Below are 283,079 nucleotides of genomic sequence, written 5' to 3'. Positions count from 1 at the left end.
CACGCACGCACGCACACATGCACACTGGGCTCTCAGCACCCCTAAGCTGGCTGTCCTCAAGCCAGGTCTTCTCCTGCCCGACTCCTGCCGGGCCAGCTGCCCAGCTCTGGCTAGCTCCTGGCACTCAGGCTCTCCCACCATCTCTTTGTCTGCCCACTGGCTCCAGCCCAGGCCCCAGGCTCCAGGATGGCAATTGCCGCATTCTCCCAAGTGCCGACTCAGCCAAATTTCACACCCAAAAGTGGAGCCAGGCCAGCAGGGCCTGTTACGGCCCGCTTAGGGCATCAGCGTGGGGGTGGCAGGAGGGAGCCAGAATCCTGTAGTGGCAGAAAGAGGAGCAGCCCCAGACGCCCCATGCAGGCCTGTCTGGCAAGACTGCTGGCTTCTTCTCCTCCAAGTCATCCACCCTCTGCAGGCCTCAAGCTCCTCACCTCGGAAATGGGACAATGTGCCCATCCCTCTGACATAGCCATTAAATGGACACATCACCTCCCAGATGACAAAGGGATTCTGCCTAACCTTCCTTTGTTTCATCGTTACAATAACCTTAAGACATAGGGGTTCTTTTCCCTGTTCAATGCTAGGAAGCTGAGCTCCAAAAGGGTAAGTCGTTTACGTAAGAGAGTAGACAGCACTAGAACCCAGGTTCCTGCACCAAATTCTGCCTCTTTCATGGTCAGTAAATACGTGGCACCTGAGCTGCCGACGTCCAGTGACGTGCCCACAGCAGACGGTCATTAGTTGAGCAGAGTCTTTCTTTTGGTGACTCCAGACCTGCACTCAGAATCCTTCCTAACACACCACTCCAGGCAGCCATTCATAATTGGCCAAAGTTGACACCCACGATGAAACTTACCGCCATCCCATCACCATAGCTAATTCCTCTAATTCAGAGGGTGGCTGTAAAGGTTAAATGAAATCAGAAAGTGTTTTGGATGCGTACAAGTGTGTACCCATCAGAGAAGTTCGGTGCGATTTCCAAAGGCAGTTTTCATCCACATTCTCCCGGGTCTCGCTACCCTACGGTGGAGGATTCGAGACAAGACAGTCAGTCCCTCCCATTGCTCCATTTCACAGAGGGGGAGACTGAGGCTCTGGCAAGTTGAGTCCGGGGGCACACAGCCACGAGTCAGAGGTGGGACCAGCATTCACGAATCTTCTTCAGTTTCAGTGCTCTTTGAACCACCACGCCCTAGCCAGACAGGCCAGGCCAGAGTGTGCGGGCCAGGGGGGAGCCAGGGCCGGGAGGGCAATGGGAGGGCCCAGTCTCTTCCCAGCAGAAAGGAATCGACCCTACAACTAATTGGTTCAGAGTGCTTCTTGTGACCCTAATTAGCTATTTGTCATGTCGCCATTTGCATACCAGAAAAGAGGCAAATTTGCATATTTGTAAATGAGGCCGGGCCTGGATGTGGGTCTGGAAGAGCTTGGCAGTTGCTGGCAGGCAGGGAGGCAGCTGGCTCTTGCCACCGAAGCACGGGCCGCGGAATGAGAAGATTTGGAAGACGGCTCCTTGGCTGGGGCTCCAAGGTGCTCTCAAAGGGGGTCAGACAGGATGGCCCACCTCACTCCCCCCATCAGGGCTGGGAGAATGGGGGAGCCCAATGCTGCTATTTTGATTCAATGAAACAAGAAGGGGGGAATATAAAGTAATTTCAGGACGCTCTGTGCTAGGAAGCCTTCTGTTTCCGTCCTTGCATAGATAGAATCTGCAACACTTGCGGGGGGGCGGGGGGGACGTCCCCCTCCACCTCCATGGAGAAGAAAAGGTTTGGGGGGGGGGGGTTCAGGGGGAATTGCCTCCTAACACACACACACACACACACACACACACACACACACACACACACTGTCTCCCTCTCTCCCCCAGTCATAGGGACACACATACACAGTCATGCACACCTACAACTCACTTACACATAACACATGCACACACACAAGCCTCGGCACCCCCAGGAGCACCCTCACCCACAACCCTCCCCGACCCACAGAGATCCACACGCCACGCTAACTGGAGCGGCACATTCACACATGTAGACATTCCCAGACTTCCCGCCACACACACATTCACGCCCTTACACATACAGACACACACTCAAACACTTGAACATAGATGTAGGCATACAGACTCACTTAAGCTGTGCGTAAATATTTACATACACACACACACACACACAAGCCATACACGAGCACATCCTTGCTGAGACCAAATTCCCTGGCAAATTCTGGAAATGCTGACCCCTCTGCCGGGGTTCCTGGTGCCTCTTTGGGAAGAGACAAAGGAAGCCAGTGAGCCATCTTTCTCAGAAAGGGAGCAGGTGTGTCCCCCCGGTTTTGGACCCGAAGGAGGCATCCGTTGCTTCTCTAGGAAAGCAGTGATGAGCAGAGGCCCCACTCACTGCCTTCCAGGCTTTGGTCTGGGGCTTGAAGCGGGGTCTGGGTGCACCTTGACAAAGGGGAGAGCATGGGAGGCAGGGGTCCAGGGAGCAGCGACATACATGCACAGAGCAGAAAAAAAAACTGTCCCTCAGAAAGTCCATGTTGACCTCGGGGGCCACCATGGAATAAGGTGACACAGGCTGCTGTCCCTTTAGGCGTGTGGGCACCCAGACCGCCAAGCCCAAAGGGAGCCCCAGACCCAGGAGCTCCCCAGGAGCTGGGGCCCCAGAGGCTGAACCCTGAAGGCCCAAGGTCAGAGACCCCATGCTTCAACCACTGTTCCCAACCCCAGCACCTCCTTCCTAAAGCCTGCACCTCAAAAGGCAAGCTAAAGAGCTCCGTATTTGTAAATTAAATATAGCTGCACTCCAGCTTTCCGAAGAGCTGGGAAGGAGAGAAGGAGAAAGAAAAAGAGAGAGGGGAAGAGAAGAAAAGCTGCCGCCCTCAGGGAAGTCTGGCTGGTACAGATTGCCTGAGTCATGAATATTCATCTGGCGAATGAGGAGAGCGGGAGTTTGCATAACAGCTCCACCCACCCAACTGAAAGAAATGTCACCGCCTTTGCCAATAAAGTGCCAAAGGAAGCCGGTGGAGGCTGCCAGCCAGACGGTGCCAAACTGCTGACTTCCACTCCCAGGCGTGGAGAAAGCACATTGTTTCCGGCCCAAGGAGCCGCCACTTGGGGCTGGGGGAATGGAGCTGGCTGCCGGGAGAGAACCAGGAAGAAAAGTTTCACTTGCCACCCACGGGAAGCCTGGTGGGCAGAGCGCCTGGGCCACAGCCCTCCCCCGAGCCCCTCCAAGAAGGGCTTAAGCCCTACGTATTGATCCAGGGCGTCCGCTATGGCCAACCACCCGGTCCAGCATCCAGGACAGCTCCCAGCTGAGAGCACCATGCTTGGAATGCAAAGAAACCTCAAGAGAGTCTTCAAGAGTCCTGGATGGTTATAGAGGCTGGGAGCCAAGGGGACAAGTTAGACGTCACTCTGGGGCCTGATGTCCACCATGACCTTGGCCCCATGTTGCAGAAGGGGACACAGAATTGAAATAGTTCTTTCTTCCTGGGGTCATGCTCACCTCTAAGGCCCAACACTACTGCCTCTTATTCCAAGAAGTCTTCTCTGACCCTCTTTCCCAAGACGGAGTCCAGCATCGCCCCATCCTTGGTACCCCTGTCCTGAAAACCTACCTGGATGCCAGCCCTTTCCTGTGCACAGTTGCCTCCTTTCCGGGGGCTGGGAGCTCTGAGGGCAGGGACCGAGGCTGATCCATCTGTCTCAGTGTCCCCAGCCCAGCACGAGATTCAGAGAAGATCCAATTTGTTGAATGGAGTTTCTGCCAAGCATTTCTATCACCATGCCTATACCCGGCCCTGGGTCCTTCCCACTGCCCTGAATCGTGCTATCAGGTCTCTGGGAGGCGATGCCTCCTGTCCCCAGCAGCTCAGTCTGGGCTCCTGAGGAGCAGGACAGATGCTGAGCGGATGACCTCCCAGCCTCAGGTCTCGCTCCCCAGGAAGAGAGGAGAGCGGTTCCCGCGCCCCGCAGCATCCCATCCTCGTGGCGGCACCCACGAGGGGTGTTGCAAACCCGCCCGCCTGCCCGCCACTCTGCCGCAGCTGGCTCCCTCCAGTAATTACCTAAATGAATGGAAGAAGCGGAGCTGGAGAGAGGACGTTCTCTTAGTACAGAAAAGCAATTAGGGCTGTGGGCGTCTCCAGCTGCTGCTCCTGTTATGTAAAGTTTGGGATGTGTATTTGGGATTTAATGAGGATATTTATGTGTTCGCATCTCACCTTCACCGACTGTTCATTTCAAGCGTCCAGAGTATTCTTGGGCTGAGGACGCGCAGTATAAGCCAGGCGACAGGCTGCAAGGAAGCCATGCCACCTCTAGGCAGTGGGGTAGCCGAAGAGCCCCTTCTCGGGGCTCATGGAACTCCAGAAAACCACGATGACACCTCTGGAGACCAGCACCCTTCCGAAGCCTCCCCAACAGGTCCACACTCTGCTTGAGGCCTCTGGAGACTAGAATTCTTTTACTGCCCCTTTCATGATTGAAACATCTGCGATTGTTGCAAACTTCTTCCTTGAACAGAGCCAACATCGGCCTCTTCGCAATATTCTCGAACTGGCTCAATCACTGTCCCAGGGACCACACAGGACAGGTGACTCAATCTATCCCCAGGCAGCTCTTAGTCCTGCAGGAGAAAAATTGGTGTTAAACTGAAGACATTTCTGTTGCCGAATAAACGTGGGAAAACCCTACATCAAAGTTTCTTTGGCGTTCCCATTGTCGCGCAGTGGAAACGAATCCAACTAGTAACCGTGAGGTTGCGGGTTCAATCCCTGGCTCACTCAGTGGGTTAAGGATCTGGCGTTGCCCTGAGCTGTGGTATAGATCGCAGATGCAGATCAGATCCTTCGTTGCTGTAGCTGTGGCGTAGGCTGACGGCTGGAGCTGTAATTTGACCCCTAGCCTGGGAACCTCCATATGCTGCAGGTGTGCCCCTAAAAAGCAATCAAGCAAGCAAAAAAAAAAAAAAAAGTGTCTTTGCTGATTGGGATCAAAATGGCAGAGGAGGAAGATGTGGTGCTCGCCTTCTCCTACAAACACATCAAAAAAAAACCTATCTACATGTAGAATGCCTCACACAGAACAGCTACTGAACGCTGGCAGAAGACCTTAAACCTCTAAAAAGGGCAAGAAACCCTCCACATAACTGGGTAGAACAAAAGGAAGAAAAAAAATTCTTTGCTGCAGGATTTCTCAGAGCCTTTCTGTGCGCACGCGCACTGGACAGCAGGTGCGGCCTTTCATGAATGTTATTTGCTCACTGAACTCTTTTCTGTGGGAACAACCTCAACAATCCTCACACTGGGGTTCCAGAGTTCCCGCTGTGGCACAACGGGATCAGCGGTGTCTTGGGAGCACAGGGACGCAGGCTCAATCCCTGGCCCAGCTCAGTGGGTTAGGATCAGACATTACCACGGCTGCAGCTTGGGTTGTGACTGCAGCTCGGATCTGATCCTTGGCCCAGGAACTCCATATGCCACCAGGCAGCCAGAAAAGAAAAAAGAAAGAAAGAAACTAGGGCTCCAAGGAGCATGTTTTAGGAAACACTGCTTCTGCAGGTTAAGAGCAAAGTCCAGGGCCCAAGCTCCCTCAAGCACCGCATTTCTCCTTCCCCATCCTGGTCACTTCCTGTAGACCAGCTCTGCCCATGTGTCTGTCTCCCTCCACTGCCCCAGACAAGCTCTGGCCACTGAGAGTCCAGAAGAGTCTTTACCTCCTGTGGCCAGGACTGAATGCTCCCACCGATGTAAGCAAAACGACACGAGAGAGGCATAGCAGCTGAATTGCATGTAGCATCTTCCCTAAAAGTGCTCCTGACAAGCCATGACAGAACCTCCACACCTCGTTCTGCTCTGGGGCCCCTCAGTCGGGTATTCCAGACAATAGGGTCCCTGCTATGCCCTCCCTGGACAGCCAGGTGGTGGGCTTGCCCAAATATCTGCACATCAACCAGTAAATCACACACATGGTTAGGCTTTTCCACAGCATCACTCAAAACATGAATTTGCTCTAGCATCTACTCCACCTCACAGACAGAACGCTACCACCATCCTAGGCTCCAGATCCAGAAGTATTCCCGGGCCGAAGCCAAAGCCCACATCTGCACTTCTCTCTCCAGCACCTTTAATCACCACCATCATGCTTTCCTTCTCATCATCTTTTTTTTTTTTTTTTTTGTCTTTTTTGCTGTTTCTTGGGCCGCTCCCGCAGCATATGGAGGTTCCCAGGCGAGGGGTCTAATCGGAGCTGTAGCTGCCAGCCTACGCCAGAGCCACAGCAATGCAGGATCCGAGCCGCATCTGCAACCTACACCACAGCTCACGGCAACACCTAACCCACTGAGCAAGGGCAGGGATCGAACCCACAACCTCATGGTTCCTAGTCGGATTCGTTAACCACTGCGCCACGACGGGAACTCCCATCTTTTAAGTATGTATTCAAGCCCAGGCATGGAAAGTAGGTTCATCTCACTGGCCAAGTCCAATTGATTGCTGGTGGCTCCCTGGCCTGGCTATTGGGAGAAAGATGCTAAGGCTTTCAACCGGGTTTGGGAGAAGGATTAGTGATGTCTGCCAATGCTGGGGAGCAGGCAGGGTGACATGCATGTGCTGGTTATTGCCATCTCTGATCCACACTTTCCCTCAAATCCGGTCTCCCAAGCCATCACTTCCCTTTCTCCCATCATAAACTCTCCCCCACTCCCACCCACCATGTACAGCCTCATTCTCCCATCAAACAGCTCTCTCTGAAGTCACCAACAAACTCCTATCTGTCAAGCCACATGCCCTCTCGATGTCAGCGCCTTTGTAGCATTAGATAAGGTTGACCTTTCTCTGGAAATTCACACCCCTGACCCCACAGAATTCTGAGGCACTCTATGCCCCCTGCAGCCTCTGGCCTTCCTGACCACTCATCCTGTTTCTTCTGCTATCTCATCAACATAGCCAGGTCCTAGAGCCCAGTTTCCAGCCGTTTTCTGCTCCTGCCAATGCAATCCCTCCCTCTGAGATCTCACCCACAGCTCTGTCCTTGGGGAAGAGAGCCCCCTCGCCTGTGCCTCTGTGATCAGCCTCCTAACCCACTGGCCACGCTACCAGCCAAAGCTCTGAGAACTCAGCACCATCTCCTTCCTCCACCCAAGGCTTTCCACCCTCATAATCCTCCCCAAATTTTGGGCTCGAGTCTTGACTCTCTCTAGACATCCATGAAATCGCCATGTGCTAATTCCTCCTGTTTAATACTTAGCTAATTTCCAAAATGAAAATAGCTTCATTATTTGTTCTGATTGAAAAGTATGTTATATCCACATTATTTAAAAAAAAAAAGCGAAGCAATACTTAAAAGTATGAAAAAGAAAGTAAAAAAAAAAAAAAAAAAACACTCAAAATCCTACCTCCCAGATATAGCTACCTCTAGCATTTTGGTGAACAGGCTTTCAGACATATCTCTATGCATATATACACACAGAGATCTATGTATATAATTTTATAGACGAGGGATTGTATTATACATACTGTTCTCGCTGACACCTGCTTTTCTCTCTCAACAATATGTCATAGACATCTTTCTATGTCAATAAATAGAGCTCTAAAAAATTATTTTAATTACTTCGTAGTATTCCATTGCATGTATGTATCATACTTTCTTTAGCTGGGTCTCTGTTGATGGTTTAGAGAGTTGTCAAGGTTTTACTCTCACAAACGACATTGTGATAAATAGCTGTGTGCATAACTCTTTGCTCCTTTTTGCAATTATCTCCTTAGAATAAAATCCTACAAATGAGGTTGCTGTAATAAGGGTAGGCTATTTCTAATTTTGCCACTCTGCCCTTCAGAAAAAATTGCCACAATGACTTCCCAACAAAAGTACTTAAGCATTTGTCTGCCCACAGCCTTGCCAGCCCAGAGTTTTCATGTTTGGTCAAATCAGAAGGCAAATAACACTCATTTTTATTGGCAATGCTTACATTACATTGGAGCAAAAGAGTATCTTTTTACATTTTTCAGTCCTTTATAATTATTTTCTCTGTGAATTGCCAGTTCCTGTCCTTTGCCCATTTTTCTAATGAGGTATTCATCTCTTTTTCAGTGAGTTGTAAGAGTTCTTTGTACATTCGAGATCAATGTCTAACAATATTTTCCTTTTTTTTTTTTTTTTTGTCTTTTTAGAGCCACACTCAAGGCATATGAAAGTTCCCAGGCTAGTGGTCGAATCAGAGCTATAGCTGCCAGCCCACACCACAGCCACAGCAACACAGAATCCGAGCTGAATCTGCGACCTACACCACAGTCACAGTCACGGCAACACCAGTTTCTTTTTTTTTTTTTTTTTTTTTGTCTTTTTTGTTGTTGTTGTTGTTGTTATTGTTGCTATTTCTTGGGCCGCTCCCGCGGCATTTGGAGGTTCCCAGGCTAGGGGTTGAGTTGGAGCTGTAGCCACCGGCCTACGCCAGAGCCACAGCAACGCGGGATCCAAGCCACGTCTGCAACCTACACCACAGCTCACGGCAACGCCGGATCGTTAACCCACTGAGCAAGGGCAGGGATCAAACCTGCAACCTCATGGTTCCTAGTCGGATTCGTTAACCGCTGCGCCACGACGGGAACTCCAACACCAGTTTCTTAACCCACTGAGGGAGGCCAGGGATCGAACCCGCATCCTCATGGATCCTAGTCGGGTTTGTTACCACTGAGCCATGATGGGAACTCCCCCATTTTTTTTTTTAACTTTTCTTCTAATGGTCTTCCAGGTACTTATGTTTTTAATTTTCATATATCATAATGTACCAAACTTTTTCTTTTATGATTTTTGGATATCATGTCATGCTTAGAAGAACCTTCTCCACTTGAAGGTGACCAGAATATCCATCCATATTTGTATCTCTATGGTCTTCATGACTTGATCCTAATGGAATGAAGTAGTAGTCAGCTTGTGTTGTAATTGCTGGCCCATTATCTCAACACCATTTATAAAGTAGCCCGTATTCTCCCAACTCAATTGAAATGCCATTCTATCAGATATAAAATTCCCTTAAATACTTGGATCCATTTCTGGACTCTGTCCTAATGACCTTTCTTCCATAAGAATTTTCATTAATGCCCCCTTTATAAAACATTTTAATATCTATTAGAGTATTCATCATCTTTATTTTTCAACATTTTCCTGACAACTCTTATTTTTTATTCTTTCAGGTTAGCTTTATAATTATTTTTGTAAATTCAAAAAAAAAATCCTGTTAAGGTCTTGATTGGATTATCTTCATTTTGTATATTCCCTTATGAGAACTGACATTCGCATTCTTATAAATATTAAATCTTTTCACTGTTTCTTAGGTGAAAAGATGTAGGTGTGTGTCGTATTTATTCAAGCTCCTTTACATCCTTCAGAAGAGTTTTCTGATTTTCTTCAGGTAAACTCTATATCTTGTAAAGTTTATTTCCAGCAATTCTGTGTTATTGTTTTCTTTTTGACACTGTGGATGAAGCCTTTAATTTTGCCTTCAAGATGATCATTTTATAAACAGAAATGCTATCAGTTTCTATGTATATAATTTTGTTACAGGTCATTTTACTAAATTCTTTATTTTTCCAGTTGCTTTCAGGAAACTGAATTGGATTTTCCAGATAAATATAACCATGTTTTTTGAAACTATGACTATGTCCTCCCTCAATAGTTATCCTTTTCATTTTCTTGTCTAGTTGCAATGTCTAGCACTTTAGGAAAAGTGTTTTATTTAATATCATTAACAATAATTATCCTGGTTTATTTTCTGACTATAATAAAAAGATATCTAGGGTTTTACAAGCCTAACATCTCTTATACCATCCTTTCCAGCTCTGTGACTACTATCCAAGTCTAGCCCATATTAATTTGCCACATACGCTATCATAAACATGAAGGAATAAGGGCAGAGAGTTTGAAGTCAGATGGCCTTTGTCCAAGCCCTGACTACCATTTACTAGTTCTATGATCTAGCCAAGAAACTCAAGATCTTTGAAATGAAGGAGTTTTTTTTCAGAGGCGTTGTTGAAAGGATTAAGTGAAATAAAACACGCTGTGCGCAATATCAGTAAATGACAATATTTTTCAAGTCTTAGCCTGCAACTTCTCCTTCCATTCGAAACTCTACTCCACTCTTATGTAGATCATCCCAAAATATCATTATGTTCACATCACTCTGCCACTCCCCCTCTGCTGCTCACAAATCATCAATTATTTCCCATTGTCAACAAAAATCAAGCCCAAATTCTTAAATGCATCAAAATCCTTCCAACATTCAATCCCAAACTTTCTTCCAGCCTTACTTCCTATATCCACCTACGCCCTTACCCATCATACACCACTACCTACACTTTATTCCAGCCAAAATGTTGTCCTCGTTAACAGCTGCCTAACACCAAGCAGGTTCTCCCTCCCAGCTCGGATCCCGCCATTAGCCCCTGCATCACCTTTTATTTGCAAGAGATACAAAAATGAAATCTAAACTGATTTTAAAAGTTGATTTATTAACAACCTAACTGAATAGTCTAGATGCCACGGGCTTCAAGCACAGTTTGATCAAGGTTAGGATGCCATTTTCTGTGATTTTCCAGGCTTTCTCATCCCTATATGTTGACAGGAGTCTCAGGGTGTGTTCCTAGTCACCTGAAGCCCACCAGGAATTAGGACAACATTCTCCTTCATTCAAATCCAAATAGACAGGGATTAGATTTTTTTTTTTTTCCAACCATCTAACAAAATTTCTGAGCTTCTTTCTATCTGATTGGGCCAACTTAAACCAATCCCTATGACCAGAGGGATGTGTGTGCTAGTTGGTTTACAACCATCCAATGTGCCAAGGTGGGGGAGTGAGTGGATTATCTTGACTGGCTAAACCAACCAGGACCCATCTCCAGAGCCACACACACTGTTCGAGGTGAATGGGGTGTTGACAATCTTAACTGCACTACAACCCCTCCATTTCACTTTCCTGGGACTTAGACTTCCTTTGAGACCCAAGTCATTCCCATAACTCTAATAATGTGTCCCCCTCCCTTTTTAGCCTCCAGAGCTCTTACTTTCAGCTCGGTACCTGGTAACCATAGCCATTTGTGATTATTTATAGAGTCCTTTGTCCATTTTTCACAATTAGTAATGAGAGAACTCATTAAAACCTACAAAACACATAATTCAAGCTAGCCCTTTAGTATACATGTATGCGTAACTGGGTCACCTTGCTGTACAGTAGAAAATTGACAGAACACTGTAAACCAGCCATAATGGAGAAAATAAAAATCATTAGAAAATTTTTTAAAAAGCTAGCCCTTTGGAGTTCCCATCGTGGTGCAGTGGTTAACGAATCTAACTAGGAACCATGAGGTTGCAGGTTCATCCCTGGCCTTGCTCAGGGGGTCGGGGATCCTTCGTTGCCATGAGCTGTGGTGTAGGTTGCAGACGCGGTTTGGATCTGGCATTGCTGTGACTCTGGCGTAGGCCAGTGGCTGCAGCTCCGATTCAACCCCTAGCCTGGGAACGGCCCTAGAAAAGGCAAAAAAAAGACAAAAAGAAAAAAAGCTAGCCCTTTAACCTTCACAACAATGCTTTGAGATGCAGAGAGGTTAAGTGACTTGCCCTATGTCACACAGCAGTTGTCCCAGAGGCCTCTACAGGAAGTTCTCTCTTATTCTCACTCTCATTTCCACTCACACACACATATACCCCCTCCCTCCCTCCCTTTCTCTCTCCCTTCCTCCCTGTCTCTCTCCCTACCTCCACAATCCCGCCTCCATTCCCCAACTCACATCTGACCTGACCATGCAGAAATCTCCTGGCATCACCTCCTTTTTCTAGAGCTTTTTCACCTCCATTTCTAGAGCTCTTAGACTTCCTCCAAAAAGTACAGAGAAAGTTTCTTGCCAGACAGCAGTTTCTAAGATTTGTGTGACAAGGCCGGGTAAAATTCAAATGACTCTGGGTGATTTAATCTGCTTGGGGCTGGGGTGGTAAATCAGAGCAGCCCAGGCTGCCACAGCCGCCCCAGAAACCCACAAGCCGAGCTGATGATAGGAGTTTATCTGCAGATCTGCAGGTGAGGGCCCTGGAAGCGTGAACCGCAGCCCCAGGGAGTTCCCCTCCACTGCACTCGGAATACATTTGGAAGGTCCTACGGCCCACAGCCTCTCCCGGCCTACATGTTCCACCAGAAAACACCTCTTCCAAGGAGACAGCCCCAATTCCTCCCTCTCCCCACCTCCCCTGGTCAGACGCAGCGCCCACACTGGACCCTGCAGGGGAAGAAGACCAGCACTGGTCAAGCTTTCACTGAAACTGCTGCCTCGGTGCCAGGTCCTTGCACACCCACACACCCATTACCTCATTCCATCTTCACAACAACTTAATGAGGGAGGCATGTCCATCCTCAGTTTAGAGGTGACTTAATTAAGGCTCAGGGTGATTAAATAACTTGCCCAGGGTTATTATATAGCTAGCAGGAGGCAGGGCCAAGATCCAAACCTAGATTCATAAGACTCCAAAATCCTCATCCTTTTGACGCCACCCCTCCATGAAATCTAAGGGGAGTAAGTACACGGTAGCTTCCATTGAAACCACCTTGTCTGAGAAAAGGGAGAAGGCCCTGGCTGAAGGGGAGTTGTATTCTGAGCAGTGGAAAGAATAGTTTTTCCCAAACGAGGGAAACATCAGAGGAGACGGTAGTCATACTTATGACACCTACTATGTGCCAAGCATGTGTGCACATGGTGGGGGTGGGGGGGGGTCTGTCAGGGGGTTCAACATCCATCATCCTAACCATGAGTCTGTAGGCAGTGGTATGCTATTGAGATACCTACCAACTAGCAATCTGGAAGAATAAAAGAGGAGTTCCTGTCATGGCGAGTGGTTAATGAATCTGACTATGAACTATGAGGTTTCGGGTTCAATCTTTGGCCTTGCTCAGTGGGTCCAGTGTTGCCGTGAGCTGTGGTGTAGGTTGCAGATGTGGCTCGGATCCCGCGTTGCTGTGGCTCTGGCGTAGGCCAGTGGCTACAGCTCCGATTAGACCCCTAGCCTGGGAACCTCCATTTGCTGCGGGAGCGGCCCTAGAAAAGGCAAAAAGACAAAAAAAAAAAAAAAAAAGAGAGAGAGAGCCCTGATTTGTAGTCATTGCCAATTTCTGCAGTGTAAATATTCCCTCCCTGGTCATCTTCCAGCTACCAGTGGGATGTCGCTGAAACAGAACTGGGAAGAGGTGTTCTCAACTGGTTCTGTAAGCCAACAGGAACCTACCCCAGCATACCACTGCCTCAAAAAGAGGCTTTATGAAACCCACATAATGGAAGAGACCAGACACAAAAGGCATTCAGGCTCAGGCTGAAATCTTTTCCTTCCAATTTTCTAAAGTCCATGTCCTCTCCACAGCTCCATATTCCCTGAACCAGGGGTGATGATCACCGACCGCTAATCTCCAAAGGAGGGTGGACTCCTATGAGGTCCTAAAGGACAGAAGAAGACCAGGAGGTCAAAGTTCAGCCTAAGGAATTCCTGTCTTGGTTCAGCACGAATGAACCTGACTAGTATCCATGAGGACGCAGGTTCAATCCCCGGCCTTCCTCAGTGGGTTAAGAATCTGGCATTGCTATGATCTGTGGTGTAGGTTGCAGATGCGGCTCTGATCTGGCATTACTGTGGCTGTGGTGTAGGCCGACAGCTGTAGCTCCAATTTGACCCCTAGCCTGGAAACCTCCATAGACCGCAAGTGCAGCCCTAAAAAGAAAAAAAAAAATAGCCTAAGGGATAACCCCTAGACTGACAGCTCCAGGAAGGCAGCATCCAGCTGTGCCTGGCACATAGGAAACGCTTGATGAATGAAGGAATGAAAAAGCCATGATATGCATGTTCTACTGACGCCTCAAACTCACCAAAACTGAATTCATCACCTTTCCCAAAAAGCCATCCCTCCTCTGGTGTTTCCTGTCTCTGTGAATGTCATATCCCAGAAACCTGGAGTTCCAAACGTTCCCTCTTCCTCAATCCCCACAATCCAAACAATCGGCAAGTCCTCTCTCCTCCACTCCCGAGTTCCTCTGGAGCAGACCCTGTGCCCATCATACCCACTCTGCTCTCCTGGCTCAGACCATCACCATCTCTCCATGAACTGAATTGGCAGCCTCCTCACTGTTCTTTTGGGACTCATCCCTGGCCTGTCCCCACCCCCAGCTCCTGCCAAATCCGTCATCGACACAGGTGCCAAAGTGATCTCTCAAAACTGCCCCTCTGAGCATGTCCCTCCCACCCCTTCCATAGCTCCCTACTACCCAGAGGGTAGAATCAAAGCCCCTTGGTTCTCCAAGGTCTGGCCGTGCCTCCTTCCCCTGTGTGATCACTGACCTCTGCCTCCACCTCGTACTGGCCTTTCTTCAACAACTCCAAACATCTTGGCGTCCCCTGCACGTCTGTCTCTTGCTTCCGTCCCTGCCTTCGCTCTTGTTCTACTCTCCGCCTGGATGCCCTCCCTTCACCTTGAAACTCCTACTCATCCTTTAAGACATAAAGCAATGTGGTTTCTTCCATGATTCCTGGGAGCCCTTTCAGCACTAACGTTTCATAATTCTATTGCCAAGTCTTGATAGTCAAGGCCTTCTGGATTCCAGAGTCACCTTCTCTCTTTATGGGACCATGCAAGGATCCTTTAGGGATCCTCTAATCCAATTCTACCATTTTACAGACAGAACATCTAAGGCCCAGAGAGGGAAAGGCGTTTGTCCAACATCACACAGCAAGCCAGCAGCAGAACCAGGACAAGAACTATGCACCACCATTCCCACACATGTATTCTCACCACAGTCATCGCAAGCCCACCCAGACTTACCACCCCTCCCAACATGCAAGCCAGACTCGGACATTTCCTGCCTTTGGTCATGCAACAAGGCCATTCCCTTCCACAGCCCTCCACCTCTAGGAAGCCCATCCTGGTTAACAAGCCCAGCCCCTCCACACACCACACCCTCCCCCAAATCACCCATATTTGTCAGAACCCAGCAACTAGGGCTTGGCTCACTCACAGGGATCAGTGTCTTGTTCCATCTTGCCAGGTGGGATGCCCACTCCTCGGAGCTGGCCAATGTCTCCTCATCGTCTTTCTTCTCTTACTCCTCCTTTTACAACCCCCAGCTCAATATACAACAGCTCAGAGTAATAAGGAATCAAAAAAAAAAAGAAAGGTCAGAGGAGGTTCAAGTCCCAGTTCGGTACATCCCTGACTGGTTCCCCTTAATCCCTCTGAGCCTCAACATTCCTTATCGGTGAAATGGGTCCATCCCCCAATGGTTGCTATGACAACCGAAGGACCTCACCCTTATTACAGACCTAGCACTTAGTAGGCGCTTGGTAAATGTGAGTTCCCTTCCTCACTTGGAGAAAAAGCCTCCTCGGGACTGGGAGGTGGGAAGATAACAAACACTCTCTCACTCCCCTCCTCAACAGGCTATGAGCAGCCTGTGTGCAGAAACGTGGGGCGTCTCCAACCCCCTTCCCCACCCCCAACAATCTGCTTTAACCTTCCCATCACAAATGCCTTGTTTATTTCAATATCATCCGTTTTACTTTTCCGTTCAGGCACCAAAAAAAAAAAAAATTACAAAAACAGATTTAAGAGGAGAAGAAGTATTTAATGAGTAAAACTGTCTGCAGCCCTGTTTCTCTCTCAGGAAAAAGTGGCTGTGATTCTGGCATGAGAGAGGGAAGAGCAACAGCTTCACTTCACCGCAGCTGCCAGAAGGAGTGCATTTCAGAGTGGAACAGAACCTCCGAATTCAACAGCACGTCTCTCAGCCAGGCGCTTCCTGTGCCGAATTCAGCTTGGCAGGTGACACCCCAGCTCAAGCAGGGATCCAGCCCTGACATGAGCAACTGCAAGGCTCTCTGTTCCTGCCTGCTTCCAGCATGGGAGAAGCAGCCTGCCAAGCAATGGCAGACCACTGACCACCAGGCTGCGGGCTCCAACAGTGGAGGGAGGCCAATGGAAAACGGGTGGATACACCTGGCCAGCAGCCCAAGGGGATCAGGACCCCTCCCTCTTCCATCACATTCAGGGACTAGCATTTTCCCCTCCCCAAATGAGGGCGACTGGGCATAAAGATCAGATCCAGGACTTGCTGCTCAAACAAAAGTTCAGAAGTTCCCATTGTGGCTCAGCAGGTTAAGGACCCAATGCTGTCTCTGTGAGGATGTGGGTTCCATCCCTGGCCTCACTCAGTGGGTTAAGGATCCAGCGTGGCCACAAGCTACAGTGTAGCTCACAGAAGTGGCTCAGATCTGGTACTGCCATGGCTGTGTTGTAGGCTGCAACTGCAGCTCTGGTTGGACCCCCCAGCCTGGAAACTTCCATATGCTGCAGGTGTGGACATACACACACACAAAAAAAGTGAGAAAATCTGCAGCTTCTTCTCCACCTTCAAAGGTATTCTGGGGGGTTGCTCTGGATGGAATCCAAGGTCAAACTCCAGAAGGGTTCTGCTCCCCTAAGAACGCCCCCACCACCACCAAAAGAAAAGAAGAGGAGCTGAAAAAACAGAAAATAGCACATGTCCTCCACCTATGTACAACAGAAACTGCTCCAGGCAGAGAGCAGGCTGGACCAGGATGGTGGTCCCCCTCCCTTGACTCAAACCTCAGACCTCTATTAATGTAGCCCATCAACTCAGACTGAACTTACCGGCCCTTGAACTCCTAGATCTCTTTCTCATGTGCTGCTGTCCCTCTCTACAATTCTTTCCTGTAGTCGAGATAGGCCCCAGCATTCATCCCTGTGACATTTCATCATGCTAAATTCACTTTGTCACTCCAGCATATGGAGAATTTTCTGGATCCCGATCCTGCTATCCGAGCTTTTCTCTGCACTTTCATTTTGTTCTACCGCCTCCTATTGTTACAGGTCTGCACCCTCTGCATCTTCTTCTGGGTCCTTGGCATATGTTGGCCAGAGGAGTAGAAGGCAGGATCCCAGAGCAGCCTCTAAAGACCTTCACAGACTGACCTGGTTCCACTTATATGAAAATCCTATAGTTGTCATTCGCCCAGATGGGAGCCTCCTCTGTGCCCTCACAGCCATCCATCACATCCTCAAGAGCCATGAGAGATCCTATTCCGTGTCTTGGCAGAAAGGTTCAGGCAGATCCAGGCTTGAATCCCAGCTCCATGGATCTTGGGCAAGTCACTTAACTTCCTGGAGACTCAGTTTCTCATCTGCAAAAGAAAGACTCACATCTAGTGCACAAGCTTCTGAAGATTAAAACCATGACTGCAAAGCATCCAGCCCACAGTAGGTGCTCAGCCAATAGATTCCACTGCATCACACGCATTTCCTTCATCCGCTGGTCATTAAGCTGTCGAGAATCTAAAAGATGTGCCTGCTCTTGGTGAACACACATTGGCTCCAGGGTTCACTGCCCTCTTTTCCGAGTGTCACATTTTTCACCACCCATGTAAGGCCCTCACACTAATTTAAGATCAGCCAAAACCCTGGTTCTTCTTTTATGTAAATTCCTGTCAAGACAATCTTCCCTTCCTGGAGCTGTGTAGTTTTTAAATATAATACAGTAATAATAGCAACGTAATCCTTTCATTCCTGGCATGAAACTAAAAACATCTCTATTTTGCCTATGAGGAAACTGAGGTTCAGAGAGGTTAAGTAACCTTTCCTAGATCACACAGTAGGAAAGTGTGTAAGCTAAGCAGAATTCTGTCTGACCCTGAACATTCGGCAATAGTTCGTAAGTGTTAGCCTCAAGTTGGGGAGGGCGGAGGCGTCTCTGGCCCTATTGCACTTGTCTTTTTTTTTTTTTTTTTTTTTTGTCTTTTTTGTCTTTTCTGGGGCTGCACCCATGGCATATGGAGGCTCCCAGGCTAGAGGTCCAATCGGAGCTGTAGCTGCCGGCCTACACCATAGCCACAGCAATGCGGGATCTGAGCCATATGTGTGACCTACACCACAGCTCACGGCAACACCGGATACTTAACCCACTGAGGGAGGCCAGGGATCAAACCCGCAACCTCATGGTTCCTAATGGGATTCGTTAACCACTGCACCATGACAGGAATCCTGTGCCTTTTTTTTTTTTTTTTCTTGCCTTTTTTTTTAGGGCCCCACCTGTGGTATAATGGAAGTTCCCAGGCTAAGGGTCCAATCGGAACTACAACTGCCAGCCTACGCCACAGCCACAGCAACATCAGATCCGAGCCATGTCTGTGACCTATACCACAGCTCACGGCAACATCAGATCCTTAACTCGCTGAGCAAGGCCAGGGATCAAACTCGCATCCCTCATGGATACTAGTTGGGTTCATTACCGCTGAGCCACACACTCGTCTTTTGGGGCCTCAGCCCAAAGTTCACTTGGTGGAGTGTCTTTCTCAGACACCGTCATCCACAGGGGTGGTCCAGTAGCTCTGCTCCAGTAGCTCTGCTCCACCACCTTCGCATCAAAAAGAACTGGGCTGAGGCACAGACTCTACTGCACCCCAAGTGGAGTCTCAGGTCAGTAGATTTCTCCCCTTAGCCTCAGAGACTAATCTCCACGCAAGCATACTAAGCTCCTTGACCCCTGGGCTTTGACTCAGCACAAGGCCAGCCTGGACATTCTCCCCAGCCTTCCCCCAGGGTCTAGCCACCTGCTGCCAAACCCTGACGCCTGTGAACTGACTGACCTTTGCCTCCTGAACCCCCAGTGACCAGGATCCCCATCTGCTTAAGGCCCCTCCCCCTAACCCCACATCCAGAACATCCAGATGCTGAGTCCAGCCATGAAGCAGCAAAGTCATCCGGCACTTGACCTCCAGCCTTCCCGGGTCTCCTGACTCCTCCCGCCTAAGGGTCAGCCTGGGCTCTAAGTTGAAGGAATCCACTAAGCCTGGGGCCCAGGTCTACCCACGAGGGAAAGAGGGAGTGGGTCGAAGAAGCTGCAGGGCTGGGCTCAGGTCCATGGCCACCAAGGGGACAGCCAGCCCAGGAAAGGATTCCTGAGATTCCGAGGGAAGCCACCCGTGGGTCTGCTGCAAACTTTCACAACATCGGGGCAGATGCTCAGAACCTGAAGCCTCCACCAGAGAACTGGCCCCTGGGCCTCAAAGAACAGAGCTTTGCAGCAAGGCCCCCTCCACCCAAACATGGCCATCCTCACGTTCAAAACCACAGCCCCTACAGCCCTCTCTTAACAAGCCCATCCACGCAAACACTTTCTAAGTCCACCACACCTTCCTACACAGACAGAGACCCAACCATCCACTCACTAAATACTGATTATGCTAACAAATGCTGGAGAGGGTGTGGAGAAAAGGGAACCCTCCTACACTGTTGGTGGGAATGTAATTGGTTCAACCACTATGGAAAACAGCATGGAGTTTCCTCAAAATACCATATGATCCAGCAATCCCACTCCTGGGCATATATCTGGACACAACTACAATTCAAAAACATACATGCACCCCTATGTTCATAGAAGCACTATCCACAATAGCCAAGACATGGAAACAACCTAAATGTCCATTGACAGAGGAGTGGATTAAGAAGATGTGGTACATATACACAATGGAATACTACTCAGCCATAAAAAAGAACAAAATCATGCCATTTGCAGCAACATGGATGCAACTAAAGACACTCATACTAAGTCAAGTAAGTCCGAAAGAGAAAGACACATACCATATGATATCACTTATACGTGGAATCTAAAATATGGCACAAATGAAACAAAACAGAAACAGACTCAAAGACATGGAGAACAGACTTATGGTTGCCAAGGGAGGGGGGGAGTGGGATGGACTAGGAATTTGGGAGTAATAGATGCAAACTATTACATTTAGAAGGAATGAGCAATGAGGTCCTACTACATAGCACAGGGAACTCTATCTGATCACTTGTGATGGAATGTGATGGAAGATAATATAAGGGAATTTGCTGTACAGCAGAAATGGGCACAACACTGTCAATCAATTACACTTTAAATAAATAAATAAATGTTGATTGCACACCTGCTACCTGCCAGGCCTCTTCCAGGCACGTGGAATACATCAGTGGCCAAACGGGACTGAGGCCCCACCCCTTGTGAGGGCTTGCCTTTTAATGGGGACACCAAGAGTTAAAAAAAAAAAAAAACTTAGATTAGTAAACTATTCAGTGTGCTGGAAGATGATATGGAAGAAAGAAAACCTGGAAGAGGAGTTCCCGTCGTGGCGCAGTGGTTAACGAATCGACTAGGAACCATGAGGTTGCGGGTTCGGTCCCTGCCCTTGCTCAGTGGGTTAACGATCCGGCGTTGCCGTGAGCTGTGGTGTAGGTTGCAGACGCGGCTCGGATCCCGCGATGCTGTGGCTCTGGTGTAGGCCGGTGGCTACAGCTCCGATTGGACCCCTAGCCTGGGAACCTCCATATGCCACAGGAGCGGCCCAAGAAATAGCAAAAAAAGACCAAAAATTAAAAAAAAAAAGAAAGAAAACCTGGAAGAAACTAAGGGGAAACAGGGGGCTTGGGCAGGTAGCAATTTTAAGTAGGTAGTCAGGGCTTCATTAAGAAAGTGACACTTAGGAGTTCCCATCATGGCGTGGCAGAAACGAATCTGACTAGGATCCATGAGGACGCAGATTCGATCCTTGGCCTTGCTCAGGGAGTTAAGGATCTGGCATTGCCGTCAGCTGTGTTGTAGGACACAGACTCGGCTTGGATCCCATGTTGCTGTGGCTGTGTAGGCCGGCAACTGTAGCTCTGATTTACCCCCTAGCCTGGGAACCTCCATATGTTGCAGGTGAGGGTATAAAAAGGAAAAAAAAAATTTCATCAAAATTACCCCTGGAAAGACAAGAAACTTCTTTTCTTTTTTTTCTTTTTTTTTGGCCTCACCCATGACATATGAAAGTTCCCAGCTCAGGGACTGAATTTGAGCCACAGCCACAGCAATGCCAAATCCTTAACCCACTACACCTGGCCAATGATTGAACACATGCCTCTGTCGCCGCCTGAGCCACTGCAGTCAGATTCTTAACCCGCTTCACTACAATGGGAACTCCAGCAACTTTTTCTTAAAAAGTAACTTTCCCTTTCTCCTTGCTTTCCATACTTTATCTGCACCTTGGTGATGTCAACTCCTACTGGTCCCCAAGAGGTACTTTATGACAGCATTTCCAGAAGAAAAAAAAAAATGGTGACACTTAAGGGAACTCTTGAAAGAAACAGTTATTCGTTCATTTGTTCATTCAATAAATCTTTATTGGGGGTTTTTTGGTCGCACCTGCAGCATGAGGGCATTCCTAGACCAAGGATCAAATCCGAGCCACAGCAGCGCCCTGAGCCACAGCAGTGACAACACAGAGTCCTTAACCTCTAGGGAACTCCAACTCAATAAGTGTTTACTGAACACCCACGGCTACCATGTGCCAGAGGATATTAATTTCTAATTAACAGTGGGGGATACAGACATGAACAAAAGAGCAAAAACTCCTGCCCTTATGGAGTTTACATTTGGGCAGGGGAGAGAGAAACCAAAAGCTGAGTAAATATACAGGGTGTTCCATGGCGATCGAGGCTATGGAGAATTTTAAAGCAGAGGAGGAGTGAGAAGGGACAAGGGTGAAGTTTTAAGCCAAGATGGCCTCATGTCCTCACCCTCCTGAATTCTTCCACTAAGCAAAACACACCCACAGATCTTTTCCCAAACACACAGTCACATACACACACCCAGGCCCAGTCTACTCAAGCCTCGGAGTAACACACCCTCAAGGTCACACAGAGAGACAGAAGTCAGACCTGCCAAGACCTGGAAATGAACCCAACAAGTATCCGTGACGACACAGGTTCAATCCCTGACCTTGAGCAGCGGGTTAAGGATCCGGCGTTGTCATGAGCTATGGTGTATGTCACAAACGAGGCTCGGATCCAGTGTTGCTGTGGCTGTGGTGGAGGCCGGCAGCTGCAGCTCCAATTTGACCCCAGCATAGGAATCTCCAGAGGCTGCAGGTCCGTCCCTAAAAAGCCAAAAAAAAAAAGAACTGGCAGGACCCTCAGAGGCCAGAGGAAACTAAAGCCCAGAAAGAGGCACCAGCTTACCTGAGGCCGGTGGCTTCAACAAAGCCACCCAAGCATGGGAACACCCACAGGTAAGCTCACAGACTTGTACACACAGTCACTCCAAAACACAAACCTAGTTCCCCTCTTCCAGGCAACTAGGTGGGTGAGGTTTGGAGAACTTCTGGCAATTTCTGCACTGCTTGTCCCCTTTGCCCTCTCCAACCCACCCCACCCCTCCCAGCTGTCCCGGCCATCGCCACATCTCCCACCAGCCCTAACCTCTGCCCATGTGTTCCCTGGACGGTGTGTGTGTGCACATTGACTCACCATGTGTGAAGGTGGAAATGTGTGGGTTGAAACTGGGGAGGACACGGCGTGTAAGTGTTCACGCATGGGGAGTCTGTGGTATGTGTGTGTGTACACAAGAGCATGTGCGCATGCGGACACGTATGTGCATGCTCCCCAGAAGAGAGAGAAATTTATAATCTAAATCTTGCTTCTCCGGGGATAAAAGCAAAGTTCAGGTTTAAATCACACGACCAAGGGCAGGAGGGGTTCCCTTGCCTTACAGGATTATCTGCGGTGTGCAGCGGAAAGGGCTGGCAGGCAGGAGGCAGCCAGCAACTCGTCAGCAGGGAGTCATTTGTTGTCCTCAGGCCCTTGGGAGACCTGCTGTGGCTGCTCCAGGAGGGAGCAGAGACGGGAGAGCTGCAGCAACATGCACGCGCTGTCCCAGGTGCTGGGGGGTCGGGGGAGGAAGGGGCCCAGCATCCGGCATCCTGGCATCCGGCTGGGGCTTCCTGGTGCTAAAAAAAGCAGAGCGAGAGGAGGAGGGAGGCTGCAGGCCGGAGAGAAGCCCAGTCGCTTGGCCTGGAGGGAGAAAGGGGGTCCAGACAAGAGGCAGCACTGGCCCCGTGCAGGCCTACCCTGTCAACCTCTCCACCGGCTGGAAAAACACCCTCAGGGCTCCAGGATACCCGAGCCTTAGGCAGCCTGAGTTTGCTGCCTCTTTTCTCCCCGTGACCGAGCCTCTTCCCTTTGCTCCATCTCGACCCCTTTCTCTTTGTTTCTGTGTGTCTGTGCCTTGACCCTCCCTATCTCTCTGTCTCTGGGATTTTTATCTCTTGGTGTCCAACTGTCTGGCCTTCTCTCTCCACCCGTCTGTCTTGGACTCTTCAAGTCCCTCTATCAGCCCTAACCTCAACGTGCCCCTCTGCTGACCCCTGTCTCCTGTGGCCTTGCTGGTAACACATCACACAACTCCCAGCGCCCCATTATTCCCCGGGAGCCCCTTCTCATTTGGCGGGTAGGCTGAGAGAGTCGGGATTCAAAATCCCATTTTACAGATAAGGAAACTGAGCCCCCAAAAGCTAAAAGCCTTGCCCAAGGCCATGCACGGAATTGAAAATCTAGGTGTGTTTCCATTGTGCAAATAGCCCCCCCACAACTCCACATCACCTGGAAGCACGAGCAGGTCCCCCCAGGGCCCTAAACTCTAAAGTGAAAAGAGTCGAAGGACCCAGTGCCACACAACAGCTCAAACCCCACCCAATCACAAAAAAAAACTGCCTTTGATTCACTGAACATCCTAGAAAACATGAGGGTTGAGATGGGAGGCTTGGGGATTCTCTGTATGTCCCCCAAGGACGCCCCAACCCAACCCCTCTCCCCCCAACACACCCCAATGTCTGAATTGTCTGCACATCCCACCACATTCCCCAGGCCCACCTGGGATGAATGGGCTTCCCGCTTCTGCAAGAGGCGTCTCTTGGGGTCTCACTCTTCCCATCTGTACAGTGGGGATGACAGGTCTGGCTCACATTGCTGAGCTAGGTCCCTGCTCCAACCAGCAGAGCAGCTCCTCTCCCCCTCCAGGACCTCGATCCCTAACAGACCTCTGACTCCAGCGGCCAAGAGCCCTCAGACACCTCTGGATGATCGCCATGGTTCCACGGGCCCACACTGGCTTTGACCGCCTGGGCAGCCGGGCAGCAACCGCAAAGCCACGGGCCCCAGAGACCGAGTCCCATCTGTAGCAGCCACATCCCACAGCCTCCCGAGCCCCCACTGCCGTCTCCAGCCCCCCCACCCGAGAGGCGTCAACACCAACGACCCGCCAGGGCCGGCCCATTTTCCTTTCTTTTCATTGCCGGCTCCGCGCGCAGTTATAGAACCAGGTCTCCACAGAGTAATTTACTGGCAGAATCTCTCCCAGAATCCAGCTTGAAACCAAGCTGTAAAAACAGCTTCGAGTGTAAATAATTCATGCAGACAATATGACTTTTTTATGTAAATTCGGTGCATTAACCCTCTATTATAATGATGGACGACAGATAGGGGCGACGTTGCCTTGGTAAGAGCTAATGGATGGCCGCCATAAATTCACTGCACATTTTATTGTGTTGCTGGAAATTGTGCCTTCAGGCAATGCTGTTTACTTTTATGTAAAACTCTAGGTTCCCTAAATATTACAAATATTTTACATCCAGCTCCTCAGCATTTGGGCTCTGCCCACAAATCAAGCTTTCTCCATGTGAGTTGTAATTAAAGGTTTGTTGTTTTTTTTTTCCTGGACAATTATCTCCAACTATAAAGAGAAATATTTTTCCCCTTTAGATGTTCCGTCATTGACTTATTAACAAATCCTTTGAAGAAGGAGGTTGTAAGCGACTCGCTGTGGTACTTGGCACACGAGTGGGTCGGCAGGAGAAGGGGCGCTGTGGGTCCAAGGGCTCGGTGGCTGGCTTTTATGTCTGGCCGCCACTCCGGTTTATTTACACATATGATATTCTGGGCCTTCCTCCCCCCTCCCCTCTTCTTTCTATAATTCATGACCACTTTAGCAGGGTAATTCCTCCAGCCACCTTTGCAAGAGATTGGCCCCTTGTAAGCCCCCTGCCCACGCTCCTCTGGGGATGGGGCTGGGGCTGGCAGGGCTGCATGCTTGAGAGGGTCAGAAGTAGCATCTTGGCAGCTGGCTGCCAGACACAGGCCAATTCATCCCTTCCGTGGCCCCCATCCGCTCACATGGCCCAGAGGGCCTTGGACGGAAACTTGGGGTTTCCTGCATTGATTCTCCTTCAATCCAAAACATTGGAAAGGCCCTTTTGGCTCAGCCCCTGCCCGGGCAGAGGTCACGAGGATGCCATTGAGCCTTGCATGAGGGCTGGAGAGAGGAAGGCCGAGAAGCTTCTTAATGAAGGGAGGCAACAGCTGGAGCAGCAGTCCTCTTTAAAAATAATCCTCACACTTGTTTATTATTGTCATTAATATTAATAGCCACTCTGTTAATATTCATCTAGCTGCATTAATATCGTCCAGGAGCACCTGGGATCTCGAAGCTCTCCTAATGGCATGTGGATTCTGCCTCCAGCACCCCTGCCTCTCTGCCTGTCCCTTCCCAAGGGCGTAACACCCCTCCTGCCCAGGTTCCAAACCGCCCCCCTCTCTGATTGGCACCTGCCTTTGGAAACCCAGAGCCACGCGGGATGGGGGTCATTTCTAAGTCCCAGGGGCTCTGCTGGGAGGAGGGGACCGCAGGCCAGGGACCCTGTATGTTTCCGCCTCTCCAAGGGGCACAGGAAGGTTCTGACAAAGATGGCTTAAGAAAGAAAGACAGTTCATTTCCCCCCCAAGGGCTCAATTTCCTGCAGTCAGGGCGGGGGGGGAAGGAGGGAGAACTGGTTGGTTAAAAACAAAGATGAGATATCATTTTTCACGGATTAGATTGGCAAAGATAATTATAATAATAATGGCAACAGCAGCGACCAGCCCGCTTCCTGTAGGCAACGGCTACCCTTAACCCTCTGCGTCTGCTTTTACTGAATCTTCATGAAAACCTCGCCACGGACCTCCTATGAGACTATAAATGGGCAACACCTTCATGGAACGCAATTTACAATACACAGACTCTGCTTACCCTCTGACCCAGCAATCCCATTTTTAGGAATTTTCCACACATGAATCATTGAAAACACTGCTCTCTTTAAGGGAAATCCTCTTACTGCTGTTCCGCCCCACACCTACCTATCCTTTCCCCTTCCGTCCCCTGACCCTGTCTCTGGCCCACTCATCTTTCAACTTGAATGTCACCTCCTCAAAGAAGCCCTCCCTGACTCTCGGGTCTATGGCACCCTCTTGCTTAGTCTCTCTGTACTTTTCCTTAGTATCATGTGCTAATCGGATAGTTATTTCTATAAGTGCTTAAGACATAAGCTCATCGCCAAAAAATCACTGTCTTCCCTGCCGGCAGGGGCTGGGTGCCCTGTCTCCCCACTACGTCATAAACTCTGCAAAAGCAAGGACCTACCATATTTGTCTTACTCCCCATTTCTATCCCCAGCTCAGCCCTGGGCTGGGACCTAGACTCTACTTGCTAACTCATGGACTTGGGGAAGATACTTGTGGTTGCCAAGGGGGAGGGGGCGGGAGTGGGATGGACTGGGAATCTGGGGTTAATAGATGCAAACGATTGCCTTTGGAATGGATAAGCAATGAGATCCTGATGTGTAGCACTGGGAACTATATCTAGTCACTTATGGTGGAGCATGATGGAGGATACTGCGAGAAAAAGAATGTATATATGTAAATGTGCCTGAGTCACTTTGCTGTACAATAGAAAATTGACAGGACATTGTAAAGTAGCTATAATGGAAAAAATAAAAATCATTTTAAAAAAAAAAGAAGCACACGCTTGCTAATATCCACGGTGTGAATGAATGAACGAATGAGTGAGCGCGCCATTATATACACATAGATGTTCATTGCAGGGATGTTTATAAGAACAAAACAACTGGAAAAACATATATCGCCATCAGCTGGGCACAGAGTAGGTGAAGTCTATCCATACGTATAATGCAGGCATTAAAACTTTGAGGTGGATCTATATGTACTGACATGAAGGATGTGTCCGTGACATATTGCTGAGTAGGGGGGAAAAAAAAAAAAAAAACAGGTGACAGAACAGCATGTGTCGTCTGATTTCACTCTGGGTAGAATTGCATACGTGGAATCTATTTGTGTATATTTATGCACGGAGAGAAGTCTGGAAGGACGTTCACCAAAATGTTATGTGGTTATCTCTGGATGGTGAAATCTGAGGTGATTTTTACATTTTTCTTTGAACTTTTCCATATTGTCTGAATTTTTTGCAATGAGCATATGTATCCTTTTTTTCCAAAATGATAAAGCTGCTTTCAAAAGAAGAAAAAAAAAGTATAGGTACCTTCGGAAAGAATGGGAGGGGGGGTGCCTCAAGCCCAGGCTGGGTGAACCCAGCAGAAGCTGGGTCCCAGGGGCTGCGGGGCTGTCTTCTCCCCCGTGTGAGCTGGGCCCCCTCCAAGGCTGCAGGGGAGGGGCATTTAGGGCCCAAGCCCCTGCACCCCACCTTCCTCCGGGCCCTTCATGCCTGTCCAGAGCGGAGTTTCTAAATAGGGATTTCCGCATTTGATTCTTCTGACATGCTTTACCGCCTCTGAGCTGTTTTTGCAAAATTCATAGCGGTTTTCGCAGGCTCCAAGCTTCCTGGGACCAATTCCATTTTGAACAATAGCGGAGTGTCTGCTGGCGGGCAGGCGGGGTCGGCCCACCCCAGAGCAGCCTCCCAGCCCCTGTGAGCTGGGACTGTGGGGCTGAGGGTTGAGGCCACGACATGAAAATACATGAGCTCGGCTTGTCCTCGTCCTCACCCTCTTCCAGTCCAGCAGAGGGAAAGGCGGAGGGCAGCGGTCCCACTCCCTGCTCTCCTGTGCCATGGGAGGCTCTCCCCCCAGGAGGCAGGGAAACCAAGCCCTTCCAACATTCCTCCCTCCCCATCTACATCACTTCTGAGAACCACCTGAGGCCCTGAGAAGTGAATTGACTTGACCAAGCCAAGGACACGGGACTGGACAGTGGCAGGTCAAGGGGGTAGAAGCCAGACCTGCTACTGCTCGTCCTATGCATGCCTTCATTTTTTTATATCATTTTTTGTCTTTTTTTTTTTTTAGGGCCACACCCGAGGTATATGGAGGTTCCCAGGCTAGGGGTTAAATTGGAGCTACAGCTGCCAGCCTATACCTCAGCCACAGCATCACCAGATCTGAGCCACATCTTCGACCTACACCACAGTTCATGGCAACGCTGGATCCTTAACCCACTGAGTGAGGCCAGAGATCAAAACTGCATCCTCATGGATACTAGTCAGATTCATTTCTGCTGAGCCACAATGGGAACTCCGCATGCCTTCATTTAAAAGGGCATGTGGAGTTCCCTGGTGGGACAGAGGGTTAAGGTTCTGGCATTGTCACTGCTGTGGCTTGGGTTTGATCCCTGGCCCTGGAACTTCAGGGGTGCAGTCAAAAAACAAATAAAAAAATAAAAAGGCTTATGCCCCATTCCTTAAAGTAAATCCAAGAGGCCTAGCAGCATGGTCGTTATCCCAAACTAAGCCACAAAACACCCCTTCCCCAGCCTCTCTGTCCTTAGCTTGGCCTTCCCTGAGTCTGGATCAAACATCTATACCCAGTTTTCTTTTCTTTTTTTTTTTTTTTTTTTTTTTTTTTTGTCAATTAGGGCTACACCCACGGCATACGGAGGTTCCCAGGCTAGGGGTCTAATCGGAGCTGTAGCCGCCAGCCTACACCACAGCCATAGCAATGCCAGATCCAAGTCACATCTGCGACCTACCCCACAGCTCATGGCAATGCCAGGTCCTTAACCCACTGATTAAGGCCAGGGATTGAACCCACGTCCTCATGGATGTTATGTTCGTTAACTACTGAGCCACGATGGGAACTTCAGTACCCAGTTTTCTATAAAATTTCCAAAACTCACCAACTATGCCTTTGTTAAAAGCCTTCTGTGGCTCCATGTTGCAGGGGTACGGGGCTGGGGGAGCAGGTAGGAATCTATGCTCCTTAGCCTGACACGCAAGATCTTTTGTAATATGGCCCCATCCTATTCCAACCACACCTGTCTCCAATCTTTGCTAAATGACTTCTAACCCTCCCACCCCTTCAGGCTGTCATACCTCCACCCCTGTCCATGCACCTTCATCCCCTCTCACCTGGCTAATTTCCACCCCTGTTTTAGGACCAGCTCAGGGGGTCATCTCATCTGAGAAGTCTTCCTGAATGCCCCCTACTCCCAGGTGGCTCAGATACCTCCTTCAGCTCCCACACACAATTCGTTGAACAAATGTTTATTGAGCACCTATTATGTGCTGCACCCCGCCCACCCCTCCCCACCCCTCCCCACCCGCACCAACCTGTCATCCACTACACAATAGTGTCTATTTCTGAAAATCCCTTGAAGGCAGGGACATATTTCCTGGGGCCCAGCTTTAATCTATTTCACACCTATATAGCCATGTCCCAGATCATCAGCTGCAGCTTACAGATCAGGAAATCAAGGATCCCTGGGCAGACGTTGGACATGGGCAAGAAGAGGAAAGAAAAGGTTTTCTAAAATACAAACTTGACCTGGCAATGTCCCCCACCCCATCAGTGCCTCCCCAGTGTCTTCCCCAGACCTTCCACCTACGGGCCCTGCATGGTCAGGCCTGGCCCTCTGTCTCTCCTACACTCTCTTCCTCCCTAAGCCTTTTATAATTCTTCCCAGATTCCACTCTCTCTTGCTGCAGGGCTCTTGCACCTGATTTTACCTCTGCCTGCAACAGTCTCCTGTCTTGTTCCTCTTGGTCTCTCAAACGCCCCATACATGGTGAATGTCTGAATAACCTTTTTTTTTTTTTTTTTTTTTTTTTTGTCTTTTCTGGGGCTGCACCCGCGGCATGTGGAAGTTCCCAGGCTAAGGGTCTAATTGGAGCTGTAGCCGCCAGACGACACTAGAGCCACAGCAACCTGGGATCCAAGCCGCGTCTGCAACCTACACCACAGCTCACAGCAACACCGGACCCTTAACCCACTGAGCGAGGCCAGGGATCAAACCCGCAACCTCATGGTTCCTAGTCGGATTCTTTAACCACTGTGCCACGATGGGAACTCCAGTGTCTGAAAAACTGTATTAATGAGCGATATCTCACAGAGCTTGCAACCTCAAGATGTCTAAAACTCATCCCCTTCACTCCAGAGAGAACCCCTTCCCTGCTCCTGCTGTGTCCACTGTCTCAACCATCCAATCACTAGAGCCACAGATTGGGTACCACCCCAGCTCCTTCTCCTCCCTCCCTGCACTTTACTATCTAACCAGTTTCTGTGCAGTATTGATTTTGACTCAGCATCACCCTTTGACCTCCTCCCCTTCTTCTCACTGCTTCCCTCAGGCTCACTGTCTCCAGGTTACCCCTCACCTCCAGTCACCGACTCCCTCTCTCATCCTTCCTCCTTGCGGAAGCTAGAGTGAAGTATCAACTCTGACCTCAACTCTCTCCTTCTTAAAGGCCTTCACTGGCTCCCCATGGCCCTGGGTGATCTCCTCCAGCTACCCCCGACCCCAACTCCTACAACTCTGAATAGGCCAGGCAACTCCACGCCTGTGCTGCCACAGCCTGGCTCGCTCTTCTCCACTTCTTCATCTGTCTCACTCCTACCCATCCTCCAAGACCCCACTCAACAATCACCTCCTCCAAGAAGACTTCTCTGATCCCACCCCTTCCTACCTCCTGCTCAGGGCTAAATGACATTCCCGCCAGCACCCTGTGTCATCGCCCTCATGACCTCCATATCACTGCCTGTCTATGTGTTCATCTCCCGATGGCAGTGCAGGCCCCCAGACAGCAGGGCACCCTGTGCCCAGTGAGTTTTTATTATTATCATTATAATAATAAAATGATAAGATGAGGAAACTGAGGCACAGAGAGGGGAAGCAACTCCCCCAAGGTCAAGGAAATAGCAAGTGGTGCAGCCAAGGCTTGAACCCAGATGTCACTGTTCCCGTTGGGCCATTCTTTCCACTGCATCACAGCCTCGTTTCAGAACCACTCTATCAAGTGTCTCTTACACACAGACGCACATACTTCAGCATGTATAGGAATACAATCCAAACACATACAGAGACACACACAGCTCTACCAACACACAGACGCACAGTCACAAAGAGCAGACCCCATAGGCGTGCCTAATACACGTGAACACTTGTACGTGAGCACTCACTGACATACACATGTGAATATATATTTGTGCACATAGGTATATGCATGCATAACCCACACAAATGCACACAGACCACTGAGATATACCAGGCGCTCACGCAAATGTGCAGACCCACAATTTCATGCACACCCACCTAGTCACAAACACTCAGACCCACAGACAGGCACCTGGGTGCATAAAGACACACACGCACACATTCAGAGATGCGCTCAGAGAAAACCACCTTCACGCTCAAACCAACACACAGACACGCACAGACACAGAGATGCCCGCATACACCACTCCCGTGCACTCATGTGAGCATTGGCAGCACATGTGCACATACACAAGGACACACGCATACCCACAGACCCTCACCAGAAGCGGCACACACACGGCTTGTCGTCCGCAGAAAAAAGCACGTGCAGACACATTAGCGAACCGGCAGGTCAAATGGAGCTGTCTGCTAGGGGCGGGGGCCTGTCTGAGGTACCTTGGGGCGCTCACATTTTTGCAGCTCAGGAAGGCAGCTGACATACCAGCCTGGCTGTGATGGTATTTTGCATAAATGCTAATGTATTAATTACCATGTACAGTACACAGAGCTGCCATTTAAAAGAAAAAGTTAAGACTTTTGAATTCAAAAGCCCCACGCGGGGTGGGGGCAGGGGGCCTGCCCTGCGGGTGGGTGGAAGCAGGCAGGGCAGCCGTGCCCACGTCCCCTGCGCCCAGCACATGGGTCCCCGCCTGCCTGCGGGCCTCCAGCCTAGACTCCCAGGGGGTCAGCCAGCCAGGCCTCTGCCTCGGGGGTCCTCTCTGGGGACCGTGGCACAAGTGAAGCCGTGGTGGTCTGGCAGAAGGATAAGGAGTGTGTAAATGGCCAGTAAGGCCTGAGCAGACGGAGGGCAGGTCCTCTTGGGGAGGCGGCAGCGCCGGGGGAGGAGTCAGAGCCCAGGATGGCCGTGGCCGAGATGGACAGCTGGCAGGATTCTTTCCTCCACCATCCATTCTCCGCACGGGAACCCGAGTAACCTTTGAAACCAGCGCATCAGATTATGTCATGCCTTGGCTTTAATCCTTTCAAAGGCTTCCCATCGTTTTTAGAGGAAAGTTCACGCTCCTTAAAAGCGCCTGTAAAGCCGACTTGAGCTGGCTTCTCTCCTACCTCTGGACGCCTCTGCTAATCACACGGCCAGCTCTTCTCCTCAGCTTCTCATCAGCCAGGCCTCCGCTCCCTCAGCACCTCCAGGGGCCTCTCCGATGCCTCCCCCGACCAACTCCTCGAAAGGAGCCCCTCTCCCCAATCCCTCTCCCTGACTTCACTGGGGGTTTCCTGCCTTTGTAGTCTGTCTCGTGGTTGCAATCTTCTTTGTTGATTTTTTGACTTGACACTATTTGCCTCCCCCACTGTACAGCGAGTTAGGAAACAGAGCTTGTTTCGTCATAATATTGCCCCCCCATCCCCTTAGATAGGGTCCAGCCCTTCGTAGATGTTCAGCTAAACGTTCGTTAAACAAGAGCATGAGCTGGGATGAACGAGAGAGGTCCTTTCTGGCCAGTCCATTCCAAGGGCCCTCTGGCCTGCCCCAGGACCCACCCAGCTCCTCCACCTCCCATGGTGGATGCTCATCAGAGCAGGGCACTGAGGCCCCGGCAGAGGTCACGTCCAGCATCACACAGCATCTTAGAGATGCCTCTTGAATCCCCCAGCTGGAAGGAGTCTCAAAGGATGCTATTTAAACAGCAGCGAGGAATAGTAACTCAGCCCTTTACTTTTGGTGGGGGTTTTTGGCCGCGCCCACAGCATGTGGAAGTTCCCTGGGCCGGGGATCAAACCCACACCATAGCAGAGACCCGAGCCACTGCAGGGACAATGCCAGATCCCTAAGCTACTGCACCACAAGAGACCTCCATCTCACCTGTACTCTTGTGGCAGCTTCCGACCTGGAGGCTCAGATCTGCCCTCCACCCAGGAACCATCATGTTCTTCTTTAAGTTCAGATCCAACTTCCCTTCCCAACAACTGCCCCACTCCCCACCCCAGCTCCCCCTGTACTGCCCTCATCGTGTTTATAAAGGAGCATCACTTTTAAGAACCCACACTATCTGAGTTCAGATCCTGGTTCTGCCACTTACTAGCTATGTGGCTTTGGGCAAGTCATCTGTGGGTCCATCACCTAGTCTGTAAAGGGGGAATAATAAGAGCATCCCCCTCCTAGGACTGTTGTAAGGATGAAATGAATCAAAATATGCAAAACAGGGAAAACAGTGCCTGCATCTGAAAAACACTAGGTAAGCATGCGGTTTTTTTGTTTGTTTTTGTTTTTTTGTTTTTTTGCTTTGTAGGGCCGCACCCAAGGCATATGGAAATTCCCAGGCTGGGGATCTAATTAGAGCCACATCGACGCCAGATCTGAGCCGCGTCTGCGACCTACACCACAGCTCACGGCAACGCTGGATCCTTAATCCACTGAGCGAGGCCAAGGATCGAGCCTGCAACCTCATGGTTCCTAGTCAGATTGTTTCTGCTGCGCCACAACGGGAACTCCCAGCTTGCGTTGTTTTTTACAACAGTTTTTTGCAACTATTTGATTTGTGTCTTTTCTACTTGGTGAAATTATGAATTCTATGAAGAGAGGCTGAGACTGGGGTGGCTGTTCGGGTGTCTCTTTGCCCACCACTTGCATCCCACTCTGCCTGCTGCCTTTGTTCTGCTTTCCCCTGTCCTGGCTGGGTGTCAGCCCCAGACGGAGGAGGAGGGCATGCCCTCGGCAGGAAGTGCTGTCAGCAGCAGCGTTCTTTCCAGGCCTGATGAAAATGACAGGCGGCAGCCAGAGAGGGCCGCTCCCTGCAGAGGGCTGGGTAGGGACTGTACCCTCCGGAGCCCCAAGTTCCCTGTGGAGCCCCCCCCCATGGGGCCAAGCTCCCTTTGTCCAGAAGGTCAGGAGCAGCTGGCCAGCTGTGGGGGAGTTCCGCTGCCCCACTGCAGCCAGAGACCCAGATGTGCATGTTTGCACAGCCGAGCCCGGGCTCTGAGGGAGCCTTGTTGAGCATCATGAAAGGGGGCTTGTGAGGAGGCAGACAGCCTCCACACCCCAGCCTGCCTGCCTCCAAGACAGCAACCAAGAATGCAGCCCACAGGAAGCCCGTCCTACCAGGCCTGCCAAGTGCTCTTCTCCCGCCTGAGCAGTCAGGGCCACTGGCACAAGCAGGTTCTACTTGCCAACTGCAGGCTAGATGTCCGGGTTCTGATTCTTCCCCCTCCGTAAGACGGGGAGAGGCTCCGACCTCTCCCTCCACTTGAGGAGAAATGGGGGGGGGGGCATGGGAGGCTTGCAGCCTTATGGGCAGAAGAGTAGAGAAACCAGAAAGAGTTTTCACCTCTGTGAACCTCAGTTTTCCCATCTGTAAATGGGGATGACACCTACTGCCTCCCGGGGTTGTCCGAGGCACGCAATGCCATAATGGGAAGGAAGGACCAAGCAGGTGCTGACACACAGTAGGTACTCAATAGCTCTGCATTCTCAGAGTTCCCCATCGTGGCTCAGCAGTAACGAACTCAACGAGTATCCATGAGGATGTGGGTTTGATCCCTGGCCTTGTTCTGTGGGTTAAGGATCTAGCGTTGCCATGAGCTGTGGTCTAGTTCTTAGAGGCAGCTCGGACCCAGCATTGCTGTGGCTGTGGTGCAGGCCAGCAGTTACAGCTCCAATTCAACCCCTAGCCTGGGAACTTCCATATGCCGCAGGTGCAGTCCTAAAAAGACCAAAAAAAAAGCTCTGCGTTCTCTTTCTCCTTCTTTGTTCACCAGGCTCCAAAGCAGGGGCTCTGAGGTTGCCTGCCTTGAGGCTGGGGGCTTTCTTCTCGCCCTGGCCCAGAAAAAAAGCTGCTGCCTGAGGCCCTCACACCAGGCATGGTGCCACACAGCTGGGCAGCCTCTACGCCAGGCAAGTGACTCCATGCCCAGGTAGAAGAGTCTCTGCTCCCCTCCCCCCAGTCCCTGGGCACAGCTGGTCTCCTGCCATAGCTGGTGGCTGTGTACAGTGGGTCTTAGAAGTCCAGCTCTGGGCAGGGCTCATCCCTGGGCTCAGCCAGTTTGCTTGGCAGAGCTGTTCTGAATATAGTTGGCCGCCAGGCAGTGCTAGTCTCTGGACACAGCCGGCCCCTAGAAACAGACTCTGGGCAGTCAAGCCACAGACAGCCAGCATCTAACATAATCAGCCCCCAGGCAGGGTAGCCCCTGGGTTCTCTCAGCCCTCGGGCGGTCACAGTAGGCAAAGTCCGTCCTTGGGCACAGATGACTCCTGGACACAAGGGGTCCTCAAAGGTCTCTGAGAACAATCATTCTGGGGCTTAGTCAGGCCTCAGGCACCCAGGGTCCCTGGGCATGGTCACTGCATGGGCACGACAGGTCCCTGGACAGAGCTGGTTCCTGGGTATCGTCAGGCGACTGCTGTCCCCAGGTAGGGTCAGCAGCCAGGCGCTGCACTCGGTCCCTGGGCCCATCTGTCCATCTTTGACCTTAGCACAAAGCAGACCCCAACACAGTCCTCTGAGATCCCCACACCCTGATTAACACGTGTAGATCCATCACCCTCCTCCCTGGCAGCCCTAGTCCCTCCTCAGAGGACCCGGAGAACCGGGACCCACAGAGAAACTTGGATATATCCTTTGGGGTCCCCAGAGCCCAGCACGGTCTGCTTCAGGGCAGGTGGGTGGGGGGAGATAGCTAGGCCTGGAGAATGAGGGAAGTGGTTCTCCAGAGCAGAGTTTGCCTTCCATGCTGGGGAGAGGGTATAAAACATGGTAGAAATGACCCAGCCAGGTGACAGGAGCCCCTGCCCCACCCCGTACCCTGTGCCGCACGCCCCCACCCCCATATACAGAACAGATCACAGGTCTGCGGAAGGAGCACGCTGGCCTGCTACCGAATCTCCACATGAGAGTGGGTAAGACTGCTCGCCAAGTTTCTTCTATTTCTAAGGATATAAATTCCCAACCAGGTGGCCGTCCCTATTCTCTTACCAAAATACTCACAGTCCCAGGCATGGCTCTAACAGGGAAGGGGGAAGCGGCCAGTCCTGGGAGGACCGTCAGCTCCAGGACATGGCTGGTGCTAGATTCCTGACTCTTCCCAGGTCTGAGCAATCCCGCAGCTCATCACCACCCAGTCCAGCAGGGCACAGAGCAGCGAGCCCCCGGGTGGGGGTCCAGCCTGCATGGAAGCCCCATTCCTCAGGCCCTTTTGGTGCTCATTCCTTTTGGCCTGCCTTATTCTCTAAAGGGGGCACGGTTTCTGCCGGATGGTAATGTAATGTGGCATTCCATTAGCCGGCACTTGCCCAGCCCACCCCCCGCCCACCTTCCTCCCCCAGACCCCATGCACATCAATGTTTAATTGAATTGCCAGTGTAGTAGTGCAAGTCCCATCTGTTTCAGGGTCTGGGGATGAAGGGAGCAAAGCCTGCCAGTCACCCATGACGGGGAGCACCACCCACACAGGAGCCCTGCCAATCCAGACAAGCCCCAATGCCCAGGCACGACTCTAGATCGGCACACTTGGATCCCCGAGGTTTGCACATTTAAAAAGATATTGAAGGAGGAGTTCCTGCTGTGGCGCAGTGGAAACGAATCCAATTAGTATCCACGAGGATGTGGGTTCCATCCCTCACCTTGCTCAGTGGGTTAAGGATCCGGCGTGGCCGTGAGCTGTCGTGTAGGTCAAAGATGAGTCTCGGATCCCTCATTGCTGTGGCTGTGGCGTAGGCCAGGCAGCTGCAGCTCCCATTCACCCACTAGCCTGAGAACTTCCATATGCTGCAGGTTCGGCCCTAAAAAGTTAACTAAATTAATTAATTAAATGAAATAAAAAGAAATCAAAGGAAAAGTCTACTTGTAGAACAGAAGAGAGCAGGGGGAGAGCACACAGCAAGGAGAGTCCACAGGGACCAAGTGAGAAGGGACATGGGAGAGGGGTACTCTGGCAGACCTGACCGGGGCAGGGCTTGCCAGCTGATGTCTTCCAGCTGTGGGTCCCCAAGGGTCCGAGAGCTGGCCCTTCAAGGTTAATAATTTACTTACACTTACACTTACTTACACTTTCTCTCTCACTATCCCCACCAAAGCCATCCAACTAGGGAGGCCCAGAGAAGAGTGTCCACAGGGAGTCAGAACTCTAAGGCTGAAAGGGAAAGACAGACTTAAACTAGGTCAGTCCAGTTCAGGCTGGCCCCAACCGGCCACAGCTAGATCTAACTGATTCAAGCTGGCTCGATTCACACCAGACCTGCTGGGGCCAGCTCAGGATGTGTGGAGCTGGCCAAGACTGGAGGAAGCTGAAACAAACTGGTTGTGACCAGCTCAAAGCACCTGGAGCCATCAGAAGGCCTGCAATTCCACACCTTTTCCTCTGTGTTGGCCTTTGCTGGGTAGCTCTTTATTTATTCCTTCCTCTTAAGACTTTCTGGATCCTTTTGTTTTCAGTATGTTTTTGCAAAAAAAAAAAAAAATTTTTTTTTTTTTTTAAGGGACGCACCTGTGGCATATGGAAGTTCCCAGGCTAGGGGTCCAATCGGAGCTGCAGCTGCTGGCCACAGCCACAGCCACAGCAACACCAGATCTGAACAGAGCCTGCAACCTTCACCACAGCTCAGGGCAACACCAGATTCTTAACACACCAAGCCAGGCCAGGGATCAAATCTGCATCCTCATGGATGCTAGTCAGATGCCTAAGCTGCTGAGGCACAATAGGAATTCCCTTAGCAATCATTATGGTAATGACTAACACTTCAGTCAATGCTAACTCTGGGGTAGGGGTTTTATATATATCAATATAATGAATCTCATGACAACCCTAAGAGGTGGGCGCTGTTACTGTACCCACTTTCAAGAGAGGAAACTGGGAGTTCCCAATGTGGCTCAGTGGCTAACAAATCTGACTAGGAACCATGAGGTTGCGGGTTCGATCCCTGGCCTTGCTCAGTGGGTTAAGGATCCGGCATTGCCGTGAGCTATGGTGTAGGCTGCAGACACGGCTAGGACGGCAGCTACAGCTCCGATTGGACCCCTAGCCTGGGAACCTCCATATGCCATGGGAGTGGCCCTAGAAAAGACAAAAAGACCAAAAAAAAAAAAAAAAGAGAGAGAGAGAGAGAGAGGAAACAGAACATATTAAAGTGCCTGGCGATGTTGCAATATTTTAGGAAGGAAAGGGAATTGTACCTTTGTCAAGGGGGAGGGCAGTGAGCAGAGGACAAGTCTTGGGAGGCAGGTGGTGATTAAAAAGAAGGTGAACCTGGACTCAAGTCCCCAGCTCCAACACTTTCTAGGCTTCCGTTTCCTCATCTGTCAAATGGGAAGAACAACACTTATCCCATGAACTGTGAGGACTCAGGCCAAACATATCTGTTGAGTGAAAACCAGTGAGGGGGAGTTCGTCATGGCGCAGCAGAAACGAATCCAACTAGGAACCATGAAGTTGCAGGTTCGATCTCTGGCCTCGCTCAGTGGGTTAAGGATCCGGCGTTGCCATGAGCTGTGGTGTAGTTTATAGACATGGCTCAGATTCCGTGTCGCTATGACTATCGTGTAGGCTGGCAGCAACAGCTCCAATTGGACCCCTAGCCCAGAAACTTTCATATGCCACATGTGCAGCCTAAAAAGCAACAAAAGAAAAAAAAAAAAGAAAACCAGAGAGGGAAGAGGAGAGATGCCTGGGAGTGTGAGCATCCGTGGAGGGATGCTACTATACGGCTGGGTCTAGGATGTCTGAACCCTGACCCTAGGAGGGTCTCCTTGATCCTGCATCTGTGAAATCTTCTACCTGTGACCACCTTGGGCTGAGCCCCTTCCTAGATGAACCTCCTCGCTGCTCCCTACCTGGTTGGATGGCAAAAAAAAAAAACCTGATCCCACTTATGATGATAATGATGATGATGATGGCATGTGGCATTTATTTATAACACAATGTGTCAGGTACTGTTTATAAAATATATTATTACGTTCTCAAATTCTGAGACACTGAGATTTCTAATTCTGACAAAAATCCACAGAGGATAAGTAACCAACCAGCTGGTCAGCGAGGGAGCTAGAGATTTGAGTCCACGTTACTCATTCCAAAAGGGATATTTTCTGGGAGTTCCTGTGGTGGCTCAGTGGAAACATATCTGACTAGCATCCATGAGGATGCAAGTTCGAATCCTGGCCTTGCTCAGTGGGATAAGGATCCAGTGTTGCGGAGAGCTGTGGTGGTGTAGGTCACAGACACAGCTCAGATCTGGTGTTGCTGTGGCTGTGGGTAGGCCAGCAGCTGCAGCTCCGATTGGACCCCTAGCCTGGGAACTTCCATATGCTGTGGGTGCAGCCCTAAAAGACAAAGGCGGGGGGGATATTTTCTGCCTCCATCTTTTTTAGCCATCGCATGCAGAAATTCCCAGGCCAGGGGTTGAACCCGTGCCCCGGCAGTGACCTGAGCCACAGCAGTGACAACACCAGATCCTGAGCCTACTGCACTACCAGGGAACTCCTCTGCCTTCATCTAGATGGACCCAGAAATTCCTTTTCTTACTCCTTTCTGCAAAGATGAATGTGCTCTGTGCGGCAGACTAGGTCCTTGGGGAAATACAAAGAATAAAACATGCTCAGTAACCTCAAGGAGCTCCAAGTTAATAAATAAGAATCACTGCAAGGTCTGGTTGAGGAGGCGAGGGCTTCACATGACATAGGTGATGGGATAGGCTTGGAGCCCGGTGTGAGTAAACAGCCTGACGAGCCTGTTAGTCGGGTTTGCTAGGCTGCGCTACAGTAACAGGAACCACTACAGCAGAAATGTCAGTGACTTACTTAACACATGCAAGTTTATTTCTGCCCATGCAAAGTCCACTGTGGGTCCAGCAAGTCTTCTTGTTGGCTCCCCCTCCAGGGGTGACTCAGGGATCCAGGCTTCTTGTGTCCTATAGCAATGCCATCTGGAACACTCGGCTTCCAAGCCACCATGGCCAGGAAAAAGAACTGAAATGTCACTCACTGGCTCTTAAATGTTCCATTCCAGAGTGTCACACATAACTTCGGCTCCAGGTGGACACAGGGAAGTTGGAAAATATGGGCAGCACATGAATTCGATAAGAAGTCAATGTTTTTGCCATAGAATTAAGTTATTCATCCAGTTTGGACCATATCATTAAAGGTCTACTACCAGCCTGATGAAGCTGGTGGTTCTATTCAGCAATATCACTCTCAAACATAATCACTCTCAAACACTCTCAAAATACATCTGGGCATTGTATTATCAGAGCTTCCCAGACACATGAGGTTCCCAACAAAAGAGGAGACCAAGTTGAAAGGGGGACTTGGGAGTTCCCGTCATGGTGCAGTGGTTAACGAATCCGACTAGGAACCATGAGGTTGCAGGTTCAATCCCTGGCCTTGCTCAGTGGGTTAAGGATCCAGTGTTGCCGTGAGCTGTGGTGTAGGTTGCAGATGCGGCTCGGATCCCGCGTTGCTGTGGCTCTGTGGTAGGCCGGAGGCTACAGCTCTGATTTGACCCCTAGCCTGGGAACCTCCATGTGCCACAGGAGAGGGCCAAGAAATAGCAAAAAGACAAAAAAAAAAAAAAAAAAGAAAAAGAAAAGGGGACTTGAGAGGTAGTCTGGGAGGAAGAGTTGAAAAGATGCTTGTCCTAGAAGAGGATAGGCCTCAGATCCTCTAATTTCAGATTCTTAGAGGGCTGTCATAGGACAAAAAGAATGAAACTACTCTGTGGGAGAGTTCCCACTGTGGCTCAGTGGTAATGAACCTGACTAGTATCCTTGAGGACGTGGGTTCAATCCCTGGCCTTACTCAGTGGGTTGAGGATCTGGCATTGCTGTGGCTGAGGTGTAGGCTGGCAGCCACAGCTCTGATTCAACCCCTAGCCTGGGAACCTCCATATGCTGCAGGTATGGCCCTAAAAAGCAAAAAACAAAACAAAACCCACTACTCTGTGGGGCTCTATCGCACAGAGCCCAAACCAGTGGCAGTGACATAGACAATTTCAAAGGGGACCGTCAGAGCAGAGCACTTTTGAAAATATTGTCCCGGGAGAAAGTGAATTCCCTGTGTAGGAATATGCAAGCAAAGTCCAGAAAGCCATCTGGTTTGGATGCTGAGGAAGAATTCAGGTCTCTGAAGGAGTTGAAATAGACACACAGCTGGTTATGTCCTTACAGGGAGAGTTCAGACAGCAGGAGTGGGGAACATAGATCATTCAGACTCTAAACTTGGTAGCATGAGGCATCCAATGATACCAGCCCTCGAAGCCTCTATTCTAAGTCAGGTTAGGGTAGGCTTTGCTACAGTAACAGAAACAACAACAAATATGCAAAGGCTCCACGGTTTCAGAAATACAGGTGTATTTCTCTGGGGCAGGGTGGACCGTCCAGACCTGTCCTCCCTGGGCTCCTTCTCCCCGCTGCTCATCCAGTAAGAAGCTCTGCTGTTTGGGCGCCTCCCACTCTCAGGGACACTTATGAAGGACACCCAATGTGAAAACAAATAAAAGGAAATCACCCCATCAGAGCTATAAGTAATAATCAATAATTCAAAGCCTTGATAAAGTCTTGCTGGAGAGCGCTTCAGAGAGAAGGCACGGGCTGAGTTTCATGGTTAATTCAATGTCAATTAGCTGATTGCTAACTTCCCTCCAGCGAAATCGCATGCAGTGCAGGGGAGAGAAATCAAACGTGCTCTCGCTTTAACAAGCCTGGTGTTTCAATCATTCATCTCTGGCCGCAGGCTCAGAACCAATGCCAACAGACGTTCCTTCACAGCTTTATCAACCATTTCTGCATGTCACTGTTTTCTCAGCTGCCCTTAATGGTCCCCAGGACCATCTCTGGGAATCAGAGCTACTTGAAATCCAAAGTAAGGAGAGCAGCTTTCTGCTTCCTGGAAGGTGTGGGACCCATAGCTCTGGAAACTGTTTCCCCGCGATGGTCTCTTCCTTTACAGGGTACTGTCATCAGTCAATGTGACAAATCATGAAAAGTGAACAGCAGAGAGACTGGTGCATAGTAGGTGCTCAATGTGAGTAGTTTACCCTGCCCTCACAAATCCTTGGATGGCTACCTTGCTCCCTTCCAAGGTCCTATAGAGGCTATGCCTCCTTCAGCACCATGGCCAGAGTCTCTGCCCAGAGGCTGAAGATGGGAGGAGAGGAGCGTGGTAAAGAATGCTACAGGGCTCAGAGTTGAGAGACAAGTGGGGAAATCAGCGTGAAGGAATCCCGGGGACCAATGGAGCCCACTGCTTCTCTTTTGCATAGGAGGAAACAGGTCAGAGAGGGCAAAGGACTTGCCCAGAATCACGAAGATGCTGGATCTCCAAGCTCATCATCTCCACATCTCATGCTCCACAGAAGGAAAGGTCGGGATTCTGAGTCCCCTTTTCCTTCCCGGGAACCCCCAGGGTGTGAGATACAAGAGGTGAGTTACTGATGCACAGGGAGACCCAGGGAGGGTCTGTCTGGAGGAATAGACAGCAGGAGCCCTGGACTCTCCCTGGGGGTTCAGCCCCAGTCCAGAACTCCTGGAAAGTGTCCTCTGCCTATCTCTTCTCTCCACAGTCCTGAGCTGGGGCTTTAATTGACCATTCACCTGCCTAGCACTGTGCACATCACTAGGAGAGTAGGGAGAACCTCCCGAAACACACCCAACACCTCCTCTTGGCAGGCAGACATGGATCTCTCACAAGTGAGCAGCATGCTGTCATGGTTAATTTTCTGGGTCAACTTGACCAGGCTAAGGGGTGCCCAGATAGTTGGGACAATATTGTTTCCAGCTATGTCTCTGAGGGCACGGGCATGTCCAGAAGAGATTAGCATTTGAATCAGTGCACAGAGTAAAGAGGGTCCCCCTCATCCTTGCGGGTGGGCTTCACCCAATCCACTGAGGACCTGAATAGAACAAAAGATGGAGCAAGGATGAATGTTCTCCCTACTTGAGCTGAGATACCCATCTTCTCCTGCCCCCAAACATCAGTGCTTTTGCTTCTCAGCCCTTCAGACTATGCCAGTAGCTCCCCTGGTCCTCAGGCCTCCAGGTTTGAACTAGACCTACATTGCTGGCTTTCCTGGGCCTCCAGCTTGCAGGATACGGCAAATCATGGGACTTCCCAGCCTCCATAGTCATCTGAGCCAATCCCTCATAATAATCTTTTTATACACACACACACACACACACACACACACACACACACACACACGCGTTTGTTTTTGTTTTTGTTTTTTGCTTTTTTTTTTCTTTTTTTCTTTTTTTCTTTTTTAGGGCTGCACCCGCAGCATAGGGAAGTTCCCAGGCTAGGGGTCAAATCAGAGCTGCGGCTGCCAGCCTACACCACAGCCACGGCAACTTGGGATCCAAGCCATGTCTACAACCTAGGCCACAGCTTGAGACTACACCAGATCCTTAACCCACTGAGTGAGGCCAGGGATCAAACCCACATCCTCATGGGTATCAGCGGGGTTCATTACTGCTAAGCCACAACAGAACTCCTGTATCTATCCTAGTGTTCTCTTTCTCTGAAGAACCCTGACCGATAGGCATAGCTCTACCTTGTAGACTGTGTTCAGCTATGCAATGACCACAGCTATTTTGTCCTGTGCAAGACGGAGGATGTTCCTTCCATGGCCCACTGGTCTTCCAGATCCCATTTCCTTCCCCTGGGGGTTGAGAAAGGCCACTCTCTGAAGACAGAAGCTATGCCAAGTGAGCTGACTTGAGGCTCTTCCTCACTAGGGATCAAACCCAAGCCACAGCAATGACAACTCTGAATCCTTAACCACTAGGCTACCAGGGAACTCCTAGGGTATTTTGTTTTTGTTTTTGTTTTTGTTTTCTTTTTTGGCCATACCTCGGGGTATTTTAGTTCCTGGGCCAGGGGTCAAACCTGAGCTGCAGCTGTCAACCTATGCACAACTGCAGCAACACCAGATCCTTAACCCACTGCACCACAGCGGGAGCTCGTAGGGTGTTTGTTTGTTTTTTGTCCTTTTGCCATTTCTTGGGCCACTCCCACAGCATATGGAGGTTCCCAGGCAAGGGGTCCAATCGGAACTGTAGCCGCCGGCCTACGCCAGAGCTACAGCAACGCAGGATCCGAGCCGCGTCTGCAACCTCCACCACAGCTCACGGCATCGCCGGATCCTTAACCCACTGAGCAAGGCCAGGGATGGAACCCGCACCTCATGGTTCCTAGTAGGATTCGTTAACTACCGAGCCACAACGGGAACTCCCGCAGGGTGTTTGTTTTTGAAAGAAGAGAGACAAACTACAATTTCTGGTCTCTGTTAGACAGTGAAAACGTACAGTCGTAGACACATAGGTTTGAATCTCAGCTCCACCGAGTCCTAGCCATGAGATACTGAAAAAGCTATTTAACCTCTCAGAGCCCCAGGTTCTTCATTTATAAAATGAGCATAATGACGGTACTGAACTTATACGTAGTCGAGAGGATTAAAGGAGACAACTCATGCAAGGGCTTCACATGGTGCCCAGTACAGAATAAGTGTTTCCTAAATAGCAGTGATCTTCCTTAAGTCAAAGTTTCTTTTGGAAAAATTCCAAGCCTCGAGGGCATCCCAGAGGTCTGTCCGCAAGAATTAATATGAAAGTATTCAAGGGCATCCGGGGCCTCTCAGGCCTCTGGGCCCAGACAGCTTGAGGCTCCGTCTGAGGTCCCATTCAGGGGTTAGCACTGGGCCCTGCTCAGGGCCAGTCTGGGCCTGGGCTTAAGCTCACTCTGAGGTCAAACTTCAGGCTAATCAAAGCTCTACCACTGATTCATATCACAGCCTTGTGAAAGTCCCTTCCCCAGAAGCCTCAGTTTCCTCACCCATAAAATGGAACAATGATCCCAGCATTGGTTGGGGGGGGAGGGCGGAACGACCAGTGTTGGGGGAGACAAGCCTCAAATCGTGTGAAGGCTGGCATAAGCCTCAGAGATCAGCATCAGTCTCTGATGTGACTTAAGTGAGCTGCATTCCTCTGGACCTCAGGCCCCCTGGGTGGGAGGTTTCTCACTACATCCATGGCAGATGCCAGTCCCCAGGATCAGAGTAGCGAGGCAGGGGGCGGGGTGCAGGGCAGAGGACCCCAGGCTCTGCTGCTCTCCCCAGGAGCCAGGAACAGAAGGCATGAGATTCACCGCACACACTGGCATCTCTGCACCCTGCCAGCTTCACTGCCCAGTCTATTCGAGGAGACGCAGATGAGGCAGATTTGGGTTCAGCACCCCTCCCCCGACAAACAGACTGAGCCCTTTCTCACTCCCTCGCTCACACACTCTCCACCTGGCTCGGTTTCCCTTTGTCTGTCTCTCCTTGACGGCCTGCCCCTCGGCCTCTCTTTCTTCTTGTGCTTTTATTCTCCCACTGATCCCCTGCTCTGTGGCCCAGGAGGCTGACCCCAGAGGACTGCATGGCCGAGGTGTCCCTGGTTGGTTTCAGCTGGTGGGAGGCACGGGGAGAGACTGCAGGGAGGGAGGAGAGGAAGGTCAAGGGTTTCTTCCCCACTGCCTCTCTCCAGGGCAACATTGTTCGCAGCGGCTATGTTTCTCCGTGGCCGTAGCGTACACTCAGGTATCAGGTCCTCCGCGGTGCTAGCCCTCCCTGTGTGCAGCAGTGCCACCACCTCTTCCCCTCACCTCCTCCCCTTACTTTGGACTGCTGCCAGCCTCTGGGGCCTCACCAGCCCCTGGTGCTTCCTGTTTAGGTGTTTAGGAAGCACCAGGGGCTGGTGAGGCCCCAGAGGCTGGCAGCAGTCCGTGCAAGCAGCTTGTCCATTACAGTCTGTGTGTAAAGCATTTGATGTGAATTCGTGTCCCGCCAGGATGCTAACCAAACACTCTTCAATGTACCCAACCAAAGAGGATGCTCTTTGGCTTCCCCAATATCTCTCGCCTTCTCTCAAGTGCAACTTCTCCTGAACTCAGGGCAGGAAACATTGAGATTGCTTCTGTCGTTTCCCTTGATGGAGACCACCCCACAGTGCTAGGGATGGGGTAGGGGACTTCTGCTGTTACACACTCACACACACACACACAGAACCAAGAACCCCTCTCGCCCTCCTCGGAAGAACCAGGGATAGCTTGGAACCCAGCATCCAGAACCCAGAAGAGCTGGGTTATTAAAGCACCATTGGCCACAAACCAGCCAAAGCATTTGAGAACCTCCATGTCCTCCTATATAACAAAGACACACGTCTTCCCAAGCTGTTAGGGGATCTGGTGGGCTGAGGGACGTGGATGGTCTGTAAACGATAAGCATGACATAGGTGTAAGAAATTATTACTGAGTTCCTGCAGGAGTCCCCAGGACTCCTGCCCCCCCAAGCAACAAAGCAGGTGGGGGAAAGGATGGCAGGCCCACAGGACAGCCAACATCTGGCCCCATGGCTGCTCCCTGCCCCACAAGCAAGCAGGAGCCACTGCATTCCCAACAACGTCAATATCCCAAGTGATACTGAAATTGAGGCTGGAGCTGGAAGTGGGCTGAAATTGGGAATGAGGCTGTGACTGGAATTCAGGCTGGGGTTAGATTTAGGATGGGGGTTGAGGCTGGGGTTGGTCGCAAAGTTGGGGTTGAGGTCTGGTTTTGAGGCTGAGGTCAGGGTTGGATCTATGTTTAAGTCAAGGCTGAGACTGAAGCTGATTTCGAGGTCAAAGTAGGGATGAGGGCATTCCCATCTTGGCTCAGCGGTTAGCAAACCCAACTAGCATCCATGAGGATATGGGTTGATCCCTGGCCTCGCTCAGTGGGTTAAGGACCCATCGTTGCCATGAGCTGTGGTATAGGTCACAGACGCTTGGATCCTGAGTGGCTGTGGCTGTGGCGTAGGCCGGCGGCTACAGCTCCAATTGGACCCCTAGCCTGGGAACCTCCATATGCTATGGGTGCGGCCCTAAAAAGACAAAAAAAAAAAAAAAAAGTAGGGATGAGGTTAAGACTTAGGTTGAGGCTACAATGGGTTGGGGGTGAGGCTGAGGTTGAACTGGGGAGTGGGTTGAGGTTGGGGCTGAGATGGGCATTGGAGATGCATTAAGGGTCAAGGCTGAGGTTAGAGTCTGAGTTGGGTCTGGGACTGAAGGCTGAAGTCGGCAGGGGTCAAAGCTGGGTCTGCCCTGTGCTGGTGTTTGAAGCTCCAGAATCTTCCCTGCCTGTGCAGACCTCCACTGGGCTTTGTAATCTAACTGACCTGTCCAGTGGAGTTGCTGACATGGTAACATCTCGTTTGGCTCTCTATCATTCATTTATTATTCATTCATCCATTGCGTAAAAAATGCACTGCTCACCTACTATGGGCTGAATACAGATGCTGAAAATATACTGTAAGCCAAGCAGATGGGGCTGCTACCTCCATGGAGCTTATGTTTTAAAAGGGAAGAAAGATACAGAGTTCCCATCATTGCGCAGCAGAAACGAATCTGACTAGTATCCATGAGGACACAGGTTCGATCCCTGGTCCCTCTCAGTGGGTTAAGGATCTGGCATTGCCACAAGCTGTGGCGTAGGTCACAAATGCAACTCGGATCCAGCATTGCTTCAGCTCTGGTGTAGGCCAGCGTTTACAGCTCCAATTTGACCCCTAGCCTGGGAAATTCCATATGCTGCAAGTGCATCCCTAAAAAGACAAAAATTTTTTAATTCTACAAAAAGAGAAAGAAAAGAGAGGAAAAACAATAACCCAACAACCACAGGAATGAAAGCCTAATTCCAGGAGTGCAAAGGACAGTGAATAGAAGGCTCAGGGAGCCACATGAAAGCACAGCAGATGAAGGGTCATGGAAGGCCACTGGATGTGACAAAAGCTCCCAAATCGGTTCAGAGTGCATGTGGGGGAATTAGATGACAGAAGGACTGACTCAAGCTGGAAACAAAGGAATGCTTCCTGCAAGTGGTGGCCTTGTGCTAAGTTCTCTGTGGTCTCCTCCATGCACAAAGCTGGGAAGCAGTGGGTGCAATGGATTTGGAGTCAGATAAACCAAAGCTCAAACCAGACTATCAAGGCACAAACCAGCTGAGCTGTGTAGCTTCAGGCAAGTAACTTTCCCTCTCTGAGCCTCTGCACAATTCTTTACAATGGAGATAGTAATACCTACTCTGCCGGGCTCATGTGGAGATTCAGGATGATGTGTGCAAGCATCCTGGCACACGTGAAGTGCTCCTCTAGCTTTTCCAGGACAAAGGGAAGAGCAGGAACTGGCCACAAGCAGCCAACACCCCGCAGGCGCCCACTCGGGGTCCAGATCTTCAGGCTCGAGCTGTCACCCCTGCGGGCCCAGGTATGATTTCTCCCTGGAGTTCACACTCCCCAGAGTTGCAGGCATGATTTACACAGCCATCAGGACAACTCCAAATTGGACTAAAACCTAATGACTGGAAATGAGACGAGTAATGAAATTCTCCGTGGAAAATTTACAGGGGAGATTTATTAGGTGGGTTTTATTTACGATGCTGAGCACTTAGGGCTCTGGAGTAGGGTGTGGCATTGAACAAATGAATCCAGTCTGCACACCCCCAACCCAGACATCACCTGCCCTGGCACTACCTCCACGCAGCTGTGCTAGACTCCAGGTAGGTAGGAGACCCCTGCGGCATGCCCCGAGCCTGCTGAACTCACAACCCCGCCTCCCGCCAGGCTCTGCCTTCCTTCACCACCTGGCCCCTGTATCTCCAGCCTCTCCAGACCTGTACCTCTGCATCTCTCACTGTCTTTGGGAAGACAGCTGTATCACTCCTGGGCAGGCAGTGCCTGGAGGCTGGACCTCAGGAACCCAGACAGGCAGAGCTGGAAAGCAGGAGCACCAAGAATGGCCAATCCAGTGCTTAGTGTCAATGAACCTGACCCTGGAAAAAGTGTTCTCTGAGGCAGAAAGGGCAGCAGAAACCCAAGGAGGAGGAGTTCCCTCTGTGGCACAACGGGATCAGTAGCATCTCTAGAGCGCTGGGATGCAGGTTCGATCCCCAGCCCAACAAAGTGGATTAAGGATCCAGTGTTATTGCAACTGAGGCTCGAATCTGATCCCTGGCCCAGGAACACCATATGTCATGGGGCAGCCAAAAAAGAAGGAAAGAAATCCAAGAAGGAGGATGGCTCCACTCCAGAGCAGTAGTACCCTCCGGACAGGACCTTCTAGCAGTCAGAGCAGGGGAGCTGCTGCTAAAACTAGAGGGGAAATTGAGGCAATTCTGTGCTGCACCAGAGGCTGCAACGGGCTAAGGACCCAGGCATGGGCTGCAAGACTGTTTTGTGTTTTGTTTTTTTGTGGGTTTTTTTTTTTTGTCTTTTCCAGGGCCACACCCACGGCATATGGAGGTTCACAGGCTAGGGGTCAAATCGGAGCTGTAGCTGCCAGCCTATGCCACAGCAACACGAGATCCAAGCTGCAACTGGGACCCACACCATGGCTCATGGCAACACTGGATCCTTAACCCACTGAGCGAGGCCAGGGATCGAACCTGCAACCTCGTAGTTGCTAGGCGGATTCGTTAACCACTGAGTCATGACAGGAACTCCCTGCAAGACTGTTTTTAGCTATAGAGAGTGGAGCCCTCTCCTGCCCTGTCCCCTCAGAGCTGTCCCTCTCCCGGGGAAGAGGGACCGGCTGCTGCTGCTCTCTCTCTGCCTCCTCCCTATCACTCTCACCAGCCCCTTCCTTCCTCTGCCCACATCTTTTGCCTCCAATAACTCTTTGACCTATTTTTCCCTTCAATCACCTCACTCCAAGCACAGTGGGCTCCTTGTTGCTCAAACGTGCCCAGCAAGTTCCTGCCTCAGGACCTTTGCACTGCCTAGAATGTCTCCTCCCCTCTCTTCTTCCCACCCCCCACCCCCACCCCGTGAATAGCCTGGCTTGCTCCCTCGTTTCCTTAAAGGCCACCTTCTCTGAGAAGCTGGACAGATCCCTGACCCACCAAAATGTCAAGTTCTCCCTGAACACTCCCTATCCCCCTCCTCTGATTTTTTTCTCCTTTGCACACATCACAAAATATTACATTTTACTTCCTTATCTTGTTTATTATATGTCTCCCCCACTAGAACATAAGCCCAAGAGAACAAAGTTTGGTTTTGGGGGTTTTTTTCTGTTTTGTTTGCCATTGTGATCCACAGCTCCCAGTGCAGAGCTTGGCAGATGAAAGACACTAGAACAAACTCTCTGGGTGATTGAGCCTGGTCTCTAATAACCACACCACCCTTTATGGAGCAGCATACACAGAAGTATGTACCATGTGCCAGGCACCAAGCCAAAGGCTCCCGGGACCATCTCTACCAGGGGTGCATTCAGCAAGTGCCCTCAGCATGTATTCCTGCACCAGGTACAGGGGCAGCAGATGAATCAGACCCAAGCACTGCACTCCAGTAGCTCCCAGTCTCAGAGGCAGGAGAGACCCAGACTCGGTAAGAGCCATTTCATGTGTTCAATGCACAGGCCCTGGGAGACGGATGGAAAAGAAGACAGCCAGGGAAGCCTGCAGTTCCAGGGCAGTCAGAGAGACTCCTGCAAGAGACATCCTGCAAGTGGCCCTTGCAGCCACACGAAGGTGATATAGGAGCTAGCACAGACCACGGGGCCAGCTGTGGGTCCCAGCTCTGCCAGATGTTTCTCCACCTCTCTGTAAAATGGAAATAACACAACGCATAGTCTCAATTTTTTAAAAATACCACCAAAATATATATTTACAAATATAAATATAGAATACTCCCCACCCTACTCAGTCATAAAAAAGAATCAAATTTTGCCATTTGCACAACATGGACAGACTTGGAGGGTATTAAGCTAAGTGAAATAAGTCAGACAGGGAAAGACCAATACTGTACAGTATTACTTATACATGGAGTCTAAAAACTACAACAGGAGTTCCCACTGTGGCACAATGGGATCGGCAGTGTCTCTGGGACACAGGTTCAATCCCTGGCCTGGCACAGTGGGTTAAGGATCCCAAGTTACCGCAGCTGTGGTGCAGCTTATAACCGCGGCTCTAATCTGATCCCTGGCCAGGGAACTCCATATGCCACCAGGTGGTCAAAAAAGAAAAAAATAAATAATTTTTTTTTTTAATTTTAAAAATAAAAACTGGAGTTCCCATCATGGCTCAGCGGAAACAAATCTGACTAGTATCCATGAGGATGCAGGTTCTGTCCCTGGCCTCGCTCAGTGGGTCAAGGATCCAGCGCTGCCGTGAGCTGCGGTGTAGGTCATAGACGCAGCTCGTATCTGGTGTTGCTGTGGCTGTGGTGTAGGCCGGTGGCTACAGCTCCGATTAGACCCCTAGCCTGGGACCCTCCATATGCCTCAGGTGCGGCCCTAAAAAGATTAAATAAATAAATAAATAAAATAAAAACCGCAACAAACTAGTGAATACAACAAAAAGGAAGCAGACTCACAGATACAGAGAACAAATTAGTGGTTACCAGTGAGGCGAGAGAAACAGAGAGGGGCAAATAGTGGATTATAAGGTACAAATCACTATGTATAAAATAAGCTACAAGGGAGTTGCTGTTGTGGCTCAGCAGGTTAAGGACCTGACATGAGGTCTGTGAGGATGCAGGTCTGATCCCCGGCCTTGCTCAGTGGGTCAAGGATCAGACGTTGCTGCAAGCTCCATTGTAGGTCAAAGATGCAGCTTGAATTCAGTGTTGTCCTGGCTGTGACGTAGGCCTCATCTGCAGCTCTGATTCAACCCCTAGCCAGAGAACGTCCATATGTCACAGGTGCAGTCATTAAAATAAAATAAAATAAAATAAAATAAAATAAAATAAAATAAAATAAAATAAGCTACAAGGAGGAGTTCCCTTGTAGTGTAAGATATTGAGGATCCAGGGTTGTCCCTGTTGCAGCTTGGGTCACTGCTGTGGCATGGATTTGATCCCTGGCCTGGGAACTTCCATATGCCATAGATACAGCCCAAAAATAAAATAAAATAAGCTGCAAGGATGTATTGTATCTTGGGAGATATAGCCAACATTTTATAATAACTATAAAGGATTATAACGTTTAAAAACTGTGACTTCTGGAGTTCCTGTCATGGTGCAGCATAAACGAATCCGACTAGGAACCGTGAGGTTGCAGGTTCAACCCCTGGCCTCGCTCAGTGGGTTAAGGATCCAGTGTCGCCGTGAGCTATGGTGTAGGTCACAGACATAGCTCAGATCTGGCGTTGCTGTGGCTCTGGCGCAGGCCGGCAGCTACAGCTCCGATTAGACCCCTAGCCTGGGAATCTCCATATGCAACGGGTACAGCCCTCAGAAGACAAAAGACAAAAAAAAAAAAAATTGTGAATCCCTATATTATACACCTGTAACTTACATAACATTGTATATCAACTACACTTCCGTAAATTAAAAAAAGAAAATATATAGAGTACGTGCTCATTGGATGTCTGTGAAAATGAAGTGAATTTGCAAAGCTCTTCAAACAGACCCAGAACATAATTAGTAAGTACAGAGTCAATGATAGCAATTATTATTACCGCTTTTATTTATTGTTATTGAACGTTAACAGGCAAAGGGGAAGAGAAAAGAATTCCAAGGAACAGGCTGGGCAGCAGTTTCAGGCAGAAGTACAGGCATGTTCAAGGTTAGAGCAGAGCCTTCCAGACCCAACTCAGAGCTACGCTTCGTAAATGTCTAACACATGACTCTGGGGGTGGGGGACCCCAATTTGCAGCATTTGCCAATTTCTGTGGGACAAATACCCCCACCCATTTCCAACTACCTGTGTGACATCACTGAACCACAAGGTGGAAGAGAAGCCCGGTTGGCACCTGCAGGCCCATGTGAGTGACCTCCAGCCTGAAGGGTGGCTCAAAGTAGAGGGCTTCTGCCCACCCCTCCCATCCTGATCCCTCACAGGCCTGCCTCTCTCTGTCCCCTGCCCTTGGCCCTCAAGTTGGACTCTACAAGGGAAAAGGTTAGGCATGGTGGGGCTGGGGGGGAGGCAAGGAGAGAGCAGCTCAGAGGTGGCTGGGGTCCGTGTGTGGCCGGACCTCAGGGATCCCTGTCTCTGGGCCTCTTGGGAGTCAATGTCACTTACACACGCATATCCCTGAGCCCTCAGCCCTGAGACCCAGGACCACGTGCATGTTGGCACATCTGCCCCTAGGAGGCCAAGGTGACGTGGATTGTCAGTGTCTTCAGTGGAATGAGGGACAGGGCCCTTCCCAGAGGCACATGTTCTAAACTTGCCTTCGGGGACCCTGGTCATCTCAGGCGGGCTCCAATGGGGGAAGGTCTAGAAACCAACTTCAGAGACTTGGGGCTGGGCCAGCCCCCGCAGAGCCTCTCTGCTGGTGGGGAGAGGCCTCCGAAGCTCCAGGGTTTGCCACCTTGCTCCTTCCCTCCCACCCGCCCTCCCCAGCAGGTTATCAGCGTGAAAACAGGAAGGCTGGCAGTGCTATTAATAATACATGAAGCTTCTCTGCCCTGATCAGGCGGGCGGGCAGAGGCGGAGAGGCAGCTCCAGCCCCAGGGAGGGAGAAAGCCAGGCTGCTGGGGGCCTGCCTGGCTGACGGTGGGGCAGGGGTGGAGGGGGGGGGCTTCTCTTCCTTCTCCCATTTGCTTTGTGCACAGCCCACGCTCAAGGCCAGGTGCTGGCCCTCCCTCTATTTGCTGAATGTCATTGCCCTCCTTAGCGGCTGCCTGGGTCTGGCAGAAGTCGCAACCAATATAGAAAGTCTTCTGGCCTGGGATTCAGGAGACCCGGGTTCTAAGATTCGGGAGGCCATCAAGGGCAGAGGAACAACCCAACCTTGGGCAATTAAACAGATCTGGATCGAACACTGGCCGAGGCCCACCTCCTGTGTGACTTCGGATTAATCACTTTACCTCTCTGAATCTTTGATTTTCCTCTATGAAATCAGAGACTACTAAGGAGAGAGAAGGAATAACAAAAGAATAGATGTGAAACCATCTATGGTAGGTGTTCAACAAATGGTAGCTGAGTACTATTATTTCAATGACTGTGAACTTGGGCAAGTTACCTCCTCCCCTGGGCCTCGGTCTTCCCATCTATAAAATGAGTGTGCTGAACCACCTAATCTCTGAGAGGCTTCCAAGGGCCCGGAGAACTTCCATGACTACAGGGTGAGAAATCCCAGACCAGAGATGGGATGTCACAAGCCACCAAGACAGCCCACCCCTCTAGGAGCCCCCCCCCCCGAAATGCTGTCCTGCCCCCAGGATGCACAAGCAATAAGATGCAGGGCACCTTTGCGGTTCTGGTCCTCTCTGCCTCAGCTTCCCTAGTTTTAATCTAGGGGCAGTGATCCCATCTTGGCTCCCTGAGGAAGGGGTGAGCAGAGGGCAGGGCCAGGAGCAGAAAGGGCCAGAGTGTTCCAGGGAGGGAGATGGAGCCTTGACCACAAACGGAAACTCCCCTCTGAGGCTCCTTGACCAGCGCTTCTTCCCCAACCAGCCCTCTAAGCGAAGGGTCCCCAGAGTTCTGTCCTTGACGCTTTCTTCTTCTCATGCCACACACTCCCCTGGGCCTTCTCCTACTCCCTGTCTCTATGCCAACAACCCAAACCTCCTTCACCAGAACAAAGTGCCCTCGAGCTCCAGAGCCATGGATCTAACTGCCCCCAGGGCATCTCCATGGTGAAGCCTCACAGGCACCTCAAATTCAACCAGGCCCAAGTCCAATCCACCACCTGCTCAGGCCCTCCCTGATCTGGTTCCTCCGACAGTGCCATCTCCACCTCCACCTCTTCTGAAACCTCCAGCTTCAGCCACAGGAGCCACTGGGCTCCCTCCTCCTCTACCACTGCCTGCAGGCTTACTTGAATTATTGCCCAGAGAGAAGAGATAGTCATTTCACTCTTGGGTCACAGAAAGCAAAGGAAACACTGGCCTTAAAGTCAGAAGAAAAAGGTTCAGGCTCTGGCTCTGCACTTACTGGCAATGCCACCCTGTGAAGCTCACTAAGCCTTGGTTTCTTCAAATGGGGAGGATAAAACATCTGCCTTCTTGTGTGGGGTCATGGTGAGGACTAAATGGTCTGCTTCATTTCACACATGTCAAAAACACATCTATAGACGCAAGTCCCATGATAATAAAGATAGCGGTGGCGATGGTGGTGGTGGTGGTGGTGGTAGTGATGATGGTGGTGGTGGTGGTGATGATGACGGCAGTGACGGTGGTGGTGATGGTGGTGATGATGGTGATGGTGGTGGTGGTGGTGACGATATCGGTGGTGGTGGTGGTGATGATGGTGGTGATGGTGGTGATGGTGATGGTGGTGGTGGTGGTGACGATATCGGTGGTGGTGGTGGTGATGATGGCGGTGATGGTGGTGTGGTGATGGTGGTGGTGGTGATGATGGTGTTAGTGATGGTGGTGGTGGTGAAAGTCTACTGACAACTAAGCCTCAGAAATGAATAAAACAGGAGTTCCCGTCGTGGCGCAGTGGTTAATGAATCCGACTAGGAACCATGAGGTTGCGGGTTCGGTCCCTGCCCTTGCTCAGTGGGTTAACGATCTGGCGTTGCCGTGAGCTGTGGTGTAGATTGCAGACGCGGCTCGGATCCCGCGTTGCCGTGGCTCTGGCGTAGGCCGGTGGCTACAGCTCCGATTCGACCCCTAGCCTGGGAACCTCCATATGCTGCGGGAGCGGCCCAAGAAATAGCAACAACAACAACAAAAGACAAAAGACAAAAAAAAAAAAAAAAAAAAGAAATGAATAAAACAGACCCGCCCTCAAGGAGCTCACAGTCTAGAAGGAGAGGCTGTAACACAACAACCATAAATAAAGCAATAAATTATTATGCATTTGTGGGAACAATGAGCCATCTGGGTGTTCAGAGAAGGGTGAGATTATCTCTATCTGAATCAGGGGTTCTGGACAAGGGAGAGGACATTTGAACTGGGACTCGAGAGATTTGTAGAAGTTCACCAAGCACAGAAAAGGCAGACCAGCATCCCACGCTCCAAAGTCTGGCTCGTTCTGAACCAAGTGCCCCCTATAAGAAACACAACTTGAGGGTTCCTGTCGTGGCTCAGCGGTAACAACCCAACTAGGATCTATGAGGATGCAGATTCAATCCCTGGCCTTACTCAGTGGGTTAAGGATCTGGTGTTGCTGTGGCTGAGGTGTAGGCTGGTGGTTATAGCTCCAATTCAACCCTTAGCCTGGGATCTTCCATATGCAGCGGATTCAGCCCTAAAAAGCAAAAAAAAAGAAAAAAGAAAAGAAACAAAAAAAGAAAGGAAGGAAGGAAGGAAAGGGAAAAAAGAAACACAACTGGTAGGAAATCTGATCAGAGCCTAGAGAACCCTCTTGCCCCTCAGAGCAGCTGGGAGGTAGGTGGGCAGGTGGGTCAAAGGCACACTCAGCCAAGTCTAAGCTGCCCCAAGTGCTGAAGCAGCAGCAACCCTCACAGGGTGGCTATCTCGGGCAGAAAGCTCTGCAATTGGCCCTAGCCACTGGGCTGGATTTCCAGGCTTCTTCTCTCTCCTTCTGCTATCTTCTCAAACCTAAGTTCTGCGAGATTGTGTCTCCTCACTCACGGCCGTGACCTCCTCCCTCCCTGGGCCCCAAGCTCAGCATTAGGCAGAGAGTGTGTCTGCCTGAGCCCTGGGAAGACCACAACCCTGCTCCCCTATAGTTACCCTGCTCCCCTATAGTTACCCTGCTCCCCTCTACCTCCATCCAGGGGCCTTCCTTGGACGAGGGAGCCTGGGTACACAGGGGAGGGAAGAAGGAACCAGCAGCTGGATGCCTGCACACAGAAGTCTCCAGGACCTAGAAAATTGGAGATGCTAGGAAGAGAGTCTGCTGCCCCTCCACAAACAGCTCTCCTCTCCCCAAGGTGATGCCTGCACTTCCTTTGTGCTGGAACCAAAAGGAAGGAAAGAAGCTGCAGATGGTACCTGCAGTGGGTAGAGTGTGGGCTCTGGACTCAGCCCTGAGCTGTTCCCTGCTCTGTCTCTGCCTGGCTGTGTGGCCTTGGGCACAATTTCATCTTTCTGGGTCTCAGCTTGTCATTGGTAAATTTCAATCACTGGACCAATATACATCAACCACCTATTCTATTCCAGGCCATTCCAGACACAAGAATATTTTGGTAAATAGGACAGAACAAGTCTGTCCGACCAAGTCAGACCAAAGCTTTATGATGCTTACATTCAAATTGCGGAAACAAACAATCCAAAAGTAAACAATTAAATAGGTAATGTAACATTGCATGAGAAAACATGCTCTGCCCAAGACATTAGAGGGGAACTGGGAGGCATCTGTGTTAGCCAGGGTCGTCAGAAAGGCCACCCTGAGGAGCAGAAGCTAGAGAAAAAGTCTGGCTCAAATGAGGGAGTGAGCTTGTAAAGAAGAGGGGAAATCACTCCTGGCAGAGGGAATGGCAAGTGCAAAGGCCCTGAGGTAGATGAGCTTAAAAAGTTTTTGTTTGTTTGGACCAAGGCATGTGGAAGCTCCTGGGCCAGGGATGGAATCTGTGCCACAGCACTGATCTTTAACCACTAGGCCACAAGGGAACTCCACGAGCTTAACAAGTTTAAGGGGTTACAGGGTTCTCCTGTAACTGATGTGTCTAGTATGGCTGGAACAAGAGAACAAGGGAGAGGATGGAAGGAGGGAAGATCTACAAGGAAGTAAGAGATCATGCAGGGCCTCGAAAGTCCTGCTAAGGCTTTTAACCTATATGAGATGGGGGAAAAAAATTTTTTTTCTGTCTTTTTAGGGCCACATCCCCAGCATATGAAGGTTCCCAGGCTAGGGGTCCAATTGGAGCTGTAGCCACCGGCCTACACCACAGCCACAGCAACACAGGATCCGAGCTGCATCTGTGACCTACACCACAGCTCACTGCAATGCTGGATCCTTAATCCACTGAGCGAAGCCAGGGAGCAAACCTGTGTCCTCATGGATGCTAGCCGGGTTTGTAACTGCTGAGCCATAATGGCAACTCCAAGAGATGGGAACATTTAAAGGGTTATGAGCAGAGGAGGGACATGATCCAGTGAAGATTTTAAAGAATCCCTCTGGCTTCCGTGGAATAATGCACTGTGCAGCCACATTGTCCAATGAACATATGATGGAAGCTACATATATAATTAAGAAATTTCTAATAGCCACATCAAAAAGTAAAGAAACAGGTGAAAGTAATTTTAATAATACATTTTATCTCATCCAATATATTATCACCTCAATACGACATCTACATAGAAAAATTGAGATGTTTTATATACTTTTCTCATACCAAGTCTCCAAAATCCAGTGTGCATTTTATACTTGTCTCTCATCTCAGTTTGGATGAGTCACATTTTAGTATTTTTCTTCTTTTCTTTTTTTAGGACCACACTCTCGGCATATGGAAGTCCCAGGCTGGGGGTTGAATTGGAGCTGCAGCCATGGGCCTACGCCACAACCACAGCAACACAGGATCTGAGCCGCATCTGCAACCTACACCACAGCTCACAGCAATGCCAGATCCCCAACCCACTGAGCGAGGTCAGGGATTGAACCCAAATCCTCATGGATACTAGTTGGATTCGTTTCCACTAAGCCACAAAGGGAACTCCCACTAGCTGGGTTCTTAACCCATTGAGCTACAAGGGGAACTCCAGATGAGCTGAATTTTAATCACCCACTAGCTGTATGTGGTTAAGGTACTGGACAGCCCAGCTCTAGAGGTTCAGGAGTGGAAAGAGGACCAACCAGGTAAGAGGCAATTGCCAGGTAAGGGAACAACAAGGAATTAGAGGTCGGTGGGGGTGAGGATGAGGAAGAAAATAAGGATGTGGGGGAGGGGAGCTGAGCTGAGCCCAGGAGGTGCCCAACAGCTGGACTTAGTGTCGTAGGTCAGATTCCCTGGAAATGCTCTGAGACTGTGAGACTGGCAACCCTTGGGACACCAGCAAAAGAAGGAAGCAGCCTCAGACAGAGGGAGAAACTGAAGTCCAGGGCGGTACCAGCCAGTCTCACTGGAGCTTGAGGCTGGGACCGCCCTTTGGAAGCATCCCAAGTTGCAGCAAAGGAACCTGGCCTTAGCACACCTCCACCAACCGACCAGCCATTGGATTCAGGCTGCTCCTCCCCACCCAGGGAAAAGGCCTAATTTGGGGGAAGGGGCCCCCCTTCCACCAAGGGCAAGTCTCAGAGATGGATTCAGCTGGAAGCCATCAGCAGCCACACACCTGCAGTCAGGCAGCTGGGGGACAGGAGAAACGGGACCACGAGGGAGGCCTCCTGACTCGGACTACTCCTGCTTCCCCAAAGAACAGCAGAAGCATCCAGCACAGGCGAGCCATAGGCGAGCCACATCGGGCCGTAGGTCCAGAGCCGCTGAGCACCGCTGCGGTGACCGCAGTCACCGGAGGGACTCAGGCCCAGCTGGGGGCTGTCGCCAAACTCCTCACCAGCCCCCACCCTCTGGGACCCATCTCGGCCAGTCCTTGGGCTCCAGTTCCAGCTTCGCGGCTCCCCCTCCCCCCACTGCTCCCCACCACGGGGCCCATCCCCACCCCCATCCTTCCTTGGGAGGGCTCCAATCCCATCGGAGCCAGGCTATTGTGAGGCTTGAATGAGCTTAAGCAAGTGGAAAAGTTTTGTTCGCGGTGGGGTGCCATCCACCTCGGAGGGGGCTGTTAAGACGCTCCACACTCCCTGCCTCTGGACGAGTCCGTCCCCTGCGCCCAGGGCTCTCTCCTCCCGCCCTGGACTTCCTCCCCCAACCCTCCTCTTCTCAGCCCTCTGCGTCTTCCTTCTCTCGCTCGCTCGATTCTGAGTCTCAGTCTCTCTCTCTCCAGCTGAACCCCCATCTCTAACCCCCTCTGCCTTCCCGTGGTGCCTCTTTGTCTTGATTTGGGTCTTTGTCTCTGGCCCCTCCCCCTGCAGTTTCACCTCCAACCAGGGCAGCTCAGAGCCGCCCCGCAGGTCTGGCCTGGGCAGCGGGGAGGGCCGGGGGGAGGGCCTGACCTCTCTGGGGCCCCCCACCAGCTCGGCTCAACCCTCGCCCACCCACCCCTCTGCACCCCCAGGAGGTTCCTCCTCTTGCCAGAACAGCAGCCGCCCCTGACCCGGTTTCTGCCTGGAGTCCCAGCCCGCTTGTTTACGACGGCGGCAGCGGCAGCGCGGCGGCAGCGTGGAGAGACTTCGCAGCCACACAACCGTACCCGCTCCAAAAGCTCGCTGGCGAGGGGCCAGTAGCCCCTGCAGCAGTGCAGGCAGGCTGCCAGGCAGGCGGCGAGTCCCTGCCCCTGGAGCGGCACGGCATCCTCCAGCATGGGTCAGAGGGAGGGTCACAGGCCCGAGCCCAGCAGGGGTGGGAGCAGCACGCAAGATTCCCCAGGACCCTGGCCCCTCAGGGTGCCCAAGCCAGGCAGCTGCTGACAACCCCACAGTCCTTCTTTGGTGCTATAGGGATGTTCTCAAGGAACTTCTCTAAGAACCAGGTGGAAATACATAAACAGAAGGGTCACAAAAGTGTAAACATCGCCCTGCTCTCCAACATACGCACTCAGCAAACATAATTGAACTCGTAGCTCTGTATTAGGCAGCAGTTGGATGGATGGATGGATGGATGGATGGATGGATGGATGGATGGATGGATTGGAGGATGGATAGATGGAGGAATGGATGGATAGGTAGATAGATGGACAGGTGGATGAGAAGACAGAATATGATTTCCAGGTTAGCATAGCCCATCAGTACAAGATCTTCCTCTTCCTTTAACCCACCAAGAAAACTTCCTTTTTATTTTTTTGTTTGTTTGTTTGTTTTGTTTGGCCATGTCCATGGAATGTGGGAGTTCCCAGGCCAGGAATCGAACTTGTGCCAGAGCAGCAACCCAAGCCCCATCAGTGACAATGCCAGGTACTTAACACGCTGAGCCACAAAGGAACTCCCAGAAAAACTTCTTTACCTGGTTTCTTTATTCACCAAAGCATGAAGCACCAGACTCCTTCCTCAGCCTCTGAATTGAGCAACTTTTCTATTTTCTCTTCTCTGTACCCTTTCCTGCAGGAGAGGGTGAGAAGCCCAGGTCACAGGCACAGCTGGGTGGTCAGGAATTGAGAAGGAAGGTCACCATCTTAAGGAAAGCACAGAGGGAGCCAGGCCATCTGAACACCACCCCTGCTTCCTCCATCAACGTTAATGAAGCACAGAGAGTGCTGCAGGACAGTCCCATCAGAAACCAAGTATGACTTCTTTCCTCCCTGCCATGAGCCTCAGCTCCGAGCTGCAACTTGGCTCCCTGAGCAGAGTCCAGAAGACCTGGCTTAGCTATACAGGGAGCTGCTGGGGGGCCAGGGGCGAAGCAATGGAGGGGACACAAGGAAGATGTGACTGGGAGCCCCAGAAAGAGGACGTTCTGAGGCAGGCCTGGTTGAACGGGATTAACGTGGGCACCCCACCCTTTACTGGGTGGCTCCCAGGAGGCTCAGGGCTTGATCCTGGGCAGGGCCCAGTCAGCACATGAAAGACTCTGGAGCCGTGATGTTCTCAGGACCATCCTGCCTCACCCATTGTGGGGATCCTGCTCTTTCTGAGTGGCAGACACTGGGTGCCCAAGGGGACTGGGAGATGGGAAGATGCTGAAGGAATCAAAGGAAACCCAACCACCTCTTCCTAGGATTCCTCGTGCTATTGTAAAAATGAAATGAAATAATATATTAAACTTCTCGACAATACGGTAAGCACCCAATAAGTGTGACCCATCAGCACCTAGGACAGTGCCTGGCACAAAGTGGGCACTAAATATTTCTTGAATTCATGTACGAATAAATGAATGAATCCTGCTCCTGGTTAGCTCCTCTGCCTCAATCACTGGAAGATATAAGTCCATATTGTCTCTGTAGCTACTGAGGAAGATGTACACATTAAGCCCACTCCAACCCCAGGGCCTTTGCACTGCCCAGGACTAATTTCCCTCATATCCTCAACATCACAGTTCCCTCTCTCACTTGGCTCATCTCTGCCACTGGAATGAGGAAGGGCCCTGACCACTGCCTGCTGATAGAGCTCCCAAAGTTGTCTCTTCTTCCCTAGTCCAGGACCCTCACCAAGTATGTACACACACACACACACACACACACACACACACACAGACACGTCCAGGCAATTCTAACTAGACATTTTAAAGTCCCCACCCTACTCAAGGTTGGGACTCCAGCTGATGGGGGCTCTGGGCTGGCAGATGGCCCCTCCCATGTGCTGACTGCCATCAGTGTCCATGCATGATAAGGGCTCACCCCACCCACAGAGGAGGTCAAGATCTGTCCCCAACCACCCACCTCCCAACCAGCCTCAGAAAGAACCATGGAACCACAGTACAATGTAAAGGGCAAAGTCCACTGGCCCATAATTTAAGACTTAACTTAAGAAAAAAAAAAGTTTTGTTACACTGGGGGGGCTGCACTTTCAGCATATGGAGGTTCCCAAGCCAGGGGTCACATCAGAGCTATAGCCACTGGCTTGCATCACAGCCACAGGAACACAGGATCCAAGCCATGTCTGCGACTTACACCACAGCTTGTGACAAGGCCAGATCCTTAACCCACTGAGCCAGGCCAGGGATCGAACCCACATCCTCATGGATACTAGTCAGGTTTGTTACCATTGAGCCACAACATGAACTCCAAGAAAGAAAAAAAAAAAAAAACTTTTATTGAGCACTTACTGTGTGCAGCTCTTGTGCTATGTTCCCTACACACTTGAGCTCATCTAACCCTCATAAAAATTAAGCAAGGGAAGTGTGATCCTCATTTTATACCTGGCTGAGGCAGAATAAACTAAGTGCTCAGGTTATAGAATTAGACAGAACTGGGTTCGAATCTGAGCTCCTCCACTCAGTGTGTGACCTTGGGCAAGTCACTGCAGCTCTCCGAGTCTCTGCTTCCTCCTCTGTAATGAGGAGATAAGACAGCCACTGCCTTTGATCCTGCTGCTGATCAAAGGAGATGATGGATAAAAGTGCCGCGTAGAGCCAGGCATGCAGCCTTCAATCAAGGTCGGGGCCCTGCCCTTCCTGCTTTATCTCACCGGCTCCCCTGCCAAGGTTTGCAGGCTGGGACTGGTCTTCCATTTGGTGCCAGGCACAGGGCTGGGCACAGCCAGCACACACGGAATATTCCTGCTAACTGGCAGATTTTCCCCAGGTCCTGACTGTAGAAGGCACTTCCTCTCCCAGAGCATCCAAGCAAGGGATCCCTGCTCTGGGCAGCGCCAGGGGCAACGCCTCTGAAGGGCAGCCCCTTCCTGCCTCTGAGCTTCTGCCTTGTTTCAATTTTCCTTTTTTTGTCTTTTTAGGGCCACACCGGAGGCATATAAAAGTTTCTCAGCTAGGAGTGAATAGGAGCCACAGCTGCCAGCCTATACCACTGCCACAGCAATGCCAGATCCAAGCCACATCTGTGACCCTAACCCACCGAGCAAGGCCAGGGATCATATCCACATCCTTGTGGATACTAGTCGGGTTCTTAATTCATTGAGCTACAATGGGAACTCTGAGCTTCTGCCTTGTTTTAGAATCCCTCACCAGGTTAGACCATGTGTCCTAATCTTTTTTTTTTTTTTTTTTTTTTTTTTTTTGTCTTTTTAGGGCCACGTTTGTAGTATATGGAGATTCCCAGGCTAGGGGTTGAGTCAGCACTGCAGCCACTGGTCTACATCACAGCCACAGCAACGCAGGATCTGAGCCTTGTCTTCAACCTACACCACAGCTTATGGCAACATTGGATCCTTAACCCACTGAGCAAGGCCAGGGATTGAACCCACACATCCTCGTGGATATTAGCTGGTTTCATTAACCGCTAAACCACGACAGCGGTATCCTAATCTGAACTCCAGGCCCTGTCCTTGGACTCCTTGGGTCTGAGTTCCTACCTAGAAAGCCTAACTGCCATCCTGGCTTGTCTAGGATCATGGCCACCTAGAGGCCCACCAGTCACCCACCCCAGTGCCTAGAGCTCTGACCCTGCCCCAGCCACTTATCTGCACCCTGCTTATACTGACAAATAGCCTCTACTCACACCAGCTGCCCAAATCACCCATTCCAGAATCCGGTCTGCCCACTCAGCCCTCCAGCCACCATCCACCTCTCCATAGCTGTCACTTTCACCCCACCCAACAGCCAGCCCCCATGCAAGCACATTCAGAGTCTGCAGCCAGTCCACACCAACCATGCCCTCTGCCGGGCCTGAAGCCTGGCAGAAAAATCACCGAGGCACTTTGACATTAATCAAGACACTCCTAAATAAATATGTGTAAATCATATGCAAACCAAGGTAGAAATTTACATCTTTCACTGCTGAGTCAGCATCTCCAGGCACGGGGTTGGGAGAAGGGAGGCCTCCTGCCAATCAGGAGGTTTGGGACAAGAGTCCTCCCATCTAGGCATCCACTGAAGGATCCTAGATGTATCACCTGGATTCTCCAACTTCCAAGTTGGAAGCATCAACCACCATTTATTAATTGCCTACTACACGCCAGGCATTCTATAGGCATTGAACGAGATAGCATGCCAAGTGCTTAGAACGGTACCTGGCACCTGGCAAGCACCCAATACATGTGGGCTATGGTTATCTTTTTTTTTTTCCTTTTAGGGCCACACCTACAGTGTATCAAAGTTACCAGGCAAGGGGTGGAATTGGAGCTACAGCTGCGCGCCACAGCCACTGCAACTCAGCATTCCAGCCACGTCTGTGAGCTACATCACAGCTTATGGCAACGCCAGATATTTAACCCACTGAGCAAGGCCAGGGATCAAACCTGCATCCTCTTGGATACTAGTCAGGTTCGTAACCCGCTGAGCCACAACGGGACCTCCGGGCTATTGTTAATATTTCTCGGTTCCTTCGTTTGCAAAGTGAGAATAAGAGCTGCACCTAATTCATCATGTTTTGGTGAGGATGCCCTGTGTAAACCCAGGTAGAAGCTCTGAGCACAATTCCAGCACAAAGTAAGCCCTCGGTAAATCTTAGCAATTTTATTAAAAAGTATGTGCCCATGCAAACAAGTTCTGGAAAGATATTGCTGATAGGAGTAGTTAAGAGAGGGGAGGGAGGCAGAGAGATGAACAGAGGATCTCCACTTTCTGTTTCATATATTTGAGGCAAAGTGTTCTGACAAAGGAGCTACCTGGCTTTTATCATCAGCAAAAACAATAAAGCTATTTCAATTGGCTGGGAGAAAAGCCACCAAGGCAGAGGCCCTGGTCTGGGAGCATCCACTTCTCAGCCACCTCCTCACCGTACTGCCAGCCCCCTACTCAGCCTCTCTCCCCAGACACTCTCCTCCGAACCTGGCCAGGGAAAGCAGTTTGCTCTGGACACGGTGTTTTAGGGGGTTTTTTGGATTCTTTTTTTCTTTTCTTTTCTTTCTTGGCTACCCTGCCACATAGGCATAGGGAGTTCCCAGGCCAGGGATCAGATCATAGCCACAGGTGCGACCTAAGCTGCAGCTGCAGCAACACTGAATCCTAACCCATCGTGCCGGGCCGGGGATCAAACCTGTGACCCAGCTCACCCAAGATGCTGCTGATCCCATTGCGCCACAGCAGGAACTCCACGGACACGGCGTTTACATTAACAAACCTTACCTGACTTTCCCTCTCTGGCAGGACCAGGAAGCCCAGGAACCCTGCAAATTCTCGAACAAGCTAAGCCAGGTGTCCACTCTCCCACCTGCCCTTGGGGTGGGGCCTGGACCCAAGTAAAGGTCCTCTTTCTTAGATGTGGTCCCATCCCCAGAGCCCACAGATAGGACACGCAGTCTGGATTCGCAGCTGCTCCCTGACCTTCGGTGCTCTTCCCTACTCCTGTCAGCAGCATATGTCTCCAATCTTTGGAATCTATATGTTTTCACCCTGGTCGCCCATGGAGAACATTGGGCAAGACCAGGCTCCAAAAGGTCCTTGTCCAGGCTGCTCTGGGCCCATCACCCGGCACTCGTTCGCTTCAACCACCCAGGTACCAACACGAAGCTGCGCCACCTTCTCTGAAGCCCACTCCTTCTGCGTCTGAAAGCCAGTGTCTATTTTCTTCTGAGATGGAAAGCCAGTATCCCATCCCACCCCACTCTATTTAAAGAAGAAGGAAGTGAGATGACAGTGGCACAAACATGTGATCATCTGACAGGCCCTTCTTAGTGATACCACCGTAAACCGGGAATTGGGTCGGGTGCTGGGGGAGACAGAGATGAATCAGAGCCAGCTGCCCCCAGGAGCTCACAGTCCCGTGGGAGAGACAGCCTGGCAAAGGGTAAGGACAATGCAGCCCACAAATGCTAACACAGAAGTGGCCTTCACAATACGGTGTGGAAGCAGAGCAGAGGTCGTGGCTTAGTCTAGAGAGGGAGTGAAATGACTTCCGGGAGCATGTGGCCCTTGAACTAGGACTTGAAGGGTGTGATGGGAGGATGCTGATGGTGGGGGAGGGGAGAGGGGGAGAGAAAGGCATTCCAAGGAGAGGGAGCTGACTGCACAAGGTGAGGCATCATTAGCACCCAGTGTGTTTGTGGAAAGAAGCTAAGAAGCTCTGTGCTGCTGGTTCAAAGGGTTGGCAGGGGCGGGACCAGAGGGGACTTTGGGCCTGATAATGTACATACCTGGGAGCAATGGAAGGCTCCTCAGGAGGCAAGTGACATGTCCAAGTTGTGTCTTGGGGGAGCGCTCTGATTTGATTCGACAACAGAACTGGAAGAAGGAAGAACTGACCTAGACCAGTCACTAGATTTTATAACCTACCCACTCCTCATATTTTTTTTTTATAATTTTATGGCCATGCCCATGGCATATGGAAGTTCCCAGGCCAGGGACCGAGTCTGAGCCACAGCTGGGACCCACACTACAGCTGCGGCAATACTGGATCCTTTATCCACCGGGCCGGACTGGGGATTGAACCCACACCTCTGCAGCAACCCGAGCTGCTGCAGTCAGATTCTTAACCCACTGGGCCATGGCAGGAACTCCTTCCCCTTACTGTTTTAACTTCAGTTTCCTGGAGCCGCTGGGGTCTGGCTTTGGCTGTCCCCGGAGGTGCCCAGAGCAAGCAGGCCAATGCCTACAAATGGAGGTAAACCGAGGCACTCTACCCAAGAGCCCTTCCCTGGGTAGAAATGAGAGCAAGGACATGAATCTGGCAAATGCTCTGTTCTCAGCCACGAACCAAAGTTGAAACTCGAGGGTGATTTTATCTGCAATGACAAGTCCACCCCCAGGCTCAGACAGGTATTGTTCCGGGCTCAGCAGACATCCCCAAGTCAGACAGATGTCCAGGGCTCAAACAGACATTGCCCCCAGGCCAGGAAGATGTTGCACCAGACCCAGACAGATGCTGTGCCAGGTTCAGACACATGTCCTGGGCCCAGACAAAAGCTGTCCCGGGGCCAGATAATGTTCTGGGCTCAGCCAGGTGTCCCAGCTTCAAACAGATGTTGTCTCCAGCCCAGGCAGATGCTACCCTAAGCTCAGACAGATGTCTTCCACCAGAGATACATAAAGATGCTAAGAGGTCCCTGGGAAAAATGTAATTCCTAAATCCTCCTTTGCCACTTCTGCCCTTCGCCTGCTACTCTCAAGAAAGCTGAGGAAGGCCAGCACTGAACCCAGCTAACTCTCTCCAGACCCTCCTAACTTAGAACAGCCAAAAAGCTCTATCGTTCTGAATTTCCCCCTCTCTGCAGGCTGGACGATTACATGGAGGGGGGAATGGCATATACTGTGGGGCAAGGGATGAGGCAAATGAACAGGGATACGGAGCATCTGTGCCATCTGTGGCCTGGTAGATAGTGGTACCTCAGGCTACCTGGGCTGACTCTGTGTAAAGAAAGGGGACTGGGGGCGGGGGTCAGAGGAGGGAGTGGACTGATGTTAAGACCAGGCCCTCTTAGTCTTACCTCCAACCCCACACTCTGGGACGAGAGGAGAGAAGTCCTAGGACTGCATCCTCATCCTCAGCTACCCTGGTCAACACCCTAAGAATGTCACTACTGGATCATTTGAAAATAATTACTGCTCCAAAGCTGGGCTGTATTAAGCTAGGGGAAAAGACAGGAATTAGGAGGCTGGCCCAGTGTGGACATGAAGTGGGAGACAGTTCCATTCATCCGCTTGGTCCCCGCTGGAAGAATGACCTTCCTTCCTCAAGAGCCCTCTTAGGGGCACCCCAGACCAGGAGGGAAAAAGAGCTTCCCCATCGTGGCCACACAGCTCCCATCAGTTGCTAGAGTTGTGTGTATTGCAGTTTTGCAGACGTTGGGGTTCAGAACCACGGGTGCTGGATTTTCCCAATCCAGGGGTGGAAGACGCAGCCACTAGACCTGGGGTGGAGGAGTGAGAGGCATTACGGGGACATCTGCCAGGAGGGCCTAGCTCTAGACTCAGTCTCTTCCAGAGGGGAGTTCCCAGAGGCAGCAGCTCATGAATATGTAGATTCACCATGAGCCACGCCCCCTACCTCCCAACAGTGAGGTTGGAACCTCCCTTCAGCTCTACCTACTCCCCATCAAGAGCTTCCCAGAGGCTGAGGAAGGTGCGGTGGGGTCTTTAAAACCACTCTCAAAGGGAAGCACTGTCTAAGACAATGACAAACACTAATGCACATATATCAATACGAACCAAGCACAAACACCAACACAAGCACAGATATACTTATGGATATCTAGAAAATACAAACACGAATCCATGCAAGCATGCTAACGGTCACTCACATAGACAAGCACACCAAGCCCCCAACCCACTACTGTAAACCCTATAATGCATGCAAACACAAGGGAACGCCCCGCTCTTCCTTCCACTCCACCCAAGCTATTCACCTCTACCCCTCAGTAGGGCCACAAAGTCAACACCAAGCCCAGGAAGGCACCTCCATCTAACAATGGTGACAAGAACTTAAATTACCACTCGCTGCTCCCACCCAACCCTGTGGTGGTGAATTTCACAGCCATCCAAATAAAAAGGGTGTTTCAAAAGAGAGAGAGAGCAACTCAAACCCCTCAAACCCAGCCCCAGCCTTTCAGAGTGATTAATCCCCACTAATGATTTACCGATTTGCAGAGAGCGTGTTCTGCATAACCGGATTGTGGGCATTAGCATCAGCTCAGAGTCTGCCATTCTGCTAAAAATGAAAGTAAATTTCAAGAGCAATTGACCAGTCCTAATTTAAATATTCTACTGATGCACTGGGAGGATCCCCCCCACCCCACCCCACCCGCAAAGGCTTAGGGCACTGAGGCAGGGGGGGAAAAAATGCTAGGAAAGGTTCCTTCCTAAGAGATATTTCACCATTCATCCTTCCTTCCCTTCGCTAAGAAGGAGAGCTAGGGAACCTTCAATTAAACAAGTGACACTGCATCTTTCTCCTCTGCCAAAGGCAGCCACTCCTCTCCTACCCCTGGATCCTCAGTGCTAGGCTCGTAGGAGCACAGGAAGGACAAAAGAGCTAGGACACCTGGAGGAGCTGAGTGTGGAGGGAGAGAGGTGGGGGTTGCCAGCTCAGCACAGTGATCACACCCCACGTGGGAGCACTCCCCAGCCCTATGAGTCTGTCTAGCTGGCACCAACCTGCTGGAGGCAGTGGACTCGCCTACCCAGGCTGGAATCTGCGGCAGCCAGGACCCTGCCAGACTCTTTAGTCAAAAACCTGGTTCCAGCATTCCCATCATGGCTCAGTGGTAACGAACCCAACTAGTATCCATGAGGATGCGGGTCTGATCTCTGGCCTTGCTCAGTGGTTCAAGGATCTGGCATTGTCATGAGCTGCGTGCAGTATAGCTCGCACACCGGCTCAGATCTGGCGTTGCTGTGTCTGTGGTGTAGGCTGGCAGCTGCAACTCCGATTTGACCCCTAGGCTGGGAACTTCCATATGCCGTGGGTGGGGCCCTAAAAAGAAAAAAAAAAAAAAAAAAAACCGGTTCCAGTCCAGAACCAGCAGGGTCTGGGTGTGGTCACTCCTGATATCGCTTAGCAAGAACTGACTGGGGGAGCAGGCAGGTTCTGCTCCTGTTCACACAGCCTCTTACTCACCCTTGGCAGCCAGGGAGGAAAACCAAGCCACGCTTTCCCTTTCCAAGTTTCCATGGGGGCAGTGATCTCATCCTGCCTTCACAAGAACCCGGCAGGGACCATCCCGCCCCGTTTCCAGATGCAGACACTAAGGTTCACAGAGATTAGGAGGGTGAGACTGGTCCAGTGTCATCCGGCAGGGCTTAGTCCGAGCCAAGATGGAACCCAGGATTCTTGACCCTCTGAAAACACAGGATCTAGAGCATGAGGAAAAGACTGACAAAAGCTCAGCCTGCCTTGGACCAAGAAAGACTTAGAGCCCATTTATGCACACAGGGAGGCATTCTAGGGCTCCTCCAGCAGCCCTCTCTGCAGGCCTGGCCTCTCCTCTTGCTCTGCTCAGGACACCTCACTTGCAAGGAACTGTCCTGCAGCCGGTCTTCCCCCAACACTGAAAAGGCCTTGGGTCTGTGGCTGCATCTGCTCTCAGAGCATCCATGGACTCCCAGGACCCTGTGACCCACGGACAAGATACAGCAGCAAGGCCCAGAGTCCAAAGCAGGAAAGCAGCCAAACCCAGCTGTTCACTCTGCCTCCTTCCTAAATCCCGTTCAGCGCACCCTTGTGCAGGCTGGCCCATCTGGGATGTGCGTCTGGAATATTACAGTGCATATGTGGCTGCAATGGTGCTGAGGACGAGCGTGGTTGTATTCTAGAGGCCACATCTGAATCTCTCAGGCGGAAGTGTGAATGCATGTTGCAGGGGTTTGTGTCTGTGACTTGAGACTTTGCAGAGAGAGTTTCTGGGGTTTGTGTCACTGCAGTTCATCCCCACAGAGCCTCCCCCTGCAGCCCCTGCGGCTCAGAGACCCCCCACAGTGAGAGCCCCATCTGCTGGAGGCTCAGTGACCTGTGTCAAATGAGCAGGCGCTCGGTCACACTCCAGAGCCTGGAGGAGGGCCTCGCCACTCTGGGAAAGCCCGGACAGCTCCTGGCCTGGGGGCAGGCTGGGCAGGGGCCCCCGCTGGGGACAGAGGCCCAGGAGCCTCTGAGACTGGCGGCGGCCTGGCTGGGAGCTGCCCTCCACAGACAAGGAGAATGACGAGAATATGAAAAGAAAGGGCTTTCCTGCTTCCTTAGGAGTACTGGGGCTGCCAAACCGCATGGTCTAAGCTGGGCTGGGCACGGCCCTATCCTCTGCTTTCTGATCCATTGTGCAGATGGCTTCGTTCCTACAGGGTGTAGATGTCCATGTGATCTGTATCTGCGCACGGGGTAGCAGAGTGTGTGGCTGGCTCTGTGTGCTCATGTTTGTGAACACATGAGAGTGTGCCCATTTGTGTGAATTGGCATACCAGCTGAGAGCCTCCATCCTTGTCACCCTGAGAGCCTTAGGTCTCATGTACGTCTGTGTCGCTGAAGGAATGCCTCCTGAAGCCGATTTCAGCCCCTGTGTGGGCTCTGTGAATGTTCCCGGTGAGATGCGTGCCTGTATTTAGCATTGTGTGTTGGTTTGGGTGACTCTGAATATCTGACCTAATGATGCAAGTCCATGTGTTCCTATTGTGAATCTGTAGGTTTGTCCCCAGGCTAAATTGCGTGTGTGTATCTGTGTGTTACGTGTATTTGTGTATGTATATGTGAAGGTACATCTGTTCACATGCCTAAACCGTTCTGTGTCTGCACGGGTCAGGTGGGTGTCTGACTTCTTTGTTCCAAGTTTTCTCCGTGGTCTACGAGGGCATGGCTCCTGGAGAGTGGGCATATTCTGCGGCAGGTGTTTCTGCCATGGCCATGTTACAGCGTCCAGTGTCCCACCCAGAATCTCTGGGGGCAAAGACAAAGGGCATGTCAAGGCTTCCTAGGGAAAACTTAACTCTCAAGAAAATTGTGACTCAAGACCAAACCCATATCATTGTAGAGGATCTAAAACTTCCAAAGCAGAGAAAGGAATGTTATCTTTTCCTAGTTCATACTGCCGCTCAACCCAGGGCAGCATCTTCTATTAACAGGACACCTAAATTACAGACTTTGTTTCACCCTTGTAGCTTCAGAGCAAACCCGAAAAGCAGGCATTACTGTCCCCATTTTAAGACGAAGAACCTGAGGCTCTGGAGTTCCCGCTGTCACACAGTGGGATCTGTGGGGTTTGGGGAGTGTTGGGATGCTGGTTCAACCCCCAGCATGCCCAGTGGGTTAAGGATCCGGTGTTGCCACAGCTGCAGCTTAGGTTGCAACTGTGGCTCGGATCTGATCCCTGGCCTGGGAACTCCATATGCCAAGGGGCAGCCAAAAAAAAGAAAAAGAAAGAAAGAGATGGAGAGAGAAAGAAACTGAGGCTCCGACAGGCAAAGCACTGAGCACAAAATCACAGGACGGCTAAAGTGGATAACGGGATAAGGACTGAGATTTGCTAGCTGACAAGCTGGTAACCTAGGAGCCTGACTTGGCTGCAGTCACCCCTTGATTCAGCAGACCTGGGAACTTAGCTTCAGGAATGCCAACCGGCCCTGGCCAAACCCCCCACCCCAGAGAGCTCCCCAAGACAAGGCGATGAGCTCTCTCTACTGTGACAGCCAAAGCTGCTGTCTCCACAGGCACCCTTCCCCATCCCACAGCCACAGGGAGAATGATGAGGAGTGGGACTTCCACATGTTCTGTGCCCCCAGACAAACCTCAGTCCCTTCATCTGTGCAGTGGGAGAACAATCACAGAGCTTCTCTCACAAGGCTGAGAGTGGCGGAATGGATGAAAAGCATTTGGTAAAGCACCCATTGCGCATGGTGACTGTTCCAAATGACACCTGTCCACTGTCCAGAGACTTCCCTTCCTCTAACAGAAACTGAGACAGATTCACAGACTCCTAGACCATCAGAGCTGGAAGGGAGGTTACCAGAGAGGTCACCTAGTCCCAACTTTCACGAACCCACTCTACAGGTGAGGAAACTGAGATTTAGTTAGGGAAGGGCAGTAACCTATTTATTCACTAGGCACCAACTACTCACTAGGCACCAACAATAGAAACAACCAGAGTAAAAGCCGATTCCGAGCCCTTTTCATTCCCAATTGTCTTATACCACCCTCTGACTTACCTTAGTGAGACAGGTGGGCTGCCTGTACTACTGTTATTCTCAATTCACAGGTCAAAGAACCAAGCCCTAGAAGACTGGACCAGAGTTATTCTTACCCAAGGAAGATAGTGGCAGGTCCAGTTTGGAAGCCCAAGCTTCAATGTCACGCAGGCCCAGTTAGGGCTGGTGTAACAGGAGACTTCACTGTAACATTTCCAGCCCCAGTCCTACCTCCTGGGCCTGGGAGAGAGGCCAGGAAGGCGAGTGGACCAGGAAGTCCTGAGCTGCCTCAGGGTGACCATCTCCTGGGCCAGAGTCCAGAAAAGCCCAGAAACCCTAGCTAGGTTCAGACATGGAGTTCCATCACCGCTCTTGCAGTGAGAGAGGTACCTAAGAAGCCTGCTCAGGATAGTGCCCAGTGGCTAGACAATGATCCTGCCTTGTCCCACTCTGTCCCTCAAGGGACTAGCTGGAGGCTAGTCACAGGGCATTCAGGGCCTAGATGAGCACAGCCTGTGCCCAAGGATGACCCTTGTGACAGCTGACCCTGTCCCAGTCACCCTTGGGATCACCCTACTGCACCTGCCACCTGAGCCCCCATCACTCTTATTCACACACCGAGACTTTATTCTACAGTCCTGTCCTGCCAGTAAGGCCCTAACTGGGCCCCTAGCTCAGTCCTGCAATCTGGGACCCCAGGGTCTTTGGATCTATGAATCCATTGGAGGCAATATCAAGGACAGAAAAGAGGTGAATTTAGCTAGAAGACTCCTGAGAGCCAGGTCTCAACATAGAGAGGACGTGGAGCTAACTCCACTCAGCCTCCAGCCAACATTGCACAGAAGAGTTGCTGCTGAGATCCCAGTCCACTCAGAATCCTTTCAGGAGCCCTCAAGGACTCAGTGAATGAGTAGGTACCCCCAACGACACGCAGCACCTTTCCAACAAGGCCTCTTCAATTCAATCCCAGTTCTCTTCAGCAGCCCCAGACCAATGGGTTAAATTCCCGGCCAGGGCACCCGGCAAGGCTGGACAGCTCCCCGCCTGCACGCTGGATTTCAGAAGTGCCGCGTCCTTCCCCAAGTCCACACCACTCCTCACCTAGAGCAAGTTTCCCCACGGGCATGACCCGCCATGACCCAGGCCAATGAGCCGTGCAGGCAAGGGAGGAGAAGGAGCGAGAAGGTGGCGGCGCCGTGGGTCAGATACCCATGGGCCCTTATGTCCACCACCCTCGTCGGCGGCATTTTTCCCAGAGTCACAGTCTCCATCTCCAGGTCCTATCACTCAGGAACGTCGGAATCGGCCTGGTCATAGGAGCTCCCGTCTCCTCGCAGCATCGCTGCCGCGGGCCGTTCTGGCCCCGAGCCACCCGCGCGGTCCTTACCTGGGCCGCAATGCCCTGGAGGAGAGCCCGAGAGAGGCGTGAAGTCGGGGCCAGTCCGACTCTGCTCGCGCCGGACACTGTCTCAAGGCCATGGAGGTCGACGGAGTTGCGCTGGGGGTTCTATAGGGTAAAGAAGGAAAACGAGACGGGCCGAGGAGGCGCCCAGAGGAGAGCTCCGTGCCAGATGGAAGCTGCGGGAGGCGAGGCGGACGAGGTGAGCAGCCGCGCCGCAACCGAGCCGGGGACCCACGCTGCTTCCCGCTCGCAGCCGCCGAGACCCGCGGGAATGCCGGCTCCTCACTGCGGAGGGAGGAGCGCAGGACTGAGCTGCTTCTCAGAGCCCGAGCGCCTCCCGGAGCCCGCCATCCTCGCCACCGCCTTTGGCCACCCCGGCGGGAGACCGGCGGGAATTCTGCTCGCGTGGAGCATGGGACCCGCCGGGCTCGGAGTCTCCAGCGCCAAGGGAAAGCTGGGCCCACGCAGCCAGGACGAGAGGGGGTGCGGTCCCAGTGCCGCCCCCGAGCCACTCCCCACGTGGCGGCCGCGCCCCCGGGGCGTGAGTGTGTACGCGGACTGTAGGGGGGCTGTGAATGAAGCCCGAGCGGCCAATCAGCACGGCCGGCGCGCGGGACCCCGGGAGCGAGGTCCAATGGCTAGCTCTGGGCGGCCGGGCCGGGCGGCAGGCGGGCGCGGGGGGCGGGGGCCGCGGCCGGGGGCGGGAGGCGGCTCCGCGGGCAGCCAATGGGCGGCGGGTTGGGTGGGGCTCCGGAGCGCCGAGCGGGTCCCGGCTTTAAGCCGGCGGAGCGCGGCGGCGGGGCCCGCAGACGGAGCGGAGCGGCGGCGGCGGCGGCGCGGCGCAGGGCGCGGGGCGGCATGGCCACCACCGCGCAGTACTTGCCGCGGGGCCCCGGCGGCGGAGCCGGGGGCACGGGACCGCTTATGCACCCGGATGCCGCTGCGGCGGCGGCGGCGGCGGCGGCCGCCGAGCGGCTGCACGCTGGGGCCGCGTACCGCGAAGTGCAGAAGCTGATGCACCACGAGTGGCTGGGCGCGGGCGCGGGCCACCCCGTGGGCCTAGCGCACCCCCAGTGGTTACCCACGGGAGGAGGCGGCGGCGGCGACTGGGCCGGCGGCCCGCACCTGGAACACGGCAAGGCGGGCGGCGGCGGCACCGGCCGAGCCGACGACGGCGGCGGTGGCGGCGGTTTCCACGCGCGCCTGGTGCACCAGGGGGCGGCCCACGCGGGCGCGGCATGGGCACAGGGCGGCACGGCGCACCACTTGGGCCCGGCTATGTCACCGTCGCCGGGGGCCGGCGGGGGTCACCAGCCCCAACCGCTAGGGTTGTACGCACAGGCGGCCTACCCAGGGGGCGGCGGCGGCGGCCTGGCCGGGATGCTGGCGGCGGGCGGCGGCGGTGCGGGGCCGGGCCTGCACCACGCGCTGCACGAGGACGGCCACGAGGCACAGCTGGAGCCGTCGCCTCCGCCGCACCTGGGCGCCCACGGACACGCACACGGACATGCACACGCCGGCGGCCTGCACGCGGCGGCGGCGCACCTGCACCCGGGCGCGGGCGGCGGTGGCTCGTCGGTTGGCGACCACTCGGACGAGGACGCGCCCAGCTCGGATGACCTGGAGCAGTTCGCCAAGCAGTTCAAGCAGCGGCGCATCAAGCTGGGCTTCACGCAGGCCGACGTGGGGCTGGCGCTGGGCACGCTGTACGGTAACGTGTTCTCGCAGACCACCATCTGCCGCTTCGAGGCCCTGCAGCTGAGCTTCAAGAACATGTGCAAGCTCAAGCCGCTGCTCAACAAGTGGCTGGAGGAGACCGATTCGTCCAGCGGCAGCCCCACCAACCTGGACAAGATCGCGGCGCAGGGCCGCAAGCGCAAGAAGCGCACATCCATCGAGGTGGGGGTCAAAGGCGCGCTCGAGAGCCACTTTCTCAAGTGCCCCAAGCCCTCGGCGCACGAGATCACCGGCTTGGCCGACAGCCTGCAGCTGGAGAAGGAGGTGGTGCGCGTCTGGTTCTGCAACCGGCGGCAGAAGGAGAAGCGCATGACCCCGGCGGCCGGCGCGGGCCACCCGCCCATGGACGACGTTTACGCACCCGGAGAGCTGGGACCGGGTGGGGGCGGCGCGTCGCCGCCTTCGGCGCCCCCGCCGCCCCCACCGGCCGCGCTGCACCACCACCACCACCACACACTGCCCGGCTCCGTGCAGTGACCCCGCGGGCCAGGCCCCCCGCCGGTGCGCGGCGAGGCGCCGCGCGGCCTGAACTCTTTTTGTTCGGTTGCTTTGGATTTTACAAAAAGCCCAGAAACTTTCGAACAAAACCAAACACCCGGACGACCCTCTCCGGCGAGCGGCGAAGACGGCCAGTAAGCTGCGTCGCCCGAGCCCCGAGAAAGAGGAGCGAAGATCCGGTACGCGCCAACTCACCACGGGCATCTTGCCCGCCGCCTGCTCCCTGCCCCCAACCCCTCGACGACCCCCGCCCCTGCCCCCCGGGCTGTTCGGGGCCGGATCCCGGCAGCGGCCTCCCCACAGCGACAGGTAACGCGGTTCGGGGTTAGGGATTCCCCGGGAGAGAGGACGAAGAGAGGAGGGTTCCCCATCCCTCTCCCCGGCGCGGATTCCCGAGCCTGCGGGTCGAGAGTGGGGGACTGTCACTTTATTCGCTCCATGCCTCTTCTCTCCCATAAGGATGCGCCCCATTCCCCCTTACCCTTCCTCCGGGCTTGGTTTTTTACAGTTTTTATTTATTCATGGAGCCTCTCCGCTCCGGGGGTCCTTCTAACTCTGCCCGCGCCCTTAATTTAAATCGCTGTATACTGTATTTATCCGGGCCCCGGAGGGGAGGCCGCGAGAGCCGCGTCTGTGTATAAAAGCAGGAAATAGCCAAAGCTTTAATCTAGCCTAATTTATTTTTCCCCCTTACCTTCCCCTACCCTACCCCGAAAAAAAGCAAAACAAAAAAAAACAAAAACAAAAACTAACAAAAAAAAAATTCGAGTGTTCATTTTTCGTTTCGTTTAATCCGAGCTCCGGCTCGGTTCCCGGCCAAGCTCGAGGGGTCTACGCTCCCACGCGCACGCGGATGGGAAGGGCTTTTGCCCGGCCGCAGACCGACCACCGCACATCAGGGCCCCCGCTCCCCGCGGGGCCCTGCCCTCCTGGCTACAAACAAACGAAACTTGGAAAAGTTGGAGATATTTTTTAACCAGCTGTAGAAATAAGCCGTTCCCTGAGAACCTTCTGCCTGAATCCCTGCAGCTTCAGCCCGCTCCCTTTCCAGCCCCCTGGGATGCGGGATGCTGGGGGAGGCCTGGAGAGAAATTCCCCAAGTTTGGGGTGAGGTGGGAACCATGTAAATATGTGAGATATGTACACACTGGCGGGGAGAAAGAAACATTTTGTGCTTGGTTTTTATTTTTGGTTTTCCGGGTTGCCCTCCCTCCCCACCCTAAAGGATTTTGTACACCCACTAATCCGAAAAAGATATTTTAATATGATTTCCAGATTTCTGATCCATCTCTATTTATTTTCTGGATGTGTTTGGAGCTTCCCCCCCTTCTCCATTTCTCGTTCTGTTACCTTTGAATTTAAATTTTGTTATTTTATTTTTATTATTTTTTGGAACAATGTTTTTGGTGCATTCTCTTTGTATCTTTATTGCAAAAAAATAATAATAATGTAGACTGGGAAGTTCCCTTTATATTTATGTTATAGTAAATATTTTATTACTCACATAAACATGTACCCCAGGGCCGTGTCCTGTCCTCTTTACTACCAGGGCTGGGTTGGTTTGTGGGTGATGGGATGGAATACCCTGGCTCGCCTCCCCCAAAGTTCTGGCCTCACTGTCTTGGAGGAAGGTGACCACTCAGACCTTCCAGGCCAGTATCAGGGCTATCTGTGACTTGGGCAAAAGTTGGACCATGGCCTCAGGTGAGTGAGGTTAGGGAAGATGAGGTTACCTTGTATCCCCTCCCATCAACAGACTATCCTGGGACCAGAGCAGGACTTGAGACACTGCAGACACCATAACGAATTTACGAATTTACGTCGCCTGAAGACGTCGCCCGTTCTTCAGGCGCAACTCAGCTGCCCTTCTGGGTCAGGGAAGAAGCCTCTGTCTCTCTGCCTGGACCACCAACCAGGCACCTTTGTATCCTCTTCCTGACACCCTCACCCCTGACTTTGGTTTCACTTTGCACTCCGTGGGTGGGGCCCAGACCAGCTTCATCATTCCCATTCCTGGAGCAGGTGGAAGCTGAGTCAGGCCCCCCCACCAACCTCACCCCAGCTGGCTTTCCACTCGCACACAAATGGTCCCTAAACCTGCCTGGATCTGCTGGCAGCTCTAACAGCTTAGACGAGGGTCCTGTGGGAGTTGAGTGGCCAAGACCCCCACCTGTGTCCTTGGGCAAAACTAGTCCTTGTTCTTTACAAACAAACGACCTGCCCCAACTTCTCTTGGGGAGGAGTCAGGCCTGAACAGCTGTGCCACCAGAAAGCCCTGGCACCTCTTCTCAAAGGATGGGTCCCCAAGCAAACCCCGGGGAGTGAAGCTTATGCCTGTGTAAGGACTCCAGGGCCATGCAGTCATGACCTGGGAGGGAATATAGACATGCTCAGACCTCCGCCTCTCAAGCCATCAGCGCAGTGTGCCCCCCTCCCCAGAATCAGAATGGTTGAGGCAGCTCTGAGTCCGGGGCCAAAGCCTCAGATATGTGTGTTCCAGTTAAGATCGTCTTTCTCCTTTAAAACACCTCCTCCGAAAAATGCTAATAAAACAGCTCTTCCTGTTTCCTCTGTAGATGCAGTTCTTTTCCCTTCTTAGGAGAAACCGCATGAGGTTTCTCTTACTCTTCGTGGAGACAAAGCTCAAGGACGCAATGGCTTGACCAGGGAGAAAGTTGTGTCCCCAATGAGGGGATGTGCAGGGCCCACTTCTGCCAGGAAGCTGTCCAAACCCAGGCCTGTAAGAGGCCTTGACTCCAGCTGACAGCATCTCAGGCACCCAGAGGTGTTCCCAGGCCCCCAAGTTGGCTGTCTCTGGGGAGCTGAGGCCTCAGGATGACTTACGCATGCTGCGGGTTCCTGGTAACATCCTGGGCTCTGCCCCTCCATCTCAGGGGGAGAGGTCTCTGCAAGTATAAAAAGGCTGCCAGCCTCTCAATATTCCTTTTTTTTTTTTTTTTTTCTCTTCCTCCTTCCGTCCAGCTTAGTGAGCGATTAGCCCTGCAATTAGCACAGTGTCCCAGGCAGTCCATTCCCCACACTGGCAGGCCAGGGAGCCTCCCCATGCTTCTTAAAAAGAAGGCTAGAAACTTTACCTGCCGATTGGGTGACAGTGCGACCGGGAGCCGCTGGCCACCCGACCTAGGCCCCTCGTTTGCTGCTCCACTAAGAATGCAACTTCAAAGTGGTCCCTTATGCCCTCCTCGTTTCTTCCTTCTTGGATTTGTCCAGCCTCAGGGCCTTGAAATGGAAGCCAGTGTAGCTCAGAGCTCCCTGGCGCCTGCACCACCCTGAGCTGCAGCAGGTTTCAAGGTTGGGAAGGGTGGCCGGAAAGACAGAGCCTTGTGCTGGCCTCTGCTTGCAGCTGACACCAGTTGATTGATTGATTTCCTAATTGTCTGCTTAATCTCATCCAAGAGGGTGGATTTAGTATTAAGCAGGTCAACGCAAAAACAGCAAAACAATGTGGCCCCCAAGACCCAGCAGCAGCTGAGGAGTAGAACAAAAAAAATGGAAAAAAGTGGGAAAGTGAGCGGAAGAAAACCTCCCATTTGGTGAGGATTTTGCTTAATGGGACACCAGCCTGGGACAGCTACCCAGTAACCCACCCATTGGTCACAGAAGGTCCCAAGGGGCTCCTTCCCCCAGCCTCCAGCCTCAGAAGATGGTAGGAATCACAGCACATCTGATTGTGTAAGAAGAAAACCATAGGCGACAGAGAGAAATGGTTTTCCCTGGAGCCTTACTCCCTGGGTAGATTAGGGAACGGCAGTCGGCTGTGACCTTGACCCGGGTTTCTCTATCCCATGTATATTCAGATCTACCTGTTCATTCCTGAAGGATGCTTCAGACTTCCTTTCATTCAAGGGAGCCAAATGTCCCTGGCATTGACCTCCTGGGAAGCCCAAGCTTTCCCCAGCAGGTTTGGGATTTTTCTCACCCAGTCCCCTTCCCCTTCTCGTTTTTAACAAAATTATTTTCTAAGATCATGCAGCCACAGATTCTGATAGTTAAAACTTTCCTTTCCCCATGTGCGCCTCTGTGTGTTAGTGTACAAATGTGTGCATGTGCCACTATACCTGCAAATCCATAGCTGCTCCCAGAGGTAGGAGGGGGAAAGACCGGTCCGAGCTACCCTGCTGCTGCTTTGAGCTGGGAGAACACTTGCAGCATGGGAGGTTGGCTAAAATGCGTAGAAGGAAAGTGGCCATGGTGGTCGCCTGTGGTTGTCCAGGCAGACCCAGAAGGTGCCTGGCCCTGCACCTCCAGAATGACTGTATTCGCTCCCCTCCACCTGCCCCAGGAAGTGGTGCTGGCTTCTACACTGCAGAGCTGAGGACCTGTGCCATCAACCCTTGACCCTAGGGCTTGACTGGGTGTCCACAGGACTAGCTGACTCCCAAACACAGCTGCCCACTTAGGGCTCTTTAGAGTCAAGTCCCCTCTGGAGGGGGCTCTGGGTCGGCATGTAGGAGAGTCAAGCCACTAGTGACTCCCCCAGACCCAGGCTTTCCCCAGTAGGGCTTGAGCCCCAGAAAGGAGACCCACCTGAGCAGGAGGAAGAGTGAGAGCTGGTTGGTTACCTGGCCTGGCCTCTCCCCTTGACCTTAGTGAAAGGGATTCACAAGGGCCTCTGGCTTAGTGCCTGAAGCCGGAGGAGCCTTCAGTCTTCCCCCTGCCCAGCATATCTGAAGGCCCTGGAGTTAGTGTTTGGCCCTCCATTCATGGCTCCAATTGCTGCTTGGGAGGCCTCTGTGTGGGAGGACTGCCCTCTATAGGTCCCTGAGCTGGGACATGGCAACAGTCACCAGGGCCACCTCACCGCTGAGCCTACCTCCAAATCAGCATCAAGTTGGTTGCTCTTGAGGGTGCCAGGTAGAGCAGAGGCAACGACTGTCTCCAAAGGAAGCGATCCTGCCTCACACCCACCCAGGCTTGCCCGTGACCCTTCTCCATCTGCCGCCCCGCCTGCTCCCACAGCCCCTCCCGGAAATTCACCATCACAACTGCCTCCTCTGTCTGGCCCACTCGCACCCATGGCCACCACTCCTCCTCCTAAAATCCCGACGCACGCTCAGCCAGCTTGCTTGCTCACACACACGCTGACATTTGCGGGCACACCCGAACCACCGTCTGGCTGTCCAATGCCAGCCTCTCGGTCCTTGGCACTGAGCACTCATGTGTCACAGGGTACCTGACACCTGTGCTGTTTGATTCAACACCTGCAGCCGTCCTTTCCACCCTTTGACGGGGTCCCCTCTTCTCGTGATTTCAAGCACACAAACCGCTTTCCAAACACGCCCCTGCCCATCATTGTTCCCAGCTCCTCCCAGATCTCTCCTGCTCTCTTCAGATAATTAAAGTTGGGCTGTGTGTTTGTATGTATGTGTGATCTTATTTTTTAAACACACACCCCCACACATACATATGCGTGTATATATACAAACACACACAGCAATCAGATCTATCTGTTCCTGCCATCGTCCCGCTCGTGCGATACAACCTCAGCGAACACATGTCCCCACATGGCCACGCCATGGACCCAGCATCTCCTAGTCACAGGCTTCTGATCACACACACACACACACACACACTCACACACACTCACTGGCACTTTCACACAGTCATGTCCACCCCCAGCTCCCTGGTGTTTCTCTAGGGGCATGACCTACCTCCCGCCCACCTCCAGGGCATCTGAATGGGCTCCCCTCACACGAGCCAAGTACCAGGGGGCACTGCTTCAGCGCCCCCCACGCGCACACCCCCAGTGGACGTGTCTCTGGCTGAGCCTGACCAGGGTGGGTCTGGGTATTATTAGGCTGCAGAGACAGCACGGAGGCATATGGTCTCGTACACAAGAAATAATGTTCATGTTAAATCAGACCTCATGCATAATGCATGGTGCCTGATCTCACATTATTTTGGGTGTTCGTCAAAATCAGTGTTCTTTCTTGTGAGGGCTCCTGAAAAGAAGGGGGAAAGGCGTTTGCTAATTGCACCCGCAGCCTGGACCAGGGAGCCGAGCCTGCCCAGGGAACCTTTCTCTGGCCCCACCTCACACCCCTGCCCCGGGTCTCATCCGTCTGTCCCTTCGGTCTTGCCACATGGAAGGAGGGGCTGACTCGGATTTGTGGCAAGCAGGCGAAAGGCCCCGTGTTATTTTTATTTCTTTTCTCTCGGCTCTCTTGTCCCCGGAGGGTTCTGGGGAATAGCAGTGCCTCCGTTGTTCGCACACCCGATTCATTTGCCGTTTTATGAACTCCCCTTTGATTCATCGCCTCCCTAAGTCAATGATTCACTCCTGATGGCTTTTCAGAAATCCTTCTTCAAAGGCTCCAGATTATTCAGCTCTGAACAGGAGCCGACCTGGACCTGCGCTGCTACTACCCTCCTTGCTTAGGGTGGGAAATTGTCTTCATCCTTGGCCTTTCCCGGGGCCCGGCCAGCTCCAGGAAGGGGGAGGCCTCCTTTCTCGAAGAAGCTGCTAGAGTGGACCCTGGCGGCTCATCCAGAGACCTGGCCCTCCAGCAAGGCCCCCTCCTGCCACTGAGGGTCACTTGCCTTTTCTCATTATCACCAAATCCCCTGGGGACGCTCTTCAAGTCTCGAGGGAGGCAAAGAGCAAAATAGCAAAGCACAGGGACTTGTGGGACCAGACAGATCTGAGTACAAATCCCGGCTCCCCCTCTTATCAGCTGTGTGACTTTAGGTCAGCTCCTTAGCCTTTCTGTGCCTCAGTTTCCTGATACAGTGACAGTGGTGATCCCTACATCATACGGGTATTTCTTTTCTTTTCTTTTCTTTTTTCTTTTTTTTCCTTTTTTTGGCTCTCCCATCCAGGGATCAGATCTTAGCCGCAGTTACAACCTACACTGCAGCAGCAGCAACACCAGATCTTTAATCCACTGGGCCAGGCCGGGGATTGAACCTGTGACCTGGCACTGCAGAGATGCCACCAATTCTGTTGCACCACACGGGAACTCCCATAGAGCTACTTTGAGGATTAAGGGGCATGATGTGTACATACACTGCTTAGCAAAAGCAGGTGATAGATGAATGAAAGCTGCTTTATTGTGAGGCCTGGGCAGGGCGTCGTACAAAAACAAGTGAATAGAGAAGAAAACCAAAACGTGATGCACTTTTACCTCAGACCCCATTGTCCAAGGGACTCTGACATAATGCTCATCCAAGCACTGACTTGGTGCTTTATTTTCATTATCTCGTGATCACTATTCCTGTTTTGCAGAAGAGGATACTGCTGCCCGGAGAGTTTGAGTGACTATCCAAGACAGCATCCAAGACAGCAAGACTAGTTAATGAGAAAGCCTGGAATAAAGCCCATCTCCTTTTTTTTTTTTTGTCTTTTTAGGGCTGCACCCATGGCATATGGAAGTTCCCAGGCTAGGGGTCAAATCAGAGCTCCAGCTGGAGGCCATTGCCACAGCCACAACAACGCAGGATCCGAGCCTCATCTGCGACCTGTGCCATAGCTCATAGCAACGCCAGATTCTTAACCTACTGAGCGAGGCCAGGGATCAAACCCGAGTCCTCATGGATACTAGTCAGGTTCGTGGCTGCTGAGCCACGATGGGAACTCCAGAACAAAGCCCATCTTATCTGACGCCCAGGTCCGTGTTATTTTTATCCTCCCTGCTGGGGGAACAGCAGAGTCCAGGATTTGGGGTACATGTCCAAAGCAGAGAGGGTTCCAGAGCTCAGCACTGGGCCAGGGAGAGAAATGGGGACCAAGGGTGTTGGAGCTAATTGGCTAGGATCTGTTCGCTTCTCCACCACCCCCCAAATCAGGTAAATTCCACGAGGCTCAGGGAGGTTGGATGACTCGCCTGAATCACTGAGAGGATCAGGAAGTGTCCATTCAGAGCACTGGGTCCTAAGAAGCTACATGTAGTGGCTCAGAAGATGGGCCCTGGCATCTGCCCAGGCTTCCATTCTGGCTGCACCACCTACTCCTGGCAGGACCTCGGCTAAGCCATGCTCTCCAGACCTCAGTTTCCTCGTCTGTCAAAAGAAGCCAGACCAGTACTGCCTGGTGGGATTGCTGTGAGGATTAGATGAGACATGATAGACATAAACCCTTAGAAGAGAGACTGGCATAGTGGAAGTGCACATTAAATGTTAGCTATAAAATCAATTTTATATGTACAGTATACATTATTGTATTATTGCTGGGGCTGAAGCAGTGCAGAAAAATAATGCCTAGTGCTTTTTCTCCCCCCAGAATTATTTCTCTTCATTCTCAAAACCATTCTGGAAGGAAAAGTTCAGCCTCTCCACTCCCAGTCCACAGATGAAGTAACGGAGGCTCAAGGATCTTGAGGGGCTTGCCCAAAAGGACCCAGACAGTTAGTGGCAGGTGCAGTCTCCAGGCTATTCCCCACTTCTGACTCTTTGTGGCAACCCTGTGCTCCCAGTAATGGGCTCTGAGCCCATTCTAAGTACTAAGGCTCTGGGGAGACAACACCCAGAGGGTTAGGCAAGGCCTCAGCCATGGTGGTACCATTAAGCTGGGTCTTTGAAGAATGAGCAGAGGGTGAGTTCCCATTGTGGCGCAGCAGAAATGAATCAGACTAGGAACCATGGGGTTGCGGGTTTGATCCCTGGCCTCGCTCAGTGGGTTAAGGATCCGGCACGGCCGTGAGCTCTGGTGTAGGTTGAAGACACGGCTCGGATCCTGCATTGCTGTGGCTGTGGCTCAGGACAGCAGCTGTAGCTCCGATTGAACCCCTTGCCTGGGAACCTCCATATGCTGCAGGAGCAGCCCTTAAAAGAGAAAAAAAAAAGAGTAGAGGGGTTGCCTCTGGGGCTCATAGCTCAGCACCTGATCCCGCAGAGGTAAAACCATCCAGCGTCAATGCCTCAGACCCCACAAATCCCCCTTCCCTGAACCTCATGCCTCTTCCTGCCCTGCTCAGGACCCCTCCACCTATCCCCTTTGACCCCAACATGGAAGATTCAACTTGAGTTCAAGGCCCCTAGACCCTGCGAAGCCACCTACCATGACCCTAATCTGACTATAGATTCCTTCAGGTCCCAACTCCTGGTTCTACTGCATCCCTGCCCAGAGGTTGACTACCAAACCATGCCACAGGGCATCCCAGCCCCAAAGGTGGGGCCCAGGTACCTGGCTCTAGGTCTCACTCACCCCTTAGTAGGACCCAAGTTAGGTCATTTCTCATCTCTGGACCTCAGTGTATGAAATGGGCATGTCCTCAGTTATCCATCAATCCATCCTACTTCCATCCACTCACCCATTCACCAGCCCACCCGAGCACTCATGTAACCATCCATCCATTCATCTACCCACCCATCCACTCATCCATTCATTCATGCAACCCTCAATCACCTCTTCAACCACACACCTATCCATTTACCCAACCACCCACCACGCATCCAATCATCCAATGTAACAGGCCCTATGTTGAGAAGGATGAACACAGAAATGAATAAAACCAATCCCCCTGCCCTTAAAAAACCCCTGGATTAGCCTCTTTCCTCCCCTACCTCTCAGTCATGGAGTGCAGACGTGTGAAAGCCCAAGAGGCACCATGAAGTCTATACATCTACGAATCTTGTGTGTCAGAACACTGGGAACCTCCATGCCCCACTCATTTCCCAAGGGCCCTGCAGAAGATGGGTAGCCTTGCATGGTCCTAGGATCCCCCTTAGCTCTATAAATTCTCATTCCAGGACTGCCAGGTGCTGACCTAAACTAGAGGAATTTCAAAGGAATTCAGGGAGAGGAAGGAACTTATGAACACAACTCCTGCCAAGACTGAAGATTACCATAGGAAATCAGTTTTTCTACTGAAAATGGCAGCAGCGGCATTTTACCACCAGGGAGATATGGGGAAATGTCCTGGAACCAGGCCTGCCCCAGTGTGACCTTGAGCAAGTCCCTTCCATTCTCTGGACATCTCTGGATCACCCTCTGGACCCGTACAGTATGAGGGGTGGTCTATGGGTCCTGCCAGCTCTAGGATGGCCTCTCTCCATCCTCGCTTCCCTTCCAGCCTGGGTGGGCCTGCCCCTCTGACAATGGGGCCTCTCTGACCAGCCCACACACGAGGAGGAGTACAAGATGACGTGGGTGATGTCCACGGCCCCGAGGCCTCTGGCTATTCAACACCCCCCCTCCCCTGACACAAACAACCCTCAGTCACCTCCTCCTTCCACCCCCCAGAATCTGGGCACAGCTGGGGCTGGCTATGCCCTGGTCACCCCATGAATCACCCCTCTATGGTCCCCGGGGGAGTGGTCCAGGGAGCATCCTACGCCCCACGCGGGGTGAGGGCCAGAATCGCGGCCCTCAAGCAGGCAGTGTCCACAGGAACAATGGGGGCCTGTGGCTGGCAGCCGGAATGCAGCCATTGTCCTGCCCTGGCCCCCAACCCCAAGGCCTCAGGTCCCCAGGCTGGCAGGCTGGCGTGGGTCGGTGCGTCAGGCGCTCGTGTGCCGGGGCCAGGACCCACACGGCCTGCCACTTCCCCTCTTTTGGCAGGCGGGTGGGTGGGCCGACGGGCCCACCTCCATGCTCCAGCTCACAAAGGATCCCATGCACAGGGTGAGAAGCAAGGCAGGACCCAAGGAAGCCAAGCCAGCCTCAGACCCACCCATCCCTGGGGAACCTGGAGCAGCCTTGGAGAGGGGGCCTCACGGCTCCAAGACCCAAGCTATACATCACAGTGGGGAGGGGGACCACATTAGAATAATGCAGGATTAGAGTGGGGTTGCTATAGCGACGTATTAGGGCAATACATCTAGGGAGTCCAGCCCCTTGGTGATGTATGACTCTGCTCAGCTGAGGGGAGCAGGGGGAGGGGACCCGTCCCGCCCCTCCGAGGGGAGAGCAGATACCAAACACTCTCTTCACCAGGGGAAAACATCTCCCTTGGACTCCAAAATTAGGGCTTCTCAGAATTCTGTCAAGACTGAAAGAGATACCCTGCCAACCCAACTTCCAACACCCCCACTGGGGTCCCTGCTCAACTCAGCTTTGACTTGGAATCCCAGCTCCAGCCTCAGCCCCAGCCTCCACTGCAGCCTCTCCCATCTCTGTCCCTCCTGGTTCAGTGCTGGAAGCAATCCCATACTATTTTCCCAGGAGCCAGTATATATGGGGTGGGGACGAAGAAGGGAACAGAGGAGAGGGAGGCAGGAGCACCCAGAAACAGCCCTCAACAAACACCTCAAAGCTGCTAATGAGAGAGAAGCCTGGAGAATAAGGCCGAGGGCACAGTTGCTGTCCCCTTCTCACCCACAGGCCTCCCCATGCCAGCCTCTGAGCACCCCACCCCCACCTGATCCCAGATCTGGGAATTTAACTGCCTTCTACACACTCCTAGGGCCACCAAGAGGATGCTGGGGTGGACTAGCCCTAGAGAAAAACGTGGGTGGGGCTCCCAACAAAGGAGGACTCGGAGTTTCCGCTGTGACTCAGTGGGTTAAGAACCTGACATAGTGTCCATGAGGATGCGGGTTCAATCCTTGGCCTCACTCAGTTGCTACAAACTTCGGCGTAGGTCTCAGATGCAGCTCAAATCCAGCATTGCTGTCTATAGCTGTGGTGTAGGCCGGCAGCTGCAGCTCCGATTTGACCCCTCGCCTGGGAACCTCCATATGCCACGGGCATGGCCCTAAAAATTCTTATTTTTAATTAAAAAATGTTTAAAAAGAGAGAATCCGATCACAGCAGCTCAGGTCACTCCAGAGGTTCAGGTTCTCTCCCTGGCCCAGGAACTTCCATATGCCATGGGTGCAGCCATTTAAAAAAAAAAGGAAGAATCGTTAAAAAATCCTCACCCAATACTTGTAATATTTTGTGACAAAGTCAAACCATGGGATCCCTTTCAAACTGCTATAACAAATCATTTGTGCCAGCTTGCCCCATCTCACAAGTCCTGACCCTCAACGCCCTGGGGACTCGGGGGACAGATTCTCTTGAGATAACCTGCTTGGCTATATCCACCTTGGTGAGGAAGAAGACACGGGATGGATAACTCCCTTCGAGAATAACAGGTGCAGAGTTCCCGTCGTGGCACAGTGGAAACGAATCCAACTAGGAACCATGAGGTTGCAGGTTCAATCCCTGGCCTCGGTCAGCAGGTTAAGGATCCAGCATTGCTGTGAGCTCCGGTGTGGGTTGCAGACACGGCTCGGACCCTGTGTTGCTATGGTTGCGGCATAGGCCAGTGGCTACAGTTCCAATTAGACCCCTGGCCTGGGAAACTCCATATGCCGCGGGGTGCGGTCCTAAAACGACTTAAAAAAAAAAAAAAAAAAAGAATAACAGGTGCAAGTATATCACTATCTTCCTATGTCTCTGAATCTTGACTTTCCTTCTGTGTACACGTATCTGTGTGTATTAGTCTCGTGTGTGTGTGTGTGTGTGTGTGCGTGCACGTGCAGGCACAACCTGCCTCCCCACCAAATGTTAATTTTTATAGTTAATTCAATTGATTACAGTAATTACACTCCTCCCCCAAAAGTCTTCCTCTTTCCTTTTGAATGTGACACTCTGGCCCTGGCAGAGTTGGCAGAGGTGGGGGACTCCAGCCAGAGCGGGAGGATGCTGACTTAGATGTCCCCCCCTCCCACCAGAGGAGGTGATAGTTCGTTGGACAAGGCAAGGTAGGATGCGAACATGCTCACTGTCCCCTCGAACACACGGCATACACACAGACACACACACACACTTTAGCCCTAACCTGGTGGTGTCCCCCCAGTGGAAAAAACTCCACCCTTGATTGGAAAAAACCCAGCAAAGGGGTTCCTTCTCTCACTGTCCAACCTCTGGGAGCCTCCTTGCTCACACTCACACAGACATACATGCTCACACAGAATATACACTCACACGGAATATACACTCACACAGAGCAGAGAGAAGAGAAAGGGAAAAGAAAGGCTAGGAGTTCCTGCTGTGGTGCAATGGAAATAAATCCGACTAGTATCCATGAGGATGTAGGTTCTATCCCCGGCCTCACTCAGTGGGTTGGCGATCCAGCGGCTTTGCCATGAGCTGTGATGCAGGTCGCAGACGAGGCTTGGATCCCGCGTTGCTATGGCTGTGGCCGGCAGCTGTAGCTCCAATCCAACCCCTAGCCTGGGAACCTCCATATGGTGTGGGTGCAGCCCTAAAAAAAAGAAAAGGAAAAAGAAAGGAAAGGCCAAAGGAAGGTAGGTGAATACAGTGTGTGTGCCCAGAGGGCAGTTCCTGGGGTAGGGGCGGCAGGGTGCCCGGGCTGCACTGAGTGGGAGGGGAGCTTGGTGGCTTCCTCTCTTCCCCAGCCAACGACCAAAGGTCAGCCCAGGCGGCTCAGCCACGTGCGGTCCAGCCACCCCCATTGGGTCATGTGAGACCAGGACCAAAGCTTCATCAACATGCCATTGTCCTCCAGAGCCCAGTGCGGTGCTGGAAGGAGCAAGACCCTTCCAGCCACCACACCCGTCAGTGCCCCTCCAGAACCTGCCGTCCCCTCCTGAGGGGAACCTCTCAGCCCCTACTTTGAGGATAAGCTCCCTGACGTATTCCTCTTTGGGACCTTCAGTCCCTCCTTCTGAGAAATGGGAAGGAATCCGCTTTCCACTTGCACTGAGAGTGCTTAGGGTGGGAGGACAGGCCCTCTCTCCCAAGTGCCCTCCAAGGGGGCCTATACCACCCCCCTGCCGCCCCCCTCCCCACCCACTCCCCAAATACTCTGGAGGGGAAAGAGAGTGAAGCGGAGAGGGCCCAAGAGTTCCCCTGAAGGTCATCGTGCACGTCAGCACGGAGACGGGCCCCAGGGCCCCCTGCGCCCTGGCTCCCGGCCTGGACCACAACACAGGCTCCATTGACTCCTGGGCACCCTCTTTCCCAAGATACACGCAAAGCTGTGGGTTCGTGGTTCCGGCCCATGGGCCCCTGAGTCCCACAAAGCACCATGGGGCCTGGCGCTGTAGGACCCACCCAGGAAAGAGGCCAGTGGGGCTGGCTGGATGGCGTAGGTGGAGGCAGCTCCCAAGGGCTGGTGGAACGGAGGAGGAAGGAGAGGATGGGCACTGCACCTACGCAGAATCTCCTGGATCCAGGCTAATGGTGCTCAAGGCCAACCTCTAGGCCCTGCCCTACCCAGCCTGAAGTGGAGTCAAAGATCTTGGGTCCCCAGTTAGGCTAGATTCACTACCAGTGCCACCTCTACCCACCCCTAATCCCTGCTGACTCCTTGCAAAAATAGAGAACTCCACCTCTGCCAAGGAGACTAAACCAGGGGCAAAGCCACCCCAGGGCCACCCTCTGTCTCCCACAAGGGAAGTCAGGTGGGGAAGGATGGTTGTGTCTGGGGGAGGGGGGCTGGAGGAAAGCTGGGCTCCAGTAATGGGAGGGCTGCCCCAGCAGGATGACAGAGAGATGATTAAACCCACAGAGAAGATTGATAAGAGAGCTAAACAGCTGCAGCTCTGCAAGGTGGGCTGGGGACAAATCTCATCTTGTCCTGGCGGCACTCAGAGCACAGGGGGGGCGGGGGGGGGCTGGGCCAGCCTGGCTGAGCTCACAACCTACACCAGCAGAGAAGTGGAGGAGGGCTGCTCCCACTTTCTTCCCCCACCCCCAGGCCTCTGACTTGGCTTCCAGGGCCCAGCCCCCATGCCTGCCACCCAGAGCCCCCACCCGGCCCGACCTCCCCCTGCACCTGGGCAGCACCCCCCTTCTCACCGGTGCCCCCTTCACCCACAGCATCTCTGCCACAGCTCTCACTCTCGTTATTATTAGATGTGATTTACAGCGGAAACGCTGAGTCAGACAAACCAAGATTCCCCAGGCAGAAGCAGCAGGGGAGTTGAGTCCAGGGGAGGTGGCCCTCTCTGGGCAGTGTTCACGAAAGAGAGTGAAGAGGTGGGGGTCCGGGGTGAGCCCGAGGTTCATCTCTGCTGTTTCTCTTATCCCCTCCAGGCCCAGCATGCTCATCTGGGTCTCTTGGATGTTCAGACCCCTTTTCTGATCCCCGCCCAGCTTTTCAGCCTCTGATCTTCCTGGACAAGTTTGAAGAGAAGAGCCCAGGGATCCAGAAGTCTTGACATGGAGCTGATTCTGCAGGGTCGTTTCCTCAAACCAGGTTTAGAAGGGCAGCCCCTGACTCCCAGAGATGGAAAGAGGCAGGAAAAGTGCATTGCTGGGGTCCCAGCCCCCCACTCTGCAGCAGAAAACACGGCCGCTCTGCACTCACGTGGGCGTCCAAAGGCATCAGGACACGTGGGGCACACGTTCCTGCTCCCACCTTGCACCGACCAGCTCGGCAGGCAGATCTGTCTCTGCTTCCTAGGTCTCTGACTCCCTGGCAGGGAGGAACTGGGCATTGTTGCCAAAAATAAACGTTCGCTCTCCCGCTCCCTGGCTCCCGGCTCCCGCTCATTAGGATGCGTGGCGTTTGGCTGCAGTCCCACACCTTGCAGCTCATTATAAATATGCAGTCGCTGCTGGCGCTACCCCAATCATCTCTGCAATCAGAGCTTTTAATTAGGTTAATTAAATTGTATCAAATCTCGCAGGGACGCAGTTCACTGATGCTGATGAGGCAGCCAAAACAGACCCCAGCTCCTCCGCTAATGAAGGCCGCTGCCTGCCTGTGCGGTGAGGGAGCCCGAGCGCATAATAAACGGGCCTCCTCTGGGAGGAGCTGCTGCCCAGGCCCTGAGCTCCCGGGACCTGGCAGGGAGTCTGCCTCTAGCCGACCAGGATCCAGCTGCAGCAGAGACTCCCACCCCCTGGGAACCCTCCCCTTCACTCCAGAACGAACTAGGGCTATTTCCGGAGCCCAGGCAGGTGGGCAGTGTCAGGGCTCTGAGCGCTTGTCACTTCGTGCTGCAAACTTAGGTGTGCCCCCCAAGATCTACTGACCCCATCTGGGGTTCCCTCTTTCCTTCTCCCCCAGAATGGCCGAGCAAGGCCAGGACCCCACTCCCTACACACACACACACACACACGCAGACCCTTGCCACTATTCCCCTGGAGTGTCTTTTATTAGCCAGGGAGGCCGGGCTGAGACCAGAAAGCTCATCCAGCCACTGCTGGCCTAGTCTCCATCTGCCATGGAGGCCATCTGCCCCTGTCGAGGGTGGGGTGTTTTATGTTACCAGCCAGTAGCAGGAGGGGGTGGCGCCCCCCCACCCTAGACTCCGTGTGCCAGATGGACCTACATCTTCCCACCTACCATTCCACCTCAAGAGCCCTCTCTGGGGGAGGGACACTTGCCCCCCAACCTCCTGGGATCAAATTAGCTGGAGATTCGAGATGATGGCTTCCTTCCCTGGCCCCTGCCTGTCCAGAGCCTGCTGTCCCAGTCCCCTGGCAATCCATGGCTGGCCACAGGAGACCTCAAGCTCCAGAGCTAGAAGGCCCTGCAAAGGTCCTCCCCTGTCTTTATGCAGAAAGGCAAGTGCTGCCACCTCCAAAGGGACTGTCCCCAATGCTCTACGCAGCCTGGCTCCAACCCTCCTCCTCTTAACTTCTCTGTCACTGGCCTCAGTGTGGCTGAGCAGCTGAGGAGAGAAGATGGGGAAATTTTCAGTGCTCTCAGGACATGCTGTTTCTGCTGCAGAAGCTGGTTTTTTTGGTTTGGAAAGGTTTTTTTTTTTTTTTTTTTCCACCCAGTACTGTGAAAACATGAAACCTGAAACCAACCCCCCCACATTTGTCACCTCAGAGAGAAGCATTTGGGGGAACCAGGAGAGAGCTGTAAATGAGTCAGGCTGATTCAGGGCAGGGGGGCTGCCCAGCTGCCTCTGGGGCACCACAATTTCATTAACACTTATGATCTGGGCTTGGCTGTCAGGTGACAGACGACAGGAGGAAAGGCAAGGGCTCCCTTCCCACCCTCAACCCCAACCAAGCACAGCAGTCCCCAGATCAACTCCTCTAGCCTGAGAAACAGTGAGGCCCTTAGCTCTGTTTCGGACCAGCCTCTACCACCACCCTGGAAAAACTGCTGCCCCAGCACCAGCCTGTCTGCTCCCTTCATATGAGAGAGGAAAAGGCCATGGTCATTACCACGGCCATCAAGTGAAGCAGACAAGCCTAGGCAGGGAAAACTAGGTCCCACCTCTCCAGTTAGAAGAGATAGAGATGAGACAGCAGGTCCCACGAGCAATGACGATGGGTCCGCAAATAAGGGACAGGGAGACTCCTTACAGGGAGGCTGAAGAAGTGGGAGATTTTTTTCCCTCTGACTGGAGAAGTTAGGAAAGAAGACAAGCAGGAGCATGAACTAGGCAGCCTCCTGAACCTCCTAACTCCACGCTGGACTTGAGAAGGGACGCTCTGCCCCTGGAGCTGCACTGCTGCTCTCTACTCCCTTCCTGCATTTTCTGCTGAGACAGACCCAGGGAGCTGGGTGGGAGCCTTGCCAGAAGGGAGGCCCCATGACCTGGATGGCACAAGAGAGCGCACCCTCTGACCCCAAGGAGGCAGCTGCACAAGCCCCAAGAAACCTGCCGGCTCAGCCCCAAGACGGGATTTCAGGTTCGCCCCTGACTCCTCCACTCACCTGGGGCTTTGGGCCAGGACTCCCACCCCAGCTCCCGGCCCGCCCTTCCTCAACACCTCGTGCAGGAAGCTCTGTGAACGGACACGCTGGGAAAGTTTGAGGAAGGGAGGCCAGCACCGCACACCCACTCGCCTCACTGTCTCAAGTCCCAACAGGCCCCAGCCTCACCGGCCTCCGCAGGTAGGCAGAGCGCGTCTGCATCTGCTGGCAGCCTTCCCTGCCAGAGGCCGTGCAGCTCTGACTGTTCGCTGCCCACAGCCAGCAGCAGGGAGACAGCAAGCCATAAGCAGACACTCAGAACTGCACGTGGGGAGACCCCTTCCATGTCCAGGTGGAAGCACCCTCAGGACAACCTGGGACTCCAAGACAAGCTTCCTCCATGGTCCTCATTAGCAATGTGAGGGGAGAGCCCTTTCCCACCCAGCCCTTGTTTGGGGGCCATGCTCATCTCAAGCTGGGGGAGCTGGGGTGGAGAAAACCTTTTTTCACAAGAGCTCTCCCACGTGCATTAAATCCAATAAACAAATGCATACTAAACACCTATGGAGTGCAGGGTGCTTTCGAGCGAAGCAAAATGTGCTAGGTGTACACCAGCGCCCTGAATACTCACCCCAGCGAAGGGGCAGCAGCTCCACCTACTGGGCCCTTTCCCACCCTGTCGTTTGGTAAAAGGACCAAAATGCTCTCCACCTCCTTTTCTCCACCTCCACGGGCTGCCACATTGCCGCTGGCACAGCTAGAGCAGGATGCTCTCTAGAGCTCAAAGCACCCCCGCATCTGGAGGGGTGGATCCCGAGCTAGGAGCCAGGAGACTGAAGTACCAGGGAGCACCAAAACATCAAAGCCCTTGGCCTACTTTCAGACCCATGAGGCTGGCACCTTCTAGGTCAATTGCAAGGGGCAGCCAATCTCTTCCTTTAGAATCCTTGGGCCTCAGACACAACCCTCAGTTTAAGAGCAATTCAGGACCCCTAGCTTTCGCCCCTCACAGAGAGCTCTGGTGACTTCTACCCTGGATCTTACCGGACTCAGAGGATGGACCTGCCTGCTCCACCTGGCCTGTGCACACGCCTCTTAAAGCATCACTGTGTCCCTCCCTGCGTGTCATGGGAGGACTTGTGGGTGTGTAAGCTGCATACATGAAACCCTGGTGTTGTGTTCGTGAACCAGAGGGTATGCAGATGTGCAAGCACCTGTGTTTACAAGGCCCGTGCGTCTATTAATGTGAGAGCCTACAAAGTGTGTGCACCTTTGCGTGGGTGCAAGCTTCCCGAGAAGGCATCTAGGCATTCCTCCCACCTCCCCCCACCTTCCTCCTCAGCAGGGGCAAGGGAGTCCGAGGAGGAGGAGCAGCAGCAGCAGGAGCAGGCTGTTTTGTTCCAGGAAAAAACTGATGCTTCCCCTGTTTGCTCCTGTCCGACACCTTTATGATGAGTCCCTTCCCTGGCTCGGGTCTTAAGTCTCCAGACATCTACGTCATAAGACTATGAATGCTGACTTAGCTCAGCACCTCCCTCGCAGCAAATTCACATACAGACCGACTAGAAGTGCTTCCTTCCTGAAGACAAGCGCTGCTGGCTTCTAGTCCTCCGGCTCTTCTTCCTACTTTCCGGGACCCCCAGATCTAAGTCCCCCTAGGTACACCCTGAGGAATCAGGCTTTCATTTTAGGTTTGCACAAGAACCCATCAATCACAGGAATTAAGTTCTAACAAATTTTTTTTTTTCAACCTTTAAAATCTAGGCAGAACTGTTCTCCCTCCAGGGGTGAGGTATGAGTGAGCCTTCCAGAATCCTGCTCCTCCCACATCTGCTCTAGGCGTGCTCAGGCCTGTCCTGACTGGCCTCAGCCTACCACCCCTATATGGGCAGGGAAGGGAAGGGTGAGACTCTGGCAAGGGTGTGTGTCTGCCGCAAACACCCTGGGGTCTGTATTTCCAGGGTGAAGGCCTGTACCAAGCCATTTATAGCCTTGGAATCATGAGCTGGCCAGGAGGGCAGGAACAGAGAGCCAGGTCTGTTCTGATCTGAGTTTCATCAGTCAAGAAGAGGCTCCCTCTGCGTTTCTAATTCCAAGGGTTTCTACATGCAGTTGTAAGCTGTAAAAGGAAAAAAAAATTCCTTCTTGGCTAACTTATGCAGCCACGTGACTACCCAATAAATTAAGAATGAATGAAGGTGAAATCCGTCTATCCACTGGATAAAACAGGATGCAAATATTAAAAATATTTATTTTAATGTTTACTATGAGCATATATTACTTTTTAAAAATTTAATGATGTAACAAAATGGAAAAGAGCTAAGGACTTAATAGTAAGTGAAAAAAGCAGGCCATAAAAGTGTTTAACTACAACTACAAAACACAAAAACCAGTGCAGACCTTTACAACACAAGGAAATAAACCAGAACCCCCTTTGTGGTTATTCACCTCCATTTCCCTACCTCCTGGCGCTGTAAGGATGCAACAATTATTTGTTGCTCTTGAATAGGTATTGGGATTAGGGATGAACTCATTTATTTCCCGAATCTGCCATAATGAGATTATATAACTTTCATAATGAAAAAGAAAGTACATCAAAATAAGACTGATTTCAACAACCCACAAACAGTTTAGACAAGGGAAAGGGCTTGAACATGGCTCATACCAAATGTCAGACCTACAATAAATTAGCTACAAGCAGGAAAACCAAGTAATTTAAGCCAATGGACTTTGAAGTTACTGGAAAAGAAACAAACTCTTTTCCATGTGGAATGACAAGGCTTATCCATAACCCTTCAACGTTTGCGACGACTTTCAAATTTATAAATGGCTGGGGAGTTCACTGTTTCTTTCTTCACCTTCACCTTCCGAGTTTTATCCTACGAAAGAGTAGAAAGGTCACCAGTAAGTAGGAGGAGAGTGCTGTGGAAAGCGGAAAGGTTAATCAGCTCCCTATGAGAAAGCCCTCAGTCCAGCCGGTCTCAAGGCTCAGGAGCCAAAGCCCTTTGCCCCTAGGGCACCCCTGACGCAACGAGTCAAGCTCTCCCCTGGGCATCTATAATGGTGCAGAAATGCCTGGGAAAACTAAGAAGAAAGGTACTCAAGTCATTTTCTGTAGGGCTTATTCTTTCACAGAACCCCAGACCTAAATAATCGGCAAAGCTGAGAATCTGACATTTAGAGGAATGATGATAATACGAAAGGGGCATCTTATATTCCTTCGCTCTGCTATTTAACTACACGATGTTGTCTATTTTTAAACACCAGTGGGTTGCACGCACTGTTTTGTTAACCTGTTTAAATGTTACAGATAGCTGCTCATAAGCTATAAAGTTCATATGCCACCCGATCCTACCCTTTGGTGTTCCAAAGCACTGACTAATAAGCCCCTTATTACCTTCTTAATCAAGGAACATTTCAACACTGTCAGAGTAACAGACACTGGCTCGAACCACTGCCCCTGAGGAGCAGACATTTTCACCGGGGTTGATTTACACACAGCTGAAATCCAGTCTCAGTTAAGACCTTTACAAGGGAAAAATAAAATAAAATGAAGGCCTAAGGATCTCTCTGCTCACCAGAAGATCTTTGCGAGTCTGAATTTTCTGTGCAATAACGAATAATTTCTTCTCGCGCTCAATCCGCTGCATCAGGCAGTTATACTGCTTTTGTCTCTCTTTGGCTATCCGCTGCAGAAGAAACACACAAGTTTTCAGTAAAACAATTAACAGGATAAAAACGAGTAAGAAACAGCTTCTTAATCCACTTAGGCCCAAGTACATAAATGGTTTCATCAATTCCTTCCTTACTGGGGAATCAATGTAAGATACTTTAAGGCTGTCCATTTTAGGAATATCACATTCCGGAGCTCCATGGAACCTTGGAGATTCGCCCAGGGACACAGGGTTCACCTGGAGCAGGGTCAGGTTTGTGCCTCGAGTCTCACAGATCCCAGGAATCTTTCCACTACCACTGAGCTGCCTCAGCCTTGTGTGAGCATCCCAGTTATCTACGGTGAGGCGGGAACAAACCAGTACTGGAAGCCCCCCCCACACACACACACAAAGTGAGCAGAGAACAGAAGGGCCCCAGGGCAGCGTGCTGGGGTCAGAACCTCAGAACTCAGAGAGCTGAAGGACTTCTTCGGTGGAAGCTGACCTGAGAATTCTCACTGCTGATGACCCGTCAAAGACCAAAAGTCCTTAAATGTGGGGGAATCAGAGACCTCTAAGAAACTGATGAAATCTTTGGGTTCTTTCTTGAAATAAATATACATACATGTTTGTACAAATTCGTACAAACATAAATACCTCGTGACAGAAAATTTTGACATGGGAAGAGACTTCCTAAAGCCAATTCACGGACTGCCCACCCCCTCCAAGTTGGACTGAAAATTCCCTTGCAATCCACCCACCATCAGTCTCTCTCTTTTTTGCGAGGAGGCCTGCACCCAAGGCATATGGAAGTTCCCAGGCCAGGGATCAAATCCAAGCCACAGCTGCAACCTACACCACAGCTTGGTAACACTGGATCCTTACCCAACTGCACTGGGCCAAGGATCAAACCTGTGCTGCCACAGAGACAACACCCAATCTTAACCCGATGTGCCGTAGCAGAAACTCCCACCAGCGATCTCTTAATAAAAATAATTTTGCTTTAAGTATGACAGTTAAAAGAAACAATACCGGAGGTCCCATCGTGGCACATCTGAATCTGAAACTAATCTAACTAGGAACCACGAGGTTGCGGGTTCGATCCTTGGCCTCACTCAGTGGGTTAAGGATCTGGCGTTGCCATGAGCTGTAATGTAGGTCACAGACTCGGCTCGGATCTGGCGTTGCTGTTCCTCTGGCGTAGGCCGGCAGCTACAGCTCCAATTGGACCCCTAGCCTGGGAACCTCCATATGCCGCAGGTGAGGCTCTAAAAAGACAAAAAAAAAAAAAAACAAAAACAAAACAAAAAACCACTAGACAAAAAAATGGTAAAATCCAAAAGTTCCCAACTTCTCAAAAGTTATGTTGGTTGTTTTTTTTCCAGGGTTTTTTTTGGGGGGCCATGCTCACAGCATGTGGAAGTTCCAGGGCCAGGGACTGAACCCAAGACACAGCAGTGACCCAAGCCACAGCAGTGCCAACACCAGATCCTTAATTGTTAGGCCACTAGGGAACTCCATTTCTGTGGTTTTTAAATTGAAACATAGTTGATTTACAATGTTGTGTTAGTTTCTGTGCAGTAAAGTGATTCAGAATGTATATAAATATAAATATTTATATATTTAAATATATATATATATACTGAATATATATCCCTTATATATGTAAATATACATATAGTCAGTAATACACATATATTCTTTTTCAGACTCTTTTCCCCTATAGCTATGACAAAATACAGTGTAGTGCTATATAACTGGTCTTCGTTGATCAAAATGAATGTTGGTAAACTCCTTACTTTCGAAACACAGGAGTTTGGAACGCCAGTCTCTTTAGGGACTACTTAATACTTGAGAAGTGTCAGTGACATGGCTAACTGAAAATACAACTAAATGACAAACAGGGTTATCACTAGAAACTAGTCAGCCAGCTCCTCAGCTGGAGGTACAGACATAGAGGGGAACGTCACTGGGCCTCAGACTTAAACAATTCACCGATTCTAGCATAGTCTCACAGCAGTGGTTTCAGACAGCTTTTGTTTTCACTTTATTGCACAGACTGTCAAATTTATGGGATTACCCAATATAGTCAAACTAATTAGGGGTATTTATATTACTAAAGCAAGTTTAGCTGCCTCTGAGCTAGAGAAGCTGCTGTGAAATTAAACATTGGAAGCAAAGCTGATGCGGTGTAAATGATTCAAATCAAAACAGAACAGCTGTCTGCCTGAAACACACTGACAGCATTTTTTTACATGAATCAGTCAGAAGTGAGAGTTCAACTCCAGAAGACTTGGAGAAAAAGCTTGCCTTCTGCACCAAAACAGTTACAGTGATGGAAAGCACCATAAGTACAAGTCAAATCAAGATTTGGGGGACAAATGCAGAATATGCAAGACTTTTTGATATGCATATTCACTAAAGTATACCAAATCCCTTTGTCTTCAGTGTCCCTCCTTTCCCTGCATTTTAACACTGTTTGTATGGGTTACCAGCACTGAAAGCACAAAGCCCAGGGTCAGAGGTGGGATTCAAATGCAAACCTAAAGACCAGAACCTAAGCTCCTGACGCTATGTTATACGTCCTCCAAGCTTAGAAACTGGAAAAACTAAGGAACCCTCCTCCACCTCCATTCTCAGCACCAAATCTTCTTTCTCCTTCTCTGTGAAAATGTAGTAAGTTTCCCACAAATATTATTAAATGCAGTGGGGGGATGGGAGGACACAGATTCCTCTAAACTCAGACCTGGAAAAAAGAAAAAATGGAGAAAATTACCTTAAGTCGATTCTTATGGTTAACTCCTTTCACTTTCTGCTTCTGCAAAGTCTCTATTGTGGGTCTGTTGAAGACTCTGTCGACTAGTTCTGGGGCTGTTCGCAGGTGAGTTGCAATATCAAACTGTTCAACTAAAAGTCAAGACAATCCTTAAGGCGCTGTCTTTAACACCAAACAACACAGACTGATGTGCTTGCTAGACTGTCCCAGAAACCTTCAAACATCTCATACCTTCCTTTTTGGTGTCAAAAAAGAACACATGCTTATTCTGTTGCTTCCCCTGGAAATCCAGCAGATGGAGCTCTGATTTTAGTCTTTCGATTTTCTAGAATACAGAATATGGTCTTATTTTATATATGGGGTTCTCTAGGGTATCAGAAATGAATTTGCAAAAGTTTAAACCATTTCACATCATTATCACCAGCCAGCAAAGAATTTGCTTCATTCTTTTAAAAGAAAGGACCACTAAAATTTATCAAGCACCAAGTCAGGTACTGGGCTAGGCACTGCACAGAACTCATTTAACCCCTACAACAATCCTATGAGACAGAAACGAGGAAACAGGAGTTCCGTCGTGGCTCTGTGGTTAACGAATCCGACTAGGAACCATGAGGTTGCGGGTTCAGTCCCTGGCCTCATTCAGCGGGTTAAGGATCTGGAGTTGCCGTGAGCTGTGGTGTAGATTGCAGATGTGGCTCAGATCTGACGTTGCTGTGGCTCTGGCATAGGCCGGTGGAAACAGCTCCGATTAGACCCCTAGCCTGGCAACCTCCATATGGTGTGGGTGCACCCCTCAAAAGACAAAAGACAAATAAATAAATAAATAAATAAATAAATAACACCTATTAAAAAAAAGAAGAAGAAGAAATGAGTAAACAGCCTAAGGGAGCTTAATCTGTCCATAACTATGGGGCCAACAAATGAGAGCCAGAATTTCAACCTACATCTGTCTCATTCTCAAACTTGACCTCTTTCCACTCTGCCATGCTGACCATATATACATATACATACATATATATACATATATATACATACATATATATATATATATATATATACACACACACACACACACACTTTTTTTTTTTGTCTTTTTAGGGCTGCACCCACAGCATATGGAGGTTCCCAGGCTAGGGGTCAAATTGTAGCTACAGCTACCAGCCTACACCACAGCCATAGCAACTCCAGACCCGAGCCGCATCTGCAGCCTACACCACAGATCATGGCCACACCAGATCCTTAACCCACTGAGCGAGGCCAGGGATCAAACCTCCGTCCTTGTGGATGCTAGTGAGATTCGACTCCACTGAGCCACGACGGGAACGCCATGCCGACCATCTTTTTAAGTCATTATCATAACTAAGCATACTTTAAGATTAGAAATGCCAGAAGAAAGCAACTGACAACTTAAAGACAATGGATTTCTATTTCTCTTCTCAACCAACAAAAATACATCAAAATAAAGAGTTTCAGGTGTTACCTTGGCTTCTGCAACCCTTTTCATTTCTATGTATTTGACATCCTGAGTTCTCATTAGTTTCAGTTGTTCTGGAGTTACTTCTTCCTTAGTCTCCTTAATAACATGAACTCCATCCTAAAATCCAAATTTAAAAGGTATGTTTCCTATTAGATTAAAATCATTAATACATTAATACTTTGTTGGCACAGCTCTTGGTGGAACAAAGACAAGCAAATGCTACATGCAATAGCAATCCAAAGCACCAGGCCCTCAAGGCACACACTCAGTTCAACACCTCCAAACATCCACTCAGTAACAGCTCCAGGTATAAGACATCTCAGAGAGGGAAGAAACCCATCCTGCTCAGGGGCAGTTTTGCCTTGGAGGTGGACCAGGAGCCCCTGACCAACTGGAGAAGGAAAAGCCAAGGATCCTATCTCTCCATCTCCTCCCTCATCCTTATTTTCCTTAATAAGTTGGAGCTCAAAACACCAAGTGATCCCTTAGGCACTCACCTGGAGTTTAACCCGAGTCATTTTATAGTAGAATTCATCTGGATTTTTTTCAAGAGCCTTTTTCCGGAGGGCTCTGAGGTATTCTTGCTTATGCCGGTAGTCACTAAAAAGCAGGTTAAACAAGGTTCACAAAAAACAAAAAACAAAAAAACCAACCCACAACAACAAACTTCACAAGCATCTAATATATATACAAAATGTAACTCAAAAAAGCCAAAGCAACGACTAAACTGGATGCACACTCCACCGTCAGCGATATTGAGCCCACCTCTCTGCGAGTCCTCTCCCGCCCCAGTTCCACCCGAAATTAACAATCCCTATTTCACACAGGTTTTGGTGCCATTTACATCATTACAGGGAAGAGACTAAACAAAGCACAAATCAGAACTCCTCAGACAGGGTTCTGATGCAAGCTTGGGCACCAAGTAATCAAATAAGACTCAGAAACTATACGGTGTAGTACAGCCCAGTGACTAGAATCATGGACTCTGGAGCCAGATGACCTGGGTTCAAACCTTGACTGCACCACTCTGGCTGAGGAATCTTGGGTGAGTTAGTTAACCACTCTGCATCCCAATTTAATCTGTCAAATGGGTGTGATAATAGCATGCCCAAAGGCTGTTGGGAGGAATGAATAAGTATAAAAATGGTAACTCTCTTAGAAGACTGCCTGGCCCAGTAACAGCACTCAGTTATTATTTGCCTGCAAACCTCTGGGACTCGGAACAAGCCACCTAATCCATCACCATCTGCACCAGGAGCTTAAGAAGGCCCTAAACTGACATGCATGGCTAACAATTATAAAATATTTTGCAAATAAAGTGCTAAAGAAGAAGAAGAATGGGGATAATTGTTTTCAAAAATGTTTTCGGAGTTCATTATCACCCACGCTCAGTCTCATGAATCCATCTTTCACATCTCTTCATTCCACACCACACAGGGTGATGTAAGCGACTCTACAACTGGAATTTTTGATTCTATCTTGAACTTCAAGAAAAGGGAGAGAAAAAAAGATTCAGCTTTTGGCTCAAACACCAAGGCAGAGGCAAATCAAAGCCACTGTGAGAAAACGATCTGGAACAACATAATAAAAAAAATTCACAAAGCAACTACAGTTAAATAAATAACGCTTGGCCTAAACAAAGAGAGAAGTTTAGGGTCCCAGAAAAGTATGTGACAGGCTGCCAGAGCTTTGGCCATTTCATCAATGGCAGGAAATTATCCCCTGTTGGACACTTAAGCAATTCAGCTGTGGTGCAGAGAAGCTGTAAGCTTTTTTGGCAGCACCTCTACTCCAAAGACTGCACTCACTCTGCACGAAGTTTGTAATCTTTCTTTTTTTCCAGCAGGCCCAGATGTTTTCGAAAGCTGGGCTAGAAGACAAAAGGGGAAAAAAAGTGCTTAGTTTCCTCAGCAAACACATACCAGAATCAACATGATACCTGATGGGAACAAGAGTCTCTGAAGCGCTCAGTAAATCCATGTCCCGGGAGCCAGTGTGCTACCCTGTTCCCTCCCCTCCCCCACCTGGGCTCTGCAGGCGCCAGAGAGGTCACAAGTCCTGCCATCATAGGTTTCTTGGCCTATTAAGGACAGAGAAAGGCAACAATGACTCGGCACTAAGCAAGCAGTTGCCAGTTGTACTAAAATTACTACAGACTTAATCCAAGGGTTTATAAAATACTATGAAGGGAAAACATAGTAACAGGGAGGCAACTGTGCTAAGGGAGCTAAATTTAGAGTCTGAAGATTGGGTTCAAATCCAAACTCTGCCTCTTAACAATCTGTGACCTTGGGCAAGTCACTCAACTTCTCTGAGCTGCTGCCTCCTAACTACACAATGAGAATAACAGGACCTTCTTCTCATGGTTACCCTGAGGATTAAACGAGCTTCTCTCTCTGCAAGTAGGTAGTAGTGCCTGCATATGGCTTGGCACATAGCAGGTGCCCAGCATATGTATACTGCTATTACTGTACCTTTCGTACAAAGCATGAAAGAAAACTAAGTATGACAGAAAATACTTTCTCTAACACAGAACATGGATAGCACAGAAGACACAAGGATTAAATCTTGGTGTTATCTTTCTACAGGCTATCATTAGTTGAGCACTTAATCAGGCAAGGTCACTGGCAAATGCTTTTGCTTACATCATCATAACAGGCTACATGTATTAAGAATTACTCTTGGGGGAGTTCCCGTCGTGGCACAGTGGTTAACGAATCCGACTAGGAACCATGAGGTTTCGGGTTTGGTCCCTGCCCTTGCTCAGTGGGTTAATGATCCAGCGTTGCTGTGAGCTATGGTGTAGGTTGCAGACGCGGCTCGGATCCAGCGTTGCTGTGGCTCTGGCACAGTCTGGTGGCTGCAGCTCCAATTCGACCCCTAGCCTGGGAACCTCCATATGCCGCAGGAGCAGCCCAAGAAATAGCAAAAAGACCAAAAAAAAAAAAAAAAAAAAGAATTACTCTTGGGGAGTTCCCTTCATGGCACAGCAGAAACAAATCTGACTAAGAACCGTGAGGTTGCGGGTTCGATCCCTGGTCTTGCTCAGTGGGTTAAGGATCTGGTGTTGCTATGAGCTGTGGTGTAGGTCGCAGACACAGCTTGGATCTGGCATTGCTGTGGCTGTGGCGTAGGCTGGAGGCTATAGCTCCAATTAGACCCCTAGCCTGGGAACTTCCATATGCCATGGGTGAGGCCCTAAAAAAAAAAAGAATTACTCTAGGAGTTCCTGTTGTGGCTCAGCAGTAATGAATCCAACTAGTAACTACAAGAATACAGGTTCAACCCCTGGCCTTGCTCAGTGGGTTAAGGATCTGGCGTTGCCATGAACTTCGGTGTAGGTCACAGACACTGCTCAGACCGGGCATTGCCTTGGTACAGGCCGATGGCTGCAGCTCTGATTCAACTCCTAGCCTGGGGACTTCCATATACAGCAGGTGCGGCCCTTAAAAAAAAAAAAAAAAAAAAAAAAATTATTCTTTCAGGAGTTCCCTGGTGGCCTAACAGGTAAGGGATGTGGAGTTGTCGCTGCTGTGGTGCAGGCCTGGGAACTTTTGCATGCTGTGGGCGAGATGAAAAAAAAAAAAAAAAAACCATTACTCTGTTACAGATTTAATAAGCTATTATACATGGAGCAGATAAACAATGAGGTCTACTGTACAGCACACAGAACTATATTCAATGTCCTAGGATAAACCATAATAAAAAAGAATTTTTTTTAAGAAAAAGTGTATATAAGTGTGTAACTGAATCACTTTGCAGTATAGCAGAAGTTAACATGTTATAAATCAACTGTACTTCAATTAAAAAAAAAATTATTATTTTTTTTTAGGGCCGCCCCTGCAGCATATGGAAGCTTCCAGGCTAGGGGTCGAATCAGAGCTACAGCTGCCAGCCTACGCCACAGCCACAGTCACACCAGATCCGAGCTTCATCTGTTACCTACACTGCAGCACAGCAATGCCAGATCCTTAACCCACTGAGGAGGCCAGGGATTGAACCCACATCCTCATGGATACTAGTCGGGTTTGTTACCGCTAAGCCACAACAGAACTCCAAAAAAATTTTTGCAATTAAAAAAAAGATATAATTGCTCTGTTACAAAGCAATCTGCTATGTTCATTACACATAATCTTTTATCCCCAATCATGAAAAGTAGATAAAGTAGGTACTACTGTTACCACAATTTTCCAAAAAGGGAATGAGGTATATTTATGTTTTGGCCACACCCACAGTATATGGAAGTTCGGATAGAACACACCCCACAGCCGCATCCCATGACAACACCGAATCCTTAACTCACTGAGCCACAGAGGAACTCCAGGAATGAGGTTTAGAGAAAGACCTGCCCAAGAATGGAGGTAGAACCAGTACATGGCAAAGCTAGAACTAGATCTATCATTCTATCTGGGACAGTCTCTGCTCTTCCCTGCCCTGAGCATTCCATTCTGCACTGAATAATCTTGATCTTTGAGGAGATACACAAACTCCTCTACTGTTTAAACTTAGGGTTGGGGAGTTCCCATTGTGGCGCAGGGGTAATGAATCCAACTAGTATCCATGAGAATGCAGGTTCAATCCCTGGCCTCACTCAGTGGGTTAAGAATCTGGCATTACCACAAGCTGCAGTATAGGTGGAAGGTGTGCCTCAGATCTCACATTGCTGTGGCTGTGGTGTAGGCTGGCAGCTGCAGCTCTGAGCAGACCTCTAGCCTGGGAACTTCCATTTGCCACGGGTACAGCCATAAAAAAATAACTTGGGTGGGATTTTTAAGTCTCCTTCCTCATCCTCTATCTGTGAAGTAATGCAAGAAATAACTCCGTCTCTCTCTCCCACCCCCCATATATATTTTTTCTTTTTTTGGTCTTTTTGGGGCTGCACCTTCAGCATAGGGAAGTTCCCAGGCTAGGGGTTGAATCGGAGCTGCAGCTCCAGAGCAATGCCAGATCCAAGCCACGTCTGTGACCTGGTGTACCAAGCTCGAAGGAACAACAGATCCTTTAACCCACTGAGTGGGGCCAGGGATCAAACCCATATCCTCATGGATACTAGTCGGATTCATTACCACTGAGCCACAATAGGAACTCCACTTAATATTTAAAATAAAACCCAGACCCTCTCCTGATAATTTTTAGTTTTAATTATTAGACAAAGGGAAGTGACAGAGCAGATGAAGAAAACTCAAGGGTTAAAAGAGCAAGAACATGAGGCAGAAATCTTCTTTTCTTTTTTTTTTTTGCTTTTCTTTTTTTTTTTTTTTTTTTTTTTGCTTCGCAGCATATGAAGGTTCTGGGCTAGGGGTCCAATCAGAGCTATAGCTGCCACCTACACCACAGCTCATGGCAACACCAGATCCTTAACCCACTGAGCAAGGCCAGGGATCGAACCCGCAACCTCATGGTTCTTAGTCAGATCCATCTCTGCTGCACCACGATGGGAACGCCTGAGGAAAAATCTTGAAATTTGTCATGTCCACTCGAATGTACACCTACATTACAGAAGGCATTGAATCTGAAATAGTTCACATAATTACACATACTCCACCCAAACCAACTACCTTCCCCACTGCCTCAGTGAGGGATGTACAGGATAAAGTTCAAACTTTACCCAAATAGGAAGTGCTCTTATCAATGTGTTTACCAACTTTTCCAGCATGGCCTTCTCACCTCTCCCACAAAGACCCTCTATTCCTACTCAGACAGGGCCACATCACGCTCTCGGCCAGATTTAAAAGTCCTCCATCTTCGCTACGAATCCAAATCAACTATTTGCCACTGTGCCTTTGGACACACTATTCAACCTCTTCAAGCATCAGATTCCTCATTGGTAAAATGAGGATAACATCCACCTCGCAGGAATGCTGTAGGATTATAAGAGATAATCCTGGTACAGCATGTTGGGCTGCACCTAGCATACAGTCAGTGCTCAAAAAGTGACAGCTATTATCACTGCCTTCCAAGTTTCACTGTAATGCTTTCTCTAATCATCTCTCCTCTTTCTACTCATGTTCCTCATTGGGCGTTTTTTGTTTTTTTCTCTTTTCTTAAAAATTATTTTTCTTTCTTTCTTTTTTTTTTCTCATCAGGCATTGTTTATATAAAGCTGCTGCTTTATCCAACTTTTAGTAGCCTCTGGATTCAAAACACTTGGTCTGATTCCTGGCTTTGCCAATTGCCAGCTACAGCTGTATGTCTTTGGGCAAATTTCTTAACCTGAGTCTTAGCTTCCCCATTGCAAATATAAAAAAAAATAGTACCTACTTCCACACACACTTGAAAGCTAAATGTGATTAGAAAAGCAAAGCATTTTGCACTTTGGCTCCCACACACAGTAAGCACTTCTAGGTGTTTTTACTTTTAGATAGGTCCACACATAGGTGCAAAGAAGTTGGCAAATTACACTACTCCCAGCACACCGCTGAGCACACAGCAAGTGCACAACAAATGTCGGATAAATACGATAAAGCAGTAAGATGGAACTGTGGTTGGGAGGCCTTACTTCCATTCCACTCATCAGTGGTACAACTTTAGACATATCCTTCTCTCTCTCTTCCCCATCTTATAAAATGAAGTTGGACCAGATACCCTACAGACCTTTCTGAATTGGATATTGTGTGATTCCTGAGAGCACTAGAATAAATTGATTCTGCATATACTAAGCAAATTTCTACTCAACCCTCCCACACAGGCACATCCACCAAAGACGTCCTACAACTCTTTACTAGGCCTGAATTTGGTGTTTCTGATCGGGCAAATCAGTTTCACTCTTTGGACCTCAGTTTATTCATCTGTGTAACGGGGATGAAAAACACCAACACTACATGGTGAGACAGAAACAAAAAGCGTATGTGATAAATCTTCATTGACCCCAAGGCCCAGGCATGATGATGGTATCACATTAAGAACACCAATCTCAGAGTTCCCTGATGGCTCAGCAAATTAAAGATGGGGTGTTGTCACTGCTACGGCACAGGTTCCATACGTGGCCCGGGAACTTCCGGAAGCGGGGCGGAAGGCCGGAAAAAAAGGAAGAAGAAAAAAAAAAACCAATTCTGCACACGCAGTGGGCACAGCTGAGCATCTTTAGATGTGGGCACTTACTGTGTGAACTTTGACCTCAGCTTCCCCGGAAAAAAAAAAGCACTTTACAAACAGCATCTCATTTAACTACTTCATTGAAAACTCGCAAGATAGCTTTGATTATCCCCAAAGTATGAGGACAGCCGCGTTCTTCCTAGAGAGAACTACAACCTCCTCCTCCTCCTCTCTCCTCTCCGAACCGCGAGCCTCGAACCACGAGCCTCGGTCCCAGCTACGCCAGCGTCATTAGCATATATTTGCAGGTATTTACACGTAGCATCTCTGCATAGAAAAGGCCAAGACCCACAGGTAAAACGGAGTAGGTTTGCGACGAGGATAGCACACGGGCCCACAGGCCAGCGCTAGTGGGGACTATGCGGTCCTACCTGGCTTCGCTCTCGGTGTTCCCGCTGCCGGGATTTAGCCGCCTTCCGAAAAGCCGCCGCCATGTCGGCTCGCTTCTGGAACAGCGCAGTAGGCAACACAGGTTCCTCACCGGATCAGCCGCCGTTTCTACAGATCCTACCGGAAATAGGCCAAGCCGCCGGCGGCTTAGGACCGCCTACTTCTTCTCGGCAGCGTATCCAGAGCCTGCCCTTCAGGAAGTACGTCATGGAGCAAAGGCGCCCTCCCCAAGCTGTTTCTGGGAAGTGTAGTTCCTTAGGTCTAGTCTCATAACTCTACGACAGCCAGTTTGGTTCGCCAGACCTTGGTCCACGTGTACTGGACTTCACACTCGGTTGTGGGTCGGTACCTGGAAACAAGCGGCAGGCACTGCCCTAGGGCCGAGCTGGACCTGTGTGCGCCTGCTCAGTCTCATACGCCTCTTCATTTGACGTATTTACGCGGTGCGTTTAAAGCTAGGACCCCCATGAATTTTCCCCGTGTACCAGAGAAAGCTTTCTACAAGGAGACAGCGACCTTAAAGTCATGTCTGGCTCTGCCAGTTACTGGCTATGTGACTTTGGACAGGTCGCTTGACTTTAATGAACATCGTTTTTCTCATCTATAAAGCAAGGATAATAATAGCATGCACTGCTTGCCTCATAGGGCGGTCAAAGAGCTCATAGTTGAACGAAGGAGTCATATCATGGCATTAATTACAGAGTTCTAAGTCTCTCACACCCTCAAGGTGTGGCTGACAGAATGAGTGTCAGAGGCAGTACCATGTAATGATTAGGACCATAAACCACGGAGGTGTGTTCTGATCCTAACTGTTAGCAGCCAAAACAAAGTTAGCTTCACTGAACCTTATCTCCCATCTGTAAAATGGAGGTAATAATACTATACTACAGGATTGTTGTGAGAATAAAATGTTTAAATGTTTAAAGTCCTTAATACTCTGTTCGCCCATTAGTAAGTTCACAATTTATTGGACCTATTATTGTTATTATTGTTGTAATACTAAACATACTTGTAAGGATAGATAGAGAGTTGGGCACAGCGGAGCATTCCAGGGGCATTTGGCTTCTTTTCCACCATGTGAAGTTAACCTTTAGCAAGTTCTGTAATTGCATCTGCGTCTTTTTTATTTTATTTGTTTATTTATTTATTTTTGCTTTTTAGGGCTGCATCCATGGCATATGGAATTTCTCAGGCTAGAGGTCCAATCCAAGCTACAGCTGCCAGCCTACACCACAGCCACAGCAATGCTGTAGGATCCAAGCTGCATCTGTGACCTACACCACAGCTCAGAGCAACACCGGATACTTAACCCACTGAGCAAGGTCAGGGATTGAACATGTGTCCTCATGGATACTAGTCCAGTTCGTTACCGCTAAGCTACAACGGGAACTCTGCACCTGTGTCTCTTGACAGGGCTCAACCCTGCAGCTGAAGAACTCTGGGGAAATCCTTTTCTCAGTCCCCAGAGGTGCAAATCCAGTAAACCAGTGGGCATGTAAAAGCTGAAAGTCGGTGAGATCTGCTGTGGAAGAAGTTTTTCCTGCTTCTCAATCTGAGCCTTGCCCAACTAGGACCAAACACAGTAACAAAATTGCATCTCATTTGTTACTTAACCATTAAAAGACAAGAACCTTCATGATCTGGCCCACGCCCACCTTTCCAACCTCATCTCTTTTAAGAAGCCCAGGAGTTCTCCTATGCTGCAGCAGGTTAAGGATCCGGCATTCTCATTGCAGCAGCTCGTGTTGCTACTGTGGTGTGGGTTCAGTCCTGGCCTGGGAACTTACATATGTCACAGGTGTGGCCCCAAAAAATAAATTAATTAATAGGAAGCCCAGCCATCAGACAGAGTGCCCAGATGGCAGCCCCAGTAGCTCCTGCCACTTCCCCTGATGAAGGCATGCAGTGGTGAGCACACCCAGGAGAAGGCAGCTGTGCCCTGGAAGGGAAAGGAGGGGGTCCTCCAGTCAGCCACAGATTTGAATTGCACATCCACCGCCTATCAGCTTGTGATTTAGGGCCACACTGTCAAACCTTCTGAGCCCCATATCCTACTCTGTAAAATAGCAATAATATAATAAGCATTTCTTACGGCTTTTGTGAGAACTGAGGGAAGGAATGACTGTTACTTAGCATTGTACCATGCATGTAGCTGGCATTTAACCATAGGTGGAGTTCCTGTCGTGGCGCAGTGATTAATGAATCCGACTAGGAACCGTGAGGTTGCAGGTTCGATCCCTGGTCTTGCTCAGTGGGTTAAGGATCCGGCATTGCCATGAGCTGTGGTGTAGGTCGCAGACGCGGCTCGGAACCTGCATTGCTGTGGCTCTGGCGTAGGCCGGTGCCTACAGCTCCGATTAGACCTCTAGCCTGGGAACCTCCATATGCCGTGGGAGTGGCCCAAGAAAATGGCAAAAAGATGAAAAAAACCCAAAACCATAGGTTATTTTCCCTCTACCATTCCTCCCCACACTCTGTAGAAGTCACTCACTTAACATCTGCACCCACAGACCCAATGCCAGGCTTGGGCTCACAAGGAAAGTGCTTCTGGGCAATCTGAAAGAGGGTGTCTGCTTAGCCAGGAGGACTGCAGGGGCTGTATTCAGCCCAGTGGATAAGAGTGAGCAATACACCCAGAGAAAGAAGGAAGTTTTCTCACTGGGGGGAGGGGGAGGACTTGTGGTTACAAGCATCAGGAGTGATTCAGCACCCAGAGGAAACCACGAGAGGCCTGCCAGCCTTCAGTCACCCAGGGCCTCCTTTTGAAAACACTGCCAAAGTGAAAGAAGAGCTGGGAGACCCCAAGCAAGCCCCCTTCCACCACAAGATAAGGAACAGGAATGGTAGATGGAGACCTCCAGGGTGGGTGAAGGGACAACCAGATCCTACTCATCCAAAGCCAGTTGGCCAGCACTCAGGCTCTGCTTCCAGCCCCAGCTCAGACACACCTGTTCCCTGGAGCAGGGAGGAGGACTGATGGGGAACAGGAACAGGGAGTCCATGAGGCTGATCCCTAGATGTCCCTGGGGCACGTCCACCTGGGCCAACGGAAATAGAGCAAGCAGGGAAATGTGAGCCCATTAGGGAGCTGGAAATGGGGAGGGGAAAGGATCCAGCCCCTGCCATTCGCCAGTCTCTCTCTCAGTCTGGGCTGACTCAGAAATCTCCTAACCTTCCCGGGGCCCCAAGACTCCAAGTCCAAGAAGCGAAACCTCAAAACCTCAACACTTGACCAGGAAAGAGAGTATTTAGTGGTGGTGATGGAGGGCATCCTACATACAGAATAGCCTCTCTGTGCTTTCATCTGATCCTCATAAAAATGCTGTGTGCCAGGGAGTCCACCCCCTTTTTTTGCTTTTTCTTTTTTTTTGCTTTTTTGCTTTTTAGGGCCGCACTCGAGGCATATGGAGGTTCCCAGGCTAGGGGGAGCTGCAACTGCTGGCCTACGCCACAGCCACAGCAATGCAGGATCTGAGCCCTGTCTGCAACCTACACCACAGCTCACGGCAATGCGGCAATGCCGGATCCTTAACCTACTGAGCAAGGCCAGGTATTGAACCCGCATTCTAATGGATCCTAGTAGGGTTCGTTAACCACTGAGCCACGAAGGGAACTCCCGGGAGTCCACCACTCTTAGCAGATGAGAGACTGAGGCTTTAAGAGGTTAACTGACTACAGAGGCTCTAGAGCCTAAAGATGAAGCACTTTTTTTAGCATAAGGAGCCTTGACATTTGATTGTCTGGATTTGAATCCAGGCTTTGCTATTATTAGCTGTATCACCCTTGGCAGCTACTTACTTTCTCTGTGTCTCCATGTTCTCATCCTCAAAATAAGGATAAAAATACATATTTCACAAAGTTGATGGATAATCAAGTGCATTAATATATGCAAAGTACTTAGAGTCTGGTGCAAAGTAAAAACTCAGGGAATATTGGCTCTTTGTGAGTAAAACCAGAGACCAGCCCCTCCAACTCTGCCTTTGGTCCAGCACCTTCCTTATTCAGTCATAACCCCTTCCTTTCTGAAGGCTGTTGACCTTTGCCCTCCCCTCAGCCCAGAGCAAACCCCTTCTTTTTTATTTTTTTGCTTTTTAAGGCCGCATTCACAACATATGGAAGTTCCCAGGCTGGGAGTCAAATCAAAGCTACAGCTGCCAGCCTACACAGCCACCACAGCCACTGCAACAAGGGATCCCCGACTCACTGAGGGAGGCCAGGAATCAAACCCACATCCTCATGGATACTAGTCGGATTTGTTTCCACTGTGCCACAACTGGGAACTCCCAGTAAACCCTTTCTTGCCCTCATCCAACCAGGCAGTCTTCCCTGCACTCCCCAGGGCTGGGAGTCTCCTACACCTGCAAGATAAGTTCCAGAGCAAGGGTCAACACAGGCACTGGCTGCTTCCTCCCCGGACTCCAGAAGCATATGCCTGCAGTCCAATCCGGGCACCTAAGGGTCCAATGACATGGAAGCAGTGTTTGTCACTCATTCATTCATCAGATATTTATTAAGTGCCAGAATCAGAAGGACCTGGTCCCTGCCCTCATGGCCCTTACAGTTTAGGCATGAGGAACAATGATAATTAACAAGCAGTTAGTTAATTTTGAAAGGAAACCTGGCCTCCAGGGTGTCTTGGGGCCCTCAGGCAGGCATGGGATTCAGAGGTTGGAGAGGAGGGTACTCAGGAGCCCCAGCCTGGGAAGGAATGAGTCTCTGCCCAGGGAGCTTGTTTGGACCCAGCCTGGGGGATGGGAGAGCCTCTCTGGGCACCTGAACCTCTACTCTAGACCCTGAGGTTATTTCCAGGGTTGGTTTGTTGTCTCTTGTTTTGCAAACAGCCCAGCAGAGCCTCCTCCTCCCTCCCCAACCCTTCCAGACCATGGCTATTTATTCCTAGTGACAAGCCTGAGGATCCCAGGGGGGTTGGCCTCAAGGACCTGGAGGGGCCTTGTGTCCCTGGCAGGCGCCAGTCCTCCCTCCCCGCAGGGCAGGACCCAGGGAGGAAGCCAGAAGGTTAGAAACTGCAGAGGTCGGGGAGAAGAACTTCTCTCCACCACCCCTGCAGCGCCCTGTCCATGCACACTCCTCACACTCCTTCCTGAGAAGCTCAAAAACCACGGGGGGGGGGGGGAAGGATTAGGGTATCCCCTGGGCCTCAAAGGTCAAAACTATTCCTGGACACAGTGAAAACCAAGGGAGGATTTCTCTGTTCCACCATGCAGCAGGAGGTGAGGAGGTGGTTACTCGTTTTCACGCTCAGGGTGGGAGAATAAAGCCCTTTGAAGGTCAAGGCCCTCTGGAGGGGGTCCTTGCTTCACTCCTGGTTTCCGCGGAACACCTAGGTTCCCACTTACAGAGCTGTGACAGCAGGGCCAAGCCCCCAGCCCCACCCCCAGGCTGGAATGAGTCCTCTAGTACACCTTCGGGCAGTGTGATCCCTGGGGGTAAACTGGGAGGGGGCGAGGACACGAAGAGGGCATGAGGTCCCCAAATGGACCTTGGTCGGCTGCCTCCTGTATCCTTTGCCCGAGATTGAACACAGCTAACCGCTGGGGGTGGGGGGGGGCCGGGAGAGGGGGCGAGCAAGGAGGGAGGACAGCAAAAGCTGCAGGGAGGGGACAGGGGCGGGGTCCTGGCCGCTCGGGAAGGTTGCGAGAGCCAGGTTAGGCCTGGAAGGCCGAGGGGGCTGGGGCTGGCTCCGATCTAAAAGGGAGGTGGGGGCGGGGTCTGCCCCCCTCCCCAGCCCCTAGCCACGGGGACCTGGGGCCGGGGGCGGGGTCCGCACCCCGCGGGCAGGGGCGGCCGGGGGCGGGGTCCGGGCGGGGCGGGCCCCAGCGCTCACTTCCTCGAGGAGGGGTTGGGGCCGCGCTCCCACTCGCCCACACAGTCCGTGTGCAGCCGGCAGCCTAGCCGGTAGCTCGCTCGGCCCCGCTCGGCCTGGCCCGCAGGTAGGAGCCGCCGAGGGACGCGGCCCCGGCTGCCCGGCCCTCCCTGCTCGAGCGCCGCGCCTCGCTCCCGCCGCCCGCTTCGAGGTGAGCTCCGCGCCGAGCCCCGCTCCCCATCCCGGCTCCCGGCCCTCGCCCTCGGGCGGGAAGGTAGAGGCGACCCACCGGGGGTTCAGAGCAGCCATGGCCCCCGCCTCTTGCCCTTTGCCTCCGCCGGGGTCCGGCCGCGGGCGCCAGGGACGCTCTGGGAGCCGGTGGCGCGGGGGCGCCGAGCCCTGAGGGGCGCCACGGGGACCGCACCGCCCCGGGCCTCCTGGCGGGGCGGGCGCTGCTACGCGAGTTGGGCGGGGGAAGGGGGCCAAGTTTGAAATGGAAAACCAGCGTCGAGAGCTACCGGGAGGGTTCGAGAAACCGGCTTCCAAAAAGCCTGGTGGAGCCAGAAACCGAGACAGCATAAGGAGTGACAAGCTTGGAGAGGAGGCTGCAGAGATTCCCGAAACAGGGACAGAGACTTGGGCGTAGAGTCACCGGGAGGCAGACCCGAGGCGTAGGGACCCCTCCGAGGTTTTGTGGAGCGGAGCATTTTAAGGAAAAGCATGTAATGACCCCAGAGGTGTTGTCGGCCTTTCCCAGAGCCTTGGAAGGTTCTGGGCAAGTGAGGGGCTCCAAAGCTTAAGCTTCATTAGCCTCGTGGTAAAGCAGCCTTGGAGAGGCCTAGAAAGATCCAGAGTCTAGAGTCGGAGACACTCAGGCATAGAGATGCTAAGAGATAGAGAAGGACGGTGGGGGAGGACCAAGACATTCCACCTTTTAGAGACATTGAGATGCCAAGGCTTGGGTGGACGGAGGGAGAAATCCACCGAGGCTGTCGTTGGGAGATGGCCAGTAGAGATACAGAGACATGGAAACATAAAGACAGCTGCCAAAGTGTGCAGACACAGACGTGCTGAGTGGAGCAGAGCTAGACATCAAGAGACAGATGTCATGGAGGCACAGTGACAGCTTCCAAGACAGACCCACGGGACTCAGGCCCAAAAGACTGGGAAGTGAGGATGTGGGGAGACAGAAACTCTAGACCAGTCAATCCCCCATGAGGATCTGAGACAGTAAGACACAGCAAGAAGGAGCCCCATGCAGTCCCCCAATCAGCTCCAACTTATTTTTAAACTCAAATCTTGGGCGCACTGCTTCAGTCCAGGGGGACCCGGGGTGAATGAACTGTTCCTTTCTGTCCCCAGAGCAGCTGCTGGATCCTGCTTCCCACCCCGCCTTCCCCCAAACCGCTCTGACTCCCAGCCCTCATGGGGGGAGGGGAGAGAGCCCGGAGAGTTTGGGGTTGATGCCTAGTTGGGGGGGGAGGGAAGAGTTTGGTTTCTCCCCTCAAGTCTCTTGTGAGCTCCTGTAAGCTGGGGGAGGGTCTGTGCTGATTCTGAGTCACAGCTGTGGGACCTGGCCAGGGTCCTCCTAGACATTGTGGGGGGGAAGGGCAAAGGGGGTTGAGCGGTTGGCATGGGTACTTGGAAAGGCTTCTGGGTGTCTTCCAGTCACAGGGCTGGCAACTGGGGAGAAGAGCCAGGCTCCTGTCCCAGTGATATCACCTAGCATCTCCTGTCCCCCTGCTCTTAAATGCTGACCACCCCCTCAGCCACTGCAACATTTCTAGGGAAAGAGAAACGGACTTCAGGCTGAGAGGCAGGGGACCTAGGATCTCATACCAGAGTGACTTTGGGCATGTCTCTGCCCTGTCCCTGGCCGCCGTGCTCAGCTGTAAAACGGGGATGATGTCCTATCCCGCCTGCCGTTTGGGAGATCTGATTGGTGGTGGGTGGGCGGCATTGCACTTTGTGAGAAGCCAAACAGCACGCTAGTGTCTACTCTTCTGTACCTGTGTTGGAGATTTCAGAGTTACGCTCACTGGTGTCAGACCTGCCCCCACTGGTCTTAGTGAGCACCACGCCTGGGTCTCTTTAACGGAGAACTAAGGCTTTCCCTCCTTGTTCTCTCCCTGAGCCCACCACTGAGAATGTCAAGGTCAAGTCCCAGGCTAGCCCCCTAACCCAGGCCTGGTTGAGAAGCTGTGGTCTGATCCCAGTACGAGGAAGGGGCTAATAATCAAAACACCAAGACGACTCAGTAGCTACCAGGAGCTTTCCAAGTATCATCACATTTAACCCTGACAGCAACACTAGGAGGTGGGAAGTGGTATTAGATGGGAAAACGGGCTCAGGGAGCTTAAGTGACTTGCTCAAGATCACCCAGCTTTCTGTTTCACAGTTCAAGCTTCTCCATGCCAACCACAGCCATTTATCCAGCCGTTCTGAGGTGCAGGAGGTTCATGGGGAGGTGTCAGATGTATGTGTTTGGGCCAGGTATGGGGATGTGTGTGTTGGGGGGGGTGGGCAGCACCTGAGAGCCATCTGGTAGACCGAACAGTCTTCCCACACCCCCCTACCAGCCAAGAAGGAATACAAGACTTTGGAACCCTAGCCCTGCCAGGAAAGGGGGGCGGGGGGGAGGGGCAGAGACAGGTGGGCCTTGCTACTGTCCTTCACTCTGTCCTCACCAGAGCCCAGCTGGACGGACTAGGGGAGGAGGGATTCTGGGAAAGAAACAGAAGCCACGCCCACACCCTGTTTGGGGGGCCCCTGACTCAGAGTGGTGACTGCCTCCCAGAGGGCGGACCTAGGGCTAGCCTCGGCCTGGGAAGGTGACAGGGCTGCTGGGGACCAAGCCAGGAAGGAAGGAAAGGCCAGGGCACTCCCGGACATGGCCACACACTCCACCTGTATGGCCCCCTGCTGCCCAGTGGCTGACAGCCCAGGCCACCCTCAGATGTTGAGCCAGAGGAAACCCCGGCCTGAACTGCTGGAACCAACTGAGGAGGCGTACCCTCTACCCTACAGCTGGCCCCCAGCCTGCTCTGAAGACCCCAGTTCCTGGCGGCCTCATGCCTTGGCCTGGGGTATGAACTGAGTGTCATGGAAGAAGGGCAGCTGTGAGCTCACGACCCATACCTTCCGAAGAGCGAGGCCCTGCAGGCTCGGGGTGTCTGCTGGCGCCTGGAGTCTGAACTCCAAGCCAGAGCAACGCTTGTTGGCTAGAATTTTCTGCTGGGGATGGCTGAGAAAAGGAGGGCTTTTCCTTCAACCTGAGCCAGGCCAGGCTCTAGGGAGTGCCAGTTACTGGGGTCTAATCCGGGGGAGTGAGTTGGTGGGTTCCTTTGAACAGGCTGGGTTCATCACCCCGGGCTTGGGCTCATCGGCAGCTGTGAGAACATCCCCCCCCCCCCCCCCGCCGCTTTGGTCCTGGTGGTTCCTGTCCACACACCCCGGGATCCTAGACCTCAGAGAATGGCTTTCACATTGGAGGAGGTGGGGGTGGGGAGCTCGGAATGGAGGGCTAGGAACTGGGGCAGAAGGGACTGGGAACCCCACTTCCCTAACACTCTGTACTCCCCAAGCTCCTGCGGCAGAGGCAGCTGTGCGGATGACCTCATCCCACAAACATGCTTTGTTCCTGAGAAAATGGAAAGTGTCTGAGGTTTGGTGGGGGGCTGGGTGTCTGCAGCAACAGCTCTCAGGGCCCCCCTTGCCTGACTCCCTACCTCTGAGGGGGCCCGATTGGAGAGATGTCTTCAGTGGCTCCCACTCTCTCATGCTTCACTCCCCCAGCCGCAAACTCTTTGCGAAGCCGGGGAGAAGCTGTCTCTCCCAGAGGCAGGGGGAGGGAAATAATGACCCAGGGGATGGAAAGATTCTGGGGCTTTGCCAGTTGCTGCCAGGAGTGACGCCCGGGCAGAAGATGGCAGGAGGCACACCCCATAATCTCCAGTTCCCCTCTCCCTCCCCGAGCATCTCATTTCCCTTTTTTCTTCCCTGTTGCTGGCAAAACCTGACATCTGGCCATCTGTGTTGCCACAGCTGCTGCAGATGTTGCAGGCCAAGGCTGCCCAGGCTGGTGTGATCAGAGACCCAGCAGGAGTTGGAGGGGGGTGAGGGCAGAGGGTCCAGCTGGGGAAGCTTGGCTGTGTCCAGCTTGCAGGATTTCCTTCCTGCATTACCTTGGCCGAGCCTCTGAAGCCCTTGTTGCTGGCTTCTCCTGGGAGGGGTGGCCCAATGCGACTTCTCCCATCAGCCTCCTCCACCTCCACCATTCATTGGCCCAGCATCCTTCTTACATTCCACTGTTTCCTGGATCAGGAGGCGGGTGCAAACAGCCCATTCTCATCCCTAAGCTCCGCACTGCAGAGCTCTGGGTATAACCCTAGAGTTCCCTCCTGGGAGTCAGGAGAGCGTGACCCAGTGCTGTTCATATGGGATAGGGTGGGGTGGCTCCCTGCCCCCTACTCTTGCCCCCCTTGGGGACAGTAGGCACAGTGGAAGCTAAACAGGCTGAATACAGGGACAGGAAATGAGTCACTGACCCAGGAAAAGCCCCCTCCCCCCAGATCTGCCAGGGCCCAGATAAGAAAAGAACTTCTGCTTCCTGATTTTTTTACTGACCCCCTCTCACCCCTAATGCTAAATACAGAAATAAACTTGCAGGACCCCAGAACACCCATTACCCATCGCCACCTTCATTTCCTATGCCTCGTCTCTTGCTCCTTTTTTAGTGCAATGGGCTTCGCCCCAGCCCCTCTGGATGACTCGGTCCCACTTTGTGTCCCTCCTAGGGCTCCATCACAGCCACCATGAGCGAGACCTTTGACTGTGCAAAATGCAGCGAGTCCCTGTACGGGCGCAAATACATTCAGACGGACAACGGCCCCTACTGTGTGCCCTGCTATGACAACACCTTTGCCAACACGTGCGCTGAGTGCCAGCAGCTTATCGGGCATGACTCAAGGGTAAGGACTGGACCACGCAGGGCAGGGAGCAGGTGGAGGTGGGCCGGAGGGGACAAAGGTGCCAGTCTCCGTGCCGGGCTCCCCACAGGAGCTGTTTTACGAGGATCGCCACTTCCACGAGGGCTGTTTCCGCTGCTGCCGCTGCCAGCGCTCCCTCGCCGACGAGCCCTTCACCTGCCAGGATAGCGAGCTGCTCTGTAACGACTGCTACTGCAGCGCCTTCTCCTCTCAGTGCTCCGCCTGCGGAGAGACCGTCATGCCTGGTACGTTCCTGGGGGCTCGTGGTGCATGGGACTGGCAGGCCCATCCGATACATACTTGGAGGCTTGGTAAAGCCCTTCACATGCAGCACGTTCCTGAAAATCTATTGTGTCCATAGGCTCTCGGGAGCTTGGCACTCACGGGAACTGACACGCTTGATACACATCCGGGGTCTTAGCATGTATGAAGACTTGCATGTTGGCACATATAGGAGCTTCGAGTTTGCTGAGACTGTCTTGCTTGGTGCCTTGGAGCTTGGCATGGGCAAAGACAGATAGATACAGAGACAGATAGATACAGGGCTTACTGTGTTTGGCGATCCGCATGGCCAATGTAATATGAGGATTTAGAACGCATGGAGATTGGCATGATTCGAATATGCAGAGGCTTATTACCTACAGAATCTATCATGTCCAGGCCTTTAGAACTTTGTGTGGGCAGAGTCTTGCTTGCCTGGTATTCGGTGTCTTTGTGTGTGTGTGTGCTCACACCATCAGGTCTGGTGTGTAAGGCTTTAACATAAACTGAGTCATCGCACCTGAGACCTGGAGGCCTGGCGTGTGCTGAGATCATCATATCTGGTACATATGGGGACTTCGAATATGCCAAACCCTCAGGCCCCCTAGTTTGTGGGGGCCTAGCATGTGCGGTGTTGGAACCAGGTTACCAAGTGTGGTACAGGTAGTGGGGATCCTGCCGCAAATGCATGGACACCACCCTGTAGGCTGTGGGAGTGGCAGGGACTCTCCTTGGGGGGAGCAGAGGGTGGCACTCAGGAGCTTAGGACACAGCCTCTGAGTGGAACCCCTGTTCCCCACAGGGTCCCGGAAGCTGGAGTACGGAGGCCAGACGTGGCATGAGCACTGCTTCCTGTGCAGCGGCTGTGAGCAGCCGCTGGGCTCCTGTTCCTTTGTGCCCGACAAGGGTGCTCACTACTGCGTGCCCTGCTATGAGAACAAGTTCGCGCCTCGCTGCGCCCGCTGCAGCAAGGTGGGGGCTGGGCCAGTGGGGTGGGGGCGCTGATCTCCACTGCACTCAGGGGTGGGGGTGATCAAGGCTCTGTTGTCCTGGCGTGGGAATTCCCCACCCCTCTGCTGACGGATGCTGCCCCCCACAGACGCTGACACAGGGTGGCGTGACGTACCGTGACCAACCCTGGCATCGAGAATGCCTGGTCTGCACAGGGTGCCAGACGCCCCTGGCAGGGCAGCAGTTCACCTCCCGGGACGATGATCCTTATTGTGTGGCCTGTTTTGGAGAACTCTTTGCACCCAAGTGCAGCAGCTGCAAGCGCCCCATCACAGGTGGGACACAGGGTCAGAGAATGGAGGGGGTGGTGGGAGGCTAGGGAATAGGACCTGGTATTGGGTGAGGCCAAGGGACAGGCCCACCCTCCAGATTGCAGAGCTAAACTCCAGCCTCCCTCCAGGACTCGGCGGAGGCAAGTATGTGTCCTTTGAAGACCGCCACTGGCACCACAGCTGCTTCTCCTGTGCCCGCTGCTCCACCTCCCTGGTGGGTCAAGGCTTCGTGCCGGATGGAGACCAAGTGCTGTGCCAGGGTTGCAGCCAGGCAGGGCCCTGAGCCAGGGCTCCTGGGCCCAGGCCCTCCCATACCAGGGCTCCAGGACTAAGGCTCCTCTTCCAGACCACCTCTGGGTCCCAGCCCCGCCCCAAATGGGGTTCCCCCTAGGCTCCAGGATTCAGCCTCCCCACTCCAACATCCCCAATCTGGTACTCCAGGCTTAATGGAGCCTCCATCATTTAAATCCCCCCCAAACCAGGACCCCAGAACTCAGTCTATATGGGTGACTGAAAAGTCCTCAGAAGTGGACCCTCCCCACCCTCATCCCACCTCTCTCCACAGGGATGGGGCTTTCTGGGCAACAGATGAGAGGTTCAGTGCTTAGGGGGGGTCCTAGGGTACAGTTTTGCCCAGCCCGTGTTGTCAAGTGTTTTCTCGTTTCAGTTCAGCTCTGTTTTGCCCAGAGATGGGCAGAGGGGTGGGATTGGCTCACCCCACCATTCAGATTCTGCAATAAAGCAGTATGAAGAAGCCAAGGCCTCTGTGTGTTTGTCTGGGGGTGGAGGGACTAGAAAGGTTTCTTTGCACAGCAGGGACTCCGAAGCCCTTCCAGACCTCGGTTCAGGGCACGGGCGCGGCGCGGGGGCGGAGCGCGGCGGGGGGAGCTGCCAGGCGGGGTGGGAAGTCTCTCCCAAGAAAGGGGATTCCGGCTGCCTTGCCGCTCCTGTCCCTCTCAGACTTAGCCTGCTTCCCTCCTGCTGGTAAAGGGCTTTTTCCTCCGGGTGGGGAAGGGAGGGGCTTAGGGGAGGTTCCCGACGGGAGCAGAAGGGAGGCGGGGGGCGTCGGGTTCCCCGTATAGTACTAATCGCCCCCTCCCTTAACAGCCTTTCTCAAATCCCGCAGAACACCCGGCGCGGATCCCCAGTCTGGGTACAGACCCAAAACCCCCTTCCCCCTCTTCCCAAGGATTAGCGGAGGCGGCCCGGGATCCGCTCGCGGCCGCACGTTTTTTGCCAAAAAAGGCAAGGATGCAGCTGCACGCGCCGCGGGAACATCTGGATCCGATTCCCGGCATGAATGGGTCATGGCCCCGCCCCCCCGTGATTCAAGGGCGGGGGCGGGAAGGAGCGAGGGGGGTTGTCCCCCAAAATGGGGAGATGGGGCGGAGCGCTGCTCCCCTCACCCGGCGTCTAACACCCCTGCCCCAGCGCTTCGGCGGCCTGTGGTCTGGGCTCCGCGGTCCAGACTGTCGGAGCCCGACTCGTGCGCATTGGCGGCGGGCGCGGGCTGAGGCGCTCACGTCCCGCCCGCAGCCTCCCGGGTGGGGGCCCCCAGCGCCGGGCGGGCGGACCCTTGGCGCCCTGTGGGGGAGGGGCCCTCCTGTCCGACAGGACCGCGTGATTATATGTATCTCAAATGAAATCCTCCCAGAAATCCTACGCGGCGGGCGTTTTTCCATTTCACAGAGGAGTCTCCAGTTGTCAGTTCCCCAGTCACCTAGGTAGATCCGGGATTCTAATCCGTTCCACACTTCCTCCGGGCACAATTCGAATCCTAAACTTTCCGAAGCTGTGGTTGATGGACATTTTCAACAAGCCTTTACAAATGCCCGCCATGTCTGCTTATAATTAATAATCACACGTTGATATATTGGTCTCTTTCTTCCATCTGCCTCTAGGAGGACTGGGCTCACGCCTGCCTTGGTCACCTCTCTCACCTCTCGTCTCTCAGCGCCCAGCACTCACTACATGCTCAGTAAATACTTGCTGAGGAAGTGTAGTCCAAGCATAGAAAACAGCTAGTGCAAAGCCCTGGCGCCGTGAAAAACCATACGGTGTCCGTTGGGGAAGCGGCAAGTAATTTCATTTGGAGGAAGTGCCAAGAGACTAAAATGGCAGGCAGAGGCCAGGTCAAGAAAAGCCAGACGCCAAGTTAAACAGAACTCACCCTGCGGGTAAAGCAGCCAGTGGAAATGTTTAAGCAGGGCGGTGAGATGATCACTCCGCTGCAGGCTGCAGCGTGAATAATTGATTGGAGCGGCAAGATAATCAGGCTGCTTAGGAGGCCAGTGCAGCGGTCCAGGTGAGCGATAACTGAGGCAGGTGGCAGCAGGAGTGGAAAAGACAGGACTTGGTGACTTATTTGAAGGAATGGGGAAGGAGAAGGTTTTAGTGGAAGGAAGGCATCAGGTAAATGGTGTTGCTTAGGTGGTCCACCCACCTAAGAGAAAAGAGATGCACAGGTACAATGTGATATTGATTTCAAGAAAAACATTTTTCAGATTTAACATCTCAGAAACCCAGACACAGCATATAATCAACCGTGTGACATGATTTAATTAACAATTTTTTCTTTCTTAGTGGAATGTCAAATAATGGTGGGGTTAACATTCGATAGCATTTCACGTTGGAGGAAATACGGTAGATCCCAAGCTTTATCCCCACTCCCCCACTCCACCTCTTCCTTTCCCAGAAAGATACGCACACAGTCTTTGCAATCCAGAACAGGAATTTTTGGGGTCCCCCTCCTTTTTGAGGGCCGCTGTATAATGGAGGTTCCCAGGCTAGGAGTGGAATCGGAGCTGTGGCTGCACCGCAGCCATAGTCACGCTGGATCTGAACAACACGAGAGAGGCCAGGGATTGAACCTGGGCCCTCACAGATACTAGTTTGTTGGTTAACCATTGAGCCAGGAGGGGAACTCCCCTCAAGGGAAATTTTTTTACCTTCTTCCTAGGAAAAGATTCCTAGGTTTTTCCAGGAAAACGAAAGCTCTAGAGAGTAGTTGTGCCCGGGGCGGGGGGGGGGGGGGGGGGGGGGGGGGGGGAAGGGGGGCACTCTCTCTAAGGTTGAGGTCTTGCTTAAATTTCAGACATCATATAATCCTCTCAAGACCCCATGAGCAGGCAGGACAAAAGTCATTATCTTTATGTTGTTTTTAAAACTAATAAACAAAAAGCAAAGCATGCTTATTGCAGAAAACTTGGAGAATGCTGAAAAGCAGAGACAGTAAATCACTAATAACTCCTTGATATAACCCCCTAGTTCTTTTTTATTAAGCAGGCATGTACACCTATGTATTTTCATTTTTTAGTTATTAATGTTTTTGTTTTTCTTTTGCGTTTTAGAGCCATACCCTCGGCATATGGAGGTCCCCGGGCCAGGGGTCCAGAAGGAGCTGTAGCCTTGGCCTACACCAGAGCCATGGCAACTTGGGATCCAAGCTGCGTCTGTGACTACACCATAGCTCACGGCAACGCCGGATCCCTAGTCCACTGAATGAGGCCAGGGATCAAATCCCACAACCTCCTGGTTCCTAGCCAGATTCGTTTCCACTGGGCCACGACGGGAACTCCTCTAGGTTTTTTCATTTTTCGTGACCATCTTTCCATCTGAGTTCACACAGATTTTTTTTTTTTTTTTTTTTTGCTTTTTAGGGCCCGCACTGTATGGAAGTTCCCAGGCTAGGGGTTGTATCTGAGCTGCATCTGCAATCTACGCCACAGCTCACAGCACCACCAGATCCCAGACCCACTGAGTGAGGCCAGGGATCAAACCCACATCCTTATGGATACTAGTCAGAATTGTTTCTGCTGCTCCACAACAGGAACTCCCCCAACAGAATTTTTAAACAGCTTCTACTGAGGTAGAAGTTACATACCATAAAATTCACCCAAGTTAAGTGTACAATTCAATTAATTTTAGGAAATTTATCACAGCTGTGCAACTATCACCACAATCCAATTTTAGAACATTTTTATCATCCCCCAAAAGATTTCCTGTGTCTTTTGCAGTTGCTTCCTGTCTCACCTCCAGCAGCAGGAAACCACTCGTTTACTGTGTATAGATATGCCATCTGGACATAAGCTATGTCACTTTTTGTGTCTGGCTTCTTTCACTTAGTGTGATGTTTTCATGGTTCGTCCATATCTCAGCATTCCTTTATTGCTGAATAATATTCCATTATATGGACACATCACATTTGGTTTGCCCATTTACCAGTTAATGGATTTGTGAGTTGCATCCTGTTTCTGTCTATAATGAATATCACTGCTATGAACATCTGAACATATGGACTTGTTTTCATTTCTCTACCTAGAAGTGGACATATGGACTTGCTTCACTTTTTTTTTTTTTAAAGCCGAATAGCATTTTGCTTCTTGGATGTACCATATTTTATTTAACCAGCCCCCTGCTGATCGACAATTAGGATGCTTCCACATATGCAGAAAGAAAGAAAAAGGAAGGAAGGCAAAGAAAAGGAAAGGAGGAGTTCCCGTCGTGGCGCAGTGGAAACGAATCCACCTAAGAACCATGAGGTAGTGGGTTCAATCCCTGGCGTTTTTCAGTGGGTTAAGGATCTGGCGTTGTGGTGAGCTGTGGTATAGGTCGCAGAAGCATCTGGGATCCTGCGTTGCTGTGGCTAAGGTGTAGGCCGGCAGCTGTAGCTCTGATTGGACCCCTAGCCTGGAACCCTCCATATGCTGCAAGTGCGGCCCTAAAAAGCAAAAAAAAAAAGAAAAAAAGAAAAAAAACCCTGCTCTCATCCCCATTTTACTGACAAGGACACGGAGGTCCCGAGAAGAGAAAAACTTTGTCAAAGGTCACACAAAGAGCTGGAGACTCAAGTTCCGGTTCCCTACTCCCATCCATACGCTTCAACCACTCATCCAGTTTCCTACCCTCTCGGCCTCAGGAGGCCCCGGAAAACCAGGTCAGATCCCTTGAAGCCAGGGTGTTGGTGGATATCTGCCTGCCCCCTAGAGGCACCTGGAAACCGTTGGGCATCGCGCAACACACCCCCGGCCAGCAGGGGGCACTGCAGCCGTGTCCCGAGCACTGATTGGGTCTCCCGCGGTGCTCACTTTTCGTCGAGTCTTCGAAGCACTTCCGGCAGCCGCGGAACTTTGGTGCAGCCGGACGCGCGGCTCGGCGACGCGGGCGCGCAAGGCGGCAGAAGTCGTTTCCGGCCGTTTCGGTGGTCCGCCTTGCGGCTCGGGAGGAGGGACGATGGAGACGATTCTGGAGCAACAGCGGCGCTATCATGAGGAGAAGGAACGGCTTATGGACGTCATGGCTAAAGAGATGCTCACCAAGAAGTCCACGGTGAGTGGGGCCTGGGCAGGGGTACCCCTGAAACTGGGCCCCTTGCCCGTGTTTAACCTCAGAGAGCCCCAGACCTGCTCCGCGCCCGCCCCCTCCCCGGACTCGCTCCCGAAACTCTCGCCTTGGTAACATTCTCCCCGGGCCCTGCGCCCAGAGGCCTCTCGGCTTGGGCCGCTAAGACCTGAGCGGGTAAGCTCCGCCCTCGGGCGCCCGTCCTAACTCCAGAACAACGACTAACGGCGTCCTTGTCACCGTTTGCCTTTCTTCAGCTCCGGGACCAGATCAATTCTGACCACCGCACACGGGCCATGCAAGATGTGAGTGCCCTGCTGTTCGCTTCTCTTTGGGTCGTGATGGACTGGAAGAGGGAGGAGGGGGGACACGGGTGTCAACAGGAGCCCTGGCCACAGGTAACCAGATTGGCCAGTCGAGGGTTTGTATGCCTGCCAAATGTCCACACGCTGCCAAACCTGAGGGTGCTTAACTGCCCTTGCTCACTTCTTTGAATGGGAAACTCATTCATTATTCATTACCGGGGAAGATGCCTCTTTAAAGCCTCCTCTGTCCAGTGGATGACCAAAGAGTAGTTATAGTGATTCAAACTCAGACGGTACTCTGCCTTCTCCCCCAAAGAGAATGCTGTGTATTAGTGTTTTCCTCTCAGAACACTGTATTGAAATATTTTTTGCTTACCAGGCTGCATTTTTCTAGTAATAGTTCCATTTTTTTTTAGAAAGAGTCAAAACTAAAATGTTGGTACGTATTAAAACTGAGTGGTAGGTAAGTGGAGGTTCATTATACTGTGCTTTCTAGCTCTGTTTTTGCGTGTTTGAAACCTATTTAGAAAGGGAAAAAAGATCTAATCAGAATTTCTAGTTTGGAGGACATAATTAATATTATAAGCCCTAGTCCCTTAGCTAAATTCCCAAAAGCAAAGTACTCCAAAAACAAAAGGTTATTTGTTCTTTTAATTACTTGGTGGCAAAAATCTGACTTGATATGAACAGATGAGAGACCTTTTTATTGTCTTTATCCCATTGAATAAATAGTGCATAAATTTCACTGCAGAACTATTAATGTGTGTTCCAGATTCCACTAGGTATATTATATATAGTGCCTTCCTGAAATTAAAAACTTCAAATTCTGAAACAAATCTGGTCCTGAAAGCTTTGGAGAAGAGACTGTGTACTTGTTCCATCCTGAGTTTGAATCTGGAGGAGACTGTGTGATGTTTTATTTAGCATGTGCACTCCTCAGTTAAGCTTTTTTTTTTTTTTTTTTTTTTTTTTTTTGTCTTTTTAGGGCCACACACGCGGCACATGGTGGTTCCCAGGCTAGGGCTCACATCGGAGCTGTAGCCGCCAGCCATTACCACAGCCACAGCCACACCAGATTCGAGCTATGTCTGTGACCTACACCACAGCTCACGGCAACGCCCGATCCTTAACCCACTGATTGAGGCCAGGGATCGAACCTGCATCCACATGGATCCTAGTCAGATTATTTTTCCGCTGAGCCATGACAGGAACTCCTCAGACAAGCTTTTTGAAATAATGGAAAACATCTTTGACTATCCGTTTATCTTTGAGGGTCTTAGGTGGGAACTGCTTTGTATCAGAGTGACTTCCTTATATGGTTCACTTTTAGATCTTCTAGGGAGAGTTAAATATGGGAACTCTGCCACCCCTCAAATCACATCACTTAGGTAATCTTCAAAATAACCTGTTTGAAAAACTGACTAGGAACCAATGCTGTGTATTATAGATCCCAGAAAGCACAAGAACTTTTCTTTTTTGGGGGGAGCCGCACCTATGGCATATGGAGATTCTCAGGCTAGGGGTCGAATTGGAGCTGTAGCCACTGGCCTATGCCACAGCCACAGCAATACCCGATCTAAGCCGCGTCTTCCACCTAATCACAGCTCACGGCAACACTGGATCCTTGACCCACTGAGCGAGGCCAGGGATCGAACCTGCATCCTCATGGATGCTAGTCAGATTCGTTTCCATTAAGCCACAACAGGAACTCCTGACAAGAACTTTTTTTTTTTTTTTTTTCCTGACAAGAACTTTTAAAGCACATCTCTTAAGGTTTCCTTGGGCTTTGACTAGAAAGCCCTTTTTGGTTGCTTGGGTCTAAATTGTACAGATTGCTTCATTCTGATGGGTTTGTGTTTGCCTTTCAGAGGTATATGGAAGTCAGTGGGAACCTGAGGGATTTGTATGATGATAAGGATGGGTAAGTGACAGTCAGCCAATCCAGAAATTATTCCTCCTGAGGAGCTGTCACTAGAGGACTGATTTTGTGTTCCATGTTCTATGGATTTTTTCTGAAATTGCAGGTTACGGAAGGAGGAGCTCAATGCCATTTCAGGACCCAACGAGTTTGCTGAATTCTATAATAGACTCAAGCAGATAAAGGAATTCCACCGGAAACACCCAAACGAGGTATGACCTTGGGAAGTATTTTCCCCAAACCTGTCCAAAGAGCATACTAAAGAGAAAGATAGGAGGAAAAGAGACTTGTGCCACTCATGTGTCCCTTCAAAAAAGAACGTGCCATTTAACTGCAGGGAGCATAACTAGCTGACATACTACAACTCCAGTGCTTTCAGATTCTCCCTAGGTTTAAGCTAAGGCCATTCTCTTCTTAGGCAGTCCCCAGCCAGAGACCGAGCACAGAGGCAGGTACCATGGCCTGGTTATTTCTGCCCAACGTGAGACTCTTCTAATGAGGAATATTTGCTCCAGAGCTCCCCATTGTGCTGAATCAGAGGGTAGCTGTCTGCATCATGGTCTAGGATCTCCCCGCCCAGTCCTGCTCTCCTTTTTGTCTTTCATGGGTAATAACCCCCAAAAAACTGCTTATGCTCTTAACTCTGTCTTGAAATCCGCTGCCCAGATGATCCAACTGGCACAAAGAGGCTTTTCTCATTCCAGTAATCATTACACCTTCACTATTCAGCCCAGAGGCCAACTCTTTCATGAAAATTCTTTCCTAGTCTACCCCATCCCTCAGTTAGTCTTTCCTTACTTTATGATCCTTTCATGTTTTGTGACAGTGAGTGTCTGCCACACTATATTGTAAAATCATGAAGAGCGGGGATTACATCTCAGTTATCAAGAACCCGTTAAGCATTTGCAGAGCTGACCAAAGCTTGGCTGTAGGAGAAGTGGAGAGGGATGAGTCTGTGATTACTCTGAGCTTTCATGACTCTAACAGAAATGTTGTTTGTTCCCTTTATGGAAATAAGGAAGAAGAAGGTAACCTATTTGCACTGGAGAATGAGTTTTTATATATATAGATTATCAGGTGTTACAACATCTAAGTAGAAGTGTGCCATAGGCAGTTGAAGTTGGGTGCCTGAGGCTTGAAAATTACATCACATGGACTTGATGGTTGTAGCCGCGAATCAGAGTTTTGGGAGGGGGAAACGATGTGAAGGGAGCCTGTCAGCTTCTGCGTGCTTTGGGGCACATTCAGAATAATGTATTTAGCAAAGGAGGAGCCTGAGAGGCCTTCCGTCATAGGTCACATGGCAGCTCCAGGTAACATCATACTCTTAGCAAACGAGTTTCAGAAAGGCAGTCACTGATATCAGCTGTTGTTGATTGGTAACCACCAGAGTCGTGCTCTGCTGAAGTAGTGAGAATGGAAATCTGGTCACGGGCGCAGGTGGATAATGGAGAAATAGTAGTGTGCCGTGTTTAACATGCATTTGAAAGATTGGCAGATAGGAGTTCCTGTCGTGGCTCAGTGGTTCACGAATCCGACTAGGAACCATGAGGTTTCGGGTTTGATCCCTGGCCTTGCTCAGTGGGTTAAGGATCCGGCGTTGCTATGGCTGTGGAGTAAGGCCAGCGGCTACAGCTCCGATTAGACCCCTAGCCTGGGAACCTCCATGTGCCTCGGGAGCGGCCCTAGAAAAGGCAAAAAGGAAAAAAAAAAAGAAGGAAAGATTGGCAGATAAAAGGAGAGGAGAAGCAGAAGGACCCTAAGGAAGATAGGGAAGGCATACGCATTTAAAAAGGTAGATGGAGAAATGAAGAGACCGAAAACATCAGGAGAGACTATTTATTGAACCTAAGTGGAAGATGAACGTACCCTCCTGTACTTACGTGTGTCTCCTCACCCCCTTTGGAGAGTAGCAGATCTTTTGCTAACCGGGAAGGAAGACAAGAGGACCATTCTGGTGTGTTAACCTTGTCCCAGCCCTGGTAGAAGGGTGACAGGGAATAAGTGGTTAAATAAATGATTGGAAGGATGCCTAAGATATACTAAGGGAAAGGAAGGTAAGTCCAATTATGTGAAAAACAATAATTTTGCCCTTGCCGGTATCTGCTTGCACTAATACTTATATTTGAATACATAGAGCAGTGGTTTCCAAATTTTGCTGCACATTTGAATCTGAGGGCTCTTTGAAAAGTACTGTTCCCTAACCCCCACCCTCTGATTTAATTGGTATTAAGTGCATCGGGATTTTTTTAGCACTTTCCTCGGTGATTCTAACATGCAGCAAAGTTGGAGAATGGCTGGCTTTTAAAATAAAGTCTGGTGGAGTTCCCGTCGTGGCGCAGTGGTTAACGAATCCGACTAGGAACCATGAGGTTGCGGGTTCGGTCCCTGCCCTTGCTCAGTGGGTTAACGATCCGGCGTTGCCATGAGCTGTGGTGTAGGTTGCAGACGCGGCTCGGATCCCACGTTGCTGTGGCTCTGGCGTAGGCCAGTGGCTACAGCTCCGATTCGACCCCTAGCCTGGGAACCTCCATATGCCGCGGGAGCGGCCCAAAGAAATAGCAAAAAGACAAAAAAAATAAATACATAAATAAAATAAAATAAAGTCTGTTAATGGTGGTTATCTTTTCTTAGGAAAATTATTAAAAAGGGGCTTTGATTTTTTTTTTTTTTCATTTGTTTTTGTATTTGAGCTTTTGTGAGCATGTGTTAAACTGTGCAAAAAGGAAGAAACAAGGTAATTAGAAACTAGAAATAAGCTCCTGATGAAAAAGCAAGGCCAAATAAAGCATCAGAAATCCATTTCTATACAGCCCATTTCTGTGATGGTGCAACTTTTTTTTTTTTTTTTTTTCTTGCTCTTTAGGGCCACACCCACAGCATATGGAAGTTCCCAGGCTAGGGGTCCAATTGGAGCTACAGCTGCCAGCCTACACCACAGCCACAGCATTGTGGGATCTGAGCCTCATCAGTGACTTGCACCACAGCTTATGGCAACGCCAGATCCCCGACTCACTGAGCGAGGCCGGGGATCCAACACAAATCCTCCATGGACAGTAGTCAGATTTGTTTCCACTGCACCACAACGGGAACTCTGATATTAAAACTTTTTTTTTTTTTTTTTTTTTTTTTGTCTTTTGTCTTTTAGAGCCGCACCCATGGCATATGGAGGTTCCCAGGCTAGGGGTCAAATCGGAGCTGTAGCCACCAGCCTATATCACAGCCGTAGCAACGCAGGATCCGAGCCACATCTGCGACCTACACCACAGCTCACGGCAACGCTGGATCCTTAATCCACTGAGCAAGGCCAGGGATCGAACCTGAAACCTCATGGTTCCTAGTTGGATTTGTTTCCACTGCGCCACAAGACAGCAACTCCTGATATTGAAACTTTTATGTTGAGTCATCTCTCTGAGCTTTTCTCTTTTTCGTGTCAGATCTGTGTGCCAATGTCAGTGGAATTTGAGGAGCTCCTGAAGGCTCGAGAGAATCCAAGTGAAGAGGCACAAAGTAAGCAGGGTTTAACATCTCCTCCCAGCACTAGCAGAAATACAGGTTAATGACAGAGCTCAAATTTGGCCTCAGAGCCCTAGAAAATAGCCCCAGAGAAACGTATAGCCAGGTTCCCTTAGCGATCTCTTTTCTGGTTTCTGGATTAGATTGTCATCCTAAATTGGCCTTGGACAAAATTTGCTAGCCCAGCTCAAATTCACTGACCTGGAAAGCCAAGATGTCCTCACTTTGTGAGCATGGGGAGGATATTTGGGTCAGGGGCTGCATTATGAACCAAGGAACTAGCAGTCCACTCGCTAGTGGAGATGTCACGTCCAAGAAAGTGGCCTTTAGTATGTGAATCATTGCTGTCTCTGATCCCTCCAGATTTGGTGGAGTTCACAGATGAAGAGGGATATGGTCGTTATCTCGATCTCCATGACTGTTACCTCAAATACATTAACTTGAAGGCCTCTGAGGTAAGACCCAGGAGAGGGGGAGAGTGGCTCTGATTTGAGGGGTGTGTCAGGACACTGGACGGGGGCTGCTAGACTTGAAACAGAGTGTCTTCCCTGAGTTTTGTAACTGTTACATAGATATTAAAGAGGTGGCATGTTTTCTTGGAGTGAAACCATTTTCAAAATGAAAGTTGGGTTTCTACAGTGAAGACAATTATATTCTACTTATAAATTTAATTTTATTAATATAACATTTTGCTTATGTAAAATAAAAAAATGTTTTTAACTCGCAAATACTCAAGCTCCTGTGTTAGGCACACAGAGTGGTAGGTACGTGAAAGATATGAAAATGTAATCTTCACCAGCAAGGGCTATTTAATGTCCTTTTTTTAAAGATATTAAAAAAATAACTCACCGTAAGAGATGAGTGAGGTTTTTTGTGGTTTTTTTTGTTTGTTTGTTTGGTTTTTTTTGTCTTTTTAGGGCCACACCCACAGCATATGGAGGTTCCCAGGCCGGGGGTCTAATTGGAGCTGTTGCTGCCAGCCTACACCACAGCCACGGCAACACCAGATCCCTAACTCACTGAGCAAGGCCAGGGATCGAACCCGCAACCTCATGGTTCCTAGTTGGATTTGTTTCCGCTGCGTCAAGACGGGAACGCCAAGAGATGAGATTTAATGTGACAGTCTCAGGAAGGTTGTCCCAAGGAAGCATATGATGAAGTTCTTCTTGAGGTTGTGGGTTGTGACTGAACTTTAAGCTCTGTGAGTACAGTGCTCTGTCTTGTTCTCATTTGTTTCCATATACTTGGCGTGAAGGTAGTCAATAAGTGATTGAAGGAGTGAGCAAGTAGCACTTCCCAGGACCTTAGCTTAGGGTGATGTGGGTGTCAATCTTTAACCAAGTGCCTGACATGTAGTAATGTGCAATAAATATTTTTTAGTTTATATTAGCTTGATTTTTATTTCATGCTATTAATTATGTATGTGATATTCTGCTCAGTCCAGTGGAATTAACACTCAGTTAATGTAGGAGTTAAATGATGGGGGGGTGAAAAATGAGCTGGGCCTTGTTACTTTGTTAGGCAGCATTCAATTTTGATCTCATCGGAGGTTATACTGTGACTTGGTGCAAAATCTGAACTGAATCTCTTGTTTCTTTTCCAGAAGTTGGATTATATCACTTACTTGTCCATCTTCGACCAGTTGTTTGACATTCCTAAAGAAAGGAAGAATGCCGAGTACAAGAGGTAGGCATTACTAGCTTCTAGGCTTCTCCTAGATTTGACTAGATAGAAGATTGTTTAATGAGAAGGTTTGGGGCAGAGTTTTGAATTGTGTTATGTGAAAAGCATGCATGAAGGACTTCCAGGTTTGTTGGAGGATAGGAATTTTGAATGACATGGTTTTAAAACATTTGTAATACTCTGGCTCTGGAAAAATGTGTGTCTGTGGACACGTCTGTGATCTCAGGCCGATTCTGTTCTTAATTTTGTCTCGTTGTAGAAGGAAGTCTCCCAGCTGCCTCTGTGTCTTTGGAGCTGAATGGGAAAAAAGTAAACTTTCTCAGATTGTGCCTGAGGTGCAGTGCCTAGATCTCATATAAAGATGTTAAGTTTTGTTTGCGTTGTCACACCCCTAGTTAGTAATCTACACTCTGACTGCCTCTCTTTTTCTCATTTTTTTTTTACCTGAGATCTTTAGCATATAAGTTAAGGCTTTAGTATTTGGAACTGTATCGTGAGGATGAAAGAGGATAGGAAAGGTCAGAATCAAGATGATATATTAGGAGAAAGCCAGTTGTAACCTCATTTTATTTTTTTTGTATGTATATGTTTATTTATTTATTTTTGCTTTTTAGGGCCACACTCAAGACATACGGAAGTTTCTGGGCTAGGGGTCGAATTGGAGCTACAGCTCCTGGCCTACACCAGAGCCACAGCAATGACAGATCTGAGTCATGTCTGCGACCTACACCACAGCTCACAGCAACATCGAATCCTTGACCGTGTGAGGCCATGGATCTAACTCGCATCCTCATGGATCCTAGTCGGGTTCGTTAGTTGCTGAGCCATGATGGGAACTCCAAGCTCATTTTTAAAAGTAGTGTTACTTTATTATTTGTTTGTTTATTTTGGGGGGCCATACCTGTGGCATATGGAAGTTCCCAGGCTAGAGGTTGAATCAGAGCTGCAGCTGCCGGCCTACGCCACAGCCACAGCAACTCAGGATCTGAGCTTCATCTGCGACCTACACCACAGCTCATAGCTGTGATCCTTAACCCACTCAGCCCTCAACGCCAGATCCTTAACCCACTGATCAAGGCCAGGAATCAAACCTGCATTCTCATGGATACTAGTTGGGGTTGTTTCCTCTGAGCCACAATGGGAACTCCAAAAAGTAGTGTTATTTTAAAAAACTAGTATAGTATCACTGGAATTATGTTTTATAGGCCATAACAGTATATCAAAAATAGAAACTGTGGAGTTCCCCGGAGGCCTAGTGGTTAAAGATCCAATGTTGTCACTGCTGTGGCTCAGGTCACTGCCGTGTCACGGATTCAATTTCTGGCCCAGGAACTTCTGCATGCTGTGGGGTGTGGCCAAAAAATTTTATACAAAAAACAGAAACCTTGCTGTCTCTGTGTTGCTTATTCCTGTGTAGATATCTGGAGATGCTGCTTGAGTACCTTCAGGATTACACAGATAGAGTGAAGCCTCTCCAAGATCAGAATGAGCTGTTTGGGAAAATTCAGAATGAGTTTGAGAAGAAGTGGGAGAACGGTACCTTTCCTGGCTGGCCGGTAAGCTTCAGCAGAAGTGTGGAGTGGAGGACATGCTGGAGAAGTAAACTAATTATTTTACTTTAATCTCGAGTCTCTGCTTCATTGTGTGAGATGCTGATCCCTTGGGATCTTTTCTGGCCATGAGGTGTTCTCTGCCAAGTGTGCTGGGTTTTTCTTTGTGTACTTTGGAGAGAGATTTGTCGGAGCCCACTTGCCATTGGCTGGACCAAGGATTTTTACCAGCCATGTCATTACTGCTTCGTGGTTCCTACCAGCTAAAAATTGATATAATTATGTGCTCGAAATCTTGGCTATATATTTTCATTCCTGGGACAGATTTGAGTTTTCCTGAACTCTCAGGGAGAGTTGTCCTATCTGGTTTTTTTGCTCTGCTCTTATAGGGATTTGATTCTTATTCATACGTGAGTATAAGAAAGAGGCCAACCAGCACCTGATTACAGGCATACCTCGTCTAACTGCACTGTGCTTTCCTGTACTTCTCAGAGGGTGCTTTTTTTTTGTTTTTTTTTACAAATGGAAGTTTGCAGCAACCGTATGTCAAGCAAGTGTATTAATGCCGTTTTTCCAGTGTCATTTGCTCGAGTCATGTTTCTGTCACATTTTGGTAATCCTTGCAATATTTCAGACTTTCTTCATTAGTATTTGTCGTGGTGGTCTGTTATCAGTGATTATTGTCATTACCAGGACCCACTGAAAGCTCAGATGATGGTTAGCGTTTTTTAGCAGGAAATTTTTTTTTTTTTTTTTTTTTTTTTTTTTGTCTTTTTGCCTTTTCTAGGGCCGCTTCCCTGGCATATGGAGGTTCCCAGGCTAGGGGTCTAATCGGAGCTGTAGCCACTGGTCTACACCAGAGACACAGCAACGCAGGATCCGAGCCGCGTCTGTGACCTACACTACAGCTCATGGCAACCCCGAATCCTTAATCCACTGAGCAAGGCCAGGGATTGAACCTGAAACCTTATGGTTCCTGGTCGGATTCGTTAACCACTGAGCCACGGTGGGAACTCCAGTAAAGTATTTTTTAACTGAGGTATATACATGGATTTTTGGATATAATGCTGGTGTGCACTTACTAAACATAGTATAGTGTAAATGTAACTTTTTTTTTTTTTAGGGCACTGCACCCATGGTATATGGAAATTCCTGGGCTATGGGCTGAATCAGAGCTGCCAGCCTATGCCACAGCCACAGCAATGTGGGATCTAAGCCACATCTGCGACCCACAGTACAGCTCAGGGCAGCGCTGGATCCTTAAACCACTGAGCAAGGCCAGGGATCGAACCTGTATCCTCATGGGGGATGAGTTGGGTTCGTTACTGCTGAGCCACAACGGGAACTCCTAGTGTAAACATAACTTTTATACGTACTAGGAAACCAAAAAAATCATGCGACTTTCTTTATTGCTGTGTTCATTTTACTGTGGAGGTCTGGAACTGAACCTGCAATATCTCTGAGGTGTAACTGTAACTTAGATGACTCCCTTCTTGCCTTCTTCTAAATAAACATCATCTTGTTCTTGCCAGAAAGAGACAAGCAGTGCCCTGACTCATGCCGGAGCCCACCTTGACCTCTCTGCATTCTCCTCCTGGGAGGTATGTTTTCTTATAGCTGGTCTTGTCTTCACTTCTCAGAGGGACCACTAAATCTGTACTTAATGCCACAGACTAAAAATAATAAGGTGCCAGTTCCTGGGGCCAGGCATCTGCAAAGAATGTAGAAAGGTTTTTTTGTTTAAGGATCCAGCTACTTTGAAAACTGTAAAATAATAGTCCTAACTATATATATTAAGCTATAGTGGCGGTAATGGAACACTACTAGTATGGTTACTTATGAAGTTGACCACAGAATCAGTCCTTTGGGGAGTTTGAGTTTATTGCTAGGAGCTTGGCTATGGAATGTGTGGTCTTGCCACCACTTCAGGAACACCCACACACCAGCCACGGAGACCTACGTTTGAGCATTTGTTGTTTTTCCAAGTCTATTTATATAAAATTGTAACTTGTTTCTTTTTTATATAGGAGTTGGCTTCCCTGGGTCTGGACAGATTAAAATCTGCACTCTTAGCTTTAGGCCTGAAGTGCGGTGGGTAAGAGACTGGTTTTTCCTATCAGAACTGTCTTGTTTACTGTGTGTTTCACAGTCTTCTAAGTGGCACTGATTGCATTCTTTCGTCACCCCATACTACAAAAATAAGAAAGCCTTTGTGGTAGAGTAACCCTGAAGTCCTTTGCCTCGTGTGTCTCCTTAGGACCCTAGAAGAGCGAGCCCAGAGGCTATTCAGCACCAAAGGGAAGTCCCTGGAGTCCCTGGACACCTCCCTCTTTGCCAAAAATCCCAAGTCAAAGGGCACCAAGCGGTGAGTTGCTGGGGGTGCACCTGCGCCTACAGATTGATTGATTTAAAGTTTTGGGGTTTTTTTGTTTCGTTTTGTTTTTGCGTTTTAGGGCCGCACCCACTGCGTATGGAGGTTCCCAGGCTAGGGGTCCAATTAGCTACAGCTGCTGGCCTACACCACAGCTACAGCAATGCAAGATCCGAGCTGTGTCTGCAACTTACACCACAGCTCATGGCAACACCGGATCCTTAACCCACTGAGCGAGGCCAGAGATCAAACCCACAACCTCATGGTTCCTAGTTGGATTCATTTCTGCTGTGCCATGACAGGAACTCTCGATTTAATGCTTTTTTAAAATTGAAGTACAGTTGATTTATAATGTTTCAGAGCTACAGCAAAGTAATTCAGTTTTATATATACTGTATATGTATTTCATATGTATGTTCTACACATTCTGTATATACATTCTATACATGTATAGAATATATTGTTCTTTTTTAGATTTTTTCATTATAGATATTATAAGATACCGAATATAATTCCCTGTGCTATACAGTAGGTCCTTGTTGTATGCTTACAGTTTATTGTTTTATTTTTTTATTTTTATTTTTTTTGTCTTTTTGCCTTTTCTAGAGCCGCTCCCATGGCATCTGGAGATTCCAAGGCTAGGGGTCTACACCAGAGCCACAGCAACACAGGATCCGAGCCACATCTGTAACCTATACCACAGCTCACGGCAACGCCAGATCCTTAACCCTCTGAGCAAGGCCAGGGATCGAACCTGCAACCTCATGGTTCCTAGTTGGTTTTGTTAACTACTGCGCCACGATGGAAACTCCAGTTTATTTTTATTTTATTTTATTATTACTAATTTTTTTTTGCTTTTTGGGGACACACCCATGGCATATGGGAGTTCCCAGGCTAGGGGTTGAATCAGAGCTACAGCTGCTGGCCTACACCACAGCCACAGCAACTCGGGATCCAAGCTGTGTCTGTGACCTACTCACAGCTCATGGCAGTGCTGGATCCTTAACCCACTGAGCGAGGCCAGGGATTGAACCTACGACCTCATGGATGCTAGTCAGGTTCTGTAACTGCTGAGCCATGAAGGGAACTCCCTGCTTACAGTTGAAAATTTTTATTCCTATGCAGGATACAACAGAAATTTTAAAGCCTAATTTATCACCATTATTGATCCATAGAGATCCAGTCTGCTCTTTTCTCTGCCGATGGCAGGGAGTGGCGTCATTGTTACTGTAAACCAAGAACAATCTGTACTCAGGTGACTGAGAGCAGGTGACATCTTTAATGTTGAAACTATGCTGTAGGCACCTTTTGTTACCTCAGTAAGTTTTAGAGGCTAAATAGGTTCAAAAAGATTTTTCGAAGTGCTTCTTTGCTAATGACAATGTTGAGTCAATTCTTGAGCCACATGATTGTGCAGGCTATTTTTTATATGTGGTTTTCAAAACAACCCTGAAAAGTATTTGTTATCCTCATTTTTTTGCAGATAAGGACTTATAAAAGTTGTGGAATGTGTCTCTTATCTCCCAGTTCCTAAGTAGCAAGGTCAGGATTTGGGCCCAAGTCTGCCTGTTCCAGAGCTTGCTCTTCTACACCAAGTTTCCTTTACTTTATTTTATTTTATTTTTTTTATTTTAGGGCCGCACCAGCAGCATATGGAGGTTCCCAGGCTAGGGGTTGAATCTGCTATAGCCACCGGCCTAAGCCACAGCCACAGCAACTCGGAATCCAAGCCTCATCTGCGAGCTACACTGCAGCTCACAGCAACACCAGATCCTTAACCCACTGAGCAAGGCCAGGGATCAAACCCTCATCCTCATGGATCCTAGTCAGGTTCATTAACCTCTGAGCCACAAAGGGACCTCCCACCAAGTTTCCTTTTTATGTTGTAATGATGGAAGTTTAAATACTGGATATGTCTTTCATCTTCTAGAATGAGGTCAAAGAGGACGCTTCCATGCATTCTAAGAAATAACCTGAGTACTTCTCTCAGCAAGTCCTGAGCTGAACAGAGCATTTGCTTTCACAATGTGATATTTCTGTATTAATGCTTATAATTTTTAATGCACCCATGGAATAAATGTTTGCAGATATAGGGAACATGGCATTGAGTAAAAGAACCCTTTAGTGATATAATTTGTTTATTTTCAGAGATACTGAGAGGAACAAAGATATTGCTTTCCTTGAAGCTCAGATCTACGAATATGTAGAGATTCTCGGGGTGAGTGACTCTGCTGAGAACTGTAAATGCTGCAAAGTATGGAAGTAAGAGAAATACGATCTTATAGGAATTTTTTTTTTTTTTTTTTTTTGGTCTTTTGTCCTTTTACGGCCACACCCACTGCACATGGAAGTTTCCAGGCCAGGTGTCTAATCCAAGCTGTTGCTGCTGGCCTACGCCAGAGCCACAGCAATGCCACATCTGAGCCGTGTCTGTGACCTACACCACAGCTCACAGCAACGCTGGAATCTTAACCCACTGAGCGAGGCCAGGGATCGAACCCACCACCTCATGGTTCCTAGTCGGATTTGTTTCTGCTGTGCCTCAATGGGAATTCCCGGGGATTTTTTTTTTTTAGTATTGCAAGAGGAAGGGTAGGTGTCAAACTACTTCTGTGGAAAATTGAGTTCTCCTTGGGTTCTTGGCCCTCATTGAGTTCCTGTTCTGTTCTGTCCTTAGGTGTCTCTTGTCTGTGATACTCTCCTGAGGCTAAGCAATGCCTCTCAGTGCAGTGTACAGATGCTTTGCCTAAACTCCAGGATGTACCTAGGGGTGACCCAAGAAGCAGACACTCAAAAGACAAGTGAGAGAAAGGCAATGCACAGCAGCTTTGATATATCCATGTTTACAAGGTTGTGAGAAACCTGTTAGGGCTAGGAGGTTAGTGTACAGAGCAGGCTGGGGGCTGCTCTTTGAGTATTCTTCCAAGAAGGAGGGAGCTGAAGTCGAGGTTGGGAGTAGAAAAAGGCCTAACCTAAACAGGATGCTTATCTCAGAGAGAAGGTGGGGGGAGGAGTGGGAAGAACTGACTCTCTTTTGGGGAAGAGAGATGGAGAAAGGGCAGCACTCATCCAGAGAAGATGGAGTCCTGCAGAAGACTGCCTTTCTGACAGTGTCTCCTTTGTGTAGTTGTCACCTGCTCTCAGAACCTTTCCCTTTGCATATGTTCACATGATGCTTTGGTCAGGTGACCCCCACTCAGATAGCAAACTGGGCTACGTGTCTTTGTCAGTCGCTGTGGGAATTTTCATTCTGCCATTGTTTGAGGACCACACATATAATAGCTGTAAAACTAGAATCATCTGTTGCTTTCCTCTATTACAACTGCTTTTGGTAAAAGGAGGCTAGCTAGACGTTAGAAACTTGGGGACATTTATATTCTCCACAGTGAACTTGCACTGTGCTATCTGAGTTGCCAGTCCTATGAAGGTGAACGGGGGCCTTTGCTCTTAAACAGAAACTGTGCCCACTACTTCCTCCTTTGAGAGCATTTTGCTTTCGTTGCCAGAAGGTGGCAACATTCTCTCATTCCAGCCAGTTGCAGCCAAAATGGTAGACCTTCCTCTCATTAAGTACCGATATTATTATTATTATTATTTGTGCTTTTTAGGGCTGCACCCGTGGCATATGAAGGTTCCGAAGCTAGGGGTCCAATTGGAGCTACAGCTGCTGGCCTACGCAAGAGCCACAGCACCATGAGATGTGAGCCACATCAGCGACTTACACCACGGCTCGCAGCAATGCCGGATCCTTAACCCACTGAACAAGGCCAGGGATCGAACCTGCAACCTCATGGTTCCTAGTCGGATTTGTTAACCACCACACCGTGGCAGGAACTCTCTGTATTGATATTATTTTTACCATTATTCACCATTTATTGATACATGTCATTTCTAGGCATTATGCCAGATCTTTGGATGTTATAGTGAATGTGGCGCAGCCTCTTGCCCTTGGAAAACCCATTTTGGTGGCTGGGGGCTATAGGAAACTGAAGTATAAGGTGATATATGCTGTAAGATTGAATGTTCTAAGCAGGAGGCAGAGTTCCCCTTGCGGCTTAGCAGATTAAGGACCCGATGTCCCTGTGAGGATGTGGGTTCAATCCCTGGCCTTGGTCAGTAGGTTAAGGATCCAGAGTTGCCACAAGCTGCAGTATAGGTGGCTGATGTGGCTCAGATCCACCGTTGCTGTGGCTTTGATGTAGGCCTCAGCTGCAGCTCTGATTCAACCCCTAGCCTGTGAACTTCCACATTCTGCAGGTGTGGTTGTAAAAAGGGAGGGAGTTCCCATTGTGACTCAGAGGTAATGGACCTGACTAGTATCCATGAGGACACAGGTTTGATCCCTGGCCTTGCTCAGTAGGTTAAGGATCTGGTGTTGCTGTGAGCTTTGTGTAGGTTGCAGATGTGGCTCAGATCCTGCATTGCTGTGGCTATGGCTGTGGTATAGGCCAGCAGCCACAGCTCTGATTTGACCCCTAGCCTGGGAACTTCCATATGCTGCAGGTACGGCCCTAAGAAGACCAAAAAAGTGGGGGGAGGGTGTGAAATATTCTAGAAGAAACAGCAGGCATGGATGTAAAATCTTATGAAAGGAAATAATGAGAAATTTGGTGTGTATGAGGTATACCATACATCCTGTGTATGTCTACCATACACTAAGGAACCATGTGAGGGAGGGAGTGGTCAGAGAAAAATTTGGAAAGTTATGTTGGAAATTTAGACCCCTGCAGCACATGGAAGTTCCCAGGCTAGGGGTAGAATCGGAGCTGCAGCTACCCGCCTACGCCATAGCCACAGCAACACGAGATCCAAGCCACGTCTGTAACCTACTACCACAGCTCATGGCAATGCTGGATCCCTAACCCACTGAGCAAGGCCAAGGAGTGAACCCGTCAATCATGGATTCTAGTCAGGTTCTTAACCCACTGAGCCACAATGGGAACTCCTAGACCCTTTCCTTCAAGCAAAGCAAAAAACTAAATGAAAGTTCTTTAAGCAAAGTGTACCATTAGATTTTTTTTTTTTTTTTTTAAGTAGATGAATATGGGAACAAATGGAAGCTGGACAGGAATGAGGAGAGATTCGGGCAAGTTAGAAGTTATCTTGGTGACAGTGATAGCAGTGAGAAGGAGAAGGAAGAACAGATTCAGGAAATACTTTAGAGATAGAAAAGACTATGTTCTCTATTGTTCTGTGATTGTCTGTAGCCTCAAATAAGTAACTTAGGCAAATGCCATAAAACCTTTGACTTTTTCCTTTATGGTCAGGGAATGAGTTCTGACATGAAGGCAAGAAGTTCCCTTTGTTCTGCAAAAAAGAAAACCTGATCTGATCCTTGGAAGTGAGAGATCAACAAGAGTTGCAGGAAAATAAATTTCCTCCCTCTTTTTCCTTTTGGCTGCACCTGTGGCATGCGAACGCTCCCAGGCCTGGGATCGAACCCACACCATAGCAGTGACAACGCCAAATCCCCAACCCTTAGGCCACTAGGGAACTTGTAAATTTTCCTTCTTGTTCTGCACTATTCTCTGACTTCCCTTTTCATTTATGGATCTGACTTAGGAACAGCGACATCTCACTCATGAAAATGTACAGCGCAAGCAGGCAAGAACCGGAGAAGAACGAGAAGAGGAGGAGGAGGAGCAGATCAGCGAGAGTGAAAGTGAAGATGAAGAGAATGAGATTATTTACAACCCCAAGAACCTGCCCCTTGGCTGGGATGGCAAAGTCAGTCCAGACACTCCCGTATTCCTTGTTTCCTGTTTTGAAAGCAGATGCAGACACCAGCCTAACACTCCTTCTTCTCTGATTTCTCTTAGCCCATTCCTTACTGGTTGTATAAGCTTCATGGCCTGAATATCAACTATAACTGTGAGATTTGTGGAAACTACACCTACCGGGGTCCCAAAGCCTTCCAGCGGCACTTTGCTGTAAGGAATTCAGAGCCTTTTCTCCTGGATGTTAAAGTATGAAACATACTTTAGAGAAGTCTTTTAGAGAAGAGGGTAGGAGCAGCCTGAGAGGATCACTGGTGTCCAGAGTGCAAGAGAATCAGCGAAGGAGTGGCTCTAATGTCCAGCATGTGGCATTTGGCCTCGGGACCAGGGCTAGCCTTGGGTTGTACCTGAGATGGTTCTGGAGGTGTTCTACCACTTGGCTATCTGAACCTCATTTCCTTTTGCACTTGCTCGCTCTTCAGTTCTCTCTTTTTGTGTCTCTGAATCCTTGGTCATTTCTCTGTCCCGCTGTTAGTATTCAGGACCAAAGAAGGGACTGACCATCTCCTTTGGGTCCTGAAAGGGCCTTTGCCTCTTTAAAAAAAGAAACGAAGAGATTGACATTTATCAAGCTCTTCTTGAGACAAGGCATTATCTAGGTGGTACCCCAGTAAGTGGATTCACCCTTGTTTAGTTTCCGCCTTCAATTCTTATACTTGGAAGGAAGTTTTACAGAATGAAAGGCTTGCTTAATGTAGCCTAGGATAGCGAATTTCTATGACCTCTCTCTCCCTCAGACGTACATATTACTAATTTGTCCTGGGTCTTTCCTGCCAAGCTCCTGAATAATCTCTGAATCTTTCTGAACACTACCTCCATTGAATTGGAATTGGTCTCCTGGGCCCATGCCATTTGTAGTCCCTGAGCCAAAACTGTCCCTGTATCAGTGTCTCCCTGGTCTCTTTCATATACTTGGTTATACCTGATAAACAATCTTCTCCTTAATTTCCAGAGATAACACTGACCTGCCATCAGTGTTGGCTACTCAGGCATGTTGGTAGCTGGGGTTGCATGGGATGTTATTGATAAGTTAAAGTCTCCAAGAGAGGTTTTGTCTGGATCTAGGGCCTAGGTTTTATAAACCAGCTCAGTGAAGCAAACTATGCAACGCTTTGACGTAACTGCCTCTGATCAGTCATAGCAGCAGTCTAGAGTCAGGAACCACAAAGGAACGTTGCCTTTAGGTGGAGCCTTTTAGAAAGGGTCAAGGTGGCGTTTATGAGCACAATGGAATTAGTACTCTGTGTTCAGTCAGTCCCGTTTTACATTGTTCTCTTCTTTTCACGCAGGAGTGGCGTCATGCTCATGGCATGAGGTGTTTGGGCATCCCAAACACTGCCCACTTTGCTAACGTGACACAGATTGAAGATGCTGTCTCCTGTAAGTAAGCTTTATTGTTCCCTGAGCCAGCCCTCTAGTTTACTGTCCCAATACCCTGGCCTAAGGGCAGCAGGGTGTGAATGTGTACAAACTACTCCAATTGTACAAGCTGCATTTTGAGGGGATGAATTAGCCAGCAGTACTGATTGTTTCCCCCTTGGGAAGTGTTCTGTGCTGAGGATAAAATGGTTTTTAAGTGGGTTCTGTGAACTCCCCTGTATGCAAGATTTTGAGTAAATGAGTATGTATATTTTTCTGAATTGACTTTACTGTGTTAAGAACTACAGACATGGAGTTCCCACTGTGGCACAGCTGTTGCAGCTGTGGTGTAGGTCACAGATGCAGCTGGGATTCAATCCCTGGCTCATGTTATACCATAGGTATGGCTGAAAAGCCAGCAGAAACAAAAAACTACAGATATGAAGGAAAAAATTAAAATGGTCTCAGCAAGCTTATTTCTTTTTTCTTTTTTTCTTTTTTTTTTTTTTTTGTCTTTTTTGTTGTTGTTGCTATTTCTTGGGCCGCTCCCGCGGCATATGGAGGTTCCCAGGCTAGGGGTTGAATCAGAGCTGTAGCCACCGGCCTACGCCAGAGCCACAGCAACGCGGGATCCGAGCCGCGTCTGCAACCTACACCACAGCTCACGGCAACGCCGGATCGTTAACCCACTGAGCAAGGGCAGGGACCGAACCTGCAACCTCATGGTTCCTAGTCGGATTCGTTAACCACTGCGCCATGGACGGGAACTCCAGCAAGCTTATTTCTGAGCTGACAGGACAGGTACACAGCAACATGGCAGCAAAATACCTCTTAGAGAAAAAGCCAAGTGCCGCACGTGTCCGGGAATTTTCAAGTGCGAGTCAGGCTTCCTGTTTACCTGGCCATGGTAGCTTTTTCTGCCATTAGCCTCTTCTTCTCAGGCTTCTTGTTTCCTTTCTGGTTCTTCTCTTCTCTGTCATATTTTCACTTTCAATGAGTTAGACTGTGAAGAAAAGGATTTTACCACTCCACTTTATTAAATTTCAGGCTCTCCCTCCCAGATGTATTTATCACACTACTTGGCTACTTGGTCAACTAACTTCTTTGGCTCCCAACTCTAAGGTTGTTGAAATCATCCAGGGCAGAGCTAAATAGAAATGACCTTCTAAAGAGCTCCCTGATCCCTGACTTAATCTTTGGATCCTGGGGACTTTTTCATTGCTTTTGTGTGTGGGTGCAGTCAGCTTTAGGAACTCCTTGCTGTTTTGTCTTTTCTTATTCATTTGCAAGTCAGGATCCTACAGTTCTGCCAGTCAGGATTATAATGCATCTTGTCATCAGATTATCCAATTAGCTTCTTCAGTTTTTGCCCTTCATTTTGTTGGGATAAAATTTAAATATTAGGAGTTTCCTTCGTGGCTCAGCAGCAATGAACCCAGCTATCATCCATGAGGATGTGGTTGCAATCCCTGGCCTCGCTCAGTGGGTTAAGGATCTGGTGTTGGCTGTGAGCTGCGGTGTAGGTTGCAGATGCGGCTCGGATCTGGCGTAGCTGTGGCTGTGTTGTAGTTGGCAGCTGCAGCTCTGATTCGACCTCTAGCCTGGGAACTCTCACAGTATGTGCAGGTATGGCCCTAAAAATACAAAAAAAAAAAAAAAAAAATTTAAGATGGTAATGAGAGTTCTCTGGTTGTTCAACACCCCCTGCCCAACAATAGTAATGAAATTTCATAGAATGACAATGCTGCATTTTGAATGTAATCTCATTTTTAAATATATTTTCTAGCTGCATATTACTAATTAGTTCATTTTTGTGTGTATTTTCTTATGTCCTGCAAATTGTCTGTTACTTTTACTTCTTTTTTATTTTGGTCTTTTTAGGGCTGAACCCATGGCATGTGATGGTGCCCAGGCTAGGAGTCAAATCACAGCTGTAGCCACTGGCCTATGCCACAGCAACACAGATCCCAGCCATGTCTGCGACCCACACCAGAGCTCACAGCAATGCTGGATCGTTAACCCACTGAGTGAGGCCAGGGATAGAACTTGCATCCTCATGGATGCTAGTTAGACTTGTTTCCTCTGAGCCACAATGGGAACTCCACTTTATTACTTCTGATACCTTGAAATTGATATAGTTACACTATTTTAGGCTTACGATTATGCCAACTACCAAGATAATGTTTCAGTTTATTTTGTTCCATGGACTTATTTTTCTTCAGGGATAGTTCGCCCAAGCATTATCCCCAAGTCTTATGTTAAATAGAAGCAGGTAATAATCCTGGACTCAGGTCCAGGGAGTTCCCGTCGTGGCGAAGTGGTTAACGAATCTGACTAGGAACCATAAGGTTGTGGATTTGATCCCTGGCCTTGCTCAGTGGGTTAACGATCCAGCATTGCCATGAGCTGTGGTGTAGGTTGCAGACGCAGCTTGGATCTAGCATTGCTGTGGCATAGGGAGGTTCCCAGGCTAGGGGTTGAATCTAGAGCTATAGCTGCCGGCCTACACCAGAGCCACAGCAGCTCAGGATCCGAGCCTCGTCTGCAAGCTACATCACAGATCACAGCAACAGCGGATCCTTAACCCACTGAGCAGGGTCAGGGATTGAACGCGCAACCTCGTGTTTCCTAGTCGGACTCGTTAACCACTGAGCCACGATGGGAACTTATATTTAAATAGAGATTATTTCTTCATGTAAGGCTAAGACTACTCTGAGAAGATGCTTTGGTTAATAGCCCCTACAATTCCTTGATTTTTTTTTTTTTTAATGAAACAGTAGGAAACCAGGTACTTACTTATTTCTGTTCTGTTTTACTATGTCCTTTTTTCTTTTCTTTTTCTTCTTTTTTTTTTTTTTTTTTTTGAGTAACTTTATTTATTTTTGGCCATACCCACATCATGAAGAACTTCCCAGGCAAAGTATCTAACCCATGCTACAGCAGTGACCTGAGCTACAGCTGTGACAGCACCAGATCCTTAACCCGCCAGGCCGCCAGTGAACTCCAGCTTCGAGTGACTTTTTTTTTTCCTGTTTTCTCATTTTTTGTTTATTTGTTTATTTTGTTATTTAATGAATTTATTACATTTGTAGGTGTACAATGATCATCACAATCCAATTTTATAGGATTTCCATCCCACAACCCCAGCGTGTCTCCCCACCCCCCGAACTGTCTCCTTTGGAAACCATAAGTTTTTCAAAGTCTGTGAGTCAGTATCTGTTCTGCAAAGAAGTTCATTGTGTCCTTTTTTCAGATTCCACATGTCAGTGATAGCATTTGATGTGATAGCATTTTTATCTCGTTGTCTGACTGACTTCACTCAGCATAATTTCTATGTCCATCCGTTGCTAAAAATGCCAGTATTTCATTCCTTTTTTAATGGCTGAGTAATATTCCATTGTGTATATGTACCACATCTTCTTCTTCTTTTTTTTTTTTGTCTTTTTTGCTATTTCCTGGGCCGATCCCGCGGCATATGGAGGTTCCCAGGCTAGGGGTTAAATTGGAGCTCTAGCCGCCAGCCTACGCCAGAGCCACAGCAACGCAGGATCCGAGCCGCGTATGCAACCTACACCACAGCTTACAGCAACGCTGGATCGTTAACCCACTAAGCAAGGGCAGGGACTGAACCCACAACCTCATGGTTCCTAGTCGGATTCGTTAACCACTGCACCACGACGGGAACTCCTGTACCACATCTTCTTGATCCACTCCTCTGTCAATGGACATTTAGGTTTTTTCCATGTCTTGGCTATTGCAAATAGTGCTGCAATGAACATCGGAGTACATGTGTCTTTTCGAGTCATGGTGTTCTCTGGTTAGATGCCCAGGGGTGGGATTGCTGGATCAAGTGGTAGTTCTAGTTTTAGTTTTCTGAGGAATCTCCATACTGTTTTCCACAGTGGTTGCACCAATTTACAGTCCCACCAGCAGTGTAATAGGGTTCCCTTTCCTCCACACCCTTTCCAGCACTTACTGTTTGTAGACTTTTTGATGATGGCCATTCTGGCTGGTGTAAGGTGGTACCTCATAGTGGTTTTGATTTGCATTTCTCTAATAATGAGTGAAGCTGAACATCTTTTCATGTGTTTTTTGGCCATCTGTATGTCTTTGGAGAATTGTCTGTTTAGATCTTCTGCCCATTTTTTTTTGATGGGGTTGTTCTTTTTTTGGTATGGAGCTGCAGAAGGTGTTTATAAATTTTGGAAGCAACGCCAGATCCTTAACGCACTGAGTGAGGCCAGGAATGGAACCTGCAACCTCATGGTTCCTAGTTGGATTCGTTTCTGCTGTGCCACGATGGGAACTCTCTGCAGTTTTTGAAATATATCACCAGACTTTAGACAAACATATTTGACAGTGTCTGTTTCCTTTGTCTTCCATTATGAACTTTAGACAGTAAGGTCATTTCCTCCAGTAATTCCCATGTGTTGTATGTACCACATTAACTTTTTCCTTTGAGAGTACCAGTTTTCTGACCTAAGAGATCTTTGGTTGCATTTGACCCAGCTTTTATTTTATAGCAAAGCAGATTATGGTAAGTGTTGCAAGGAAAGGGATTTTGTCCTTAGGCGATCCAGAACCAAAATTCCAGTTTGGGACAGGCAGAAGTCCGAAGGGCAGGTACCCTTGGGGATCCCAGTGAGGGATGTGTTATACCATCATGTGCCCAGTAAGTCCTCAGCCAAATCTGATGGCTGGTCATTTCTTGTCCTACAGTGTGGGCCAAGCTGAAACTGCAGAAGGCCTCAGAACGATGGCAGCCTGACACTGAGGTGAGTGCTCAGGATGGACGGCATCGGGCCACGGAGTTCCCTCACCTGGCGAGGGGAGGTGGGAAATGGCCCCTGGTTCACTGCAGTAGCAAATACAATGTGACAGTGCCTACAGTTGGCTCTTGACTTGTACTCCTAATTCATTTATGCTACTAAATACGTCAGACTTTAAATCTGTGTCTTAAGGCAGGTTATATTCGCCCCTTGAAATTCTGAAGTGGCAAGCAGGAGTAACCCTATGTCTTATCCTGCCCTGAGGACTCCTAAGCTAAGAAGTTGAGAATCCATATCATACATTAGATCTCCTTTGAGGAGAGCATCTGATGGGAGATGATCTTCTCATGGGGTGTGGAGAGGTCCTTGCCAGTCTTGGTCATCCCAAACAGTTGATTGCAGAGATGAGGGATGACATGGTAGCTGCTCCTTCTCTTTTAGGTCATTGGCTTTGAATATTCCTTTTAGCAGAGAAGCCCTTTTCAAACTGTGATGTAGACTCCAGTATATAAGCTAGAGTAAAGCAAAGTGGAGAAGCATAGTCTTCCTGGCCTCTCTTTCCTCCTCTCATTGGCCTCTTGGGCAGAAACCTAGGGTTCTTGGGAACCATGAAAACCATGTCTTAAGTGAGCCTTTCTCAACCAGGGTTCCTCATCTTAAACACAGAAAGCGATTTGAATGAACGGTTTTCTCATATATCCTCAAGGATCGGTCATAATTGGTACCATCTAGATGTCTCATGGATGCCATGGGCAGTAGAGCAGAACCCCAGTTGAGAAATGCTGTTTTAGGTGAATGCCCTGGAGTCGGGCCAGGGTGAGCTCAGGCCCCCAGAGGTCAGTTCCAAACATTTCTCCCTGGAGGCATGGCTAACGCGTTCCTCTTCCCTTTTAGGAAGAGTACGAAGACTCCAGTGGTAATGTGGTGAATAAGAAGACGTACGAGGATCTGAAAAGACAAGGACTGCTCTAGTGTTCGCGGACGTATCTTAGCTCTGGGGCTTGCCCAGGCTCCCCTAAGATCTGCCTTTTCTACTTCTCCCAACCAAATGCTCCTAAAGACTCTTTGCTACTTAGTCTTATGGACTAGCATGCATCTTGTAGAAACAAGGCATGCTGGCAGATTGCAGGGTTGAGATATGTTTTATCTTTGTTTTATATTAAAAAGGATTCTGTTGGAAAATAAAACCAGCCCTTGTTCTGAATATGTGTAGTTCTGAAGCCCAGGATTACTGGCTAATTCTATTCTCTAGTTCTTAAACACCTCTCTACCTCTTTCTCTAGCAACTAAAGTTTAATGGGCACCTGTTTTGTTACATACATTATGCTCGGTAAATCTGACCTGACCTCATTCTCCACCCCTGTGCACTGCCCTTCCCCACATGAGCATCACCCCCAGGATAAGCCCTGCCCTTAGTTGAGACAGCCATTCATGCACCTACTAGGGAAAGATGGGGAGAGTGAGCCAGGACAGAGTTGTAGCACCAAGACTGCCTCTTTATTTGCATAAGGAGGGTGTAGGCTATTTTGGAATGGGCCTTCAGCCTGCCCCTTCCCCAGGCCTCAGCAGCCTGGCACACCCTGAAACCAGGACCACAGGTGACTTTATTGCCTGCTAGTCCAGAACGAGAGTCTTTGGTGATCCTGTCTGCCTTTTCTTCTGTAAGATCGTTACTTGAGTTGCTGCCGTGGCTCAGCGGCTTAAGAAACCGACTAGTATCCATGAGAATGCAAGTTCGATCCCTGGCCCTGTTCAGTGGGTTAAGGATCCAGTGTTGCCGTGAGCTGTGGTGTATGTTGCAGACGCAGCTCGGATCTGGCGTTGCTGTGGTGTAGGCTGGCACACTGCAGCTCTGATTTGACCCTTAGGCTGGGAACTATTGTGGTCCAAAAAAAAAAGATCGCTGCTTGACTGAGAACTGGCTAATAACTCTCCTGTTCTCTAAGCCCAGATAGCCAAGATTTGGGCAGAGTTGAGCAGCTACCCCTGGATCTGAGTCTGTTATCCCAAATGGAAAGAACAGGAGGTGCCAGGGAGCCCAGGTCTGTCCACAGGCAGTCCCTGCCCCAGAACAGGATTTCCCCAGAGGCCCCTCTGCCCCTCTCCCCTCAGACCTTCCGTCACCTACCTGTAAAGCTGGCCCTCTCCCTCACTCATGGTACCCCAGACATCTCCATGAGTAGGGTCTCACCACACTTAGCCCTGTGGCCCTTCGCTCTGGGTTGGTATTTTCCTTCCTGAAGGGTTCATCCCATCCCTTCAGCAGTTCCTCACATGTTTGTACTTTGGCTCCTCTGGTGCTTTATCACCCCAGTTGGACAACCTCTCCAGGGCCGGCGCTTGTGAGGCACAGTGAGTGGATAATTAAGCCTAACTGAGCCAACTTGAAACATTGATTACGGGCCCAAAGCGCAAGGAAACTGCCATTTGGGAAGAGAAAGCCTCAGAAACGGGAGATGTGGGAGAAGACGTCCCTCCAGCCTTGCAGCTGGGGCAGTAGCAGCACTGGGCCTCCCCAGAAACACACCTGCTGCTTTCTAGTGTCTTCCACAAGCCAGGCACTGCTAGGTTTGCAAACCTTGAGAATTAGGTGAAGGTGAGATGGCGAGAGCAGACCCAGAGGGAAGGAGGTGTAGGAAGAGCTGTGTGGCAGATTGCACCCAGCCCTGAGGGGCATAGAACCACCAGGGAGGGCCCCAAACTTACATCGGAAGTGGTTCTCCCCAGGTGACTCTGAGGTCTGGCTTTCAGGGCATCTGCTATAAACAGGATTTCAGCTGAACCCCTGGGGAGAGTGGAAGGCTGCCCTTTCTTGGTTTAGATCAGTAGTTCTTAATGGGGTTTTGTTTTGTCTTTTTAGCATATGGAGGTTCCCAGGCTAGCAGTCTAATTGGACATGTTGCTGCTGGCCTATGCCAGAGTCACAGCAATTCCAGATCCGAGCCGTGTCTGCGACCTACACCACAGCTCATGGCAACGCCAGATTCTTAACCCATAAGCGAGGCCAGGGATCGAACCCACAACCTCATGGTTCCTAGTCGGATTTGGTTTTGCTGTGCCACGATGGGAACTAGTAGTTCTTAATGTTTTTAGGAACATAAATTCCTTTGGAAATACAAAGGTAGCTGTGGACTTTAAAAAAATGTACAAGCATATACAAATTGGCAAATAAATTCAGGGGCTTGTGAGTCCCCAAAAGTGCACCCTTGGTTCCTGAGTCTTATGAGAATCTCCGTCGAGTCTGAACCTCCCAGGAACAGGTGATTCAGCTCGGCCTTGGGATGGTAAGCTGCTCCATCAGAGACACTGCCCAACTCCGCCTCCCCCTCCCAGCCCAAGCAGGAAATGCTGGGGGTTATTTCTAGGACTGACCCCTAAATGGCCACTGCTGAGCCCCAGGGCTGATCTTGGGATGAACCTCCCAGAAGCAGGAGTCTCCTCACCCCCCACCTCTGAGAGGGAAGTGAATAGATCTGTGTCCAGCCTCAACTGTCATCCCTTGGCTCCCCTTCCCTGGGGGCAGCTTATGCTAAGGCTCTAGAAAGGCAGTGCCCAAAAGTAACCTATGTGGGGGAAATGGGGCAGACAAAGGGGAGGTTTTTGTCTTCCTTCTGCATTATTTTTCCTTTTTTTTTTTTTGTTTTTAGGGCTGCACCTGGGGCATACGGAAGTTCCCAGGCTAGGAGCTGAATCGGGAGCTGCAGCCTAAGCCACAGTTTGTGGCAATGCCAGATCCTAATGCACTGAGCCAGACCAGGGATCGAAGCCACATCCTCAGGGACACTTATGCTGTGTTCCTAACCCACTGAGCCACAACAGGAACTCTTATTTTTCATTTTTTAATCTTTGAGATAATAGCTACCTCCCCTCTTCATCCTTCTGGTGCTGCTGGCAGCCTCACCTCCAAGTTCTCAGGGTGGGAATGGGCCTGTGACCTCTCCCTGCACACGGTCCTGTTGCAGGGGCGCCCTGGGAGGACCTGGCCTCCCCCCACTGTGGTCTCCTCTGAGATCTTCCTCCACCTGCCAGGTTTCTCAGCTACACGAATAAGGCACATCCCAGTGGGGTCCTTCCACCTACCAACTGGCTTGATTTTCTCCCTCTGGCTCCAGTGTGGACATCAGCTGAGCTTCCTTCTTTTGCCTGTGTTCCCAGGGGCAGCAGCGTCAGAGGGAACTGCCAGAGCTGACAGCTGCTTTTTTCCGTGGTAGCTGTCCTCAGCCCAGGGACCCCAGCCTTTCGTGGACCCTGTGATTAACCCTAGCCTGTGACCAGTGCAGGGTCCTGAGACTGCCCCTTCTTCTCCCTGGTATCATGATTTCTTCTGCTTAACCACTGCATGACCTTGCCTTGACCTTGATTCTTGAGCTGGGTACTTCCTGCAGTGGTTTCCTTTCTCCTTTTCCTCCTACCCATCCTCCTGCAGGTCTTGGTTAGCCAAGAACCTGGTGTGAACCCAGCTGACCCCCACTCCTGTCCAGGTAGGCAATATATGAAGGAGGACAGAGCCTTGTGGGTGCCTTCACCTGTGGGAATGGGGCCACAGGGTTCAAATCCTCCCACAGATATGCCATAACTTCCAATACTTTGGGGATTTGGGGGTGGATTTTTTTTGGTTTGGTTTGGTTTTTTTGGTGGGGGGGGCACCCTTCAGCATACAGAGTTCCCAGGCTCCAAGCTGCAGTTGTGACCTCTGCTACAACTGCGGCAACACCGGATCCTTAACCCACTGTGCCGGGCTGGGGATACAACCTGCATCCCAGCATGGCAGAAACACTGCTGATCCCATTGCGTCACAGTGGGAACTCCTGCCATAACTTCCATTACTTTGGAGGAACAGCATGCTACCAGGAGGCAGAGTTCTTCAACCAAACAGCAAAATGTGGTCCAGGGGGGCACGGATGAGAGGTGGGGGGAGAGGGGGGCCTGCTGTTGGGTCCCAGGCAGGATGCTGCCAGGAGGGGCCGTTGTAGGGTGGGAAGGGGTGCTGACCTTCAGGTACCAACAGCAAGGTGCTGGGAGGGAGAGACTAAAGCAGGAGGGAGACGAGTCAGTGTTTGGGTTGCCCAGAGAAGCTGAGGGACAGCCCAGGACTGCTTGGCCCCCCAGTCCTCCTGGACTCACAGGCACTCTCTTTATTCAGCTGACCCTGCTCAGTGCGTCCCACTGCACAGCCCAGTACAGCCTCAGTGTGTGAGGGGAGAAATGAAACCAGTCCCTGCTCTTGTCTGTGGGCTGCAACTCCAGCCCAGGACCCTGCTCTCCGTGGTGCTGCAGTGGCAGCCCACTCTGCCTGGTGCTCAACAGTGCCACCAGCCTGCAGCTCTGAACCCCTCCTCCCAGGTCCTCCTCCGCCCCATAAACTCTGAGCCCCACGCCACCTGTCCCCATTCCTAAGCCTTGCCCGCCCACTAAGCCCTAGTTCTGAGCACCCCCACCCCAACAGGCCCCCACATCTGAGCTCTTTTCAGGAACCTCCCCAACCTTTCTCAACACCCCAACCTCTAAACCTTGTCAGGCTGACCCTTAGCCTTGAGGTCTATCCTCCTCATCAGTGCCCCACCCCTTCCAGATTCCCCTCCCAACTCCCCCTTCTCTCCCCCATGGCTGAGCCAGTGCTCCCCTCCCCCCAAGCTCCCAGCAAGTCCGTGCTGTTCCAGGGTGGCAGAGATGGGGAGTTTCAGGTTGGAACATCCACGCACAAGAGAGCCTCTCTTGGGGGGGGAGAGGGGAAGCTGGGATTTTGTGGAGGAATTGTCCCCCAGCAGACAGGTCACAGTACTTCCCCAGGCAGCCCTGCTCTGCTCCTACGCCTCGGCCATCTGACCATCCCAGAGGACAAGCTGCTTCCCACTCTACCCCAGTGACCACCACCCCACCAGCCCCCAAGAGAAACATGAGTGTCTGTCCACATGTGTCTGCTCTGGGATGTGGAGGCAGCAACGGACAGTACAGGGTGGCCCGGGACAGAGGAACAGGCAGGATGGGGCTCCAGCCCCAGCTCTGCCCAGAATTCACAGGGCTCCCCACCTCTCACCCTTCCCTTCACCTTCTCTTCTGGGGGAAAAATCTGTCCCAACTTCTCCTGCCAAGGCAGTGACTGCTTCAAAGGACAGAGAGCTGTGGCCCAATGCCCTGTGGGGGTGGACTTCTGTGAGGTGGGCCCCCAGAGTGCTCCAAGGTCGGGGTGCTGCCCTCCCTCCTCCTGCCTGGATAGAGGGGGTCAGCAGCCAACTCTGGCTGGAGCTAGACCTCCTGGGGCCAGGCTGCTAGACTCTCCTAGCTCCACATTATGCTGAAATCCAGGGCAGCAGCTGAAATCCTCCAAGTCTCCAGGTCCCCTCCTTTCTTTCTTTCTTTCTTTCTTTCTTTCTTTTTTTTTTTTTAAACCTTTTTTAGGGCCGCAGGTGCAGCACATGGAGGTTCCCAAGCTAGGGGTGGAACTGGAGCTGTAGCTGCCGGCCTACACCACAGCAACACCAGATCTGAGCCTCCTCCTCAACCCTCATCGCAGCTCATGGCAACGCTGGATGGTTAACCCACTAAGCTGGACCAGGGATCAAACCTGCATCCTCATGGATACTAGTTGGGTTCTTCACCCGCTAAGCTACAACAGGAACTCCCAGGCCCCCTTGTTTCTGATTCCCTGTATGTTCTCTGGGGACTGGCTGGCTGGCTGGCCTCAGTGACCCCCACCTCCTTTATCTCTAAGGATCTAAATTAATCCCCTTCCCCCTCCCATAGTGTTGAAACCAAATTCTAATCAAATTGAGCTCCATTTATGCTGTGGATATTTCCAGGAAAAGAAGACTGAGAAGAAAGTGATGTCTGTTTCTGCAAGAGGTTTACATGTACAAACCTGAACTGGTCACTAAGGCAGCAACCCTCAGCTTAGGGCAAGAGGAGGGAAGATGGGTTAGAAATCACGTGGTCAGAGTTCCCACTGTGGCTCGGTGGATTAAGGACCTGACGTTGTCTCTCTGAGGATGTGGGTTCAATCCCTCGCCTGGCTCAGTGGGTTAAGGATCCAGCATTGCAGTAAGCTGTGGCATATGTGACAGACGCAGCTCGGATCCAGCATGGCTGTGGCCTAGGCTCCAGCTGCAGCTCCGATTTGACCTCCATATGCCTCCAAAGAAAAAAGAAGAAAATCGCATGGTCACTTCTTCCCCAGGACTGACCCTTCAGCTTGGCTCAAAGCTTGAGAGAAGGAGTATTTATTAAGGTAATTTGCTAATTCAATAAACATATCCTGAAGGTTACCTGTGTGCCACAAACTACACTGGGGTGAGACTATTGGGGGAGCTTACAGTTTACTCAAATGGCCAATAGGCTGGACTCCCTGATCTGAGCTGGCCCTTTTTGTCCTTATCTTAGGTGGGGAAATCGAGGTCCCAAAGGAGGGATGCTTTACCCAGGTGCCTGAGGCCAGGTGAACGAGGGGAAGGGGCTGGAGAACAACAAAGTCAACACTCAGGCTCTCTTGAGAGCCAAGGGACCCCCTTCCCTGACCTCTTTCCTCCCTGAGAAGGAGAGAGGATGGGGTCTCAGCGAAGTACTGTATATGCACAGGGTCACACCCTTTATGAAGCGTTTGTATCCATGAACCTCAAACAGCCCCATGAGGCAGGCAGGACCGGGTGCTGCCATCACAGACACTGCTGAGGCTAAGGGAGGAAATGCACACGTGGCAGTGTTGATGGCAAAGAAGTTGTAATTAGGATTTTTTTTTTTTTTTTTTTTTTTGTCTTTTTAGGGCAGCATCTGTGGCACATGGAAGTTCCTAGTCTAGGGGCTGAATCGGAGCTGTAGCTGCCAGGCTATACCATAGCCACAGTGATGCAGGATTCGAGCTGCGTCTGCAACCTACATCACAGCTCATGGCAATGCCGGATCCTTAACCCACTGACCCAGGCCAAGGATCAAACCTCCATCCTCTTGGATACTAGTCAGATTCATTTCCTCTGAGCCACAATGGGAACTCTGGAATCAGACTTTAAATAGAGGCCCCATTTTGCCACTTTGCTAGCTGCGGTGGGGCCTTGGTCAAATTATGCAACCTGAGCCTCAGTTTCTTCACCTGGAAAATGGGGACTGTGGTTCTTCATAGTGTTGTTCTCCTTTAAGCTAGGTTGGGGTAATTATTTGGGGAGGGAGAGTTCCAGTAGAGGCCAGTGTTGAGAGCTGAGGAGGACACTCAGGAGAAAATGTTGTCCCTTAAAGTGACCATCTTCTTCCTGGGCCCTGGGCAGGAGGTTCTGGCTCCATGACAGAGGGTGGACGGTGAGGCAGGAGCAGTCCTTAGGAAAACGTTGTTGGAATAGGAGCCCATTCTATCCCAGGTCCTAAGGGGTTACCCGGGGCAGGGACAGGAGGGCCCTCCCCTAGGGATTGGCGCGGGCATGCTGGGACTTGCAGGCGGCTGACCAGCCTGTGGCGCAGGGGCTGCTGGGAAATGTAGTCCCTGGCTGGGCCCCGGGGCCGGGCCGCGGTGTTCCGCACCGCCAGCAGCGGTGACAGCTCTAGAGGTAGGTGGCAATGGCAGGGTAGCAGGAGCTGGTGGGAGCAGGGAAGCCAGGCAGGGCTGAGCAGGAGGGACTGGACAACTTGAGGGCCGGGACCCCTGTCCTGAGGCTGTCAGAACCAGACACCCTGGCCTGCGGCTGATGCAATGGGGCCTGCTGGGCTGGGGGAGGGCCAAGGAGCAACGGGACACTTTCCCATCTCCAAGGAAAGGAGCACAGGACTTGTCCAGGCTGAGAGGCTCCTTTTCTGAGAGGAACAGGGTTTCTCCACAACCCCATGGAGATACCCCTCTGACACCTCCCTGAGAGGTGCCAGCAGGACTCATTCTGCTCCCCCAAAAGAGAGGCAGAGCTCCATCCCAGGAGCAGTGGGACAGTGTCCTGCTCTCCAGTAATGGGACAAGGCACCACTCCACATCCGACAAGTAGACTGGACCCCATTTAGAAACGCTTGGATGCCCTTCCAGACAAAGGGTGGTACAGCACATTGTACCTCCCACCAGAGGCAAAGGTTTGGCCCCTCTCCCTAGAAACTAAGAGGTCCATTCTAGAGGGGAGGGGCGGGGAGGAGGAGGGAGAGGATCCGGCCTCCTCCACCCTCTCCCAGCACAAAAGCCCCTCCTCCCTGCCCCCAGCCCTCGGAGGCAGCTCCATCACCCACTGGGAGACTTGTTGACTTAAGGAGCCCCCGTTTGCCCTCCCCCAGGGTGTGTCTGCTCAGCGGGGGCCCAGCATGGACCAGTCTGTGGCCATCCAGGAGACCCTGGCTGAGGGGGAGTACTGCCTCATCATATCCTGCCTGGCCTTGGCAAGTGGAATGACTGGTGTCCGCACGTGTGTATCTGCTTGCCTCCCTCTCTCTGTGCCATGGGGTCGGGGGGGGTGGGGGTGGGGGGGGGAGGCGGCATGCAGGGAGAAGGAAACCAGCACTTTTTTTTTTTTTTAACTTTAAGGCCTCACCTGCGGCACATGGAAGTTCCCAAGCTAGGGGTCCAATTGGAGCTGCAGATGCCGGCCCATGCCACAGCCACAGCAACACCAGAACTGAGCCATGTGTGCAACCCACACCGCAGCTCACAGCAACGCTGGATCCTTAACCCACTGAGCGAGGCCAGGAATCAAATCCACGTCCTCATGGATACTAGTCGGGTTCATTACTGATGAGCCACGATGGGAACTCCAGAAACCAGCACTTATTAAGCATTTATCCAGTCCCAGACTCTCTGCCAGGTGTTTTACATACTCAGTTATCCTCCTACCTGCTGTGAAGCTGGGAATTATTATCACCATATCACAGATGAGAAAAAGTCAGAGAGGTGAAGCGACTTGCCCAGGGTCACCCAGCGAGTCTGTGTCGGTGAGGGTAGGGCAGGGAAGGTGGGGTGGCCTGGGTTGGGAGAGGCCTGGGTGCTGGCTTCCTTTTGGTTTGCCTTGACTCTGAGCAGCAGGCAGTGCAAGGTGTGCTGTGTGAGGGGGACAGCAGGCAGAGCCGCCTCCTGGGACTCGTGCGCTACCGCCTGGAGCATGGTGGCCAGGAACACGCGTAAGTGCCATGTTTGGTCCTTGCTTACCTGGGCCTCGGGGTTTATTCTCCACTGTTCCTCCAGCAGGATTTCATGTATCCCTCCAGGGCAGAGTCTGAGGCTTCTAGAATAATTATAATAATGATAGTTAATTTTTTTGAACAAGTATATTCCAAGCCCTACATGTCATTAGCTCATACACTCTTCAAAATTGATGAGGAAGCTTCTCAAGAAAAGATAGTTTAATGTACTGCTTCAGATCTTGAGCCTCTGCCTGCTTGGGTTCAAACCAGGCTTTGTTACTTCTGATTTTTTTTTTTTTTTTGGTCTTTTTTAGGGCCGCACCTGTAACATATGGAAGTTTCCAGGCTAGGGGTCGAATAGGAGCTGTAGCTGCCAGCCTACACCACAGCCACAGCAGCACCAGATACAAGCCATATATGTGACCTGCACCACAGTTCATGGCAATGCTGGATCCTTAACTCACTGAGTGATGCCCGGAATCAAACCTGCATCCTGGAGTTCCCGTCGTGGCACAGTGGTTAACGAATCCGACTAGGAACCATGAGGTTGCAGGTTCGGTCCCTGCCCTTGCTCAGTGGGTTAACGATCCGGAGTTGCCGTGAGCTGTGGTGTAGGTTGCAGATGCGGCTCGGATCCTGCGTTGCTGTGCCTCTGGCGTAGGCCGGTGTCTACGGCTCCGATTCAACCCCTAGCCTGGGAACCTCCATATGCCGCGGGAGCGGCCCAAGAAATAGCAACAACAACAACAACAAAAAAGACAAAAGCCAAAAAAAAAAAAAAAACAAAACCCTGCATCCTCATGGATACTAGTCAGGTTCATTACCGATGAGCCATGCTGGGAATTCCTGAGCCACATGACCTTGAGCAAGCTGTTTACTGCTCTGTCCGTCAATATGTCTGGACTAAAAATTAAAATGAATTACTACGCATAAAGTCTTTTTTTAAATTTTTTTGGCCGTGCCTGCTGCATGTGAAAGTTCCCAAACCAGGGATCACACCCGTGCCACAACAGTGACCTGAGCCACAGCAGCAACAGTGGATCCTTAACCCACTATACCACCAGGAAACTCCTATGCATAAAGCCTTTATTTTATTTTTTTAATTATTATTATTATTTTTTGTCTTTTTGCCTTTTCTAGGGCCGCTTCCCTCGGCATATGGAGGTTCCCAGGCTAGGGGTTGAATTGGAGCTCTAGCTGCCAGCCTACGCCAGAGCCACAGCAACGCAGGATCCAAGCCGCATCTGCAACCTACACCACAGGTCACGGCAATGCCAGATCCCTAACCCACTGAGTAAGGCCAGGGACCGAACCCGAAACCTCATGGTTCCTAGTCGGATTCGTTAACCACTGAGCCACAATGGGAACTCCCATAAAGCCTTTAAAACACACTAAAGTACTAGAAAGGGCTCCGTAAATGTTGCTAGTACTGCCCACAAATTACACAGAAGCAGAGAGAGAATAACTAGTACTTATCAAAGGTCCTAGAGCCAGAAACTAAAACTTAGGGACCCTTAGGCATTTTCTAACCATCGCCCTCATTTTACAGATGGAAAAACTGAGGTTCAGGGAGGGAAAGAAGGAGGCTAAGATTGCCATGTTCTTGTCACACGCAGGGCCAGAAAGCACAAGGGAGAAATCAGCCACAGGTTTTACTAACAAAGCAGGGGCTCCCTGCAGTGAGGTAAGTTCAGCTTTGATGGCCCATCCATAAGACAAGTCTCTGATGGGCTCCACAGGCAGAGAGAGGCAGGAGGTTTGTGCACGTTTAGGAGCCACCAGCATAACCCTGGGGACCAAGGAAGGAGTTGGGCACCCTGAGGCTTCCACGACGGGCCTGAGGCATGACTCTGGGCCCCCTGTCCTCAGTCTGCTTCCTTTCCCTCAGCCTCTTCGTGTATACACACCGGAGGATGGCCATCACCGGGGACGATGTCTCCTTGGACCAAATAGTGCCGATCTCGCGAGATTTCACGCTGGAAGAAGGTGCCGCAGGGCCTGGGCGGTGCGATTCTGTTCCTCTGCTTCCCCCACCCCCAGGTCATTTCTACCTTGATTGGGGGTGGGCTGTGGGAACGAGGATGATGGTCAATTGCTAAGGGCCTTTCGTTTCCCTCCCCACAGTGTCCCGGGAAGGTGAACTCTACATTCTCGGTGAGTGGTCCTTTCAGTCCGAGTCCCGGTTGGGGCAGTAATGCAGGGTCTACAAAGACGGGAGTGGTGTGAATTAGGAGCATCCTCTTCCTTTATGGGCAAGCAAGGCCCTGCAGAATCAGGCCCGCTCACCTCTCCAGTCACTCTCTTCCCTGCTTGCTGTGCTAGGAATCCTCTAGATGGCTTCCAGCACCTCAAACGTGACGCATTCTCACCACGGAGCCCTGCAAAGGCTACTCTCTCCTCTTCAAAACCCTCACTTCTCTTTTCACTTAGCCACTCAACTTCAGGGCTTCAGTGCACACTGACTTTCCCCAGGAAGCCTTTGTTGAACTCCTCAGGTTGTTGAAATCCTTTAAGTGTTTACATCTCACTAATACACATTACTTTTTCTCATCCTTGCCAGCTATCTGTCACTCAGTGATTTGATTATTTATAGGGACCCATTTTTGCAAGGAGGGTTGCACCCCGCAGCATATGAAGTTTCCTGCCCAAGATCAGAGTGACCTGCCAGGCCCTTAATCTGCTGAGCCACGCGGGAACTCCTAGTGACCCATTTAACATCTTTGCTACACTGTAGTTGTAGATTATAATGGAAGTAGTAGTAGTGGTAATGATGATGATAATAATAATAATAATAATAATAATAATAATGGAGTTCCTGCCATGGGGCAGTGGGTTAAGAATCCAACTGCAGAGGCTTGGGTTGTTGTGGAAGTGAAGGTTTGATCCCCAGCCCGGTTTGATTCCCCAGCCCGGCCCCAGTGTGTTTGTTTGTTGTCTTTTTGCCATTTCTTGGGCCACTTCTGTGGCATATGGAGGTTCCCAGGCTAGGGGTCAAATCGGAGCTGTAGCCGCTGGCCTATGCCAGAGCCACAGCAATGTGGGATCCAAGCCACATCTGTGACCTACACTGCAGCTCATGGCAACGCCAGACTCTTAACCCACTGAGCAAGGCCAGGGATCAAACCCACAACCTCATGGTTCCTAGTCAGATTCGTTAACCACTGAGCCACAATGGGAACTCCCCCAGTGTGTTAATGGGTCCAGCATTGCCAAACCTGTGGCTTAGGTTGCAGCTGCAGCTCAGATTCCATCCCTGGCCCAGGAACTTCCATATGCTGCAAGTGTGGCCATAAAAAAATAATAATAGAAATGAATATTTAATCGATGATGAGCTTGTGCCAGGCTCTGTGCCAAGAGCTTTACACACATCACGTGGTGCTTTCCTTACAACGATTCTATGGGGTCATCACTGTTTTCATCCCCGTTTTATAGACAAGCCTTTCCCTGAGACCCAGAGAAAATAATCGATTTAGTAAGTGAGAGAATCAGGATTCAAACTTGGAATCCAGACTCTGGAGCCCATGCTTTTAACCATATTTCTAGACTGCTCCTGTTCATTCATTAGTTCAGCACACGTTTTGGGTGCTCACCACGGGCCTGTCAGGTGCTGGGGTCACACTAGACACCATCCACAGTCTAGCTCCCTGAAGGCAGGCCGTGTCTGATCTCTTCGGCTTGGTTTTCCCAGTGCCTGGCATATGCCTGGCACAGTCAAGGAGACTGACTGACAGCCCCTCCATGTGCTTTTCATTCCACTTACTGGGGATTGACTGCAGGTTGAGAATTTGTTCTCTTCCAGCTCTGACCAGTACTGTTGTGGCGAGACTTACTGACCTTTCAGAGCCTTGGTCCATGCCTTTTGTAGACTAAAGGTGATATTAATTTGAAGCTGGGGGCACAGAGGGCTCCCTCATCTCCCCAGCAGCAGCCTCTAGTGAATTGCTTAAGGGCCGAAGGGACTTTGGGGGCTTGGGCTGCTGACTCTCACTCTGGGGACTACAGACTAAAAATGCACCTAAGCATCCTGGAGGCCAAGGGCTCATTTCCTGCCTCCCTTGTGCAGGCTCAGATGTCACTGTCCAGCTGGACACAGCAGAGCTCAGCCTGGTGTTCCAGCTCCCCTTTGGTTCACATACCAGAACATTCCTCCAGGAAGTCGCCAGGGCCTGTCCAGGTAGGTAAGACCCCAGGCTCCCTGGGGGTGTTCGCTGGGCACTGACTTCCCCTCCACTGGTTGACTTTGCACACTTTGGACTCACACATCACAGTTGCTGTGCCCTCTCAAAGCTGCTGGCAGGAGGCCACAGTGCCCCCAGGCTGACCATGGGGTTTGCATTTCTGGACCTGAGGTTTTTTTTTTGGTCTTTTTGCTGTTTCTTTGGGCCGCTCCCGCGGCATGTGGAGGTTCCCAGGCTGTAGCCACCGGCCTATGCCAGAGCCACAGCAACGCAGGATCCGAGCCGCGTCTGCAACCTACACCACAGCTCACGGCAACGCCAGATCGTTAACCCACTGAGCAAGGGCAGGGACCGAACCCGCAACCTCATGGTTCCTAGTCGGATTCGTTAACCACTGCGCCACGACGGGAACTCCCTGGACCTGAGTTTTTTTCTTTGTTTGTTTGGATGGGGTTTTTTTGGCCTTGATCAGGGCATGCAAAAGTTCCCTGAGTCAGGGGTCCAACTGGAGCCACAGCAGTAATGATGCTGAACCCTTAACCACTATGGACCTGAGTTGTGTGTGTATGTGTGTTTGTGTTTTATGGCCACACCTGTGGCATATGGAAGTTCCCAGGCTAGGGGTCAAATCAGAGCTGCAGTTGTGGCCTGTGCCACAGCCACAGCAATGAGGGATCCAAGTCATGTCTGCTGCCTACACCACAACTTACAGCAATGCCATATCTTTAACCCATTGATTGAGGCCATAGATCGAACCTGCATCCTCATGGATACTAGTTGGGTTCATTACAACTGAGGCACAATAGGCTCCCTGGATCTGAGTTTTAATTCCAGCAGGGCTGCTTTGCCCTCCTGGCTCTGGGCAGAGCTACAGGGGTGGCTTGTGATTCTGATGCAGGATCTTTTACAAGTTAGCAGGGCCAGGAGCTTCTAGAGGCCCATCTTCCTTCTCTCTGTCAACCACAGCTAGAACCAAGGGAAGTCTGTCCTAAGAGCTGACTTGAACCCTGCTCTCTCCCCGACTCAGCTGAGAAAATGGTCTAGCTTTGGTCTCAAAGTGAGAGGTTAGTGGCCTCTGGCAGAATTTGTTTAGATGGAGATCAGCCAGGTAGGTAAAGGAGCTTTTATACAGAGTAGATGTTGAGCCACAGAAAATGCAAATTTGAGCCATCTGGTGCTGGGGCTTAGCTGTTTACCCAACACTGTTCCTTATTTCCTTTCTAGCAACATCTTGGCTCTGCAGGAATCGGGGGGAGGGCTCTCCTTCTATCGTGGTCTCACCATGGAGCCTGAATGTTTCAGGGGCTCCACTCTAGTTCTCCTGATGTACAGGAAGGGAACTGACTGTGGAGGCAAACTGGGGTACTGTAGGAGAAGGAAACAAGATTATAGAGCTTTGCATGCCTAGTTTTTTTGTTTTTGTGTTTGAGGTCCACACCTGCAGCATATGGAAGTTCCCAGGCTAGGGGTCAAATTGGAGTTGCAGCTGCCAGCCTGTGCCACAGCCACAACAATGCAGGATCTGAGCTGCATCTGTGAACTATACTACGGTTACAGCAACACTGGATCCTTAACCCACTGATCAAGGCCAGGGATCGAACCCAAGTCCTCATGGATACTTGTCGGGTTCATTACCACTGAGCCACTATGGGAACTCCTTTTTTTCCCCAAGCTTCATTTTTTTTAAATTACACAGTGAATTTTATTACATTTATAGTTGTACAGTGATCATCACAACCTGATTTTATAGCATTTCCATCCCAAACCCCCAGCGCCTCCCCCCACCCCCAACATGTCTCATTTGGAAACCATAAGTTTTTCAAAGTCTATGAGTCAGTATCTGTTCTGCAAAGAAGTTCATTGTGTCCTTTTTTTAAGATTCCACATGTAAGTGATAGCATATGATTTTGGTGTCTCACTGACTGACTGATTTCACTTAGCATGATAATTTCTAGGTCCATCTGTGTTGCTGCAAATGCTGTTATTTTTTTCCTTTTAATGGCTGAGTAGTATGCCATTGTGTATGTGTACCACATCTTTATCCACTTCTCTGTCAGTGGACATTTAGGTTGTTTCCATGGCTTGTATATAGTGCTGCAGTGAACACTGTGGTACACGTATTTTTTGAGTCATGGTTTTCTCTGGATAGATGCCCAGGAGTGGGATTCAAGCCTCATTTTTTTTATGCCTGAATCTAAGTAGTACACTGTCAATGAGCTCCCTGTTCAAGGTTCCCCTTCTGTACCAGTTGCCAGAGGAACTTTCCTAATATGCAAACCCTACCTTGTCATTCCTCAGTTTAAAACTCTGACAGCCCCCTACGAGCTGCAGGGCAAAATTCGAGCTCTTCGTTGATTATTTGAGACCCTTAAACCCTCAGTAGGTTTAAGGATCCAGTGTTACAGCAAGCTGAGGCATAGGTTGCGGATGCAGCTTGGATCTGGTGTCGCTGTGGCAGTAGTGTAGGCTGGCGGCTATGGCTCCAATTCGACCCCTAGCCTAGGAACTTCCATATGCTGCAGGTCTGGCCTCAAAAAGAAACAAAAAATGAGGCTTGGATTGGGGCCAGGTCTTGGAGATGAGGAGGAGAGGATGGACTGGACAGATCAAACCATTAAGAACGAAGGTGCCATGAGGACACTGAGTTTAGGTTGTGTTCACAACCTCACCCCCTGTGGTTAGAACAGTGCCTGGCACATAGTAGGCACTTAATATTTGTTGAGGAGTTCCCACTATGTGTCAGTGCGTTAAGGATCTACTTTGCCACAGTAGTGTAGGAAACAGCTGCAGCTTGGATTTGATCCCTGTCCCAGAAACATCCACATGCCTCACGTGTAGCCAAAAAAAATTTTTTTTTGAATTGATGAACAGAGCTTGGTGCCCAGCTGTGAGGATGAAGGAGAGCAATCAAGGTTGATTTCCCTCTTTTAGGCTTAGCTATTTGTCTGTCGGTCAACTTGCTCTTCCTTAGGGGGTCCACACCTGGGGTCACTGCACTAACTCAGCTTCTCTGAGCAGCTGTCACAATGTAGACTTCTTTGGGGCGGGGTAGGGTCTGGGTGAGGGGGTACTTCCAGAGCTGACAGGTTCTTGGATATCCACCTGCCCAACCCTTGTATTTTACAGATAAAGAGACCAGAGTCCAGGATGAGGTTGCAGGTGGCAGGAACTAGGTTTTTCCCAGCCAGTCCTTGGTGGAGAATGTGCAGCAGAAAAGGGTAGGAACTGGAAGTGCCTTGGTCAAGAGATCACCATTAGAAAAAGAATTAGGAGTTCCCGTCGTGGTGCAGTGGTTAACGAATCCGACTAGGAACCATGAGGTTGCGGGTTCGGTCCCTGCCCTTGCTCAGTGGGTTAACGATCTGGCGTTGCCGTGAGCTGTGGTGTAGGTTGCAGACGCAGCTCGGATCCCGCTTTGCTGTGGCTCTGGCATAGGCCGGTGGCTACAGCCTGGGAACTTCCACATGCCGCGGGAGCGGCTCAAGAAATAGCAACAACAACAACAACAACAACAAAAATCTCAAAACAAAAAACAAAAAAAAAAGAAAAAGAATTAGCCAACATTAATGGAGTACCTACTTTGCGCCATACATTTTTCTAGACAGCTAGACAACACAACAACCATGTTCTCTTGTTCAGTCTTTTGAGCAATGCTGAAGAGTAGATAGCCTATTTTATAGATGAGTAAACAACTAAGTTTGGAACCCCAGTTTACAACTCCAAAGCCCATGGAGTCCAAAGATTTCAGTTTAGATCCCAGCTCCACCACTTCCTAGCTGTGAATGTGAACAATATATTTTATTTCTTTGAAGCTCGGCTTTATTATTGCACAATGGAAATATGAACTTGCCTTACCTCCTATTCCAAGAGTTTTGTGAGGATCAGATGAGGCCCAGTATGGGTTAATAATATGTAAATGCTGAAAATAATTTAAAAGCGGCCTAGTGTAACAGTCAGTCTTGGGACCCAAGTCTCTTCATTTATGATAACCTTGCAAATCCAGTTCAGTTTGGTCAGGTTCATGCAGTTCTACAAGGGGAGCAGGCAGGATAGCCTAGGAAACAGCAAGTGTTTGAGAGTCAGACAGACCCAGGTTTGGGTGAGAGGCAAGAGGACTCAAGAATTTCAAGGAAGTAGTGGCAATCTGCTTAAGAGAGAACCAGAGGACTTCTCTGGAAGGCCATATATCAAAGTAAGCACATTGCTTTTTAACAGTGTATTTTTTTTTTTTTTTTTTTTTTTTTTTTGGAGAGGCTTGTCAGTTGCTGATGGAGATTATGGGTGGTTAAAGCCCCCAACCCACTCTCTAGCACTGACATGTATTTGAGTTCCCCTCTGCCACTCTGCGACCTTAGACTTCACCTCTCCGAGCTCAGTTGTGACAGGATAATAGTTCCCAACTTCCTACAGTTCTGAGATTATGGACGTAATGTGCCCGGGACTTGGCACATAATTACCACGAGGTCGGAGGAGTGGTGCGAGTCTGTATTGGTACAGCACTTTTGTTTTCATATTTATTACGGTATTCGAATCTCAGACCCACTCTGCGCGGGGGAAACAGGCTTGGAGCCTCCCCGGAGAGGCTGAGCGATTTGCTTACGGTCAGACAATCATGCAGAAGTGGAACCAGCTCTTCAAGCCTGTCGCTCAGTATTCCCTCCTTGTTCCTTCCACAGGCTTCGACCCCTCTACCCAGGATCCTGAGTTCCTGTGGCTGTCTCGATACAGGTGCTCCGAGCGGGAGACCGAGCCGACCACCCGGCTGGGTTGGAACTCGGCCCCAGGCACCTGGCCAGGGTGCGCCAGAATTGGCGGAGGCAGGTATCGGTCTCAGAAGGCGCGAAGGGGATTGGAGAAAGCCCGGCCTCAGGGGCGGGCTCTGTTCTGTTTTGGGCGTGGCTATGCGGCAGACCGGCCTTCGATTGGCGGAGGTGGCACGCAGGGGCGGAGAAGACGGGGCGGGGCGGCGCGGGCGGCGTGATGAAGAGCTTGAGGAAGCTGACAGGGAAATGTCTGCTGCCGCCGGTTCTCGGGAGCGCGACTCTTCAGGTCCGGCGGGCAGTGGGAGGGTGGGCTGGCGGGTGGGGTCTTGGCAGGGGGCGGTGGCCGACAGGGTCTGCGAGTTGGGCGGCGAATGCGCGGGGCAAAGACCAAGGTCCTGGCCCTACAGAGGCGGGGACCTTGGTGCTGAAGTGCTGTGGGGACGTTAGTTATTCTTAACCGGGCGTGATGAGGGCAGACGGGTGGCAGTGGGGTACTCAGGAATCCCGAGGCCGAGGTTGTGGTTGTTGTAAAGCTCCGTTCCTGCTTCGCTCTGTGACCCGGGGCGGGTGGCAGCCCCACTCTGAGCCTCAGTTTCTTCGTCCTGACCTTGGATTTTGACTTGTGTAGAAGTGCACTCCCCATGACAGAACCTTCCTTTGGGTGAGGACTGGTGTGCGTGTCCCAAGGGGCTGTCTGGCTCTCTTGTCCGTCCTCGGTCCCTTTGAGAGACTGGGCTGTGTGCAGACCTGGAGTCTAGGAGAGCCCTGTCCACCCTGGGACTGGAGGCCACGATGAGGTTACAGGTGAAAAGGACTAGGTATTTTTTTCCCACCCAGCCCTTGGTGGATAATGTGCAGCACAAAAGGCCAATTGTTGAGTAGGAAGCTGTCTTTTGGAGGGCGAGAGGCCCAGGGCTGAAATTTGGGTCAGTCTGGTGCTTTGGGAGGACCTGCAGACCTATGTTTTCTATCCAGCTTCTAGGTTTTCTGCCAGGGCTCTCTGGTATTTTTTTTTCTCCTGGGTGTGCTCATGTGGCTCCAGTTACATCTAAGCTTTGGCATGACTGCTAGTACCCACTTGTGCCCCTTTTCTCAGCCATTTGCTAGAGAACTATCAAGTAGCTGTGTAAGTGTGGGCCGGCACTCTACTTGCTCTTACAAGGCTTGGAAACTATGAGGGGTGGGGGGATAGCACATTGCACAAGTTTGTAAAATGAGAGGAAATGAAGCGAGCAAAGGACTTCCTCTGTGCTTGTGCTTTGCTTTCATTGCAGCCACCACAAGACTCGGTCAAAGCACCTGCTGGTGCAGATAGTTTGCATCTCTCATGGGCTTATCTGAGCTCACTTAAAATACTGATCTTGAGACAGCTGTTGCGTCAGTTTCCATGACATTCTGGGCTTTGGTGCTGGGACAGGTTTGAGCTTAAAATTAAGAACTCATGGAGTTCCCATCATGGCTCAGTGGGAATGAATCTGAGTAGTATCTTTGAGGACGCAAGTTCGATCCTTGGCCTTGCTCAGTGGGTGAAGGATCCAGTGTTGCCAAGAGCTGTGGTATAGGCCACAGACTGGGCTTGGATCTGGCGTTGCTATGGCTGTGGTGTAGGCTGGAGGCGACAGCTCCTATGTAACCCCTAGCCTGGGAACCTCCATATGTGGCATGCATGCAGCCCTTAAAAAAAAAAAAAAAAGATTAAGAACTTATCCTCCCAGATGTGAGGACAATCTGGCTGCGACATCTGTCACTCCACTGATTGCCAGGGTTGATCTGGCTGATCTGGCCAGTCAGGCAGGTGTCCCCTTCCTCCCTCACCGCTCCATGTGCATCCTTCCTGAAGCTGTGCCCTTCAGGAAGAGCACAACCATCCCCAAAAGAGGAGGACCGTTCTTCGGTCAAGGGTATACGAGTAGCTGTGTTCCCCTGCTAGAATCTCCAAACAAGCTCTCAAAAACTCACCCTCCGGGGATTCCCGTTGTGGTGCAGTGGACACGAATCTGACTAGTATCCATGAGGATGCAGATTCCATCCCTGGGTTCCATCCCTGGCCTTGCTCAGTGGGTTGGGGACCTAGTGTTGCTGTGGCTGTGGTGTAGGCCGGCAGCTGTAGCTCCAATTCGACCCCTAGCCTGGGAACTTCTGTATGCTGAGGGTGAGGCCCTAAAAGCAAAGAAAACAAAAGGAGAAAAGAACACATCCTCCCCTGGCCCCTTCAAAGGAGGCTGCCAACATCCAGACAGGTGGTGGAGGACAGGCCCGGTGGCAGCAGAAAAGGGTGGGTTCTGTCTTTTCAGCCAACACACCAGGGCCTCTTGGGGTGCTTCATTCCTTCAGTAGACAGCGGTCTTCTGTGAGAAGTCAGGACAGCCCTGAAGCAGTTGTCTGCCTCTGGGTGATAAATGCAAAGGGATCTCAGAGCCTTTTGTGACCTTTTAAAAAACCAAAACTAGGAGTTCCCGCCGTGGCGCAGTGGTTAACGAATCCGACTAGGAACCATGAGGTTGTGGGTTTGGTCCCTGCCCTTGCTCAGTGGGTTAACGATCCGGCGTTGCCGTGAGCTGTGGTGTAGGTTGCAGACGCGGCTCGGATCCCGCGTTGCTGTGGCTCTGGCATAGGCCGGTGGCTACAGCTCGGATTCAACCCCTAGCCTGGGAACCTCCATATGCTGCGGGAGCGGCCCAAGAAATAGCAAAAAGACAAAAAAAAAAAACCAAACAAAAAAAAAAAAACAAAACTAGCTGTATGCTGGTGAGGAGTTACTGTCAAGGTTTTGGTTTTACTTTTAATTTGAAATGATTTGTCCGCATCGTAGCACTTAAGTGCTAGGTTTCCCATGTTAAAACTGATAAAAAATGGAGTTCCCTGGTGACTCAGTGGGTTAAGGATCCAGCATTGCCCTGCTGCGGCTCAGGTTGCTGCTGTGGTACAGGTTTGATCCCTGGTCCGGGAACTTTTCCAGGCCATGGTCGTGGCCAAAAATATTTGGTAAGAAATGGCACCCAGCCCCCCCAGTGCTGTTCGGGTCAGGTCTGCTTCCAGAGTCGCTTTGGCCTCAGGGGAAAACCACATCATCTACAATAGGAAGAGGGAACCCTTTGGGCCTCCTCTGGATGTTCTGGACATTCCAGACTTCAAGGGAAACAGGCAGGTTTGGTGCTTCCTGTATGTTTTTGATCAAAATACCCGCTTCCTTATAGCCCGGGGAACCAACCCAAAGACTGCTTTAAAATGCTATTTGTGATGCATATCAGGTGAAATAGGGCTGCCCCCAGGAGCTGACGTTTTGACAGCAGGATCTGACAATTCATAGGGGTAAGAAAGTGTAGGATCAGCTCAGCAGGATGGGGGACCTTGTGGGGTGAGCCAAGGGTAAGAGCCCCTCAAAGGCCGAGGTTTTGGGTGAGCAAAGTGAATCTGGTTTTCATTCCTTGCTTTTGTCTTGGTAGAGAAAGAAAAAATCTCACTTGGATGCTTCTCTCCAGAATGGCCGTTCTTTTCCTTGATTTGTGTGTCCAGAATTCAGGGGTGTCAGGCCAAGCTTGGTAGGGATTGCAGAAGAGAGAGATGCAGCTAGTTTTAGATTGGGGTCCATGTCTTCAGATTCAGAGCCGGGTCTTTGAGCTAAGTTGTGTTGTTGAAGGGAGGTGTAAGGCTTCTTTCCGGTTGAGTGGCAGCCTGTTCATCCGATTCTCTTGGCCACTTCAGCTGCAAGAAGGTATGGGTCTCAGACAAATAGCTGTTGTAAGAAGAGATTTTCTGCTGCTTCACTTTCTTGTCAGCTCTTCTTTGTGTAGCTTTTCCTTTTCTTTAAAAAGAAAAAAGGAGAAATGCCTTTTTGTTTCCGTGTAGCGTCTGAAGGTGCTCTTACCCAGAAAACCCCTCGGGGGATCCTGCATCAACCTGAGTACTCACCCGTGTTGCTGTGCAAAATATTCACCTGCCTCATCCAGGGCACATGCAAAGACCTGGAGCTGTGTTCTGGAGGATTCTGAGCCATGCTCTAGAAAGGAAACAGCTACTCACAAGTCCTATTGAGACTGTTCTGGGTGAATTTAACAAAATGGTAACAACAAATACATTTTGGTCTTTTGAAGTGGTTTTTTTATTCCATGGTTGATTCAAAGCAAGGTAGCTTGGTAGTCAGTCAAATTCAGAATGCGATGTGCTATGAGTATTTTTCCCCTTGGACCCAGGAAATAAAGCATTAAAATCTCTCTGGCCTGAGAAAGGAAATGAATACTATTTATATCTCAGGGTAGCAAAAAGGGTAACCTAGATTACCAGAGTGGAAGCCAGTGAGAATGTTGGAAAAACAGCCCCTGGGTCAATTGGTCTTCCCGCTCCCTCCTCTCTTAATAAGTAAAAGCCTTGTGACCACCAAACCCTTTTAGCAGGGAGAAAACGAATTGTCCTAGATGTTTATCCTACACACAGAAATCCTGCCCATCCGTCATCTCACCTCCTGGATAGCTCTGCAGGCTCCTAATTAAATTAATTTGGACCATCTTGTTTCTTTAAACAGAACAACAACAAAAAAACCTGTGTTCAGGTTTCTTTCTCCTTGTGTTGTTCCCTTCTCCGTTCCCCTCTTTGTCCCATCTAACCTTCTGTTTGTTTCTAGAACAGGAGAACCCCCTGAAAACTGCTTTCTTTTTTTTGGTTTTTTTTTTTAAATTTTAATTTTAATTTTTTGTCTTTTTACCTTTTCTAGGGCCGCTCCCACGGCATATGGAGGTTCCCAGGCTAGGGGTCCAATTGGAGCTGTAACCGCTGGCCTACACCAGAGCCACAGCAACGTGGGATCCGAGCCACATCTGCGACCTACAACAGCTCACGACAACGCCGGATCCTTAACCCACTGAGCAAGGCCAGGAATCGTACCCGAAACCTCATGGTTCCTAGTTGGATTCATTAACCACTGAGCCACAACAGGAACTCCTTTGCTTTCTTTTAGAAAACCGTTTGTTTTGGAATTCTCCAGTGGGAGCCTGGAGCAAGAGATGTGACAAACGTTCACTTAGAAGGGGAGCTTTGCACAGGATAGTCCCCAGGGAAGAAGGTTCAGGAAGAGGGAGGCATCCATTTATTAGAGGAAAGACAGTTTGGGGATATAGAACTCGCTGGCTTGCCTTAGAAATTACTCTAACAAGAGTTCCTGCTGTGGTGCATTGGGTTAAGATTCCAACTGCAGCTGCCTGGGTCGCTGTGGAGGCTCTAGTTCCATCCCTAGCAGGGGAACTTCCATGTGCCGTGGGTGTGGCTATAAGAAAATATTACTCTAACAAATTTATAGACTTTACCGCTGATGCACATGTGAACAAAAGTAGCAACTATGGGAGTTCCCGTTGTGGCGCCTTGGAAATGAATCCGACTGGTAACTGAGAGGTTGCAGGTTCGGCCCCTGGCCTCGCACAATGGGTTAAGGATCCAGCATTGCCCTGGGCTGTGGTGTAGGTCACAGACATGGCTTGGATCTTGCCTTGTTGTGGCTGTGGTGTAGGCCAGTGGCTATAGCTACGATTTGACCCCTAGCCTGGGAACCTCCATATGCCATGGGTGCGGCCCTAAGTAGCTAAAAAAAAAAAAGAAAGGAGCAACTATGAGGAGGATTTGAACAAAACATATGTCTGTGTGGCCTGGGTACTTTTAATTTTTATTTTTATTACTGTACCTTGGTATCATCCCAGACATGCCTCTTAACTTTTCTCTCTTCCATCTGTAAAATGGGAATAAATGTTTGCCTCCTTGAAGGTCTCGTAGGACTGAAGGAACACTAAATTATTTTGGGGTGCTTTCCTTTGGGAAGCACATTTAGGAATTGCAGATGCCCACCTCCAAGAGCTTAGAAACTGGCTGCCATCTCCAGGGCCCATCCTGGGCTGGTTTCTTCCAAATCACAACATCCGTTCTCGTCTTCACTCCTTCCCTCCCTCCAGTTTCTTTTCTATCAACATAATCACTAAAAACCTCAGTCATCTTTGATTGTTCCCTCTCCTCTTATGTCTGATAACCAAATTCAGGCCATTATTTTTTGCAAGTTAAAACTCTTTTGAGGAGTTCTCATCATGGTTCAGCAGTAACGAACCTGACTACTGTCCATGAGGACTTGGGTTCGATCCCTGGTCTCGCTCAGTGGGTTAAAGGATCCCTCGTTGCTGTGGCTGTGGTATAGGCTGGCGGCTACAGCTCCAATTCAACCCCTAGCCTGGGAACTTCAATATGCTGTGGGTGTGGCCCTAAAAAGAAAAAAAACTTTTTTTTTTTTAATTAAAAAAGAAAATTTAAAGCCCCATAGTTCATGTTGGTATCCTCTTATTTGAACTAGTGTGGTGGTCTCCACCCCCTAAGTCTCCTCCTCCCATGGGACTCTCCTTAGAACAAAATTCTTTTTTTTTTTTTGGAACATGTTTCTGAAAGTTCCTGGGCAAGGGATCCAACCTTTGCCACAGCAGCAACCCAAGCCACTGCAGTGACAGCGCTGGCTCCTTAACTCCCTAGGCTACCAGGGAACTCCTAGAATGAAACTTTTATCATGCGCTACTATTTTGTTTGTGAACTTGAATGCTTTGCCACTCCCTGTTGCCTGGGGAACAAAGTTTGGATTCTTTAGTGTGGCATTCAGGTCCTGCAAAGCCAGGCCTCTGACCCTGCCCCCTATGTCTTGTCCTCTTGGCCCCAACTCACCTTCATTTCCTCTTCCTTCAAACCTGACTGCTTATTATTTCTGGGTAAAGGCCTGTGCTTTTTCATCTCTCTGTTGGCTGTTCATTCAGCTACATTATTACAGGCCCAAACTTGCTGCTGTTAGCATTTTGCATCCTCTCTCCTCAACGAATGCTAACCTAATGCTTCATCCATCAGTAGGTGCTCACAAAATATCTGTCATTTCGAACCCATACGAACTGTAGAGACCCATATAGTTCTTAGCCCGAGTGTTTTGTCTCCTGAAGGACTCTTGACCCCTTCTTCTTCTCTCTCTCTCTTTTTTTTTTTTTTTTGCTATTTCTAGGGCCATTCCCATCGCATATGGAAGTTCCCAGGCTAGGGGTTGAATCGGAGCTGTCGCTGCTGGCCTATGCCACAGCCACGGCAACGTGGGATCTTAGCCGTGTATGCAACCCACACCACAGCTCACGGCAATGCTGGATCCTTAACCCACTGAACAAGGCCAGGGATCGAACCTGCAACCTCATGGTTCCCAGTCGGCTCTGTTAACCACTGAGCCACGACGGGAACTCCTCTTGCCCCCTTTTTCTTTACACGGGCTCTGCACTTCTCTCTGCTCCCGCCCCCTTCCTGGCTTGCTCTTGCCCACTTCTCTTTCGGCTTTATCACCAGACCGCACAGTTCACAGAAGGCCCCAGCGCAGGGAGAGCCCAGACGAAAAAGTCAAGCTATCTCTCCAGCAGCCTGTGACCACTACAACCTGTTGCCAAAAAGTAATTACACAGTAGTAGTCTTACTCCATGAAAGCTAAGGTGGTGATATTTAGTCCTTGCTAACCTAAATTGGATTTGGACAGGGTTGGTGGGAATTGGATTTTTGAGTCCAGGACTCACAGGTTTGCAGGGCATGGGATGTGCTTTTAGAGATAACTCTACCCTTTTCTTTTGTTTTTGTTTTATTTGTTTGTTTTGTTTTTTTTTAGGGCTATATCCGAAGCATATGGAAGTTCCCAACTGCTGGCCTGCACCACAGCTCACAGCAGCGCTGGATCCTTAACCCACTGAGTGAGGCCAGGGATCGAACCTGCGTTCTCATGGATACTAGTCGGGTTCATTACCACTGAGCCACAATGGGAACTCCATCTCTGCCCATTTTAATTGTTAAAATCTATGTACCTTTTTTGAAAGCCATAAGATAGTGGGAAATGTTAAAAAAAAAAAAAAAGGAGGAAGGAAAGGAAGGAAGAGAGAAAGAGAAAAAAGAAAGAGACTAAGATGCATGATGATTTGATTTTTAAGAAAATAACAGAACCATTTGGGATGGTAGCCAGGCTGAGATGGGAATCATTGGTTCTTGCCGTTTTCTTCTTCTTTTTTTTTTTTTTTTTGCCATTTCTAGGGCCGCTCCCGCGGCATATGGAGGTTCCCAGGCTAGGGGTCTAATCAGAGCTGTAGCCACCGGCCTACACCAGAGCCACAGCAATGCGGGATCTGAGCCGAGTCTGCAACCTACACAACAGCTCACAGCAACGCCGGATTCTTAACCCACTGGGCAAGGCCAAGGATCAAACCCGCAACCTCATGGTTCCTAGTCGGATCCGTTAACCACCGAGCCACAATGGGAACTCCTTGCCATTCTTTTTAATGCTGTTCTATGTATGGGCTCCTCTCAAGAGTTCCCTGTCCTGTGTGTGCTGTGTACTTTAGCATGAGTCAAATCTAAACTCCATATGGCATTCAAAATCTAACAGTTTGGGAATTCCCACTGTGGCTCAGCAGTAACAAATGTGACTAGTAGCCATGAGGATATGGGTTCGATCCCTGGCCTTTCTCAGTCAGTTAAGGATTTGGTGTACAGTTTTGCCTAATACATATGATTCAAATTTATTACTAAATAAATAGCAAAAATTTATAAATAAAGGTTAATTACTGTTATGGCTATTATTTTTATTACTATTAGCAGCTAACATTTATTTATTTATTTATTTATTTATTTTTTGTCTTCTTTTTTTTTGTTGTTGTTGTTGTTGCTATTTCTTGGGCCGCTCCCGCGGCATATGGAGGTTCCCAGGCTAGGGGTTGAATCGGAGCTGTAGCCACCGGCCTACGCCAGAGCCACAGCAACGCGGGATCCGAGCCCCGTGTGCAACCTACACCACAGCTCACGGCAACTCCGGATCGTTAACCCACTGAGCAAGGGCAGGGACTGAACCTGCAACCTCATGGTTCCTAGTCGGATTTGTTAACCACCGTGCCACGACGGGAACTCCGAGCTAACGTTTATTAAAGACTCACTGTGGGTCTGTGGGCTTCACTCTGTGCACAGAAGTTCTTTAAGAGGATGTTGAGTTTCCACTGTGGCGCAGTGGTTAACGAATCCGACTAGGAACCATGAGGTTGTGGGTTTGGTCCCTGCCCTTGCTCAGTGGGTTAAGAATCCAGTGTTGCCCTGAGCCGTGGTGTAGGCTGCAGATGCAGCTCAGATCCCGAGTTGCTGTGGCTCTGGCGTAGGCTGGTGGCTACGGCTCCGGTTAGACCCCTAGCCTGGGAACCTCCATATACCACAGGAGTGGCCCTAGAAATGGCACAAAGACAAAAAAAAAAAAAAAAAAAAAAAAAAAAAAGAGGATGTTTACTTTTCAGATGGAGGACTGAGGCTCAGAGAGCATAGCTGACATGCCTGTGATCACTTACCTGGTCAGTGACAGTGAGGATAGACCTGAGGTCATCTGTTTGAATCTAATGTTTGAGCCCTAACCCTAACACTTTTTTTTTTAAGGGCTGCACCCTCGGCATATGGAAGTTCCCAGGCAAGGGGTCAAATCGGAGCTACAGCTGCCAGCCTACACCACAGCCACAGCAACATGGGATATGTGACCTACATCACAGCTCATGGCAATGCTGGATCCCTGACCCACTGAGCGAGACCAGGGATTGAACTCACCTCCTCCTGGATCCTAGTTGGATTAATTTCCACTGAGCCCCAACGGGAACTCTGTAACGCTCTTCTTTTGTATCCCCTGATGCTTCTCAAACACTTCTCATTTCTACTTATCTGTACTACTTATTACTTATTGCTGAGCGTACTCTAATGACATGTCTTTGTGCTGAAATTATTTCCTCTGCCAGAAATGCTCTCTGAACCCCACATTTTCCTGATAGGTAATACAGTTTTTGATTAAGAGTAGAGACTCTTGACCCAGATTCCCTAGGTTTGACTCCTGGCTGTGCCATTTATTAGCTGTGTGTTCTTGGGCAAGTTACTCAATCTCTCTGTGTTTATCTCAGTCTGTAAAGTGGATGTAATAATGCCACCTATCCCATGGAGGGACTGTGAAGATTAAATACACATAAAGTGTTTAAAACTGTGCCTGGCAGGCAGTAGTAAACCTTATGTATTTGCTATTAATCTTATTCCTGGTAATATGACTCTCATTGTCATCATTCACACATCCTGACTTGGGTAATTGGATCTGGATCTTTTTGCCTCCCTGTAAGTAGAACGAATCTCTTGCTGGTATGTGTTGCCCTGTCTCAGTGAGGCCATGGGACAGCCCCTGGTGGCGTGTATGCAGCATTTATAAGCATTAATCCTGTCACTTTGAACTATCAGGTAATTCGCTCATGTGGTTTTGCAGGTTCTTCTGGTATGCTAGAAATGGAATGCCAAGGGCAGTGACTGAGGAGACAGGAGGTTACACTGCCTCCTAGACCCATCTAGTAGATACTCAGGAAGGGCAAGAGATGATCTCTACTCGGTAGTGACAGCCACATACCCACACAAACTGTGGAGACCATGGTGGCACTTTTATTATCCGAACAGACTTGATCTGTCTCTCCATATGCTGCTTACTCCTGAGAGTTGAGTCATCGAAGATGTTATGTTCATGTTGGCAAAAGGGGAGGCTGTGGAGTTGAGCGGACCTGGGTTTTAATGTCAGCCACGCCATTTACTGGCTTGACTTTGTGTCCTTGGGCATGTCTTCTGCTACCTGCTCTGGGCCTCAATGTCCTTATTTCTAAGATGGGGCCAATGATCAGAAGTCACACAAGAAGCACATAGCACAGCCCCTGGCTGTTAGTGGGGACTTGATAAATTATGATTATTATTATCAAGGCAGTGGAGGATGAGGAGGGGTAGAGCAGAGGAAAGAAAACCAAGGCTTTCTGCACATCTGCTGTGAACCAGGCCTCTTGAGAGGCTCTTGACCCATTCGGAGTTTTGTTTGTTTCTCCTTTTAGCTTCTGTATAAGTGGGGTGGTGTTATCCTTATTTTACAAATGAGGAAACAAATTAAGTAGTTTGCCTGAGGTTTCATATGAGGTTATGGGTGGAGCCAGTAAAATGACCAGGTCTTTTTTTATTCCAAAGCCCAAGGCTTTTTCCAAAACACTCTAATTTCCCTTAAAAGTGCTAGGCAAGTTATGTAGCCAGGAAAGCCTTCAGCATTCAGAGAAATGACTGAGAGGACGGGTGCGGTTGGGAGGGCTTGGTGATGGAGCACAGAGGAGTTGAGGCTGGACTTTGAAGGAGAGGAGCCAGAAAGTCAGGCTTCCTCCACGTGGAGGCAGCATGCATGGGGAACCTGTCTGCCTTTGGGTGGTGGATGGTGAGAGAGCAGGACCAGTTTGCAAAGGGCCTCCTGTGCCAGTTCAACCAGTTTGGACCTTCACCTGCAGGCAGTGATGTGATACTGCAAGTGTTAGAGTTTAGTCTGGTAAAGTCCAAAGACAAAATTGATAAATTGGGTGGGGAGAAGTGGGACAGTCTCTTAGTTGGGAGGCTCTTGAGGTAACAGGGAAGGCGAGGATGGCCCGGAGGAAGGCAGCTGAGAGAATGAAGAAGTGGATGGCCGACTGGCCCTGGAGACTCAAGGATACAGGTGAACAAATGGCAGACGGGGAGATGGTGGTGCTGGTGACGGAAGGGAGAGCTCAGGGAAAAGCCCAGAGGTCAAAGCACAGCTTTACCTGGGACCTACCCTGTGCACAGAGCATCCTGTAGAAGTGCCCAGTGGACAGTGGAGCACCTGAACTCAGGCACAGCTCGGTAGCTCCCTTTAGAATTGACTGTGATGGCTGATGGTTCTTGTGAAAGGGAAGGAACAAGATCCAGAGCTGCACTGGCCAGTATGGCAGCCGCTCGCCACATGTGGTTTTTGTTTTTGTTTTTTTGTCTTTTTAGGGCCACACCCGAGGCATGTGGAAGTTCCCATGCTAGGGGCTAGGGACTGAATCAGAGCTGTAGCTGCCAGCCTACACCACAGCAACGTGTGATCCAAGCTGTGACCTTACACCACAGCTCACGGCAACGCTGGATCCTTAACCCACTGAGCGAGGTTGGGGATCAAAGCTGTGTCCTCATGGATGCTAGTCAGGTTTGTTACCACTGAGCCACGACAGGAACTCCCAGATGTGGTTATTTGAATTTACTTTAGGTAAATAAAATAAGAAATCGGTGTCTCTTTCACTTTTGCCAATTTTAACTGTTCAAGTGTAGCTCGTGGCTACTGACTGGGGCAGTGTAGTTATAGAACATTTTCATCATCTCTTGGCCAGCACTGGCCTAGATCTTGGAGAGTGTTTATAAATACCTGGGGGACCTGCAGCGGGGAGCAGAGCAAGAGGAGGAGAGAGAAGGAACAATGGAATTAAGAAATAGTGTTGCTGCCACTTGGGCAATTCTCAAAAGAAGTAGAGTACTTGGATTTGGGATGGAATTTACTTTTTTTTCTTTGTGTGGTGGTCACGTTTTTGAAAAAGTCCAGATCCCAAGTCAGTGGCAGGCCTGGCCACAAAACATTGAAGTAGAGGCTTTGCCTCCTGCCTTTGTTTTGTAGATCTGGACCTTCAGCAGGTCTGGTTTGGCTTCTAGAGCACCTTTTGGCCACTAGTGAGGGGTAGCCTGAATTAACCATAGGAAAAGAAGACAGCAGAGTTCCCTTCGTGGCTCAGTGGTTAATGAACCCGACTAGGATCCATGAGGATGTGAGTTTGATCCCTGTCCCCACTCAGTGGGTTAAGGATCCAGTGTTGCTGTGAGCTGTGATGTAGGCCAGCAGCTGTAACTCCGATTCAACCCCCAGCCTGGGGAACTTCCACATGCCGAGGGTGAGGCCCTGAAAACCAAAAAAAAAAAAAAAAAAAGCAACCTTATGAGGCAGATAGTTAGTTATCTTTGTGCAGTTGAGGAAGCAGAAGCTTAGAGAAGTGAGATAATATATTCAGAGTAATACAGCTAGTAAGAAGTAGGGCCAGAAATGGAACCTAAATCTGACTCCAAAGCCTGTGCAAGATAAATATGTATTATTATTACATATATATATATTTAGTGTTTTTTTTTTTTTCTTTTTTGGCCACTCCGTGGCATATGGAGTTCCCGGACCAGGGATCAGATCTGAGCCGCAGTTGCAGCCTACACCATAGCTGTGGCAATGCTGGATCCTTACCTACTGCACTGGGCTGAGGATCGAACCTGTCTCGCAGCTCCAGAGACACCGCTAATCCTGTTGCACCACAGTGGGAGCTCCTATTTGGTGCCTTTTTTTTTTTTTTTTTTTTGTCTTTTTGCCTTTTCTAGGGGCCACTCCTGCGGCATATGGAGATTCCCGGGCTAGGGGTCCAATCGGAGCTGTAGCCGCCGGCCTGAGCCACAGCCACAGCAATGCCAGATCCGAGCCGTGTCTTCGACCTATATACCACAGCTCACTGCAATGCTGGATCCTTAACCCACTGAGCAAGGCCAGGGATCAAACCCACAACCTCGTGGTTCCTAGTCGGATTCGTTAACCACTAAGCCACGACAGGAACTCCAGTGCTTTTTATATAGTGTGTGTGTCTCTCTCTCTCTCTCTCTCACACACACACACACACATCTTATTTTAGCTAACTTTGAAAGTTGCTTATGGAAGCAAAAGAAAAAGAGATCCTACCACTGAAAAATGACTACTGTTGATATTCATTGTATGTTTTCCAGACTTTCCCCTGTGTGTATGTATGTGTCTGAAAATGTACATATATATGTATATCTATAGACACCATCCCAATCCTTTTGGTGCCTGTAGATGTCAGGCCATGTTCTTAACTACGCTTATCAGCATTTCTAAAGTCCTAAATGCTCTGAAGATGAGAAAAAAAAAATTTTTTTTATAAGTTTGGCCCAAGCTCAATTTGGCAGTAAGACTTGTTTGAACTGAAAGAAGATTATTTATAGGCTTTATTTAATCCCACTAAGTGTTACTACTCCTAAATTGCACTGTGGAAATACTAAAGTGCTTGATTTCTAGGAGTTCCCATCGTGTCACAGCGGAAACCAAATCATCTAGGAAGCATGAGGTTGCGGGTTTGATCCCTGGTCTCAATCAGTGGGTTAAGGATCTGGTGTTGCCCTGAGCTGTGGTGTGGGTCGCAAACGCAGCTCGGATCTGGTGTTGCTGTGGCTGTGATGTAGGCTGGCAGCTGCAGCTCCGATTGCAACCCTAGCTTGGGAACCTACATATGCCACAGGTACGGCCCTAAAAAGCCAAAACAAAACAAAACAAGTGCTTGATTTCTGGATGTTGCCCCCGACTCTGCTGTGGTGCTGTTAACACATATGGCATAGGTTAGGTATTATCTTTCTAAAATGCCACAAATTTTGAATTCCAAAATACACTTGGCCCTAAGGGTTTCAGATAAGGGATAGTGAATCTGTATTAGGTTATACTCCTGCTTGGGTGAAGGGAGGAGCCTCCAGTGTCTATCTTACCTATTTAGCCGAACACGTGAAAGGGGTTTTGGTTCTGTAAGATGTGCATGTGGTGCAGTGCCCAGAATTCACAGGGAATATGGAACGCCCTGTACTTCCTTATATCCAGTCCAAGCTGCATTTGTTGCTATGGTTGACCTACCAAGTAGGCTCTTACTCGGAAATGGTTTCAATTGTAGGCGGCAAAGGTGGTCGTTGAGAAAGCACCCAGAAGTGACCTGAAGCTTATCCCTGCCCGGAGGCTGTTTACTCAGTGCGGTTTGCTGACTGCCTGGTATGTCTCATGTGTTGTGGCAGGCCAGGGGCCCCCAGAGAAAAACATCAGCCCCTGCTCACAGAGGCTTCTGCCTTAGCTAAAGGGGAACGATTGATAAAAAAGGAGCTCAACACCGTTACAGTTACATTGTGGGAGATGCCTTGGCAGAGGTAGGTAGTCACTGGGTGTGTGAGAAGAGAAGGAGAGGGTCCCGGAGGGCTTTCCGAAGGAGGTGACCCAGAGCCGAGTCTGGAAGGATGGGTTTGAAGTTTGCCACAGGGAGCTGGTTAGGCTATACCCAGGATCAGGTGTGAGGTAAGGAGGCGTCATTTCAAAAGATAAGGAGTTCCTGTCGTGGCACAGTGCTAATGAGGAACCTGGCTAGTATCTATGAGGATTCGGGTTTGATCCCTGGTCTCACTCAGTGGGTTAAGAATCCGGCATTGCCGTGAGCTGTAGGGTAGGTCACAGATGTGGTTAGGGTCCTGCATTGCTGTGGCTGTGGAGTAGGCCGGCAGCCACAGCTCTAATGTGACCCCCTAGCCTGGGAACTTCCATATGCCACTGGTGCGGTGCTAAAAAGGACAAACAAACAATTAAATGGTTTGGGTGTGACTGGATTGTGGGAGGAAAGAAGAGATTTGAGTGGAGATAGAAGATGGGCCTGGAAAGGTAGTCAGGGCTAATGATAAAAGTCCTTCTGTGTAAAACTTAGAGGCTTGGGTTTTGTTACAAAGGCTATTGAAGTTATTGAGGGATTTTACGGACAGGAAAGACCTCACATTTGTATTTTATTCTAGCGATTGGCAGAATGCACTGGAGGGGGTGAGAATGGCAGCAGGGAAATCACTGAGTGTGCTTTCCAGAAATATTAAGGGCCTGAGCCAAGGGACGGCAGTGGGGATGGGGAGGAGGTCAGATAATACGAATGTTTAGCAGAGAGGATTTATAGGACTTGGTGACCAGACATGGGAGAAAAAGGGGAAAAAAATCCCAGATGTCACCTGTTAGGTCGGGTGCCAGGGATTAGAGGGGGTCTGAGCTTGGAAAAAAGGCAGAGTGGGGAGTTCCTTTCTTGGCGCAGCGGAAACGAATCCGACTAGGAACCATGAGGTTGTGAGTTCTATCTCTGGCCTCGCTCAGTGGGTTGAGGATCCGGCGTTGCCGTGAGCTGTCGTGTAGGTCGCAGACGCTGCTCAGATCCAACGTTGCTGTGGCTGTGGTGTAGGCCGGCAGCTGTAGCTCCGATTGGACCCCTAGCTGAGGAACCTCCAAATGCCGTGAGTGCGGTCCTAAAAAGCAAAAAAAAAAAAAAAAAAAGGCAGAGTGGGGAGTAGAGAAGCAGGAGAGGAGGAAGGGCAGGAAGCTGTGGCCAGAGAGGGAACTGTGAAGCTGTGGGATGGTCAGCTTGGTAAAGAGCTGCTGACAGCCAGCTTCCGTGCCCAATTCAGGAGAGACGAGATTCCGGGAAGACTGCCCTGCGGCTGGGAATCCCCCGAGTCATGCCTTAAAGTTTCCATACAGTGTCATGAAAGAAGATGTTCCAGTTCTTTCCAGACTGAGTCCAGAAAGAGATATGGGGTGAGGGCATCAATGAGATGTCGGCCAGCAAGGTGGTTTTTCCATTGGGCACAATGCCCACTCCTGGATGGAAGCTGAGTCCACAGGGACAAGCTGTTTGCCACCAGGAGATGGCCCAACAGAGTCCCCAGAAAGCAGACAGGCAGAAACAAAGCCCAACTGTTATTCCTGAGCTTGCCTTTGCATGTTGTAAAGCCCCATGAGATATTTTTAAAGTGCCTGTTTTATAGATGAAGAGGGTAAGACCAAAGATAGGAAGTAACTTGTCACACAGGAAAATGATGGTAGAGCTAAACTTCAACTTGAGTTTCCTGATACTTGCATTTAACACATTGAGTACCTGCTGTGCACCTGCTGCTGCTCCAGATCTCTGGGAAACAGCATAAAGATGACAACGTCCCTCCCTCCTAGAGCTTACATTTTTGTGGAAGTGGCATCTAATAAACTGATGAATACATGGAAGATTTAGTATCAAATGGTAATAGTGCTCAGGCATGGTCTTGTCCTTAGCAAGCTTATAGGCTAACTGGGGAGACAGTTACAATACCCAGCAATCAAGGCCATGATGGGAGAAGGACAGGAAGCTATGGGACATCTGTGTCAGAGCATTTGACCACTCCGGGAGGAGTCAGAAAAGTCTTCTCAGGAGAAATAGCCTCTAAGATGTGCCCTACATCAGGGGTTGGCTAACTGCAGTCCCCCAGGCCAAATGCCTGCTGCCTGCTTTTGTACACCCATTAGCTAAGAAGAGTTTCTACCTTTTTTTCTTTTTTTTTAACCACACCCCTAGCATGTGGAAGTTCCGAAGCCAGGGATAGAACCCGTGCCACAGCAGCGACCCAAGCTGCTTCAGTAACAACACCAAGTCCTTAACCCTCTGTGCCACAAGGGAACTCCTCTACCTTTTTAAATGTTTGAAAAGAATTAAAAGAGAGGAGTTCCCGTCGTGGCGCAGTGGTTAACAAATCCGACTAGGAACCATGAGGTTGCAGGTTCAGTTCCTGGCCTTGCTCAGTGGGTTAGGGATCCGGCGTTGCCGTGAGCTGTGGTGTAGGTCATAGACGCGGCTCGGATCCCGCGTTGCTGTGGCTGTGGTGTATGCCGGCGGCTACAGCTCCGATTCAACCCCTAGCTTGGGAACCTCCATAGGCCGTGGGAGCGGCCCTAGAAAAGACAAAATGACAAAAAAAAAAAAAAAAAAAAAAAGGAACTAAAAGAGAATGATAATTTGACATGGGGCAATTATATAATATGTAAATTTGTCAATGACCATAATGTTTTATTGGAACACTGCCATGCTTATTTTTGTTTTACACTGTGATGGCAAAGTTGAAGAGTTCCAGAGACTATGTGGCCTGCAAAGCCTAGGGCACATTTACCCTCTGGCCCTTTAAAGAAAAAGCTTACCGACTCTCGGCCACAGGATGGGTAGGAGTTAGCCGTGAAAAGCAGAGTGAGGAAGGATGTTGGTTGATGCGATCTTTGTATAACAGCGGTAACTTCAGTATGCTTGGAGTATGGCATTCAAGAGGCCGTGCGTCTCAGGGGACTGTGGTGAGCATGTGGCTGGAGAGGTGGGCAGGATCCAGCCTGGGAAGAGACTTGGCAGCCGTGTTAAGGGGTTTGGATTTAGCCAATGGGACGCTTTTAAAAGGCTTTAAGCCATGTCATCAGATTCACTTTTTTGAAAAATCCTCTGGCCACAGTATAGAGATTGGATTAAAGAGGGCTTGGTTGAGAGATGGGGTGGGGAGTCTAGTTGAGGTTTTTGTAGTTGTTCCAGGAAGTTGTTGGTAACCTGGACTAGTACAGTGACACTGCGTGTAGAAATTGATTGATTTGAGAGGCAGTTAGGAGACAAAATTGAAAGTTCTTGGTGACTGTTTTTTTTGCTTTTTAGGGCCACACCTGTGGCATATGGAAGTTCCCAGGCTAGGAGTCAAATCAGAGCTACAGCTACCAGCCTACACCACAGCCACAGGGATTGAACCCTCAATCTCATGGTTCCTAGTCGGATTCGTTTCTGCTGCGCCACAACGGGAACTCCGAAAGTCCTTGGTGATTGGTTAGAGGCCTTAAAATGTAATTATTTTCATGTTTGAGATGATTGTGTTTTGTTGTTTTTTCCCTCTGATTCCTGTGAATGCTTAGTTGACAAATCTGTGTTTAGTAACAGTTTTCAGAGCAGAATTCCTTAGAGATGTTTCACGCCCCTCGGTGTTCCTTGTACCTTGTGTATCAAGACAGCATCTCTCTGTGGCCTCTTCATGCTGGTCTCTGTTGACAAGGGATCTGGCTGTTTAGGAGCCAAGAAGCAGCAAATTGGCAGATGAATTTTCCTCTTTTGGTTTATCTTGGTTTAACAGCTTTCCCCAAATATTTCTACATTGCTCAAGTCCTTGGGCTCCTTGGTTTTCAAGGTGCTGTGTTAACAATGACAAACGCTTCTCATGCTCTAAGGCCCTTAGAACCTTCCCGATTTTATTCCTCTGACCTTTGCCTTTTTCCTCCTCGGAACTGAAGTCTCACTCGCAGTAAATTGTAGTAACATTGCCACGTTATATTTTATAATATGTTGTGTGGCTTTCAGAGTGCTTGCGCATATGTCAACCTTTCGAGCCCTGCAATAAAGCTGCGAGGAAGGCAGGAAAGGTCAAGTTATTGAGACCAGTAGAGGTGAGATGGTATGCCCCAAGTCAGAAGGCTAATAAGTAGCAGAGCTGGTGATGGAACTTTGGTCTCTGCAGATTTCTTCGCTTTGTTTCCTCTATAATGTACTCTGTCTCTAAGAAAAGGGGGTCAGACTAGCTGCGAGAGTTTTGTGTTCCACAGTAAAGACATTGGATGAAGTACTTTTTTTTTTCCTCTCTAATGCTTGGTGGAAGCTTCATCCAGATAACAGCTTAGGCCTTTCCTACACTTTCAGGCAATATGTGAACCACCCGTCACCTAGACCAGAGTTTGAGAGGCTGAGATCTGTATTTTTTTTAGTGCCTCACCTGCGGCATATAGAAGTTCCCAGGCTAGGGATCCAATCGGAGCTGCAGCTGCCGGCCTACACCACAGCCGCAGCAACAAGGGATCTGAGCTGCATCTTCGACCTACACCACAGCTCACGGCAACGCCAGATCCTTAACCCACTAAGCAAGTCCAGGGATTGAACCTGGACTCATGGATGCTTGTCAGATTCATTTCCACTGAGCCACAGCAGGAACTCCACTGTGGTCTGTATGTTAAAGTGTTATGTAACGATGTTTGAATTTCTTTCCCTCCCCTCAGGTGGTCCTTCCTTTGAGGATTCAAGGCCAAATGGGAAGGGCCTTCTCGTGGACCAAAGCTCCTGGAGTCAGGATAAACCAGAAAACTTGCTCCCAAGGTAATGCAGCTCTCCTCTCACTTGTGTCTTTTATTTTTTATTTTTATTTATTTATTTTTTTAGGGCCACACTCATGGCATATGTAGGTTCGTACGCTAGTGGTTGAATCAGAGCTGTAGCTGCTGGCCTACATCACAGCCACGGTAACATGGGATCCAAGCCACATCTGCGACCTACACCACAGCTCATGGCAACACTGGATCCTTTACCCCCTGAGCAAGGCCATAGATCAAACCTGCGTACTCAGGGATACTAGTTGGATTCATTTCCACTGAGCCACGACAGGAACTCCCACTTCTGTCTTTTAGGGCTGGGGTTTTCCTCACTGTAGAACCGAGGCCACTACTGTGCGTGACGTACCCTGTGCCTGAGAGATGGTAAACTATTATTGCGCATTTACTGTGTGTGCCAGGCACCATACACTTACATGGATATGTTCTTTTAACCTAAGAGGCAATACCATTAATTTCTGTTTTACAGCCAAGGAAACAGGTAAAGAAGAGATGTTATGTAACTCATCCAAGATCCAGAACTAGCAAGTGACAGATCTAGGATTCAAAAGTGGCAGTCTAACCCTGCATTAGAAATGTAGATTAGAAACATTTTGGGAGTTTCTGTCGTGGCTCATGGTATTCATGGGGCCTCAGGTTCGATCCCTGGCCTCTCTCAGTAGGTCAAGGATCCGGTGGTGCCCTGAGCTGTGGCAGATGTGGCTTGGATCCCAAGTTTCTGTGGCTGTGATGTAGGCCGGCATCTGCAGCTCCGATTGGACCCCTAGCTGGAAACCTCCATATGCCATGGGTGCGGCCCTCAAAAGACAAAAAAAAACAGGAAACATTTTGATTTCTCCCTCTCGTTCTTTTAGGTGTTTCTGACTCTGAAGATACTTCTTTTTCCCCATTTTTATTTGCTGCTTTTTTTTTTTTTTTTTTTTTTTTCCTGACGGGCTGTTATTTAGTGTGTACCCCAGCGCCCCCTACTGATCATAGTCGCCCTGGTCAAGATAAAAATTTTCTGCTTTGGAGTTCTCGTCATGGCTCAGTGATTAACAAATCCAACTAGGAACCATGAGGTTGTGGGTTCGATCCCTGGCCTTGCTCAGTGGGTTAAGGATCCGGCGTTGCCATGAGCTGTGGTGTAGGTCACAGACGCAGCTCAGATCCTGCACTGCTGTGGCTGTGGTGTAGGCTGGCAGCTGCGGCTCTGATTAGACCCCTAGTCTGGGAACCTCCATGTGCCAAGGGAGCGGCCCTAAAAAAGACAAAAACAAAAAAAGACAAAAACAAAAAAAGACAAAAACAAAAAAAGACAAAAACAAAAATTAAAAAAAAATTATTTTTAACTTATTTATTTTTAATAAATCTCTTGGAGTTCCCATTGTGGCTCAGTGGGTTAAGAACCCAACTAGATCCATGAGAATGCATGTTCGATCCCTGGCCTCACTAAGTGAGTTAAGGATCTGGAGTTGCCACAAGCTGCAGTATAGGTTGCAGATGCTGCTCGGATGTCACATTGCTGTGGCTGTGGTGTAGGCCTGCAGCAGCAGCTCTGATTTGACCCCTACACTGGGAAACTTCTCTATGCCACAGGTTCAGCCTTAAAAAGAAAACAAATAAAAAAATCTCTTAATGTATAACTTTATCTGTTTATTTATATATTTATTTTTGTCTTTTTAGGGCTGCACCAATGGCATATGGAGGTTCCCAGGCTGGAGGTTGTGTCAGAGCTGTAGCCACTGGGTTAAGGCAACATTGGATTCTTAACCCACTGAGCAAGGCCAGGAATCGAACCTTTGTCCTCATGGATACTAGTCAGATTCGTTTCTGCTAAGCCACGATGGGAACGCCTCTTAATGTATAACTTTAATTTGACCCTTTTAAAAAAATTAACTAATTCTTTTAAATTGTTCATTTACAATATTGGGTTCATTTCAGGATTACAGCAAAGTGATTCGGTTATTCGTATATGTATATACATATATTTCAGGTTCTTTCCTTTTATAGGTTATTATAAACTATTGAGTATAGTTCCCTGTGCTGTACCATAGATTCTTGTTGGTTATCTGTTTTAGATATGGTAGTGTGTATATTAAGCTGAGTTCTAATTCATACTCTGCTACCATCTGGCTGCATGAATCATTGATGATGCCAAGTCTCATTTTTCTCATTGGAGAAATGAAGGGATTAGATTATCTTCCCAGCTTTCTTTCTGGTCTGAGATTCTATGAACTTTCTCTGGACCAATGTAGTGTACAAGCAACAAGTAAGTTTACTTTATTCTATATAGAAAGAGTGTTGTTTGAGCAAATAGTTCGCTTTAGCCTTTGTAGTCTTCTGTGGTTCAGATGCTCGCATGTGGAAATGTCTAGCCTTATCTTCATCATCAAAAATATGATAAAAACATTTGTTGTTGTTTTTCTAGACAGAATAAATCCAAATCTGAAATAACTGACATGGTTCGCTCCTCCACTATCACAGTAGCAGACAAGGCTCATATTTTATCAATGCAGAAGTTTGGACTGCGAGATACAATCGTGAAATCACATCTAATACAGAAAGAAGAGGACTATACCTATATCCAGAACTTTAGGTAACTGGATCTTAGACTGTTTCCAGAGCAAAATGATCTCTCAGCTCTCTGAAATGTAAGTGTTCTGCCCATAGTCAGGAATTGAAAGCAAATCCTCTACAGCATCTCTCCCATCATTTTCTTTCTTGCTTTTTTTTTTTTTTTTTTGGCTGCATCCATGGCATGAAGAAGTTCCTTAACCCACTGAGCCACCAGGGAGCTCCTCTCCCATCATTTTCTGTTTTCTTTTTTTTTTTTTTTGCTTTTTAGGGCTGTACCCACGGCATATGAAAGTTCCCAGGCTAGGGGTCAAATAGGAGCTGTAGCTGCCGGCTTACACCACAGCCACAGCAACACGGGATCCAAGCTGCATCTGCAGTCTACATCACAGCTCGAGGTAACACTGGATCCTTAACTCACTGAGTGAGGCCAGGGATCAAACCTGCATCCTCATGGATACTATTTGGGTTCTTAACCCACTGAACCACAATAGGAACTCCTGCCAGATCTTTTTAAATCATTACATTGGGCCTACAAGACAAAGTAACATTGCTTCTAGTGATATAAATAGTGAATTGTGGTGAATATTGGTGTTACTTTCCTTCCAAAAGTGGTTACCAGGGTACCTTTCATTTTTTTTTTTTTTACTTTAGCGGCATCTGCAGTAAACAGTCCTTTTGTGGATTATGGCTCTCTAATGGCTGTGAAAACTAAGTAGGAATGTTTAGAGTGGGCCTCAGTTGTTTGAAGTTATCACAAAAGCAACAAATATCGCAGCAGACTGCAAGCCACCCCTTGGTGCCACAGGCATTGATCTAGGTTAGATGTGACATTTCTTTTCTTTCTTTTCTCTTTTTTTTGGTCTGCACAATGCAGCGGCTTGATGTGGGATCTCAGTTCCCAGACCAGGGATTGAACCCAGGCTGCATCATTAAAAATGCCAAGTCCTAACCACTAGACCCCCAGGGAGCTCCCTAAATGTGGCAGATGCATGTTCTTCAGTCCAGAGAGACTGAACCTAGGCAGCATCAGTCTACGGTATTTTCCCATCACCGTCCACAGTCCTCCTGAATGACTGACTTGATTGTCTTTGGCCACAGGTTCTTTGTGGGAACATACAATGTGAATGGACAGTCCCCCAAGGAGTGCCTCCAGCCCTGGCTCAGCCATGGTGTCCAGGCCCCAGATGTGTACTGTGTGGGGTGAGTGCTTCTCTTCCAGCTGACGTTGCCTTTTCAAGAATGCATAGCTGTGGCTAAAGGGGTGGGGACATGAGTACATAGCTGAGGCTTCACAGCAGGGGAAGGGATTGAAAAATGAGCGTGTGCTTAATAACAGCTGCTTCTCTGTTTTTCTTTTTCTTTCTTTTTTTTTTTTTTTTTTTTTTTTTGTCTTTTGGGCCACACCCACGGCATATGGAGGTTCCCAGACTAGGGGTCCAGTCGGAGCTGTAGCTTCTGGCCTATGCCATAGCCACGGCAACGCCAGATCTGAGCCGCATCTGCCACCTACACCACAGCTCATGGCAATGCCATATCCTTAACTCACTGCACGAGGCCAGGGATGGACCTGTGTCCTCATGGATGCCAGTCAGGTTCGTTTCTGCTGAGCCACAATGGGAACTTCTGCTTCTCTGTTTGATGTGCTTCCCCATCATAAACCCATTTCTGGCACTGTTAAAGTGATGTGCTTGGCATTTGAATGCTAACATTGAATTTTGAGCACAAGCCTCTTAAAATCCATATGCCTTGATAGTTTCTGCCGTGGTCCAGTGGGTTAATGATCCAGCGTTGTCTCTGTGGTGACTCAGGTTTAATCCCTGGCCTGGCATAGTAGGTTAAGGATCCCGTATTGCAGCAGCTGTGCTGTAGGTCACAGCGGCAGTTCAGATTATATCCCTGGCCCGGGAGCTTCCATATGCTGTGCGTGCAGTGGAAAAAGAAAAAAAACAAAAATCAGTGCATCTTTAACTGAATTTCATTAGACATTCAACATTTTGTTGGTCGCAAAGCAAAAATATCTTTTGCCAGGGAAGGAAGTTTAGCTTAAAAAAAAAAACAAAGCCCCATGAGTTAGTCATTTTTTTATCCACGCCTACTGTCTTCTCACCCCTGTCCTAGGCACTGCTGATGGGGAGGGGGCAGCAGAGAAGCCCCTAGGGTAAAGTAGAAAGGGCCTAGGGTTTGAAATGTATATAGACCTAGGTTTGAAGCCATTTGCCACTTGGTGCTTGTGTGAGTCAGTGACCTCAGATGTAAAGTGGAGACGCTTGAACTGCTTCAGGCTGGCCATGAAGAAGACAGGGGCTGCTGCTTGTGAAGTACCCAGTTAGTTCCTTGGAAGGTAGTCCCCTTGTCGCTAAGTGTTTGTTTTGTTCCCTCTGGAAGGTCCTGCAGTTTAGCTACAAAGCTAGGCCCTACACACCCGATCCAATCCAAGCAGGAGTCATTTTTGGACATTAACCGTTACTCTCTGACTGGTTGCTTCTCCTAACAGGTTCCAGGAGCTTGATCTGAGTAAGGAAGCCTTTTTTTTCCATGATACCCCAAAGGAGGAGGAGTGGTTTAAAGCTGTATCTGAGGGTCTTTATCCGGGCACCAAATATGCCAAGGTAAGAGAGGAGTCGGGGACCTTCCGATTTTCTGTTGCCATGCAGGAACACCAGGAGAACTTTTCACTTCCACGACTTGTATCAAAAGCCAGTCCTAATGATCCTGCAATTTTCATTTTGTCTCTGGGTGGGAGAGAGGCAGGTCTTGGCACTTGTAGGCTGTTAAGGTTGTCACAGAGTATGCTCTGTGAGTCATTCGGGTGATTACCCTGTGCCCTGGCGTGGAGGAGGGGAAACAGCAATCATCTCAGCCATCTTCCAGACTACTTTTCTTTTCTTTTTTTTTTTTTTGTCTCTTCAGGGCCGCACCTGCGGCATATGGAGGTTCCCAGGCTAGGGGTCCAATCGAAGCTGTAGCTGCCAGCCTACGCCACAGCCACAGCAATGCCAGATCTGAGCCGAATCTTCGACCTACACCACAGCTCATGGCAACGCTGGATCTTTAACCCACTGAGCGAGGCCAGGGATCAAACCTGCCACCTCATGGTTCCTAGTCAGATTTGTTTCTGCTGTGCCATGGCGGGAACTCCCTGGACCACTTTTCCTTCCAACTCCTAGTTAATGCTGTGACCTGAATGTTCGCCTCTTTTCCAGGTGAAGCTCATCCGACTGGTTGGGATTATGCTCTTGTTATACGTCAAACAGGAACATGCAGAGTACATCTCAGAAGTGGAAGCTGAGACAGTGGGAACGGGGATCATGGGGAGGATGGTGAGTTTCCCGGCTGGTACGTGTGGTATGTGGAGGGCCTTGGTCCCTAAGGTTTTTTTTTTTTTTCTTTTTACTGCCATACCTGCAGCACATGGAAGTTCCCAGGCCAGGGGGGGTCAAATCGGAGTTGCAGCTGTGGCCTATATCACAATCACGGCAACACTGGATCTAAACTGCCTCTGTGACTCACTTGATCCTTAACCCACTGAGTGGGCCAGGCGTCGAACCACATCCTCACAGAGACAATGTCAGGTCCTTAACCTGAGTCACAATAGGAACTCTGTTGGTTCCTAAGGTTTTTTTTGTCTTTTTTTTTTGACCGACCCGCAGCATATGAAGTTCCTGGGGTAGGGATCAGATCTGAGCTGGAATTGTGACCTTTGCAGCTGTGGCAAAGCCAGATGCTTTAACCCACTGTGCTGGGCTGGGGATTGAACCTGCATCTGGTGTTACCAGATGCTGCCAATCCTGTTGAGCAACAGCGGAAACTCCAGTCCCTAAGGTGTTGTTTTTTTTTTTTTTTTCCCCCTTAGGGCCCCACCTGTGGCATATGAAAGTTCCCAGGCTAGGGGTCAAATTGGAGCTATAGCTGCCTTCCTACACCTAAGCTACAGCAACACCAGATCTGAGTTGCATATGTGACCTACACCACAACTCACAGACACGCCAGATCCTTAACCCACTAAGTGAGGCCAGGGATCAAACCCAAATCTTCATGGATCCTAGTTGAGTTTGTTAACCATTGAGCCATGACAGGAACTCCCAGTCCCTAAGGTTTTGACTCTGCTTCTCATGGTACCATGACTACACGAGTCCCAGTTTAAGGGTGCTGGCTTTATCAGATGAACTGTGTACCCTTGTGACCTAGCAGGGATAGAATGAGCAGACCATTTAGAAATTAGTGAAGTAATACTGGCTGATTTGTCCAACTAGCCTGCATCCTTGTGTCCACTCCACCCCAGGGCCTCCAGTGGACCCTCCCATTTAACTCATGACATGTTGCAGAAACTATGTTGGTCACCAAGGAAATGAGAGAATGCTGATCATAGGTTTGCAATTTTCTCTTCTTCTCGACGCTATTAAAGTCCTGCTTTTGGAGTTCCCGTCATGGCTCAGTGGTTAACGAATCTGAGTAGGAACCATGAGGTTGTGGGTTCAATCCCTGGCCTTGCTCATTTGGTTAAGGATTTGGTGTTGCCGTGAGCTGTGGTGTGGGTCGCAGACGTGGCTTAGATCCTGCGTTGCTGTGGCTGTGGCATAGACTGGTGGCTACAGCTCCACTTCGACCCCTAGCCTGGGAACCTCCATATGCCGTGGGAGGGGCCCTAGAAGAGGCAGAAATAAATAAGTAAATAAATAAAGTCCAGCTTTTAGGTTCTACCTTGAGAGCTTAGCTTCCCGTGGGTAAGGGAGAGGGTATGGTTTGCCTGCGATTTCGTGAAAAGTGGGCTCACCCTTGCCGGTGATTGGCTAGCTGTTCTGCCTTCTTGGATTTGCTTTCCTACCTGTAAAATATAGACCCTAGCGCTATTTTCCTTACCTTCCAGGTTTATGATGCAGACTAATTAAGAGAAGACATTTTGAGAGCCGGCGGGTTTAAATGACCATCATACTGAAGTTGTGAACGTTTTGGCTCCCTTTCACAGGGTAACAAAGGGGGCGTGGCGATCCGGTTCCGGTTTCACAACACCAGTATCTGCGTTGTGAATTCCCACCTGGCAGCCCACACGGAGGAATACGAGAGAAGGAACCAGGACTACAAGGACATTTGTTCCCGAATGCAGTTTTGTCAGGTGGACCCAAGCCTCCCCCCTCTCACCATCAACAAGCACGAGTGAGTCCGGCCTTGCACCCCAAACAGCACTTCAGGCCCGGTGTGCAGAGTCATGGGCCCTCTGTGTCGTTAGGGAGGGGATGGGGAAGGCTTCCCACCACTCCTGGAGTGACAACTCCAGCCAGCTCTCCTTACATCTCTTGGAAATTTTTAGTTTCCCATCCTACCGTCTGGCAGACCTCTAGAATCTTTCTCAAACGCCATTTGTTCCTGGAAGACACATAAGATTTATTTTAGCACAGGTCCACCTTGATACAGCCTCATGAGGAAAGCCCCCGCCAGGCACGAGCGTCTCAGGCGCAGGGCGTAGAAGTGTGTTTCAGGATCCTGTCTGCCTCTTCTCTCCAGAAGCGTGTGGAATGGAGAATTGGGCTGCCCTGAGCTGTCTTCACTGGGTCTCTTTTGCCTCAATTCGACTTCACAGAGCCATCGTTGCAATTGCTTGGAGCATGTTGTGCTGATCTTTGTCTGTTCTCTTTATTTTATTGCTCTCTAATACTTGCTCTCTGTCTAAATTCAAGGCATGTTGGAATTTCAGACTTCACAGTAATACTTGAAGCTTGTGCCCCTTCTTTTATAGCAAGGAGGAAGCCACTAGGGCCATGGTGTCTGCCAGCGTGGACACAGAGCCAGCTTCGTCACGTCTGCTGCGGTGGTAGAACTGTCTTGAGCTCATTGGTGTTCTGGAAGCTGCCAGGATGGTCTTCCTTCTCCAGGGAACCTAGCATGGGCTGGGTCTTTTGTTCTGCTGACCTTGCAGCATCCTAGTTTGTTAGGTTGCAGCTTGCATAGCAGTTTGTCTGCTTTTAGCATGTGTTTGCATTCGTTTTGGTGGGTGTGTACTGCCATGCGGATTCTCTCATGACCTGGTTCTTGGCTTCACATCGAGCAGCATCGGTCTTTATGGGATGTGCGATGTTGCTTGGGAACATCCCATTCTCATTTCCCCAAAGCAGCGGGTGTGATGAAACACCCGTCACACTCTGCAGAAGAGCCAACCCATGATACGGTGGTGGTTGACCCCAGACTCCACTAGTGAGGTTGAGCTTTGTTTCAGAGGAACCCAGCTCCGGAAACAAAGGCTGAGAGTGTGTTTTGTGGCCTGGCATGTGTCTGGAGGCAGAGGTGACATCATGGCTTCATCTGGTTTGAGGTCCCTGAGTGATTGACAGGACGTCCAATACTTGATCTTTTTTGCCTCTTCCCAGGAATAAGTTCTTGTCTTGCTTTTAGATCTTATTAGACTATCCTACCAGCCATACAAGAATAAAATAGTCAAGGAGAAGCAGAACTGTTTACAGTGAACCTGGACCAAGATAATTGAGTAAGCAGCGTGTTAGACACAGTGTTAGACGGGATTGTGCATAGAGGAGGAGATTTCCTGAGTCCCTTTCCCGCCCAGATCCCTAGAGGCTGACGTCCCTCCTCAACCCTGTGACCTTTGTGCTCTGTCCTCACAGTGTGATCTTGTGGCTGGGGGACCTCAACTACAGGATAGAAGAGCTGGATGTGGAAAAAGTGAAAAAGCTCATCGAAGAGAAGGCCTTTCAAACCCTGTATGCGTATGACCAGGTACCAATGGCCGCCTGGGCCCTCTTCAGGCAGCTGCCCACCCCCCGACCAGAGGCCACAGAGAAGCCTGGCAGCCCAGCTCTCAGCGTCTTCTTCCTGGTCTTGGGAGGTTCCCCTGAGGAGCAGATGCCCGTCTTCCTTCCTTCCATCTGTAGCTCTCACCACCTGCCCCCAGCTGTCTGCCCACTGGCTCTGGGCAAGTGCACTCTGCTCTCCCTCTCCCCCTCCCTCTCCCTCTCCCTCTCCCCCTCTCTCTCCCTCTCCCCCTCCTCCTCCCTCTCCCCCTCCTCCTCCCTCTCCCCCTCCTCCTCCCTCTCCCCCTCCTTCTCCCTCTCCCCCTCCCCCTCCTTCTCTCTTGCCCCTCTCTCCCTCTCTCTCCCTCTCTCTCTCTCTGTCTCTCCCTCTCTCTGCCTCTCTCTCTCTCCCTCTCTCTCTGTCTCTCCCTCTCTCTCTCTGTCTCTCTCTCTCCTCCATGCATTCATTCATTCATTCAGTCATTTGAGTTGAGGCCAAAAGGGAACCAAGCTTCTCATGACGAAGATCCTTGGTGTATTTAAGATGATTTGCTAGTGTTTCAAATGGGCCTCCCGCTCCCCACCCTGGTCTTGCTCCTCAGCCCCCAGCCTTGCCCAGTGTGAACCAGCACTCTTTTTCCGCGTGGCTGTCTTGACTTCCTGCAGGAATAAGCTCTGTATCCTACCATTCTCCACCCTTGTCTGTGGTGGCGTTCCTTCCTCAGAGCCTTAGCCGTTTCCCAGGACAGGAGAAATCTGTTCCCCCCTGACCTTCTTCAGGTGCTCCTCTCAACAGGTCCCGAAACTGTTCAGGCAGTCAGAGTTGTTCAGAATAACTGTTCAAGGCCTTTTTCTTTTTAGTCTGTATCTCCCTTTTAATCACCTTCATGATGTCATTCATCTAATTCTTCCTGTTACTTTTACTCCCCCACCCCCCAGGGCAGATCAATTGAAGGGAAAAAAAAAATCTCAATTTTATGATGTCTTTCTTTATGGAATAATTTCTTTATTGGCTCATTTTTCTCCTCTGCTCCTTCCTTAGTAAATTATTCTCTCTAATCCCCCTTTCAGCATTAACCCAGTCTGTGCTATAACTGTCGGTTCATTGCCTCTATTTTCTGGACTGCGGCGTTCTGTTTTCCCTCGTAGTTCAATGACATCTCCTCTGGCCTTCTTTTCTGGTCTTTTTTTTTAAAGTAAGAGTACCAATTTTCTGTGTTTCTCTGCTTTCCAGCTGGTTTTAAGGCCTATATTCACCCATTTAAGAATTATCTTACACTGGTACCCAACTTGATATTATTTCCTGTTCCTTCCTCCTTAATAGTTTTTTTTTTTTTTTTTAGGAATTCATATTTTAGGGAATATGTCAACTGTTATCTCCTGGATAGTTGAGCTTATTTCCAGAGTTAGAGCTGACAGTTCTTCACTCCACAGAGCAGGCAGGAACACCTGCTGAGGAGCAGCTCTTAGAACCAGCTCAGCGGCAAGGATGCTAGTTATTATCGTAGCGTGGCGGGCACTGTTCCAAGTTGACAGTTCATCGTTGCAGCAGTCCTGTGAGGCAGATTCTATTATAAATCCAAATTTGACAGCTGGGAAAACCAAGGCACAGAGCTTCCCCGAGTTCATATAACTAATTTGACAAACTCCTTTGAAAACTTGTTTTCATTTGGAGTTCCAGTTGTGGCTTAGCTGGTTAAGAATCCAACATAGTGTCCGTGAGGATGTGGGTTCAATCCCTGGCCTCGCACAGTGGGTTAAGGATCCAGCATTGCCCCAAGTTCTGGCATAGGCCACAGATGTGGCTCGGATCCAGGGTTGCTGTGGCTGTGGCCGTGTGGTATAGGCCGGCAGCTGCAGCTCAGCTCAGCTCTGATTCCACCCCTAGCCCGGGAATTTCCATATGCCGAGGGTGCAGCTTTAAAGGAAAAAAAAATAGGAGTTCCCGTCATGGCGCAGTGGAAACAAATCCGACTAGGAACCATGAGGTTGTGGGTTTGATCCCTGGCCTCGCTCAGTGGGTTAAGGATTTGGCATTGCCCTGAGCTGTGGTGTAGATCGCAGATGTGGTTTGGATCCTGCGTTGCTATGGCTCTGGCGTAGGCCAGCAGCTATAGCTCTGATTCAACCTCTAGGCTGGGAATCTCCATGTGCCTCGATCGCAGCCCTAAAAAGCAAAAATAAGATAAAATAAAATTTAAAAATAAAAGAAAAAACCAAAAAAACTTGATTTCATTTAAGTTTAATTCATAATTGGGTGTATTTCTATTATATATTTCCACGTACGTGGAAGTTCCCCTTTGCTTTCTGGATTGTATCTTTCCAGAGCTTTCTTTTTCAGCCACACCCATGGCTTATGGACGTTCCTCTGTCAGGGATTGAATCCAAGCTGCAGCTGCAGCCTATGCCACAGCTGTGGCAACACCAGGTCCTTAACCCACTGTGCTGGGCCAGGGATCGAACCTGGGCCACCACAGAGATAATGCCAGATCTTTGAACCACTGTGCCACAGCAGGGACTCCTCTAGAACTTTTTCTATGCAGTTCTGTCCCTCTGCATAATTGGAACAGCTGTGCTACCCAGAGGAAGTGTTTAACAGCTGGAAGAGAAAAACTGTCCATTGGTACCTCATCCTCAAGGAACATACTCTGACCCCTTGGATGAGGGTATGTTTTTACAAGAGAGCCTTAAAAACTGTCTAACAGAAGAACAGGTAGAGGACCGCCCAGCATGCTCCTCTTCCTAGGAGTTAACTAACTCAGGATCATACGGAAAAGCTTTCTCATGGGCCTTGCCTTTAGGTTAGGGTTTGGATTCCAGTCTGATTTCCTTTCCTCTGCTAATTCAATTTCATCCTGAGACTTTTTTTTCCCCTTCCATCCTCTTGCATAGCTGAGAGCTCAGGTGGCTGCAAAGGCTGTCTTTGAAGGCTTCAGCGAGGGTGAGCTCACGTTCCAGCCCACCTATAAGTATGATACTGGCTCCGATGACTGGGATACCAGGTACGTTAGGGGTGTCTTCAGACAGCTGAGCCAATGACAATTCAGAAAGTTACAGAGAGTTCCCGTGGTGGTTCAGTGGCGATGAACCCGAGTATACATGAGGACTCAGGTTCTATCCCTGGCCTTGCTCAGTGGGTTAAGGATCTGGTATTGCTGTGAGCTGTGGTGTAGGTTGCAGATTCGACTCTGATTTGACCCCTCGCCTTGGAACTTTCATATGCCGTGGGTGCGGCCCTAAAAAGACAAAAAAAAAAAAAAAAAAAGAAAAGATAAAAGAAAGTTATGGAAGCACGTGCCCTCATGGACCTAGAGAAGAAGATAGAAGATTTCCTGTCACTTCTTCCCCATATTTCACCCTCGGATCAAACATTTTTGCTCAGAATTTGTTCATTAAGCAGGCTGCCTTCTTGCCCATTTTCTTGTTGACTGCCTTAGTCTTTGTTCCGTGATAATTCTTCTTTTTTTTAATGGCTGCACCCATGGCATATGGAAGTTCTCGGGCCCAGGTTGAACCCATGTCTCCACAGCAAACCAAGCCACTGCAGTCAGATTCCTAACCCACTGCACTATGGCAGGAACTGCCATAATAATGGTTGAGACTCATTTCCCCTCCAGCCACACTTAGGGTGATATGATGATTCCAACAAACTTAGCCTGTACTTGGTCGTTACACAGTAGTTCATGTATTTTTTTTTTAATACCCATGGGGTGCCACACACTGTTCAGTAAGTATACTTTATTTGTATTATCTTATTTAATCTTCTCAACAACCCATCGAAATAGATATGATTTATTATCCTCATTTTATAGATTGGGGAACTGAGCTTCCCAAGCAGCCAAGCCTAGAAGCAGAATTTGAACCCAGACAGTAGGAATCCATGACCTGTGTGGACCACCATCTCTGAGGACCATAGAATGCCCACTCTCAGATACCTTTGACTCTGGCCTGGTCCCCAGAGGAGGGTAGAGAGCAGAACGTCATTCTGAACCATGCTTTGGCTTTGAGCTTTCGAAGATGTCTTGGGTGGCACCTGCAGGATACACTTTACCCCTCGGTGGGCTCAAATCACCCACCCTCTCAGATCACCGGCCCCTGTGCCATCATCCCCGGCTGAGCCCGGACACTCGCCAGGCGGCAGGTGCTGCTGAGCCTGGGAGGATTGCAGTGTGGGCTTTGCTTTTCAGTGAGAAGTGTCGCGCTCCTGCCTGGTGTGACCGGGTCCTCTGGAAAGGGAAGAACATCACTCAGCTGAGCTACCAGAGCCACATGGCCCTGAAGACCAGTGACCACAAGCCCGTCAGCTCAGTGTTCGACATCGGGGTAAGTGGGTGGCGGGTGCCTGTTGTCATCATCCTCTAGGGAATTGGTTCCTACAGCCGAGACCACTTTTGTCTCTCTGGTCTCTGTCCACTTTGAGTGCCAGGAAGTGCCTTTAAAGTTTTTTTTTTTAGTTTTTATTTACTTTTTTTCTTTTTTCTTTTTTTTTTTTTTTTGGTCTTTTGCCTTTTCTTGAGCCACTCCCACGGCATATGGAGGTCCCGAGGCTAGGGGTCGAATCGGAGCTGTAGCCACCGGCCTATGGCAGAGCCACAGCAATGCAGGATCCGAGCCGCGTCTTCGACCCACACCACAGCTCATGGCAACACCGATCCTTAACCCACTGAGCAATGCCAGGGATCGAACCCGCAACCTCATGGTTCCTAGTCGGATTTGTTAACCACTGCACCATGATGGGAACTCCTTTATTTACTTTTTAAATTAAGGTATAGTTGATTGACAGTGGTGTTGGCGTTTCCTGGTGGCCTAGTGGTTAAGGATTTGATGTTGTCACTGCTCTGGCTGGGGTTTGATGCCTGGCCCAGGAACTTCCACAAACTGTGGATGCAGCCAAATTAAAAAAAATAAAAAGGAGTTCCCGTTGTGGCTCAGTGAATTAGGGACCCCATGTTGTCTCTGTGAGGATGTGGATTTGATCCCCGGCTCTGATCTCTGGGTTAAGGATCTGGCATTGCTGAGAGCTGTGGTATAAGTCGAAGACGATGCTCTGATCCCAAGTTGCTGTGGCTGAGATGTAGGCTGGCAGCTGCAGCTCTGAGTCAGTCTGTAGCCTGGGAACTTCCATATGCTACAGGTGCAGCCATAAAAAGCAAACAAGTTCCAGTAGTGGCTCAGCAGAAATGAATCTGACTAGTATCCATGAGGACGCAGATTTGATCCCTGGCCTCGCACAGTGAGTTAAGGATCCAGCATTGCTGCAAGGTGCAGCATAGGTTGCAGATAAGACTCAGATCCCAAGTTGTTTCCGAAATTGTGCCATTATATGCCATAATGATCACTCTTCATATATACCAGTGTGGCTATTTCTAGAGAGTGAAATTCCTAGAGGTAAAATTAGTAGTTCAAAGAAAAATGTATTCTAAATTTATTTGAGCCTGCTAAATTATCCTCCCAACAATCCCTACCATTTTAAACTACCAACCATATGTGACCTGATTTTCCCACAAGCTGGCTAATACTGGGTTTTATCAGTCTTTTAAATTTTCTGCCAACTCAGTGAGGTAAAAGAGAAAGATACTCGTAAATCACATTTCCCTGATTACTAGCGAAGTTGAATGTCTTTTTTTTTTTTTTGCTTTTTAGGGCTGCACCCACAGCATATGGAAATTCCTAGGCTAGGGGTCAAATCAGAGCTACAGCTGCTGGCCTATGCCACAGCCACAGCGACACCAGATCCAAGCTGCATCTGTGACCTATACCACAGCTCAGGGCAATACTAGATCCTTGACCCACTGAACAAGGCCAGGGATCGAACCTGCATCTTCATGGATACTGGTCGGGTTTGTTATTGCTGAGCCTTGAATGGAACTCCTTCAACGCCTTTTTATTTATTCTCCTTTTCTATCTCTTCTTTGGCGACTTCTGCGTTTATCTTTAGAGGACCAGTTCTCAAGGGTGCAGGTAGTGGCACATCAGGATCTATGAGGGTGCGAGTGTTTTGAAAAAAAGCCTGATTGTGAGTTCTCCAGTGACTTAGTGGTTAAGAATTTGGTGTTGTCACTGCTGTAGCTCAGGTTCAATCCCTGGTCCAGGAACTTCTGCATGCCATGGGCATGGCCAAAAAAAAAAAAAAAAAGAGAGAAAAAAAGCCTAATAAATGTTATAACTGAAGTTTTATTATTGGAAAATGATAAAAATTGTGTTTATAATTCAAAATACAGGAAGGAAAGCCTGAAAAAAATCTTCTTGGCTGATGGAGCACAGGTTAAAAGGCCCAAGAGATGCTGCTTTATTTTTTTTATTTTTAATTTTTTTGTCTTTTTAGGGCCTCACCAGCAGCATATGGAGGTTCCCAGGCTAGGGGTCAAATTGGAGCTGTAGCTGCTGGCCTACACCACAGCCATAGCAACGCCAGATCTGAGCCATGTCTGCCACCTACACCACAGCTGGATCCTTAATTCACTGAGCAAGGCCAGGGATAGAACCTGCATCCTCATGGATTCATTTACACTGAGCCACGGTGGGAACTCCAGGAAACGCTGCTTTGAATCAAAGCCCCAGGAGTTCCTGCTGTGGCTCATTGGTAATGAAACAGACTAGTATCCCTGAGAATGCTGGTTCCATCGCTGGCTTTGCTCAGGTGGTTAAAGACCTGGCCTTGCTGTGAGCTTTGATGTAGGTTGAAGACATGGCTCAGATCCCACATGGCTGTGGCAGTGGCGTAGGCAGGCAGCTGTAGCTCCTATTCGACCCCTAGCCTGATTGCTTCCATGTGTCATATGATTTGTCCTAAAAAAGCAAAATAAACTAAAATAAATGAAAGCCCTAGAGAAGCTCCTCATGGCAGGCCAGTCATAATAGCCAGTATAGCAGAGCCAGACGCTGGGCATCTTGCTGCCCTCGGCTGAAGACCTGACAGAACTGCCAACCAGGCTTTTACTCCAGCATCTTCTTTCTGCTAATCAGGGAGCAGTTGATTTTTAGCACAAGCTTTGCCTCTTGGGGAACCCTTCTACCTCTATTGTTAATTGGATTCTTTATTCATTAATTACATCTATTTCATATTCACTCAGCTGCTCTCAACTGCTGTTTCCCGAGGCCGGGAATGTCCTCTCTTTTGGAAGAGAGGAAGTAGGCAGAAGGCAAGGCACTCAGTCTCTGCTCTCTCCCTTCCAGGTGAGAGTCGTAAATGAAGAGCTTTATCGGAAGACTCTGGAGGAGATTGTTCGCTCCCTGGATAAGCTGGAAAATGCCAACATCCCTTCTGTGTCCCTGTCCAGGCGAGAGGTAGGAAGGACGTGCTGAGGCATCAGGCTCTTCTCTTCAGAGAATGTAAACCTCATCTCCTAGAGCTCAGAATTCCAAGAGGCACCTGTCGGATTACTGAACTCTAGTCTTCCTTGATCAGTTGCTTCTCGATAAAGTGAGGCTGATGATGCTAGCTGACAAGAGAGGGGTTGTTGTTGTAGATTTTGTTCACCTCCTGATCTTCAAACCAGAAGCCAGTAACTTTTTGTGGCTCATATATTTCATCCACACATGGGCCATCCATGAGTTAAATTACAGCATAGAGGATCCAAAGCGTGTCTCTTCGGATTTTCGCATAGCTGCTCTGTATTCTTGCCTTGGGTTTGTCTTCCTACTGATACTTTGAAATTAAATTAAGTCCAAAGTTTTGAATATGTATGAGTTGAGGGGAGGGAAGGCAGTGGGGAAAGGTAATGGGTGTTGGGAGAAGCCAGGTTAGGGCTAAAGGTTTTTCATAGACGTGCCATAGCATAGGAGTTCCCGTCATGGCTCAGCGGAAACGAATCTGACTAGCATCCATGAAGATGCAGGTTCGATCCCTGGCCTTGCCCATTGGGATAAGGATCTGGTGTTGCCGTGAGCTGTGGTGTGGATCACAGACAGATGCGGCTCAGATCTGGTGTTGCTATGGCTGTGGTGTAGGCTGGCAGCCCATACCTAGCCTGGTAACCTCCACATGCTTTGGGTGTGGCCCTAAAACTATGAAAAAAAAAAAAAAAAAAAAAAGAAGTGCCACAGCGTAGATCACTCAGAATCATTACCAAAAGTTCAGTTAAATAAGAATTCATGGTGAGGGCAGTTTTAATGCCCCATTCATCCAGCTACTTGGAAGGATGAGCTTGATTTTCATGTTTCAGAGGTGAATTTGTGAAGGATGTATTGGAAATGGTCTTTGGGTATAGAATATGTAAACTTTGGAGTTCCTGTTGTGGCGCAGCAGAAACAAATCCAACTAGGAACCATGAGGTTGTGGGTTCGATCCCTGGCCTCGATCAGTAGGTTAAGGACCTGGCATTGCCATGAGCTATGGTGTAGGTTGCAGACACAGCTTGGATCTGGCATTGCTGTGGCTCTGGTGTAGGCTGGCAGCTCTATCTCTGATTTGACCCCTAGGCTGGGAACCTCCATATGCCGCGGTTGTGGCCCTCAAAAGACAAAGGCAAAAAAACAAAAAAGAATATGCAAACTTTGATTCCTCCAGGAAATTTATTTATAAAACAACATGAGTTTTAGTTGAACATAGACAACTGGGAGTTCCCGTCAATGGCTCAGCAGGTTCAGAACCCAACTAGTATCCATGAGGATATGGGTTCGATCCCTGGCTGCGCTCTGTGGGTTAAGGATCTGGCATTGCCACAGGCTCTGGCATAGGTAACAGATGTGGCTTGGATCCTGCATTGCGGTGGCTGTGGTGTATTTAGGCTGGCAGCAGCAGCTCCAGTTCCACCCCTAGCCTGGGAACTTCCACATGCCAAGGGTATGGCCCTAAAAAGGAAAAACCAAAACCAAAACCACAGACACCTGGTCTTTTGTGGTAGCTCTGGCCTTCCAGGTGAATACTGAAAAGCAGAAACATGATTTAAAAGCGATGGTCCTTGGTTTTTTTTTCTGGAGAGGACAGGGCTGGCCCAGTTGGAGTGGCTGGGCAGGTTGCTAAGGAGAGCTTGCTGGTCTGACTGGTCCCGGGCTTGTTCCCAGTTCTGTTTTCAGAACGTGAAGTTCATGCAACTCCAAGTAGAATCCTTTACCATTCAGAATGGACCAGTGCCGTGTCAATTTGAATTCATCAACAAGCCTGATGAAGAGTCTTACTGTAAGAGGTGGCTGAACGCCAACCCCAGCCGAGGGTTCCTCCTGCCGGGTAAGGCCTCTGTTCCCAGGTTTCTGGTCGCTGGTTTGGGGAACACCCTACTCTATCTTTGCTCATTTCCCGGAATGAGCTGTTTGTTTCTGAGTGTTTCGTTGTCTGCCTGAAGCTTTTCAAAGCCCTGTGGCTGAACCATCCATAAATAAAATTTTAAATGGTAAAGAGCCTGAGTGAGTTCAGCCCCCAAAACCTTCTCAGTCTCAACCTGTGTGTATGCTCCTTAATTTCACTCAAAGAGAAAGCACAGGGTGGCTGTGGAGCACGTGCTGGTGTGTAAGGAAACACTTCCACTCTGCCTCACAGTTCAACTCCCAGCTGTCTGCTCTTGTGGCGAAAGACAATGGGGTGATAATCCAGAAATGATATCTGGCCCTAGAAGTCACTACCCATGTCTTTCCCCTAGCTCCTCCTTGGCATTGTGTTGTGCTGTGAGGTAGAGAGGTTAAGCCTGTTTTGCAGACAGCTCACAGGCTGATAACGTGTTATATTTTCTGCCAGATCAAGTGTCATCATCTGACCTGGCTCAGGGCAAGCTCTTTGATCCACGCCTTCTGATCATATTAATAATTTCTTGGAGTTCCCTTGTGGCCCAGCAGGTTAAGAATCCGACTAGTATCCGTGAAGACTCGGGTTCAATCCCCAGCCTCCCCAGTGGGTTAAGGATCTGTTGTTGCTGTGAGCTGTGGTGTAGGCTGGCAGCTGCAGCTCCATTTCGATCTCTGGCCTGGGAACTTCCATATGCCACAGGCGTGGCCCTAAAAAAATATATAATAATTTCTCGCTTGAGCTGTGCCACTTAGAACACAGCTTTCATAAGAGTTACCTATTCATGGTTTTGTTTCCATATCCCCCTTGGGCTATAAACTCCTTGTTCATGTGTCTCCTGAATGCTGAGCAGGTAAATTCTGGTTGGAGGGCTGACACCTCTCATTTTCTCTCTGTAACCCTGTTGGCCTGACTCTCTTCCTGCCTGTCTTCTCCCTTCACCTTTTCTCTTGGCTTCTTGCCAACCAGCACTACTTTTTTTTTTTTTTGGAATGCATATCTCAAACATAACGTTTATTTATTTTATTTTATTTTTTTATCACATCTGTAGTTGTATAACGATCATCACAATCCAGTTTCACAGGATTTCCATCCCACAACCCAAGCACATCCCTCCATCCCCCAAACTGTCTCCTCTGAAGACCATAAGTCTTTCAATGTCTGTGAGTCAGCATCTGTTCTGCAAAGAAGTTCAGTCTGTCCTTTTTTCAGATTCCACATGTCTGTGAAAGCATTTGATGTTGGTGTCTCATTGTATGGCTGACTTCACTTAGCATGATAATTTCTAGGTCCATCCATGTTGCTAAAAATGCCAGTATTTCATTCCTTTTTAATGGCTGAGTAATATTCCATTGTGTATATGTACCACATCTTCTGGATCCACTCCTCTGTCGATGGACATTTAGGTTGTTTCCATGTCTTGGCTATTGAAAAAAGTGCTGCAATGAACTTTTATTTTATTTTATTTTTGTTTTTGTATTTTTTAAGCATTACTTTTTAATTTCTAATTTTTTCAGATTCTATCATTAAGATTGAATTGGAACTATTTGTAAATAAGACCACAGCGACCAAGCTCAACTCGGGTGAAGACAAAATCGAGGACATTCTGGTTCTGCACTTGGATAGGGGAAAGGACTACTTTTTGTCTGTGTCTGGGAACTACATGCCCAGCTGTTTTGGATCACCCATTCACACCCTGTGCTACATGAAGGAGCCCATCTTGGACCTGCCCCTAGAAACTATTAGACACCTGGTGAGTTCTGTGCTGCAAGGAGACATCTAGAACTATGTAGCAGCCAAGCCAATCAAACAAGATATTCCTGTGCCTACCTTCTCAGGGACCGGAGAATTTCTTAGCCTCCATAGAGTTGGCAGACTATATCGATTATATATTCCTATTAAATAAGCACCCTGATATTATCAGTGGTTTAAAACAAGAGCAAGTTATTGCTTCTCATGACTGTGAGTTCCCAGTGTGGCTCTTCTGCTGGTCCCCCCAGGCTCATTTGTGTGGTTGCAGTCAAATGGTAGCGGTGATGGCCCCCCACGTCCAAGAGGCCTCCCTCCCTTGTCTTGGTGTTGGCTGCTCCCTGGACCTCTCCTTCCACATGGGCTTCATCACCCATGCGTTGGCCCATGAGTGTTGGTCTGTGCATTTCCAAGTGGTAGTAAGGGTGTGAGAATAGCCTTTCTTGATCCCTGGCCATCTTGGTGGCTTCTCTTGGTTGAGGTGCCCCACAACTAAGGCAGGAAGGTGGTAGCCGCAAAGAAGATGAAAAAGTCACTGAAGTCAGTCAACTCTCAGCTCCAACTCATTATGAAAGGTGAAAAGTATGTGCTGGGGTACAAGCAGACACTGAATATAATCAGACAAGGCAAAGTGAAACTGGTCATTCTTGGAGTTCCCATTGTGGCTCAGTGGTTAACGAATCTGACTAGGAACCATGGGGTTGCAGATTTGATCCCTGGCCTTGCTCGATGGGTTAAGGATCTGGCGTTGCTGTGGCTGTGGTGTAGGCCGGCAGCTTTAGCTCTGATTTGACCCCTAGCCTGGGAACCTCCATATGCCATGAGTGTGGCCCTAAAAAGCAAAAAAAAAAAAAAAAAGAAAGAAAAAAGAAAAGGAAACTGGTTATTCTTGCCAGCAACTGCCTAGCCTTGAGGGAATCTGAAATAGAATATTATTCTGTGTTGGCCAAAACTGGTGTTCATGGCTACAGTGGCAGTCATATTGAATTGGACATAGCATGTAGAAAATACTGCAGAGTGTGCATACTGGCTCTCATTGATCCAGTGATTCTCATATTAGAAGCATGCCAGAACAGACTGGTGAAAAGTAAATCATGCACAATTTTTCTTTAATAAAACCAGCCAGAGCTTATTTAAAAAAAAAAAAAATTTTTTTTTTTTTTGGAATTTCCATTCCTCTTATGACTCAGCCGAAAAAAATCTGACTAATATCCATAAGGATACGGGTTTGATCCCTGACCTTGCTCAATGGGTTAAGGATCCGGCTTTGCTGTGAGTTGTGGTGTAAGTTGTAGACGTGGCTTGGATCTGGCATTGCTGTGGTTATGGCGTAAGCCGGCAGCTGTAGCTCTGATTCAGCCCCTTTCCTGGGAACCTCCATATGCCACAGGAGCAGCCCTAAAAAGACAAAAAAAAAAAAAAAAAAGACAGCAGAAGCTTGTAAGGCCTCTCATAGCTCAGGCTCCAAAACTTGCATGGTACCACTTCTGCCACATTTTATAGGGCAGAACAAGTTGAGAGGTCAGCCCAGATTCTAGGGATGGGGAAATACTCTACTTCTTGATGGGAAAAGCTGCAAAGTATTATTGCCACATTTTTCAGTCTTTCATACATAAAATATCAGAGAAATTCAGCCATAAATACTAAGATAATGAAATTTCCCTGGCCTGCAATATTATCCTTTTTCTGTTTTAATTATTACTTGGTTGTTTATCATTCTAAACTAAATTTTCTGAGATCTTAAAGGCTATGGAGACGATTCTGATACAGGGGGCCTAGTTTGTTGCAGATTTTTTTTTCTTCAGATTTTTGATAATAGGTATGCTTTTCTTTTTTCTTTCATTGCATTTTTTTGTTTGTTTGTTTTTTGGGTTTTTTTTTGCTTTTTTTAGGGCTGCACCTGCAGCATATGGCTATAGGGTCTCAAATCAGAGCTGCAGCTGCCCCCCTACACCACAGCCATAGCAATGCCAGATCCTAGCCACAGCTGTGACCTACACCACAGCTCATGGCAACACCAGATCCTTAACCCACTGAGCAAGGCCAGGGATCGAACCCGCAACCTCATGGTTCCTAGTTTGGATCGTAACCTGCTGGGCCACAATGGGAATTCCTTCCATTGCATTTTAAAATTTAGGGACTCTTGGAGTTCCCTGGTGGCAAAGTGGGTTAAGGATTCAGCATTGTCATTGCTGTGGTTCAGGTGTGGCGCCTGTTCGACCCCTGACCTAGAAACTTCTTCATGCCACAGGTGTAGCCAGAAAAAGTTAAAAAATTAAAATTTAGGGACTCTTGAAAACAGAGGCCCAATAAGGGAAGTGATTTGTCATGGGTCTTGTGGCAAGTTAATACTGGATCTGGACCTTGTATTTGGATTTCTGGATTCCCAAGTCTTGCTTTTTTTCCCCCACCAGACCACACCATCTCTCTGCTTCTGACAGTGAAACGCTCTAGGCAGGGTGTTTTTTCTAAGATGATGCACATTTTACCTTCTTCATTGGAACTGCTTGCCAAAAGCCACTCCCAATTCTCAAAGTCACCTTTGGCACCTTGCTCGTGCCACCTGATTTCACTTTTGCATGCTGAACGTTTGCTGAGGGACATTGAAACACTTCCCTTCTTCCATAGGTTTGCTTCTCCATGTACTGCATTCTCCTGAAGTCAGCCAGGCAGAAGTGCCATTGGTGGACCTTCTTGTCATGCTTTTAATTTCCTTTCAGACTTTAATGCAACTACAGACTGAAGATGATGGGAGTCATTTGGAGAAACCCATGGATATCCCCAAAGAGCTCTGGATGATGGTTGATTACCTGTACCGAAACGCCATCCAGCAGGTAGGTGGTGGTGAAGCAGTCACACCTGATGGAGGCCAGCCTGCCTTGAGAAAGAGCATCAGCCCTGAGAACTTTGGGCCTAAAAAGCTTTTCCCCTGCAGAACCTGTGGAAAGCTGTTCTTTACAGGGACTGGATGAGGGGCATGTAGGTTCATTACATATTAAGAATTACATACAGCACTCGATTCCACCACCCTGCCCCGGAGGAGGGGGGGAAGCAGCTTTGCACAGGAAGGCCTTTCCCAGCACAGTCTATTCCCTCCCCTGGCCTCTGGGGTCCCCCAGGTAGAGAGCCCTCTGAAGACTTCTCAGGATGTCAGCCTGATGTCCTTTTCGGGAACTCTCGAAAGCTTCTGGGAATGGGAGGGGCTCACTTGTTGACAAGCCAGCCAGGCAGGGGACCAGATGGAGCCTCTGGGCCATGAGTCAGGAAGCTTGATTTCTAGAGTGAGTTTAGCAAAAGCTTCATGAGATCAGATTGGTCAGTTTCACTGACTCATCCCTCTGGGTCCCAACGAGACCAATAGAAACTCTATCATCTGCTGCAGCTCTGCCACTTGGTAGCAAGCTGCATCCTCGGGATGGTCTTTCTCCACTTTCCCTCTCAGAGTTACTGAGCGTTACAACGTCCCAAACCCTGTGCTGAGTGTTTTACAGCACGGCCTCACTTAGTTCTCACAGTAGCTGTCAGATGAGGAAACGGATCCCCAGAAATGTTCAGTAACTTGGCCAGGGTCCCAAAGCGACAGATGGGCAGGATTGGGACTTGAACCCAGGGAGTCTATAGAAGTCACATTCTTTTTTTAATTTGGCTGCACCTGAGGCATATGGAAGTTCCTGGACCAAGGATCAAACCTGCGCCACAGCTGTAACCAGAGCCACAGCAATGAAAACACCGGATCCACTGAACCACAAGGGGACTTTCAAAGTCACATTCTTAAGGTCTTTGCTAATCTACCTTCTCTGCAGAGTTCCTTTCAGGTGTAACTTTTGTGTAATACACGTAATATTGTTCAGTTACAGGGCATTGAATCATTTTATAAAACGAATATAAGGACTCAGGGAAATACTTTTATTGCCATAATCTCATTTTCTCAAAGCACTGAGATGCCTTTTTTTTTTTTTTTTAATTTTTTTTTGTCTTTTTTTTTTTTGCTATTTCTTGGGCCTTGCTATGGAGGTTCCCAGGCTAGGGGTCTAATTGGAGCTTTAGCCACCGGCCTATGCCAGAGCCACAGCAACACGGGCTCCGAGCCGCGTCTGCAACCTACACCACAGCTCATGGCAACGCCGGATCCTTAACCCACTGAGCAAGGGCAGGGACCGAACCCGCAACCTCATGGTTCCTAGTCGGATTCGTTAACTTCTGCGCCACGACGGGAACTCCTGAGATGCCTTTTTAACTTTCTCCATCTTATAAATGATATATTGTCTTCAGTTTTTTTTTTTGTTTGTTTTTTTCTGTGTGGTTAATCCCTCCATAACACTGCAAGAAACATAGCTACTTTAAAGTTTTCCCTGTGGTTGGATCTTATCGATGTGTTTGGTGTGCCGTACGCAGTTTTGTAATAGGTGTCTATGCTCGTGACCTGGTGTGGGAGCCCGGGAAGGCCTGTGAGGTGCATTAGCCACATCCGCCTGCATCAGCTCATCCACTAGTCGGGTTCAAAGACCTCAAGACCCTGCCCCTTTTTATACTCTGCTAGTGATTGTATTTGTAGGTCAAGAAATCATTGCTGCTTTTCTGAAAATACAGTTATTTTGTGACTTTCTTTCCTTTTTCAGGAAGATCTGTTTCAGCAGCCAGGCCTGCGCTTGGAATTTGAACATATCAGGGACTGTTTGGATACTGGGACAATCGATCACCTCTGTATCCTTCAGACATTCGTGTTTGTTTTTGTTTTTGTTTTCTGTCTTAGCAGGGCTGCACATGCAGAATATGTACATTCCCAGACCAGGATTCGAATTGGAGCTGTAGCTGCTAGCCACAGCCACAGCCACGCCAGATCTGAGCCTTGTCTGAGACCTATATCACAGCTCACAGCAACACCGGATCCTTAACCCACTGAGTGAGGCCAGGGATCGAATCCGCATCCTCATGAATGCTAGTTGGGTTTGTTACCGCTGAGCCACAGCAGAAACTCCTCCTTCAGACATTTGTGTATACACGCCCGTGTGCATGGACACATGCTTGTGTGTGTGTGTGAATGTGAGTGAGGTGAACAAAAGGAAGGGATGATAATTTAAGGCTCAAAATCAGATATTCTGTCCTCAGCTGCCATGTTTTTCCTACTTAAAGTTTGCGTAGAGAAGACTTGACAACTTTAAGCAACCAATATAGCAGGAATTAAGGGGGCCCGGCTGAGCTGACAGATAGCTTGGCCCCTTCAAAGATGCCAGGCTGGCATCCCAGCTCTGAGCAGAGAGCCTGGCCGGGCAGGCAGCACCCTGGCATGTGCTGGCTCCTGGGCCTTTTCCTAACAATGACCCTGGCAGTGGCATCACCCATTCCTTAACGCTGGGACCAAAGCTGCTAGCAATCATTCCGTAGCCGAAGCCCTGCTGCTTTTCCTGGAGAGCCTGCCAGAGCCCGTCATCTGTTACAGGGCCTACCGAAGCTGCTTGGAGTGTTCTGGCAACCTCACAGCAAGTAACCAGGTGAGGGGAAGCGGTGAGCATGGGTGTGTTCATGATGGAGCCCTGGGTCTCCTGGGGCCTGAGGGAACAAAGTGGGTGCCAGCCCCTAAATGCAGTGTCAGAAACCTGACTCCAAGTCTTTCCTTCCCAAACCTGTTCTTCCTCTCAGGTCCCTTTTTCTTTCTATGGCATCACCTTAATTCCAGGGACTCAACCCAGAAACCTGAGTCATTTCTGACTCCTCCCCTCCTCCCTTCCCACACGCTCAGTCCCCTTGATCTGTCACTCATCTGTCTCCCATTCTTATTCCACTTACCTAGGTTCAAGACCCTGCATTCTGGCTCTCTCTCTGCTGATTTGCTTTGCCTTCTGCAATTAGATTGTGGTTTCTTATTTATTTATTTATTATTTTAGGGCCACACCCATGGCATATGGAGGTTCCCAGGCTAGGGGTTGAATCGGAGCTGTAGCCATTGGCCTATGCCACAGCCACAGCCACACCAGCTCTGAGCCCTGTCTGCAGCTACACCACAGCTCACAGCATCTCCAGGTCCTTAACCCACTGAGCAAGATGAGGGATTGAACCTTCGTCCTCATGGATATTAAATTCATTTCCTCTGAGCCACGACGGGAACTCATAGATTGTGGTTTCTTAAGCTTTCATCATGTCTCTGTTGGTCAGAAACACTCTCCTTGCCAATTAAGGATTTTCTTAAACAAATTTTCTGGACTTTTTATCATCTATTCTAGTAATTCATATATGTAACAGGCCACGGCAGAATAATCTAGAAAACATGCTAACAAGTTCCAGAACTTTACCCCATATCCACTGAATCAAAACCTCTTTGGGAATATGTTTTGTACAAGCTTCTCAACCGATTCTGATATGCAGATAATGAGAGTACTCAGTGAATTCCAGCCTGATCAGCCCTTCCAGGCTTAAGGCCTGTTCAAACAGTAGTGCTCCTGCCAGAATTTTCTCACAAGGTCTTCTCTCGTGTTATCTCACTGATTTCCTTATCTTGCCTTTTTCTACACTTTATTTTACTCTAAATACACTGGTCCTCACCCCCTTAAGTCCAGCCCTCTCATATTTAAGACCAAGCTAAAATGTTTTCTGTACCTTTAATTCTTTTGAGAAAGTGCAGTTAGAAGTTTGACCCCTAAGTTCATATAGTACTTGATCTGTGTTTCTCTTTTGGCCCTTGTGCCAAGTGCAAGGATCAAGGTTTTCTGTGCATAGTTTTACTCATGTATTTGGATCATGTATTCAGTCCCTGGAATACAGATACTTGGCGAATGAATGAATGAAAAGACAAACCCCACTTCTTGCTCTTTTAGGTCATCACTACTCTCCCCGCATGCCACAGAAATGTCTTCACCTACCTGATGGCGTTTTTGCAAGAACTGCTGAAAAATTCAGCAAGAAATCATTTGGATGGTAATATTCTAGGTAAGCTGCCAAATGTGTGTGGAAAGCATATCTGCAAACAAGGGACTCATTATGAGAAAATAGTTGAGGAAGGGCCCTAGTCCACTGCAGTAGAACTGAAATCTCAAGCTGTGGGCCAGGATTACCCTCAGATAGATTTTTCTTTTTTCTTTGGCCACTCTCATAGCATGCGGACCTTCCTGGGCCAGGGATCAAACCTGTGCCACAGCCCCAACTCAAGCTGCTGCAGTGACAATGCCAGGTCCTTAACCTACTGCATCACAGCAGGAACTCCTCAAATAGTTGTTTTTTGGTTTTTGTCTTTTTAGGGCTGCAGGCACGGCATATGAAAAGTTCCCAGGCTAGGGGTCAAATCAGAGCTGCAGCTCCAGGCCTGCACCACAGCCATAGCAATGCCAGATCTGAGCCACATCTGTGACCTAAGCCATAAGCTCTCAGCAACGCTGGATCCTAAATCTACTGAGTGAGGCCAGGGATCGAACCTATGTCCTCATGGATACTGGTTGGGTTCATTACTGCTGAGCCACAATGAGAACGCCCTCAAATAGCTTTTTTAAGGTAGAAAATACTGCTTTGGAGCGCCCCTCCTCACTCCTAAAAACACGAGAATAAGTAGTACTTCTTTTGCTGAACCATTTGTTTTCTGTGTTTTTCATGCAGCTAGCATATTTGGTAGCTTGCTGCTTCGAAGCCCAGCTGGTCACCAAAAGCTTGAAACGGCAGAGAAGAAGAAGGCTCAAGAATTTATTCACCAGTTCCTCTGCAACTCACCCTGAGCCTCTTCATCTCCTCTCCTATTCTGCCTGGGGCAGCCAGTTACCAGCACCCCCTGTTTGAGCTCAAGAGCTGCCTTGAGAGGATGTGAACCCCCTTAGACGCAAAAGTGGCAGCTGCCTGTTTCTCGAGCCCAGACCGCCCTCCCCACCATGGCTGTCACTCTTGGTGCTGCTGCAAGTTGTGAAGACACGGGGGGAAATCCACCACAATAAAACTGACATACATTGTTCAACTTTAGTAATGTAACAGATAGATCTCTATTTTTTTTTTTTTAATGTTTAAACAACTGTACTTCATGTGCTCACTCTGCCTGCCTCCAGGGCATACAGTGCCTTCCCTGTAGCTTGGGCCCAGCTCCTCACAATCAGATAGCTGAACAAACTTTGGAGTCTGGAAGGATAAATGAGTTGGACACAGGAATGCAAACGGAAGCTGCTGAATAAACAGGTCACAGCCACACCAGATGCCTCCAGCACTCTGTCTGAGGACATGTGTGTATGCATATGCAAACCCTACCCCACTTCCAACTCAAATGTGGCTCACCTCTGGAGCTGGCCACTAAGCCTTTGAGGCCAATACAGTGGCGTGAAAATGAAAATACTGAAGAAATTGTTGTTCTGGTGAAACAAGTGGAATTTTCTGGCCAACGAATCCTCCAAACTGTATATAATGCATTCCCTCTCTCACATGTGTAATATATTTTAATGATAAATATATTTTTAACAGTGGTGTTTGTTTTTATCTTTTAAGAGGTGGCAGCTCTCAGCAGGTGGAAGTTTGTGGCTTAAGCACTGGGACAGCTGGTCAGGGGCCAGAGAGATATTTGCCTGGCAGTCTGGTGTTAATAGCCACTATTCACATTTTTCAAGCAAGAGAGTACAGGCATGGCTGCAACCCCTTGACCCCTAATCTAGTGTCTAAGGGTTGTCCCACTCTGAATATCCTAGAGAAGTAGCTTAAAAAATAGGCAGTGGCTGCTGAGAAGTTCTGACAGCTACATCTTCCAGGCATTTACAAGTCAGGAGCCGAGTGAAACCTCTTCTTGGAACACCACTACTTACTGTTCCTTGGGAGTGCAAAGTGATTTAGATGTGGGCCAGTAGGATGACAATGTGAAAGGGAATGGCCAGTAGGTGGCGCTGCCTTAGCCTGAGCGCGAGTACCCTGGAAGTCGACAGTCTCTTCAGGGAAAAAAGTTGGAACAAACGGTCTGGACAGGTGGGTGAGGAGGGAGTTGGGCGTCTTAGAGCATGTGAGACGGGGAAGAGGTGGAGGCATCCTCTGGCCAGCCTTGGAATACTCATTTCTGCCTTTGGGGTCCAATCTAATTTTCTTGGGCTCTTCTGCCCATATTAACTTTATTAGGTGAGGAGGGGAAGCTGGGGCCATAGTAGGAGAAATGAGGAATATCACAATTTTACAGGCTTTCCCCTTGCGGTCCCGGCTGGAATTCGGCGGCTGTGGTCCTTCTCGTTGCATTTGTGGCTACCAGGGTGAGGGCAGCGCAAACTGGGTTGAGGTTACTTTGGATTAGTGGTTGGATTAGCGTCCGGTGCCTCTGGAGCGGATCCTCGACTCCGTGAGGAGAGCGGACAAGGCGAGCCTAAGCCCGCGCGGGACAAACACGCTCCGCGAGGTCTCCGCGATGCCCTGCCCCGCCTCTCCCGCTCGCCAATTGGAGGCTCGAGCTCAGCCCCCACACCAGCTAAACCAACCAGAAGCGCCAGGGAGAGGCGGAGCCCATATCTGCTCCTTCCTCCGGAAAGCGGAAGCGGAAGTGACGTTCGGGGAAGGTGGGGGCAATCATGGTGCCGCTGGGGAGGGGAGAAGCTGCTGCCGCCGCCGCTGTTGCCGGGAGCCGCGGAGGTAAAAGGCGAAATTAGACGCGGCCTGGGCTGGGGACTTCCTGGGGGGCGCGGGACTTAGGCTCCCTCCTGAAGCATTTCCCAGTAGGGACCCCAGTCCGGTCACCATAGGGACCCCACCCCTCCTCCGTTTCCATGGGGATGGGTATCCAGCCCCCCTCCCCTGTTTCCATGGAGATCCGGACCCTGCCCCTCTCCGTCCGGCTTGGAGCCCCCCAGCCTGTCTTCGGGTTTTTCCGTGTAGCCCCGGACTGGGGGTTATCCCAGACAGGTTCCTTTTCCCAGCCTCCTCTCAAGGGTGCTTCGTTTGTACTTCTCGTTTGCTACCTTCGAATCTCCTGGTCTTGTTTGTTCCGGACAGTTGGTCTCCGCGTTGCCGCCTGTGGTGCCGGGTCAGCCCAGTGGGGCCCCCGGTACTCTTATCTCTCCTCTCAGATGCAGCGAAATGTGCATCTACCGGGTTGCGTAAGCCAGAGCAAGGGGTCGGGCCGGTTCCTCCCGGATCAGATCCCTTGGCCTGTCTCTGGTAACTACTACTCTGTTTAGCTGCCCTACAGCGTTAAAGGTTCACTTTAATCCAGAGCAGAAGAGAAAGCTAAAGTGCAAAGCCAGACTGAAAACTAAAAGTGATGTGCTAAATATTTTAAAATTCACTCCTCAGTCTCCCAAAGCTACATTTGTAGAACCTGTGTGTTTGCAGGTAAAAGAAGAGTCACTATAAATAAGACTCATCATTCCCTCATTGTAGAAAGGACACTATAAAGCATAGTTACTAGTGGACACCAGATTGTTTTAGGAGAGAAATATATAAAGTGATCTTCACTAGATATGCCTGATTAGGGATCAGCCCCTCTACCCATCTGTTCTTGGAAGGAGGGAACAAATTCACACTTGAGTCCTCCAAGGTTGTCAGACATTGTGCCTTGACATACATAATCTCTTTTACTCTGAACAACAATTTCTTGAGAATAGGAATTACCAGTCTCACCTTACTTGTGAGAAAAACTGAGGCACAGAACATTTACCCCAGTAGTAGTAAGTAGTAGAGCTGGGATTTGTGGGTAGGTGACTCTGCCTCCAAAGCCCTGACTATTCCACCCTAGACTTACTGTCTCATGGTCTGATTTGGGGGATATTTGGGGGGAGTGTCCTTTCTTGAAGATTTATAGCAACTCAGCCTTGAAGCACTTTGCCCTTATTTCCCCTAAAGTTTTTTGGTGTTTTTTTGTTTAGTTTTTTTTGGGGGGGGGCGGTGGCCATACCCACAGCGTGGGGAAGTTACTGGAGCAGGGATCAGACCTGAGCCACAGCAGTGACAACACTGAATCCTTAACTGTTAGGCCACCGGGGAACTCCCTCTTTAAGTATTTTGACCAACCTTCAAAGTGTTTGGCAATACGGCATATTTGGAAGGTCTCATGAATTGCTACTTATTCCTTCCATTAACTTTTTTTTTTTTTTTTTTTGTCTTTTCCAGGCCCGCACCCATGGCATATGGAGGTTCCCAGGCTAGGGGTCTAATTGGAGCTGTAGCCGCCGGCCTACGCCACAGCCATAGCAACACAGAATCGGAGCCAAGTCTGCGACCTACACCATAGCTCACAGCAATGCCGGATCCTTAACCCACTGCATGAAGCCAGAGATCGAACCCTCATCCTCATGGTTCTTAGTTGGATTCGTTAACCACTGAGCCACGACGGGAACTCCCCATTTTTAATTTTTTTAATTAATTTATTTTTTTGCTGCACAGTATGTGGAAAGTTCCCGGGGCAGGGAACAAACCTACATCATAGCTGTGACCAGAGGCGCAGCAGTGACATTGCTAGATCCTTAACCTGCCATGCCACAAGGGAACTCCTTCCATTTTTTTTAGAAGACATTCTTTTTCTTCAAGATAACTTGATGGGTTTAAATTTAGACTTAAAAAAAAATTATTCCCAAGGAAGATGTTTTTCATTTCAAGATGTTTGGCCTGCTCTTGAAATGAGAGGAAAAAAAGCCCTGTGATTGCTGAGGAGGTCCCTGGTCCTGTGCTATGACTCCTAACTTTGGCTTTGTTCTATTGCAGACAGGTCACTACCTTTCCATTTCTCACAATTGGGCTGAGCACAATTGAACCATGGGGGAACACAGTCCAGACAACAGCATCAGCTATTTTGAGGCAGAGGAAGATGAGCTGACCCCCGATGACAAGATGCTCAGGTTTGTGGATAAGAACGGACTGGTGCCTTCCTCATCTGGAACTGTTTATGATAGGACAACTGTTCTCATTGAGCAGGACCCTGGCACTTTGGAGGATGACGATGATGATGGACAGTGTGGAGAACACTTGCCTTTTCTAGTAGGGGGTGAAGAGGGCTTTCACCTAATAGATCATGAAGCAATGTCCCAGGGTTACGTGCAACACATCATTTCACCAGATCAGATTCATTTAACAATAAACCCTGGTTCCACGCCCATGCCAAGAAATATCGAAGGTGCAACCCTCACTCTGCAGTCGGAATGTCCAGAAACGAAACGCAAAGAAGTAAGTATAGCGGCGGGTGAGGGCCCAGTTTGGCTTTGGGGAAAGTCTTTACATGAGTCTTTCTGGCAGTTTCAGCTGGGGAGTGTAGGGGGTCCCTGGAATTGGGACCTGCAGTGGCTTTCCTTACTGTATATGCCTCACGTCTTGTTGTGACTGCTTTCTGGAACTTTTGGTGTGTACGGCCACATTGAAATTTGGGAAAAGTAAATTACCATTTTTTCAGAATGTCCTCCCCAAATCATAAATAAAATAGAAAATTCACTCTGGTAAATCCATGTTTCTGATGTGAAAGTAATAGAACTTGGCCTCTCTCTGGGTTGTGTGAAAATGATTTGTTTTGGAGAGATGAGTATTTGCTGGAATGTGCTTTATTTGTGAACGCTTAATGGATAATGAAGGCTGGCTTTCTTTTGTAAGAAAATGAGGCAAGAGACAGTAAACCAGGAGTTCCCTTGTGGCACAGAGGGTTAAGGAGCTGGCATTGTCACTGAAGTGGCTTCGATCACTACTGTGGTGCAGGTTTGATCCCTAGCCTGGAACTTCCACATGCTGTGGGCACATCCACCCTCCGCCCCCCAAAAAAGAGAGACAGTCAGTGAGAGCAGCTTATCTAAATAAGCTTTCATGCTCATATTTAGCTAATGTGAGTAAGGTAACACTTATTACAATGCTTTGAACACTGTAAAGTGTTGTACAAATTGTACTAGTGGTGATAATTAGCAGGAGTTAACAATGTAGTTTAATCTGAGGGCTAATTGCAAGTCAGCTGGAAAAAAGCGGATCCCTGCTAATTGCATTGCCAGGGACTAAATGTAAGATTTTCCAAACAGCCATTGTTTAGCAAAATATTTTTCTCTTTTGTTGTAATTAAGGTCTTGAAACTGGAGAATTTTATGATTTATGGCATGTGTGTTTTCCTTTGCTAGGCTTAGAATCTCAGAGCTGAAAGGAACCCTAGCAAGACCATGCTGTCTTACCTCCCACCTCAACAGGCATTGCTGTATAGCCTCTCTGACACCAGTTCCTCTGATCTCTGCTTGAATATTTTCATAATGATGAGAGCACAGTGTTTCACAGTTCAGCCTAATACATTTGTTGGCCAGCTCTGATTGTTAGAAAGCTCTTACTCATGCGGAGCCAAAATCTGCCTTCCTGCAGCTACTGCCCACTGGTTCTAGTTCTTCCTCTCTGAACAGTGAGCTAAACCTTCCTCCGCCAGGACAACCCATCAGGTAGTTAAGATCAGAGGCTTCTCTACATCTTCTCCTGTGCAGGCTAAACACCTCCATTTACTTAAATGTCTCTAATCTTGGGATGTTTTTCCCCTAGTTTCTCATCAGCCTGGTCACCTTTGATTGTACACGTTCCAGTTTTCCAAAGTCCTTAAAATTCGTAATTGAGCACGGTCTCACAAGTGTGAGTCAGCTAGCACTGAATACCGTGCAATTCTTATCTCTTAATCTGGACACTGTCCTACAATTACTGTATGATCTGTATTTTATTAGCAATGATATCTTACTGTTAGCCTGCACTTGGAAATCCCTAGAATAGTGTCTTTTCACTGGGGCTAGTTTTGTCCCCCAGGAGATACTTGGCAATGTCTGGAGACGTTTTTGGTTGTCACACTCTGGAAGTGCTCCTGGAATCTAGTGGGTAGAGCACGAAGAGCCTGTTAAACATCCCGCAGTGCACAGGACAGCCCTCTGCAACAAATGATTGTCTGGTCCCAAATGTCAGCTAGCTCTATTCCAATAAAATTTTACTTACAGAACAGCTCGTGGGCTACCCGGACTCCCTCTAGACTAGACTATAGGGAGTTGTAGAAGAGGAGGGTGGAAGGGTAGCAGAGGTCCAGACTCAGAAGGCAGTGACGGCCTGCTCAGGGGTTTGGACTGTATTCTAGGACTAGCAGGAAACCACTGAAGGTGTCTGAGCCACAGACTGATGTGGGTAGCGTAGCATTTTAGAAAGCTAGCTCTGGTAGCAGTGCTGGCATGATTACCCAGGTAGGAGATAGTTGTAGTTTTGGTCTGGAGTTTCACTCGAGTCTGATGAAGTGTAGTATGGGAAGAACCAGAGCTTTTGTTGAAGTGTGAGAGAACTTGAGTTTGAAGAATGAGCCGTGAATTGGGTCTGATTCAAAGGATTTGTCCGTTTTTCCAAGTGTGTTGAGTTGCTTCTGTTTCTTAGCACAGGGACCATAGGGATGACCAGTGGAGCTCCCAGTCTAGGTAGTGAGTTAAGTAGTTCCAGTCCACTGTGATAGGTGCTTGGAGGCATGTTCAGAGTGCCCTGTGCGTGCGGAGGAAAAAGCGGCCAACTTGCCTGTCCCCCTCACTGTCTGGGTATGGTGATTCCCTTATAGGAATCAGGAAGAAGCCAAAGTTCGATGGGGAAATGGACAAGTTGGTTGGAGTATATCGGATGTATAGTCCCTGGAGAAAAGTAAAGTGAACAAGTTGAGAAGCCCTTTGGAAATGTGGATCTGAAGTCAAGGACATGGTTTGGGATTAGCACTATGAATCCAGGAGCTCCTGCTGTGGCACAACGGGAACGGCAGTGTCTTGAGAATGCTGGGATCCGGGTTTGATCCTCAGCCCCGCACAGTGGCTTACAGCTCCGGTGCGCCACAACTGCAGCTTAGGTCCCAACTGCAACTCAGATCCGATCCCTGGCCCGGGAGCTCTGTATGCCACGGGGCAGCCAAAAATGAAAAAAGAAAACAAAACTGTGAATCCATGAAAGGGCAGTAGTTCAAACTGTGGGCAAATTACCTGAGGGAGAAGTAAAAGTTGTTCTGAGAATCTAAGGGTTAGAAAGAGAAAGAGGAACCAGAGGTCACACAGTCCCAGGAATGGATGGAGTAGTGTTGTGGAAGCTGAGGGGAGAGAGATCCAAGACGTGTGACTATTCCTTTGTGACCCTGCAGAGGGATTGAGGAGCCCAAGAGAAGCTGTTAGTTGTGCTGTTTGTGCAGTTGACCACATCATGGGAGGACTTTCACTAGAGCACTGGGGGCTGAAGCCAGTGGGTGGTGAGGAAGCAGGAGGCAGGAAACATCAAGCTTCTTATTTTTTATTTTTTTTAATAGGGTAGTTGAAGGAAGAGAGTGATGAGGCAGTAGTAACTCATGGGGATTGAATCATTTTTCAGCAAAGGAAATTTGAACGTGGCTTAGGGCCTTAACTTTGCCATCCTCAGTTAATGATTACTATGAGAGAGTGTTCCAAGAGCAAATGCTTGGGAAACAGTAAGTTGAATCAAGACAGGGGTTTGTTTATTAGTATGGGATTTTTCAGGAGCTTTTGATAATAAATAAGAAGGAAGGAAAGGGAGAATTCTCTAAATATTTTGAATTCGGGAAACCATTTTTCAGGTCTCATTTCCACAATCAGTATTCTGTGGAACACATTTTGGGAAATGCTGAAGTAGGCAGAAAAGGAGGAGATGGTAGGGAAGGAGTGATTATGCAATCAGTGATATGAGCTGTCACTTTCCCACTCCGTCCTACTGGCAAGCCTGCTTTAACAGTCCTGTCTTCTGGTCGTTAATAGTCACGTGGAGGAGTTCCCCTTATGGCTCAGCAGAAATTGAATCTGACCAGCATCCATGAGGACGCAGGTTTGATCCCTGGCCTTGCTCAGTGGGTTAAGGATCTGGCATTGCCGAGCTGTGGTGTAGGTCGCAGATACAGCTCAGATCCTGTGTTGCTGTGGCTGTGGTGTAGGCCAGTGGCTCTAACTATGATTTGACCCCTAGCCTGGGAACCTCCATATGTGTGGGGGCGGCCCATCACATTGAATAGGACAAGGTCAAGGGCATTATAAATACCTGGTTCAGTCTACCATGGATTGAGCTCACTGTACTTTCCTCCCACCATATTTTCCCATTCCTCACAGGAGACCTACGTGGAAGATTCTAGAAACTACTTTTGAAATCACTAGGCATGTGGTTGGTTGGGGATCAAGGGAGAAACGGCAGTGGCTTTCAGTCTGTGAAAATCTTGCTAAATGACCAGGCATTCAGGAGACTGTCTTCCTGAAGCAATATCTTAATGTAGCTTTGCTTTAACAGTAATGTTGTTTTATTCTGTGGCATTTAAATCCATTTAATTGGCCTGAAGAAGCCAGTGTTTATGACTGATAACACTCTTCATGATACTTTTACATCCCACCCCCACCTTCCACCCCCCGCCACACCCTTGGTCTTTTTCTCCATCTCTGTGCCCAGGTGTTACTCTGGAGAAATGAAATCATTTGATAACTAGTCTTCTTGGCTTCTTAAGCAGCTTATTTTCTGAGTCAGATTTTAGCTTGATTTTCCTGTTTACCCTTGATTGTTCCATTGTTTTCTATAGTGTGTGGTTGGCTTACCTATTCATTTCCCCCTCCATGCTTGTCTTGAACAAAAATAAACCAGCCAGAACCCTGCTACAGGCACTGTCTTCTCCTTCCAAGGGGTACTGGTCATTTTAATTCACATTGTACATGTCTTATTCTCGTACTTGCTGCTTTACTACTGCATGCCTGTTGATTTGGTAGCTTTGGAAACTCAAATCCAAATCCTGTCATTCTGCTCAGCACCTGCAGCATATAGAACTTGCCAGGCCAGGGATCAAACTCACGCCACAGCAGTGACAACGCCAGATCCTAAACCACTGTGCCAGCAGGGAACTCCCTAGAATCAGTATCTCAAGCTCTGCTTTTTTTCTTTTTTGCTTTTTAGGGCTGTACCCACGGCATATGGAGGTTCCCAGGCTAGGGGGTCTCATTGGAGCTACAGCTGCTGGCCTATGCCACAGCCACAGTAACACCAGATCCGAGTTGCGTCTGCGACCTACACCACAGCTCACGGCAGTGCCGGATCCTTGACCCATTGAGCGAGGCTAGGGATCAAACCTGCAACCTCATGGTTCCTAGTTGGATTTGCTTCCACTGCACCACACCGGGAACTCCAAGCTTTGCTTCTTTAATATCTTTCTACTGTGGGTTTCTGAGCAGCTCTGCTTCCTTTAGTTGGTTCATGCAGTTAATGGTTTCCCAGACTTTCTTGCATCTGTGCCCTTCTTGAGAACCTGCCAGGACTGCTGGTTTACCTATTCATCTACCTCTGGACCACACTGGTGAACATAACATGCCCCCATCTCCTGTTTTAACTGACGTGTGCTCTTCTGCTGGATAGTTGGCCAAGAAGTGTGAAGTAGCCCAGGACTCACATAACCAAATAATGTTCTTCATGATGCACCAAACTATCCCAGTGCATTGGTGGGGAAAGAGTATCTTTTTCTACCAAGAAACACAGTTACAGTGATGCTTTCTAAGTTAGGCTGCTTGCTGCCTTGGTCAGTGACAATCCAAGAAATTGACTGATTGATTGATTGATTTGATTTTTATGGCTGCATCTTCACATATGAAAGTTCCTGGGCCAGAGATTGAGTTCAACTGCAGCTTTGACCTATGCTCCACCTGCGGCAATGCTGGATTCTTTAACTCATTGCGCCAAACCGGGAGATTGAACCCTCACCTGTGCAGTGATCTGAGCTGTTGCATTCGGATTCTTTTTTTTTTTTTTTTTTTTTTTGTCTTTTTGCTATTTCTTTGGGCCGCTTCAGTGGCATATGGAGGTTCCCAGGCTAGGGGTCTAATCAGAGCTGTAACCACCAGCCTACGCCAGAGCCACAGCAATGCGGGATCCAAGCCGAGTCTGCAACCTACACCACAGCTCACGGCAACGCCAGATCCTTAACCCACTGAGCAAGGCCAGGGATCGAGCCTGCAACCTCATGGTTCCTGATCGGATTCGTTAACCACTGCGCCACGACGGGAACTCCGCATTCGGATTCTTAACCCACTGCACCACAGCAGAAACTCCAAGATTTTTTTTCTTTTCTTTTTATTTATTTATTTTTTTCGTCTTTCTGCATTTTTTCTAGGGCCGCACCTGCAGCATATGGAGGTTCCCAGGCTAGGGGAATCCTTAACCCACTGAGCAAGGCCCGGGATCGAACCCACAACCTTATGGTTCCTAGTCAGATTCGTTAACCGCTGAGCCACGATGGGAACTCCTTTTTTTTTTCTTTTAGTGTGGCAAATTTTAAGTAAAAGGGATGAAACCTGACTCCAGTGTTTCAAGCCTTTTTGCAGTGTGTCCTTTGCCTTGGGAGTTCCAATCTCATTCCTTATCATCAATCCCTCAGGCAGTAGAATGATCCTCTCAGACAAACCGGGTTGTTGCTGACTCTCCAGTCTGCATACTGTGATTACTTTCCTTTACAGGGTCCCTTTTGAACTCCTACAGAATTGCCATTCAGAACTAGGACAGAGACTGTTGCTGCTTGAAATTCTAGTGTTAAGGATCCATTCATTTTTTTCCCCACAAGCTTTTACTTATTGAATATCTACTTTTGTCAAATATCAGGAAGGATGAAATAGTCCCTGCCCTGGGGGACTCAGAGTCTGCAAGGGAGACTAGAGGCTTTGTGGGTAGATATGTGAGATTTGGTAGGAAACCAGGGCAGGAAGCATTTTCCATTTATTATTAGGTGAAGTCATTTCAGCCTGTCCCCTGTATGCCTGCACGTATATTACATACCTCTCTGCAGCCATCAGCGTTTCCATCCCTAAGGCCCACAGGCTTGAAAAAGGGACAAAGGTGGTTTTGTGTATATATTGGTTTTCCAACATGGTGCTGCAGGAATAGCAGGTCGCAGATTTACATTTTATATTGGCTGTATCTGCTGGGTATTGCTAAAATTTTGCTATTGTAGGACATTGGAGAAAGCATCCAAATTTTAATGTTTTTCTCTTATTTAAATCAAGCTTATTCTGCAAGTGGTTTCTTATGTGATGTGTGAAGGGATAATTTAGATGTACGTTCCGTCTTCGTTCTTGTATATACTGCGTGGCCTTGGGCAAGCTGCTCTGTTTCCTCTTTTGTAAAATCGAAATAAAAATATCCCATTGCGTTTTGTGAAGATTAAATGAGATTTATTCATATATAGATATACAAGAGTGGAGGCATAAGACACTTAGCATAGTGTCTGGTGCATGGTGGTTGTTCAGTGAATGTTCATTTACTTTCTCTTCCTTGTAGGCTTACATGGTTCTTAAGGCACGGAGGTGATCTCCTGTTAAAGAAAAGATTAAAATTATCTTTGTCAGGAATTCTTTGGGAAGCAAAGTTGTAAATTGTGTTTGGGTTCCCTGGAATCCAGTAACCCCTAATTTGCTGAGCTGTTGTATTAATATTGCTGTGGAAAGTGAGCCACCATTTCTAAGTACATTTTATAAGGAAAACATGTTCGTAGTCCCGCTGAAGGGTTCTGGGTGTGGCCCTTGCCACAGCTGACCTTCCACTCTCATACTCTGCTCCCTTGGAGTCCTTGGACTTCCTTAGCAGCAGTCCCCTGATGGTGGGCACTTGGGGCACCAGGCAAAGCTGGGGCTCTTTTTAAAAAAGATTTTTAATTTTTGGAGTTCCTATCATGGTGCAGCAGAAACGAATCCGACTAGGAACCATGAGGTTGTGGGTTTGATCCCTGGCCTCACTCAGTGGGTTAAGGATCTAGCATTGCCGTGAGCTGTGGTGTAGGTTGCGGATGCAGCTTGGATCTAGCGTTGCTGTGGCTGTGGTGTAGGCCGGCAGCTATAGCTCTGATTTGACCCCTAGCCTGGGAACCTCCATATGCCATGGGTGCAGCCCTAAAAAGACAAAAAAAAAGTTTTTTTTAGTTTTTAAAAATTGAGCTAAAATTGACTTATAACATGATATAATAGAATGATTCAGTATTTGTATATATTGCAAAATGATCACCGCAATAAGTCTAGTTAACAGCCACCACCACGCATAGCTACAAATTTTTTTCTCGTGGTGAGAACTTTTAAGATGTATTCTCTTAGCAACTTTCAAATATTCAGTACAGTATTACTAACTATAGTTACCATGCTGTACATTACATTCTCTTGACTTACTTCTTTCTTAAGCTGAGGGCTCTTACAGCTAAAGAATGAGGACTTGTGTAATGCTGGCAGTGGCAGTGCCAGGACTGCAAGATGGCCAGCATCTGTTGAGTGCCTCTTATGTATTAGTCACTGTGTTAGGGGCTGTAGTATAGTTTTTTATTTAATTTTCATAACACTGGTATAAAGTAGGTACTATAAGCTCATTTTACAGGTAAAAGAACAGAGGCTTAGAAACAGACAACTAGCAGGTGGTAGAGTTGAATCAAGGACTTTCTGGTTGCCAAAGTCTATGATTTTCTGTCATAACACCATCTTTGCAAAGACAGAGGGGAGAACTAGTCGTCGAGATCTGCTAGCTGTGCAAAGGGCTGAGAAATGAGGAGCAGCCGAATGGCATCAGTTCTGTAAGGGAGAAGGGGTGCGGGGTGTGAGCAGCTGTTTGAATTCAGCCCTGTAGTAGGTGGACGGGGTCAGTGCAGAGCTCTTGTGTTTCTTCTTGGAGCTCTTTGGTCGCACTTTATGGAGTAGGAGAAAGGAGGTCATTGCCAACTTGGGAACAGCGTGGTAATGGGGAGAGGGAGAGGAAGTCCCTTGTGATGGGAGGGAGAGAGCAACCTTTATAGCCCTAACAGCCAGGCCAGTCATTTATGTGGACGAGTGTTCGTAGCCGGGTGCGCAGAGTCAGAGACACCCTTTCCTCGTTGGGAATGGCGCTGTTAATCTGTGTAGGAGCTTGTCCTCTCAGGTTCATTTCTTTTTCCTCCAGCCTCTTCTCTCTTCCAAATTTTTTTTTTTTTTTTTGCATTTCTTGGGCCGCTCCCGCGGCATATGGGGGTCCCCAGGCTAGGGGTCTAATTGGAGCTGTAGCTGCCAGCCTACGCCAGAGCCACAGCAACGCAGGATCCGAGCCGAATCTGCGACCTACACCACAGCTCACGGCAACGCCGGATCGTTAACCCACTGAGCAAGGCCAGGGATCGAACCTGCAACCTCATGGTTCCTAGTCGGATTCGTTAACCACTGCACCACGACGGGAACTCCCCGAATTTTTTTTAAACTTTTGTTTCCTAGGGTTCCAGTGTTCAACTGTCTTCAGTTTTGCTTATCTCATTCACCTTTCCTTCTCTGATCCTGTTGACTTAACAGGGCAGTCATCTTTGTTAAATATTTCTCTATTCTAGAACTACTGGGGACATTTTATAAGTCAATCTCAGTTCTCTGAGTGCTCCTGCTTTCTGTTCGTTACTCGCATAGGACCCCTCAGTGAGCCTCACCAGTACTGCCTCCGAGATCCTTAACTTAGAAATCAACAGCTGGAGTTCCCGTCGTGGTGCAGTGGTTAACGAATCCGACTAGGAACCATGAGGTTGCAGGTTCGATCCCTGGCCTTGCTCAGTGGGTTAAGGATCCGGTGTTGCTGTGAGGTGTAGTGTAGGTGGCAGATTCGGCTTGGACCTGGCGTTGCTGTGGCTCTGGGGTAGGCTGGTGGTTACAGCTCTGATTAGACTCCTAGCCTGGGAATCTACATATGCCTTGGGAAGCGGCCCCAGAAAAGGCAAAAAAAAAAGAGAGAGAGAAATCGACAGCTGTTAAGGCCACACGGGAAAATTAAAGTGACGCGGTTCTTAAACTCTTTTGGAGAAACATGTTTTCTAAAGGAATTTAAGAAAAAAAAATTATGGAGTTCCCGTCGTGGCTCAGTGGTTAGCGAATCTGACTAGGAACCATGAGGTTGCAGGTTTGATCCCTGGCCTCACTCAGTGGGTTACGGATCCACTGTTACCGTGATCTGTGGTGTAGGGTCGTAGATGCGGCTCAGATCTAGCGTTGCTGCTGTTGTGGCGTAGGCAGGGGCAATTTGATCCCTAGCCTGGGAACCTCCATATGCCACGGGTGCAGCCCTTAAAAAAACCAAAAAAACAATATATATATATATATATTATATATATATTATAGCTGATATTTTATAATGTTCAATTTCTGCTGCACAGCAAAGTGACCCAGTTATATATACATATACATTCTTTTTCTCACATTATGCTCCATCATGTTCCATCACAAGTGATCAGATATAATTCCCTGTGCTATACAGCAGGACCTCATTGCTTTTCCACTCCAAATGCAATAGTTTGCATCTACTAATCCCAAACTTCCAGTCCCTCCCATACCCGCCTTCCCCTTGGCAACCACAAGTCTGTTCTCTATGTCCATGAGTTTGTTTCTGTTCTGTAGATAGGTTCATTTGTGCCATATATTAGAGTCCAGATATAAGTTATATAATATGGTATTTGTCTTTCTCTTTCTGACTTCTTCACTTAGTATGAGAGTCTCTAGTTCCATCCATGTTGCTGCAAATGGCATTATTTTGTTCTTTTTTATGGCTGGTATTCCACTGTGTATATGTACAACATCTTTTTTTTTTTTTTTGTCTTTTAGGGCGGCACCCGTGGCATATGGAAATTCCCAGGCTAGGGATCCAGTTGGAGCTACAGCTGCTGGCCTACACCACAGCCACAGCAATTTGGGATCTGAGCCACGTCTGCGACCTACACCACAGCTCACGGCAATGCCGGATCCTTAACCCACTGAGTGAGGCCAGGGATCGAACCCGAAACCTCATGGTTCCTAGTCGGATTTGTTTCTGCTATGCCACGATGGGAACTCCATGTATCACATCTTCTCAATCCATTCATCTGTCAGTGGACATTTAGGTTGTTTCCATGTGTTGGCTATTGTGAATAGTGCTGCTGTAAACATAGGGGTGCGTGTATCTTTTTCAATGAAAGTTTTTTCAGTCCATTGGAATTTTTGGTGACATTATGTTCATCCTGTAGATACTCTAGTTAATTTTGTTAGGCCATTTAATTATGTGCCACCTCTCCCTCAAGGTTTTTATTTATTTATTTATTTATTTATTTTTTTGTCTTTTCTAGGGCTGCACCCGCAGCATATGGAGGTTCCCAGGCCAGAGGTCCAATCGGCGCTATAACCACCAGCCTATACAACAGCCACAGCAACTCGGTACCTCAGCCGCATCTACAACCTACACCACAGCTCACGGCAATGTTGGATCCTTAACCCACTGAGCAAAGCCAGGGATCAAACCTGCAACCTCACGGTTCCTAATCGGGTTTGTTAACCACTGAGCCACATCGGGAAGTCCCCTCAAGGTTTTTAAATTCAGCTTGGGCATCATCTCTTTCAGGAAGCTTTTCTTGGTCATCCCCAAGTTTTTCTTAGTCCAAGTTTTTCTTTTAAAATTTTCTCTATATTTCTCTATATTCTTAACATCCATTATCAGGGCAACTTCTTGTACTGTATTGTTCTGTCTGTTTGATTCCCCTCTTGACTTTGAGCTTGTTGAAAGCAGGGGCCATTTTTTTCTGCATTCCTAGCACCTGGGGACAGTACAGTCCCTGGAATATAATTGTTTTGAGTGGGTGCATGCAGGATAAACCTTGATTGTATTTAAATGTACCAAATCTTGTAATACCTCCTCTATGTAACCTGTTTTTTGCAACTTCCTGCTCTGATCCAGTTTGAGGAGGTTTAGCTTTCTCTTTTTGTGAAATTTGGTGCTGTTTAAAAACGATTCTGAAAGACATAGTCCAGGGCCTTTCACTTACTGCCTCCCTCCAGATGGGATGAAATTACTTGTTTAGTCAGCGTATTATCGGGGAGCATGTGCTTTGGCAGTCATCTCTCCCACTGTTAAACACAAATACCTTCCCCAGTCTGCGTCCTCTGCCACCTTTCTCCTCTCTTCTCAGCTGTTGCATGCATTGTCTCCAGCTCCTCACTTTCTCCCTACTTCCTGGTTCTGCTCCTGCTCCTCCAATGAAGCCAGTCTTGCTGGGGCACTTCTGCCCTTGTGAGTTGGCTGAATCCAAGAAATGCTTCATCAGTCGCCTCTACTGCGTTTGACCTGGTTGCCCATCCCCTTGAAACTCTATTCTTTGTCACTCATAGTCCTTGCTGCTACTTTCCCCAACACCAAGTCTTGCTGGTTTTGTTTTGTTTGTTTATTTAGTCATCTATTCTCTCACTCAGCAGGTACGAGTCACTTCTCCATAGGCCCAGTCCCTGAGGCTGTGGCAGTGAACGAGACAGACATGGTCCCTGCTCTCATGGAGCTTACAGTCGAGCTGGAGGGTAGCCATTCACTTATTCCACAAATACCTGTTTAGCACTTCCTGTTTTCCAGTTACTATTGTGCCTAGAAACTAAATAGATAATTATGTATATTGTTTAGTTATGTAATTATTTAATCTTATGGGTATTTTGTGCTTTAAAAAATACAGGATGCTATGAGAACCCACAATAAGGATACCTATTCTAGTTTGGCTCCAGAAGGGGTAGGGATTGGTCAGGGGAGAGGTCCTTGAGGAAGGAACATTTAATGGAAGCTTGAATTAGCCGAGTAAGAAAACCTGGATAGGACCAGGTGTTGGCTGGTGAAGAAACAGGGATAGGTAGTTAATTGCGTGTGTTACTTTCAAAGTTATCAACTGTTGTAGCATCTTACTTCTGCTCTTATCATTCACCGTTGTCCTAAGCTCTATGATTGGGACATGTGCAGACTTATTACAGCATTCACAGTCTTGGTTCTCCTTCTTGGTCAGTAGTCATTTTGAAATCTCTGTCTCACAGCACCAAAGAGATTTTTCAGTCTTGTTGTTGTTGTTGTCTTTTTAGGGCCACACCTGCGACATATGGAAGTTCCCAGGCTGGGGGTCAAAACAGAGCTGCAGCTGCCAGCCTATACTACAGCCACAGCAACCTGGGATCTGAGCCGCATCTGTGACCTACACCGCAGCTCACAGCAACACTGGATCTTTAACCCAATGAGCAAGGCCAGGGATCAAACCCGAGTCATCAAGGGTACTAGTTGGGTTCATTATGGCTGAGCCACAATGGGAACCTCTGAGGTTTTCAGTCTTGAGAAATCGGGACATATGCATGAGAGGATAATTAACTATGTAGGCAAAGTGACGAGTGAGTGGTAAAGTTAAATATTATTGGAATTCAGGGAAGGGCACTATCACATAGATATGGATTGATAGTGGAGGGCCTTAAAGGTGGTGAGGCTTGCGTGAAAGGAGGAGAGAGACTCAGAAAAGCAGAGAAGAAAGGAATCGAGCCTTTCCAGGAGAGAGAAAGGAGAGGGCAAAGGCAGGCGAGTGGGAATTCACTGTTGCAGTTATAGGGAAGGGGGTACCACCCTGTAGGCCTCCACAGAGCCTGCTGTTGGAGTGGAGACAGAAGATGACCCGGGGAGTTCCCGTCGTGGCGCAGTGGTTAGCAAATCCGACTAGGAACCATGAGGTTGCGGGTTGGATCCCTGGCCTCGCCCAGTGGGTTAACGATCCGGCGTTGCCGTGAGCTGTGGTGTAGGTTGCAGACTCGGCTTGGATCCCGCATTGCTGTGGCTCTGGCGTAGGCCGGTGGCTACAGCTCTGATTCAACCCCCAGCCTGGGAACCTCCATATGCCACGGGAGCGGCCCAAGAAATAGCTAAAAAGACACAAAAAAAAAAAAAAAAAGAGAGAGAGAGAAGATGACCCAGGAAGGACTTTACGAGGCTAGGGAATAGGGCAGAGAGATGGCATGTGTAAAACACTGTTTTAGAATAAATCTGGCAATGATTGGCTTCCTCTGCACTGAGCCCTGAGAATGCCTGGTCAGTAGTTCAGTTCAGCAGATGAACTGTTCACGGAGCACCTCCTGTGTGGCGTGGAGAAGGGAAGGGGATGAAGGAGGGAGCATTTGCCTAAGGAACCTAAAGACAAGTGCAAGTTCATATTGGGGATTGGGCAGATGAAGAAGTCAGCCCCTCCCTTCCCCACCCCCACAGGTTCTAGGGATTTGGCTAACTCTGGTTCACAGGCCAAATCCGTATAGATGTCTATTTCTGTAGAGTGGTTTTTACATTTGAAATCATTTTAAAAATCAAAAGAACACTATTTCCTGATATATGAAATTCAGATTTCATGGTCCATAAATAAATTTTTTTGGAGCACAGCCTTGTTTGTCCATTTCTGTATCGTCTTCAGTTCCTTTCACATACAGCAGTGGAGTTGAGTAGCCGGAGACTGCATGGCCCACAAGGCCTAAAATGTGCACTATTTATTTGGCCCTTCAGAGAAACCTTGTCTGCCCTTGAGTCACACCCATCCTCGTCTCAGAACCAGCTAGAATGTCCTCCCTATCTGAGGCTTTTCCCTACACCCAGGCTTTTATTTATTTGTTTATTTATTTATTTATTGTCTTTTCGCCATTTCTTGAACCGCTCCTGTGGCATATGGAGGTTCCTGGGCTAGGGGTCGAATCGGAGCTGTAGCTGCCAGCCTACGCCAGAGCCATAGCAACGCAGGATCCGAGCCGCGTCTGCGACCTACACCACAGCTCACGCAACGCTGGAACCTTGACCCACTGAGCAAGGGCAGGGATCAAACCCGAAACCTCATGGTTCCTAGTCGGATTCATTAACCACTGCGCCACAACAGGAACTCCCAGGCTTGCTTTTAAATATCTCTGTCTTCTTTATGTTCCTCCCAGATCCTCATCTTCTTTCTTCTAGGACTTTCTCCTTCCAAATGTGCTCAAGACCTGTCCTACTTTAAACAAGGAAACAACGGTTCATCAGCTCAGAGGTCCACTTGTTCTGCTCTCCCTCTCCAGTCTTTATCCCTGCCTTTCATTTATTCATCTATTCCAGACTTCTGACCCCATCAGTCCACTAAAACTAGTCTTGCTGAGACCCTAGTGAATTCATAGCTGTGGGATCCAGTTATTTCCCCAGTCCTGTCTTCCTTGTTTTCTCTGACATTAAACATTTTGATTATTCTCTTTTCTTTGAGTCCGTTTTTCTTTTGACTTTTGTGATACCCGTCTCCTTTGCTTCTCTTCCTAATTCCCTAGCCCTGTCTCTCAGTCACCCATCAACAGCTTGTCTTCTTCCACCAGTTACTTACTTAAACATTGGCGACATTCGGAAGCCTCTCCTTTGTCCTTTTAGCCAAAATTTTATTGAGCATCTACTATATTGAAATACTTTACATAGATTATTCCTAATCCTTGCGACAACCCTAAAAAGATCGATTTTGTTTCCTCCATGTTATAAATAGGAAATTGAGACTTGGCTTAAGTGATTTTTCCCAAACTTACACAGAAAGCTCAAACCAGCCTTCTGTAGTGTACAGGAAAGCCACCTATGCCAGAGACTCCTGCCATAGACTTTGTTTTTAGCTTCTAGTTGTATGACTGTCTGTCTACCAGACATTTCCACCCAGAAGTCCAGGGAGCACCTCAAATCCAACTCATCATCTCTCCCTCACCCCTGTTCAATGCAGAATTGGTTTGTGACCAGTCAATGTAGTCATCCAGGCCATAACCTTGGGAGGTGATCTTGACTTTGCCTAACCCCCACCCCTGCCCCACCTCAGCACCTGGTTGTAATTAAGCCAGTCATTCCTCCCCTTTTAATTTCTCTGGAATTCATTCTCGTAATGTCCACTATCACTTCCCTGGTTCAGATTCTTTTCATGTCTGTCGTGGACTGTTTTCCCTCTTCCTTTAATCTCCATCCCCTTTTCTTTTCTCTTACCCTTTCAGTCTTTCTTCCATAGGCTTCCAGAATGATCTTTTTGGAATCTGTGGTCTGATTGCCTTGCCATCTCGGTTAAAACCTATTTATGGCTCCCCAGTGTCCTCTTCCTTTACTGCATTGCTTAGCTAAGGGGGCTTCAACTCATTTTTCTAGATTCTTCTTCCAGTCTCTTGCATACTCAAGCGTGTCTGTAGTACTCTGTACCAGTGTACTCAGTCATCTCTCTGTGAATGCCCGTCTCGTTCAGTTTGAGGAGCACTTTTTCAGTTTATCCCTAGAAAATAGACAAACAGGCAAAGGCCCCCAGTTCAGAGAGAGAACCTCAGTCTCTGAACCTTCTCTGAGTCTGGACTTTCTGAAAAGGGTTAGGTTTCCCTTCTTTTTGCTTCCCAAGCACTATGCCTGTGTAGCTGTTGTTGGGCTCAGCCTTGTGTATAATTTGTGCACATCTGCCTCCTTAGAACGTGCTCTGGAGTTCCCATCATGGTTCAGTGGTAATGAACCCAACTAATATCCATGAGGATGCGGGTTTGATCCCTGGCCTCGCTCAGTGGGTTAGGATCTGGTGTTGCCATGAGCTGTGGTGTAGGTCACAGACATGGCTCAGATCCCAAGTTGCTGTGGCTGTGGTGTGGGCTGGCAGCTGTAGCTCTAATTCAACCCCTAGCCTGGGAACTTCCATATGCCATGGGTGCGGCCCTAGAAAGACAAACAAACAAACAAACAAAACCCTGGTGCTCCTTAACAGCAGAGCTTTTTGTCTTGTTTGATTTTTTTTTTTTCTCTGTGGTATCTTGCTTGTTGCCTGGGACATAGTAGTTCATTAACTGTTGAATGAATAGCAGTCGCATAATGAGAGATAGGAACTGAGGCTTGGGAGAAAGGTGAGGCTCAAAGGATGAAGATGTTTGCTAAAGCTATAGAATAGGCAGTACCGGAACCCTGGTATGTAGAGCCTCAGATAAAGGATAGTTTTTTCACAGATCTTTTATCTCATTTTTTTCTGCTCAGAAGCACCGTGAGACAGTGGGGGCAGGCATGCAGATTCATCTTTAAGAAATAACCTGAAGTTAAGTGCCAGAATTCAGTCTTCTCTCCAGCCAAGTCTGTGCTGTTTCCAGTGGAGAGATGGGGAAGGTTTCGGAGATGAGAGAGAGGTTTGGGGCTAAAGCTACATTTAGAGGTCAAAGAAAAGGAGTGGCTCAAGGCAGAACATAAAGTGAGCCCCAAGGAATTACTGTGCGGTGAAGGACAAGGTTTCAGAAGGGGAAGGGCCCCAGGGCCCATGAAATAATGGGGAAGGAGGAAAGAGTTTGACCACCAGGAAGTTCAAGAGGATGATTTTGTCCAGTGAAGCCACCTTGCCAAGTGGTTCCACCTGTGCATAGCACGCTTGCCAGAAGTGAGGTAGTAAAAGGAAACCAAGAGGCTGGCAGTGTGAGAAGTGTCGTATTACCAAAAATTCCAAGAAATTTATGGTACATTTGTTTCCATTTTGTAGACCTGAAAATATGTGGTATAAACTTTGCCAGTATATAATCAAGCTAGTATACCTAAAACTGAGTATATAAATGTCAGGATGTTTTAGACTCATAACATTGGTCAATTCCAATCAAGAAATAATGCCAGAGAGCAGGATGTTGGATCACGTGTTAAAAGTCAAATTGTTTTTGAATGTGGGTAACTGTAATAATATATGCCCACCTTTAGAGCCCAGATTTTTACTAGAATCTGAAAAGCCTATTCTTTTTTTTTTTTTTTTTTTTAAGGGCCACAGCCATGGCATATGAAAGTTCCCAGTCTAGGGGTCCAATTAGAGCTGTCGCTACCAGCCTACACCATAGCTGCAGCAATGCCAGATCCGAGTCACAGCTCATGGCAACACTGGATCCTTAACCCACTGAGTGGGGCCAGGGATTGAACTCGTGTCCCCTTGGATACTAGTTGGGTTCGTTACTGCTAAGCCATGACAGAACTCCTGAAAAGCCTATTCTTATACTCATCTAGAGTATTTACCTACTTAATAAGCTTATGTCCTCCCTGTTGCCCTCATTATTTGTTTTCCAGATATAATTTGATCAACAGGAAGATTTCCCCACTTTTGTTGGAGGTTGTTTTCTCTTTTTTTCTTTTTTTTTGGCTGAGCCCAAGGCATGCGGAAGTTCCCGGGCCAGGGATCGAACCTACACCACAGCAGCAACCTGAGCCATAGCAGTGTCAATGCCAGATCCTTAACTGCTAGGACACTAGAGGATTCTTGGAGGTCATTTTCTGTGTTTATGATAGAAATCTGTTTGTCTCATCCACAGCTGCTAAGAGCCAAGCTCTGGGGGGAGTTAGGGCCTGGGCAGCCCTTTTGTCCTACTGATAAGGTGTCCTCTGTCTGCCAGGTAAAGCGGTACCAGTGCACCTTTGAGGGCTGTCCCCGCACCTACAGCACAGCAGGCAACCTGCGCACCCACCAGAAGACTCACCGGGGAGAGTACACCTTTGTCTGTAATCAGGAGGGCTGCGGCAAGGCCTTCCTCACCTCCTACAGCCTCAGGATCCACGTGCGAGTGCACACGAAGGAGAAGCCATTTGAGTGTGACGTGCAGGGCTGTGAGAAGGCGTTCAACACGCTGTACAGGTCAGGGCCCCCCCCAACCACCGCCAGCCCCCAACCCTCTCTCTGTCCTCACTGCAGAGCGTGCTTCCTGCACTCTAGAGAGGACAGCCATTCTCACCTGTTGACAGTTCATTAGAGGAACTTGTTACTTAAAGACCAGCATATATTGAGTTGGTTAAAAAAATTAGAGCACATTTGGGTCTGGGTTTGTATCTTCTGGAATGACACTCTGGCCTGAGGATTTCAGTATTTGGTATAGAAAAGTATCTCCTGTTGGCTCAGGATCTTGACACTAAGGTTTCTTTCATCTCCTTTCCTGCCTCCCCTTGAGGATTAACTTTTTTCTGCCCTCAGGAAGTGGAGAGTGGTCCCTTCTTAGCCATTTCTCTTTTCTACCATTTGTATCAGGAAACTTATGTTAGTTTTCACCCTCGGCTGTAAAACAGCAAGCATAATAATAGCTCACACTTAAAAAGCACTCACTGTGTCCTAGGCAGTGTTCTGAGTGTTGATCCTCACAGCAACTGTGAAGGAAACAGAAGCACAGAGGGGTTTTGCAACTGACTCAAGGTCCCCCTTGCAGGTGGAGGTGAGACCAGAGTTTGAGTCCCAGGCAGCCTGGCTCCAGAGTCCCACTCACACCATGGTGCTGTTTACTTCTCTGAAATTTCTCTCTGAGCACAAAATTTCAGATACTCACATATTATGGCCATAGAATTCTTATGCACTTGATCCTGAAGCACATCAGGCTGGCGAGGGAAGGCTGTGTAGCACATTGTGACAATGGGGATTTCATGGGGATGTCTTCCAGGCTGAAAGCACACCAGAGGCTTCACACAGGGAAGACGTTTAACTGTGAATCTGAAGGCTGCAGCAAGTACTTCACGACACTCAGTGATCTGAGGAAGCACATTCGAACCCATACAGGAGAAAAGCCATTTCGGTGAGTCTTCCTGTTTTCTCTTTGTCACTGACCAGGTTTCAGCTGGGTGTCTCGATGTGCTCTCAGATTTTTCAAAATGGAAAGAAAATTCCCTTGGCTACTTCTCTGGCGGTGTCTGCTCTCACCAGAATGGCGGGAATGGCTGCTGCCGATGAGGGCTGTGGAGTCCAGGAGCATCCCCGCTCTGGATGATGGTCTCTCTGTCTCTATTTTCAAGAAGTGTTTGTTGAAACTCACTTGATGTGCTAGGGACTTTTATCAGTGCTAGAGTACTACTGAAACACAGGCCCCCCCCTCTTGAGAACCATAGTCGGGTGGAAAAGAACCACAATTAACCAGACGGTATCTGACACTGATGTGCCAAAAGGACTCTGAGCATGGGGAAGGATACCTAGCTAAGAAGAGGTGAGGCAGGAAGGTGACAGGCGATGACGGATGCAAATTTTTTATGTTATTACTTGTTCATGTCTGCCTTGTGACATCTCATGTGTAGCTACAAGCACAAAGGAGCATCTTTTTTTTCCTTCCTTCCTTCCTGTCTTTCTTTCTTTTTTTTTGCTTTTTAGGGCCGCACCTGCAGTGTATGGCAGTTCCCAGGCTAGGGGTTGAATCAGAGCTGTAGCTGCTGGCCTACGCCACAGCCACAGCAACTCAGGATCCAAGCTGCGTCTGCAACCCACACCACAGCTCACGGCAACACCAGATCCTTAACCCACTGAGTGAGGCCAGGGATTGAACCTGTGTCCTCATGGATGCTAGTTGGATTCATGGCCACTGTGCCACAATAGGAACTTCCTGTTTATAAAGATTTAAATTTTTATGTATACGGACACACATGTATATTTAATTCATACATGTACAAATATAAGCTTGAAGGAAGGAGTTGTATTATCTCCTCAGCTCATAGCGTATAGCGTGGTCTGGGCATTCAGTAGGCATTGAAAAATAATTTGGTTTTTTTTTATTTTTATTTTTTGTCTTTTTTTGCTATTTCTTGGGCTGCTCCTGCACATATGGAGGTTCCCAGGCTAGGGGTCGGATCGGAGCTGTAGCCGCTGGCCTACGCCAGAGCCACCCCGAGCCGTGTCTGCGACCTACACCACAGCTCACGGCAACGCTGGATCCTTAACCCACTGAGCAAGGCCAGGGACTGAACCTTCAACCTCATGGTTCCTAGTTGGATTCGTTAACCACTGAGCCACAACGGGAACTCCTGAAAAATAATTTGGAGACAATTGCATGATGTATTTAACAAGATGATCAGTTCGTAAAAATTTCCCCCTAAATATAATATAGATATATTACTGAAAATTGCCCATAGTCAGTGTCTTTGAATTCTAGCAGGAGAGATTGCAATTATGGTCATGGCATTAGACATACTCCCTTTCTGTGCTCAAATCACTCACCTCCTCACTAGGATACCGAGAAATTGAAGTCTTCAGGGACAGTCAACTCTTAAACAGTAATTAAATGGAATTGTGTTTTTGTCTTTTTTTTTTTTTTTTTTTTTTTTCTTTTTCTTTTTCTAGGGCTGCTTCCCGTGGCATATGGAGGTTCCCAGGCTAGAGGTCAAATCAGAGCTGTAGCCGCTGGCCTATGCCAGAGCCACAGCAACGCGTGATCTGAGCTGCATCTGCGACCCACATCACAGCTCGTGGCTGGATCCTTAACCCACTGAGGAAGGCCAGGGATCGAACCCGAAACCTCATGGTTCCTAGTCGGATTCGTTAACTACTGCGCCATGACAGAAACTCCTGGAATTGTGTTTTTAAAATTACAGATGCCTTCCTGAGTCCTGGCAACTCTAAAAGCAAGGGTATTTAGATTCTAGTTGGTCACTCTCCAGGTGCTGTGCAGCTTGGGTTACTTTTTTTCCCCAAAGGGCTGTTAAGGGGACTCATTTCTATTCAATCACATGCATTTTTGTGATGATTAAAGCTGCCGAATTTTCTTGAATGTTAAATAGAGCTTTGAACACTGATTATATGTAATTAAAAAGTAAAATGCAAAAAAAAAAAAAAGTAAAATGGTTTAGAGAAGCTTTCTGTTTAAATAAGTAAAATGTTTTGGCTTATAAGAAAATGCATTCATTTCATGTAAATAGTTATTGAATGCCTGCTATGTGCAAGAACTACAGCACATAAAGAACTACGTGGACCCTGCCCTCAAAGACTTTACAATCTAGGAGAAGCGATAACAAATGTATACACATGGAGATAAAACAAGATTGGAAATGACAAGTGCCATAAAAGGAGCATGTAGATAAATGCCTTAGGAGCTCAAAGGAGGGAAAAGATTACCTCTAGTTTTGGTTATCAAGAAAGTAAAAGAGAGGCATTCCCGTTGTGGCGAAGTGGAAACAAATCCAATTAGTATCCTTGAGGATGCAGGTTCAATCCCTAGACTTGGGAATCCAGACTTGCCATGAGCTGTGGTGTAGGTCACAGACATGGCTCAGATCTGGCATTGATGTGGCTGTGGCTGTGGCTGGCAGCTGTAGCTCCAATTAGACCCCTAGCCTGGGAACTTCCATGTGCCGTGAGTTTGGCCCTAAAAAGCACACACAAAAGAAGAAAAAGAAAAGAAAAGAGAAAAACTCTCCATGCTGCAAATTATAGATAATTATATTTACAGCCCGTATGTTCAGACTGATTTGTTCTGGTCCTGTGTTTTCAGGCGACATGCCTATATGAGAGCCTCTGCACCCACTACCAGTATTCCTCATATTCCATTTACAGTAGATTTCCATATGTATTCTCATTGTTGATAGAATTCTGTTGTGTAATTCATCAAAAGGCTTTTTTTTTTTTAGCCACACCCATGTGGAAGTTCCCAGGCCAGGGATGAACCATGCTGCAGCAGCAACGCAGGCCTCAGCAATGACAGCGCCAGGTCTTTACCCCACTGAGCCACAGAAACACTCTTTTTTTTTTTTTTTTCCCTTCAAAAGGCTTTTATTATTAGGGCTCTCAACATCTGCCTTCCCTGTAGAACAAGAAATACTTTTCCTGGGCCTTCTATTCTCTCTGATCCTAGATTCATCCCCTTACTTTTCCAGGGCCGTGTCGTCATCCCCATCTGTTAAGCCAGTTTCATCAACCTAACCGTAGTGTTCTGAACAGTCTTTTTAATTTAAGTTTAACAAGAGATTTTAAAGATAGAGGTCTATTGGCTAATAACCACTGTCTTCTTTGCTTAAACAACTCACTTAGGTGTGATCACGATGGCTGTGGAAAAGCATTTGCAGCAAGCCACCACCTGAAAACTCATGTCCGTACGCATACTGGTGAGTTTAGATTAATTTTTATCTTATAACCTTCATTGAGCCACTAAAGAATTGGTGTTTCCATTGAGACCTATAGAACTTTGTGGAGAGAGCACGCCTCATCAGTTTAGCCTTCACCTGTAAGGTTTTCTTTTTTTCTTTTTTTCTTTTTTTTTTTTTTTGTCTTTTTGCTATTTCCAAGGCCGCTCCCGCGGCATATGGAGGTTCCCAGGCTAGGGGTCTATAATCAGAACTGTAGCCGCCGGCCTACGCCAGAGCCACAGCAACTCGGGATCCGAGCTGAGTCTGCAACCTACACCACAGCTCACAGCAACGCCGGATCCTTAACCCACTGAGCGGGGCCAAGGATCGAACCCGCAACCTCATGGTTCCTAGTCGGATTCGTTAACCACTGAGCCACGACGGGAACTCCCCTGTAATGTTTTCTTTCAGAGGTAAAAAGAATCTAAAGGTTGGGCTCAGGAGTCCAATCTTAAGAAAGAAAACCAATGCAGAGATACTCAAAAAAGAATCTGAGGGAAAAGAAGTAATCTCTTTAAACTTCCCAGGAGCAGGCCATTCTCAGTGCTTTGCTCTTCATCAAATTGTAGGACTAAGATGGTTAACATGTAATTTATCCACCTTATTAGTGAACACTCATAAGAATGTATACTTCCCTCTATTGGGGGAAAGTAGATGTATTAATCCAGTGAAATAATTTCATGGTAAAATTAACACTGCTTGTCTTTCTTGCAGGTGAAAGACCTTTTTTCTGCCCCAGTAATGGCTGTGAGAAAACATTCAGCACCCAGTACAGTCTCAAAAGTCACATGAAAGGTCACGATAACAAAGGACACTCATACAGCGCGCTTCTGAATCACAATGGATCAGAGGTGTGCGGTGTTTTGTCTCTCGTTTTGATCTGGGCACAACAAAACAGCAATGGTTGGTTGTATATCAGAATGAAAGGTGAAAGTGCCTTCTCTCGAAATCTGTTACTGAAAGGAAAGAAATCAGTGTCTAGAGCTATGCCTTTGTGATGGGGTGGCGGAAGCCAGAAATTTCACCAGGCTGCCTGTGCTTCAGCCTCTGATTCGTCTCTGCCTCCCTTCCATCAGGTATGGTGGAGGAGATGTCTTGAAATCAGAGGTCCCAGAACGGTTTCCAAAGGGTCAGCCAGGTGCTCTCAAATGGTGTTACTTTCCCATTCGTGTCTATAAGATGGTAGGTCTACATCTGAGTTTGAGACACGAATTAAATGATTTGCATCAAACATCCTTTAATCCATCATTGGAGAACCAGACAGAGTTGGGGGGAGTGGGGTCCCTTGCCCTTTTGAATTATCTGCAGTCCAAAGGTTTGAGAGCCCTGCCTTAAGGCCCTGAACCACAGAGCAAGCCTCTGCAGAGTTATAGGCAGTTTAGCCCTCTGTTCTTTTTTTTTGTTTGTTTTTTAGGGCCACACACATGGCATATGGAGGTTCCAAGACTAGGGGTCGAATTGGAGCTACAGCTGCGGGCCTACTCCACAACCATAGCCACAGACACAGCCACACCAGATCCGAGCCGCATCTGCAACTTACACACAGCTCACGGCAACACTGGCAAGGCCAGGGATCAAACCCACAACCTCATTGTTCCTAGTCAGAGTCATTTCCACTGCGCCGCATTGGGAACTTCTGTCTGTTCTTTAATTACCAAGCCCTTCTGCCATATTCCCCTTTCTTCCACAGCTTCTTTCCAGAGAGATTCTGGGATAAGTATACTGTTATTACTTCTGATATGGTATCAGGCACTTACCTTATGTCTTTTAAACCTGGAAGGTAGAATTGTTATTACTTTACTATTTCATAGATAAAGGAACTGAAGCATGTTAACCCGCACACACACCACCCTTTTGAATAACGAGATTCTAAAAGTATACAGTTTTGGGGTTTTTTTTTTTTGTTTGTTTGTTTTTTGGTCTTTTTTAGGGCCGCACCCACGGCATATGGAGGATCCCAGGCTAGGGGTCAAATTGGAGTTATAGCCACCAGCCTACACCACAGCCACAGCAACACCAGATCTGAGCCGCCTCTGCAACCTCCACCACAGCTCATGGCAACGCTAGATGGTTAACCCACTGAGCAAGGCCGGGGGTTGAACCCGCATCCTCAGGGATGCTAGTCGGGTTTGTTAACCACTGAGCCATGATGAGAACATAGTTTATAATTCTGTGGTTTCTAATTTTTAAACAGCAAAGTGATCCCTTTAAAAGGACTCTCCCACTGTGTTTTTGTTAGTAATAATAACTAATATTTACTGCATGTTTACTATGTGCCAAATACTGTACTAAGTGCTTTTCTATGAATTATCTCACTCATAAGAGGTCAGTCCTGTTATTATTCCCATATTACTAATGAAGAAACTTGAGGCAAGGAGAAATTAAATATCTCGCCTAAGTATACTAAACTTGTAATTAAATGTTTACTATGTGCCAAATACTGTACTAAGTGCTTTTCTATGAATTATCTCGCTCACAAGGGGTCAGTCCTGTTATTATTCCCATATTACTAATGAAGAAACTTGAGGCAAGGAGAAATTAAATAACTCGTCTAAGTATCCTAAACTTGTAATTAGTCTCCTTTAGGCAGGCACTCTCATTCCAGAGCCTGGCTCCCGACCCCTGTACTGTAAGAGGCAAAGCAGCACTGGTTGTGAAGAGTATGAGTTCACACTCTTTAAGTTCACATCCAAGCGCCTTCATTGCTCATAAGACCTTAGGTAAATGGCTTCTTTGTGCCTCTGTCTCTTTATCTGTAATATCAGATAAAAATATTAAGATTTGAGAGTCTTTGTTAAGCTGCGTTTATGAAGTCATGATCAGTTTTCTTGTTTTTATAACAATACAAGGGCAGTTTCTTGCCCACAGCCTCTGCACACTGGAGTGCAACAGTGCACGGTGCCCAAACCTCACCTTCTCTGGATTGCTCTTCACTCCCAGGGGAGGGGTTCTCCTCTAGTCTCAGGCTTTCAGTGCTGTCAGGATTGCTTTTGAGTCCTGAATTGATATTTCTAGCCTGAATTTCTTCCTGAACTTGAAACATGTGTTCGGCTCTCCAATTGACATCCGCACCCAGCTGTCATCTACTTTTCCCAATCTTTTTTTTTTTTTTTTTTTTTTTGTCTTTTTGCTATTTCTTTGGGCCGCTCCCGTGGCATATGGAGGTTCCCAGGCTAGGGGTCGAATCGGAGCTGTAGCCGCCGGCCTACGCCAGAGCCACAGCAACGTGGGATCCGAGCCTCGTCTGCAACCTACACCACAGCTCACGGCAATGCCGGATCGTTAACCCACTGAGCAAGGGCAGGGACCGAACCCGCAACCTCATGGTTCCCAGTCGGATTCGCCAACCACTGCGCCACGACGGGAACTCCCTACTTTTCCCAATCTTGACACACTCCTCTCCCAGTCTTCCCCATGTCAGTAGATGGCACCTCTGTTTTTCTTTTCTTTCTTTCTTTTTTTTTTTTTTTTTTTTTGCCGATTGTAGGAATCACCTAGACCCTAGAGCACTTATTAAGACCTTAGGCGTTTCTATTTTTCTTTTTTTTTTTTTTAGGCATTTCTATTTCTCTAGTGGCACAAAATCTTGGAGACGTTCTTGAGTCCTCTTTTTGTTCCTCATACCCCACACCCACCAGCAAAGTCTACCAGCTCTACTTTGAGAATGTATCCATTTTTTAAATTATTCATTTATTTACTTGTCTTTTGTCTTTTGAGGGCCACACCCGAGGCACATGGAGGTTCCTAGGCTAGGGGTCTAATCCATGCTGTTGCTGCTGGCCTACACCATAGCCACAGCAATGCCAGATCCCAGCTGCGTCTGCGACCCACACCACAGCTCAAGGTAATGCCAGATCTTTAACCCACTGAGCGAGGCCAGGGATCAAACCCGCAACCTCATAGTTCCTAGTCGGATTCAGTTCTGCTGCGCCAAGACGGGAACTCTGAGAATGTTTCTAGAATCTGATGTGATTACTTCATTCAAGCCACTGTCATTTTTTGCCTGGATTATTGCAGTAACCTGCTAAAAGTTTTTCTTAGCACTTTTCCTGCTCTTCTCCCCATTCCTACTCCACCGTGATCTTTCTAAACCAAAAGGCAAATCATGAGCAGTCTGTCCTGTGCTCATAACCTTTCAGTAGCTTCTTGTAGCACTTAGAGTTATCGTTACAGGGTCCAGAAGGCCCTGACACTCTGGCCTGGTTACTGCTCTGACCTCATTTACATTACTTTCTCTACTTTTTTTTTTCCTTCCCTTTTTTGGCTGCCCCGCTTATATGGAGTTCCCGGGCCAGGGATTAGAACCCAGCCACATTTGCAACCTAAGCCATAGCTGCACCTGCAGCAATGCCAGATCCTTAACCCACTGAGCCAGGCTGGGGTTGAACCCCAGTCCCAGTGCTCCCAAAGCACTGCCGATCCCATTTGCCATAGCAGGAACTCTGTACTTCCTCTCACTGTAGCCATGCCGCCCACCTTGTGGTTCCTTGAATAAGGGAAGCCCACTTTGGCCTCTGGGCCTTTGTACTTGCTGTAGCCTTTGCTCAGAACACCCCTCACATATGTGCAAGGCCCATGCCCTCTTTCCTTCAGTGTCTGCTCGGATGCCTCCTTATCTAAGAGGCCTTCCCTAATCTAATAAAAGGGCTGTCTTCCCCTGGCGTTCCCTACTCCCCTCACCCTCTGTAGCCCTTATCATCATCTTGTATATTTAGTTTTTTGGTGCCTCCCCTGCCCTCCCAACACTAGAATTTAAGCTCTCTGGTGGCAGGGACTTTGTTTTGCCTATTATTGTATCCCTGGGCCTGGGACAGTGGCTGATACTTAGTAGACGCTCAGTGAGTATGTGTTGAGTGTGTGCATGGCTGGGAACTTCTGATCCATGAGGGAAAGCAGGGCCCCACATAAACCAGGTGAATTGCACTGGCATTCCAGGAATCCAGAGTTCCGAGTTAGCCCAGGCAGTCGTGTGGGAATAGTAGCTGCTCAGTCCCGCTCTGAGTAAGGATCCTGAGATGCCCGTGGGGACACAATGATATAATGGAAGGAAGATGCACGTGCCGTCCGAAGCACTGGGTTTTGTGATATGCGCATTAGCAGTGTGATTTCGGACAGGTCACTGCGAGTCTGATCATTCATTTTCTCAGGTTTAAAGTGGGAATGTTGGAGTTCCTGTTGTGGCTCAGCGGAAACAAATCTGACTAGCATCCATGAGGATGCAGGTTCAGTCCCTGTCTTCTCTCAGTGGGTTAAGGAGCCAGCATTACTGTGAGTTATGGTGTAGGTCACAAAAGAGGCTCAGATCCCTCGTTGCTGTGGCTGTGGTGTAGGCCAGCAGCTACAGCTCTGATTTGATCCATAGCCTGGGGGCTTTCATGGGCCACGGGTGCAGCCCTAAAATGCAAAATCAATCAATCAATAAATAAAATGGGAGTGTAAAAATAAAGAGGTTTATATTAAGAACAGTAAATGAGGTATGTGCAATTGTTTTATCAGTAAGACCAATTATACAAATATTGTTGATTTCCTATTATTATAGCTTTTGTTATTCTGGAGCCTGAGTCGTGAGGTAATTCTTAAACTCTATTAACCATCTTTAAGAAATAGAAGAGATTCTTGGAGTTCCCGTTGTGACTCAGTCTGTTAACGAATCTGACTAGGAACCATGAGGTTGTGGGTTCCATCCCTGGCTTTGCTCAGTGGGTTAAGGATCTGGTGTTGCCGTGAGCTGTGGTGTAGGTTGCAGACATGGCTCGGATCCCGAGTTGCTGTGGCTCTGGCATAGGCTGGTGGCTATGGCTCTGATTAGACCCCTAGCCTGGGAACCTCCATGTGCCGTGGGAGTGGCCCTAAAAAAAAAAAGAAATATAAGAGATTCTTCTTAAGAATATCAGGATTTTAAAAATTGAAATAATTCACATGGCCCTTGCTTTGAATGGTTTTTACCTCTCTACATAAGACATCTAGACATTTGAGACCTTGGGGACACTGTAGTCAAGTGTTTTATTACATGAAAAGCTACTCTAATAATCCTGCTTTTTTGGTTACTCAATTAGAATGTGTTTTCTTTTACAGGATACAAATCACTCACTTTGTCTGAGGAATTTAAGCCTTCTGTCTACAGATTCTGAATTTCAAGAAAATTCCAGTACAGTAAGTGTGCCTGTCACGGGTGCCATTAAAATAAGTGCAAGAACTGAGACCTCCCTTTGGTGGGAAAGTCGAGGGAGGCCGGTCCTTGAAGTCTTTCAGATTTAGTTGTGTTCAGTTGCTAACCATTTAGTGGTTTTTTTGGTTTTGGTTTTGTTTCCTGATAATTGCTCTCCTAGGAGACGTTGCTCTTTCTGACGCCCAGCGCCTTTTGACCCAGATCACTTGCTGGATAACCTCTTGCCCCAGAAAATGTCTTTCTTTATTCATTTAGCAAATATTTATTTAATGCCACCACCATCAGGCAGAGCGCCGGTGCTGAGCTTGTAGTGGTGAAAAGGTAGTGTGGTCTGTCCTTGAGGAGCTTAAAATGAGTCCACTAATTTTAGTCCACTAAGGAGGAGCCAGGATTCTGGTTTCCAGACTTTTCTAAAGCCCTGCCAGTCTGACCCGAAGTGCTTGTCTCCTCTCTTGGAGCTCCACCACCCTGGGGTTCTGACGGGGACCTCCTCTTCATGCCCTCTCCTGGGGGACAACCCCAGTGTCTTTTGGTTTCCTGTGTTTGGAATTTCCCTGCCATTCCCATGGCTCCATGATGTGTTTTATAAGCCATGGCATTAGTCCTGAGCTTCTGCTCCTTCAAAAGGGTCTGTGAGCTTTACGGTGTCACTGGTTGTTAAGTATGCATTTTTTTTTCTTGTTTTTCTCATCTAAATAAATACTGCTACATTAGATTTTCAGTGGGTATATGCATAATAGGTAAGGAGGAATCAGTGTATTTGAACAGAGAATGAATGACTCAGGAATGCTGTGAAAAAGTGTTTCTCAGAGTGTGAACAGTGGCGTCATGGGCAGCTTTTCTACAATGTAGGTCTTGGGCCTCACCCAAGCTCTCTGAGTCAGTATCCTCTGGGAGGGGCACCTGACACTGCATTTTTTTTTTTTTTTTTTTTTTTTTTTTTTTTTTTTTTTGGCTGCGCCTGCGGCATGTAGAAGTTCCCAGGCCAGAGACTGAATCTAGACTGCTGCAGTGACAACCCTGGATCCTTAACCTGATGCACCCCAAGAGAACCCTAACACTGTATTTTTATATTAGCACACCAAGGCCTGGGTTCTCCTGGTAGTGATAGAATTGCCCTTATCAAACCTGTCATCCTGCAGAAAACAAGTGTATATGCTGGGCAAAATATAAAAACAACTACCTGAAGCACCAGAGAGCGACCCAAACAGGTAGAGGTAACACTTGGAAAAAGGGGCCACTGGAAAATGCCAAAGGTACTGGATGGGTTCTTAGGCTCTATGACTTATCCATCTCAGCCCCCAGTTGATACCAAACAGCATAGCTGAGACTCAGGAAAAACTCAGTCTTTACTAACTTGACTCACCAAAGGACAGAGTTCAAGGCTGACACAGCACCTGGAAAGTCAGGGGAAGACCTGGAAAGGAGCGAGCCACAAAGGGAGAACCCCAAGTTTTGTGAATAAGCTCTGTCCAAATCTCTGGTTGACCCCTGAACTGTGATTGTGTGGGGCAGACCCTAAGCAGGCCAGCTGAGGCTAAAGGGCTGGATAAAGATCACAGCTGCCAGTCACTGCAGGGAAGACAGAACTTGGAGTTGAAACACAGCCAGGTCACTAGAATGTTATGTTAAGACAACCAAATACTCTTTCAAAAAGTGTAGCAGAATCCTGAGTCTCTAGGACATATCATTTGCAATGTCCAGGGTTATCCAGAATTAGTAAAAATAAGAAGACAAACAGAGTTCCCTGCTGGCTCAGCAGGTTAAGGATCTGGTGTTGTCAGTGCTGTGGCTCAGGTCACTGCTGTGGCACAGGTTTGATCCCTGGCCCAGGAAGTTGCACATGTCATGGGCATGCCCCCCGCCACCAAAAAAAAAAAAGACACAGGAAAACAATACCTCTGCTTCGGAAAAAAGGTAATCTATAATCTATGGAGACCATTCCCAAACTGAGCCAGATATTAGAGTTAGCAGACAAGGATTTTTAAGTAACTCTTAAATGCTCAAGCACATAAGGAATATGCTTGTAATGATTAAATAAATAGGAAATCTCAGCAGAGCAATAGAAACCATAAAAAATGTACCAAATAGAAATTCTGGAACTGAAAATATATTGAAATTTTAAATTCACCTGATGGACTTAACAGCAGATTGGAAATGACAAGAAAAGATCAGTTAAACTGAAGATACATCAATAGAAATTAATCAGTCTGAAGAAGAAAGAAATACAGTAAAGAAGCACCTCATGTGATTGTTTCGCATAGTCACATTTCATACCTAACTTGCACTAAAAGAAATTTCTATAGGAGTTCCCTGGTGGCCTAGTGGTTAGGAATTCGGCATTGTCATTGCTGTAGCTCAGGTCTACTCCTGACTTTGGGAACTTCTGCATGCCACTTGTGCAGCCAAAAAATTCTTTTTAATTAAAAAAAAAAAAAATAGGAGTTCCCGTCATGGTGCAGTGGAAATGAATCTGACTAGAAATCATCAGGTTTTGGGTTCGATTCCTGGCCTTGATCAGTAGGTTAAGAATCCGGTGCTGCCATGAGCTATGGTGTAGGTTGCAGACACGGCTCAGATCCAGTGTTGCTATGGCTGTGATGTAGGCCAGCAGCTGTAGCTTTGATTAGACCCCTCACCTGGGTAATCTTCATATGCCGAAGGGCCGAAGGTGTGGCCCTAAAAAGCAAAACAAAACAAAACAAACAAAAAAAACCCCTCAAAAATATACATTATATATATACATATATAATGTATAGTTCTTACTTTGTGTCAGATGAAAAGTTTGAAGGCTTTGTCTTGGCCTTTGATTCTTAACTCCCTCTGGACTGGAAACTGGAGGCCTCACATAGATTTCTGCCTGCAGCTTCTGTCACACTAGCCCTCAGCTTCCCTGGACTTCCCCTTTCATTCTGCCACTTGTGGAATCATGCTAGAATGATTGGCCCCCTTGGCTCAAGTTGGCAGTTCCAGCTAAGGCCCTCCAAATTGGTGGATGGCTCCCCTCACTGTGCTTCCGCCTGGCCCAGAGTGATCCTTCTCCCTCCCAGGAGCAAAGTTGTTGCAGAATGCCCTTAAAGCACAAGTTGCACCAGGTCAAAGTCTAGCCTGAAGGTAGGTTTTGTGCGATCTCTATGATGCTTTTTGGGGAGTTCCCATTGTGGTAATGAGCCCAACTAGGATCCATGAGGACGCAGGTGCGATCCTTGGCTCCACTCAGTGGACTAAGGATCCTGCGCTGCCCTGAGCTGTGATGTAGGTTGCACACATGGCTTGGGTCCCAAGTTGCCGTGGCTGTGGCGTGGGCTGGTGGCTATAGCTCTGATTCGACCCCTAGCCTGGGACTTCCACATGCCACAGGTGCAGCCCTAAAAACACTAAATAAATAAATAATTTTCAGTTACTTGCTTTTAATTATAAGTCAGTAGATTTGACATCAAAATCCGTATTTCAGACCTTTCTTGAGCTCTGGTAACCCCCAGTGTGTATGGCCCAGTGGCTGCCGTCAGCTGAAGCCTGTAGACGAAGGTGCAGGCTCTCCCATCTGCCACAGCCTCTCCTGCCAGGGCTTCACTTATTTCTGTTACTCCCTGGGTTCCTGGAGGTGGTGGCCTTTGTCACTCTTGCCCTGCAAAATGAGACATGGAAGTGGACTGCAGAGAAGAGAATGGCTGTTTTTCCCCTTAACAAAAGAGAAGCCTGGAGGTGGTCATTCTATTTACTGCCTATCAGGAGTCAAGCCTTCTGAGGACTAGGTGTTTTTTTGTTTTGTTTTTGTTTTTGTTTGTCTTTTTGCCTTTTCTAGGGCCGCTCCCGCGGCATATGGGAGGTTCCCAGGCTAGGGGTCGAATCGGAGTTGTAGCCACCGGCCTACGCCAGAGCTGCAGCAGCGCAGGATCCGAACCGCGTCTGCAGTCTACACCACAGCTCACGGCAACACCGGATCGTCAACCCACTGAGCAAGGCCAGGGAACGTACCTGCAACCTCATGGTTCCTAGTCGGATTCGTTAACCACTGAGCCACGATGGGAACTCCTACAGTTTATTGTTATTATTATACGAGGAAAGCGAGTTCCAAGTGGTAGATATTATACAACCCCATTTTCATGTAGAATTTGGTCTTTTGGAACAGGGATCAATCAGCAAACTTCTTTGTACAGGGCGGGATAGATATTTTCAGCTTTGTGGCCTATATCTTCTCTGTCACAGCTCCTCAACGCTGCCGTTGTAGTGTGAAAGCAGCATGGACAGTCCAGAAATGAGCGGGAGCCCCTGTTCCAGGACAACGTTGTGTACAAACGGCCATTCAGCCAGCAAGTCAGTTTGCTGCTCCTGCTTTAGGGTATTTGAGGACCCAAATCTTCAGTGTCTGAGGCTTGGGGGAGTAAATGTCACCTTGGGAAAGGAGAAGTTAGAAACAAGAAGCATATCCAAAGATCCTCCTGGCTCTGCCACTCTGTTTTTCTCATGGTGAAGACTGACTTTCAGATGGCGAGGCTCACATCTCTGTCTCTGTCTCTGACACAGGGTCAGAATCTCAGCACCCTTTCACCAACAATCCTTTTCGGACCCATGTTCCAGAAGCCAGAAGATACAGCGATTCAGGAAGATCCTCAACAGACAGGTTTGTTATTCAGACTCTCTTCCTGCTCAAATCTCAGCTCTGAGGAAGGGAACTCACACTTGCTGAAACGCGAGATGACAAGCATGGCGAAATACTTCAGTTCCTTTGAATGAAATGTTCTTCAGGACGGGCTCTTCCTCTCAATTCCGTCTTCTTTTTTCCTATTTCCCTCATCAAGGGTTTACTTGAGGATCAACTTTCCCTAGACCCTGAGAAGAAGAGGGTCCCTTTTTCCAAAAACTCTTGTTAGCTTAGAAAAAGGAGAGACATTGTGAGCGCCTTCTTCTGCTGTGAACCCCATTCATGAGTGGGTAGGATCCACAAACCAAACTTCAGATGAGTAGATCAAACTGTGTTTGAATGAAAATCTGTCCCTGAAGCTTCACGGGCGTCAGAAAGTGTATTCACTGGTCATATGCCCCAAAACAGGATGTCTGATCTCTTTTCCAGAAAAGCCAGAGGACATTGCTTTTTATGGTTAGACCCATACTAGGTCTTCATGTTTAAAAAGTGAGGTTGGTTGTGAAGCCTGGTGCTTTGACCAGAAGTGTCATTTTAAATGAAAAGCAGAGAGCCAGCCTGCAGTGGAGGAATTGGCTCTAGCAGACTTCACCTGTCTTTAGTGTAGCCCGTGACGACTGTATTTTTGTGGCTCATTTAAAGCTTGGACTGTGTATATATTTCTGTTTCTTTTTCTTGCCAGCTGCCTTGATTGAAAGTTTTAATGGTGATGCAGAGTCAGTCAGTGACGTGCCGCCATCCTCAAGACATTCAGCATCTCTATCTCTTCCACTTGTACTGCAGCCTGGCCTCTCCGAGCCACCCCAGCCTCTACTGCCAGCCTCAGCACCGTCTGCTCCTCTGCCTGCTCCCTCCCTAGGAACCGGTTCCCAGCAAGCTGCATTTGGCAACCCCCCTGCTCTCTTACAACCTCCAGAAGTGCCTGTTCCCCACAGCACACAGTTTGCTGCTAATCATCAAGAGTTTCTTCCGCACCCCCAGGCACCGCAGCCTGGACTCTCTGTACCAGGACTTTCTGTTGTTGCTGGGGCTCTGGCATCAGCCATGGCAGCACCGCCCCAACCACAAAGTACTACTGAGCCCCTGCCGGCCATGGTCCAGACTCTGCCCCTGGATGCTAACTCTGTCCTAACTAGTAATCCCACTATCACCATCACCCCGACTCCCAGCACGGCTATCCTGCAGCCCAGCCTAGTCATGGGAGAACAGAACTTACAGTGGATATTAAATGGTGCCACCAGCTCACCACAAACCCAAGAACAAATTGTAAGTATCATGTGTAAACGGATCCAGTGTGGTGAAGGGTATTTACGTGGGTGACATGTTCAGAGGCTTTTACTTCAAAGAGGAAAATGCCTGTCGTACCCACCTTGAAATACATCATTCTAACACTTAGTCATTTCCCCATAACCAAGTAGTATAAGCCCAGGGAATGCCACGCTCAGTACCTACAGCAGGGCAGAGAAACAGCCTTCACGTTTACCTAGATATTCCAGCTGCGGGCTGATCTCGTCCGCTAGGACAGGAAAGCACTCGCCAAATCCCAGGCCTGAGAACATTTCAGGACAGTGGGTTCTTCTCCAAGTCAGAGTCCAGACTGAGTCGAGGGCCTGAAGTGACCCCCTCAGATGCGAGTAGGCAGCAGTGGCCAAGTCAGGGAACTCATCTGTGCTCCCACAGCCATTTTCTCCCAAAGCATGTGGTCTTGGTGACAAAGGAAATGACTTGGTCGTTCACTTGAATACATTTTGAAGGCCTGCTGTATACCACACACCACACAGGATGCTCTTGGGGGTGTGGAAAAGTGAAAAAAAAACCACAATCTCTTTTTCATAAAAACTTACATTCTAGGAGTTCCCATCGTGGCTCAGTGGTTAATGAAACTGACTAGTATCCATGAGCATGCGGGTTCGATCCCTGGCCTCGCTCAGTGGATTAAGGATACAGCGTTGCTGCAAGCTGTGGTATAGGTCACAGATGCAGCTTGGACCTGGCTTTGCTGTGGCTGTGGTATAGGCCGGCAGCCATAGCTCCGATTGGACCTCTAGCCTGGGAACCTCCATATGCTGTGGGTGTGGCCATAAAAAGACAAAAGATAGGAGTTCCCGTCGTGGCGCAGTGGTTAACGAATCCGACTAGGAACCATGAGGTTGCGGGTTCGGTCTCTGCCCTTGCTCAGTGGGTTAATGATCCAGCGTTGCCGTGAGCTGTGGTGTAAGTTGCAGACGAGGCTCGGGTCCCGCGTTGCTGTGGCTCTGGCGTAGGCTACAGCTCCGATTCGACCCCTAGCCTGGGAACCTCCATACGCCGCGAGAGCAGCCCAAGAAATGGCAAAAAGACAAAAGATAAAAAAAACCCCACAAAATTTATATTCTTGTTAAAGAGGCTAAAATGCCTAAAAGAAAGTTAACATTACTGGTGAGTAGGTGAAGTTTCAAATAATAATAATAATGTTAATAAAAAATAATAGCTGTGATTTATCGAGCCCTTTACTATGTGTATGGGCTTACTATGCTAACTAAGCACTTCTTTAAAATTGAGGATCTATTACCTTAGGTACCTTATTTATTTATTTTTATTTTTTTATTATAGTTGATTTACAGTGTTCTGCCAGTTTCTGCTCCACAGCAAAGTCACTCAGTTACATATATATATATATATATATATATATATATATACACATTCTTATATTATCTTCCATCATGTTCCATCACAACTAATTGGCTATAGTTTCCTGTGCTATACAGCAGGACCTCATTGCTTCTCTACTCCAAATGCAAGAGTTTGCATCTACTAACCCCAAACTCCCAGTCCCTCCCACCACCCCCCTTCCCCTCAGCAACCACAAGTCAATTCTCTATGTCCATGAGTTTGTTTCTGTTCTGTAGATAGGTTCATTTGTGCAGTGTTTTAAATTCCACATATAAGTGATATCGTATGGTATTTGTCTTTCTCTTTCTGACTTCTTCACTTAGTATGAGAGTCTCTAGTTCCATCCATGTTGCTGCAAATGGCATTATTTCATTTTTTTGTATGGCTGATTGGTAGTCCATTGTGTATGTGTACCACATCTTCTTAATCCAATCATCTGTCAATGGACATTTAAGTTGTTTCCATGTCTTGGCTATTGTGAATAGTGCTGCAGTAACATAGAGGTGCATGTATCTTTTTGAATGAAAGTTTTGTCCAGATATATGCCCAAGAGAGGAATTGCTGGATCATATGGTAGTTCTATATTTAGTTTTCTGGGGCACCTCCACACTGATTTCCATAGTGGTCATAGATACGTTATTTTGAGAGAATTTTTTTTAGGTTTTGTTGAACAGATAGTACAGAGAATTTCCATACACTTCCTGCTCCCCCCCACTCCCTCACCTCCCCATGTCTTGCATTAATGTACATTTGTTACAGTTGGTGAATTAATATTGATACCTTGTTATTAACTTAAAGTTCATAGCTGACCTTAGGGTTCACTCTTGTTGTAGTATGGTTTTGATGAATGCATGATATCTCTATCTGACATTACAGTATCTAGAATAGCTTCACAACCCTAAAAATCTCAGTTTCACTTCTTCATCTCATCTCCTTCTCCCCCCTCCCCAAGTAACCTTCTTACTCTGTATCTCTAGATGTCATCCACCATGCTAAGTACTTTTTAATGCATCATTACTCATTTAATCACAATAGTCCTAGGAGACAGGTAGGATTTTACCAATGGAGACCTGGGGCCCAGAGAGAGTAAGTGACTAACCCAGGGTCGCACAGTTATAAGTGACCAAGCTGGGATTTGAGCGTAGACAGACCAGTCCCGGAGTCCGTGTTCTTGACTTCTACATTGTGCTGCCAGATGAGGGGTTCAGAGACAAAGGGCTTGATGGGTGGCCATGCAGTAGGTCAGGTGAGCCTTGAGGTATGAGCAGGAATTAGACATCGAAAGGATGTACCAAGGAAGAGAAAGTCTGTGTGGATGTATGATGCTATCAGACAGACTGGGAGCTCCTGTTGTGGCTCAGCAGGTAAAGAACCTGACTAGTATCCGTGAGGACATGGGTTTGACCCCTGGCCTTGCTCAGTGGATTGGGGATCTGGCGTTGCCACAAGCTGCAGTGTAGTCTGCAGATCAACTCGGATCCTGCATTGCTGTGGCTGTGGTGCAGGCCCGCAGCTGCAGCTCCAATTAGACCCATAGCCCAGGAACTTCATATGCCACAGGTGCAGCCCTAAAAATAAAATAAAAAAAAACAACAAAAAAGGGAAAGGTAGGTTAGAGTTAGATAGTGAGAGCACACAAATTCCATAAATGGGGTGCCAGCCACCTCTGGAGGCAGCCTGGTTCCATTTTCACTGGAGTCACTGGGAAGTTCTTTCCAGCATTATGACCCAGTCTCCCTCCGTGCAGTTGGGTTTTTTTGGTTGTTATTATTTTAATTATTTAAAATTATTTCCATTATTCTTATTTTCATTTTTTTATTCTTATATTGCCGATGGCTGTGTATGGAAAATGATCCTACTTTGTCATTTATGATAGTGGCTTTTTTTTTTTTGGCTGCCCCGCAGCATATGGAGTTCCTGGGCCAGGGATCAAACCTGCATCCTGGTGCTGCAGAGATGCCGCCAATACCGTTGCGCTGTGGCGGGAACTCCAGTGGCATTTTTTTCATTTTATTTTTTTGTTTTAGTTTTATTGAGACATAATTGACATACAGCACTGTGTAAGTTTAAGGTGTACAGCATAATATATACATCATGAAATGATTATCACAATAAGCCTTTTGTCACATTGTGCATTATATTCATAGTACTTATTTATCTTATAACTTGAAGTTTGGACCTTTTGACTGCTTTCATCCAATCCCTCTCCCCTCCCCCTGTCTCTGGTCTCCTTTTTCAATGAGTCTGTTTTATTTTTTGTCTTTTTAGAGCCACACCTGCAGCATATGGAAGCTCTCAGGCTAGGGGTTGAATCAGAGCTACAGCTGCCGGCCTGCATCACAGCAACAGCAATGCTAGATCTGAGCCACATCTATGGCGTACACCACAGCTCACGGCAGTACCAGATCCTTAACCCACTGAGCGAGGCCAGGAATCGAACCTACCTCCTCATGGATCCTAGTCAAGTTTGTTAACTGCTGAGCCACGATGGGAACTCCTCAATGAGTTTATTTTGAAGTATAATCGACCTATGTTAGTTCCTCTCTTACACAACATAGTGATATTTTTGTACATTTCAAAATGATGGCCATGATAAGTCTAGTTACGATATGTCACCATCCAAAGATTTACATAGTTATTGACTATGTCCCCCACACTGTACATTTCATAGCTGTGACTCATTTATTTTGCAACTAGATGTTTGTACCTCTTAGTCTCCCTCACATATTTTCTCTTCTCCCCTCTGGCAACCATATGCCTCCATGTATGTTGTTCTTCTTTTCCTGGCTCTGCCCTGGGGAATTGCATGGAATAGCTCATTCCTTTTCCTCCTAATTGATTTTCATATATTTAAACATGGGCCTCGTTTCCCCATCATTATTTTTAGTGTCATCTCTATAACTTACCCAGAAGCTTTCCTGTTCCTCTTTGACTCATCGTAGAGGCACTTGTTTTTTTACCCCCCTTGAAGGGATGAAAGACCAAGCCCTTTTAAGATAAGACTTGAAGGAAGCGGAAACCCTGTAGCTAATTGAATAGGAAGTATACTAAAGTAAGGGGTGATTTCTGGGCATACCTTTATAGCCCTACTTAGTAATCATATAAATACCTCATGTTTGCTGAATGCCCTCCATGTGTCCCAGGCTCCACCTGCATCACCTCAGTTCTTCCTCTAGGGGTCCTTTGGGAGGGTCTTTGGTTGTCATCCCCATTTTTACAGATGAAACTGAGACTCCCAGAGGTTCCGTTACTTGCCTGACCTCAACCACTAATAAGTGGCTGAGCTTGGACTTGAATCCAGGTGTAGCTAAGTCCAGGGCCCACCCTGGAGCACTCGCCCTGTGCAGCTTCCAACACACTGCCCAGGGCCTTCACAGGAGGTCTTCTGCCTGTGAGAGGGACTCAGCCAGCTCTGCGAATGCAGCTTAGTCCTTGAGGAAAAAAGTACTTCCCAGTCTCCTAGTAGTATTGGGGCACGGTGGGGAGTGGAGAGCTTAGGGGGGAAGCTAGCCCTGAGAAGACCATCTGCTTGAGAAAAGCAATCCTGAAGGAGGTTTTGGGTGCACAGAACCTACTGGATTAGGCAGCTGGGAGACAGCCAAGGAGTAGGGGACAAAGCCTGCTACATTGTCAGGACTGAATGTCAAACAGTGCCGTGACCTCATGTCCGAGCGCAAACAAAACATCACTCAGTGCAAAAATCCCTGAACACTGAGGGCTTCTGTCCTCTTGGATGACCATTACAATTGGGGAGGCTTCAGGTCCTTGGAGATCTGCCATATTTGAGTGGCCATAAATGTGATTTTTTTTTTTTTTTTTCCAGCAGCAAGCATCTAAAGTTGAGAAGGTGTTTTTTACCACTGCTGTACCAGTAGCCAGTAGCACAGGTATGTAATTCTGTGTTAGCTTTAAAAGGAAGTCAATTCTCTGGGCCCCTTGAGGCACAGTTAGTTAATTATTGCTTTGCCCCAGTTTTTAAAAAATTTTAAATTAAATTGATCACATTGTATTTTTTTCACTAGAGTATTTCATATTCTCACAACTGTTGAAAGCTACTGCACTTACGGCATAAACACTACCTTTAACTTCTTTAACTAGTAACGGTTCTTTCCCTTTCAGATACAGCCTTTAACATAGCCAGAAAAAGTTTGAATCACAGTTCATGCCAAAGAGAGCAGTTGTTAACTCATTGGACTCTTTTTCTAATTACAGTAATGAAGAAATAGCGTCTGAGATCTTAGAGAGCTAAAAGGTCCTTTTTCTCAAGCTTTTTATAGATTAAAGCAACTAGGCCCCGAAACGATGAAATGACTCCCCGAGAGTCATACGTGAGTCTGTGGCAGAGCCTCAGGCCTCCTGATGCCCATTCTGTTCTCCTACCCCTGGTCTCGAGCTCTTCTGAGACATGCAAAGCCTATCCGAATTCAGAGTGTGCCTGTGCACCGCACACACACACAAAAGAGGGGGAATGTGTGTGCATACAAGGCTGGCTTGTATCAGAGAGCCGGGCTGCACAGCTGAGCAGGGTGTCCTGAAGGAGGTCAGAGCCTCTTGGGCAGGCAGGGGCCAGGGTCAGGTGCAGTGCGGCAGAGCTCTGCCCTCGGGCTGGCCCTCAGGTGTAAGCCCGCTGGAAACACTGCCTGGAGGTGGAGGTGTCAGGAGAGGAGAGGAGTGAGCTGGGTGTTCAGAGCTAAGTTCTCCAGAAGACTTTAGGCAGAAGGAAGAGCCTCTCAGCCAAGAGCTATGCGGAGAGTGTCGGGAAAAGGGAGGTGTCCGCCGTGGCTGGCATGGAGGGTGGCCAGAAATGAAGCTGGAAATACAGGGTGCATCTAGATGGTGTGTGGCTTCTCTGCCTCAGAGGGGATGGGGAGTGTCAGAGGCTTCTCACTCGAGGAGGAACAAAGCCTGGAGCATGACATCCACCCTTCCCATCTTCCTGCCTCCATGGTGCTCAGCTCTCACCTAGTCTTACACCCTCCTGTCCCTCTTGCCCTTGCCCTGCGGCTACTTGAAGAGCAGTCTCTCTCGCCTCTCTCACAGGCAGTGCTGTACAGCAGATTGGCCTCAGTGTTCCTGTGATCATCATCAAACAAGAGGAGGCCTGTCAGTGTCAGTGTGCGTGCCGGGACTCTGCCAAGGAGCGGGCGGCCAGCAGGCGGAAGGGCTGTTCTTCCCCGCCCCCTCCAGAGCTGAGCGCCCAGCCTCCTGATGGGCCAGGCCTGAAGCTACCACCACAGACTTTTTCCCCACCCCCGATCCCCCTGTCGTCATCCTCCGCTGCATCCTCCTCCTGTGAGCAAAGCAGACAAGCAGTGACTCCTTCAGACCCTCCGACAGAAACGTTACGTGCCATGGATATGTCCGAGTTTCTGTCTCTCCAGAGCCTGGACACCCCATCCAACCTGATTCCCATTGAAGCACTACTGCAGGAAGAGGAGGAGATGGGCCTGACCAGCAGCTTCTCCAAGTGAAAGGCCCGAATGTGCTCCCCTCCAGGAACAGAGGCCAAGCAGGAAGCAGAGGTGCGGTGCCTGTCCTCATGGGGTCAGCAGTTTGAAGGATGAAGAAATCTACTGTTTGAAATCCTCACCTTTCAGACCTGTTTTCTTTATTCATATGTCAGGAGCATCCATTTTTAAGGAACTGATCTTTGGAAAAAACAAAAAAACAAACAAAAAAAACAAAACAAAAAAAAAGCTAAGTTATAAATGAACTGTTTGGCTGCACTGTATGTCACTTTTGCTTATTGTCATGTGAACTTGGAAATTAAGGTTACTCGTATGCATAAAAATTCTAAATGAAAGGGTGTGGTTTCCATCAATCTGATGCTGCCCATCACTTGCACTGGGGTCTTTGTGGTCTGGGCAGTAGAGTTCGGCGTGTCGGGTGTTGCTCCTCCCCATGCGTCTTTTGAGTCTGAGGCCGAAGCTTGCTTGGAAGGCCAGACCCTCGCTCCGTCAGAGAAGGAAGTGGCAAAGCCAGGTCAGACAGCTGTGAGCTGGACAGGGATCGGGTGAGCTGGTTTTGTTGTCTGTGCTTGGTGTGGTGGAGCTCAGGGCGACTGTGGCAGGTGTCATCCTGCAGCCAGCTACGGCACAAACAGGCAGCTAAAAGGCTGGCCTGAGGCCTAGGGGACAGCCTGCTTCCATCAGGGCCCTAGGCAAGTCGTTGATAGCTCCTGTCGCTGACTGGTGCCTGTGCAGAGCAGGCTGTAGGAACTTGATCAGTCTTTGCCTTCCCGGCATATTCTCTCTCTCTCTCTCTCTCTCTCCTCTCTCTCTCTCTCTCCCTCTCCCTCTCTCTCTCTCTCTCTCTCTCTCTCTCTCTCTTTCTCTCTCTCTCTTGGTTGCCAGGGCTTGCAGATCACAGTGAGTTTTTCTTGGGGAACATCCCTGCTTTGTCCTGGAGTGGACGGGCAGTTTGTGGCCAGTTGCTGGTCGGCGGTCTGCCTTTTCTGAATGGTATCTTCTTCCTCAGAGCAGAAGAGCTGCATTTTGCTCATCAGGAGAATGTGCGGCTTTCCAGGAGTTTTGTTCAGGCGGCATGCCCTCGGCAGGCGGGTGGCCTGGTTTGGGGTTCCAGCCAGGCTTTTGGTTGTCCCCTCCCATCTCCACCCCTGACCCCTCTGGATTTTGCATACAGCCTAGTACAGTGCAAAGAAGGATGTGACTTGCTCAGCTTAGTCATATGATTTCTAAACAAAAAAAGGAAAAAAAAAAACAAAAACAAACAAAAAAAAAGCAATGATCTTCTACTCAGGGTAAAATAAAAAAAAAATTCCCCTTCCACCAAAAAGCCTGAAATGTTGCAATAAGTTATCTCATTTGGAATGTTTCATTAAGTTGTGTTATAGGAAAAAAAATTTTTTTTTGATGATTTGTGTATAGAATTATATCCATCTGTCTGCCTTTGGCTCCCAGTTATTGCCTCTTAAAATAAAACATAAAATACAATCCACACTAAAATGGAAAGTTTCTCTCAACTGGCTGTGTTAATGTAGTCAGGAGTGCTCACCATGTGTACTGAGCTCAGAAACTAGGCATGGCCTCTGCCTCCCAAGGGCCCCCTCCCTGCCTCAAGTGAGGAAAAGTGTTCTCACAGGCCTGCCCTTCTGAGTCAGTGATGTCGGGCAGAAAGCAGCCGTAATTTCGCCTTCCTTTCCTTCTCTCTAAGGTAAAGAGATCTGCATTTGTCACTCTCCTGTCCTCTGAGCCATTACTCAGGGCCAGCCAAGACAGTATCTAGCATAGATCATTTTCCTGGGAGCCAGAGGCCCTGCCTTTAACAGGATTTCAGGGACAGATTCAGACAAGAGGGCGATGGTGGTAAATGTCACTGCCATGAGGAGCTGCTTAACTATAAGCCGGTGGTGTCTCAGGAGTCTAGTGGGGAGAAACAGTTTCTTTTTGACCCTCTGCCTTCCCTTGTCCGAAAGGCTGGTGGGTTCTTGTGACCACTGACCTCAGCAGAAGTTGATAAGGCAGGAGGAAACTTCTGTTACCACAGTGGGTCCGTCTTCCTGGAAAACCAGCTGCTGGGTGTGGGTTGTCCTGGGCTGTCTGTGGGCCTTGTACCCATAGGATGCTTGGCAGTAGGACCCTGGCTGTTTTCTCTACACCTTGTGAGAGAGAGGGCAGCATGGAGGGGGTCCCAGATGACCTCCCCACGTGCCCATTCTAGGCTGACCTGAGAGGTGGGTCCCTGGGAGCTGAGGTAGAAAAACAGGAGCCCAGGGAAGGCCATTGGAAGCACCCATGGTTTAAATACTGCTTCCTTCTGGTTAGCCTTGGCTGTGCTCCTGTTGGGCCTGTGGCTTTTCTGCTCTGCAGAGATGGAGAGTGATGAAGAAACAGCCTTTAGGCAGACAGATTTTTCTAGTTGAAGTATCCGCCTTTTTGAGGGTGACTGGAGATGACCAGCGGGACTGTCAGATTAAGCAGCTTTTGAAAAATCAGGAATGTGCTTAAAATGCTCGTGACTGGTTGTGAAGCGCAGGTTTACTCTACAGGGTAGGCAGTCTTTCCTTTCCTTCCTGTTCTAGCCCCTCCCCGCCCCTCCCCCTTCTATCAGCCTGGCCTCTGGTGCCAAGGACCTTGGAGAAGAAAGGGCAGCAGGCTAAAGTGGAGCCACAGAGAGCCTTCATAGAGAGTGGTTTCCAAACCCAGCAATGACCCTAGGGTGGTTAGGGAAGGTTGGCGGGCTCCTGGCAGGTGAAGTCAGGCCTTTTTCCTTTCGATGGTGACCTTAATCATTTTCACCCTGTAGGTTGAGACTTCCGGCTCCCACCAGCATCTCCAGCTATACTGCCCCTTTACAGGGTGCTAGTCAGCACGAGGAATTGGAGTTCATGGGCTTGGGAGGTGGCAGGAAGCTTTGGCTGGCACCGCCAAACTGCCTTAGTGAATTTGGCCCTTCCCAGGCAGGTGGGCGAGGCACGGAGGGCAAGTGGCCCTGCCTTTCCTGGCAGCCTGGCCAACCTCGTGGGGGCATCACTAGTTTGATGACAGGAATCGGTATTATTCATTGAATTCCTTCCACCCCACCCTGGCCCCCCTTAAGAAGGAGCTCATGGTGCAAAGCCCAGGAGGGGCCTTACAGTATGAAGACCTCTCTGGGTAGAAGCAAGGGACTCCTCTACCACCTCTGGGAGAGTCAGTAGTTTGGAGACTTTTACCTTCAGGGCCAAGGCAGCAGACTAATGGGGAGAATGGAGGGTGGGTGGGTTTTCCTGAGAGACTTTGTATAATGCTGAATGTGTCCAAAGGGACGAGTTTGCGGAACCTCATGTTGGTATATTAAAGAAATAATAAAATAAAAAAGCACTTTAGGTTATTTTATCTTTAACCCAATTGCTGCAATTTCTTTTGTGTGTGTGTGTATATATATGTATGTACGTATGTGTATATATACATATATATACTTTCCATAAAGTTTTATTTTTTGCTCAGAAAAAAAAAAAGTTAAATTGAGATGTTAAAAGAAAAGCACTTACCTTGGTGCAATATGTGTAGCTTGACGGTCGTTGTCCCATGTGGCCCTGGCCTGGCGGCGTTTTTCCACTCCATCAGCCCTGTTCTAGGAGGCTGTCCACAGGGAAACACTATTATGCATTCTCAGCAACTGCTCAATCTATGCAAGCCTTCCCTGTGTGCCCAAGGGCGCCCCCTCAGGCTCTCTGAAGAACTGCTGCGGGTCCTGTTTTCTTCTGCTGACTGTTGAGGCCCTTTTTCATCACTTCTTGGTCCTTTGCCATCTTTCCCCTCTTCACCGTTACAAAGTGATGCCCGAAAGGATGAAACAGGTTGTTCCTAGGTAGACACCTGGCACCTTCTAGACTTTTATATTTGTAATCACATCCATTTGTCCTTAATCCTGTCTCCAAAGTCACTGAAACCGTTGATTTGTGGAGCTGCGACAATATTGCTAGTGAGTTTACAATGTTCCTACACCACCAATCAGAAATATGTCTGGGGGGAGTGGTGGTGGTCGTGGGGGGTGGGCATTGTGAGCCATTTCCATACTGCACCCCCTATGGCTCGTGCTGTCTCTTTAAGCAAAATGGTCTTCAGCCCTCATTGAATCCAGTCAACAAATCTGTTAATAATCGGCTTTATCAACTTTCTTTCTTCCCCTTGCCTCACTCCACTTTACCTTCAAATCTCAGGCTACTAAAGAATGGTTTTAAAATATACTTCAGCCAAAGCAGAAAGATGTCCATAGACCCAGGATGCAAATAATTCTGTTGTGACAGATTGGAAATTGTCCACTCCTAAATTCTGGGGAGGGAAGAAGCAACAGAACTCAATTATGCATATTTCTGATTGGTCGTCATTTTAGCCTGTTTTCTCTTGCAAATTTTGGGGGTGAGGGAAAGCGCCCCACGTTTCTTCTCATGCCCTTCGGGGAAGCTGACCACTGGGCATTTCTGTTACTCCTATTCGAGAGGGCTTCTCAGTCTGCACTGAAAAATGCAAATTAAACTGGATCTTTATGTCAATGTGTATATAGTACAAGCTTTTTTTACTGGAAGCAATGTTTAAAACCACACGCTGCCCTTTTGGTGGTGTGCCTCCTGGGCCCAAAATGGAGTGATGATGTCATGTCACTTTCTCAGCTCAATGCAGTTTCTACTTTTTCTTATGGGGAAACTTTTCATAAAACCTGTTTTTCACCAATACCCAGGGGTCTTTTCTGCAATATCCTTGTTATCCTCATAGTGGTGCCAAGTCAGAGGGGCCTCTCTTGCCCTTTTCCTGTGTCCTCAGGCCTCCCAAGGGCGCTGTTTAATTCAACAGTCTACATATATTCTTTGTTGTGTTTTGGAGAATGTGGGGGTGGGAGTTGGAGTTCAAGGTGTCTTTTCCGTTTTCCCTGTGAATTCCTAGTCCCTGTTTGGGGGAGGTGGCTGGAAACAGGTTTTTGATGAATCTCTGGCTCATCTTCTGTCCAGGAGAGACAAGACCCACGAGAGCCTTCTTTTTTTGACACACACTAAGTCATTGGCCAGAGGTCTTCGTGACAAATTTTTTTTTTTAACCCCAAATAGTTTTATTTGGATTATGTAAAAGCCTATCAAATTTATTTAAGTGTGAAACATGGGAACAATGGACTTCCACTGAGCGATGTGAAAACGTTACAGGTTCAGTACTTCCAAAGGAAGAAACCTCCAAACCCAAAAAGAATTTGTATTTTTGAAGAATGTGAAATAATGGTGTTTGCTTAATTGCTCATTTTGTAAAAACTTAATATTGTACTTTAAAATATCTGCTAAGAAGTGAAAATTTAACTTTTTGGAATTGAAAAAGCAATATTAAATACTAATGAAATCCTAATTAAATGCTTATTTAAACCTGGTAGTATCTGTGGCATTTTTTTCCCATCCCTGCCCATGGTTGTCCATTTTCAACCGCTTCCCCCCATCCCCAGGCATCAAAGTCTTAGACAGGGGACAGAAAGGAAAAGGTCGGTCACCAGGAGAGTCTGCAGGTTTCCTTTTAATCAAGGCTCTGCTAAAAGTGTTTCCTGGGGCTAAGAGCCCCCAAAGCATGAAATGGACATGTAACACCACCTGGATCCCACAAAGCAGGCCAGACCACTCTGGCAAGCACTGCTGGCCTGCCCAAATCCGGATAATCAGACTGGGTATTCGCTGGCTACATTTCAAAGCTCAGCACTGCCTTCGGCCAGGATGAAGTGGGAGTGAACCCAGCTGCCAGCAGAGCTGCCACCCCAGGCTGAGAGCCAAATACCAGCCACTGCCAGTGAAGACTGGCCCCTTTATTGAAAGGGAGTTGTTCAGAGTCCAGCCACCAGCCCCGGGGAGGGAGAGAAGTCAGGGCGCCCCGCTCGGAGATGGTCAGGGCTCCGCAGCTCCATCGCCAGCATCCTTTGGAAAGCCACCTCTGGTGGAGACAGCTGGCTGGGAGGGCGCTCCAGGTTTGGCTGAGACGTTCTGATTGGAACAGGTTGGGGGGGGGAAAAAAAAGTGAGGCTGGGAAGAAAGGCCCTGGATTAGGCCCCCGCAAGAGATGGCCACTTGGCATCTGGATAGCACTTAACTTTTTCAAAGCCTCTCATCCAGATGAAAGGCAGTGGGGGTAAAGCGGTGGGGACACTCTTCCACCCTCCAGGGAAAGCTAGGGCTAGCAAGTGCGGCCAGTGGGTAGTCCCCACCTCCCAGGCCCAGCCCGGGGTGGGCACTGACCCCGCCACCAGCCGGCTCCGGGCGCCGGCGGCCCAGCTGCCGCAGCATCTCCTCGCAGGCGGCGATGGTGTCCAGGAGCTGCCGCTGCCGCTGCTCCACCGCGTCCAGCAGCTGCTGGGCGCGCTCATCCCGGGGCGGCTGCGGGGGTGGCCTCCCGCCGAGCCCCAGCCCCGCCTTCCCACGGTCCACGCCGGCAGCCTCCCTGCCCGGGAGAGAGCGAGACAGACGGTCAGGGCCGGCGCTTGCGCGGGGTCAGAGCCCCTTCCCCCCTCCCCGACGGGCCCCCTCTCACCCCCGTGACCAGTCTGAGCCCGGGCCCCATTCCATCTCCGCCTGCGCGGCCCGACCACCGCCCCCCTTTCGGCCGCCCCCCCTCCCCAGCGCTGCGCCAGGGCTCCGCAAAGCTGCGCCCCGCCCCGTCCCCACCGGTCTCCTTCAATCCTCCTGGGGGTCGCGGTCCCTTTAAGTTGCCCGGCGCGGAGGTGGGGCCGAGCTTCTCGAACCGGAAGCTGAGTGGGCGCGTCACTTCCTCCCGGAAGTGGGTCTGGGCGGATGTCTCCGGCGCGTCCGTGCAGGGGGCTGAGGGCCGCGGTGGCTGCCAGCATGGGGTTGAGCGAGGGGCCGGCGGGCTCCGCCCGGAGCGGGCGTCTCCTCCGCCCGCCGAGCCCCGCTCCGGCAGCGCCGGGGGCCCGGCTGTTGCGGCTCCCAGGGAGCGGGGCCGTGCGGGCCGCAAGCCCGGAGCGCGCCGGCTGGACCGAGGCACTGCGGGCCGCCGTGGCCGAGCTGCGCGCCGGCGCCGTGGTGGCCGTTCCCACCGATACGCTGTACGGCCTGGCCTGCTCCGCGAGCTGCTCAGAAGCACTGGGCGCCGTGTACCTCGCCAAGGGCCGCAGCGAGACCAAGCCGCTGGCCGTATGCCTGGGCCGCGTGGCCGACGTCTACAGGTGAGGCCGCCCCGACCCGGCCCCGCTGGGGGCGGCACCGCGGGAGGGGTTTCCGGTGACAGGCTTGGGAGACTGAGGCGCAGAGAGCGGGAGGGGCTTGTCCATGCTCACCCAGGAATCCGGAACTGGAAACGTGTGCGAAGCACTTGGCGTCTGCCAGCCTTAAACGAGCTCGGGGGCGCACCGATAATTGAGGCAGTAGGGGTCCCTATTCTGACGCTTTCGTGGTAATGGGGGGGGGGGACTGCCACGGTTTAAGAAAAAAGCGGGGGACCACATTGCTTAGTTTAATAGTGCCATGAAGAAAGTAAAACATGGAGCGTGAAAGCGCTGTAGCTCGGAGACGAGAGGCATGTGGGCTCCAAGCTTGGGATGCTCCACTGGTGCCCTACCTTCTGCTCAAATTCTTGGGGGCTTGAAGAAAAAAGACAGGTGGATCCCCTTGTAGTCGCTAGGGTCACCTTTTCTAGATCTCCCTAGAGTCTGGAATAGGACCAGCAGTGCCTTTCGTTTGGTTGGATTTGTGCCCACTTTGTTCCCAGGTACTGCCATGTGAGAGTACCTGAGGGGCTCCTGAACGACCTGTTGCCAGGACCAGTGACCCTGGTGATGGAACGCTCAGAAGAGCTCAACAAGGACCTGAACCCCTTCACTCCCGTGAGTCAGGTTCTCTTGTGTCCCCAGACTCTTGCCATTTGGCTTTTGCTAGGATCCAAGTCAGACCCATTGCCCACCCCTTCCAGCCTTTCTGATGATGCCCTTTCCCTTGCCTCAAAGCTTGTAGGCGTCCGGATTCCCGACCATGCCTTCATGCAGGATTTGGCCCAGGTGTTTGGGGGACCACTTGCCCTCACCAGCGCCAACCTCAGCTCCCAGGCCAGCTCTCTGAATGTCCAGGTGAGACCCAGCCCTCTCCCCGGAAACACCACCAGGCCGGTTTTCTCTGAACCAGGGGGTGCTGACCATTCACTGGAATTGCCTGGCAGGGGAACCACCATTTCGATCTTATGGTCCGAAGTCTCTGCCCAGTTGGCTGGGGGTGAAGTAGTGGGGGGCTCCAAAGCAAAGGCTCTCGGAAGAGTTTTATAAAGCTTGAGAGACAAGGGGGAGAATTGATGGTTTTTCTTTTTTTTTTTTTTCCTCTGCTGTCTTTTTAACAATAAGAGACATCATAAAGTACGTTTATTTCCCTTTTTGTGAGGGTAGCAGTTGTTGGAGAATACAGTCTTTACAACTTGCTGTAAAGAAAGTTGAGACTCTCAGGATTCCTGGTCCTGTCCTCTTATCTCTCGCACGAGGCGGGTGCTAGAAAGGATCGTCTTCGTCCTCTCTTGGCTGAAGAGCTTAGAGTGAATGAGGACTCAAAGACATTTGACTTAGCACCCTCCTTTCTTTCTTACCGAATTTAAATGTAGAACACATTTAAGTTATTTTAATTATTTAAGTAAGAACTTAAAGGGATGGGGTTTCCATGCCCAGACTTAGAGAGTGGGGTCAGGGGCTTTGGAACGTCACCCCTCCTTATTCTCAGACTGCAGGCTTTACTTGGTCCTGGTGGCTAAACCCTAGGCAGTGGGGATGGGGAGTCTTACCTTTTATCTTTTTAGCAGGCTGGTGACCTTTCCAACATAGTAACTGATATTTATGATCCCACATCCCAAATCCCCCGGCCAAACTGCCACTGCAGTGTCTTCATGAGGGGTAGGGGAGGGGGATAGTGCTCTGGTTCAGTTAACAGTTCAGTCCACAGTTCTGAAGGGAAGATCCTTTCCACAGCCCAATGATTGAGCGCCAGTGGCACACACTTGCCGGGTCCACCCTGTTTTTATTCTCCTGCCCTGATCCAGAGTTCAGCTGAGATTCAGGACTAGAGTGGTAGAGCTGGAAGGGACCTTAGTGACCATCTGGTCCAGCCCCCGTAATTTACAGCCCTGGATCAAGTAACTTGCATGCAGTCACACAGCATTTTGGTGGAAAGTCGAGTGTTGCGCTCATAACTTTGGACTCCTGTCTAGGACTCCAGGCATTGTCCTTATACCTCCCTAACTGAAGCAATGTGTGGCATTTCCTCTCCACATAGCAAGATTTTCTTTAAGCTCTAGATAGGTGTTACTTGGGGTGCTAACCTGGGGGCGGGCTCCAAACCTCACAGGATGCATGCAGTGTCCTAGGTGCAAAGGCAGTGTCCTAGGCACAGCTGACTTTAACTAAATGAGGATCCTTCCTCTGCTTAGAGGAAGATGCTTATTTAGAGCTGTGTGGCCTTTGTCTTATGAGCCCTGGGTGGAGTATGTCACTGCAGATGCCAGGGGTGGTGACCATGCTCTTCCTTTGCCCCTTTGCAGGAATTTGAGGACCTCTGGCCTCACTTGTCTTTGGTCATTGATGGGGGACCAATTGGGGATGGCCAGAGCCCTGAGTGCCGATTAGGGTCAACGGTTGTTGACTTGTCTGTGCCTGGAAAGTTTGGCATCATTCGTCCGGGTTGGTGAGTCTCTTTGCTATGGCACGGGGATAGGATCTGAGTGAGGTTGGGAGACAGGGGAAAAATAAAAAAGCCATGACCAAAAAAAAAAAAGAAACCGCAACAGATTGTCAGTCCTCTCTTGCCCTGAGGAGGCTAGACAGGTTTGGAGGTGGCGGGTGGAGTGGGACTAAGTTTGCTAGTGTTGCTGGCTTTTTCAGGAATCCCAAAGGGTTCAAGGATTTGATGAACAGAGCACAGGAAGATCAAAGAGCTTAGGGGACCCTGATTTCCAGACTCTGGTGGGCTCAGGCTTTGAGAAGTCCAACCCTCACTGTCCTCCGTTTCCTCCTCAGCGCCCTGGAAAGTACTACAGTCATCCTCCAGAAGTATGGGCTGTTTCCCTCACACAGATCCTGCTCGTGAAACTCCAGAAGAGGGAGGGCCCAAGGACGGGTGCTGGACACTATGTGTCTGTCCGCTGGTGGCTGGCAAGGCCTTATTTACAGAGGCCGCTGGGGCTACAGTGTTAACGAGTCTGACCTTTTAAGGCAAAGTTTCTTTCTGAACACTGTCAGCCAGGCCTAGAAGCTACTGGTTAAGCCTCACACATCACTGAGGAGGTTATTTATCTATAATTTCATATTACCAGCTAAAAGCTGAATGGAGATTTTAAGAACATTCCTAGTATGGCCTTGTTTCTTGTTTCTTCAGATTTTTGAAAAATAAAATAACAGATTTGGAATCTAGTGAGAGCCTCTTCTCTGGGTGGTGGCATTTAAGGTCCAAATCAGCTAAGGTAGCAGCTGGTGCTTTTTTAGAAGTCTTTTACGTGAACCAGAGGCATGAGTTTGTGCTCCTGAAGCCGGAAGCAGGTTAGGATAAAAATTGTAGGACTTCCCTTTGGGGCTCAGCGGTTAACGAACCCGACTAGGATCCATGAGGATGTGGGTTCGATCCCTGGCCTCGCTTGAGGATGTGGAGTTGGTGTGAGCTGCAGAGGAGGTCAAAAATGCAGCTCGGATCTGGCATGGCTGTGGCTGTGGCGTGGGCCGGCGGCTACAGCTCCAATTCGACCCCTAGCCTGGGAACCTCCGTGTGCCATGAGTGTAGCCCTAAAAACCAAGAAAGAAAAAAAAATTCTAGAGCCACAAGCCAAACACTGCCTGTGCTATAATTGCCTGGCCCGAAGTCGTCGTCTTGTTTTAATGGTGTGGCGTAAGCTCAGTTGGTGTGCGTGGGAGGGGTCCAAATTAAAGAATATTGGTAAATCTCTGCTAGCCTTTTCAGCCACTTTTCTTATTTATTAATAATAAATCACAGTAAATTATACCTGTAACACCTTTATTTAAATCCAGTGTCAGAAGCCTTCATCTTTATTCATATGTATACCATTACTGTTGGGCATTTAAACTTTATTGTTTCTTTAATAGAAAATAATGCTGCTATTAAACATCTTTGTAAATGCTTTATTTTTCTTTTGAATTATTTCCTCAGAGTAGGATTACTGGGTCAAAGTATACGGGCATTTTTATGGCTCTTGACACAGGTTAGCCTTCAAAAGAACTGAATCAAGTTGCACTGCCAGCAGCAGTGGGTGACAATTACTGCCCTTGTCCCCTGACCTTAACATATTTTTAGTATTTTATGTTTCTATGTGTGAAACAAAGCCTCGGTGTTACTTCATCTGTAAATGACTCCAGGTCACCATCCAGCCCTTTTCATCTGTCCCTGCCTGCCTTGGTTTCCCCAGCTGAGTCACAAGCGAGGGGACCAGGCCTTCCCCATCCACTGGGGGGTTTAGTATCCATTATTGGAGCTGGGAGTCCTTGAGGTGACCGGTAGGGCTCACTTCTTTCCCACCCACCTTGCACCCCAGCTCCCAGAATTGGGATTCAGTCTTGAGCCCATACCCTTGACAATACAGAGGTTTCCAACGTACATGTTTTTCAAGAATTCTTGCCAAGAGGGTATCCCAAGCCTGCTCTGAGGGTCCCTGCAATTAGCATATTAGTTTCTTGTAAATAAGCACTGTTTTGTTAAATATTCCCTCTAAAAGTCTTGTTGAAACTACTCATTTCTCAAGCAAACTGGCCTCTTCGTCACACTTAGGAACACGGTAGCCAGCCCATCCTACATGTCGATTTGTCACAGAACCTGACAGGGATCAGAGTTTGTGGGCCTGCAGGGAGCGGAAGGAAAGCTGACTTGAGAACAGAACACCATGTCATATTTAATAAAATCACAGTAGTACTGAAAACAGCTCTAGCAACTGGGCCTCATTCATTTCAGGGAGGTAAAGGGAGTGGGGGTGTCCTGGTCTTCTCCCTGGAGCTAAATATTCATCTAGGAAAACAGAGGCCCTGGAGCACAGAGGAAAAAGAACTTAACTCCCAGCACTGGGCAAACCTGCAAAAAGGAGAAACTTAGAGCTGTGCTCAGGCACTAGCTACAAGGCCACACCAAATGAGGAAAGTGGATCCTGTAAGCTTAGGAAGGAAGACAGGACTCATTCCTGGCCAAGTTTCCCCCCAGCACCTGGCACGTGGTAGGGTGCTCACTGAGTGTGTGGAATGGATTTGTGATGCTCAGAATGATTTCCTGATACTTCGGTTTAGGAACTACTGGGAAGAGCTTAAACTGAGAATTCCCCTTTTAGAGACTCTCAAATAGGGTTCCCTAGCTTGGGGCAGACAGGCCTGGGGAGGATGCAGGCTGGCAGAAGGGAGAGTGCGTGCTAGCCCAGAGCCCTGACACCCTTCTAAGAACAGTGACATGGTGATGCCACACCACCAACCAGCTGCAGTCAAGGCCAGAGGGATGAGTTCAAAGTGTTTTGACTGAGGCTGTGGAGCTGCCTTGAGCTAAATCCGGTCACCTGCCAGCTCCTGGGTTTGATCCTGGAACACTGCCTAGTGTCCTGTCCCTGCAGAGCACCCTGCTCTGTTCTCCGTGGCCCCAGAAGCCCTCAGCCAGCCGCTGACTTGGAGACAAGCAAGTGTCTACAACCTCAGCCAAGCCCCGTGTGGTGACCTCTGCCGGTGGGGCCGGGATGTTGGCATCTCCTGCCCCAGCTTGCAGGCCCCTCACATCAGCCACTGCTCCTTCTCTTTGATGAAGTGCTCTGCCCAGCGGCGCGTCAGCTCCAGGTACAGGCTGGGCTGATGGGGCAGGTAGTCCAGATACAGCCGAGTTGGCGTCTTCTTGGGAATGGCCTTCTCAATCTGGGTGCCCTCATGCCACTCGTTGAAAGAGGTGATGGAGACGATCTCGGGCCTCACTGTCAGAGCTGCCTGCAGGGCCGTCTCATAGTACTTGCCATTGACCCTGTTCCGCGTATTGTGGTTGTTCCAGGGCCGGATGCTGGTGTCAATGTAGCCAGGCCCCACGCTGGGGATAAACATGAGGTTGTTGGCATCACAAAAGTTCTTCACAGCTTTCCAGTTCTGATGGGAGGAGCCGAAGGAGAAACCATTGGAGGCAAAGTAGGTATACATGCCATCAAATCCAGCTGCCAGGATGTCGTGGGTGTGGCCCTCCTCCACCAGCAGCGCTATGAAGACCCCATCGTACGGGGTGTTGCGGATTGAATGGGGCCCATTTGGTGTCAGGAGGTGGGCCCAGGCCTCAGGGGACGTCAGATAGGAGTCATAGATATAAAAGAGTGGGAGGCTCTTACCCATGCTGTTCTTATAGCGGTAAAACGCACCATGGGAGCCATACCTGAGGAGCAGGAGACAAGAGAGCCTGAGCGTGCAGCCTGGGATGCGAGAAGCCCGTACAGCTGGAGGGCCACCCGTGGATGAGATCTTTTGCTGCCTGAGCACAGTTCTGGATCCAGCCAGTTTCCACAGTTGGACGCATCATGCCTCTAAGCAAGAATCAGTTCCCTGCCTCCCTCCCTCCCTCTCCCTAGCTTGTCATTCCTCCGTTCAAGCCTCACCGCCCTGCCCTAGGCCAACCACCACCATCTTCTGTCTGGGCTAACTGACAGCCACCTAACTCGTCTCCAGTCTCTCGCTTCTCCCTTCCTACAATCCAGTCTCTTTTAATTTCTTTATTTATTTGTTTAAATTTTATTTATTTATTTTAATTTTTTTTTGGTCTTTTTGTCTTTTTAGGGCTGCACCCGGGGTACATGGAGGTTCCCGGGCCAGGGATCCAATAGGAACTGTAGCCACTGGCCCATGCCACAGCCACAGCAACGCAGGATCCGAGCTTCGTCTGTGACCTCCACCATGGTTCATGACAAATGCCGGATCCTTAACCCGAGTGAGGCCAGGGATCGAACCCATGTTCTCATGGTTGCTAGTCAGGTTTGCTAACTGCTGAGCCATGACGGGGGAACTCTGGTTTGTTTAAATTTTAGAGCCAAACCTATGGCATATGGAAGTTCCCAGGCTAGAGGTCGAGTCAGAGCTGCAGCTGCCAGCCTACGCCACAGCCACAGCAACACCAGATCTGAGCTGTGTCTGCGACCTACACCATAGCTTGCGGCCAACGCCAGTTCCTTAACCCACTGAACGAGGCCAGGGATCAAACCTTCATCCTCATGGAATCTATGTCAGGTTCTTAACCCATTGAGCCACAATAGGAACTCGCAGTCTCTTTTTAAAGTGTAAATCAGATATGATTGCTCCTAAGACCCGCAAGGTCCCACCTACTTTGTCCGGCCCTGCCCACCTCCATTCCTGCCATTACCCCATCTGTCTCTACACTCCAGCTACAATGACTGCTGTCAAACATGTCCCATCAGATGGCCTTTGGATCTGAGCAGCCTCTGCCTGGAGTTTTCTGCCTGCCCCCAGATCTTTGCAGAGCCAACCAACTCTTCATTTGGCTCACAGGTCATCTCAGAGAGGCTCACTTGACCAGCCATTCCAAAGTCATTTCTTGTGCACACTCTAATACAAAACCCTACTTTAGGAGTTCACATCGTGGCTCAGTGGTTAACGAACCCAATTAGCATCCATGAGGATGTGGGTTCGATCCCTGGCCTTGCTCAGTGGGTTAAGGATCCGGCATTGCTGTGAGCTGTGGTGTGAGTCACAGACGCAGCTCAGATCCTGCGTTTCCCTGGCTGTGGTGTAGGCCGGCAGCTGTAGCTCGGATTGGAGCCCCAGCCTGGGTACTTGCCACTAGCACCGCCCTAAAAAAGATACACACACACAAAAACCCGGCTTTATTCCGTTATTACTTTTTCATTGTATGGATCACTATTTGTCATTGGTGACTACTGTTTGCTCCACTACACCCCCAACACACACTAGGATGTAAACTTTGCTGGTCCTACCCGTTACTGCACAACTGGGCCTTAGGACAGTGCCCTGACCCTCAGAGGCATTCAATAAATGTTTCTGGAATGAATAAATGAATGCTATGTGCAAGCCCTACATGAGCCACTTTCACATATATTAGCTCATATAACTCGCACAAGACTCAAAGTTTCAGAGGCTTGCCTCCGATCACGGATTGGAGGTGACAGAACCAGAATTCAAGCCCAGTGTGCTGCCTCCAAGCTCATTACTCTCTTTTTAGATGCTGAGGACACAGGCATTCTACCCTTTTGTATCTTGACCTGTGCCTCCAAACTATTCCTACCCCCACTGTGATCCCCACCAAAATCCAAGTGCCAGAGCAGCCTTACGTGTCAATGATATACTTGACATTGTCGTGCAGAGTGATGTCATCTCGGCCCTTGTAGGGTTGGATGTGGAAGGCCACCTGCCATAAACAGAGGAGAAGTTGGTCAGGTGAGTATCTGTCCAGGGGCCACAACCTGTAAGGCTCCTGTTCCAACTATGGCCTGGAAAAGGGGCTGGGTTCAAGAGAGACCTGGCAGTAGTGGGCACACTAAATAAAAGTAGCCACTGTCCTTGGGGCCAAAAAAAGAAGTCTTCCCACCTTCCATAGCAGGGCCTTTGGGAATCATTCTGACGGGCTGTTGCAGGATGGCTCATAGCTTCCAACTTATGTGCCAGCTCCCAGTATCTGGCACTAGCTGCTTGAAACTATAGGAAGCATACTGAAGCTGTGTCAATGGGAATATGTGCCATGATCTGTTTTTTTTTTTTTTAATTTTTATCTTCTCCATTATAGCCGATTTACAGTGTTCTGTCAATTCCTACTGTACAGCAAAGTGACCCAGTCATATATATTCTTTTTCTCACATTATCCTCCATCATGTCCTATCACAAGTGACTAGATATAGTTCCCTGTACTATACAGCAGGATCTCATTGCTTATCCATTCCAAATGCAAGAGTTTTGCATCTATTAACCCCAGACTCCCAGTCCATCCCACTCCCTCCCCCTTGGCAACCACAAGTCTGTTCTCCAAGTCCACGAGTTTCTTTTCTATGGAAAGGTTCATTTGTGCTGTACACTAGATTCCAGATATAAGTGGCATCATATAGTATTTGTCTCTCCTTTCCGACTTCACTTAGTTTGAGAATCTCTAGTTCCCACCATGATCTATTTAATGTGTCAGTGATGGACTCGAGAGCAGGAGAGAGGCTCTTCTTCAGCATTGTTCTTCTTTTGCCACAGATGAGGGCAATGACTTATTCGATTGGTACTCATGGAGAAAACTAACTGGACAGCTCCATCATTCCTCATGAAAGTGAGTGTGCCTGCTGAGAGCACAGGTTATGCTTTACTCCTTGAGGCCCAGTTTTGCCTCCCACTAGGGAGTTGAGGCTCCCTGGGGAGTTGAGCCTGGAGTTCAGTTTGTGGGGCCATTTGGCCCTTGCCTGCCCTCTTTCCGAGGTCAGGGCCTCCAGCCTAACTTCTATCGCTGTGATATTTATTTAGTCTCCCATTTCTCCTATATTTAGTTTTCCTGATTTTGTTTCAGAACCCCAAAATAAGAGTGACAAAGGGGAGTTCCCTTGTGGCACAGCAGGTTGAGGATCTGGCATTGTCACTGCAGTGGCTTCGGTCGTTGCTGTGGTACAGGATCAATCCCTGGCCCAGGAATGCAGCCAAAAAAATAAAGAGTAACATAGGCACCATTTATTAGACCCTCCCCCCCAACACTACACTTGCTATGTATTTGCATACCTGGGCTAACATTAAGAACTTTGATAGAGGTACTATCCCTGTGGGTGGAGGAGGGGAAATTTCCAGAATGGGCCAGAGAGCATTTGACCTCTTCTTGGAGACTCACCTGGATATTGTACTGATGGGCGGTGTCCAGAATGGCGGGCACCAGGTCATCTGAGGGCTCCCCATTATCATCAGCCATGCCAGGTGGGTACCAGGACAGGACCAGGACGCCTGTGACACAACACAGAGGATACTTCAGAGACTCATAGTCCCCCCGCACCAGAAATTTGTTTTCTCACAAACCATCTCCAACTGTGAAATGGTTTCTGAATGAAACCTAAAGCAAAGCTCCTGCCAGGTTCTCTTCCTGCAGATTAGATCCCTGAGCCCAGTGTCTCGGCGCTGTCCATGCCTGCGGTGCTGAAGTGCAGCAGCTACAGGAACCCTAATGCGCCAAGCCCTTGAGGAGCCTGAGCGCCTGCTGACCTCTGTCCTGCATTAGCAAATAGTTAAACAAAGGGAAACAGGTGGACAATGCCACACCCACCTGGAAGCCACAGTCCTATCTCTAGAGAAGCAGAGCACCTCTGAGGTCCCACAGGGAGAGGAGCCCTGAACAGAAGTCATTTTATGCTTCCCCTTAACATTTGTCTCAACTGCCTGCCCCTCTAGAGGGGAGACTCCTGAGGGACAGCCTCTGTGCTATTTATCTGTGAATACTTCCCACCATTGTCCCTAGTATTCAATCCCCCCTCCACTAACCATTTCCAGAGAAATTGAAATGTACTGTAAAATCCACCAGAATTCAGTGCCAAAATCTGAAATAAGAGCCTCCCCACCCTGGCCTGCCTACCGAGGGACTTCGTTTCAAGCAGAGTGCTTGATAAAAAGCTCCCAAGCCCCTTACCGCAAATAGAGCAGGAGCCATCATACAACATGGGCAAACTTTCCCTTCCGCAGCCAGCAAAGGCAAGAAGGGCTGCCGCTCTAGCCTGTGCCGTGTGTGAAAGCAGAGGCCATCCATCCAGAGGCCACTGCTCTGAACCTCAGACTCCTTCCTGCCAGGGTACCCAGGCCTCAATTACCCAAATCTAGAAGCCCAACAGACATGAAGAGTGACCTCTCTCCTTGCTGTCCCTGCTTGGGACAGCCCCAGTGCAAACAAATGCCTTCCACTGGTCCTCCCAGCAGCTCTGCCCTAGGAAATGGTCTTGGAATTTGTGTGTGTGGAGGGGGGAAGGTCAGAAGGCAGAGGTAGAGGAGTCTGAATACTATTAGGTGGGGGAAGAGCCTCTAGATGAGCACAGAATGAAAGTTCTAGAAGACAAGGAGTAAGAAACTAGGCTCAAAGGTGAGTGGGACCAAAGGCCCGGTGATAAGAGCAGTGAAAGTTGGGGTGTGAGAAACGAGGAAAGGTGAGGCTGGGGGGTGTACAGCGAGTAGGGGGTGGGGACTCACCGATGGCTGCTTCCTTTAGCTGGGTCATATGCTCCCGCAGCACTTCGGGGTCCCGAGAGCTGTAGGGCCCCAGCTCCGGGTAGAAGCTGGAGCCCAAGTCGTCGGGGGGGCTGTGGCGGCCGCGGGGGTAGCTGGCCGAGATCTTGGGGTCCCAGTGCGGCACCATGACGTGGTCCCAGTGGATGTAGTGGCCCTCGCGCCTCGGGCTCCCGTACCACGAGTAGTAGAAGGCATGTAGGTCCGAGTAGACGCGCAGACTCTGCCCGGGGGCGGGCTCGGCCTCGGCGGGGGCCGGCCCTAGGGAGCTGCCCGGGCCCGCGGTGCGGGGCGGCGGCTGCGGCGGCGGCGGCGCGGCGGGGGCGGCCGGGGCCCGGGCGGCGGGGGCAGGGGCCCCCTCTGGGCGTCGCTCAAAGGGAGCTAGCTCCAGGCCCGGGCCCAGCGCCGGGAGTCCGTCCGGAGCCTTGAGTGTGCGCAGGCCCATGAGGGTGCCGAAGGCGAAGAGCAGCACCAGGAACAGCGCGATGCAGGCGCGGCGCCGCCGCCGGGCCATGGCGGCCCCCGCGCTGCCTGCGTCCCGCCCGCCTACCTCCCTGCGCGCCGCGCCATGGCTGCCCGCCCGGCTCCCGCGCGTCGCGCAAGCCGCGCGCGTCCCAGGGAGACAGCGACGCCGAGCGTCGAGCGCGGCGTGGGCGGCTCCCGGCCTCTCCCCCGCAGTGCGGGCGGGCCCGGCACACAGAGAATGCAGGCGGCGCAGACCAAGTGGTCGCGAGTCACGGGGGGGGGGGGGGAGTGGACTGGGAGGAGAGCTAGAGAGCCGCGGAGCTGCGAGTACCCAGGCCAAAGGAGCAGGGACCTAATTCCAGCCGCGTGGCCCGCGGAGCATTTGTCCACTTTCAGCCTGGGGCAGCGGCGGAGGACCCCTTAGGGGGGGAAAGGGAATGCCCTCCTTTTGCAGCCCGGAAGGTCCGGGCGCGGCGCTGGAGGGCGTGGGAGCCGAGGGCAGGGTGTGGAAGCGAGCGGTGTCTGGTTGTCCCTCCAACGACCTCCTTCCCCTTTGATCCCACTCTTCTGACTAGAGCGAGCCCCTCCCTACTGATCTCAGTTACCTTCCTTTTTTGCCTCTGGGCCCCCATCCCTCGCACCCCCTCTCAAACACCCCCAGGCAGTCTTTATAGCCCAGGTTAAAGGGGTGTCGGGAAAACCCCAGGAATCAGACACTAGGGAGGACCAGAGAGACTTGCCTTGCACAAGGTCACATGGACTGGACCCAAGCCCAAGGATCTGGACCGTCTTGCCAGAGCTCTTGTCACTGTCCAGCCTGCCTGGTCTTAGGCCTGCTGGTCCAAACTCTCTGTCCTTGGACAACCTCCTGCAATCAGTGGGGACTAAAGGAGCTGGCTACCATAGAGCACTTTTTACAGGGCCTAAAAAAATTAGCGCTCAACACGTTTGAAGTTTCCTCTGGACTCTGAGCTCCAGAGGGCAGGTTCCTGATTACATTTACCTTTTTAGATTCCAAGGGCTTTGAGAACAGGGTCTGATACTGAGTTCCCAGGGCTGCTTGTTGAGTAAACACCAGACTTTGGTGTGATATTCTATAGACAATGATAAGCTTTCGCTCAACATTGATTATATTCTTACTCTGTGTTATTCATTATTTCACTCACCCAGAAAATAATTTTATTGTCTGCCTCCACTGGTCCATGAAGACAGCAACTTTGTTTCATCAGCCACTGTATCTACAGTATCTAAAACAGAGCCTGGCATAATAGTGGGCATCAGATTCTTATTTCCTAAGTAAAGGAATCATAGGAAACTCAGGAAGAGGAGAAGCAAGGTTGGGAATTGTCGGTAGGTTTGGAGACCAGGAAAGGGCACTCAAGAGAATTCGTGGTAGT

At 49.2% G+C, this 283,079-nt stretch overlaps 9 protein-coding genes and 2 long non-coding RNA genes across 16 annotated transcripts; 6 read left to right on the top strand and 5 right to left on the bottom strand.

Annotated features, from left to right (window-relative positions):
* LOC102159289 lies at positions 1,896 to 17,230 on the bottom strand. Its single transcript, XR_304016.3, has 3 exons — positions 16,704 to 17,230; positions 15,052 to 15,175; positions 1,896 to 4,637 (listed from the first exon to the last, which is right to left on the bottom strand). It is a non-coding gene; the product is annotated as an uncharacterized LOC102159289 (long non-coding RNA).
* On the top strand, positions 75,412 to 78,332 carry POU3F1 (POU class 3 homeobox 1). The gene has a single exon (XM_003356318.5). It carries the CDS (start codon positions 75,435 to 75,437, stop codon positions 76,788 to 76,790), a length of 1,356 nt encoding a protein of 451 aa, XP_003356366.3. The 5' UTR covers positions 75,412 to 75,434; the 3' UTR covers positions 76,791 to 78,332.
* UTP11 (UTP11, small subunit processome component homolog (S. cerevisiae)) lies at positions 96,576 to 109,779 on the bottom strand. Its single transcript, NM_001244742.1, has 8 exons — positions 109,700 to 109,779; positions 104,042 to 104,103; positions 102,731 to 102,833; positions 102,237 to 102,350; positions 100,988 to 101,081; positions 100,757 to 100,887; positions 97,906 to 98,016; positions 96,576 to 97,206 (listed from the first exon to the last, which is right to left on the bottom strand). The coding sequence occupies exons 1-8, from the start codon at positions 109,760 to 109,762 to the stop codon at positions 97,123 to 97,125; spliced, it is 762 nt and encodes a 253-aa protein (NP_001231671.1). The 5' UTR covers positions 109,763 to 109,779; the 3' UTR covers positions 96,576 to 97,122.
* On the top strand, positions 114,897 to 122,828 carry FHL3 (four and a half LIM domains 3). Of its 2 annotated transcripts, none has more exons than XM_013999158.2 (6): positions 114,897 to 114,949; positions 120,339 to 120,512; positions 120,601 to 120,775; positions 121,594 to 121,763; positions 121,891 to 122,077; positions 122,203 to 122,828. In XM_013999158.2, the coding sequence occupies exons 1-6, from the start codon at positions 114,938 to 114,940 to the stop codon at positions 122,355 to 122,357; spliced, it is 873 nt and encodes a 290-aa protein (XP_013854612.1). In that variant the 5' UTR covers positions 114,897 to 114,937; the 3' UTR covers positions 122,358 to 122,828.
* SF3A3 (splicing factor 3a subunit 3) lies at positions 127,141 to 151,866 on the top strand. Its single transcript, XM_003127795.2, has 17 exons — positions 127,141 to 127,402; positions 127,672 to 127,719; positions 129,588 to 129,640; positions 129,744 to 129,849; positions 133,075 to 133,147; positions 133,517 to 133,608; positions 134,757 to 134,839; positions 136,254 to 136,392; positions 137,919 to 137,987; positions 138,414 to 138,481; positions 138,644 to 138,751; positions 140,906 to 140,975; positions 144,320 to 144,484; positions 144,577 to 144,687; positions 145,824 to 145,914; positions 150,613 to 150,668; positions 151,557 to 151,866. Exons 1-17 carry the CDS (start codon positions 127,307 to 127,309, stop codon positions 151,632 to 151,634), a joined length of 1,506 nt encoding a protein of 501 aa, XP_003127843.1. The 5' UTR covers positions 127,141 to 127,306; the 3' UTR covers positions 151,635 to 151,866.
* LOC106510652 lies at positions 150,677 to 169,150 on the bottom strand. Its single transcript, XR_002344973.1, has 3 exons — positions 168,767 to 169,150; positions 160,759 to 160,834; positions 150,677 to 151,175 (listed from the first exon to the last, which is right to left on the bottom strand). It is a non-coding gene; the product is annotated as an uncharacterized LOC106510652 (long non-coding RNA).
* Positions 159,067 to 217,994, top strand: INPP5B (inositol polyphosphate-5-phosphatase B). Its single transcript, XM_021095974.1, is given in 25 exon segments — positions 159,067 to 159,190; positions 159,894 to 159,977; positions 160,633 to 160,730; positions 162,622 to 162,719; positions 162,858 to 162,887; positions 164,797 to 164,907; positions 169,588 to 169,783; positions 169,785 to 169,960; positions 189,203 to 189,299; positions 191,721 to 191,888; positions 192,968 to 193,069; positions 194,364 to 194,478; positions 195,073 to 195,189; positions 196,836 to 197,023; positions 198,484 to 198,595; positions 201,502 to 201,611; positions 202,797 to 202,932; positions 205,786 to 205,896; positions 207,616 to 207,778; positions 209,347 to 209,582; positions 212,299 to 212,412; positions 214,198 to 214,282; positions 214,943 to 215,070; positions 216,391 to 216,502; positions 217,163 to 217,994. Coding segments are annotated over 24 exon segments (2,976 nt in total). The 5' UTR covers positions 159,067 to 159,190; positions 159,894 to 159,920; the 3' UTR covers positions 217,279 to 217,994.
* MTF1 (metal regulatory transcription factor 1) lies at positions 219,038 to 266,270 on the top strand. 3 transcript variants are annotated; one of them, XM_021093301.1, is made up of 11 exons: positions 219,038 to 219,145; positions 221,213 to 221,671; positions 239,632 to 239,870; positions 240,661 to 240,792; positions 244,005 to 244,078; positions 244,814 to 244,950; positions 250,175 to 250,252; positions 254,796 to 254,892; positions 255,596 to 256,179; positions 261,392 to 261,452; positions 262,606 to 266,270. In XM_021093301.1, the coding sequence occupies exons 2-11, from the start codon at positions 221,264 to 221,266 to the stop codon at positions 263,034 to 263,036; spliced, it is 2,241 nt and encodes a 746-aa protein (XP_020948960.1). In that variant the 5' UTR covers positions 219,038 to 219,145; positions 221,213 to 221,263; the 3' UTR covers positions 263,037 to 266,270.
* Positions 268,540 to 269,699, bottom strand: C6H1orf122 (chromosome 6 C1orf122 homolog). Its single transcript, XM_021095979.1, has 3 exons — positions 269,562 to 269,699; positions 269,270 to 269,471; positions 268,540 to 269,017 (listed from the first exon to the last, which is right to left on the bottom strand). The coding sequence occupies exons 1-3, from the start codon at positions 269,594 to 269,596 to the stop codon at positions 268,922 to 268,924; spliced, it is 333 nt and encodes a 110-aa protein (XP_020951638.1). The 5' UTR covers positions 269,597 to 269,699; the 3' UTR covers positions 268,540 to 268,921.
* Positions 269,689 to 274,145, top strand: YRDC (yrdC N6-threonylcarbamoyltransferase domain containing). Of its 2 annotated transcripts, none has more exons than XM_021095977.1 (5): positions 269,689 to 270,213; positions 270,756 to 270,870; positions 270,991 to 271,110; positions 272,559 to 272,697; positions 273,034 to 274,145. In XM_021095977.1, exons 1-5 carry the CDS (start codon positions 269,822 to 269,824, stop codon positions 273,225 to 273,227), a joined length of 960 nt encoding a protein of 319 aa, XP_020951636.1. In that variant the 5' UTR covers positions 269,689 to 269,821; the 3' UTR covers positions 273,228 to 274,145. The 2 variants fall into 2 exon arrangements, with proteins under 2 accessions (XP_020951636.1, XP_020951637.1); XM_021095978.1 differs by having other exon boundaries at positions 272,559 to 272,701.
* On the bottom strand, positions 271,343 to 281,827 carry MANEAL (mannosidase endo-alpha like). Of its 2 annotated transcripts, XM_021095975.1 has the most exons (4): positions 281,182 to 281,827; positions 279,845 to 279,954; positions 278,325 to 278,401; positions 271,343 to 276,400 (listed from the first exon to the last, which is right to left on the bottom strand). In XM_021095975.1, exons 1-4 carry the CDS (start codon positions 281,729 to 281,731, stop codon positions 275,764 to 275,766), a joined length of 1,374 nt encoding a protein of 457 aa, XP_020951634.1. In that variant the 5' UTR covers positions 281,732 to 281,827; the 3' UTR covers positions 271,343 to 275,763. The 2 variants fall into 2 exon arrangements, with proteins under 2 accessions (XP_020951634.1, XP_020951635.1); XM_021095976.1 differs by lacking the exons at positions 278,325 to 278,401; positions 281,182 to 281,827 and having other exon boundaries at positions 279,845 to 279,915.

Source organism: Sus scrofa, chromosome 6, assembly GCF_000003025.6.
Source record: "Sus scrofa isolate TJ Tabasco breed Duroc chromosome 6, Sscrofa11.1, whole genome shotgun sequence".
NCBI lineage: Eukaryota > Metazoa > Chordata > Mammalia > Artiodactyla > Suidae > Sus > Sus scrofa.
The sequence above is the reverse complement of the archived record's forward strand: the minus strand, read 5'-3'. Positions and strand labels throughout refer to the sequence as shown.

Excerpts from the sequence above, each read along its gene's own strand:
- MTF1 (XM_021093300.1), top strand. The coding sequence starts at position 221,264 with ATGGGGGAACACAGTCCAGACAACAGCATCAGCTATTTTGAGGCAGAG. Across the intron at positions 244,951-250,174 it reads TGAATCACAATGGATCAGAG|GATACAAATCACTCACTTTG; the intron begins GTGTGCGGTGTT and ends TTTCTTTTACAG. Across the intron at positions 261,453-262,605 it reads ACCAGTAGCCAGTAGCACAG|GCAGTGCTGTACAGCAGATT; the intron begins GTATGTAATTCT and ends CCTCTCTCACAG.
- FHL3 (XM_013999158.2), top strand. Across the intron at positions 120,513-120,600 it reads TTATCGGGCATGACTCAAGG|GAGCTGTTTTACGAGGATCG; the intron begins GTAAGGACTGGA and ends GGCTCCCCACAG. Across the intron at positions 121,764-121,890 it reads GCTGCGCCCGCTGCAGCAAG|ACGCTGACACAGGGTGGCGT; the intron begins GTGGGGGCTGGG and ends TGCCCCCCACAG.
- YRDC (XM_021095977.1), top strand. The coding sequence starts at position 269,822 with ATGTCTCCGGCGCGTCCGTGCAGGGGGCTGAGGGCCGCGGTGGCTGCC. Across the intron at positions 270,214-270,755 it reads CGCGTGGCCGACGTCTACAG|GTACTGCCATGTGAGAGTAC; the intron begins GTGAGGCCGCCC and ends CTTTGTTCCCAG. Across the intron at positions 272,698-273,033 it reads GTTTGGCATCATTCGTCCGG|CGCCCTGGAAAGTACTACAG; the intron begins GTTGGTGAGTCT and ends TTTCCTCCTCAG.
- MANEAL (XM_021095975.1), bottom strand. The coding sequence starts at position 281,731 with ATGGCCCGGCGGCGGCGCCGCGCCTGCATCGCGCTGTTCCTGGTGCTG. Across the intron at positions 279,955-281,181 it reads GCTAAAGGAAGCAGCCATCG|GCGTCCTGGTCCTGTCCTGG; the intron begins GTGAGTCCCCAC and ends GTTGTGTCACAG. Across the intron at positions 278,402-279,844 it reads CCCATCAGTACAATATCCAG|GTGGCCTTCCACATCCAACC; the intron begins GTGAGTCTCCAA and ends TGTTTATGGCAG.
- UTP11 (NM_001244742.1), bottom strand. The coding sequence starts at position 109,762 with ATGGCGGCGGCTTTTCGGAAGGCGGCTAAATCCCGGCAGCGGGAACAC. Across the intron at positions 104,104-109,699 it reads AACACCGAGAGCGAAGCCAG|CCCAGCTTTCGAAAACATCT; the intron begins GTAGGACCGCAT and ends TTTGTCTTCTAG. Across the intron at positions 102,351-102,730 it reads TGACTCGGGTTAAACTCCAG|GATGGAGTTCATGTTATTAA; the intron begins GTGAGTGCCTAA and ends TTTGGATTTTAG.
- C6H1orf122 (XM_021095979.1), bottom strand. The coding sequence starts at position 269,596 with ATGGAATGGGGCCCGGGCTCAGACTGGTCACGGGG. Across the intron at positions 269,472-269,561 it reads GGCTCAGACTGGTCACGGGG|GGAGGCTGCCGGCGTGGACC; the intron begins GTGAGAGGGGGC and ends TCTCCCGGGCAG. Across the intron at positions 269,018-269,269 it reads CGGAGCCGGCTGGTGGCGGG|AACGTCTCAGCCAAACCTGG; the intron begins GTCAGTGCCCAC and ends TGTTCCAATCAG.
- SF3A3 (XM_003127795.2), top strand. The coding sequence starts at position 127,307 with ATGGAGACGATTCTGGAGCAACAGCGGCGCTATCATGAGGAGAAGGAA. Across the intron at positions 133,148-133,516 it reads TCCAAGTGAAGAGGCACAAA|ATTTGGTGGAGTTCACAGAT; the intron begins GTAAGCAGGGTT and ends TGATCCCTCCAG. Across the intron at positions 138,482-138,643 it reads TTAGGCCTGAAGTGCGGTGG|GACCCTAGAAGAGCGAGCCC; the intron begins GTAAGAGACTGG and ends GTGTCTCCTTAG.
- POU3F1 (XM_003356318.5), top strand. The coding sequence starts at position 75,435 with ATGGCCACCACCGCGCAGTACTTGCCGCGGGGCCCCGGCGGCGGAGCC.